The sequence below is a fragment of the Nerophis ophidion genome, linkage group LG05 (genome assembly GCF_033978795.1).
Source record: "Nerophis ophidion isolate RoL-2023_Sa linkage group LG05, RoL_Noph_v1.0, whole genome shotgun sequence".
Taxonomy (NCBI): domain Eukaryota; kingdom Metazoa; phylum Chordata; class Actinopteri; order Syngnathiformes; family Syngnathidae; genus Nerophis; species Nerophis ophidion.
In genome coordinates, this window is record NC_084615.1 from 29,673,219 (window position 1) to 29,883,218 (window position 210,000).

General features: G+C 40.1%; 5 protein-coding genes, 1 long non-coding RNA gene, 1 other non-coding gene and 1 pseudogene across 19 annotated transcripts in view; 2 read left to right on the forward strand and 6 right to left on the reverse strand.

Annotated features, from left to right (window-relative positions):
- Positions 1-31,966, reverse strand: part of acss1 (acyl-CoA synthetase short chain family member 1) — a 42,227-nt gene extending 10,261 nt beyond the window's left edge. For all 4 annotated transcript variants that reach the window (XR_009806788.1, XM_061900472.1, XM_061900469.1 and 1 more), the window contains exons 1-8: positions 31,567-31,966; positions 28,794-28,890; positions 28,521-28,720; positions 15,253-15,428; positions 15,026-15,178; positions 11,894-12,041; positions 11,603-11,740; positions 2,126-2,218 (exon numbers count right to left, since the gene is read on the reverse strand). Coding sequence is in view for 3 of the 4 variants with exons in the window: in XM_061900472.1 (XP_061756456.1) it covers positions 2,126-2,218; positions 11,603-11,740; positions 11,894-12,041; positions 15,026-15,178; positions 15,253-15,428; positions 28,521-28,720; positions 28,794-28,890; positions 31,567-31,966 (1,405 nt within the window). In the remaining variant the exon portion in view is untranslated. The remainder of the gene's footprint in view (positions 1-2,125; positions 2,219-11,602; positions 11,741-11,893; positions 12,042-15,025; positions 15,179-15,252; positions 15,429-28,520; positions 28,721-28,793; positions 28,891-31,566) is intronic.
- An 83-nt stretch (positions 31,967-32,049) lies between these two features.
- LOC133552901 (visual system homeobox 2-like) lies at positions 32,050-45,614 on the reverse strand. The gene is made up of 5 exons (XM_061900478.1): positions 45,134-45,614; positions 44,692-44,782; positions 43,787-43,910; positions 40,679-40,859; positions 32,050-32,638 (listed from the first exon to the last, which is right to left on the reverse strand). Exons 1-5 carry the CDS (start codon positions 45,558-45,560, stop codon positions 32,349-32,351), a joined length of 1,113 nt encoding a protein of 370 aa, XP_061756462.1. The 5' UTR covers positions 45,561-45,614; the 3' UTR covers positions 32,050-32,348.
- Positions 45,615-92,965: 47,351 nt separating this feature from the next.
- LOC133552903 (adenosine 5'-monophosphoramidase HINT3-like) lies at positions 92,966-98,799 on the reverse strand. Its single transcript, XM_061900485.1, has 5 exons — positions 98,604-98,799; positions 98,425-98,542; positions 94,070-94,139; positions 93,862-93,988; positions 92,966-93,781 (listed from the first exon to the last, which is right to left on the reverse strand). The coding sequence occupies exons 1-5, from the start codon at positions 98,688-98,690 to the stop codon at positions 93,734-93,736; spliced, it is 450 nt and encodes a 149-aa protein (XP_061756469.1). The 5' UTR covers positions 98,691-98,799; the 3' UTR covers positions 92,966-93,733.
- Positions 98,800-98,943: 144 nt separating this feature from the next.
- On the reverse strand, positions 98,944-104,098 carry LOC133552902 (adenosine 5'-monophosphoramidase HINT3-like). 5 transcript variants are annotated; one of them, XM_061900481.1, is made up of 5 exons: positions 103,908-104,089; positions 103,526-103,643; positions 103,284-103,353; positions 103,075-103,201; positions 98,944-100,275 (listed from the first exon to the last, which is right to left on the reverse strand). In XM_061900481.1, exons 1-5 carry the CDS (start codon positions 104,001-104,003, stop codon positions 100,177-100,179), a joined length of 510 nt encoding a protein of 169 aa, XP_061756465.1. In that variant the 5' UTR covers positions 104,004-104,089; the 3' UTR covers positions 98,944-100,176. The 5 variants fall into 5 exon arrangements, with proteins under 5 accessions (XP_061756465.1, XP_061756468.1, XP_061756467.1 ...); XM_061900484.1 differs by having other exon boundaries at positions 98,944-100,279; positions 103,908-104,087; XM_061900483.1 differs by having other exon boundaries at positions 98,944-100,372; positions 103,908-104,087.
- A 1,533-nt stretch (positions 104,099-105,631) lies between these two features.
- Positions 105,632-156,248, reverse strand: LOC133552904 (nuclear receptor coactivator 7). Of its 6 annotated transcripts, XR_009806790.1 has the most exons (19): positions 155,785-156,150; positions 154,046-154,213; positions 143,464-143,621; positions 138,079-138,149; positions 137,874-137,981; positions 137,488-137,574; positions 136,873-136,911; positions 136,530-136,655; positions 131,188-131,372; positions 130,765-130,919; positions 130,134-130,703; positions 129,392-129,563; positions 129,157-129,304; positions 120,513-120,641; positions 110,714-110,866; positions 110,297-110,369; positions 110,127-110,222; positions 109,993-110,066; positions 107,098-107,170 (listed from the first exon to the last, which is right to left on the reverse strand). XR_009806790.1 is itself a non-coding variant. In XM_061900487.1 (18 exons), the coding sequence occupies exons 2-18, from the start codon at positions 154,081-154,083 to the stop codon at positions 107,035-107,037; spliced, it is 2,445 nt and encodes an 814-aa protein (XP_061756471.1). In that variant the 5' UTR covers positions 154,084-154,213; positions 156,146-156,248; the 3' UTR covers positions 105,632-107,034. The 6 variants fall into 6 exon arrangements, 5 of the variants coding, with proteins under 5 accessions (XP_061756471.1, XP_061756472.1, XP_061756473.1 ...); XM_061900487.1 differs by lacking the exon at positions 110,297-110,369 and having other exon boundaries at positions 105,632-107,170; positions 156,146-156,248; XM_061900488.1 differs by lacking the exon at positions 110,297-110,369 and having other exon boundaries at positions 105,632-107,170; positions 136,897-136,911.
- LOC133552905 (uncharacterized) lies at positions 155,594-184,862 on the forward strand. The gene is made up of 3 exons (XR_009806791.1): positions 155,594-156,069; positions 178,051-183,430; positions 183,521-184,862. It is a non-coding gene; the product is annotated as an uncharacterized LOC133552905 (long non-coding RNA).
- trnae-cuc (transfer RNA glutamic acid (anticodon CUC)) lies at positions 156,421-156,492 on the forward strand. Its single transcript has one exon. It is a non-coding gene; the product is annotated as a tRNA-Glu (tRNA).
- A 7,315-nt stretch (positions 184,863-192,177) lies between the features above and the next one.
- LOC133552906 (uncharacterized protein K02A2.6-like) lies at positions 192,178-200,451 on the reverse strand (annotated as a pseudogene).
- Between the last annotated feature and the right edge of the window lie 9,549 nt (positions 200,452-210,000).

The window sequence follows — 210,000 nt, forward strand, 5'->3', positions numbered from 1 at the left end:
AGGACATGACGTCCACAGTTTCCATAAACAATTTGAAACGTGGACTCGCCAGACCACAAAACACTTCTACACAGCGAAGCACAGGGGCATTCTGGGTGTTGTTGATAAATGGCTTTTCGCTTTGCATAGTAGAGTTTTAACTTGCACTTACTTATTTTATTTTAATCTTTTATTTTTTTCGCCCATCCTCCCCCCCCTTGTTTACCTGTATCTCACCTTTTTTGTAAGGGGCGCCGGAAGTCGGCAGACCCGTCAGCGATCCTGTTCTGTCTCCCTGTAATGATTGATCTTGAATAGGATTGTGCTGAAAATGTTAATTTTCCTGAAGGAACTCTCCTGAAGGAATAAATAAATAATATCTATCTGTCTATCTATGTAGCGACAAACTGTAGTTACTGACAGTGGTTTTCTGAAGTGTTCCTGAGCCCATGTGATGATATCCTTTACACACTGATGTCGCTTTATAATGCAGTACCGCCAGAGGGCTCAAAGGTCACATTCATTCAATGTTGGTTTTCAGCCTTGCATGTACAGTGATTCCTCCAGATTCTCTGAACCTTTTGATGATATTACAGACTGTGAAGGGGAAATCCCTACATTCCTTGCAATAGCTGGTTGAGAAATGTTGTTCTTGAACTGTTGGGCAATTTGCTCATGCATTTGTTCACAAAGTGCTGAACTTCCCCCCATCCTTGTTTGTGAAGCTGCTTTTATACCCAATCATGGCACCCACCTGTTCCCAATTAGCCTGTTCACCAGTGAGATGTTCCAAATAAGTGTTTGATGAGCATTCCTCAACTTTCTCAGTCTTTTTTGCCACTTGTGTCAGCTTTTTTGTAACATGTTGCAGGCATCCAATTCCTAATGAGCTAATATTTGCAAAAAATAACAAAGTTTTCCAGTTTGAACATTAAATAGCTTGTCTTTGCAGTCACTTGAATATAAGTTGAAAAGGATTTGCAAATCATTGTATTCTGTTTACAGCTACAATCGGGCGGAAGGCGCAGTACACCCTGGACAAGTCGCCACCTAATCGCCTTCCGCCCGATTGTAGCTGTAAACGGAATTATTCATGCAAGTTCTGGAGCTCCAGATTTTGTTCTTTTTACTACAAAACCCAAAACCAGTGAATTTGGCACGTTGTGTAAATCATAAATAGAAACAGAATACATCCATCCATCCATCCATTTTCTACCGCTTACTCCCTTCTGGGGTCGCGGGGGGCGCTGGCGCCTATCTCAGCTACAATCGGGCGGAAGGCGATGAGGTGGCGACTTGTCCAGGGTGTACCCCGCCTTCCGCCCGATTGTAGCTGTAAACAGAATACAATGATTTGCAAATCCTTTTCAACTTATATTCAAGTGAATAGACTGCAAAGACAAGCTATTTAATGTTCAAACTGGAAAACATCGCCACCTCGCCCTTCCGCCCGATTGTAGCTGTAAACAGTCCAGGGTACACCCTGGACAAGTCGCCACCTCATCGCCTTCCGCCTGATTGTAGCTGAGATAGGCGCCAGCGCCCCCCACGACCCCAAAAGGGAGTAAGCGGTAGAAAATGGATGGATGGATGGATGTATTCTGTTTCAATTTATGATTTACACAACGTGCCAACTTCATTGGTTTTGGGTTTTGTAGTAAAAAGAACAAAATCTGGAGCTCCAGAACTTGCATGAATAATAGCTCTGCTCACACGTGTGCAAGAGGAGGAACATTGGCGTGCACGTGCACATTATGTATGTACGTGCACACACATTCCTCATCTTATGTAACACTGCTTTTGCTGGAAACTATACTTCTGGCTTCAACACTAACTGACTCGCCACACTTAAATAACCTTTTTGCTGACGACTTGCGTGAAGAGGATACTCTGCGCTTCATAGCCAAGAAAGTTTTTACTCCCTTCCAAAAAAAAAGAGTGCTAAAACTTGTGACACATATTGTACACACTGAAGTGTGTATTTGTTAAAGCATGCCGAGCTACAGTGTATTGTGTACTATTAGTTGTCTGACAAATTGTCCTTGACCATGTGTTTAATGACAATACCACTATGAGGATATTTGAATGTACGCCAACAGATATAACGTATCAATTCAACCTCATGCAACCACCTTCCCTTGCTTACCTGTTTGCCACCAGGTGTCCACCACAGGACAGCGTCCCTCTCCCACCACAGTGTGGTACCACTCCCACGCCTCAGTGTTGATGGGCTCGCCCACTGCACAAAAGAGCACAAGACTGCCATATTGTTCCAGCCCACTCTCGTGAGAGGTGAACCACCACCTGCTGAGACTAGAACTATGTGGGTGTGTTTGGGTGTGTGTGACATTACTAGGGCGAGTTAGCCACCCTGGCTCGACATTCCATGCTGTTTTAAGTATGGACTACGTGCATGTATGAATGTGTGTGTGTGTTGGAGAAAATTCCTCTAGCGACTTTCCTTTGCAGCAGGAGCAAGAAATGGTATACAAAGAATCCTAATGACCTTTTAGTGAATGAGTGTCCTGTAAATATTAATTATAATATTAATTAATATTCTATAATAATACATGTGTCGTTATAAAATAAATATAAAAAATGTTAGAATAAATAAAACAAATATTAAAAAAATATTGAAATGAATCCTCCAATCTGTATCAACAACACCCATGGGGCCTGAAAATAAAATAATGTATTTCCTCAAGTAGTTTTTATTTATTCAAATTTAGAGTTTATTATACTAATGAAAAAGAGAAATATCTATTTATAAACATATGTATTTATTACATCATTTTCTTCCATAAAAAGGATAGAAATACAGCTTTAATTCTCTTAGAACTCTTCAGAATGTTTACAGATGCCATGTACAGTGGGGCAAAAAAGTATTTAGTCAGCCACCGATTGTGCAAGTTCTCCCACTTAAAATGATGACAGAGGTCTGTAATTTTCATCATAGGTACACTTCAACTGTGAGAGACAGAATCTGAAAAAATATCCAGGAATTCACATTGTAGGAATTTTAAAGAATTTATTTGTAAATTTTGGTGGAAAATAAGTATTTGGTCAACCATTCAAAGCTGTCACTGATGGAAGGAGGTTTTGGCTCAAAATCTCACGATACATGGCCCCAATCATTCTTTCCTTAACATGGATCAATCGTCCTGTCCCCTTAGCAGAAAAACAGCCCCCAAGCATGATGTTTCCACCCCCATGCTTCACAGTAGGTATGGTGTTCTTGGGATGCAACTCAGTATTCTTCTTCCTCCAAACACGACAAGTTGAGTTTATACCAAAAAGTTATATTTTGGTTTCATCTGACCACATGACATTCTCCCAATCCTCTGCTGTATCATCCATGTATCCATTTTGGTATAAACTCAACTTGTCGTGTTTGGAGGAAGAAGAATACTGAGTTGCATCCCAAGAACACCATACCTACTGTGAAGCATGGGGGTGGAAACATCATGCTTGGGGGGCTGTTTTTCTGCTGTCGTCATTTTAAGTGGGAGAACTTGCGCAATCGGTGGCTGACTAAATACTTTTTGCCCCACTGTATGCATGTGCAGGTAGATGGTGGTACATCATCCATCTCATGGCATCTCTTGTTTTTCTGAAAAGAAAATAAGCTAAATATTTTTTTTTTATTGATGGTGTTGTTGGTGTTAGGCAGTATAGACAATATGCTGTATATGCTTACAGTAAGTGTACTGTACATACAAATGCTTAAGTATAGCTTTAAATACTATTGTATCATGGAAATGCACATTGATGATGACATATTCTAGCTGTGTGCCGCAAATTTAACAGCAACAAATGAACGAACGCATCCTCAACGCAATGTAGCATTCTTCCTAGCGGCTAATGTCCCTCTATGTTGTAACCTACTCAGTGTCCTAGTGGTTAGAGTGTCCGCCCTGAGTTCGGTGAGTCGTGAGTTCAAATCCCGGCCGAGTCATACTAAAGCACTTAGTCTTAAGAGTTGGAATTGGGGGTTAAATCACCATAAATGATTCCCGGGCGCGGCACCGCTGCTGCCCACTGCTCCCCTAACCCCTCAAGGGGTGATCAAGGGTGATGGATCAAATGCAGAGAATAATTTCTCCACATCTAGTATGTGTGTGACAATCACTGGTACTTTAACTTTAAAGCCACTTCTGAGTTGCCAAATAAACTATGTTTCTTATCAGAATCAGCTAGCACTATTTCCAGTTTCTCTATTCAACATGTTCGAAAAGGAGTAGAAAGAAGCAGAGCTTATTTAATCCTACCCCTTTTCCTTTACACAACAGTTCACTTAGTTCACTTAATTTTCTTAAAATAAACTCCATACCTAAAAACATTAAAAATAAATAATAATTGGTGAAGTAAATTATATTTCATTTGGTTAGATGAGTAAAATTATCTAGAAAATGAATGGATGGATGGAAAAATTCAGAATAATACACGTACGACAGGCTAACCGCACCACTAGTTATGCGAATATAGTAATACACGTTGGCTCCAATGACGTTAGGATGAGACAATCAGAGATTACAAAGAGAAACATAGCCAGGGCTTGTAATCTCGCTAGAAAGATGTCCAGGCATCGAGTAATTGTCTCTGGCCCCCTGCCTGGGAGAGGCAATGATGAGAGATATAGCAGATTAGTCTCTCTTAACAAATGGCTGGATAGCTTCCGTAGACAACAGGGATTTACGTTTATTGATAATTGGCCCTCTTTCTGGGGCAAACCTGGCTTGCTGAGGAGAGACGGCCTTCACCCTAACCAGGAAGGCGCTATCCTCTTGTCTCGGAACATAGATTTCGCATTGAGCCACATTTGACTAACTGCACTAGAGCAAGCCCGGTCACAGGCAATTACAGAGCCTGCTAGCCTGGGTATGGAGTCAGTTAAGTTAGAACTAGCCAGCGCCAGGCTGGATGATCCCTGTACACATAGCAATTTTCGTAGAATAATACACAACTCACATAATGGTTTTTCTGCTATGACTATGACTACGTCAGAGTTAGACATGCGTTTTACTGAGGTGGAAAATTATGATGCGTTCAGTTTATCGCAGCACCAAGTAGACAATCTGAAAATTCCCGTCATATCAATTCCTAGATATGGTCGTAATTATTTTAAGTACACTGCGCATAATAAACGCAACATTATTAATATTCTTACTACGGATAATTTTATCAACAACTCCCTAAAACAGCCCACTACCTATAATATGGGCTTTCTAAACATCAGATCTTTGTCTCCCAAAACGTTATTAGTTAATGAGGTCATTAGAGACAACAACCTTAACGTCATCGGTCTTAGCGAAACCTGGCTTAAACCAGACGACTTTTTTGCGACAAATGAGGCATCCCCTCCTAACTATACGAATGCGCATATTGCCCATCCCCTTAAAAGGGGAGGGGTGGTCGCACTAATATACAAGGAAAACTTTAACTTTAGTCCTAACTTAAATAATAAATATAAATCGTTTGAGGTGCTTTCTATGAAGTCTGCCACACCGCTGCCTCTGTGCCTGTGCCTGGCTGTTATCTACCGCCCCCCAGGGCCCTATTCAGAATTTATTAGTGAATTCTCACAGTTTGTTGCTGATCTAGTCACGCACGCCAATAATATAATTATAATGGGGGACTTTAATATCCATATGAATACCCCATTGGACCCACCGTGCGTGGCACTCCAGACTATAATTGATAGCTGTGGTCTTACACAAATAATAAATGAACCGACGCATCGCAGCGGTAATACGATAGACCTAGTGCTTGTCAGAGGTATCACCGTTTCCAAAGTTATGATACTCCCGTATACTAAAGTAATGTTCGATCATTACCTTATAAAATTCGAAGTTCAGACTCATGTTCGGCAAGCTAATAATAATAATAATTGCTACAGCAGCCGCAACATTAATGCTGCCACAACGACGACTCTTGCTGGCCTACTGCCCTCAGTAATGGCACCATTCCCAAAGTATGTGGGCTCTATTGATAACCTCACTAACAACTTTAACAACGCCCTGCGCGAAACCATTGATAGTATAGCACCGCTGAAGTTAAAAAAGGCTCCAAAAAGGCATACGCCATGGTTTACTGAAGAAACTAGAGCTCAGAAATTATTATGTAGAAAGCTGGAACGCAAATGGCGCACGACTAAACTTGAGGCGCACCATCAAGCATGGAGTGATAGTTTAATAACTTATAAACGCATGCTTACCTTAGCTAAAACTAATTATTACTCAAATCTCATCCGCATTAATAAAAACGATCCAAAATTTTAGTTTAGTACAGTAGCATCGCTAACCCAACAAGGGACTCCTTCCAGTAGCTCCACCCATTCGGCAGATGACTTTATGAAGTTCTTTAATAAGAAAATTGAACTTATTGGAAAGGAGATTAAAGACAATGCGTCCCAGCTACAACTGGGTTATGGTAACACAGATACGACTGTATATAAGGCGGATACTGCAAATATCCAAAATAGTTTCTCTCGTTTTGATGAAATAACATTAGAAGAATTGTTTCAACGTGTAAATGGAATAAAACAAACAACATGTTTACTTGACCCACTTCCTGGGAAACTTATCAAGGAGCTTTTTGTATTATTAGGTCCATCAGTGCTAAATATTATAAACTTATCACTTTCCTCGGGGACTGTTCCCCTAGCATTCAAAAAAGCAGTTATTCATCCTCTCCGTAAAAGACCTAACCTCGATCCTGACCTCATGGTAAACTACCGACCGGTGTCTCACCTTCCCTTTATTTCGAAAATCCTCGGAAAAATTGTTGCAGAGCAACTAAATGAACACTTAGCGTTTAACAATCTATGTGAAACCTTTCAATCCGGTTTCAGGGCAAATCACTCTACTGAGACAGCCCTCGCAAAATTGACTAATGATCTATTGCTAACGATGGATTCTGATGCGTCATCTATGTTGCTGCTCCTCGATCTTAGCGCTGCTTTCGATACCGTCGATCATAATATTTTATTACAGCGTATCAAAACACGAATTGGTATGTTAGACTCAGCCCTGTCTTGGTTTAACTCCTATCTTACTAACAGGGTGCAGTTCGTCTCCCATAACAGTGTGACCTCGGACTATGTTAAGGTAACGTGTGGAGTTCCCCAGGGTTCGGTCCTTGGCCCTGCACTCTTCAGTATCTACATGCTGCCGCTAGGTGACATCATACGCAAATACGGTGTTAACTTTCACTGCTATGCTGATGACACCCAACTCTTCATGCCCCTAAAGCTGACCAACACGCCGGACTGTAGTCAGTTGGAAGCTTGTCTTAATGAAATCAAACAATGGATGTCCGCTAATTTTTTGCAACTTAACGCCAAAAAAACGGAAATGCTGATTATCGGTCCTGCTAGACACCGACCTCTATTTAATAATACAACTTTAACATTGACAACCAAATAATAAAACAAGGTGACTCGGTAAAAAATCTGGGTATTATCTTCGACCCAACTCTCTCCTTTGAGTCACACATTAAAAGCGTTACTAAAACGGCCTTCTTTCATCTCCGTAATATCGCTAAAATTCGCTCCATTTTGTCCACTAAAGACGCCGAGATCATTATCCATGCGTTTGTTACGTCTCGTCTCGATTACTGTAACGTATTATTTTCAGGTCTCCCCATGTTTAGCAATAAAAGATTACAGTTGGTACAAAATGCGGCTGCTAGACTTTTGACAAGAACAAGAAAGTTTGATCACATTACGCCTGTACTGGCTCACCTGCACTGGCTTCCTGTGCACTTAAGATGTGACTTTAACGTTTTACTACTTACATATAAAATACTACACGGTCCAGCTCCATCCTATCTTGCCGATTGTATTGTACCATATGTCCCGGCAAGAAATCTGCGTTCAAAAGACTCCGGCTTATTAGTGATTCCTAGAGCCCAAAAAAAGTCTGCGGGCTATACAGCGTTTTCCATTCGGGCTCTAGTACTCTGGAATCCCCTCCCGGTAACAGTTCGAGATGCTACCTTAGTAGAAGCATTTAAGTCTCACCTTAAAACTCATCTGTATACTCTAGCCTTTAAATAGACCTCCTTTTTAGACCAGTTGATCTGCCGCTTCTTTTCTTTTTTCTCCTATGTCCCCCCCTCCCTTGTGGAGGGGGTCCGGTCCGATGACCATGGATGAAGTACTGGCTGTCCAGATTCGAGACCCAGGATGGACCGCTCGTCGGGACCCAGGATGGACCGCTTGCCTGTGTATCGGTTGGGGACATCTCTACGCTGCTGATCCGCCTCCGCTTGGGATAGTTTCCTGTGGACGGGACTCTCGCTGCTGTCTTGGATCCGCTTTGAACTGAACTCTCGCGGCTGTGTTGGAGCCACTATGGATTGAACTTTCACAGTATCATGTTAGACCCGCTCGCTGGGGGGGTTGCCCACATCCGAGGTCCTCTCCAAGGTTTCTCATAGTCAGCATTGTCACTGGCGTCCCACTGGATGTGAATTCTCGCTGCCCACTGGGTGTGAGTTTTCCTTGCCCTTTTGTGGGTTCTTCCGAGGATGTCGTAGTCGTAACGATCTGTGCAGTCCTTTGAGACATTTGTGATTTGGGGCTATATAAATAAACATTGATTGATTGATTGAATATTTATCATGGTTTATACTTTGTAAACACTTTAAGTTTGAAGAGTTTCTCAAAGGGGATCATATTAGTACATTGTTTGATTTCTTTGCTTAATCCATTCCATAATTGAAATCCACATACTGATATACTGATGGTCTTAAGTGTTGTACGTGCATAAAAATGTTTTAAATCACATTTTTCTCTAAGATTATATTTCTCCTATTGGCCAAGAATGTTTAACACTCAAGATATTTGACATGGTCAAATGTTGCTCTCTAAAGTATCTGAAGGAAAGGGAATAGCACAAAATGCTACACTACACACTGTAGGAAAATATGCTAACCGCAACCGAGAGCTCTTAAATGTAAAACAAGGTGGACTGGGCAAAAATATCAACAGCAGCATTAACAAGTATAGAATTGTATATGGCCGTTACTACAGTAATTAAAATTATTTATTTTTTTTGCAGAAAAAATGTGTTGTCGTCTTTTTTTTTTTTTTATTGTTCACAAACTATTGTTTACAAACTCAGGAAGACTTTAAGAGCAAAAAACAAATGATTTAAATCAGAGCCAATAATAAAAAATAAAAATGTAAATCCTGAATCCTGTGTTTTTGTCTGATTGTAATTGTGATCAAAGATGATCTTGAAAATGAGTACAATACTGCCCGTGTAACTACTTTTATGTTTGTAGTATCACCCAAAACTGCTGTAAAGAATGGAAACAACAGGAGAAAAAGTACCTATTACATTTGAACAGAAGTGTAGGTACAACCAGGTTACAACACCAAGTAACCCGGTACTAAAAATTATAAAGTACAAACCCCAAAACCAGTGAAGTTGGCACGTTGTGTAAATGCTAAATAAAAACAGAATACAATGATTTGCAAATCCTTTTCAACTTATATTCAATTGAATAGACTTCAAAGACAAGATACTTAACGTTCGAACTGGTAAACTTTTGTTATTTTTTGCAAATATTAGTTCGTTTGGAATTTGATGCTTGCAACATGTTTCAAAAAAGCTGGCACAAGTGGCAAAAGAGACAGAGAAAGTTGATGAATGCTCATCAAACACTTATATGGAACATCCCACAGGTGAACAGGCTAATTGGGAACAGGTGGGTGCTATGATTGCATACAAATGCAGCTTCCATGAAATGTTCAGTCACTCACAAAAAAGGATGGAGTGAGGGTCACCACTTTGTGAACAAATGCGTGAGCAAATTGTCCAAAAGTTTAAGAACAACATTTGTTAACCAGCTATTGCAAGGAATTTGGGGATTTAACCATCTACGGTCCGTAATATCATCAAAAGGTTTAGAGAATCTGGAGAAATCACTGCACGTAAGCAGCAAGGCCAAAAACCTACACTAAATGCCCATGACCTTCGATCCCTCAGGCACATCAAAAAGCGGCATCAGTGTGTAAATGATATCACCACATGGGCTCAAAAACACTTCAGAAAACCACTGTCAGTAACTACAGTTGGTCGCTACATCTGTAAGTGCAAGTTAAAACTCTACAATGCACAGAGAAAACCATTTATCAACAACACCCAGAAACACCGCTGACTTTGCTGCGCCCAAGCTCATCTAAGATGGACTGATGCAAAGTGGAAAAGTGATCTGTGGTCTGATGAGTCCCCATTTCAAATTGTTTTTGGAAACTGTGGACGTTGTGTCCTCTGGCCCAAAGAGGAAAATAACCATCCGGATTGTTCTAGGCGCAAAGTTCAAAAGCCAGCATCTGTGATGGTATAGGGGTGTATTATTGCCCAACACATGGGTAACTTACACATCTGTGAGGGCACTATTAATGCTGAAAGGTACATACAGGTTTTGGAGCAACATATGTTGCCATCCAAGCAACGTCTTTTTTTATAGACGCCCCTGCTTATTTCAGCAAGACAATGCCAAGCCACATCCTGCACATGTAACAACAGCATGGCTTCATAGTATAAGAGTGCGGGTACTAGACTGGCCTACCTGTAGTGCAGACAAATCTCTCCCATTGAAAATGTGTGGCACATTATCAAGCCTATAATACCACAAGGGAGACCTCGGACTATTGAACAACTTAAGCTGTACATCAAGCAAGAATGGGAAATAATTCCACCTGAAAAGCTTCAAAAAATGGTCTCCTCTGTTTCCAAACGTTTAAAAAGAAAGACCATGTAACACAGTGGTAAAAATGCCCCTGTGCCAACTTTTTTGCAATGTGTTGCTGCCATTAAATTCTGAGTTAATGATTGTTTGCAAAAAAAATGAAGTTTCTCAGTTCGAACATTAAATATCTTTTTTTTGCAGTGTATTCAATTGAATATAAATTGCAAAGGATTTGCAAATCATTGTATTCTTTTTTTATTTACCATTTACACAACGTGCCAACTTCACTAGTTTTGGGTTTTGTAGATTAATAATAGTTTAGAGAAAATAATCCAACTGGAAATGTTGCATTATTACAGCATACATCAGCAGCCAAATTAGGAGCCTTGAAACCTTTTTTGAAATGCTTCTATTAACATTTACATACCAAATAATGTGTGAATGTTGTGTTGGCCCTGCGATGAGGTGGCCAGTGGTCTACGGCAGTGGTCCCCAACCTTTTTGTAGATGCGCACCAGTCAACGCTTGATAATTTCTCCCTGCTTTTTTTTTTCTTTGTTATGAAAATGGGAGGTTTTTTGGGTTGGTGCACTAATTGTAAGTGTATCTTGTGTTTTTATGTTGATTTAATAATTAAAAAAAATAAATAATAATTAAAAATTAATAAAAAATTATTCTGCGGCCCGGTGGTTGGGGACCACTGGTTTTGGGTGTACCCTGCCATCCGCCTGAGTGCACTGGCCTCAGCCCCCCATGACTTGAGAGGGACAAGCGGTAGAAAATGGATAGATTAATAAAATATTGTGACATACAGATTTTACGCCATATCCCCCATCCCTAGTGTCAATTACAATGGAGGCAACTATTGGAGGAAACATAAATTAAAGCAATCTTCACTCTGCTATAAAACTGCTTTTCATACCGGATCCGAGTGTTCTGAGGCTGGAGCGGTCGTACTTGTGTACCCACTCGTCGCCGTACTTGAGAAGCAGGCGAATGGCTGTGGGGGCGCCGTAGAACTGGTTGATTTTAAGCCTCTCCACCATCTCCCAGTACCTGCCTGCCAACACAAGCCGGCATCATGAGCACAGATCAGGACGGCGTGCAGCTGTGTGCCACAGATTATTACTGAAGTGCAGACCCGGATGCTAATTTTAGCTCACGTTGTGATGGCCACGTCAGGCTTAAGCGCAGTAATCCGCAGCTGTTATACCTGGGTCGGGGTAAACTGGCGTGCTCTCAAACAGCACGGTGGTCCCGCCGTTGGCCAGGGGTCCGTACACGCTGTAACTGTGTCCTGTGATCCAACCGATGTCGGCCACACAGCCAAATACGTCGCCATCATTGTAGTCAAAGACATACTGCAGTGGAGAGAACACACAAGAACTCTTTTTAGTTAACTATTGCTAACAATACGACAACACATGTCAGCATAAACACATTTATTGTTGGTAGAAATGATTCCGGTCGTGATTGGGACCCTCTATCGATTCGTCGTAGTGAAAAAGGAGCTGAGACAGAACACAAAGCCCTCAATTTACCGGTTGCTCTACGGTCCTATGATAACAATAATGATAATAATAACTTCGATTTATATTGCGCTTTTCTAAACACTCAACGCGCTCACGGAGAAGTGGGACTCAACATTCATTGACATCTGGTGGTGGTAAGCTACATCAATAGCCACAGCTGCCCTGGGGTAGACTGACGGAAGCGTGGCTGCCAGTTTGCGCTTATAGCCCCTCTGACCACCACCTATCATTCATTCATCAGTGTGAGCAGCACCGGGGGCAAAGGGTGAAGTGTCCTGCCCAAGGACACAATGGCAGCGATTTTTTGGATGTCAATAGGTGGGAAGCAAACCTGCAACCCTCAGGTTTCTGGCCGGCCGCTCTACCCACTACGCCATGAGCTTTGCTCTCCCTTAGAGATAGGGTAAGAAACTCGGGGAAAAGTTTAGAGTAATACTTTTCCACTTTGCATCAGTCCATCTTAGATGAGCTCGGGCCCAGCGAAGCCGGCAGCATTTCTGGGTGTTGTTGATAAATGGATTTGGCTTTGCATTGTAGAGTTTTAACTTGCACTTACAGATGTAGCGACAAACTGTAGTTACTGACAGTGGTTTTCGGAAGTGTTCCTGAGCCGATGTGGTGATATCTTTTACTCACTGATGTCACTTTTTGATGCAGTACCGCCTATACTTGCCAACCCACCTGATTTTCCCAGGAGACTCCCGAATTTCAGTGCCCCTCACGATAATCTCCCGGGGAAACCATTCCCCTGAATTTCTCCCAAACAACAACATTGGGAGCGTGCCTTAAAGGCATTGTCTTTAGCGTCCTCTACAACCTGTCGTCACATCCGCTTTTCCTCCAAACAAACAGCGTGCCGGCCCATTTACATAATATACGCGGCTTTTACACACACACACACAAGTGAATGCCAGCATACTTGTTCAACAGCCATACAGGTCACACTGAGGGTGGCCGTATAAACCACTTTAACACTGTCACAAATATGCGCCACACTGTGAATTAACACCAAACAAGAATGACAAACACATTTCGGGAGAACATCCGCACTGTAACACAACATAAACACAACAGAACAAATACTTAGAACCCCTTGCAGCACTAACTCTTCCAGGATGTTACAATATAATTGTTGGAATTGGGGGTTAAATCACCATAAATGATTCCCGAGCGCGGCACCTCTGCTGCCCACTGCTCCCCTCACCTCCTAGGGGGTGATCAAGGGTGATGGGTCAAACGCAGATAAAAATTTTGCCACATCTAGTGTGTGTGGCTTCACGGTGGCAGAGGGGTTAGTGCGTCTGCCTCACAATACGAAGGTCCTGCAGTCCTGGGTTCAAATCCAGGCTCGGGATCTTTCTGTGTGGAGTTTGCATGTTCTCCCCGTGAATGCGTGGGTTCCCTCCGGGTACTCCGGCTTCCTCCCACTTCCAAAGACATGCACCTGGGGATAGGTTGATTGGCAACACTAAATTGGCCCTAGTGTGTGAATGTGAGTGTGAATGTTGTCTGTCTATCTGTCTTGGCCCTGCGATGAGGTGGCGACTCGTCCAGGGTGTACCCCGCCTTCCGCCCGATTGTAGCTGAGATAGGCGCCAGCGCCCCCCGCGACCCCATAAGGGAATAAGCGGTAGAAAATGGATGGATGGATAGTGTGTGTGTGACAATCATTGGTACATTAACTTTATACACCCCCGCTACCACCAAACCCCGCCCCCACACCCATCTACCGAATTCGGAGGTCTCAAGGATGGGAAGTATGTATTTCACCATCAAAAGTTTCAGATAATCTGTTGAAATCACTGCACGTAAGCGATGATATTACGGACCTACGATCCCCCAGGTGGTAGATCGTAGGTCCGCAATATCATCGCTTACGTGCAGTGATTTCTTCAGATTATCTTAACCTTTTGAGAAATGTTCTTAAACTGTTTGACAATTTGCTCACGCATTTGTTGACAAAGTGATGACCCTCGCCCCATCCTTGTTTATGAATGTCTGAGCATTTTATACCCAATCATGGCACCCACCTGTTCCCAATTACCTGTGGGACGTTCCATATAAGTGTTTGATGAGCATTTCTCAACTTTCTCAGTCTTTATTGCCACTTGAACCAGCTTTTTTGAAACAAGTTGCAGGCATCAAATTCCAAATGAGCTATTAGTTGCAAAAAATAACAAAGTTGACCATTTTAAAAGTTAAATATCTTGTCTGTGCAGTCTATTCAACTGAATATAGGTTAAAAAGGTTTTGCAAATCATTGTATTCTGTTTTATTTACCATTTACACAACGTGCCAACTTCCCTGGTTTTGGGTTTTGTAGTAATAAGAAGACAGTGGGGTTAAGTTGTAATTATAAATAATAACAATGGGACGGCGTGGCGCAGTGGGAGAGTGGCCGTGCGCAACCCGAGGAGCCCTGGTTCAAATCCCACCTAGTACCAACCTCGTCACGTCCGTTGTGTCCTGAGCAAGACACTTCACCCTTGCTCCTGATGGGTGCTGGTTGGCGCCTTGCATGTCAGCTCCCTCCATCAGTGTGTGAATGTGTGTGTGAATGGGTAAATGTGGAAGTAGTGTCAAAGCGCTTTGAGTACCTTGAAGGTAGAAAAGCGCTATACAAGTACAACCCATTTATCATTACATTTTGTATCGCACTTTTCTATTATTAGATACTCAAAGCGCTCACGGAGAAGTGGGAACCCATCATTCATTCACACCTGGTGGTGGTAAACTACATTTGTAACCACAGCTGCTCTGAGGTAGACTGACGAATGGATAAATAACATAAGCGCGTTCCACTGTATGATCACCTTGTGTGTAAGTGAGGTGTACAGCAGGTATCCGGCTTGAGTGTGCACGAGTCCTTTGGGCTTCCCCGTGCTGCCAGACGTGTAAAGCAGGAACAGCACGTCCTCGCTGTCCATGGCCTCCGGCTCACACACGCCGTCCTCCATCTTCATCTCCTGTGAAGACGCGCTGGGGTTACAACAAATGCAGATGGGCCGCCGTCTTCTTGATTGGCTCGGTGCCCTCTCACCTCCTCCATGGCGACATCCTTCGTCGTCATGGCGACCGGCGTGTCCGTCCTCATGGCGACAAGCACCTGCCGCACGGTCGGGCAGCTCTGCACCGCCGCGTCCACCGTCTTCTTCAGTTGGGTGGTCTTGCCGCCTCGGACACCCTCGTTGACGGTGATGACGGTGCTGGACTGGGCTGCGGGTGTGCACACCATGTCGTTGATTGCTTTTTACGCTAAATTACAGGTGTCAAACTCAAAGCCCGGGGGCCAGATCTGGCCCGCCACGTCATTGTATGTGGCCCGCGAAAAGTGTGTGTTAATAAAATACTTCTTAATTTTTTAATTAAATGCAAATAATTATTTTGATTTTGACGGGAAAAATGCTAATCTTTTAAACGTTATTATCTAATCATGCAAAATTTTTACAGTATTACATAGTGGGAGTATTATATACAGTGGGGCAAAAAAGTATTTAGTCAGCCACCGATTGTGCAAGTTCTCCCACTTAAAATGATGACAGAGGTCTGTAATTTTCATCATAGGTACACTTCAACTGTGAGAGACAGAATGGGAAAGAAAATCCAGCAATTCACATTGTAGGAATTTTAAAGAATTTATTTGTAAATAATGGTGTAAAATAAGATTGGTCAACTATTTAAATCTCGCACTGATGGAAGGAGGTTTTGGCTCAAAATCTCACGATACATGGCCCCTTTCATTCTTTCCTTAACACGGATCAATCGTCCTGTCCCCTTAGCAGAAAAACAGGCCCAAAGCATAATGGTGTTTCCACCCCCATGCTTCACAGTAGATATGGTGTTCTTGGGATGCAACTCAGTAATCTTCTTCCTCCAAACACGACGAGTTGAGTTTATACCAAAAAGTTATTTTTTGGTTTCATCTGACCACATGACATTCTCCCAATCCTCTGCTGTATCATCCATGTATCCATTTTGGTATAACCTTTGATTGATTGATGGAGTGCAGAAGCAGTAGAATACTAAAGCTGCATGGTTGTTTACGATGTACCTACGGTGTATTTTATCATGTATTCCAACATATGGGCGTCCTTGCTCATGAACTACAGTTGTATTTAAGTGATGAGCTCTGTAAAAGCTCAGTGGCCCTAATACTGGGGTGTAAAACTCTTTTTCATTGAGGGCCACACCGCAAAATGATGGCTGCCTTCAGAGGGCCAATTTTTCCAAATGAATTTGCATTATGCTTGCGTGTAATAACCTGTGATTAATCATGATTAATCGAAACGCATATGCATTTGATCAGGGGTCTCAGACACCAATTGCGGCCTGCGATACGTTATTTTGCGGCCCCCACCTTAATATGAAAGTTTAATGTTAGTGCGGACCGCAAGTTTTATATGAATGGTGCTTGACAACGTTGTGTTATTTGGGTCCAAAATGGCTCTTTCAACGTTCTGGTTTGCCTACCCCTGCATTAGTGGAAAAGCGGCAAATGAGTGAAAGCGACATAAACGTTGCCATGGAGACGAGGGTTTTCTTATGTGCCTAGCTGCAGTCTCACCGCGTTATCTGTCCGTCAGTATTGGACAAATTCAAACTGTTATTTGTTTTTTTTATTGTTTAATTTGCATTGCCTCACACAATGAACACTGCATATATTTCTATATGACACCAGATAACACTCCGGGAGCCGTCACTATTTTTGCGCTCGCTATCTATTATCCGCCGACCGCCGTGTTGCTGTCGGGAGGAAAAGCGGAACGACACATTGCGGAAATAACATTTTTCTCCGTGCGTCAGCTAAATACAAATATATTCCACAAGACCAAACATGTCTTTTTCAAAACCTGCAGTGAAGAGAAAGGTTAGTGATGTGCAAAGACAATTCCAGGAAAAGTGGGAGATGCAATATTTCTTCGTTGAGCACACCAATGTGTCTTATTTGCACAGAGAAAGTTGCGGTGTACAAGGGATAAGATTTGAAACGTCATTATACAACTCGACATACTGAGGAGTATGCAACATTTTTATTTAAGAAATCTTTTCTTGCGGCCCAGTCTCACCCGGGCTCTGCATCCAGTGGCCCCCAGGTGAATTGAGTTTGAGACCCGTGCATTTGATTATTTGATTTTTTTAATGTACAACTTGCTTTAAAATCATAAATAAAGGTGACAATCCGATATTTAACTATTTGTTTTTATCTCACAAAAATAGTTTTGCAATACAGTATATAATATATAAGTGGCACGATCAGATAATATTAAAGTTTAAAATATGCATTTGTTTCCGTCAAAACTTAAAGAACAAATGTATTTAGTAAAAAAAAATTTAAAAAAATTATATTACTAAAACTAATTTTTTCCACACTTTTATGCACCACAAAAAATAATGTGGTGGGCCAGAGGTGCCCCCCGGGCCTTGAGTTTGACACCAGTGCCCTAAAATGTTGCACAATTATCTTTCTTTCCCCCCAAGAGGATACGTGTCTGAAGTCAAGCGCTACCTTGCGAAACACAGCTGTCAAAATATGAGATACAAAGACTAGATTTTAAAGACAAACACGACAAACTAGTGAAATAAACTTGGCTGCATGGTCAGATCATTTGACTTGAAAAGACATCCTGAAATAAGCTTTGTAAATCTAGAAATTAGCAGGACTTTTAGGAGTGAAATAAGTATTTTATTCTAGAAACAAACATTATTCAAGGTGCAATTATTGAATTATCCTTGAGACGTTTAGTTAGGACTTAGCATGCATAAAAAAAAAAAAGAAAACCAAATGTGTTCTTGTCTTACATAAGCATTGTGATTGATTGGCAAAATAAATAAAACAAATTCAGATCCCATCCTGTGAACAGGCTCATGTTGCAGACTCTTTAAACAAGATTTTCTTAATACCTTAATTGAATAGATATTTTCTTAAGTTTAACATTTTCAAATTAGAATAGAAAAAATATAATTATTTAAACTGTAGATTAGTCAATGACTAAAATAAGCGAATAACTCCTAAAACTAAAGAAATTCCGAAAAATAACACTTTAAATTTTGGCAAGTGGCAAATCATTTACAGTGTAAGTGTTGATCTGCTAAGTGTGGTTTGCCTTTTCTGTGGCTTTTACATCAAAATAAAGACAACCGTTTCTTGTTTTCACCTTTTCTTTTTCAAATGGAGCACAGTTATTTTTATTGTAGGCCATTTAAAAATGTTAAACACAGTTGATATATTTATGTCCACAGTTTGACCCTGGAACAGATCATATGTTTCTAGCAAGCTCAGCAATAAATGCAAATGAATAACTTCCTGTCAGCGTTCCAAATGTGCCTTTTAGCTCACTTTGTTGCCATGATGATGAGCAGATAAGCGTCCATAAAGCTTTACTAGAGAGATGTGGGATTAAAGGGAAACTACACCCGGTCACCCTTGATAAGAAACTCTTGACCAGGATCAACCTCTGGACCCACAAGAGGGAGAGTACATGTGCCAAGCCCTCATCTTCCTTATTGCCAACACAATGTCCCACATGCAGCGCTCTCTTGGTTTTTCCCTTTTACTTTGTTGCTTATCAAACTCTATGCATGCTCAAGTAAAGTACAGTACAGAATGGGAGGTTCTGCTTTTTAGTATTTTGACATACTTTTCAGTTCACCTGAACTCTGTGGCCACAATAATGGATTATCTTATTTTAGGCTGCTATCAAGAGAAAGAAATGGTCAGCAATTTAGTGCCTGAGGTGCCATTTGTAAAACATTTTGAGCTGGAAACGATGTTTTGGCCGTTTGCTTACATGACTACATGCAGTATTTTGCATTGATATTGTTTCTATAGAGCAATGGTTTTGAACTTTGTTCACTGCAAATAGTTAGTGTTCTTTAAAGGCCTACTGAAATGAGATTTTCTTATTTAAACGGGGATAGCAGGTCTATTCTATGTGTCATACTTGATCATTTCGCGATATTGCTATATTTTTGCTGAAAGGATTTAATAGAGAACATCCACAATAAAGTTCGCAACTATTGCTTGCTAACAGAAAAGCCCTGCCTCTACTGGAAGTCGCAGACGATGACGTCACATGTTGATGGCTCCTCACATATTCACATTGTTTTTAATGGGAGCCTCCAACAAAAACAGCTATTCAGACCGAGAAAACGACAATTTCCTCATTAATTTGAGCGAGGATGAAAGATTTGTGTGGATATTGATAGCGACGGACTAGAAAAAAAACAAAAAAACAAGTTAAAAAAAAAACGCGATTGCATTGGGAGTGATTCAGACGTTTTTAGACACATTTACTAGGATAATTCTGGGAAATCCCTTATCTTTCCATTGTGTTGCTAGTGTTTTTGTGAGTTTAACAGTACCTGATAGTCGGAGGTGTGTGTCCACGGGTGTCTTGACGCCAGTGTCTCAGGGAAGTCGATGGCAGCTTTATGTGCGGCACAAGCTCAGCTTATCTCCGGTAAGAAGCGACTTTTTACCACAATTTTCTCACCGAAACCTGCTGTTTGACATTCGGTCTGGATCCATGTTCGATGTAATCCATAGTAAAGTTTCACCTCCGTGAATTTTAAACAAGGAATCACCGTGTGTTTGTGTGGCTTCCCAACTCCATCTTTCTACTTTGACTTCTCCAATATTAATTGAACAAATTGCAAAAGATTCAGCAACACAGATGTCCAAAATACTGTGTAATTATGTGGTTAAAGCAGACGACTTTTAGCTTTGTGTGTGCGCAGCGCTCATATTTCCTAACAGCCCGTGACGTCAAGCGTACACATCATCATTATGCGACGTTTTCAAGAAGAAACTCCCGGGAAATTTAAAATTGCAATTTAGTAAACTAAATAGGCCGTATTGGCATGTGTTGCAATGTTAATATTTCATCATTGATGTATAAACTATCAGACTGCGTGGTGGGTAGAAGTGGGTTTCAGTAGTCCTTTAACAAGAAAACATTTTTTTTATATTAGGGGTATTTTATTTGGACTAAGCAAAATTATCTGCCAATAGAAGAAGAAAATTCTGCTTTCCAAAACAAGTAAAATTAGCTAACCTCAATGAACCCAAAAGTACCTTTAAATAAGTATATTCTCACTAATAACAAGTGCACTTTTCTTGGTAGAAAAAATACCTTTTTGCTCAATGTTGAAAAATATTCTTAAATTAAGTAAATGCTCGTGCCATTATCTTGACATAATGATGTGCGCTCAGCACAATGATATTTTTCATGCTTGAAATAAGAAATTATTACTTTAAAAAAGTAGTTTTATACTTCTGAGCATTGATGACACAGCTTTGCATCAGTTGATATTCTAGTTTCAAGCATTTTTTACTCAGTACAGGTCATAACATCTCAACAACAAGCTGTAATATCTTACTGAGATCATTTAGGACCAAAACCCTTAAAACAAGTAAAACACTAACATAAAATCTGCTTAGTGAGAGGAATCATCTTATCAGACAGAAAATAAGCAAATATCACCCTTATTTGAGATATTTAATCTTACTTATATTTCCGTTTTTGCAGTGTTGGAGGTACCGAACCCCAGCGGTTTCATATGCACCTTCACCGAACCCTTCTTTAGTGAAAAGTTATATGTTTTTTTTTCCAAATTCAAGACAAAGTTATGTTTCTTTTACTGGTGAACAAAATTAACCGTGCATGAACATCACTTTGTTCAAAAAAATAACACAAACACAGTGCATGAACTCACAACAAATTACGCACCTTCAAATCAGATGGAAAATTAGAGGGAAAATTGTTTTGGGGGTATTCATAATACGCTGATAGGGAGAAGTTTTTATTTACACGATGAGTTGGGTGTGTCTTGACCTCAGCGGCGGAGGCTCTGCCGAACCCCTGAGGCTGACTCAGCGAACCCCTAGGGTTGGATCGAACCCAGGTTAAGAACCACTGCTTTAGAGGATCAAAATGGAAATGGTAAAAAGTGGTGATGTCAACGCAAGTCAAATTTTAAACTGGCATTTATCCACTGAAAGCTTAATGGGAAACTGCAATTTTGGGGGAATTTTGTCATTCACAATCTTTATGTAAGATGAGAAGACAAACGTTTTTCTTTTTTTATGCATTCTAATTTGTAATGTACTTCTAGACCACAGGTGTCAGACTCAAGCCCCGGGGGCCAGATCTGGCCCGCCACATCATTTTATGTGGCCCGCAAAAGCTTGGGAAAAGTGTGTGTTGATAAAATACTTCATTTCTTTACTAAAGGCAAATGATTATTTTGATTTTGACAGGAAAAAATACAAATCTTTTAAACTTTATTATCTGATCATGCATTATTACATAGTGTTAGTAAATAGTTGCTTGTCACTTTTAAGTATGATTTATCCATTATTTCGTACATGAAAAACTTAATAAGTGCATAGGCAATAATGTAATAATATGAGATGATTTTTTTTTTTTAAATCGGATACATTAGAATTTGGATTGCCCACATGCATAATTCTAATAAATGTTTTAAAAAATGTCCCTTTAAAAACAGCCATAACTGCGATGTGTCTCCTCGAAGAAAAAAACAACTTCTTAATCTATGATTTGAACTCCCTTGAATGGCCTTGGGATGGGAACTGGCTGTTCTGAAGATAATCTCCCGAGGCCTCCTCAAAGATGGACGCTTTTGACTTTCCCTTTTGTCAACAACACCTGCAACTGAACTTTATCGGCCTCAGGCATACAAAAACATTTATCATCTCTCCCAAACTTATTTGGGTATGTACGCACACACATGACCCCCATCCTTGAAATCAACGCCTTCACCACTGCTTAATTCCTCTAGGGCTGTGGATGGCTGAGAAGCGCTATACAGCGGCAGCGAGTCTCCTCAAACCCACCCCCTCCCAAGTGGTGTGATATACGTACTATGTCTAATATGTGTGCCATGCTATGTGAGTTTTTTTTCCTTGGCCTTAGTCTGGACCCCTCCTGAGGGTCTAGCCTTAGACTGATATTTTTTACTCCCCCTCCTCTCACCCAATGTTACCCTTTTCTCACCTTTTTAAGGAGCGCCGTAAAAATGGCTGATCCGTTGGCGGTCCCGTCTTGTCTCCCTGTAACGTATGTCTGCTCTTAGCAGGACTTGTACCAAAAAATCAATCTCGTTGTACTTGTCCATTGACAATAAAGGTCTATTATATTATATTCTATTCTATCTATTGTATTGTATTCTATTCTATACTATTCTATTCAATGAAAATGAGTTTGACACCCCTGTACCAGACGTCCTCAAATGCACCCAAAAAGCCCTCTAAAAACGGACCAAAACTGCATTAACGTCCTGATATCTGAATATTAACTACTGGAAGTATTAGCAACATTGTTGTTTTAAGTATTAATGTCGAGAAACTACTTTTAGTAACAGCACCTCTGTCATTGAGCGGTAACGAGCTACTGCAGCTCTTGACATACTGTCCCGGTGAGCTACTGCATCACCTCTTAGTTGGCAAAAGTTAATTGTGAATAAATCATCCCTCTCACTTAAATAGTAGAAAGTTCTAACTATAAACCAAGAAGTTGGTCAAATTCGACATTCAGTTTGTATATATCGCAAGAAGGACCCGTACAGATGCTATTTTTTAACCGAGGATTGAGGATTAAGATGAATTCATCTAACAGGGAACACAAGTCTTGTGATAGTGTTTACTCACCTGGCTCCTCTGTACACAGCCATGCATTCATTTGTTCATGTATGTGTGTCAAGCAATTATTTTATGTATGAAATACATTTTATAAAAAAAAGTTTGATTGATCATTTGGCATCCCAGTGAGAGCGGATATTGTACAGTAAGTGGTTGTTTTATTATGTTTGTAGTTTGTATTTCTTGTTAAGCATTGAGCAATACTGCTGCATGATGCTTAGTGTTCTGCCCATCACCCGGCTTCTAAAACTTCATCCTTTGTATTTTCAGGCGCAAAAATATAAGGTTCTGGATCATCATTTGTCCCCAAGTAGTCTTTATCGTCTCTCATGAATAATTACATGAGTTATAATAGTTGGATTTTGTTAAAGGAAATAGCCAACGTTGTGATGTGTCCGTGGAATTAATGTGCCGACGTACGTTGAAAATGAGCTAAATAAGTAAATATTACATGTAATTATGAATTTGCCTGTTATTACATTGTATATATATATATATATATATATATATATATATATATATATGTATTTATATATGTATTTATATATATGTATACACATATATACAGTACATACATATATAAACATATATATATACATAATTATATATACATATACATATATAAATACATACATATATACATAGACATACCTATTAATACATATATAAACATATATATATATATATATACACACACACATAAATATGTATATACTTATAGCGTGTACATTAAACGTTGGAGATTTTTTTTTACAGCGCATTAAAGACGAATAAAAACGAATCCCTGCTAACTTTTATTTACAAGTTAGAATGCATGCAAAAATAAATTGTGAATTGAAATGCAAAGGATTGTGAATGACAGACAAGGTTCCAAAAAATTGCAGTTCCCCTTCAAGCAGGCAGGTAGTGTTTCTTCGGGAACATTATTAACTGGTCCGACATCCATGTTCCTTCATGTGTTCAGGTTTCAACAAAGTTCTTTTGACAGAGTTACAACGTGCAAACGTGGACTAAAGTTCAAGCAAATCTACTTCCATCGTCTTCATCGAGTCACTTGACAGGAAAACGGTATACGACTGTGGGGTCTCACAAGTCAATCAACAACTTGGGAGTTCAAACCATAATCCTGTGAGACATCGGCAAATCTCATGAGAGTTCAGATCAGAGAACGTCTAAAGAATGAACTTTTTTTGCTTGTTCTTTTGCAAGCTCAATAATCAAAGTATGCAAGGGCCACTGAAAATAAACCATAAAGACAAAGCTTTATATTCTTATCAGTTATTAGTATCCGCATTTTAGCTTTTTCGCTGTACATGTGCTTTTTTTCCCATTTTGTTTTCGTTTTAACTTTATATCTACAATGTGCAGTGGTGGGCAAATAAAAAAAAAAACTGCAGGCTGCACTTTGGACACACTTGCCATGGAGGAAAGGGTGATAATAACCATAGAACCAGAAATGCGACAAAAAGAAAAGGTTACGGAGTTCAATATCAGGTAATACAATTAATAACCTTCTCAGTGGCCTAGTGGTTAGAGTGTCTGCCCTGAGATCGGTAGGTTGGGAGTCATACCAAAGACTACAAAAAAATGTGACCCATTGCCTCCCTGCTTGGCACTCAGCATCAAGGGTTGGAATTGGGGGTTAAATCACCATAAATGATTCCCGGGCGCGGCACCGCTGCTGCCCACTTCTCCCCTCACTTTCCAGGGGGTGATGAAAGGGATGGGTCAAATGCAGAGGTCACATTACAATACTGAAACAAGTTAACTGTTGTAATACAATAATAACTACAGAACAGGCCTGAGCAATTGTTTTGCCTCGGGGGGCCAAATTTGGAGAAAAAATATATCTGGGGGCCGGTATATCTGATTTTTAGGAACACTAACAGAAAACCTCACAATAATGTCTGATTTAATGCTAAAAACGTTATGACAGAGCGCCTTAAAAAACGGAATGGAATAAAAACAAATGTTTACTGAACGAGACATCCAGAAAGTACATGAAAATAAAGAATGTGATTTACAATATAAACTATGAACGATAAAACACTGAATATTGTCAACATATGAACGTCACAGTGACGTGCTGTCAGGGGAGGCAAGTGAGGCAGTGCCTCACCTGCCACCATGTGGCTTTACCATGAGATGTTACAAAACGAAGTCCATCCATCCATTTTCTACCGCTTATTCCCTTTTTTTTGGGGTCGCGGGGGGCGCTGGCGCCTATCTCAGCTACAATCGGGCGGAAGGCAGGGTACACCCTGGACTAGTCACCACCTCATCGCAGGGCTAACACAGATAGACAGACAACATTCACACTCACATTCACACACTAGGGCCAATTTAATGTTGCCAATCAACCTATCCCCAGGTGCATGTCTTTGGAAGTGGGAGGAAGCCGGAGTACCCGGAGGGAACCCACGCATTCACGGGGAGAACATGAAAACTCCACACAGAAAGATCCCGAGCTTGGATTTGAACCCAGGACTGCAGGAACTTCGTATTGTGAGTAATAAAATAAAGTAAGTTTTAATATTTCTCTTTTGGTTTATGCTTTCTATGTGATTTTGGTGTGGTTAGGGTACATTTTGACAATTTTCATGGTCAAAATCGCGGAAATTCCATGTTTCCTGATCAAAACAATGCAGCAGATGAGAAGTGAGGCGGACACAGGCGGTGCCTCCACGGCTACACACAGTGTGTATTGGGCTTGTGCGTGCGAGGGGGCTCATGCTTGTTGCCACGCGGAAAAGGCAAGTCTTGAGGCAGCAAGTACCTTTGCCTCAAGGTAGGGGGCGACATATTGTCAACATGCAGTTCAATGCCTCAGCAGTACTCTGACTCGCCACACTGGGAGGAGTGGGGGCGCTCAAGCTAGCAGACACAGGTCTCTCCAGCGGAAGCCAGCATTTTTTTTATTTTTTTAACTGTATTTATAACAAACATGGCATTTTTATTAGAGTAAGCCAGCGTTTGTGGGTGTTTTTTGTCAGATGCAAAAATATTGTTTAATTTCTTGGAATGAAATTGAATTAAATGAATGTTTCTGCAAATATGGAGGATTATATACTGTATCCAAGATTAGATACTTCTCTAAACTGGAGTTAAAGACAAAATGAATGCGAACATACAAAGGACGTTTTCATGGAGGATAGCTATTGCTGCTTCAGATACAAATACAGAAAGGTAATATACACTCACAATACTTGATTTATTTTATTAAAAGCAAATGGGACCAAAAAGTATTTAATAACAACTTTATCAAATAGTTTTTGGACCCATTTATCATATCATAATATCATTATGATAACGGTTTTATGAAAGCGAATAACTCCCTTTTTTTCCCCCTGTAACTCTAATGTGCAACCTAAATCAACAATGACTAGAGCTGCACATTTGAATTTAAGTAAAAAAAAAAAAGAAAATTAAAAAGTATGTATGCCTCACCTGGTGTTTAGTTCACCGCACGTCACTGGAGCGTCCCGTCCCCTCTCCATCGACATATCGGCAATCAAGCGAAACGCCACAGAAGTGCAACAAACCGCGAAATACGACGTGGTGGCACGGTTCCTGGTTTGATCCCCAGCTTCAACCAACCTAGTCACGTACGTAGTGTCCTTGAGCAAAACACTTCACCCTTGCTCCTGATGCGTCGTGGCTAACGCCTTGCATGGCAGCTCCCGCCATCATGGTGTGAATGTGTGTGTGAATGTGGAAATAGTGTCAAAGCGCAATGAGTACCTTGAAGGTAGAAAAGCCCTACACAAGTATAACCCATTTACCATAACCCATAAATATGATCGTGAAGGGTAAAAAAAAAAACAATCCACCTACAATCTGATATATAACTAAGTTTTAGAACTTTGCTGTAAAAATGTCCTTCCGCGTCTGTCCTTGACACCCACAATTCAGGCTGGCCACCCTGGAAACACTCTGTGGAAACGCTCCCCACCCACACTGCTTGGTGCCTCTTCTGAGCTGCTGAAACTTAGATTAAAAAAAGTTAAAGTTAAAGTACCAATGATTGTCACACACACACTAGGTGTGGTAAAAATTTACCTCTGCATTTGACCCATCCCCTTATTCACCCCTTGGGAGGTGAGGGGAGCAGTGTGGAGCAGCGGTGGCCGCGCCCGGGAATCCTTTCGGTGATTTAACCTATTTTTATAGTCCTTGGTATGACTCGGCCGGGGTTTGAACTCACGACCTACCGATCTCAGGGCGGACACTCTTACCCACCAGGCCACTGACCTGGTTACCATAGTAACTACTATATCATGCAAAAGCGCAGATTCCATCCATCCATCATTCCATTTTGTACCGCTTATTCCCTTTTGGGGTCGCGGGGGGCGCTGACGCCTATCCCAGCTACAATAAGGCGGAAGGCGGCGTACACCCTGGACAATTCGCCACCTCATCCCAGGGCCAACACAGATAGACGGACAACATTCACACTCACATTCACACACTAGGGCCAATTTAGTGTTGCGAATCAACCTATCCCCAGGTGCATGTCTTTGGAAGTGGGAGGAAGCCAGAGTACCCGGAGGGAACCCACGCAGTCACGGGGAGAACATGCAAACTCCACACAGAAAGATCCCGAGCCTGGAATTGAACCCAAGACTGCAGAACCTTCGTATTGTGAGGCAGAGGCACTAACCCCTCTGTCATATGTAAATATTACATTAATATTACTACATTATAAACTGGATATACTTAAATGTATATATTACACGTTATTATGAATGTTACTACATTACATATATACTTACATCATGTATATATTACATGTTATTACGAATGTTACTACATTACATATATACTTACATCATGTATACATTACACGACCGAACGAGCGAAAATGCTGATGTGATCACCTGATGCCAATAAAATAAAAAGACAACGTCCAACCTCATTTTTCCAACTAGAAATAAAATTAACTTAAATATGTTCAATATGTATTTAGGTACAATTTTTTTGCTTACAGAAATTAGTCAATTCTATTTTTATGGTTGTTTATAGGATAAAGCTATTTACTATAATGTTAAATGCAATATTTTTATTATACATTATAATTATATTAAATTATAAAGACTGTATCATTTTTGATGGTTATTTTCTTCAATTTCAGAGCATGATGTAGACAAAAGCTATGAGTCTGTCTGCATTAAGTCAAATATTTTTTTTCTTAAATTATTGCATATTATTCTAATGTGTGACACCTTGAAACAACAATATGTTGATTGACGGTCTAAAAGTAACATCTCCTCCTTCACTCGTTATTTTCAGTTTTAAGCATTTTTATGTAGAAAAAAAAACCATCTCAAATTGAGTCGCAATTAAGCCCGAATTCAAAGTGTAAAAATCTCGCCAGCTTGCTGACATTAAAGTGCTAACTTTTTTAGCTAATTTTGCAACCGTTTAAGCGGGAGTCATATAACTTGCACACAGCACATCTTAATGGCAGCTGCACTTTCCATCTAAAAGATCTAAAAAAATGATTTGGGAATGTCCGGCGGGCCAGATTGAAAAGCTTAATGGGCCCCATGTGGCCCCCGGGCCTTGGGTCTAGAATATGATATAACTTCCATTGAAATGAGCATGAACTAAAACGGTGTGGATGGAATTAGTGTGCGTCTGCCACTCACCGTCTCTGATCCGCTCCGCCAGCGCCTGGGCACTGAAGCCCGCGAACACCACATTGTGCACGGCGCCTATTCGGGCGCAGGCCAACATGGACGCCACGGCCAGCGGGCAGGGGGGCATGTAGATGGTGACCGCATCGCCCTTCGTCACGCCACGCCGCCTCAACAGGTTGCCGGCGCGGCAGGTCATCTCCAGTAACTGCCTGTGGGAACAACAAAAACAATGGGTCACGGGGCAGGAGGGGTGGGGGAGAGGGCTAAATCTGTCTGACAGACCTGTAGGTGACCTTGACCTCTGACCCTGGTTCATCACGCTCCCAAATCAGGGCGACCTTCTGCGGGCAAGTCTGCGCATGGCGGTCCAGGCAGTTGACTGCATCATGATAAACAGTAAATAGTGTACAGCACGGGTGGCAAACGTACGGCCCGCCAACAAGCTTTATCCGGCCCGCGGGATGAGTTACAAAAAAATAGGCCACCAAGTTAAAGCCTCAAGGGAGCATCACCTTTATGATGTAATAAATGCAATTTCTCCTCTCACCAGTTGTTAATGATAACTGCCACCAAAATACACAGAACTAGGCCACAGAGTTAAAGCTTCCAATACGCTCGCTGACACACGCACAATCACCTGGATGATGTATTAAATGCAATTGCTTCTCCCACCAGTTGTTAACGATAACTGCCACCGTTCAGAATGAAAACATAAAAATAGGCCACATGAAAGAAAGAGCTACCGTATTTCCTTGAATTGCCGCCGGGGCGCTAATTAATTTAAAACCTCTTCTCACTCCTGCGCTTACCAAAGGCATGCAGTAAAATTAAGCATGCGCTAATTATTTTAAAACCTCTTCTCACTCCGGCACTTACCAAAGGTATTCAGTAAAAATTTGAGTGTAATGTAAGCTTGGACCTTAAATCCTACTGAATAGCTCTTAATCTTCTTCCCTTTATGCGATTTCAAATTACCGGTATTGAAATCCTCCATTTTGAAAATGATGACAGGGGAAGTGTCACTCGTGACGTCACGACTTTGACCAGGCGGTAATACGAAGCAAGCGGTAATTATTTTGGGAAGCGAGTTTGACCCAGCAGTAATTCAACGCAGGCCCATACTATATGCCAGGGGTGTCAAACTCAAATACAGAGAGGGCCAAAATTTAAAATCTGAACAAAGCCGGGGGCCAAGGTTGAACAAATTAACCTTTTTGGTGGTAGCGTTCATTGTAGCGTCCCAGAAGAGTTAGTGCTGCAAGGGATTCTGGGTATTTGTTCTGTTGTGTTACGGTGCAGATGTTCTCCCGAAATGTGTTTGTCATTCTTGTTTGGTGTGGGTTCACAGTGTGGTGCATATTTGTAACAGTGTTAAAGTTGTTTATACGGCCACTCTCAGTGTGACCTGTATAGCTGTTGACTAAGTATGCTTTGCATTCACTTATGAGTGTGTACAATCTGCTTATATTATGAGGCTTGGCCGGCGCGCTGTTTGTATGGAGGATAAGCGGACGTGACGACAGGTTGTAGAGAACGTTAAAGGCATTGCCTTTAAGGCACGGCCCCCAATAATGTTGTCCGGGTGGAAATTGGGAGATATTCACGAGAATGGTTGCCCAGGGAGATTTTCGGGAGGGGCACTGAACTTCGGGAGTCTCCCAGGAAAACCGGGAGGGTTGGCAAGTATTTGCATTAGCGGTGAACGCGGTGTTACAGCGGCACCGCCGCTGTATAATACCGGCGAGCCAGCTCTAATGTTAATTTGATATTGCCTCCAGGGCCAAATGAAATTACATGGCGGGCCAAATTTGGCCCGCGGGCCAGAGTTTGACACCCATGCTATATGCCCTGCGGCAATTCAAGGAAATACGGTATTCTAAATGTGTCCACTGGATGTCACAATAGCAATGTTTTGTGTATTTGTAGATTATGCTACATATGTATAAAACAAACTCAGTCAAGAAAAATTATCAAATTACATTAATAACATACTCTAATTTGAGTTTGATATAATTTTGTATCTAGATAGATTGAAAATGAACACCAATGAGTTGACTGATTGACATTATCACATAATTTATTCAGAAAATATAAATATAGTATATACCTGTATACTATTAACTGCAACAGGTAATTGAAAAAACAAAAACAATATGATTTGTACAATTTCAGAATGTGCTTGTTTTATTTTAAAGAAAGAAAACAATCTGAAGTTGTCTTTACTTATAAGTTATCGTGCCATGATTTCACCAGTCTGGCCCACTTGGGAGTAGATTCGTCTCCAGGTGGCCCCCCATCTAAAATGACTTTGACACCCCTTCATTTACCATGAATTGATTAACGTGGACCCCGACTTAAACAAGTTGAAAAACTTATTCGGGTGTTACCATCTAGTGGTCAATTGTACGGATGAATGAATAAATGAATGAATGAATGAATGAATGAATGAATGAATGAATGGATGAATGAATGGTTTATGTACTGAACTGTGCAATCTACTAATAAAAGTATCATTCAATCAATCAATCAATCAATGGTGTACAGCAGGGGTTGGGAACCTTTTTGGTTGAGAGAGCCATACAAGCCAAATATTTTTAAAAGTATTTCCGTGAGAGCGATATCATTTTTTTTTTCTTTTAACACTGAATACAACTATATGCATACATTTTTTAAGAAAGACCAACATTTTTAGAGTATAATAAGTCTCTTATTCTTTTTATTAACATTGTTATTCTGAGGCTAACCAAAAATAAATAAAATACTTCTTACCATTAATGCGACTTCTTGAACAGGTGCGGTAGTAACCGGATGGATGGATGAAAATGCATGAGAATGTTTTATATTTTGAACGTTATTTTTAACACTGTGATTACCAGCGGAATTATTCATTACTTGTCATGTTAACCAATGTCAGCTAAGATTTATCTGAGAGCCAGATGCAGTCATCAAAAGAGCCACATCTGGCTCGAGAGCGATAGGTTCCCTACCCCTGGTGTACAGTAAGCGTGGTGCGTTCACTGTCACAAGAACTTTTAACATTCCCTCACAAACTTACCGGACACGTTGAGCTTCCCGCCCTCGAACCACCTCACTTTCCCCCGCTTCAGGTCGCAGTCCAGCACGGTGTGGAAGGGACTCATCCACTCCAGTCGGTGACGCGCCACGCGGGACCAGAAGCTCTCGGCGTGAGCCACGGAGAAGTTCTGTAACTCCGCGCGGTCCCGCACGCCCTCGAAGCCCGCCGCCTCTGGCATGAACGCCGCGGCGTGGCTCTTCCTCCTCCGGCCCTGCACCGCGCGCAACAACGGGCGGCTGAGTGACGACACCTGAACGCGTCCGTGGGAGAGCCACATTTTGAAAGCAGAGATAAATCCGGCTAAGAATAAGAAATGCGCGCTCAGCGTCGCCCTGCGCTTGTTTTTTTCTTTTCTTTTACGGCACTCAAGAAGTTCCATAAGAGGGAGGGGGGCTGGGCTTGTGTGGTGCGTTCAAGGGCGGTGCAATTGTCTCCTTTTTCCAACCAAAATATTTTTTTAAATATCCCATTTTAATCAGACATCGATGACATATATATATATATACATAGACACACACATACAAGTGAAGTATTATACATTTGATCAAGTATATGTACACACATTGAAAGAGGCGGGGAGGGGGGGGGGGGGGGGGGAGTCCTACTGTGCTTGATGATCACAAGTCACGTGGAGGTCAAAGGTCACGACTAGCTGTGGTTTATGTCCCTGTGGCAGATTCTTTGTTGCGGCTATAAAGCTACAACTGCAGGTTTGAGAAATAACATTAAAGATGTCAGGTCCTGCTTGCGGAGAAGTGTTCTTAGGGGTCTACGTCCGCCGCCTCGTCCTCCGTTGACCCGTCCTCCGCCTCCGCCTTGGGCCTGCTGGTGCCGAGCATCTTGGCACTGTGCTCCTGCGCCTTGGCTCTCAGCGTGGCGATACTGTTCACCCGCAGTTCATCCCTCGTGATGGGAGACGTATCGCCGTTTGTCCTCTCCTTTTCCTCGGGCCCTGCGTCCGCCGCCGCCAAGGCCGCCTTCTCCTGTGTCGGCGCCACTGTGTTTTTGTCCGGAGGACTGTGTGACGTTTCCACAGACTTTTTGTGCATACCTGAATGGAAATACAGTCCTGGTCAAAAGTTGACATACATTTTACATACCGTCGCGATCAAAAGTTTACATACACTTGCAAAGAACATAATGAAGGAACTCTCCTGACGGAATGAATAAAGTACTATCTAATGTCATGGCTGTCTTGAGTTTCCAATAATTTCTACAACTCCTATTTTTTTGTGATAGAGTGGTTAGAGCACATACTTGTTGGTCACAAAAAACGTTCATGAAGTTTGGTTCTTTTATGAATCTATTATGGGTCTCCTGAAAATGGGACCAAATCTGCTGGGTCAAAAGTATACATACAGCAATGTTAATATTTGGTTACATATCCCTTGGCAAGTTTCACTGCAATAAGGCGGTTTTTTGGCAGCCATCCACAAGCTTCTGGTTGAATTTTTTGACCACTCCTCTTGACAATGTTGGTGCAGTTCAGCTAAATTTGTTGGTTTTCTGACATGGACTTGTTTCTTCAGCATTGTCCAGATGTTTAAGTTAGGACTTTGGGAAGGCCATTCTAAAACTTTAACTCCAGCCTGATTTAGCCATTCCTTTACCACTTTTGACGTGTGTTTGGGGTCATTGTCCTGTTGGAACACCCACCTGCGCCAAAGACCCCTGATGATTTTAAGTTGTCCTGAAGAATCTGGAGGTAATCCTCCTTTTTCATTGTTCCATTTAAAGCACAGTTGCATTGGCAGCAAAACAGGCCCAGAGCTACCACCACCATGCTTGACGGTAGGGTATGGATGGTGTTCCTGGGATTAAAGGCCTCAATTGTTGTACTCCAAACATATTGCTGGCCAAACAGCTCAATTTTTGTTTCATCTAACATCACATGGACAAAGATAAGACCTTCTGGAGGAAAGTGCTATGGTCGGTTGAAACAAAAATCGAGCTGTTTAGCCGCAATACCCAGCAATAGGTTTGGAGGAAAAAATGTGAGGCCTTTAATCCCAGGAACACCAGGCCTACCGTCAAGCATGGTGGTGGTAGTATTATGCTCTGGGCCTGTTTTGCTGCCAATGGAACTGGTATTTTACAGAGAGAGAGTAAAGGATGATTACCGCCAAATTCTTCAGGAGAACCTAAAATCATCAGCCCGGAGGTTGGGTCTTGGGCGCAGTTGGGTGTTCCATCAGGAAAATGACCCCCAAACACACATCAAAAGTGGTAAAGGAATGGCTAAATCAGGCTATAATTTAGGCTTGACAATGGCCTTCCCAAAGTCCGGACTTAAACGTGTGGACAATGCTGAAGAAACAAGTCTATGTCAGAAAACCAACAAATTTCGCTGAACTGCACCAATTTTGTCAAGAAGAGTGGTCAAAAATTCAACCAGAAGCTTGCAGATGGCTACCAAAAGTGCTTTATTGCAGTGAAACTTGCCAATGGGCATGTAAGCAAATATTAACATTGCTGTATGTATACTTTTGACACAGCCGATTTGGTCACATTTTCAGTAGACCCACAAATCCAAACTTCATGAATGTTTTCTGTGATGAATAAGTATGTGCTCCAATCACTCTAGATAAAAAAATAAGACTTGTAAAGAACATAATGTCATGGCTGTTTTGAGTTTACAATAATTTTGACAAGTGTATGTAAATTTTTGACTACGACTGTAGGTTGTTTTTTGGTTGTTAGAACATCCTCACAGTAGACATCGAAATGCAAGGCTGAAGTGGAAGACTGCACAAGTGGATGAATAATGACTTCTTCTTAATCAATTAGAGAGCGCCTGATAGATTTCACCTAATCAATTGACACAAGAAACGTTGGGAGATCTGGTCTAATCTGTGGTAATGAAGTGGGATTATCACGGTATTGACGGCTGGTTTTTATCGACCGTGTCAACACTCGGTGGACTCGACCGTGTTTCCTGTGAGAATGAGCAGTCGGCCTGCATGATAACCAAAAAGGTGACGGTTCAGTACAGTTTCAGTTTATTTGGAACATGCATACAATACAATGTAATCCATCACACAATTCCAGTTGTTTCATTACAGCCCGTTTGAAAAGGAGTAGGAAGAAGCACAGCTTATTTAATCATACCCCCTTTCATACCTCAGCAATTTTATCCCATGTCTTTGTTCTCTGTAACAGAACAGTGAACAAATAAGTAACAAACAAATAATATACCATAGTAAGCAAACATGTATTAAATACTTAAATAATCTTTGTCTCGATGAAAAAAAAAAAAGTTTCAAGATGTTCATAATATTTATTGTTCTGTGTACTTTGTGAACACTTGTAGTTTGAACAGTCTCTTAAACTGAATCATATTGGTGCTTTGTTTGATTTGATTCATTCCATAATTTAATCCCAACTGCGGATATGCTAAAGGTTTTAAGTGTTATACGTGCATACAAATGTTTTAAATGAGATTTTCCTCTAAGGTTATATTACTCCTCTTTTGTTGAGAAGAAGTGATGTACATTCTGTGAAGCAGGTTATAGTTTGCTTTGTACATAATTTTAGCTGTTTGCAATTGCACCAAAATATTGAATTCCTGTAATTCTGATTTAATAAATAAAGGGTTTGTATGTTCTCTATGTCCAACATTACATATTATTCTAATTGATCTTTTTTTTTAACACATTTAGTGAATGAAGTGCACATTAGTAGTTGTTTCCTCATATTTCTGCACATTAACTCAGATATGGTAACACTAGTGAGCAGTAAAGAATATAAAGTGATTTTTGGTCGAGAACATGTTTTGCTTTATTTATTTTTGATGTGTTTCTTGCTACTTTTGTGTTTGTCAAAGATCCAAAGATAGGAGCAGTCTGTTGTTTTTAAAGACATATTGTTAAAGATCCTCTATAGCAGGAGTTCCTAACCAATCCGAGGCTCACTCAAATATTAACACTGAATTAGAAATCTTACTTTTGATTTTAATCATATTCAATAATTGTGTAAATGCTCCAAAACATTCACAAAAGTATGGTTTTCTACACCAAAATTAATTTCTTAAATTATTTGTCTTTCGATTTAAACCGTTCCAACTTCAAACTGTTCAGGCTATTCGGGAATCGCGTGCTTTCCCTTGACAAATTCCAAAAATTCCCAGATTTCCCAGAATTCCAGGTTTTCCGGGACATTTGTCCAATTCAAAATGAATTGACCATTTTTCAAACTTGCACCATTTCCACATATTTCATTCTACCTCCAAAATATTCCATACATTCTGGACATTCAGACTATAATTTTTCCAAGTTCCAAAAAATTCCAGGAACTCCCAGAATTCCTGTTTTTCAAACCCTTTTTTCTGTCGTTCACTCCTTCCACATTTTTCAACCCACATCAACCCTTTCACCATCAACAATGGTCTTAATCTGGACAAAAAACTAAGTTATTTTTTAAACTGGTTTTCCTGAAATTCCAGGAATTCTATAATACCGCTTATCAATTAAATATGTTAATATTTAATTGATAACATTTCTTAATCGTTTTGAAATATTCCAACACAAGCCAACATTCAGAACATTCATGCTATCAAAAAAAAAATTTTAATCCTGTTTTTTCCAAAATTCCCAAATTTACCATTGAAATGAATTGGACATTTTTCCAAGTTGCACAATTCCCACATTTTTCAACTTATTCAAACCCATTTTTATCCATCCATTTTCTACCGCTTATTCCCTGGCGCCTATCTCAGCTACAATCGAACCATTCCGATATTAACACAGTCCACTCATCCTGGACATTCAATCTAACACTTTCCCAAGTTCCGGGCCAAACTCTGGTTCTCCTGGAAATTCAAACTCTTCAACATTCAAACCATTCCAACATCCAAACTATTCTAACATTCATTCTACATTCTGTCTGCATTTCAGTTCAACTTCAGCATTGGAGCATTCACACGCAATTCCTTAAGGAATTGCTTCATCTACTTATTCATATCCAACCTTCTTACAACTTACAACTTGTCAAATGATATGAAACCGTCTGTTAATCACAAATATTATCAATTATTTAACACAAACATTAAGCTTCCTTAAGGTGATTATAAAAATAAGGACTATCCGAATATACTGCATAAGAAGAAACATACATTTACATACAATTATGTTGCCCTAAAATAACTAAACAAAATTAATAAAGAATGTGTTGTTTAACTAAACTGTCAATAGAATTAAACTGCTAAAGAAAATACATCTACACTTTAGTCATATTTGTATGCACTTAATGAGACACTTCTCTGTGAGCTTGTCATTACTGCCACAAGTGGTGGGAACATGTATTACAACTGAATACTGCCGCTGTCCATACGGACCACAGCTGAGAATCACATATTGTTTGGCAGGCAAAACAGTGTTTACACTGTTTGGGCCTACTTGTGGCGTTTGATCTAAACCTGCTTTAAGAGTACTTATACATATGATGATACACACCCATTTGATACACACCATCAACTGCGTCAAGCTAACATGAGCTTTATATTACCTGAAGTTACCTCTTTGTAAATTACACTGCGTGCACCAGTCGCTTTACTAAAAATATTATTAGTGCTCTTGATCAATCCAAAACATTAATAAAGTTCTTTCAATGGAAAACATTTGTGTTTTGGCTGTATTAGGTGGTTTGTGCATGTGCATAATTGTCTGGCAACTATTATTGTGAAGAATGATTATGCACATGCAGAAAAAAATGTTTTTCCCATTGTTAAAGTGAGAATAACAAGTACCGTAAACGAGAAACATAGTGGAGGTTTTTTTTTGGCCTGAAAGAAAATAATTTTGCACATATTTGACGCAAACACACATCACCCGATGCTTAAATTGCAAAACGCAATCCAGTTTATGGATCGTGGAGTTAAAAAGACTCGTACAAATCATGATCTTGTCAAAATGCCTAATGATTGTGGCACATGGATGGAGGTTGATTGTGGACAATTTACACATGTTGGGTCTCCTTGATAGCATATGTGTCAAACTCAAGGCCCGGGGGCCAGATCCGGCCCGACACGTTATTTATTGTGGCCCGCGAAAGCCTGGAAATAATGTCCATACTTAATCATTCTTACTACCGGTAAATGTTTTCAGAGTTTCCATTTTGACATAAAAACATGTATGTAATACTGAAAATTCTGTATGTTTGAAACTTTGATATTATCTGCCCATGCAACGAATATTCAATTGTAATTGGTGTGAATCTTTGGGCATCTCGCCTTTTGATTCCAATTCTTGGAGTGAGGATCTGATTCCTAATTGATACTCGTTTCAACACAATTCTCAATTCAAACTGATTTTTGCAACGTATTATTTGGTATAATAATAACACCTTAACAAAACAGTTCACAGGTTACAAAACTTCCTTTTGGTTGTTGATGACATGTAACTAAGTAAAATGTTTTAATCTAATTTGTAAAAAAAAGTTTTAAAAAATTGTTTTGAAAATGTTATTCAATTTACGAGATAAATAAAATTTGGGATTCTGATGTGATAAAAAACATTTTTTAGCACTCCTAGTTCTTATATACTACAGTATAGTTTGTAAAAAATATCAATAAATACCCTATTTTGTCAACAAAACAGTCAGATAGGTAAGTCAAACTTAATTAATAGATTACAAACCAACGTTCTGACAACTCCGTTCACTCCCAAAATGAATAAACAGCTGTTTTATTATTTTCCCTGATTCAATAAACACGTAAAAAAACAGTCTGATACTGTTACGGTAAATCAGTCGTCAGTGCAATCACAATATAGTAACATTCCAAGTAGTGCAAAGCAATAATATATCAAAATCAAAATTTTGCCGAAACGATAATGTCACACAACACAACACAACACACAAAATAAACATATAAAGCTCACTTTATTAAGTTATTCCTCATCCACGAATCCCTCGAATTCTTCTTCTTCAGTGTCCGAATTAAACAGTTGGGTGAATACGGCATCCAACATGCCGTATTCATAACATCCGTCTCGTCAAAGTTCTCATTAAACGAGTCAGTGTCGCTGCTGTTAATGTTAAATTCTCTCGCTGTTGCTCTATTCCCGTGTTCTACTGTGTGACTGATCACCTTGAGTTTAAACTCTGCGTCGTAAGCGTGTCTCTTAATAGGAGCCATTTTGGGGTCTTTACATAAACACACAGAAACGGCAAGCCTCCCGCAGTCATATATCCCAGCATGCACCACGCGCTTCTTCTACGTGGGAAAAATGAAGTCGGCAGCTGCTTACCGTAGTTGCGAGACCTGTTGTGGCTCCATATTGATCCATATATAAGGCGCACCGGATTATAAGGCGCACTGTCAGCTTTTGAGGAAATTTGAGGTTTTTAAGTGCGCCTTATAGTGCGGAAAATACGGTACTTAAATATCTGCTTGTAACCTTGACTTATGATTTAAAAGCAAGTTATCCATCAATTTGTGCGTACACAAATCAAATAACCAAATGCATATAGGCATTTGTGCAATAACCTAATGAGGCAATTATACTTTTGTATTCTTTCATTCACTGTTACAAGCGGCCCTCTGAGGGCGGCCTTGACTGCGATGTGGCCCTCGATACCTTATAACAGTGGTGCCCAACACCCGTTTCGGGGACCGGTAGTGCCCAACACCCGTTTCGGGGACCGGTACCAGTCCGTGACGCATTTGCTACCGGGCCATACGGAAACATTAATTTAATAATTAATTTATGAACTACCGCATTTTCTCCAATTTAACTTTCACCTGTCCCACTAAACACCAATAAGCTTGTTAATAGATGTGCATTACAACTCCTTTGTTATAGTATATGGGACAATGCACATTAATGGACATATAACATGTTAACTGTCAGATTGTAGCCAAAGAATAATTTTTTGGCTGTTTTTATCTGCCACACGTAGAAAGCAAGTCCGTAAAATGAATGCACATTAAACCGGTTCCTGGTGGAAAAAAGGTTGGGGAACCCTGTGTTATAGCGTGAGCATTCTGCATAAAATGATGGATAATTGATGAATGGTGTGTATGTTTACCTGACAAAAGTGTTTAGGAGCCTAAAATGAGGCTTAAAAAATGTATGACGGTTAAAGCAACAATTGCGAAACACATCTCAGTGTTCACGGTGGCCTAGTGGTTAGCATGTCAGGACATCGAGGTTCGAATCTCCATTTGGACATATTTGTGTGGAGTTTGCATGTAGAAATGTATTTAATTGAAGACTCTAAATCAGGGGTATCAAACACGCGGCCCGCGAGACGTTATTTTGCGGCCCGCACCTTAATATGTAATTTAATATTGGTGCGGCCCGCAAGTTTTATATGAATGACGCTTTACAGCGTCATACTTGCATACCCTCGATTTTTCTGGGAAACTGCCCATTTTCAGTGCCCCTCCAGGGGTAAACATTCACCCGAATTTTATGCAAACAACAATAATAAGGTGGCACCGTGGAGGTACTGCCTTTAGCGTCCTCTACAACCTGTACAAACAGCGTGCCATCCCAGTCACATGTTGTACTTGGCTTCTGCAGACGCAGTAAGCGACTACAAGACATAGTTGATCAACAGCCACACAGGTCACACTGAGGGTGGCCGTACAGACAACTTTGACACTGTTACAAATATGTGCCACACTGTGAACCCACACCAAACAAGAATGACAAACCCATTTTGGAAGAACATTCGCACCGTAACACAACATAAACACAACAGAAGAAATACCCAGAATCCGATCCAGCCCTAACTCTTCCAGGCTACTATATATACCCCTGGCCCCCAACCCCGCCCCCTAGAAACCTCTTCTTGCGGCCCAGCCTCACCCAGTTTCTGCATCCAGTGGCCCCCAGGTAAATTGAGTTTGAGTCCCCTGCTCTAAATTGTCAATAGGTAATAAAGTGAGTGTGTTATGTGCACCTGAAGTCAGCTGGGATATATAGGCCGAGAGGATAAGCGCCATAGAAAATGGATGGCTGCAGCTCTGGGGTCATTTGTGTTGTGCTCGTAATGCATCTCAGCAAAGTGCTATTGGCAACTACATTACGCCACACTTTTTATCATCCCCGTCCTTTTTCATCCACATCAACAAAGACAACCCGCTCACCTAACAACCACGGGGCGTACGACTCCGTCACGCCCTCCTTGGCGGACTTGAGGATGGACTCGGGCAGCGGGATGGAGTGTCGGACCATGGCGCCGTACAGGCCGTACTCCGCCATCACGCTGCTGCGGCCCCAGCACTTCTCCCGCTTCCGCCACTTGGCCCTGCGGTTCTGGAACCACACCTGAGGAAAGAAACTAGCGGTCATAAAAATAATACAAATAAGCCAAAAGAGTAGAGACGTCTGCTAGAAAATCAGATCAAATCAAATTTATTTATAAAGCACATTTAAAATTTACCACAGGGGTAGCCAAAGTGCTGTACAATGGGCAGGTTAAAAGATAATACGAGAACCGAGCAAACGACACAACACAAACAGAACATGATAAAAATAAATATATAAATAAAACATAAAAACAGGTTCACAGCAGGTGAATAATGGGGCGCCATTGCAGGATGGATATCACTCAGTGTTACAAGCCAAGGAATAAAAGTATGTTTTTAATAGAGATTTAAAAACAGGAAGAGAGGAGGCTTGTCTAACACTCAGAGGTAGGTTGTTCCAGAGTTTGAGACTAGCAGCGGCGGAAGCTCTGTCACCTCTAAGCTTCAGCCTTGTGTCAGGGACCGTCAGTAGCAGCTGATCGGCTGATCTTAGGGATCGGGTGGGGCAGTAAGGCTGAAGGAGGTCGGTGAGATATGTTGGAGCGAGGTTGTTTAGATATTTAAAAACAAATAGAAGGATGTGGACTAATATGAGTAACGTTGTGAGTGATTTTTATAATAATGATAACTTAGATTTATATCGCGCTTTTCTAGACACTTAAAGCGCTCACAGAGAAGTGGGACTCAACATTCATTCACACCTGGTGGTGGTAAGCTACATTAGTAGCCACAGCTGCCCTGGAGTAGACTGACTTTTTCTTTGGCTTGAGTTTGTAAAGCCATCCCTACTAAGTAAAAGTTGATAACAACCAAAGAACCGGAATTAGCGCCAAAAATACGGTACATGTGTCATGTCTCCTTAAAAGAATAGGTGAACATAAAAAAATAACAACAAGCCAGTTGAGTTATACTTTAAGTGACAAGAATCACCTTCCAAACACACGCATGCGTCATCAAATAGTCAAACGTCGAAGTTTCCTTATTTTTACAATTGAATCCGTGTTTAAAGATACCTATAGGCCTACTGAAATGAGATTTTCTTATTTAAACAGGGATAGCAGGTCCATTCTATGTGTCATACTTGATCATTTCGCGATATTGCCATATTTTTGTTGAAAGGATTTAGTAGAGAACATCCACGATAAAGTTCGTAACTTTTGGTGCTGATAAAAAAGCCTCGCCATTACCGGAAGTTGCAGACGATGACGTCACAAGGGTGAGGGCTCCTCACGTCCTCACAATGTTTATAATGGGAGCCTCCAACAGCAAAAGCTATTCGGACCGAGAAAACGACAATTTCCCCATTGATTTGAGCGAGGATGAAAGATGTGTGGATGGTGATATTGATAGCGAAGGACTAGAAAAATCGTTTTCATAAAAAAATAAAGTTTAAAAAAAAAGGCGATTGCATTGGGACAGATTCAGATGTTTTTACACAGCTTTACTAGGATAATTCCTGGAAATCCCTTATCTTTCTATTGTGTTGCTAGTGTTTTAGTGAGATTAAATAGTACCTGATAGTTGGAGGGGTGTGTCCACGGGTGTCTTGAGGCCAGTCTCTGAGGGAAGTCGACGTCAGCTGCATAGATGGCGCAAGCTCAGCTGATCTCCCCTAAGAGGCGACTTTTTACCACAATTTTCTCACTGAAACCTACCGGTTGACAAGTGGTCGGGAACCATGTTCACTTGACCGCTCTGATCCATAGTAACGCTTCACTTTCGGGAATTTTAAACAAGGAATCACTGTGTGTTTGTGTGGCTAAAGGCTAACGCTTCCCAACTCCATCTTTCTACTTTGACTTCTCCATTATTAATTGAACAAATTGCAAAAGATTCAGCAACATAGATGTCCAGAATACTGTTTAATTGAGCGATGACAAGAGATGACTTTTAGCCGCAAATGGTGCTGCGCTAATATGTCCTGACAGTCCCTGACGTCACACGCACGCGTCATCATTTCACGACGTTTTCAACAAGAAACTCCGCGGCCGTATTGACATGTGTTGCAATGTTAATATTTCATCATTGATATATAAACTATCAGAGACTGCTAGTAGTGGGTTTAGGTAGGCCTTTAACACATGTTACACTGATGGGAGATAGTTTGACCCTAGAACTGATTATTTACATGAGATCAAATGGATTCTAAATACAAAACATGAAACAACATGGGTTCCATCTCTAGCAACACGTGTGACACATGTACAGTCTTCTTCTTCCTTTTCTTCTTCTTCTTCTTCTTCTTCTTCTGCTGCTGCTACCTCCAGTGCAGAGATTGATTGATTTTTTTCTTTAAACTGAGCCAGACTTCGTAATAGCTTCAGCAAGCTTGTGAATATGGATGAGGCAAAACGAGCATCATAAAATGGCCCGAGAGGTGGAATGAGATTGTCTGGATGCTCGTGTGTGTGTGTGTGTGTGTGTGTGTGTGTGGTGCAGAAACGGGATTAAAAACGATCAAAGCGGAGAAGCGGGGAAGCTATTCAGGTAGATCTGATGATAACCTCCATCTCATAAAAAGATGGGCCTCAGATGAGCAATCATGCTTTTGACAGCAGCGTGAGCTCTCCTGTGGTGTGTGTGTGTGTGTGTGTGTGTGTGTGTGTGTGTGTGTGTGTGTGTGTGTGTGTGTGTGTGTGTGTGTGTGTGTGTGTGTGTGTGTGTGAGAGAGAGAGAGAGAGGTGACCCCAAGGGCAGGGAGGCTGATTGAAAAATAAGTTAATTTCCACAGGCCCGATGATAGAAGACAGGCGGCGAAATATCCCGGGAAATTAAAAAAAGAAGGGGTGGCAGCCAAGCACCTGCTGACCTACATGCTAATTAATTTCTGTGTAGTTATGCTTTCATTTTTGGGGTCAGAGAAGTTGGCTATCATCAACTAATTCCACCGATGAGACATTTACTACCTCTTGGTGCAAAATAAAGCGATGGATTTAAAAGGCTCACCTGTATCCTATCCTCTGGTAACTCTGTTTTCATGGAGAGCATCTCTCTGGCGTACACGTCCGGGTAGTGGGCCTCGTTGAAGGCTTTCTCCAGCTCCTCCAGCTGGTAAGAGGTGAAAATAGTCCTGTGCGTGGGCGCACAAACAGAAACACATTCAGATATCTAAAAATAATATACAGGCAAAAAAATAACTCAATAACACGCCTTCTATTATAGGAAAATTGGAGAGTATTTCCCCATCATGCACACTAAATTCAGATTTAGAAAAGGATTTAGCAAAAATACATTCCTGAACATGGTTATTAGTGCTGTCAAACAATAACAAACAAATTATTTCAATTCATCACGATTAAATAACACATTCATTTTTACTCTTTTTTTTTGCGTGAGCAAAGACATGCAAGAAAAAGGGACAATTTATTGCTTATTTTTTTAAATTAACTTTTATCCAAATGAAAACCTGTTACTCTTTTTGCTTTATTAATCATCAAAATAATGTGTTTTTAATGTGGTATTCTCACTTCAATCACTTTTTTGCACTTCTAGGCTGTTTATACAAACCTTTTTTACTCATCCTCCATCAGTTGATTGTTTTGATTTTTTTCTCTTCATCTTGAACGAATGAAATAAAAACCAAAATAAAATGGAAATTAGAAATGGTGTACACTCTTGTCACTACCGCCACAAAATGCTTGCCAACATTCAACGTTTTTGAGCCATTTCGCACTGCATTGGTTAATTGCGTCATTTAAAAAAAAAAATCCGATTAATATTGATGATGGCTTAATCCGTATTAATGCCCTATATATTTATTAATAGGAATACATTTTAAATCAAGCAAATACAGGGAAAAGGTGAAACATGCATTTATACAATAAATATTTGTTTTATTTTTAATTTTTTACCTGTGCCGTCTTTTCTTTCTTTTTTTGCTCTGGCTCAAAGAGGATTTGGAGAATGTATTATCTCCAGGGGACAAACTCATGTCATCGGACTCTATGGAAGAAGAAAAATGTCAGAAAAGGAATTGAAAATTGTGCTTTTTTTTTTTTTTTTTTAAATTAAATTCATACAACACATGCTTATAATAAAACGTACATGCAAATTTCTGGAAATTATACCAAAAAATATTTACAAATTGATTAATATTTATTAAAAATTACAAACAATATTTACAAATTCAAAGGGAAACGAAATCGCTTGCACAGTGTATCGAATTGACCTTAATATTTTTAATTCAGGCCGTGTGACAAAGATCGTATTATATTGCACAAAAAAATAAACATGCAGACTTTGAAAGGCAGACGAATAAAAGATCGTAAATTAAAGAGGATTTGGAACACTCACCCGAGCTGGCCGAGTTGTGCGCGTCCAGGTGCGAGGCGCGGTGCAGCGGCTGCAGGTGCACATTCTGCGCCTCGGACAGTACCTCCAGGAAGGCGGGCTGGCTGTAGAAGGAGTGGATGCCTTCGGGCCCCAGCAGGCCCACACCCAGAGCGCCGTGCCCGAGCGCCGACCTGGCGGCCAGGAGGTGGGCCCGGTGGGGCAAGGCCTCCAGCGGGCGCCGTGGTGCAGCGGCGGCCGGCAGCGTCGTCATCGGCGGCGGCGGCGGCTCTTTGTTGAGGCCGAGCAGCTCCTGGATGCCGAAGCCGGTGCGACGGTGCACGGTGGGGGGCATCTTCCAGGCGGGGGGCGGCTGCTGGGGTCCCCCGTGAGCGGTGGGTGTTTGTTTGTTCTCGGTGTCGGAAAGCACAGCTCCGTCCTTCTCGGTCATGATGCTGAGATTTCACTTTTAGTTTGCTGTCTGCTGCGGGCGGGATGCTCCTCTTTATCCCGCCCCCCCTCGTTTACTCTCCCCTCGGCCTCCTTTTAATCCGGCAGGCAACAGGCAGCCAATCATCACACTCCCCTATGTCCACTATGATGGACGTGCATAGAACTTCCTAACTTCTCGCATCCCGGATAACGTTTTTTAATGTTGCCATAATGATGACTGTAGGGAAATAAATCAGGGAAAAGATGAGCTCATAGACTTATTGCGCTCACCTAATGCAGTGGTTCCCAACCTTTTTTCAGTGATGTACCCCCTGTGAACATTTTTTTAATTCAAGTACCCCCTAATCAGAGCATTTTTGGTTGAAGAAAAGAGATAAATAAGTAAAATACAGCACTATGTCATCAGTTTCTGATTTATTAAATTGTATAACAGTGCAAAATATTGCTCATTTGTAGTGGTCTTTCTTGAACTATTTGGAAAAAAAAGATATAAAAAGAGCTAAAAACTTGTTGAAAAATAAACAGGTGATCCAATTATAATTAAAATATTTCTACACATAGAAGTAATCATCAACTTAAAGTGCCCTTTTTGGAATAGAGATCCATTTGGATTCATGAACTTCATTCTAGACATTTATTCACAAAAAAAATAAATCTTTAACATCAATATTTATGGAACATGTCCACAAAAAATCTAGCTGTCAACACTGAATATTGCATTGTTGCATTTCTTTTCACAGTTTAAGAACTTACATTCATATTTTATTGAAGTATTATTCAATAAATATATTTATGAAGGATTTTTGAATTGTTGCTATTTTTACAATTAAAAAAAAAAAATCTCACGTACCCCTTGGCATACCTTCAAGTACCCCCAGGGGTACGCGTACCCCCATTTGAGAACCACTGATCTAATGGATCCAAACAGCCGGAACTCATCCATCCATCCATTTTTCTACCGCTTATTCCCTTTTGGGGTCGCGGGGGTGCTGGCGCCTATCTCAGCTACAATTGAGCGGAAGGCGGTGTACACCCTGGACAAGTCGCCACCTCATAGCAGGGCCAACACAGATAGACAGACAACATTCACACTCACATTCACACACTAGGGACCAATTTAGTGTTGCCAAACAACCTATCCCCAGGTGCATGTCTTTGGAAGTGGGAGGAAGCCAGGGAGGGAACCCAAGAAAATATGAGAAAAATGTAAACTAGGAGGATGCTCTAAATCAGTGTTTTTCAACCTTTTCTGAGCCGAGGCACATTATTTTCCTTTGAAAAAATTCTGAGGCACGCCACCAGTAGAGTTTCATCCATCCATTTCAACCGCTTATTCTCTTTCGGGGTCGCGGGGGGTGCTGGCGCCTATCTCAGCTACAATCGGGCGGAAAGCGGGGTACACCCTGGACAAGTCGCCACCTCATCGCAGGGCCAGCACAGATTGACAGACAACATTCACACTCACATTCACACACTAGGGACCAATTTAGTGTTGCCAAACAACCTATCCCCAGGTGCATGTCTTTGGAAGTGGGAGGAAGCCAGGGAGGGAACCCAAGAAAATATGAGAAAAATGTAAACTAGGAGGATGCTCTAAATCAGTGTTTTTCAACCTTTTCTGAGCCGAGGCACATTATTTTCCTTTGAAAAAATTCTGAGGCACGCCACCAGTAGAGTTTCATTAAAAAACTAAACTCAGCAGCCTAAAAAGTCGTTTTCGCAATTGTTTGATATTAATTCAAACCATAACCAAGCATGCATCACTATAGCTCGTCTCAAAGTAGGTGTACTGTCACATCACGCCGTGACTTATTTTGAGTTATTTGGTGTTTTCCTGTGTGTACTGTTTTCGTTCTTGTGTCACGCTGCCATTCAGTTGTTGATTGTCATGTCATACTTTGTGGACGCCGTCTGCTGCTCCACACGCTGTAAGCCTTTGCTGTCTTCCAGCATTCTGTTTTTGTTTACTTTGCAGCCAGTTTAGTTTTAGTTTTGCATAGCCTTCCCTAAGCTTCAATGCCTTTTCTTAGCTGCACTTGCCTTTTGTTTATTTTTGGTTTAGGCATCAATACCCTTTTACCTGCAAACCATTGTCATTGTTCCCGACATCTACAAAGCAATTAGCTACCTGCTGCTACTGATATGGAAGAATATTACACGGGTACTCTGCCGAGCTCTAGGCAGCACAGACACTCAACAACTGCACATTATGGATTATAATTACTGGTTTGCAAAAAAATATTTTAAACCCGATTAGGTGAAATTACATACACTCCCACGGCACACCAGTACGCTAGTGTGCCGCGGCACAATGGTTGAGAAACACTGCTTGAAATTTAGCAGCAACACTAACCATTGTAATCCAGAACGGAATAAATAAAATACATTAAAATGAATTTCATTGCATGATGAAAATATCAGTTTACATTTGGCAACCTATACGCACAGTAAGTGTTTTAACTGTTGCATGAAGCAGATTCATTCTCGTTACGTTCATTCATCAATTCAAGGCGTGATTGATCCGAGACTCGACCTTAACGCCATGCGGTTGTGCATATTCTAATTAGGTTTAGGCAATAAAACCTTTTGTCTTTCGAAACCGTGCATCTGTTGATATGTCATTAAGCTCCCCTCTCTCCCTTTTAGCCCCCGACGCCCCCGTTTGGGGTATTTAGGACACACCGGGGGGACAATTAGACAGTGCAGTGAATTGCTATAAGAGTCTGGTGAAAATGTGTATTTTATTATTTAAAAATAATATTCGTGATTTAGATTTCTTTGAACAAGTGCAGGGAAAGCTTAACAAATTTTGTGCAATTTTTATTGTGTCGCTTTGTCTCTAATCAGCTATGTTGCTGCAATATATGGCACACTTGTGGACATCTGGGACACGTAGGTCTGAATGAAAGAATGAATTCTGCATACACACGCGGATGATTCCTAAGGGACTGACAAGGGGCCCTCAGCACATTTGGAGATGATGATGATAAGGAGATGATGGCAGGGATGACGCTTCACTTTCAGCGTCATTTCCACACAGACAACAATCTTATTTGTTTATGCACACAATTTTTTTTTTTTTTAACAAATCGATACAGTGTCAATAACTATATATGCTCATTACATAATGAAACAGTGGACATGGTCATAATATAGTCCTTCAAATTCCTGTTAAATTCCACAGGAACATTTTAGTTAGTTTCCTTATAAATCAATGTGGCATTTTTAGGATAACTTGCATTTATGTGTAGTCTTAGCTATAATTCTGCATGCTTTTCAATGCTAAAAAAAAACACTTTATGGCGATGAAATGATTCTGAGCCGAGGATGTCGTTGTGGCTTGTGCAGCCCTTTGAGACACTCGTCATTTAGGGCTATGTAAATAAACTTTGATTGATTGATATATAAATGGAAGAATAGAATAATACACACAGAGATGGGAAAAAACACATGAATCTATAATTCAACTAAATCACAAGCCAGATGATGAGGTTAAGATTTTGGTAATGTTTTGTATATGTAAAAAAATGCATACTGTACTTTGGTTAGTGAGTGCACCATCGTACATTTTATGAGATATACAAGCCATCTCTGGGGTTCAGTTAGCTCCCAAACTTCAAAAATAAATACTTATCATATTACACATTTTTTATATGTATATTAATAATAATGAAATTTTCAATAAAATAATATCTGTTTGACACAATGAATTACGATTTCAAAGGAGGTTATTCATCAATCTGTTAGTTGCGGTACCTATATGCAAATTGTGATACGTTTATATTCATTCTTTATATGCACTGTCACCAGCAGCCTTCTAAAGGCAGCCCTAATTGCGTTGTGGCTATTAATAAAAACAAGTTTGACACCCGAGATACCTCCCCAGCATAGCGAAGCATAACATTGCTAACCCCGTTAGCTTCAGCTCCCAGATTCCAGAGTCTCAGTTGCTAAACCATGAGCTGGATAGCTACAAGTAAGATAATCTAGTTCTTCCATCCATGGGTATGATGGTTTGAGTGTGAAAGACAGTGCTGAAAATAAGTATATGATGTGTATTGAATTAAAGAAAGAAATCATTTATACGAGTAGTGTGAGTTACGAGCTCCGGGACAGAATTAATTAAACTCGTACAGTACGCCAAAGCGCTGCTGTAAAAATAAAAACATCTTTGGGTACCACTGCTGGATTTTAGGACTGGGATAAAATGACATATCCAGGTGCATATCCTCAGGCAAGACCCTTTGTGATACATGCTGATATCTTATACCAACTCAGTCGTTGCCCGGGTCAAAAGGGTCAGAGTTAGGACACTCTGGCAAGAAATTGGCTATATTAAAACTATAGCAACATAAAAATTACAAAAGATTTGACCATTTTGTTGAAAGCTTCTTTTTACAATGGCAATCTGTCTTGATATAAAAGCACAAGTTGGCTACAAGGCTAACACTTTGCTTTTGTTTAAAAGGTTCCCCAATGACAATGTTGTAGAAAGAGCAAACATTTGAAAGAGGAAATGTAAATGTGTTTATGTAAGACAGTTCCATCTTTATACTCTCAAAACCATATATTTGTGGGTGCAAATATGCATCTAGTTAATAAAAAGGCAGTACTAATGTGAACCCAGTAAACGTCTGCACAACTGCAAGAAGTGAAGAAGTGCACTGAAACTGTTTCAAATCCCAAACACACGAGCAGGTCAGTGTTGAAGCACTTCGCAGCTCCTTCTGCACTGAAAAAAGTGACTTTTTGGTGCTGTAAACTCTATTAGAGTAACTGTCATAATTTATACCTAGTATTTTTAACATTCAGTAAGAACTAGAGTTTCTTAAGTAAAATTAAACATTTTATCAACGTAATACATGAATTATGGGGAAAGAGTAAGTTTTACTTATGTTTAAATGTTTAATAGTTGTACGTACATAAACCTAAAAATATTACATAAACTTTACTCTGAAAATATAGTGTTTTGAAACGCATGCACGACGACGCATGTGCACAGCACAACAGGCTCTGGCCGACTGGCTCTGCTCCGGCCTGTAGAATCACTTCACAGAGCACTGCAAGGTGGCATTATGGGTAATTCTTATCTTGCATTTATAATGAGTTGATGTTCTCCAGAAATGTGTTTGGTGTGGGTTCACAGAGTGTGGCGCATATTAGTAAGAATGTTAAAGTTGTTTGTATCACAACCGTCAGTGTAAAAGGTATGGCTGTTGACTAAGTATGCAGTGCAATCTTGTGTGATTAGGAGCGAAACACATGTGTTCATCCGGCATGCACACAACATGGTGTAAATGCGGGCGCGGTGTCTTACTGTAGAGCAGTGGTCCACAACCACCTGGCCGCGGCCGCTGGATAATTTAGTATTACTTTTTTTCTCATTACACTCAGTTTTATACTACATGTCATTAATAAGCGCATGGGTTAGAAGAGGTTTTAAAATTATTAGCGCCCCGGCGGCTTTTCAAGCAAATACGGTATATAAAATTTACTTAAAGTTTTGAGTAAAATGATGTTCCTGCTGATGAAAAACAAGTAGACTTTACCCAATTTGTTTAAATAAATATAACTTAAAACCTGGATGTAATTAAGTAACTGTTACTTAATATCTTCACAACTGTTATGTTATATGGTAAGTAGAATTTACTTGATACTGGCAAGTGAGTGTTACTTGATATTGCAGCATTAAATTTTACTTAAATCATTTGTGTGCAAATACTTACAATAACTTTTTCAAGTAAATCTTATGAGTTATTTTTTTCAGTGTGAGCGCTTTCGTTTTTCAGGGGGCCCAGAATTTGCTCCTCTAATCTAGCTATTTGCTGTTTATAAAAGCACAAGTAGGCTACAAGGCTAACACTGTGCTTTTGTTTAAAAAGTTCCCAATGACAATGTTGCAGAAATAGCAAACATTTGAAAGAGGAAATGTCAATGTGTTTCAGTTCCATCTTTATATTCTCAAAACTATATATTTGTGGGTGCAAATATCCATCCATCCTTCCATTTTCTACCGCTTATTCCCTTTTGGGGACGCGGGGGGCGCTGGCGCCTATCTCAGCTACAATCGGGTGGGAGGTGGAGTACACCCTGGACAAGTCGCCACCTCATCGTAGGACCAACACAGATAGACAGACAACATTCACACTCACATTCACACACTAGGGCCAATTTAGTGTTGCCAATCAACCTATCCCCAGGTGCATGTCTTTGGAAGTGGGAGGAAGCCGGAGCACCCGGAGGGAACCCACGCATTCACGGGGAGACCATGCAAACTCCACACAGAAAGATCCCGATCTTGGGATTGAACCCAGGACTGCAGGACCTTCGTATTGTGAGGCAGACGCACAAACCCCTCTTCCACCGTGAAGCCGGTGCAAATATGCATCTAGTTAATAAAAAGGCAGTACTGATGTAAACCCAGTAAACGTCTGCACAACTGCAAGAAGTGAAGAAGTGCACTGAAACTGTTTCAAATCCAAAACACACGAGCAGGTCAGTGTTGAAGCACTTCGTGGCTCCTTCTGATCGCTTTTGTTTTTCAGGGAGCCCAGAAATGGCTCCTCTAATCTAGCTAATTGCCGTTTCCCAGCGTCAGCCATTCAGGAGGAGTAGGCGGGTCAGCAAACAGCCGTTGATCAAAACACCCCATTAAGGTGGAGGACACAAAAGGTTCCCACAAAAGTGCCACAGGCAATTCCACGGTCGGCATTTGCGGGCGCCACGCCTTAATTAGGTCAATAACTTGCTTCCGTCCCTACAACCCGTTTCTTCGCTACCCTGTTGCATGGGCAGATGTGTTATTGGCATAACGAAGGGGATACTTTCCTGCAGAGAGGCCCCCAAAAAACAAAACTTTCCCCAAACCGGTTGTCATGGTGGCTGGGCATAATCAGAAGTGACATAATTACTCGGGCTCATTTCTTGTCTAATTAGCACACTCTCACAGTGGACAGGGACTGGCGGTTCGAGGGGAGAAGGGAATCGGACAGGCCTGGCAGTGGCAACACAAAAAGGGGGCCCCTGGTTTCTGCGTAATTAGGTGAGACAATGCCCCTGACTGTTTTGAGCGATGGCAGCGGCTCTGCGCCGGGCCCGAACTGGCGAGTGGACGCCCCTCGAGGTACACCCTAATAAGCCCCTAATTGTCTTCCCTGGATTCACATGGGCCGCCGAGTCCCGGACCCCTGCTGGGAGCCTTGTCCTTGTCGCTCTGAAAAAGAGAAATTAGAGTTGACTCGTTCGGGACCTTTAAAGTTTGGCCCCCACATCTCAGACAACTTGTTTTAACGTCCTGTGACAGTGGGACCTGACATCCTGTTGAAAGCAGGCGCAGACACAACACTGAACTTCAGCTGTTGCTGCCTCATTAGGCCTGGTTTTTATACGTCAAATTGGGAATCTTTTGGGCAAGACTTGTATATTCGGACTCATTTGTCATGTTCCCATTCAGTTTCCTTGCCCCCGATCAAGCAGATGGCTCAACAGGTTGCATTTCAACACTGCAGAATGAGCCCCAATGCTGACTAAAATGTTTGAGGCCGCGGGCTAAAAGACGCACAAAGGCTTAAATGTACCACAACACCTTCTCGCAGTCTAGAGGGCCTTTTGGCCTCAGGATGGAACGTCACTCCGATGTGCTCTCACTTCTTTAATTAGCTGTCAGTTGGTGCAAATGAATCAAGTCTTCGCCTAATTAAGCAATGCCACCAGGCAGCTCCAATATGCGGGCCATTGTGCAAGCGCCATGAGAAAAATGCAATGTAGACTTGTTTTGAATCAACTTAGTTTAATAACTTATGAACAGGCTCTTACCTAAGCTAAAACTAATTAATACTCCAATCTCTACTAAATATTTGTTCAGTACAGTAGCATCACTAACCCAACAAGGGACTCCCCCCCCCAGTAATTCCACCCACTCGGCTGATGCTTTTATGAATTTATTTCATAAAAAAAAGGATCTAATGAGAAAGGAGATTAAAAATAACACGTCCCAGCTATAACTGTGTTCTATTAACACAGATACAAATGTAAGTACGCTGGATATTTCATCCATCCAGTTTTTACCACTTATTCCCTTTGGGGGGGCGCTGGTGCCTATCCATCATTCCATTTTCTACCGCTTATTCCCTTTGGGGTCGCGGGGGGCGCTGGCGCCTATCTCAGCTGCAATCGGGCGGAAGGCAGGGTACACCCTGGACAAATCGCCACCTCATCGCAGGGCCAACACAGATAGACAGACAACATTCAAACTCACATTCACACACAAGGGCCAATTTAGTGTTATCAATCAACCTATCCCCAGGTGCATGTCTTTGGAAGTGGGAGGAAGCCGGAGTACCCGGAGGGATCCCACGCATTCACGGGGAGAACATGCAAACTCCACACAGAAAGAACCCAGGACTGCAGGACCTACGTATTGTGAGGCAGACGCACTAAACCCTCTGCCACCATGAAGCCCGCGCTGGTGCCTATCTCAGATACAATCGGGCGGAAGGCGGGGTACACCCTGGACGCTGGATATTGCCCTCCAAAATAATCTCTGTTTTTGAAAAAAAAAAAAGAACTCCTGCAACTTGTAAATGGGACAAAACAGACATGTTTACTTGACCCACTTCCTGGGAAACTTATCAGGGAGCTGTTTGTAATATTATGACCATCTGTGGTAAATATTATTAACCCAATCACTTTCATCTGGTATTGTTTCCGTAGAATTCAAAAAGGCGGTTATTCATTCTCTGCTCAAAGGACCTAACCTCGATCCTGACCTCATGGTAAACTACCGGCCGGTGTCCCACCTTCCCTTTATCTCGAAAATCATCGAAAAATTGTTCCAGAGCAGCTCGATGAACACTTAGCGTCTAACAATCTCTGTGGACCCTTTCAGTCCAGTTTCAGGGTAAATCCCTGTACGAAGACAGCCCTCGCAAAAATGACAAATGATCTATTGCTAACTATGGATGCTGATGCGTCATCCATGTTGCTGCTTCTTGATCTTAGCGCTGCTTTGGATACTGTCGATCAAAACATTTTATTAGAGCGTATCAAAACACTTAGTGGTATGTCAGACTTAGCCTTTTCTTGGTTTAACTCCTAACTTACTGACAGGATGCAGTTCGTCTCCGGGTTTGGTTTTTGGCCCTGCATTCTTCAGTATCTACATGCTGCCGCTAGGTGACATCATACGCAAATACGGTGTCACCATGAATTGATTAACGTGGACCCTGACTTAAACAAGTTGAAATTTATTCGGGTGTTACCATGTTCTGTCTCCCTGTAATGTTTGTCTGATCTTGAATGGGATTGTGCTGAAAATTGTAATTTTCCTGAAGGAACTCTCCTGACGGAATAAATAAAGTACTATCTAATCTAATCTAATCTTTAGTGGTCAATTGTATGGAATATGTACTGGAATGTGCAATCTACTAATAAAAGTTCAAATCAATCAATCAATCAATCAATCAAAGCTTTCACTGATGACACCCAACTCTACATACTACTAAAGCTGACCAACACACCTGATTGTAGACGGACCTGGAGGCGTGTCTTAATGAAATGAAACAATGGACATTCAGCAACTTTTTGCAACTTAACGCTAAAAAAACGCAAATGCTGATTATCCGTCCTGCTGGACACCGACACCTATTTATTAATACCATCTTAACATTTGACACTAAAACAGTCACACAAAGCGACTCGGTAAAGAGTCTCGGTATTATCCACAACCCAACTCTCTCATTTGAGTCACGCATTAAAGGTATTACTAAACCTACTTCCATCTCTGTAATATCAATAAAATTCTTCCCATTTTGTCCACCACTGATGCTGAGATCATTACACATGCGTTCGTTACTTCTCTATTACTGTATGTATTATTTTCTGATCTCCCCATGTCCAGCATTTAAAAATCTGCGGTCCTTTCCAAGGTTTCTCATTGTTCCCATTGGGTTGAGTTTTTTTCTTGCCCTGATGTGGGATCTGAGCCGAGGATGTCCTTGTGGCTTGTGCAACCCTTTGAGACACTTGTGATTAAGAATAAGTAAATTCTGATTTATTGATTGATTAGATACTAGTGTCAAGGTAGTGGTTCACTTGCTCGGCATATTATTTTCACGTGTTCTACTTCTTTATTATGGCTTTGGACATGTTGTACTTGGTAGCCTGGACAGAGAGGGTGTTGCTTTTAATATTTTACTATGTCAAGTAACGCACATTGACTGGATTAGATATTATTTATTTAGTAATTGGGTAAAATACCAAATATACTTGGTTAATCTTCATAAATGAATCACAAGAGCCTCCTTAAAGGTTCCTAAAACACCAATTCCATTCTTTAATGGCTCCACATAAGAAAGAAAGGCTCTCCCACCATTCAACTTTTTGAAATTGTTTATGGCCTTTTGTGCGGCATCTTTCTGTCTTGAAAATTTGTAAAAAAATATATTTATATATATTATTATTATAATTATTATTATAAACAAAAGAAAAAGTGTATAGGGTGGACAACTAGCAATGTGACGAAAACCTCTGTGCTCCTCTGCCTGCTCACTCAAGTCAAGTAAATAAAATATCATTGCTGCTTCCTGGAGTTGCCGCATTCTTTGCTTGCGAATGAGCTGAGAAGTGAACGCATTAAAGCTCGGACATTTGTCATATTGTTGTCTCATGAGAAATCAACGTACATAAAATTGAACAATCTCATTTCCTTTCAGCGTGACTTTAAGAGAGGTGAAAGATGACGAAAGGGCGACGCAGAAGTCCTCAGGAGGAGAACTTGTTTGTACCGTGGTTTGCATACGCAAACAACACAGGCAAATAAAAAGTAAACATCTTTGGGTTGGAGAATTTATAATGACATTTTTTCTTTGGAACATTTTTGCAAAGTTGATTTCAAATTGATATGCTCTATTCACAGTTAATACAGGTTGCACATTAAAAGGATATGGGAGTAATTCATAAATTATATGGGAGTAATTCACTTTAATAAAAATGTATTAAAGCTCCATTTGCTTTTATACAGTTAAAAAAAATTTGGGAGTATTTCTTATCTTCTATTAGTAGTTTGATCTCGATACATACAGTGGGGCAAAAAAGTATTTAGTCAGCCACCGATTGTGCAAGTTCTCCCACTTAAAATGATGACAGAGGTCTGTAATTTTCATCATAGGTACACTTCAACCGTGAGAGACAGAATGTGAAAAAAAATCCAGGAATTCACATTGTAGGAATTTTAAAGAATTTATTTGTAAATTATAGTGGAAAATAAGTATTTGGTCAACCATTCAAAGGTCTCACTGATGAAAAGAGGTTTTGGCTCAAAATCTCACGATACATGGCCCCATTCATTCTTTCCTCAACACGGATCAATCGTCCTGTCCCCTTAGCAGAAAAACAGCCCCAAAGCATGATGTTTCCACCCCCATGCTTCACAGTACTTATGGTGTTCTTGGGATGTAACTCAGTATTCTTCTTCCTCCAAACACGACGAGTTGAGTTTATACCAAAAAGTTATATTTTGGTTTCATCTGACCACATGGCATTCTCCCATGTGCTCTCTGGCAAACTTCAGACGGGCCTGGACATGCACTGGCTTAAGCAGCCGGACACGTCTGGCACTGCAGGATTTGGTTCCCTGTCGGCGTAGTGTGTTACTGATGGTAACCTTTGTTACTTTGGTCCCAGCTCTTTGCAGGTCATTCACCAGGTCCCCCTGTGAGAGCCATATATCTTCCTTGTTTGAAGTGACCAAATACTTATTTTCCACCATAATTTACAAATACATTTTTTAAAATTCCTACAATGTGAATTCCTGGATTTTTTCCCACATTCTGTCTCTCACAGTTGAAGTGTACCTATGATGAAAATTACAGACCTCTGTCATCATTTTAAGTGGGAGAACTTGCACAATCAGTGGCTGACTATATACTTTTTTGCCTCACTGTATAATCCTCCATATTGACAGCCACATGTAGCCATTCAGTGGCACATCAAAACACGCTTCATGCATCTGAAAAAATACACAAAAACGCTGGTTTCCTTGCTGATAAAACAAGGTAGCAAAATGCGTTTGCCAGCTGTAGATCGCACAGAGGCACCGCAGTAAAGCGCCTCTTTTCTCTATTCATAGTCTGATTATCAAGAATAATGATACAACATTTTAAAAGCTTTAAACAGGCTGTAAATTCTACAGTGTAAGTGGAAATTCATGTCTCCGCAATCGCTATTTTGGCGACATTGTGCCAAGCAGACCAGCCAGTAAGCCACGCCCCACGTCTCTTCCGCTTTCCACACACAGGCAAAAATGAGAAGCAACACAAGACCCAAGAACCTCATGTTAGGTTTAGGTCAAAATGTTGTGATTTTTACTGAAGTGAACAACTGTAATCATACAGAAAATACATTTATAACAGTTTAACGGAGTCATATCATGATTTTTTTTTCTACAGTTAGAACACTTCCTTGTGGTCTAAATCAGTGGTTTTCAAATGGGGGTACAGGTACGCGTACCCCTGGGGGTACTTGAAGGTATGCCAAGGGGGTATGTGAGATTTTTTTTATAATATTCTAAAAATAGCAACAATTCAAAAATCCTTTATAAATATATTTTTTAAATAATGCTTCAACAAAATATGAATGTAAGTTCATAAACTGTGAAAAGAAAAACAACAACAATTTCAACAGTGTTGACAGCTACATTTTTTGTGGACATGTTCCATAAATATTGATGTTAAAGATTTGTTTTTTTGCGAAGAAATGTTTAGAATAAAGTTGATGAATCCAGATGGATCTCTATTACAATCCCCAAAGAGGGCACTTTAAGTTGATGACAGTAAAATCTTTATTTATAATTGAATCACTTGTTTATTTTTTAACAAGTTTTAAGTTAATTTTATATCTTTTTTTCCGAATACTTCAACAAAGACCACTACAAATTAGCAATATTTTGCACTGTTATACAATTTAATGAATCAGAAACTGATGATATAGTGCTGTATTTTACTTCATCTCTTTTTTCAACCAAAAATGCTTTGCTCTGATTAGATCAGTGGTTCTCAACCTTTTTTCAGTGATTTACCCCCTGTGAACATTTTTTTAATTCAAGTACCCCCTAATCAGAGCAAAGCATTTGTGGTTGAAAAAAAGAGATAAATAAGTAAAATACAGCACTATGTCATCAGTTTCTGATTTATTAAATTGTATAACAGTGCAAAATATTGCTCATTTGTAGTAGTCTTTCTTGAACTATTTGGAAAAAAAGATATAAAAATAACTAAAAACTTGTTGAAAAATAAACAAGTGATTCAATTATATATAAAGATTTCTACACATAGAAAAAATCATCAACTTAAAGTGCCCTCTTTGGAACTTAATTCTAAACATTTTTTTCACAAAAAAGATATTTACGGAACATGTCCACAAAAAATCTAGCTGTCCACACTGAATATTGCATTGTTGCATTTCTTTTCACAGTTTATGAACTTACATTCATATTTTGTTGAAGTATTATTCAATAAATATATTTATAAAGGATTTTTGAATTCTTGCTATTTTTAGAATATTTAAAATAAAAATCTCATGTAGCCCTTGGCATACCTTCAAGTATCCCCAGAGGTACGCGTACCCCAATTTGAGAACCATTGGATTAGGGGGTACTTGAATTAAAAAATGTTGACAGGGGGTACATCACTGAAAAAAGGTTGAGAACCACTGGTCTAAATGACACAAAATTGTAGTTCTTTGGTCACAATTATGCATAGGTTATGTTTTAAAGACAGTTTTCTAGCCGTTTTCTGACCATGTCTTCAGTATGAGCCTTATTTACATGCCTCCACTTAGACTTCTATATCAGTGGTTCTTAACCTTTTTTCAGTGATGTACCCCCTGTGAACAGTTTTTTAATTCAAGTACCCCCTAATCAGAGCAAAGCATTTTTGGTTGAAAAAAGAGATAAAGAAGTAAAATACAGCACTATGTCCTCAGTTTCTGATTTATTAAATTCTATAACAGTGCAATATTGCTCATTTGTAGTGGTCTTTCTTGAACTATTTGGAAAAAAAGATATAAAAATAACTAAAATCTTGTTGAAAGATAAACAAGTGATTTAATTATAAATAAAAATGTCTACACATAGAAGTAATCATCAACTTAAAGTGCCCTCTTTGTGGATTGTAATAGAAATCCGTCTGGATTCAGGAACTTACACATTTCTTCACAAAAAAAGAGACCTTTAACATTAATATTTATGGAACAGGGCTTCACGGTGGGAGAGGGGTTAGTGCGTCTGCCTCACAATACGAAGTTCCTGCAGTCCTGGGTTCAAATCCAGGCTTGGGATCTTTCTGTGTGGAGTTTGCATGTTCTCCCCGTGAATGCGTGGGTTCCCTACGGGTACTCCGGCTTCCTCCCACTTCCAAAAACATGCACCTGGGGATAGGTTGATTGGCAACACTAAATTGGCCCTAGAGTGTGAATGTTGTCTGTCTATCTGTGTTGGCCCTGCGATGAGGTGGCGACTTGTCCAGGGTGTACCCCGCCTTCCGCCCGATTGTAGCTGAGATAGGCGCCAGCGCCCCCCGCGACCCCAAAAGGGATCAAGCGGTACCGGTCCACAAAAAAATCTAGCTGTCAACACTGAATATTACATTGTTGCATTTCTTTTCACAGTTTATGAACTTACATTTATATTTTGCTGAAGTATCATTCAATAAATATATTTATAAAGGACTTTTGAATTGCTGCTATTTTTATAATATTAAAAAAAAATCTCACGTACCCCTTGGCATACCCTCAAGTACCCCCAGGGGTACGCGTACCCCCGTTTGAGAACCACTGTTCTACATGTTGTAGTTTTTAGCGCTTACATATAGAGTTTATTGACAGATATAAATTAAAACTATACGCTACTTTGTATTAGAAATGGCAACAGCGGAGGATGCATGCGCATGTACGAGTCAGTCTGCCCCGCAACAAGAGGGCAGAGAAAAAGAAAGAACTAACTAACTACAATGTCAAACCACGATGGCAGACTTGTGCAAAGCTCTTAGGGTAAATCTCTACCATACATGGAGATAACTGCTGACATCACCAATTGGAAAAACGTCATAAATTGGACAAGATTGTTTTATAAATATCTCCGCCATGCCTCCACGGTTTGACTTAACATTTTCGGGGACCTACAGTACAAGCCAAAAGTGTGGACACATCTTCTCATTCAATGCGTTTTCTTTATTTTCATGACATTGTAGATTGTCACTGAAAGCATCAAAACTATGAATGAACGCATGTGGAGCTAAGTACTTAACAAAAAAGGTGAAATAACTAAAAACATGTTATCTAGTTTCTTCAAAATAGCCACCCTTTGCTGTGATTACTGTTTTGCACACTCTTTGCATTCTCTCATGACCTTCAAGAGGTAGTCACCTGAAATGGTTTTCTCTTCACAGGTGTGCCTCATCAGGGTTGATTAGTGGAATTTCTTGCTTTTATCAATGGGGTTGGCACCATCAGTTGTGTAGTGAATGAGAATGTTTTTGATTGATTGATTGAAACTTTTATTAGTAGATTGCACAGTACAGTACATATTCCCTACAATTGACCACTAAATGGTAACACCCGAATAAGTTTTTCAACTTGTTTAAGTCGGCGTCCACGTTAATCAATTCATGGTAAACTTTTGGCCAGTACTGTATGCAAGATCTCAAAATACCCACCAAAAAATACCAATAGGTAAGAAAATGTTGTTTTATTAAATATGTCCCGTTTAATGGAAAAATAATAATTATCTTGTGGTTTTATTATCATTGTTTTTTTTTATCATGACAAGTAAGGCTCTGCCTTACCTGACCTCACGTCCCTAATAGGTGTAGTTGTAAGTAATTCTCGAATCACTTGAACGAGAGCTAAAACTGCCATGAATGCGTGTGTGACTGTTTGTGTTTTGGAACAATTTTTTAGAAGAGCACTTCACCTCCTTTCCTTCTTTTACCAAACAAGCTACTGTGCAGCACCATCACAGACGGTAATTGTTATTTAATGGATTACACATTCCAGGCCCCCAGAGGGCTTGACGGCAGCCTCCATGTGTTCACACAACTATACACCCCCCCTCTCTCTCAGACACACACGTGTGCTCATTTGACGGCAGTGTTTGTGCTTAAAATTCAATTACCCGCTTATTGATAGTTCTCCCGGGTGCTAAAAGAAGTGGACACGGTGCCGATGATTTCCCAGGAGGCTTTGCTGCGCCGAGCACATCTCCAGCTGGATCTATTTCATGGCTTTACTCATCGGCGCCACACGCAGATGGAACATAAGCGGGCATCGTACACCTACACACACCAGCGCACAAGTGATGCATGAGAACACACAATACGCAATAATAAACCAGCAGGCATAGGACATTAAAACAATGTTGAGAACTTGTTGAATTAGGTCCTGACGTTGAGCAACTCAAACCTAACGTTGCAACAACATGCTTTATTTACTTATTCAATGTTGGGTTCTGACGTGGATTCGACAATTGCATTTTGATCATTTTCCAATCAATGATCAATAAGATAAAAACTTGCTTTTTGACAACATGTATTCAATGTCAGGTTGTGACATTGATTAGACCAGTGGTTCTCAACCTTTTTTCAGTGATGTATCCCCTGTGAACATTTTTTTAATTCAAGTACCCCCTAATCAGAGCAAAGCATTTTTGGTTGAAAAAAAAGAGATAAAGAAGTAAAATACAGCACTATGACATCAGTTTCTGATTTATTAAATTGTATAACTATGCAAAATATTGCTTATTTGTAGTGGTCTTTTTTCAACTATTTGGAAAAAAGGATATAAAAATAACTAAAAGCTTGTTGAAAAATATACAAGTGATCCATCCATCCATCCATCCATCATCTTCCGCTTATCCGAGGTCGGGTCGCGGGGGCAACAGCCTAAGCAGGGAAACCCAGACTTCCCTCTCCCCAGCCACTTCGTCTAGCCCTTCCCGGGGGATCCCGAGGCGTTCCCAGGCCAGCCGGGAGACATAGTCTTCCCAACGTGTCCTGGGTCTTCCCCGTGGCCTCCTACCGGTTGGACGTGCCCTAAACACCTCCCTAGGGAGGAGTTCGGGTGGCATCCTGACCAGATGCCCGAACCACCTCATCTGGCTCCTCTCGATGTGGAGGAGCAGCGGCTTTACTTTGAGTCCCTCCCGGATGGCAGAGCTTCTCACCCTATCTCTAAGGGAGAGCCCCGCCACACGGCGGAGGAAACTCATTTCGGCCGCTTGTACCCGTGATCTTATCCTTTCGGTCATGACCCAAAGCTCATGACCATAGGTGAGGATGGGAACGTAGATCGACCGGTAAATTGAGAGCTTTGCCTTCCGGCTCAGCTCCTTCTTCACCACAACGGATCGGTACAACGTCCGCATTACTGAAGACGCCGCACCGATCCGCCTGTCGATCTCACGATCCACTCTTCCCTCACTCGTGAACAAGACTCCTAGGTACTTGAACTCCTCCACTTGGGGGAGGGTCTCCTCCCCAACCCGGAGATGGCACTCCACCCTTTTCCGGGCGAGAATCATGGACTCGGACTTGGAGGTGCTGATTCTCATTCCGGTCGCTTCACACTCGGCTGCGAACCGATCCAGCGAGAGCTGAAGATCCCGGTCAGATGAAGCCATCAGGACCACATCATCTGCAAAAAGCAGAGACCTAATCCTGCGGTTACCAAACCGGAACCCCTCAACGCCTTGACTGCGCCTAGAAATTCTGTCCATAAAAGTTATGAACAGAATCGGTGACAAAGGACAGCGTTGGCGGAGTCCAACCCTCACTGGAAATGTGTTCGACTTACTGCGGACCAAGCTCTGGCACTGATCGTACAGGGAGCGGACTGCCACAATAAGACAGTCCAATACCCCATACTCTCTGAGCACTCCCCACAGGACTTCCCGAGGGACACAGTCGAATGCCTTCTCCAAGTCCACAAAGCACATGTAGACTGGTTGGGCAAACTCCCATGCACCCCCAAGAACCCTGCCGAGAGTATAGAGCTGGTCCACAGTTCCACGACCAGGATGAAAACCACACTGTTCCTCCTGAATCCGAGGTTCGACTAGCCGGCGTAGCCTCCTCTCCAGTACACCTGAATAAACCTTACCGGGAAGGCTGAGGAGTGTGATCCCACGATAGTTGGAACACACCCTCCGGTCCCCCTTCTTAAAGAGAGGAACCACCACCCCGGTCTGCCAATCCAGAGGTACCGCCCCCGATGTCCACGCGATGCTGCAAACAAGTGATTTCAATTATAAATAAATATTTCCACACAAAGAAGTAATCATCAACTTAAAGTGCCCTCTTCTGGGATTGTAATAGAGATCCATCTGGATTCATGATCTTCATTCTAAACATTTCTTCACAAAAAATAAAATCTTTAACATCAATGTTTATGGAACATGTCCACAAAAAATCTAGCAGTCAACACTGAATATTACAGTGTCGCATTTCTTTTCACAGTTTATGAACTTGCACGCATATTTTGTTGAAGTATTATTCAATAAATATATTTATAAATGGTTTTTGAATTGTTGCTATTTTTAGAATATTAAAAAAAAATCTCACGTACCCCTTGGCATACTTTCAAGTACCCCCTGGGGTACGCGTACCCCTATTTGAGAACCACTGGATTAGACCATTGAAATTTGGACATTTCCCAAATAACAAAGTGGATCCAATATTGGACACCAACGTTGTCTCAATTTATAAATACAACAATTTTGCAACATTGTTTCAACGTCAGTTTTAAAGGACATGTATGCATAATCAAAATTATATCAATGTACTAATTCTGCTGGGATAAGCCTGAGTAAAACGCGTTTACAACAATTACACTTCAGAAAATAGAGTAAAAATGTCAAATTTCTATAATAATATACGTACAGTCCAAACGTTTGGACACACCTTGTAATCAATGCGTTTTCTTTATTTTCATTACTTTTACATTGTAGTTTGTCACTGAAGGCATCACAACTATGACACCTGTGAAGTGAAAGCCCTTTAAGGTGACTACCTCTTGAAGCTCATCGAGAGAATGCCAGGAGTGTGCAAAACAGTAATCAGAGGAAAAGGTGGCTATTTTGAAGAAACTAGTATATAAAACATGTTTTCAGTTATTTCATCTTTTTTTGTTAAGTACATAACTTGACATGTGTTCGTTCATAGTTTTGATGCCTTCAGTGACAATCTACAATCTACAATCTACAATAGTCATGAAAATACGGAAAACCCATTGTATGAGAAAGTTTGTCCAAACTTTATGCCCCTACTGTGTGTAATTATTGAATAAATTGTGGCACAACTCACAGGGTTTTCCCCTCTCTGGAAAGCAAGCAGATCAGATATGACATCTATAAAGCTTGTTTTTAAAAAACAGTATTTTTGTCAAAATGAAAAACATGAAATAATAAATTAATTTTCTCACACAAAGTAAACACCTTAGATGCCTGTTACTCTCTGCAGATGATAAATGCCACTTAATTGTTTAATGCGGCAAACAACTTTTCTGAAATGATTTGGAAGAAAATCCCTTTATACTTCATTTCAGAGTCGAAGAACTACAACGGTCTAATTAAAAGCACAAACATACCTCATTCATACATGAATTTGGATTTCTTTCACCGCTAGAATCCAAATTTCATTGAATCGGTCTCCTTATAAGGTTTGCCTGTAATGAGAGTAATTGAATTAATTAAAAAGCATTAGCTTACTGCGTGGATTTTCATTACTGTAATAATCATTGTTGTTTTCCACTAATGTAGTACTGACATGGAAGATGTCCGATATAAACATGGAATACGATGGCGTGGAACACCGCAGTATATGTTTCTTTTAACTTTTATTCATAGCTGTATGTAGAAGTGGCTGGTTGTATCCGCTGCTTTAATGTCTTTAATGTCCTTTGTCTTCTTTGATGTTTTATGTTTTATGTGTACTATGGCTATGAGTTGTTGTTTTTTTCCCTTGGCCTAAGTTTGGACCCCCTCTCCAGGGCCCGGGCTTAGACCAATTTTTTTTTTTTTTTATTTATTTTATTTTAATCTTTAAGGTTTCAGAGTCAGTTTTATCCCGGTCACACTCCTTGTACGAGAAAAGCAATCACCGGTTTGTCTTCTATTCTCTGTTTCTGTGTCTACATAATGTCTCATGGTATTTGACCCTGACAGCTTGGCATTGTCTTGCAGGGGCGTCCATGATAACGTTGCTTGGAAGGCAACATATGTTGCTCCAAAACCTGTATGTACCTTTCGGCATTAATGGTGCCTTCACAGATGTGTAAGTTACCCATGCCTTGGGCACTAATACAACCCCCAACAATCTAAGATGCGGTCTTTTGAATTGTGCGCCTATAACAATCCGGATGGTTCTTTTTCTCTTTGGTACGGAGGACATGACGTCCACAGTTTCCATAAACAATTTGAAATGTGGACTTGCCAGACCACAGAACACTTCTACACAGCGAAGCCGGCGGCGTTTCTGGGTGTTGTTGATAAATGGCTTTCGCTTTGCATAGTAGAGTTTTAACTTGCACTTACTTATTTTATTTTAATCTTTTATTTTTTTTCTCACATTCCCCCCCTTGTTTACCTGTATCTCACCTTTTTTGTAAGGGCCCCTGGAAGCCAGCAGACCCATCAGTGATCTTGTTCTGTCTCCCTGTAATGTTTGTCTAATCTTGAATGGGATTGTGCTTAAAATTGTAATTTTCCTGAAGGAACTCTCCTGAAGGAATAAATGAAATACTATCTAATCTAGTCTAATCTAATCTAATAATGCGGGCTACACTTGGTCAAACCTACAAGCTGTTCAACGTTAACACAAAGTCAGTCCAACAGGTATCTTCCCTTCAGATTCGCCACGCGTCTCAAGGTCCCTGGAGACCCAGCAGGAGGCGGGAGGGGGGGGGGGGGGGGGTTCCTCCCTAAGGACCACTTGGCTTGCCTCTGGCCTCATTCCCCGCTAATTACACCGCTCATCTCCTCTCTTCCATGAGGATGCTAGCAGGCTGATGACAACCTGCTGCAGTGTGCGTCACCACCAGGCAACAGCTGGGGCCGGCGGCTGCACGCCAATACCCACTGGGTAAAAAAGAAAGGGGGTGGGGGGTGAAAGCGTTCATTCACACCAGGCAGGAAGGGCTTTTGTTGCCTGTTTGCACACACATGCGCCATGAGAAGTCAAAAATATAATACACCAAGATGCTGAATGCCCTCTGATGTGAAAGGGTCAGAATACAATTTTACACCTCCTCAAGGCTGACACTGGATCGATGGGCTCCCTCGCATGCCGTAGGCCCGCCCCCCTGTCTCCCATCCTCCGTGATTGCAACGGCTGTTCATTAGCGGCGGCCCTTGGCTTTAATGGCCCACACAATTTGTCAGTTGTAAATCTCCAAACTCCACCCACGTTTGCTCCTGTGTCTCATCAAAAAGGGGCTGTGAAGAATGAAGTCGGGGTGATGAAAAACAGAATTAGATTTATCTGTTCCTTCCTCCTCCTCCCCCTCTAAGGAAGAGCTGCTACAAACCTCGCACAGACCCACCCTTAAAGAAGTGATGAAGCCACGAGATGTGTTTGAGCAGAAGGCTAAAGACGAGTTGACTGTGGTGACTGGCGAGTGTATAAAAAAGCAACATGTGAAAAATAATGTGTGACATCTGCCTTGGGTTCACACCCAACAATGCTGGAAAATACAATCTATTAGGTAGGCCTATACATCTGCACAATCTAATCACATCATGTACAAGCAGAATACCCTTCAACATGTCTGTAGAACAATCCTTCCTACCCCTTATCTGAATCACAGCAATCAGTAATGCATTTGTTACACTCAAAGTTTGATATAGTCCGCTCCAGCGTTGTCCCAATACCAATATTTGGTACCGGTACCGGTATTTTCTAAATAAAGGGGACCACAAAAATTGCATTATTGGCTTTATTTTAACAAAAAATCTTATGGTATATTAAACATATGTTTCTTGTTGCAAGTTTGTCCTTGAATTACTGAACATACAAGACAACTTGTCTTTTAGTAGTAAGTAAGCAAATAAAAGTTCCTAATTTAGCTGCTGACATATGCAGTAACATATTGTGTCATTTCTCATTCTATTATTTTGTCAAAATTATTAAGGACAAGCGGTAGAAAATGAATTATTAATCTACTTGTTTATTTACTGTTAATATCTGCTTACGTTCTCTCTCAACATGTTCTATCTACACTTCTGTTAAAATGTAATAATCACTTATTCTTTGTTTGGATGTTTTACATTAGTTTTGGAGCATACCACAAATTAGGCTATTAAACCGATACCAAGTAGTTACAGGATCATACATTGGTCACATTCAAAGTCTTCATGTTTCCAGGGACATATTTCCTGAGTTTATAAACATAATATAATTTTTTTTTAAAACAAAAGATGTTATGCCAAAAAATACCAATGTAATCATAGTAGTATTAACTAGATACGCTACTCTACTTGGTATCAGATATTTCAAACCCCAGGATGAAAGCAAAACACACCGCTGCCTCCACAGGTGAACCCAACCCTTCACAAACGCACCCACCCAAACACCCTTGGCTGTGAATCTTTCTCACGATTCAATTCGATTCGATTCTATTCTTGGGTTAGGGGAAATGATTCGATTCAGAATTGATTCTCGATTCAAAACGACTCTCGATTTCAAATCAATACTTTTTTTTTTTAATAACATTGGGTGCCAATTTTTAGATTAACTACATTTCTATATAAAATAGATGAACGGCTCTAATACATTTCTATATTACCTAAAAGAAATTTTTTTTTGTTTAATTGTTTTCCCAATTGCTTACACACTACATTTTAAATGTTCACACAGTTATAGCCTACACACAGTAAGCAAAACCACTGCGCAGAATCGCCTATTAGGCATAAACTCTGCATCACATTTTTTGCGAAATATTATACACAATGCTTTATACACACCTTCCCAGCTTGCTAATGAAAATATCGCATGTGTTGTGGATGAGATACTATGGCCTGATCCAGCTAGACGGGCAGGTGATGATTAAAATCAGTAACTGAGGCTTTTGAGTAAGTTCTTTCATAGAGTTGCTGTTGCCTAAATCTGCCTATACTCTATGCTGTAATTTTTATTTATTTCCAGATTTTTTTTCTAACCTTTTTATTTGTTTCAGACTTTAATTTGTACATGTCATTGCTGACTACAGCAGGGTAAGGCAACGGCCTTAACAAAAAAGAGCCACCGCCTAAACTAGTGTCTTAAAAAAAAAAAAAATAATAATAATAATATTTTGTCCTGTCCAGCTTCTCAGGCAAATCATACAGTTGATGTAGATGCCCATATTGGCTGTTCAGATTTACTTTGCAAAATAAGTGTAGGATACTTATCTTGTTGCCTTATTTGTATTTGACTTTATTGAATATATTTATAATATCATTTGGTGCTAAACTAAAGTCTTAACAAGCTGCTACGCTTCGTACTGCCTCTCTGCTGCAGCACCCAGCATTTTCCCACCCACACAACCATCTTAGTATCTCAGGTAACTAGGACTGTTTTGTGTTTTGTTTTTACAAACCCCATTTCAATATGAGTTGGGAATTTGTGTTAGATGTAAATATAAACGGAATACAATGATTTGAAAATCCTTTTCAACCCATATTCAATTGAATGCACTACAAAGACAAGATATTTGATGTTCAAACTCATAAACTTTTTTTTTTTGCAAATATAATTAACTTAGAATTTCATGGCTGCAACACGTGCCAAAGTAATTGGGAAAGGGCATGTTCACCACTGTGTTACATCACCTTTTCTTTTAACAACACTCAATAAACGTTTGGGAACTGAGGAAACTAATTGTTGAAGCTTTGAAAGTGGAATTATTTCCCATTCTTATTTTATGTAGAGCTTCAGTCGTTCAACAGTCCGGGGTCTCCGCTGTCGTATTTTACGCTTCATAATGCGCCACACATTTTCGGTGGGAGACAGGTCTGGACTGCAAGCGGGCCAGGAAAGTACCCACACTCTTTTTTTACGAATCCACGCTGTTGTAACACTTGTCTTGCTGAAATAGGCAGGGGCGTCCATGATAACAGTGCTTGGATGACAACATATGTTGAAAAAAAACCTGTATGGACCTTTCAGCATTAATGGTGCCTTCACAGATGTGTAAGTTACCCATGCATTGGGCACTAATACACCCCCATTCCATCACAGATGCTGGCTTTTGAACTCTGCGCCTATAACAATACGAATGGTTATTTTCCTCTTTGTTCTGGAGGACACCACGTCCTCTGTTTCCAAATATAATTTGAAATGTGGACTCGTCAGACCACAGAACACCTTTCCACTTTGCATCAGTCTATCTTAAGTGAGCTCGGGCCCAGCCAAGCCGGCAGCGTTTCAGGATATTGTTGATAAATGGGTTTGGCTTTGCATAGCAGAGTTTTAACTTGCACTTACAGATGTAGCGACCAACTTAATATACTAACCCCTCTGCCACCGTGAAGCCCAGGGTAAAACTAAGTAAAACAATAAATGGAAATACAAATTTAAAAACACGGAGGACCACACAACTCTTGTAGTGTTAAAAGCCAAAGAATAAAAGTGGGTCATAAGACGAGACTTAAAACACTCCACTATGGGAGCAGTTGGAACATGGAAGGGCAGAGTGTTCCAGAGCTTAGGGCCAACCACAGTGAAGGCCCTGTCTCCCCTAGTTTTAAGTCTGGCCTTGGGCACCACGAGCTGGAGCTGGCTCTCGGACCTCAGAGCGCGTGCAGGAGTGTAAATTTGGATAAGGCCCAGGATATAATGAGGTGCCAGTACATGCAAAGCTTTAAAACCAAACAGCAACATTTTAAAATCAATTTCTAAAATGAACAGGGAGCTAGTGTTGAGTCTCAATAATTGGGGTTACAGTATATGCTCGCGTTTCCCGGCCCCTGTTAAAAGCCGTGCAACCCTGTTCTAGACTAACTGCAACCGGGAGAAAAGTGCCGAAGAAGAACCGAAATAGCAAAAGCCCAAAGGAAGGCCAAGCCCACCTGCATAGGCCAAGGCGCGTGCCTCGTCCATCACAAAACCCACTCAAAAGCCCAACATTACTTGATTTGTCACACAAAATATGAATAAGAGTGAAGAGAGAGGTCCACTTCCCCGGCTGTTTACTTTGTAAAAATGTAGCCCCCAGAACAAATGACTTGACAATAGTCCCAGTGTAATATATACATGTACTTATCTTTGACAAATACTAGCCTTGGGATGACTGCTTGACAGGTAGGACAGGACCTAAGGTGGCACAACATAGATGGCAGTGATGATATTGATATTACTGAAATAAACAGACATTAAAAAAGAAATGTTTTGTTTCTAAGACTAGTTTACCATAAAACAAAATCATTGTAAGGCTAGCTCAGCTTTATATCATCGAGAGTACATTGGAGGAAAGCTAGCTAAGATGAAGAGCACTTCAACGGCCTCAACATTAGGTTCATTCAAAAATTTAACAATATTTTCCATGCCCCTACTTAGCCTTAATAATTAAAACCGCTAAACTTAAGAATGTTCCTGATAAAAGACAAGGCTAGTAGTCGGTTAGCACTACTGTTATCATTAGCGTATCCCAACATTCATCCAAACAAGCAGATAGATAGATGGTTTTACATCAGCACACCTCCTCCATTGTTGACAGTCCAGCATGGTACTAAATATTTGCTTTTAAAAGTCAATATACCAAATAATTACAAACTTTAAAGCACTTGTTCCTTGTTAGCAACTGTGTGTTGTGACCCAGAATTGAATCGCGACAGGTTGGCGGGGTTGCTAAGTACTCCTATGTAAGGACAGCAGCTATTGGCTGTCCTGAAAGCCGCTAAATGACGTCATCACCTCGTTTGCATAATTTATTGCATTGGATGGTGTAGGAGAAGGGTGTGGAAGAGGAAAAAAGGTGAAAAACAATGCAAATTATACAAACCCCATTTCCATATGAGTTGGGGAATTGTGTTAGATGTAAATATTAACGGAATACAATGATTTGCAAATCCTTTTAAACGTATTTTTAAATGAATGCACTACAAAGACAAGATATTTGATGTTCAAACTCATAAACTTTTATTTTTTTTTGCAAATAATAATTAACTTAGAATTTCATGGCTGCAGCACATGCCAAAGTAGTTGGGAAAGGGCATGTTCACCACTGTGACAAATATACTACAAAACATAGATACACATGCTCATATATACATACGCACATACAAACATACAAACGGGCGGCATGGCCCAGTTGGTAGAGCGGTTATGCCAGCAACTTGAGGGTTCAGGTTTCATCCCTGCTTTCGCCATCCTTGCCATTGCCGGTGTGTCCTTGGGCAAGACACTATACCCACCTGCTCCCAGTGCCAAATGTTTAAATGTAGATAATAGGTTTCACTTTGTAAAGCGCTCTACGTGTCTCAAGAGAAAAGTGCAATAGAAATTTAATTCACTTATTCACAGACTCTCGTGGGTGTGTTGGATCCACTATGGATTGAACTTTCACAGTATCATGTTAAACCCGCTCGACATCCATTGCTTTCGTCCTCTCCAAGGTTCTCATAGTCATCATTGTCACCGACGTCCCTTATGTGGGCCTACCGAGGATGTCGTAGTGGTTTGTGTTGTGGTTTGTGCAGCCCTTTGAGACACTAGTGATTTAGGGCTATATAAGTAAACATTGATTGATTGATTGAAATGTGTAGTCATACATACATATGCATGTACAGAGGTACATGTGCATGCACATTCACTATACAAACATACATACTGTACATACACATGTACATACAGTATACATGCATACACTCACACCTCTTTAAACATTTATTAACATTCCTCCCCCCATCCTTTACAATAACTATGCAAAAGTTTAATATAGTTCACTTCGCTACGCCTCCCTCCATTATCTGCTTTCGTTTGTGTTTCAAGTATTTATTACATACTGTCTTTATATATTGCATTTAAAACAATTGTAATGTGGATCCATCCATTTTCTATTCCCTTCAGGGTCGCTGGAGCCTATCCCAGCTGCGTTAGTGCGGAAGGCGGCGTACACCAAGTCACCACCTCATCGCAGTCTACTGTTGATAATAGAGGTAATTGTTTTCCATGATCAATGTTATTTCTATTGGTATTTATATTACTCCATGTGGAGGGGTGTGTGGCCTGTGGGCCTGCAGCGTAGATGGCCCACCTGGGCCTGGTTATCTAATCACCTGTCGCTCTGTTAAAAGGCAGCAGCCGGAAGGAGAAAGGTGATGGAGCTGGAGTAAGAGCGAGAGCGAGCCTGAGACGGACACAAAAACAATTGCTGGAAAGCAAGAGACAGTCTTTATTGGAAAATAAAACTATATTGTGAACCTGAACCGGGCTGTCATGTCAGTGCTTGGTGGTCCGAAGAACCCCCTGGATGGCAATTTCCACACTCCATTTGTATAAGTCATTTCTATGTTCTTACTATCCATTTCATTAATGGGTTTTTCTTAATAATTTTTGGTATCATATTTGTAGATCTTGTATTTTCTGATGTAGTCCCCCTCTTGTCTCCGCTACTTTCCAATCTGTGCTTTTTTTTCCTTTTTTATCCCCTCCTGCTCCAGTCCAGCTCTGCCAAACACTAAATATATCCATTTAATAAAGTCAAATACAATTAGGGAAACAAGATCAATATTTTTTCCTTTGTCATGAAAAAGGGAGGTTTTTGTCGTGAAAACGGGAGTTTTTTTGGGGTTGGTGCACTAATTGTAAGCGCACCTTGTGTTTTTTTTGTTGTTTTAATAAAAAAATAAAAATGACATATATATATTTTTTTAATCAAAAAATAATAAAAATTAATAAAAAATTCTTCTGCGGCCCGGTACCAATCGATCCGCGGCCCGGTGGTTGGGGACCACTGCTGTACAGGACACATTTAAGCGGGAACTGCAATTTTTGGGGGGCAGCACGGTGGAGGAGGGGTTAGTGCATGTGCCTCACAATACAAAGGTCCTGAGTTCAATACCAGGCTCGGGATCTTTCTGTGTGGAGTTTGCATGTCATCCCCGTGACTGCGTGGGTTCCCTCCGGGTACTCTGGCTTCCTTCCACTTCCAAAGACATGCACCTGGGGATACGTTGATTGGCAACACTAAATGGGCCCTATTGTGTGAATGTGAGTGTGAATGTTGTCTGTCTATCTGTGTTGGCCCTGTGATGAGGTAGCGACTTGTCCAGGGTGTACACCACCTTCCAGCTGTATGCAGCTGAGATAGGCTCCAGCACCCCCCACGACCTCAAAACGGACAAGCGGTAGAAATGGATGCAATTTATTTGGAATTTTGCTCATCCTTCAAAATCATTATAAAAGACATGACGGATGGATTTAAAAAAAAAGCATTATAACTTGTAAATAAACGTAAATAAAAGTCTGTTTACAGCGGAGCCATTTATTACTGCAGTGAGTAATAATCAGTGATCCATCTTTGTTGCAAGTGCTTCAAGTGATCAAAATACACAAATGTTATTATAAATGTGCCCGTTACCACATTACATATATACAAACCCCGTTTCCATATGAGTTGGGAAATTGTGTTAGATGTAAATATAAACGGAATACAATGATTTGCAAATCCTTTTCAACCCATATTCAGTTGAATATGCTACAAAGACAACATATTTGATGTTCAAACTGATAAACAATTATTTTGTGCAAATAATCATTAACTTAAGAATTTGATGCCAGCAACACGTGACAAAGAAGTTAGGGAAAGGTGGCAATAAATACTGATAAAGTTGAGAAATGCTCATCAAACATTTATTTGGAACATCCCACAGGTGTGCAGGCTAATTGGGAACAGGTGGGTGCCATGATTGGGTATAAAAGCAGCTTCCATGAAATGCTAAGTAATTCACAAACAAGGATGGGGCGAGGGTCACCACTTTGTAAGCAAATTGTCGAACAGTTTTAGAACAGGGCGTCACGGTGGAAGAGGGGTTAGTGCGTCTGCCTCACAATACGAAGGTCCTGAGTAGTCCTGGGTTCAATCCCGGGCTGGGGATCTTTCTGTGTGGAGTTTGCATGTCCTACCCGTGAATGCGTGGGTTCTCTCCGGGTACTCCGACTTACTCCCACTTCCTCCCATGCACCTGGGGATAGGTTGATTGACAACACTAAATTGGCCCTAGTGTGTGAATGTGAGTGTGAATGTTGTCTGTCTATCTGTGTTGGCTCTGTGATGAGGTGGCGATTTGTCCAGGGTGTTCCCCGCCTACCGCCCGATTGTAGCTGAGATAAGCACCGGGGTCCACCCGCAACCCAAAGGGACTAAGCGATAGAAAATGGATGGATGGAGTTTTAGAACAACATTTCTCAAAGAGCTATTGCAAGGAATTTAGGGATTTTAACATCTAAGGTCGGTAAGATCATTAAAAGTTTCAGAGAATCTGGAGAAATTACTGCACGTAAGCGATGATATTATGGACCTTTGATCCCTCAGGCGGCACTGCATCAAAAACCGACATTAGTGTGTAAAGGATATCACATGGGCTCAGGAACACTTCATAAAACCTCTGTCAGTAACTACAGTTGGTTGCTATATCTGTAAATGCAAGTTAAAACTCTGCTATGCAAAGCAAAACCCAATTATCAACAACACCAAGGAATGCCGCCTGCTTCGCTGGGCCCGAGCTCATCTAAGATGGACTGATACAAAATGGAAAAGTGTTCTGTGGTCTGACGAGTCCCCATTTCAAATTATATTTGGAAACAGAGGACGTGGTGTCCTCCAGAACAAAGAGGAAAATAACCATCCGGATTGTTATAGGCGCAATGTTCAAAAGCCAGCATCTGTGATGGTATGGGGGTGTATTAGTGCCCAAGGTATGGGTAACTTACACATCTGTGAAGGCACATTAATACTGAATGGTCCAGACAGGTTTTGGAGCAACATACTGTATGTTGTCATCCAAGTAACGTTATCATGGACACCCCTGCTTATTTCAGCAAGACAATGCCAAGCCACGTGTTAACACAGCATGGTTTCATAGTAAAAGAATGCAGGTACTTTCCTGGCCCGCCTGCAGTCCAGACCTGTCTCCCATCGAAAATGTGTGGCGCATTATGAAGCGTAAAATACGACGGCGGAGACCCCGGACTGTTGAGCGACAAAAGCTCTACATAAAACAATAATGAGAAAAAAATTCCACTTTTAAAGCTTCAACAATTAGTTTCCTCAGTTCCCAAACGTTTATTGAGTGTTGTTAAAAAAGGTGATGTAACACAGTGGTGAACATGCCCTTTCCCAACTACTTTGGCACGTGTTGCAGCCGTGAAATTCTAAGTTAATTATTATTTGCAAAAAAAAAAAAGTTTATGAGTTTGAACATCAAATATGTTGTCTTTGTAGTGCATTCAACTGAATATGGGTTGAAAAGGATTTTCAAATCATTGTATTCCGTTTATATTTACATCTAACACAATTTCCCAACTCATATGGAAATGGGGTTTGTACTTACATCAAGTATATAAAACCTCAATTGAGGTGTTTAGATGTATTTAAGGGCTTCATATGCCAAATTGCATCGCTCCCTATATAGGCTGCATTGTTAGCAGACTTTTGATCGCATTTTTTTTTATATTTCGAATGCAAATTTTTTTTTTTAATCATCATGTCTCCCATGATAGTGAATAGGCAAAATAAAAAAATAAAAAGTGCAGTTCCTTTTAAAAAAAAACACTGGTCCCTTAGAGCAGTGGTTCTCAAATGGGTGTACGCGTACCCCAGGGGGTACTTGAAGGTATGCCAAGGGGTACGTGAGATTTTTTGGGGGAATATTCTAAAAATAGCAACAATTCAAAAATCCTTTATAAACCTATAAATTGAATAATACTTCAACAAAATGAATGTAAGTTCATAAACTGTGAAAAGAAATGCAACAATGCAATATTCAGTGTGGACAGCTAGATTTTTTGCGGAAATGTTCCATAACTATTGATATTAAAGATTTCTTTTTTTGTGAAGAAATGTTTAGAATTAAGTTCATGAATCCAGATGGATCTCTATTGCAATCCCCAAAGAGGGCACTTTAAGTTGATGATTACTTCTATGTGTAGAAATCTTTATTTATAATTGAATCATTGTTTATTTTTCAAGTTTTCAGTTAATTTTACATCTTTTTTTCCAAATAGTTTATTAGTAGATTGCACAGTTCAGTACATATTCCGTACAATTGACCACTAAATGGTAACACCCGAATAAGTTTTTCAACTTGTTTAAGTCGGGGTCAACGTTAATCAATTCATGGTAGTTCAAGAGGGACCACTACAAATGAGCAATATTTGGCACAGTTATAGAATTTAATAAATCAGAAACCGATGACATAGTGCTGTATTTTACTTCTTTATCTCTTTTTTTTCAACCAAAAATGCTTTGCTCTGATTAGGGGGTACTTGATTTAAAAACAATTTCACAGGGGGTATATCACCGAAAAAAGGTTGAGAACCACTGCCTTAGAGCGGTGGTCCCCAACATTTTTTGCACCACGGATCGGCTTAATGTAGGCTTTATAAATACAGATAAAGATAAAGATAAATACAGCAAAAATAAGTGCATGAAAAATACAACTCACTATAACGCTGATTCAGTGGGAGCCCAGGGCTTGTTTCTATGCAATGACATGCAGATGGAAATCAGCTTTTGGCTACAATCTCTCACATTTATATTTGATGTGTCCATTAATGTGCACTGTATCATGTCACAAAGTTATAACAAAGTTATAACAAATGGCAACTTCCTATGAGTTTTATAGTACATATAAGCAAGCTTATTGGTGTGTCTGAAGGGACAGGTGAAAGTTAAGTCAGAGAAAATGCAGTCGGTGATAAATTATTCGATTCTGCGGCCCGGTAGAAAATGTGCCACGGGAGGGTACCAGTCCTCGGATCGGTTGTTGGGTACCACTACCTTAGAGTACAAAACACAATGCGGGGATTCCTAATGAGTTTCATGTTTAAGACTAGTAAATTTACAATGCAACTGTTAGCATCCGCGTCTTTTGATCCTCAGATGAAATTGTGCGAAAATATTGTTTGACAGTTGAATGATGTCATGGTCTGACCACGGACTGAGATGCAGTGGAGAGTGAAGACATGTTGCATGGGGTCCCATTCAAGCTGACCTTTTTGCTACAATTCCAGGTCAGGAAATTTGGGTCAGAGAACAATGCACTCTTGTCAGATAGTTGGTAGCAGGGTGCCTGGACCCCTGCGACACGCTCCCCACCCAGCACTCATCCCAAGCCTTCACATTTAATCACTCATCGAGTTAAGCCTTCCCACAAGCATCTGATCTCAGACACTTAGCTACAGAGAACCAGAGCAACTGAAAACATGTTTAATATTTTTTTAATTTTCATTTTGGTTCTATTAAATATATATCACAGCTCACTAAAGTGAATGGGTAATTTGCTCTGTTGTCCCTAGAGCGACACAAGGGACAGGAGGAGGTTTTCTATTTCCACTTTCTCCTGCTCAAGTAGCTGCTCCAACTGCTCTCCTTTTAGGAGCAACTTCTTGATAGCTTTATTGAATTCATTCATGCCGTCGTCCTCTTCCTGAAATTCAGCGTGTGTCTCGTTCAGCGACGAGGATGACGACGGGTGCTCGCCGTCCTGAGGTTCCACAGCTGTTTCATTGTGTGACGCTGATGAAGTTGGCGCATCTTCCTGGGGTTCAAAACCTGTCTTGTGTGTTTCTGATAAAGAAAACTCATCATCCTCAGGGTCAACAGCTGTCTTCAGAAATGCTGATGTACAGTCATTGTCCTCAGGTTCAACATGTGTCTCATTTTGCGACGCTGACAAAGGACGCTCATCATTCTGGGGATCAGCAGTGGTGGAATCTTCCTGATATGCAGCAAAAGCTTCAACGTTTCTGTCATTCAACAAAGCTGATGAAGTTGCCTCATCTTCTTGAGATCCAGGCAACATCATATTTACTTGAGGTTCCACATTTGTCTCATCCTGCAGAACTGATATTTTTACTTCCTGAGGTGCAGATAAGGTTTCCATATCCTGGGGTTCAAATATTTTTTCTACCTGAGGTGTAGAAAAGGTTTCCATATCCCGGGGTTCGAATATTTTTTCTTCCTGAGGTGCAGAAAAGGTCTCCCTATCCTGGGGTTCAACATGTGTCTCAGTCCACAAAGTTGGTGTGAGAGTCTCATCTTCCCGGGGTTCAGAAATGGTCTCATCCTTCGTCTCATTTCGAAAAACTGATTCAGGAGTTACATCTTCGTGAGGTCCAACAGTGGTCACATCTTGCTGACATGCAGAAAAAGTATCAGCTGCCTGGGCTTCAACATTTATCTCATTCTTCAAAGCTGGTGTAAGAGTCTCATCTTCCTGAGGTACAGCCAGTATCATATCTACTTGTAGTTCAAAATTTGTCTCCTTCAAAGCTGGTGTAGGAGTCTCATCTTCCTGAGGTACAGCCAGGATCATATCTACTTGTAGTTCTACATTTGTCTCATTCTTCAAAGCTGGCGTAAGAGTCTCATATTCCTGAGGTACAGCTTGGATCATATCTACTTGTAGTTCTACATGTGTCTCATTCTTCAAAGCTGGTGTAGGAGTCTCATATTCCTGAGGTACAGCCAGGATCATATCTACTTGTAGTTCTACATGTGTCTCATTCTTCAAAGCTGGTGTAAGAGTCTCATATTCCTGAGGTACAGCCAGGGCCATATCTATTTGTAGTTCTACATTTGTCTCCTTCAAAGCTGGTGTAGGAGTCTCATCTTCCTGAGGTACAGCCAGGATCATATCTACTTGTAGTTCTACATTTGTCTCATTCTTCAAAGCTGGTGTAGGAGTCTCATCTTCCTGAGGTACAGCCAGGATCATATCTACTTGTAGTTCTACATTTGTCTCATTCTGCCAAGATGATGGAGCAGTCTCATCCTCTTGACATGCAGCAATGGTGGTCTCATCTTCCTGAGATTTAGTCAGCATTATATCCACTTGAGGTACAACATTTGTTTCGTTTTGCAGAGTTGATGTACCATCCTCCTGAGGTACTGCAAATACCTCACCCTGCTGGAATTGAACATTTGTCTCATTTTGCAAATCTGGAGATAATGTTACATCCTCCTGAGGTGCAACAAAGATGTAAACCTCCTCAGATTCAAAATGTGTCTCATTCTGCAAAGCTGATGTAGCAGTCTCAAAACCTAGACACACAGCAGGGATCTCATGTTCCTGAGGTGTAGCCAGCATTGTATCTACTTTAGGTTCCACATGTGTCTTATCCTGCAGAGCTGATGAATCAACCTCCAAAAGTGACGCGAAGATCTCGCCCTCCGTAGGTTCAACATTTGTCTCATTCTGCAGAGCTGGTGTAGAAGTCTCTTTTTCTTGAGGTTCAGACATGGTACCCTCCTGCTCGGGTATCTCTGGTTCAACATCATTCAGAAAAGCTGGTATAGCTGTCTCATGTTCCTGAGGTTCAGTAGCGGTCTGATCCTCTTGAGCCTTAATATGTGTCTCATCGTTCTGAGGTGCAACGGCTGTTTCAATCTCACAAAGTTTAGTTTTTTTCTCATTTAGCAAAGCTGGTGTAGTGGACTCAATTTCCAGAAGTTCTGTAACTATCTCATTCACCTGAGATTCTATATTGGCCTCTTTGTTCAAAATCGGCACACGTTCAACCTCTGCCTGAGTTTCAGTAGTCATGTTGTCCTCATGAGGTTCAACATTTGTCTCTTTATGCAATGCTGGTGTAGCAGTCTCATCCCACTTGGATAAAACAGCTGTCTCTTCATGTGTATCCTCTTGATGTGTTTCTTTTTGCAGAACATTTTGATAGTCTTGAGGTTCAACCATTTTGTCCTCCCCCTGAATCTCATTCTCTTGAACAAATGCAAACGTCTCCTGTCTTTGGTGTGCAGGAGTGGTATGGTGAGGTGCAGGATGTGTCTCAACAGTAGCTAGCTCATCTCTGTGCAGTGCTGTAACCATGAGTGTCTCATCCTCCTGAATAACTATATTGGTCTCAAACGTGCTATGTTCCCAAATGTGCTCCTGAAGCAAACCATTGTCATCCGTCTGAGGTGCATCAGTTTTGTGCTTGTTAGCTGATGGGTCAGGGTCCTGGTGGACGGTTTCATTCTCTCGTGACACCATGGTTGTCTCCTCAAGGATTATACTGTTGGTATCTTCCAACATTTGCAGAGTTGTCTTATCCTCTTGAATGACCACACATGTCTTAGACTGTGAAGTTCTCTCTTCCTCTAATGGAGCTTCAGTTGTGTAATCCTCTTGTGTTGCAACACTCGTTTTCTCCGCAGATGTTGCGTCCACCACAGTTGATGTTGAAGTCTCATCCCCCTCTGGTGCTATGTGTGCCAGTTTCTCCGGATGTGCAGCAGTGATCTCATTCCCCTGAGGTGCAACATTTATCTCAACTTCCTGATTTTCTGATGTTTTTCTATTCTTTAGGGATGTACTTATTTGATCGACTTGGGTTGTAGGACTTGTGACCTCATGAAGTTCTAGAGTTGTTGCATCCTGCTGACTTTCTTCTTCCTGACATACTAAAGCTCGTTCTGTCTGCTGATCTTCAGCAGCTGTCCCATCCACTGGAGAAGCTTGGGATGTCCAGTCCCCTTGAGCTGCAGCTGTTATGTCTTCCTTCAGGCTCTCATTCTCCAAAGGTGATGTAGCAGCTTGTTCTTCTGTTGACAAGTGGGTCTCATCATCAAAAGGTGCTTTATATTTTCCATCTTCGGAATCTGCTACCGGTGTATCATGTTCTTGAGGTGCAGCAGTTGTGTGGTCATTCTGAGCTGCCTCGCCACCTTCAAATTGCTCCTGAGGAGTTGAAGTAGTTTCCTCTGCCCCATTGGTGGCTTCTTGTCGATAGTCTGCGTTAGTCTCATCCTTGAACGGTGCTGGAGTTTCCTGGACTTCATGAGATCCTGAATCTGTGTCCTCATTTTGCGGTCCAGCTAACATCACGTCGTCTTGGGGCACTGCATTTGCCTCTATGATCGCAAGTGCTGCTGATGTTGCTTCTTTTAGAACTGAGGCTACTATCTCTTCCACCCCAATTGTAATTGTGTTCTCTTCTTCTTGAAGAAACACCTCAGTGTTTTCCGTACTTTCCTCCTCCTGAAGTTCATCAGTTTTATCCTCCAACTGCAGATCAGTATCAGAGCCATCCACCGTGAGGTCTCCAGGTGTTCCTCCCATCTGAGGTGTCACTTTGCTGGCTTGAGGTCGCAGCCTCATCCTTCCAAGATGAAGCCATGCTTTCATCATGAGCTTTTTCATGTTGAAGGAGACTAATCTTGCATGTTTTACATCCAATGGAGGATGTGGACATTTCACTTCATTGTGAGTTGCGTGTGGTGCATTTCCTAGAGCGGTGTGTCCTAACAACTCAGCAGTGCTCTCATCCTCATCAACTGTGGAATCTGTGTCATCCTCAAGTCCTGCAGATGCACCATCCTCATGGAATGATGGAGCAGTCTCATCTTTGGGCCATGCAGCAGTCTCATCTTTGGGCGATGCAGCAGTGGTCTCATCCTCGTGAGGGTCCTGATCTATGAAATCCCCACGGGATACAGTTGCAGTATCCTCGAGAAGAGCTCCGGTTGTATCCTCCTCTTGCTGTGATGCAAACGTATCATGCTCCTGAGGTGCAGTGATTGTCTCATCTTCATGGGAACTGACATCTGTCTTGACCTCCTGATGGACTCTTCCCTGCTCCTGCGATGCAGCTTCAACTACCTGTAGCACTTTAGATTTTGCATTTTCTTGAACCACTGCCGCTGACTCCCCCAACCATTTCTCATCATTTGCTATATCATCCTGTCTCTCTGCTATAAACGAGGCATCTTCTGCAAATCCCTCATGGGGCCCATTCTTTTGCGATGATGCAGCAGGCTCATCATCTAGTGGCGCCTCCTCTTTGATGACTATCTCTGTTAGAATCTCCTGAGGAACGTCATGGAACTCATCCTCCAGAAAAGCAATGGCTGCGTCATGCCTCAGAGGAGCATTGGTCTCATTATTTTGTGATGATGCAACAGGCTTATCATGTAGTGGCACCTCCTCTTTAATTACTATTTCTGTCATAATCTCCTGAAGAACGACAGTGACCTCCTCCTCCAGAAAAGCAATGGCTATGTCATCCTCCAGAGGAGCATGGGCTGCATCCATCTCTTGAGGTGATGCAAAAATCCCGTCCTCCTGAGGTTCAGTGAAGGTCTCATCCTCATAGAATTGGGAATCTGTCTGGACCTCTTGAAGGATTCTTTCTTGTTCCTGGGATGCGAAATCCACAACCTGTAGCCTTGCACTTGTGTTGTCCTCCAGAAAAGGTGCAGTGTTCTCATCTTCCTGAACTACTGCATGTGATTCTTCCATCCATTCTGTTTCATCATTTGTTACCTCATCCTGCTGTCTGGCTCTGATTGTGGTATATTCTCCATGTCCCTCGGGGGTCTCATTCTCCTGTGATGATGCCGCAGAATAATCAGCTATCGGTGAAACTAGATTTTTCTGAAACTCCTGAAGCACTGCAGTGGTATTGTCTTCCAGAGGAACTACGGTCATATCCTCTTGAGGTGTTTCAAATGTCTCATGGTTCTCAGGTGCAGCAATGCTCTCATGCTCGTAGGATAGACCATCTGACTTGACTTCATGAGTGTCTCTTTCCTCCTCCGCGGATGTAGCTTCCACCACCTGCAGCCTTGCAGTTGTGCTGTTCTCCAGAGAAGATGCAGTTGTCTCATTTTCTTGAACTCCTGCTGGTGACTGTTGTCCCTCAGGAGCCTCATCCTCCTGTGAGGATGCAACAGAACCATCATCTTGTGGTAAGTCTTCTAAAGGCTCTGTCTGAACTCTCTGATGCTCAGAAGGGGCTTCATCCTCCAGAGAAGTTACAGCCTGGTCATGCTGTGGTGCTGAGGTTTCGCCACCTGGTGATTTTGGAACATTCTTGACTTGCTGCTGACGCGACGAATTTCTACGTCTCACCTTGTGTTGCGCATGTTCTGCTTTTTGCTCCTCACTGTCTTCCTGCTTGGGTGTAAGGAGTTGACAGGACCTCTGATAGGGCGTTTTATGTTTCTGGATATTCCTGCGTTTCCTCTGCTTCTGTTTACTCGGCATCTTGGTGTCTGCTCACTGAGAACACAAGTGAGAAGATAGTAATGTTTAGTGGCGAGCAGCAACCACCTAGCCTCCCCCCAATGACTACCAGGTAGTCATTTGTACAAAGCTTTAAGACGTCTTTGTCATCAGAGACATCGCAGCAACTTACTCTTTGTTGTGACATCATGCAAAAGTTGACATCATGTCACGTCTAATCAGTGAACAGACGCTTTATTGCATCCTCAGTAATATAGTTGGGAGCCTTTTGTAATGCTAATTATATCTGGTAAACATACATTCAATTGTCATTCAGTTGACAATCCCCAAAACAGTTTTTGCACATATGTGTTAATTTTTTTGGTTATATTTAAGGGATATTAGGATTACTTTCCCTCTGAGTTATGCCTAAGTGCCCTTTTTTGGAGTTAAGACGTATGCTAAAGTGCAGGAGGCAAAAAGTGCTGAAGTGTCCACTTGGGAGCCAAAATGTGAACCAAAGCGCCATGTTGAGGGCCAAAACTCACTAAATTGTCCTTTTGGGAGGCAAAGGGCATGCTAAAGTGCTTTCTTAGAAGCCAAAACATGTGCTAAAGTGTCCTTTTGGAAGCCAAAATAAATGTTAACGCCCTCTTAAACCAAAAAGTGTGTGAGAGTGCCCCCAACATGTGCAACAACGCTCCTTGTTGGGGTAAAAAATTGGCTAAAATGTCCTCTTTGGAGGCAAAAACACAAGCGAAAGTCCCATCTTAGGAAACAAAAATGCATGCTAAAGGGCTATCTGTTGGCAAAATGCGCTAATTTGCCCTCTTGGGTGGAAAAACCAGACTTAACTACTGTTTGATGGACAGTCTTAATTCTAAGCTTTTCCAGGCACGTTAAACCCTGTTCAAGTTGGCCATCAGCCCATATTCCTATTCTAATTTAGTCATTGGATTTGTATTTGTTTTGCAAATGGATGCAATTATTAGCAAGTGATGGAATAATTGAAAGCAACTTGATAGTGACTAAAGTTTCACATCAGTGAGGGCGTGCCTGCGTTCAAGCGAAGACCCACCTATTGCTGCCTGATTGAACACCCGGCCTGACGCTAACCCCAACCCACAAGCATGTTGCAACAGTAGCCAACAGAGGTGGGTAGTAACGCGCTACATTTACGCCGTTACTACTTGAGTAACTTTTAGGATAAGTTGTACTTCTAAGAGTAGTTTTTATGCAACATACTTTTACTTTTACTTGAGTATATTTATAGAGAAGAAACACTACTTTTACTCCGCTCCATTTATCTACAATCAGCTCGTTACTCTACTTTTTTTTATCGATCTGTTAATGCACGCTTTGTTTGTTTTGATTTTGTCAGACACGCATTCAAAGTAGGATCTAAGCATGCCTGCGTTTCACCAAACAAATGCAGTCACTGGTGACGTTGGACCAATCAAACAAAACCCGGCGGTCACGTGACCGTCACACGTCGAATCCGACCTAAAAAAGTTTATAAACTTATTGGGGTGTTACCATTTAGTGGTCAATTGTGCGGAATATGTACTGTTCTGTGCAATCTACTAATAAAAGTTTCAATCAATCAATCAAAAGTGTAAAGGAAAAAAGACACTTTTTATTTTAACCGTACTTCCCTTCAAAAGCCTGAAGACTGATCGCACAGTTCCTGTCTTCACAATAAAAGTGCCGCTCCAGCGCAAACAAGCGAGCAAGCTACGGAGTTTGCCGCCAATGTATTTCTTGTAAAGTGTATAAAAATGAATATGGAAGCTGGACAAATAAGCTGCCAAAAACCAACGACTTTCATGTGGTATTAGACAGAAAAGAAGAACTTTTTTTCTCCTCCATATGAAAATGTGGACATTATCTGCACTACTGTTTGATTCCAATCAATGCAAGTCATCAGAATCAGGTAATACACCAACTTATATTCTTGTCTTCATGAAAGATAGGAATCTATGTGTTAAACATGCATGTATATTCATTAAAGCACCTTTAACATGTCAACAAAAACAGCAAAATAAATAACTATAAATTATATACTGTACATATATATATATATATATATATATATATATATATATATATATATATATATGATATGTGTGTGTATATATGATATGTGTGTGTATGTATATATGAGGTAGATCACCTCGACTTTGTCATTTACTAAGTAATTGATAAACATTAAAAAACTTATTGGGGTGTTACTATTTAGTGGTCAATTGTACGGAATATGTACTGTACTGTACAATCTACTAATACAAGTTTCAATCAATCAATCAATCAATCAATGCCTACTGAGCCTATGGTGCTGTTAAGTTATTGTGGCTCAATTTGCCTTAATTTTTTTATTTTAACGTATTATTATTTAATATATATTATTGTTTTAGTTGCTTAAGAGATATTCCTGGCTATGAATTTGCTCAGTGCTATTTTCATTTTTTTGTGCATTATTTGTTGCCATAATCATTAAACAAACAGGTTACTCATCAGTTACTCAGTACTTGAGTAGTTTTTTCACAACATACTTTTTACTTTTACTCAAGTAAATATTTGGATGACTACTCCTTACTTTTACTTGAGTAATAAATCTCTAAAGTAACAGTACTCTTACTTGAGTACAATTTCTGGCTACTCTACCCACCTCTGGTAGCCAATCAGAAGTAGTATAGGACGGGTCTTCGGTGTGAGAAAGAAATAAGGCAGGCTTAATAGAGCAAGCAATCTCTAAAGTCAGGGTCATGGCACCAAATGCTGGGCCCCCGTACATAAGACTATTAAAGGGCCTCCCATTCAACCCTGAACTCAACATTGCCACCCAATAAACACACTTGGTACGTTTACATACATTAAACATCTAAATATTGCATTAACTTGGTTGAAAGCAGCTTTTTTAAAAACATATTTAAAAACCTTAATTTGGTTTTGGGATTTTTTAAAAACAATTAACACATCTAGAGCATACAGTATCTACAATCATTTTGTTGTTTGGTTTCGATTTCCCCCCAAGAAACTCATTATAAAGTGGCCTAGACAATCAAATAACCTGCAATTCACTGAAAGGGGCTGTTCGTAATTCCTCATAGTTACATTTTTCAACCACACAATTTAACAACACCATTTGTAGAAGCTTATAAGTTAACTTGCATTTGTATGGAATGTGCTTTATTTTTTTCAGCCAAAGGGGACTATGTACCTTATTTATCCATCCATCCATTTATCTTCTACCGCTTATCCGAGATCGGATCGCGGGGGAAGCAGCCTAAGCAGGGAAGCCCAGACTTCCCTCTCCCCAGCCACCTTGTCCAGCTCTTCCCTGGGGATCCTGGGGTGTTCCAGGCCAGCCTGGAGACATAGTCTTCCCATCGTGTCCTGGGTCTTCCCCATGGCCTCCTAAAAGTCAGACGTGCCCGAAACACCTCCCTAGGGAGGTGTCCGGGGGACATCCTGACCAGATGCCTGAACCACCTCAACTGGCTCCTCTGAATGTGAAGGAGCAGTGGCTTTACTCTGAGGTTCTCCCGAAAGACAGAGCTTCTCACCCTATTTCTAAGGGAGAGGTCCGCTACCTGTCGAAGGAAACTCATTTCGGCTGCTTCTACCCGTGATTTTGTCCTTTTGGTCAGAACCCAATGCTCATGACCATAGGTGAGGATAGAGGCATAGATCGACCAGTAAATTGAGAGGTTTGTTTCCAGCTCACACAATGAATTGATGCAGGGTCCGCATTAGAGAAGCACGGTTTGCGGTCGCATCCGCGGATAAACCGCGGGTCGGGCGGGTGTCATGACGAAAAAATAGATTTTAAATGGATTCGGGCGGGTGGCGGTTGAACCATTCAGAAATATTTTATATACATGGTTCAGAGATCGGTCTCCTTCACCATTCAATGAACCATTTAGGACCCGTGTCACAAATTGAAGAAAACAATAGGAAACGCAAACATTCTCTAGAATGACTGCGGGCAGTCAACCAATTAGTAAGTATTAGGGCGTGCTATGAAGTCATTGGTTTTGTTGCCCTCTACCGCATGTACGTTCTGCTTGTCAGTCCAGCAACAAGTTGCGTGTGGCTTCCACACGACTGCAAGGCATACTGGGTGACACAGAGTACACTAATGGTTGTGATATAAACAATTTTAACACTCTTACTAATATGTGCCACGCTGTGAAGCCACACCAAACAAGAATGACAAACACATTTTGGGAGAACATCCTCCCAGTAACACAACATAAACGCAACACAACAAATACCCAGAATCCTTTGCATCCATGACACTTACTGACTATTTTATACACCCCGCTAGCAGCAACACCCCCCCCCCCCCTTGCGTCGGTAAGGTGGGTGGGGTTGGGGGCGCGGGGGTGTAAAATATATTCAGGAAGTATCATGGATGCAAAGGATTCTGGGTATTGTTGTGTTGCGTTTATGTTGTGTTACTGTGAGGAAGTTCTCCCGAAATGTGTTTTTCATTCTTGTTTGGTGTGGCTTCACAGCGCGGCGCATATTAGTAAGAGTGTTAAAATTGTTTATAACACAACCATCAGTGTACTCTGTATCACCCAGTATGCCTTTCAATCTTGTACGTGTGATTGCGGAAGCTGCATACAACATGTTGCTGGACTAACAATCGGTTTGTACATGTTGTTGAAGGTGTCAAAGGCAATGGTTTCACAGCATGCCCTTATTCTTGTCATCAGGATGAAAGGCATTGGATATTCGCGAGAACGTTAGCGGCTCCCATTATCTTCTTTACTCTGTAAAACGGGTTTAAATAGCTCTTTGAGTGGTAAAGGTGGCCGACATCTGATGTATTTCAACGGGTGGTTGCGGTTCTGATAAAATGTGGATGACAACTTTGGTGATGCGGTTGCGGATGATATAATTGCCTATCCGCCCATATCTTGTCCGCATCAATGCAGAGGCAGCGCCGAGCCGCCCACCACATTTTTTTATGCGGCTCGCGAAAGCCTGGAAATATGCATGAATAAAATGATTAATCTTTTCTCACTAAATATATTTATTATTTCCCCTTTTGACATTAAAAATCATTCAATTGCGTATCTTTTAAAATTCAGTATTATCAAAATATATTATCATGTATTCCGAATATATATTTTTTGTTCAAATAAATATAAATACTGGACTTAAAAATCTGCTAGACTTATGATTTCAAAACAAATTATCAATCAAATTGTTGACTGTAAAATTGACAGTAGATTTTACAGTTAAATTTGAAGTTTTTATTACCTTAAAATCAACTTGGACACTGTTTTTTCCCGTATACAGCAAGACACTAAAACATGAAAAAACCAAAAACAAAAAAAAAAACATTAAAACAAGATTTTAATGTAAAAACAAACTAACTGGCAGCATTGTTGTTTAAAATTCACTGCTAAAAAAACGGTATTGTTTTTCCATTCCATTCCATTTATTCTATTTTCTATATGCCGTAAAAAAACCCACTGCTTTTACTGTAAAATTCAGGTGACTGAGCTGCCAGTTTTTAAGGAAAAATGTAAATATTTCTTTTTACAGCTCATTTAAAAAAATTATTTTGTTGACATATTATATGAATACATGACGGTGGAGCAGACGGAAGACGGTAGATTTAAGAACTACCAAAACGACTGCGATGGCGGAAGAAGGCTGCAGCAGAAAAGGGACCAGAGTTGTTTTCGGACTCCATGCCACTGGACCCTGACTCAATTCTGTCAAGGATCGTGTGGTGTCTGCACCAGTCTCCCCACGTTAAACAAAGTCAAGCACAGGCATCCTCCATAAAGGGATACACCCCTACCAGGAGTATCGTCATACTCGTTTGAGTGACCGCCGATGATGATGATATTCATGTATCACTCATTGTTAAAAGGGCCCCTCGGAGGGCAACCATAACTGTGATGTGGCCCTCAATGAAAACTAGTTTAACATCCCTGATCTAGCTTATGTTAGTATTAGTAATTTAGAGGCCTACTGAAACCCACTACTACCGACCACGCATACTGATAGTTTATATATCAATGATGAAATATTAACATTGCAACACTTTTTAGTTTACTAAATTGCAATTTAAAATTTCCCGCGAAGTGTTCTGTTGAAAACGTCGCGGAATGCTGACGTGTACGCGGGGCGTTATGGACTGTAAGGAAGTATGAGCGCTGCGCACACACACAGCTAAAAGTCATCTGCTTTAACCGCATAATTACACAGTGTGGAGAGACACCGCCGACGGGCCGACAACGGGCGGAAAGCAGCAGCGCGGACCCACCTGGAGGCCGGGAGGCGGGGCATGCGGCGGCAAGAGGAGGCGTGACGCACGCGGAGCGACGCTGCAGCGGCAGTCTAAGACAGGTACGTATACTACACACCTGCTCACAGTCTGCCTATCTGCTGCTAAAGTACAAAAAGGGCGAGGGAGGAACGAGCGAGCAGCACGGAGGAGGAAACATCGGCCAGCAGACCAGAAGCACGACAACCCAAACCACAAGAGCGATGACGCACCCCCGCAGCGGACGCAAGCCCCGGACGCCGAAAGGCGTGCAGCGGCAGCAGACACGCCGAAGAAGCGCACTGAAAAGTGACTCGACAAAAGGCCCAAGTGACAACAGATGTGTTGAAACAATAAATCAATGCTGCTATGATGCGTCATGTGTCAGGTGTCCCCGCAACCCACACGAAGACGGCAGGAAGACCGTTACACAGAGTATTTTGGACATCTGTGTTGCTGAATCTTTTGCAATTGGTTCAATTAATAATGGAGAAGTCAAAGTAGAAAGATGGAGTTGGGAAGCGTTAGCCTTTAGCCACACAAACACATGGTGATTCCTTGTTTAAAATTCCCGGAGGTGAAACTTTCCTATGGATGAGAGCGGTCAAGTGAACATGGATCCCGACCAAATGTCAACCAGCAGTTTTCGGTGAGAAAATTGTGGTAAAAAGTCGCCACTTACCGGAGATCAGCTGAGCTTGTGCCGTCCATACAGCTGCCGTCGACTTCCATCAGACACTGGCGTCAAGACACCCGTGGACACACCCTGACGACTATCAGGTACTATTAAACTCACTAAAACACTAGCAACACAATAGAATGATAAGGGATTTCCCAGAATTATCCTAGTAAATGTGTCTAAAAACATCTGAATCACTCCCAACGCAATCACGTTTTTGTTTTTTTTAACTTGATTTTATTTTTTTCTAGTCCGTCGCTATCAATATCCTCAAACACAAATCTTTCATCCTCGCTCAAATTAATGGGGAAATTGTCGTTTTCTCGGTCAGAATAGCTCTTTGTTGGAGGTTCTCATTAAAAACAATGTGAGGATGTGAGGAGCCCTCAACATGTGACGACATCGTCTGCGACTTCCGGTAAAGACAAGGGTTTTCTGTTAGCGACCAAAAGTTGCAAACTTTATCGTCGACGTTCTCTACTAAATCCTTTCAGCAAAAATATGGGAATATGGCGAAATGATCAAGTATGACACATAGAATGGACTTGCTATCCCCGTTTAAATAAGAAAATCTTAATTCAGTAGGCCTTTAACAGAACACAATTAGTTTAAAACCCTACATTTTTACCAATTGATAGTTAAATTGATTTAGTGAAAATGTAACCGGCCCGGATAACATGATTAGTGTGTATGGCAGCCACTCACTTGGTCTCATCTACACGTACAAAAGCAGTACAAGAAAAGCAATTTGCAGTTATGTTGTTATGATAGAATATACATTCTAACAGCCAATCAGTTATTATGATAGAATATACATTCTAACAGCCAATCAAATGTAATGTACGTACGTACGTAGTTACGTCATTACGTCGAAGAGACCATAAAATGGCGTGCTATGTTTCTTCAAATACATTAAAGTTAGCGCCCTCTAGGCATGTTATGTTGCAAACAGACCCTTCAAATATCAAGAATTTGTCAAAGTTCCCCTTAGTGTCGAATAGAGATTAGCTGATTCACATAGGATTATCAAAATAGAAATAAAAACGTCATTATTTTTGATTTTATTATTAGTGCATCTTCCCCTGAAAGTCATTGTGTTTCCTAACTTTACTCAGGGGTATTTGAACGCACCACAATTATGGGCAATTAGATGCAAAAGCGCATAACTTCCTTCTCTGCTGCCACAAATAGATTTATTATATGTTTACCTTTCTTCTCTCACCTCGCCTTTTTCCAAAATGTCGGTGCTGTGTGTGAATGATTAAATGTGTGCTTTGATGACGTCTGTGGGGAGTGACTGTTTGAAGTTTTTATTGCTGCTACCAATAGGTGGAATGAACCATTTCCTATTTTTGATAGGGAGGCAGTCTCAGACATTTTTAATTTGACTCAAGCAACCTTTTTATTGAACGTCTAGGGCTGTATTTTAAATGAATATTGTTGATGTCTTTTTTGTATGAATTTCATATTCAAAACGGCAGGATTTTTTTTTTCTCACAAAAGCCCAGGGCCTCCAGGTCTGTACGTGCTTGAACCCGGGCACAATATCCCCACTTCGACGAAACTGTTTTGCACATAAACAAAAATAATACATGTTAAAAATATGAGTATTTACTCAGTGGTGAAGAAGGAGCTCGAGGTGGCAGTTTCTGAAGCTCCTGCAACCAAAGTGAAGTCAGTTTCATCAAGAGGAAATTGTCACAGAGGAAGACATTAGCGACATCTTGTGGTTGCCAGGTGTTATTGACGAGTGTTTTAAAATATTTCCCCAAATGCAGCAGCGGTAAGAAATGGATGGATAAATAGCAGTAAACATAAAAATTAAATAAAAAAAATAAAAAAGGTGTTTACGGTGATAATGTAAAAAATTAAACCCAAATAAGATAATAAAAAAAATGAGGTAAGATTTTTTAAATATACATCATATAGTGTCCGTGGAAAAAATATAACAGTGAACCCAACATAAGATACTGTATTTTGAAAATTTTAGTACTGTAGTTGTAGATTTTAATATTTACATTTAAGCTTTTTTGGAATATCTGTTGACAAATTATACAAAAAGCTAAATTACTCAATGTTTTGTAATGCCATTTTCAACTGCTTGTCCCTTTCGGGTGGCGGGGGGCACTGGAGCCTATCTCAGCTGCATTCCGGCGGAAGGCGACGTACACCCTGGACAAGTCGCAGAATAATTAAAAATGTAATTAAACTAAGCCAAATAAAATGGTAAATAAATACTACCAATGCAAAAAAATTTAATCCAATATATTAAAGTACATAATTACAACACCCATAAAAAGCTGTGTACTGTATTAAAAAGGAAATGTGTCATTGCACACACAAAGAACAATAAAATCACATTTTCAATACAAACCTGTTCAAGGTCAGACAAACATCATACTGACTGGACAGGAGCCCCTCTCCGTTATCCATCAAACCACGAAGGCGTGGGAAGTGGCGGGTGGGGTACGTGTGCGTGTATGTGTAATGTATTTTCTGGGGATATATTTTGTAGTTGTGTTTAAGCCTGACGAGTCGATCTGCTCCTCTACCTCGGTGCTCGTCACGATAACACAGCCAATCAAACCAATAAACGTCAACAGACAACAGGTGTGTGGAAGGAATTTGTAGCTTCTTCACTGCACAATCCTTTCGGGAGAATCTCAAAACATTGACCATGCCAGCTTGCTCCAGCCAGGGAAAACAACTCAGATTAGAATGTTTGTGTATGAATGAGCAAAAACAAATATAAACATTTCACTCTAGTTGTCTATTTCTGTTCATCATATTTGTCATACTTCGCAGAGCAGACAGCTTCTCTGAGATGTTATCCAGATTGCGATCTCGTCCAAAATCCCAAAAGACTGACAAAAAGCATTACCTCTAAAATGAAATATTCAGCAGTTGAATCACATTTTGGCTTTAAACCGCTTTACTGCTGTAATCACCAAACACAGTGGGAGTTTCAATGAAAAGAAACAAGAATATGAGGTAAACATCATCCCATCATTTAATTCTGCCTCGTGTCCTCAGCTGAGAAAGCGCTTTCTCTACCTGCAAAAGCACAATAAACTTGTGTCCATCATACAAAAATTGACATTTATATTACAAAACGTGTCGGCGTCATCACTCACTGTGATGAACCAGTGCGACTGGGGCCCGTATCGGAGCTGAGAGCTTACATTCATCTTGCTCGCAGGAGCCAAAGCGTGCAGATGAAGGTGAGGGACGGATGAGAAGGGAGGAATATGAAAGCCTAACCTGCAGTTTATATGTGGTAGAAATATTTCAAGATGATTAAAACGTGATCAAAATACAGTACAGCACGAGGCCTACGTTTACCTGATGTCTTCCAGATCTCTCACTTTGTTTCTCTCTAAGACAAGCCTTCCCATCTCTGCCATCTGCTCCACTACAAAGAAACAAGAAAGTATACACACAGGACATTTTATTATGTACAAGAATGGTTGGTCTTTACAAAGACTGGTCTTTTTTCATACAAAAGACGCACCGGATTATAAGGCGCGTTAAAGGGGTCATATTTGGATAATTTTCAAAATTCAAAACACTTCCTTGTGGTCTACAAAACATGTAATGGTGTTTCTTTGGTGAAATTGTTGCATAGATTGTTTTACAGACCATTTTCAAGTAGCTTTCTGAGCGTCTCTTCAGGATGCGCTGTTTTGTGGGCGGTCTTATTTACGTGGCTCACCTTCGACAGCGTCTTCTCCCTGTCATCTATGTTGTAGCGGTGTAGCGTGCAAGGATGGGAGTGGAAGAAGTGTCAAAAGATGGAGCTAACTGTTTTAATGACATTAGACTTTACTTAAATAAATAACGGAGCAGCATCATCTCATCCGTAGCTCAATAATGCAACAACAACGCCAGAAACGTGTCCCGTGAAAAAACAACAAGCGGAACTTCAACAACTAAAGTTCCTTGGGTGAATAATGTAAACCCACTACAGTTTTTAGCACGTTGATAGCTAGTCTACTGATAGATATAAGTTAGAAGTTTACGCTACTTTATATTAGAAATGGCAACAGGGAAAGATGAATGCCACATAAAAAGATAGCGAAAAAGAATAAGCTTATGACCACGGTGTCATCACAGACTACAATAGCGGATGTGTGCACATTTTCAGGACTTATGCAGATCCCAAGTACACATCAGCAGGTACCAGAAGGTAAGAACATTTGGTTTTGCATAATATTGCGAAACAAAACGCCAGATTTGGTTGCCCACATATGTGGTCCTCTCCAAGGTTTCTCATAGTCATCATGGTCGACGTCCCACTGGGGTGAGTTTTTCCTTGCCCTTATGTGGGCCCTACCGAGGATGTCGTTGTGGTTTGTGCAACCCTTTGAGGCACTTGTGATTTAGGGCTATATAAATAAACGATTGATTGATAAAAGTGGGTGACATTGTTATCACCAGGAAGGATGAGATCACCTACCGAGGTTCCATTCTAGAGGCTAATCTTTCCTGTGATAAAATGGCAACCAAGGTAATCAAAAAGGTCAACCAAAGAATGAGATTCCTCTACAGAATCTCCTCTCTGGTCAACAAAAGCACCTTGAAGATTCTAGCGGGAACTCTCCCAGAATAAGCTAGTCATGTTACTTTTGAACATCATGTTACTTTTAGACCTCCACCCCAGATCACACCTCACTCCAACCCACTTCTCCAAAGTGGGCTGGCTCAGGGTGGAGGACAGAGTACAACAACTTGCACTGAGCCTAGTCTATAAAATCCGCTACGCCTCCCTGATACCAAAGTTCATGTCAAACTACTTCCTTAACGTAAATGAACGCCATAACCACAACACCAGGGGGAGCTCCACAAACCACGTTAAACTCAGATTCCGATCTAACAAAGGTCTTAACTCATTCTCTTTCTACGCCACATCAATGTGGAATGCACTCCCAACAGGTGTAAAAGTAAGTGCATCTCTATCCTCCTTCAAAACCGCTCTAAAACAACACCTCCAGTCCACTTCAACCCTTTACTAATACCCTCCTCCATTCACATCCCATCTTCCCAGATTATAAATAACCTAATGTAAATAATCAAATGTACTTCTAATGTATTTACTTACTCTTATGCTATCTGAAGTCCCTATATTCTCTGCTGGCTGTACATATCCTACCAAGTAAGACCTACACTGTTTCAATGTCCATTTCTCTGTTGATGCAATTGTTGATGACTGAAGTACTGATATCAACTAAAGCTCCTCATCCCACCCCCCGGATTGTAAATAATTCAATGTATATACAAACGCCTTTTCCATATGAGTTGGGAAATTGTGTTAGATGTAAATATAAACGGAATACAGTGATTTTCAAATCATTTTGAACCCATATTCAGTTGAATATGCTACAAAGACAACATATTTGATGTTCAAACTGATAAACTTTTTTTTTTTGCAAATAATCATTAATTTGGAATTTGATGCCAGCGACACGTGACAGAAGTTGGGAAAGGTAGAATGAATACTGATAAAGTTGAGGAATGCTCAACAAACACTTATTTGGAACATCCCACAGGTGTGCAGGCTTATTGGGAACAGGTGGGTGCCATGATTGGGTATAAAAGCAGCTTCCATGAAATGCTAAGTAATTCACAAACAAGGATGGGGCGAGGGTCACCAATTTGTAAGCAAATTGTCCAACAGTTTTAGAACATTTCTCAACAAGCTATTTCAAGGAATTTGGGGATTTTACCATCTACGGTCCGTAAAATCATCAAAAGGTTCAGAGAATCTGGAGAAATCACTGCACGTAAGCAGTGATATTACGGACCTTTGACCCCTCAGGGGGTACTGCATCAAAACCCGACATCAGTGTGTAAAGTATATCACCACATGGGCTCAGGAACACTTCATAAAACCACTGTCAGTAACTACAGTTGGTCGCTACATCTGTAAGTGCAAGTTAAAAGTCTGCTATGCAAAGCAAAATCCATTAATCAACAACACCAAGGAACATGGCAGGCTTCGCTGGGCCCGAGCTCACCTAAGATGGACTGATGCAAAGTGGAAAAGTGTTCTGTGGTCTGACGAGTCCACATTTCAAATTATATTTGGAAACTGTGGACGTGGTGTCCTCTGGAACAAAGAGGAAAAATAACCATCCAGATCGTTATAGGCGCAATGTTCAAAAGTGAAGTGAATTATATCTGTGATGGTATGGGGGTGTATTAGTGCCCAAGACATGGGTAACTTACACATCTGTGAAGGCACCATTATTGCTGAAAGGTACATAAAGGTTTTGGAGCAACATATGTTGTCATTCAAGCAACGTTATCATGGAAGCCCCTGCTTATTTCAGCAAGACAATGCCAAACCACGTGTTATAACAGCGTGGTTTCGTAGTAGAAGCGTGCGGGTACTTTCCTGGCCCAACTGCAGTCCAAACCTGTCTCCCATCGAAAATGTGTGGCGCATTATGAAGCGTAAAATACGACAGCGGAGACCCTGGACTGTTGAATGACTAAAGCTCTACATAAAACAAGAATGAGAAAGAATTCCAGTTTCAAAGCTTAAACAATTAGTTTCCTCAGTTCCCAAATGTTTATTGAGTGTTAAAAGAAAAGGTGATGTAACACATCATGAACATGCCCTTTCCCAACTACTTTGGCACGTGTTGCAACCATAAATTCAAAGTTAATTATTATTTGCAAAAAAAAAACAAAGTTTATGAGTTTGAACATCAAATATCTTGTCTTTGTAGTGCATTCAACTGAATATGGGTTGAAAAAGATTTGCAAATCATTGTATTCGGTTTATATTTACATACAACACCATTTCCCAACTCATATGGAAATGGGATTTGTAGTTATTTTTCCCCATTTATGTTTTTGACTTTTTACTCCATCAACATGACTGCCTTGAAATGTCCCCCACAGATCAGCCTTTAAAGCATTTGACCACATGGAGGTGTTGTTGACCTTTGGCATCTGCAATAACCTGAAGCTATTTTTTGTTGTTGCAAAGAGAAAAGTTTTTTTTTACACCTTTTTGAATTTTCAGTAAACACCAAATGAATAAATTAAAAAGTATACAATAAACATTGCATAAAAACACTACTAATAACTACAGTAGTTTTAAAGTTAAAGTACCAATGATTGTCACACACAAACTATGTGTGGTGAAATTTGTCCTCTGCATTTGACCCATCCCTATGATCACCCCCTATGACCATAGTAACTAGCATATCATGCAACAGTGCAGATTCCAAGCCTTGAAATACTTTGTATAGTTCAAGACTTACGGTCATTTGGAAAAAAAAATCACTGCACATCATAATGGCAGCTACAGTTTCCATCTTAAAGATCTAAAAAAAATTATTTGGGAATGTCCGGCGGGCCAGATTGAAAAGCTTAACGGGCTACAAAGGCCCCCGGGCCTTAATTTGCCCAGATCTGTTATAAATTCCCCAAAAGCCATTTTGTCTCCGTGATTATCTTTTAATTGATTGAAACTTTTTTTAGTAGATTGCACAGTACAGTACATATTTTGTACAATTGACCAGTAAATGCTAACACCCGAATAAGTTTTTCAACTTCTTTAAGTCGGGTCCCACGTTAATCAATTCATGGTATCAATTCATCGCGTGACATTTCCAATAATGAATCACGGGCTGCTGAGTCACCAATCTACACAGGACGAGAGAGGAAAATCAACATAAACATTTGACCTGTGGGAATGTTGTCCTCCCGTAAAGCTTTACAGTTGTCGATGTGAGTCCTGGTAATAATGAGGTAATGATGGCCGGCAGCCGGCTTCACATCCCGGAAGCACAGCAGCTCCTCATTCTACACACAAACACCAATGATAAAGACAGTAGAAAAAGAACAGCATGAAACTTTTACTCACACTCAGGAGGATTTCTGTGTCGCTCTGGTTATTGGCTATCCGACAGAAGGGGCATTCGTCGTCGTTAGAGGAGGTAAGAGTCGCCATTCATGGTTTTAAAGTTGATAGAAAGGGAAGAACGGCAGCAGAGTGTGGGCGCGTCTGAAGGCAACACGACAAATCCAGCCGGCCTGCTGCTGCATTCACGGTGTGGCGTAAATTCGAAATCGTCAACAAACCACATCAACTAGTAATTCAATGTATTTGCTTAAGTCTCAATTGATATCAGAGCTGTGGTATTAAAATAATTTCCAAACGTAGTTTTACTCACTCATCAAACATAACATTTTACATGCACATGTAATCTTGACCAGAATATATTTATTAATTAGATTTACACTTCCTTTTATTGTCATTCCAATTTGAACTTTACAGTACAGATAAGAATTTTTTTTTGCATTAGCTCGTTGTAGTGCAGGATAAAAGAGCAACAAGGTGCAGATACAAATAGATTACTGCACAGATAAATATATTGCACTTTTGCATATGCATCCACGTTTATGGATGTATGTTATATTGTCTTTGTAATCCAGTGGGTTAATCCTACTCAATGGCCTAGTCGTTAGAGTGTTCGTCCGAGTCATACCAAAGACTATAACAATGGGACCCCTGTTTGGCACTCAGCATTAAGGGTTGGAATTGGGGGTTAAATCACCAAAAAAAAAAAAGATTCCCGGGCACGGCACTGCTAGTACCCACTGTTCCCCTCACCTCCCAGGGGGTGATTAAGGGTGATGGGTCAAATGCAGAGAATATTTTTGCCACATCTAGTATGTGTGTGACAATCATTGGTACTTTACTTTGACTTTAATTGAGGGGATTATTATGATGCGTTCAAGAGTCTTATGGCCTGAGGGAAGAAGCTGTTACACAACCAGAAGGTTCTGCTACGGAGGCCGCGGAACCTCTTTCTAGAGTCCAGCAGTGAAAACAGCCCTTGGTGGGGTTGGGTGGAGTCTCTACAGATTTTCTGAGCCCTGGTCAGGCAGCGGCTTTTTGCCATTTCCTGGATAGGAGGAAGAAGAGTCCTGATGATCTTCTCCGCCGTCCTCACCACTCTCCGCAGAGACTTCCAAGCTGAGGCACTGCAGGCTCCAGTCCAGACAGAGATGCAGTTGGTCAGTAGGCTCTCTATAGCGCCTGTGTAGAATGTGCTGAGAATGGGGGGAGGGAGCTGTGCTCTTTTCATCCGACGCAAAAAGTGCATGCGCTGCTGAGCTCTTTTTTTACTAGAGCACCGGTCTGTAGGGACCAGGTGATATTGTCAGTTATCTGCACCCCCAGGAACTGGGTGCTTCTCACCATCTCCACTGCTGTGCCGTTGACAAATAGTGGAGTGTGGCTGGTCTGCCTCCTGAAGTAGACGATCTCCTTGGTCTTGTCGACGTTCAGGACCAGGTTGTTGGTTCTGCACCAGTCAACCAGATGTTTCACCTCCCTGTAGTCCATGTCGTTATTGTCACGGATGAGGCCCACTACTGTCGTGTAGTACGCATACTTCACAATCTGGTTAGTGGTGGACCTGGCGCAGCAGTCATGGGTCATCAATGTGAACAGCAGCGGACTCAGGATGCAGCCGGTGCTCAGGGAGATGGCACTGGAGGTGTTGTTGCCCACTTTCACAGACTGGGGTCTGTCTGTGAGGAAGTCAAGCAGCAAGTTGCAAAGAGGGGTACTGAATCCATGGGGGGCAACTATTTCACTTTTAGGCACTTCCTTAGCTGTTTTTCCTACAACAGTGTATTAAAAACAGTTAACACATTTTACAGTCAAGGTAAAGGTGCTGATCAAATTAAAATGAGTAAATAGCAGCGATAAATACATTATAGAGAAGATGACATTGCATCCAGCATATGGTGCAGATCAGCATTAAATAGGACAACAAAAATGCTGTTACGGTTCAATTTTATGATATTGTTTGGGGGCCAAAACAACTTAATCTTTATCCCAATTTTTCAAGAGGTGGGTTAGCTTTTGGTGCAAATCTGAATACGGCTAGAGATCCAGGAGTAAGTAAAACAACAAGGAATTGTAGTTTACAGTTCAAGATGTGGCTTTGTTTGGGGTTTCTCTTTCAGTTCCTGATAAATGATACATGCATCTCAATGACAATTTTTGTATGAAGTGGTTTATTTTTAACATTTGTTGCAGATCTGGACTCACATACGAAAGGAACAGCCATTGTTTTTCTGCTTTTTTTTTTTGAGAAAAAGAGTTAACGCTCAAAGCTATATTGCCTGGGTTTGTGTATTTAAAAAAATATACAGTACCTCAATCTTGATGTGTGATGGAGTACAATTTGATTGATTGATTGAGAAGTTTATCGACACTTTAAAGAATTTAATCCATGTATTGTTTTAAAAAGGCAAACAATTGCCACAAAAAGCCAAAAGGCTTGTTTCCATTGTGGTCCATTAAATATTCATCACATTTGTTACATTCAATAATAAAATATATGTAACCTGTAATATATGTATAAAAAAATATGTAAATGTGTTTTTTTTTATATAAATTATGTATATATACACAGTATACATGTCAGGGGATTTGAAAAACAATATATAAAAAAAATGGGGTGGGGGTGGTACATGACTATGCACGTGTTGAGAAAATATACATACACAATCAATGTTTATTTATTTAGCCCTAAATCACAAGTGTCTCAAAGCCACAATGACATCCGAGGTTCAGCGCCCACATAAGGGCAAGGAAAAACTCACAACCCAGTGGGACGTCGATGAGAATAACTATGAGAAACCTTGGAGAGGACCGCAAATGTGGGTAACCACCCCCCTCTAGGGTATAAAACCTATAACCACATATAAACCTGTTTGATGCTTCGAAGAGTTGCTGGGGATCAATTTTGGTTCAGATCAGGTAGAGGTTGTACTGAGCCATGGTTTTTATGGCAGTTTTAAAATTTTGTAGGGAAGTTTGAATTTTAAGGTGTGTTGGTGGTGCATTCCACTGATTGGTGGCAAATAGTAGAATGCATTTTTTCCCATGAGAGTCTTGAATTTGGGGGGGACAGGGTGTGAGGAACTCCCTCTCGTGTAGTACCTGTGAGCATAACATACTCTGGTGAAATAGTTGGACAGGTACTTGGGGACAGTTTCTCTAAGTAATTTGAAAACCAGGCACTTTGCAATTTGGTGTACTCTTTCCTCAACTCTAAGCCATCCTAATTTGGTAAAGTGGGTTTGAGTTAGGTCAGTCCTGTATGGGAGGTTGAGCAGGAGTCTCACCAGCTTGTTTTGGGAAGTTTGCAGTTGAATTTTTAGTGGCTTGGGTATACTGGTAAGAGGTGCAGGGATACTTGCCAACCTTGAGACCTCCGATTTCGGAAGGTGGGGGATGGGGGGCGTGGTTAAGTGGGTGGAGTATATTTACATTCACCAAGTCAAGTATTTCATATATATATATATATATATATATATATATATATATATATAAGAAATACTTGACTTTCAGTGAATTCTAGCAACATATATTATATATATATATATATATATATATATATATATATATATATATATATGTAGGTGTGGGAAAAAATCACGGTATCGAGCACTATTCTCTGGATAATCCAATCAAGACATATATATATATATATATATATATATATATATATATACATATATATATAAATAAAAGAAATACATGAATTTCAGTGTTCATTTATTTACACATTTACACACACATAACACTCAACTACTCATTGTTAAGTTAAGGGTTCAATTGTCAATCCTTGTTTTTCTAACCATATGCATGTGCAGTAGATGGCAGTATTGTCCTGTTTAAGAGTGTCAAACATTACCATGAATTGATTAACGTGGACCCCGACTTAAACAAGTTGAAAAACTTATTGGGTGTTACCATTTAGTGGTCAATTGTAAGGAATATGTATTGAACTGTGCAATCTACTAATACAATTTTCAATCAATTAATCATTTCTGTTAACGGCAGACGAACTGCTTTACGGTAGACAAAAACGGACTGCTGTTGTGTGTTGTTGCCGCGCTGGGAGGACGTTAATGAAACTGCCTAACAATAAACCCACATAAGAAACCAAGAACTCGCCCTCGATCATTCTACAGTTATAACATCATTGGGCAGACATGCTGTGGGAAAGTGGACGTGAAAACAGGCTACGGTCCGCATGGAGCTGGAGGGGGCGTGGCCTCCACCTCTGCCTGAATTTCGGGAGAAAATTTGTCCCGGGAGGTTTTCAGGAGAGGCGCTGAATTTCGGGAGTCTCCCGGAAAATCCGGTAGGGTTGGCAAGTATGGGTGCAGGCGTAGTCAAAATGACAGTGTTGATCAATTTAAAAAAGGATGTTTTGCCCTTGGTTAGAGGTATGGGCTCCAGTGGAAGCCATTCTAGTAAATACAAAATGTCTACTTCTTCATAAAACTGTCCCCAGTATACTCACACTAACAAAGGACGGCGTTCCAGGTATGAATTTATACAACATGTCTGCTGATATCCTACTAGCCGGGGCCAGAACATGGAGGTGGAGGTGTCTCACTGAGATGTAAGGAGGTTGGTGGAATCCCAGCCTATGCAAAACAATTACAAATGAAACACCCAAATCTGTCAAAAACATTACAATAAAACACATTTTTGAAGGAGTGCTTCCACCTGATATCCTTCATATCCGTGACACCGCTGTCAAGGAGTACTGCTCTCGCCATTTCAGCCATGCGTTCAACTGGGAAATAAATATTAATTTTTTCCATAATGTCTTAGATATGAAGTACAACATGCTATAAATGTGTATTTAGGGTCAGCTTAAATGCAGAAACAGTACAAGACAAAGAGTGGAATACTAGCACACTACCTATTGGTAGTTTCATAAGAGGTACTGCATGGAAAACACTTACCGAGGTCGATGTGTCCATTGTTCAGCGAGAAGCAACTTTCTATGTGCTGAATGGGAACAACCAGGTAATGATGAGGAGCAACAGGACAAATGTCCCGGAAACACACCAGATCCTTGGTCTGAGGTTAAGGTAACATAGAACGGTAGTTTACGTACAGCTCCTGAACGCACCACTAAACAATCCAGCTGTACTGTACAAGCATGTAAAATAATTGTTTTATCTATGATTAATTACAATGTTTGTTTGATGTACTATAAATATATATTACATACTACAAGCACCGTAATAACACGTTAATTAGTGAAACCAAAAGTATAAAAACTTTGAATTAAATTTATTTCCTGGTCATGTTTCTGCACAACGAATCCATACAATTTCTTACCTTTTTTAAAACGTCCGCCTCGTCGTCTTGGCCCTTGGCAATTGAGCAAAAAACACACCATTCGTTTCCATTTCCTTCGGTGTCATTTAAGTCCATTTTTGGCGACCACACGGACACTTCCTGCTTTCCTGGTTACCGATGACGCAGAGTCACGAAGATCGTTGATGAGCGTGAAGACGATGACCCGCGTTGAATGAATGAATGTTTTGGTAAGTTAGTACGGACCAATAAGAACGTTGCTTTTAAAGATTCGTCATCCTGTTTCAGGTACATACTTAGTTATTCCATTTCCTACCGCTTGTTGTTAAGGGCCTACTGAAATGAGATTTTCTTATTTAAACGGGGATAGCAGGTCCATTCTATGTGTCATACTTGATCATTTCGCGATATTGCCATATTTTTGCTTAAAGGATTTAGTAGAGAACATCCACGATAAAGTTCGCAACTTTCGGTCGCTAAAAAAAAGCCTTACCTTTACCGTAAGTAGCAGACTATGTGCGCGTGACGTCACGGGTTGTCGGGCTCCTCACATTGTTTACAATCATAGCCACCAGCAGCGAGCAGCGAGAGCGATTCAAACCAAGAAAGCAACAATTTCCCCATTAATTTGAGGGAGGATGAAAGATTCGTGGATGAGGAAAGTGAGAGTGAAGGACTAGGGGAAAAAAAAGACGAGGGCAGTGGGAGCAATTCAGATATTAGACACATTTACTAGGATAATTCTGGAAAATCCCTTATCTGCCTATTGTGTTACTAGTGTTTTAGTGAGATTATATGGTTGTACCTGAAAGTCGGGAGTGGCCACGGGTGTGGTGACCGCCAGAGTCTCTGAGGGAAGCCACGTTTCTTGACGAGGCGAAGCGAAGGCAGCCGTTGGGGCCGGGCTGAGAATTTTTTTTCCCCCCTCCTCCACGATGGGAGCATACCACGTTCGGGGTGGCCGGTCGGAGGAGGCAAGAGAGTTCGCAGCTGCCTCTTTGACAGGTGCACGAGGAACAACGCAAGCTCTCCGCTCATAACTACGGTAAGAGCCGACTTATTACCACAATTTTTTTCACTGAAACCTGCCGGTTGACATGTGGTAGGGAACCATGTTCGCTTGACTGCTCTGTTCCATAGTAAAGCGTCACGTCATCTTTCGGAAATGTAAACAAGAAAACACAGGCTGTGTGTGTTGCTAAAGGCACCCGCAATACACCGCTTCCCACCTACATCTTTCTTCTTTGACGTCTCTATTATTAATTGAAAAAATTGCAAAAGATTCGGCAACACAGATGTCCAGAATACTGTGTAATTATGCGATTAAAGCAGACGACTTACGGCTGGGGGCTCGGGGCTGGAAGAAAATGTCCGCTACAATCTGTGACTTCATGCGCACGCGTCATCATACCCCGACGTTTTCAACAGGATACTCCGCGGCAAACTTAAAATTGCAATTTAGTAAACTAAAAAGGCCGTATTGGCACGTGTTGCAATGTTAATATTTCATCATTGATATATAAACTATCAGACTGTGTGGTCGGTAGTAGTGGGTTTCAGTAGGCCTTTAAATAAGTTACCAGTAACAAAAAAATCCTATTTTCTTATTTTTTTCGGAATACAGCAATGATACACGTGCTGATTATACACAAACATCCAGCCATCCATTTTTCTACCGCTTGTCCCTTTTTGGGGTCGCGGGGGGTGTAAAACACAAATTTAATGAATGTAATAGACACAGTATGGACATGTATACAACATTTATTCAGGCTTAAATGTAGTTGCCATAACACAATAATAATAAATAGATCCTTACAGAAGACAGCAGTTTGGGATTCACAAGAAAATAATACTTCAGGTGCATTCACAGTTACAACACAAGAACAAAGCTCATTTACACATGGAGCGCTAACTCATTACGACAACACTGATGTATGTAGAACAATATATCCATACACTCACTGCACGACATAATTAAATGTATTTGTGTGATCTAAATGTTTTGTCAGTGGCATTAGTAGAGTGCATTGAGTGATCCCTTTTCTTTTGTAGTGGTGTTTGGACAACATTCAGTCACATTAAGTGTTTTTCTCCAAAGAAATGCTAAATTACATAACTCCACAATACAGCGTTAGACTGGTCTTAAATCCTGTAGTGCAAAACGTGATTCTTCTGCGGTAGGGGTGTCCAAATTGCAGCCCGCTGCATTTTTTTTTTATTGGACCCTGGGTTTGTCTAAAAATAAAATTACATTCTACAGAGGGGGATGAGAGCCTCACAGAAATGAAAAATAATACACAGTTGACACGTAGACTCTTTTTCTTTGAATATATTTACCTGTTTAGCATATCTCTTCTTTAAATTGGTTAATAATAATAATGGGTTAATTCTATGAAAGTGGCACGGTCCTACGGGTAAAACCATTTGGACACCCCTGTTCTACTGGCTTTAAAACAAAACAAAAAAATCAGTGATCGAATTCTAGTGCTTGTTGGGTTACGTCAGTCCGCTGAACAAAATAACATCTCAATAAAAATAAACGATAAAAAAAATACTCATAGGAAAAAAAAAAAATCATATAAAAATGTGACAAGTTCACACAGAAAAATAATATTTGGTCGATGCAAAAAGGGTGTTTTGGGTGGAGGTAATGAAACCACTTATTGTGATGTAATTTAACATTGATTCAGTTCGAAAATCAAAGTAGCATTTAGAGGAGGTGCGGCATTTTTTTTTAAACAAATGAAATGGTGAATGGTCAGAAACCTTTCTAGACTGCTTCAGTTTCTTCCAAAATGAGTTCCTGTACATTCACACGATTGCTTTTAATTTTAAGGAAAAACAGCCCTCTTCTTTTTTTCTTCATTTCTCACAATGTTGTGGCACTAAGGCAAGTCTGCATATCAGAGGGAAACCTGGAGACTTTTAAAGGTGAAAGGCAGCTAATTAAACACAAGCGACCAGACTGGGGCTTACAATCACGTGATGCTGACCCTGCCTTCTTGAAACGACTGCTTTCCGCCACCCCCTCACAGATCATTAAGCATCCAATCAGGCAGCTTAGATTTACCTACAAGCTGTGCTGTAAAAGGATTTGTGAGAGCAGAAAGTGAAGCATGTCTGTGGTAGGCTTGAATGCTGGGGGGAGCTACTCAAAGCTCCACACCTCCAGACTGTGGATGTTGAAGTCCTGGCGGGTGGAGAGCGGCTGGTTGTTAAAAGTGGCGCATTTGGTGGTGGTGCCGCGATACAGCCCGGCATCAAGCCACAGACCCAGTTGACCACTTAAGCGCCAGGAGGTGGAATGAAAATAAGAAACAAGGAGAACAAATGTGTGTCAGCAATGTCCGTTCACATTAAGACAGTGGTGTTATAGCAATACTTTTATAGATTCATAATACTGATTATTACAACATAGTAAATAATCCAAACTATAATAGGCTTTATGTTTGATTTTATATATATATGTATATATATATATATACACAGATATATATATATATATATATATATATATATATATATATATATATATGTATATATATATATATATATGTATATATACACAGATATATATATATATATATATATATATATATACACACAGATATATATATATATATAAACACACACACACACACATACATATATATACACATATATGTGTGTCTGTGTGTATACACACACACACACACACACACACACACACACACACACACACACACACACACACACACACACACACACACACACACACACACACACACGACACATATACATATATATACATATATACATATATATATATGTATATATATGTATATGTATATGTATATATATATATGTGTGTGTGTGTCTATATCAGGGGTCACCAACCTTTTTGAAACCAAGAGCTACTTCTTGGGTACTGATTAACGCAAAGGGCTACCAGTTTGATACACACTTAAAGAAAATGCCAGATATAGCCAATTTGCTGAATTTACCTTTAATAAATAAATCATATATATATATATATATATATATATATATATATATATATATATATATATATATATATATATATATATATACATTGGTATTTCTGTCTGTCATTCCGTCATACATTTTTTTTCCTTTTACGTAAGGTTTTTTGTAGAGAATAAATGATGATAAAACACTTAATTGAACGGTTTAAAAGAAAAGAAAACGGAAAAAATTTAAATAAAAATTTGAAACATAGTTTATCTTCAATTTCGACTCTTTAAAATTCAAAATTCAACCCCCAAAAAATAATAGAAGAACTGGCTAATTCGAATCTTTTTGAAAAAATAAAAAAAATTAATTTATGGAACATCATTAGTAATTTTTCCTGATTAAGATTAATTATAGAATTTTGATAACATGTTTTAAATAGGTTAATATCCAATCTGCATTTTCTAAGAATATATAACAAATTGGACCAAGCATATTTCTAACAAAGACAAATCATTATTTCTTCTAGATTTTCCTGAACAAAACTTTTAATAGAAATTCAAAAGACTTTGAAATAAGATTTATACTTGATTCTAAAGAATTTCTAGATTTGCCGGAATAACTTTTTTGATTTTTAATCATAAGTTTGAAGAAAGATTTCACAAATATTATTCGTCGAAAAAACAGAAGCTAAAATGAAGAATTAAATTAAAATGTATTTATTATTCTTTACAATAAAAAAAATATATATTTGAACATTGATTTAAATTGTCAGGAAAGAAGAGGAAGGAATTTAAAAGGTAAAAAGATATATGTTTAAAAATCGTAAAACAATTTTTAAGGTTGTATTTTTTCTCTAAAATTAAGAAGCAAAATAAAAAAAATTATGCATTTATTTAAACAAAGTCTTTAAAATATTTTCTTGGATTTTTAAAATTCTATTTGAGTTTTGTCTCTCTTAGAATTAAAAATGTCGAGCAAAGCGAGACCAGCTTGCTAGTAAATAAATAACATTTAAAAAATAGAGGCAGCTCACTGGTAAGTGCTGCTATTTGAGCTATTTTTAGAAAAGGCCAGCGAGCTACTCATCTGGTCCTTACGGGCTACCTGGCGCCCGCGGGCACCGCGTTGGTGACCCCTGGTCTGTATATATATATATATAAATATATATTTATTCATGTATTCATTCAATACATAGGATTTTAGCAGGATCTACCCCGGTCTGCTGACATGCTAGCAGAGTAGTAGATTTAAAACAAAACAAAACACTTATAAATGTAAAGGACAATGTTTTATCAACTGACTGCAATAATGTAAATTTGTTTTAACTATTAAACGAACCAAAAATATGACTTATTTTATATTTGCAAAAACATTGGACACAGTGTGTTGTCAAGCTTATGAGATGCGATGCAAGTGTAAGCCACTGTGACGCTATTGTTCTTTTATTTTTATTTTTTTAAATGTCTAATGATAATGTCAATGAGGGATTTTTAATCACTGCTATGGTGAAATTATAACTAATATTGATACTGTTGTTGATAATATTCATTTTTGTTTTACTACTTTTGGTTTGTTCTGTGTCGTGTTTGTGTGTCCTCTCAATTGCTCTGTTTATTGCAGTTCTGAGTGTTGCTGGGTCAGGTTTGGTTTTGGAATTGGATTGGATTGGATTGTTATGGTATTGCTGTGTATTGGTTTTTTGGATTGATAAAAAAACAAACAAACAAAAAAAAAAAGAATTCCAAAAAACGATAAAAAAAAAAAGAGAATTGATTCTGTATTGCACAACATGAGAATCGCGATCCGTATTCGAATCGATTTTTTCCCACACCCCTAATATATATATATATATATATATATATATATATATATACATACATATATAAACACATAATATATATATAAACACACACACACACATATATATTTATGTTTATATACTACAGTATGTATATATGTGTGTGTGTTTATAGATATATAAATATGTGTCTATAGATAAATATATATGTTTGTGTTTATATATATAAACCATTTTTTATTACAAACCCTGTAATAAATCCTGGTACTTTCTGCAGTTGATTAAGTAGACATCCTCCAGCTACTACAAGAGGAAACACAGTGCATGGTACAGTGGCGAATATAAAGTACGTACCTTCCTCCTCCCATCTGCAGTGAATCAATATTGCCTTTGACAAAGTAAGAGTTATCGCCTGTCCAGCGGTACACCTGCAGACAAACACCATCAGGCATTGTGCACGTATACAAACCATAAACACTTGCACAAACCTTGATCTCAGGACAGAAGCTGTAGAGGAAGGTCTCGCCCGTGCCGTAGCAGTGCTCGCTCACTCTGAAGGGATGAGTGGCGAACGCCCCGAAGACCTGGAAGCAAAATTAAAATGACTACAAATTTATGTCATTTCCACAAAAACACAAATACGTAGTAAAACGCATACTTATCTCTGGTTTAGGTCTTTTGTCGTTAAAAATGCACACTTTTGCAAAAAATGCCATGATGTATCCTTCCTGCTTGTGTTAAAGACAATGTACACTTCATTGCACGTGTAAAATTCCTCTAAATTGATGATTAAATGCTCAAAGGAGCCATCATTGTATGTTTAGTACATCAAAATAAACATTTTATTAACTGAAGTGTATTGTCAACAAGTCAGCTTTTGCTGCTTTTCCAGGCTTCTGATTGGACCAAATGTGCATGACACAGGTGTATGCACTTGTATGTAAACAGAGATCGTTTTGAAACTACACTTGTGTGGATGGAGATAGTTTTAATATGCGTTTTGAAAATACCTGTGTTTGTGTGAACATGGTCTAAATCCAGTGGTCAGAGCGTGAATCCACAGACTTTTATCTACCTGGTTATCCAGGTCTTTGATGACCAGCAGCACTGGACTATCCACATCAGCAAGATTCCTATAGAGTGTCTTGAGGCTGGTGCCGTGCGTAACGGTGCTGTAGGCCAGTCTCCATGGGTAGCCTTGCACACGGGCCGGCAAGCGACAGGCCAGCTAGAACAGATTATCAGGCGGGTTAAAATAAGCAACCGTGCAGAACCGCTATCTCAAAGCAACCACTTTTTAATTTCAACTAGTTTTATGACAGAATATCTTCTCAAAGGACAATAACATAGAAAGTAAACTTAGCTCTACCTTTAAGTAGTCACAGTACATCTTACGAGCAGTGGCTGGACTTTGCTTGATGCTGGTCTAGCATGGAGATGTCAGGCACCTCTTTTTTCCTCCACTAACCTGGGTGTACACCGTGGACAAGTGTCAACACACCCTTAGCCTTCCTTGGCATGTGAGTGATTATGATTAACAACACCCTGTTGACTTCTCTGAGCCTTTTTAAATTGGGCTCATGTGATGCAGTCATTAGACTCTGTTACAAACGCGACAATGCGAAAGTCAAAGGAATTTAGCACAGACCTAAAAAAAATGAATCATTGACTTGAACAAGTCAGGAAATTAACTTGGAGCCATTTCAAAGCAGCTTAAGGTCCCAAAGGCAACCGTGCAGACAATTGTTCGTAAGTATAAAGTGCATAGCAGTTTTCTCACTGCCATGATCAAGAAAATCACGCAACCTATCACCTGCTGCTGAGAAAATTGGTCAGCATGATCAAGAGGCAACCGAGAACCGGCAAAAATCAGGTCTGCAATGAATTGGAACATGCTGGTGTCAGTGTCCACAGTCAAGCGTGTTTTGCATCGGCATGGACTGAGAGGTTACCACACAAAAAAGAAGCCCTTGCTCCAGAAGCGACGCCTAAAGACCTACTGAAACCCACTACTACCAAGCACGCAGTCTGATAATTTATATATCAATGATGAAATATTAACATTGCAATACATGCCAATACGGCCTTTTTAGTTTACTATTTTGCAATTTTAAATTTCCTGCGAGTTTCTTGTTGAAAAATCGCGGAAAGATGCGTACGCGTGATGTCACGGACTGTAAGGAAATATTTGCGCTGCACCAAACACGGCTAAAAGTCATCTCTGTTCATGGCGTAATTACACAGTATTTTGGACATCTGTGTTGCTGAATCTTTTGCAATTTGTTCATTTTATAATGGAGACTATAAAGAACAATGCTGTTGGTGGAAAGCGGTGGATTGCAGCTGTCTTTAGCACCGAGACACAGCCGGTGTTTTATTTGTTTGTTGTGAAGCTTTAACACAGAGTGGTCAAGCGAACATGTTTTCTCTACGTCAACCAGCATGTTTTTGAATGGGGAAATTGTGATATATATCTTACCGGAGAAATCATTGGATTATTCGTCGTCCTGCAGCAGCTGTTTAAAAGGCACCTGTGAGCTTGGCTCCTCGGCTTCTCTCTGAGACACTTCGTGTTCACCGCAGCCATCCGACCTCGAGGTATGTCTTTAAAATCTTTAAAATCTCACTAAAACACTATTAAAACAATAAGCAGATAAGAGATCTTTCAGAATTATCCTAGTAAATGTTTCTAATTACATCTGAAACGCTCAAACTGCTGCCGCCCGGAGCCGTTCCTTTTTTTTATTTATTCATTTTTTTTTCTAGTCCTTCACTATCAATATCCCAATTCACAAATCTTTCATCCTCACTCAAATTAATGGGGTAATTGTCGCTTTCTCGGTCCGAATTGTTCTTACTGCTGGTGGCTCTCATTAAAAACAAGCCCTGCAACTCGTGATGTCACGCGCACATACTTCCGGTAAAGGCAGGGATTTTCTATTAGCGACCAAAAGTTGCGAATTTTATCGTCGATGTTCTCTACTAAATCCTTTCAGCAAAAATATGGCAATATAGCGAAATGATCAAGTATGACACATAGAATGGACCTGCTATTCCCATTTAAAAAAGAACATCTCATTTCAGTAGGCCTTTAAGTGCCGTCTAAAGCTTGCTGCTGATCACATGGACAAAAGATAAGACCTGGAAGAAATTTCTGTGGTCAGATGAAATACCTGTTTGGAAGAGAACGGGTGAGGCCTTTAAACCCATGAACACCAATCCTACCGTCAAGAATGGTGGTGGTAGTATTATGCTCTGGGCCGGTTTTGCTGCCAATGGAAATGGTACTTTACAGAGAGTAAATGGGACAATGAAAAATGAGGATTACCTCCAAATTCTTCAAAACAACCTAAAATCATCAGCCCGAAGGTTAGGTCTAGGCCGCAGTTGGGTGTTCCAACAGGACAATGACCCCAAACACACGTCAAAAGTGGTAAAATAATGGCTAAATCAGGCTAGAATTTAGGTTTTAGAATGGCCTTCCCAAAGTCCTGACTTAAACCCCATTGAAAACATGTGGACAATGCTGAAGAAACAAGTCAATGTAAAAAAAAAAAACAAATTAAGCTGAACGGCACCAATTTTGTCAAGAGGAGTGGTCAACAATTCAACAAGAAGCTTGTGGATGGCTACCAAAAGTGCTTTTTTGCAGTGAAACTTGCCAAGGGACATGTAACCAAATATTACCATTGCTGTATGTATACTTTTGATTGACCCAGCAGATTTGGTCACATTATCAGTAGATATATAATACATTCATAAAATAACCAAACTTCATGAATGTTTTTTTTGACAAATAAGTATGTCCTCTCTGACCGTGGTAGAGGAATTTGCGGGTCCCAATGATCTTAAGAGCTACAGTTGTGATCAAAATTATTCAACCCCCACACAATTTTGGTGTTTTAGCAAGTTGGACATTTATTCCGTATTTTGTTTATAGTCATATCAAATAAAGATGTGTCAAATAGACAAATGCAACTTAAATTGTAACACTGTATTTTACAAAATACCAAAAAAGGACATTTTTCTTAATATCTCTGACAAAATTATTCAACCCCCTTGTTACATGCATCTTTAGTACTTAGTAGAACACCCTTTGGCAGTAATTACATCCTTCAAACGTGACACATAACCGGACACAAGCTTCTTGCAACCATCTACAGGTATTTTAGCCCATTCCTCTTGGGCAAAGGCCTCCAGTTCATTCATATTCATGGGCTTGCGTGCTGCAACTGCCTTCTTCAAGTCCCACCACAGGTTTTCTATAGGATTTAGGTCTGGCGACTGTGAAGGCCACTCCAAAGTCTTCCAGCCCTTCTTCTGCAACCACCCTGATGTTGATTTAGAGGTATGCTTGGAATCGTTGTCCTGTTGGAAGGTCCAACGTCTCCCAAGCCTCAGCTTCATCACTGACCTCATGACATTTGCAGCTAATATATCCTGGTAGGAAATAGAATTCATAACGCCTTGAACGTGCTGGAGATTCCCGGTACCTGAGGCAGAGAAACAGCCCCAGAGCATGATTGACCCCCCATTATGCTTAACAGTAGGCAATGTGTTCTTCTCTTTGTAAGCTTCATTTTTTCTCCTCCAAACATTACGTTGATTCATAGGCCCAAAGAGTTCCAGTTGTCGCATCACTCCGTAGAACAGTTTCCCAAAACCTTTGGGGTTTGTCCAGATGATTTTTGGCATACTGGAGTCTATTTTTCTTGTTCCTGGTAGTCAGAAGTGGGGTGCGCCTGAGAGTTCTGGCATGGAGGCCTTCATCTCGTAGTGCGCACCTTATTGTCTGGGACGAAACCTGCGTTCCCCCTTCTGCAATTTCTTGTTGTAGTTCCTCAGCTGTTACCCGGGGATTTTTCACCACTGTACGCTTCAAATACCGGACAGCAGTTGCACACAGCATCCTCTTTCTACCACGCCCAGGTAGTGTTTCCACTGTGTCTTTAGCTTTAAACTTGCGAATTATGCTCCCAACTGTGTCTCTTGGAATGTGTAATGTGTTTGCTATTTTCTTATATCCATATCCTTTCTTATGAAGAGAAATGACCTCCTCTCTTGACTTCTTTAAACACTCCCTGGACTTCACCATGTTGCAAATACACCATTGACCATCTACAAGAAGCTGAGCGTCACAGTCTTTTCAACCAGTTTAATTGTTGCTCATTATGGTTCTAATCACATCTACAGGTGTTTTCAACACCTGATTGAAAAGACCTTATTCAAATTCTGTTCTTAAGAGTTATGATCTTCAAGGGGTTGAATAATTTTGTCAATGAGATATTAAGAGAAATGACACTGTTTGGTATGTTACAAAATAAAATGTAATTCAAGTTGCATTTGTCTATTTAATGCATCTTTATTTGATATGACTATAAACAAAATACGGAATAAATGTCCAACTTGTTAAAACACCAAAATTGTGTGGGAATTGAATAATTTTGATCACAACTGTATGTTATCCAGGGGCTTCTATGACCCCTGGTAGGGTCTCCCAAGACAAACAGGTCTTAGGTGAGGGATCAGACAAAGAGCAGCTACAAGACTTCTATGGATATACAACAACAGAGACTCAGTTTTCCCTCGCCCGGACGCGGGTCACCGGGGCCCCCCTCTGGAACTAGGCCTGGAGTTGGGGCACGATGGCGCCTGGTGGCCGGGCCTGTTCCCATGGGGCCCGGCCGGGCACAGACCGAAGAGGCAACGTGGGTCACCCCTCCAATGGGCTCACCACCCATAGCAGGGGCCATAGAGGTTGGGTGCGTTGTGAGCTGGGCGGAAGCCGAAGGCCGGGCACTTGGCGGTCTGATCCACGGCTACATAAGCTAGCTCTTGGGACGTGGAACGTCACCTCACTGGGGGGAAGGAGCCTGAGCTAGTGCGCGAGGTAGAGAAGTTCCGACTGGATATAGTTGGACTCACCTCGATGCACAGCAAGGGCTCTGGAACCACTTCTCAAGAAGGAGTGGACTGGCGTTGCACGCGGTGAGAGGCGACGAGCTGGGGTAGCAATTCTTGTTTCCCCCCGGCTCAAAGCCTGTACGATGGAGTTCAACCCAGTGGACGAGAGGGTAGCCTCCCTTCGCCTTCAGGTGGGGGGGACAGGTCCTGACTGTTGTTTGTGCTTACGCACCAAACAGCAGTTCAGAGTACCCACCCTTTTTGGATACACTCGATGGAGTACTGGAAAGTGCTCCCCCGGGTGATTCCCTTGTCCTACTGGGGGACTTCAACACTCATGTTGGCAACGACAGTGAAACCTGGAGAGGTGTGATTGGGAAAAATGGCCGCCCGGATCTGAAGCAGAGTGGAGTTTTGTTATTGGACTTTTGTGCTCGTCACAGATTGTCCATAACAAACACCATGTTCAAACATAAGGGTGTCCATATGTGCACTTGGCACCAGGACACCCTAGGCCGCAGTTCCATGATCGACTTTGTAGTTGTGTCATTGGATTTGCGGCCTCATGTTTTGGACTCTCGGGTGAAGAGAGGGGCGGAGCTTTCTACCGATCACCACCTGGTGGTGAGTTGGCTGCGATGGTGGGGGAGGATGCCGGACACACCTGGCAGGCCCAAACGCATTGTGAGGGTCTGCTGGGAACGTCTGGCAGAGTCCCCTGTCAGAGATAATTTCAATTCCCACCTCCGGAAGAACTTTAAACATGTCACGAGAGAGGTGCTGGACATTGAGTCCGAGTGGACCGTGTTCCGCACCTCTATTGTCAAGGCGGCTGATTTGAGCTGTGGCCGCAAGGTAGTTGATGCCTGTCATGGTGGTAATCCTAGAACTCGTTGGTGGACACCAGCGGTGTGGGATGCAGTCAAGCTGAAGAAGGAGTCCTATCGGGTTCTTTTGGCTAATAGGACTCCGGAGGCAGTGGACAGGTATCGACAAGCCAAATTGTGTGGAGCTTCAGCGGTCGCAGAGGCAAAAACTCGGACATGGGAGGAGTTTGGGGAAGCCATGGAAAATGACTTCCGGACGGCTTTGAAGCGATTCTGGACCACCATCCGCCGCCTCAGGAAGGGGAAGCAGTGCACTGTCAACAACCGTGTATGGTGCGGATGTGTTCTGCTGACCTCGACTGCGGATGTTGTGGATCGGTGGGAGGAATACTTCGAAGACCTCCTCAATCCCACCAACACGTCTTCCTCTGAGGAAGCAGTGCCTGGAGAATCTGTGGTGGGCTCTCCTATTTCTGGGGCTGAGGTTGCTAAAAAGCTCCTCGGTGGCAAGGCCCCGGGGGTGGATGATATCCGCCCGGAGTTCCTTAAGGCTCCGGATGCTGTGGTGTGTCTTGGTTGACAAAACTCTGCAGCATCACGTGGACATCGGGGGCAGTACCTCTGGATTGGCAGATCGGGGTGGTGGTCCTTCTCTTTAAGAAGGGGACCCGGTGGGTGTGTTCCAACTATCGTGGGGATCACACTCTTCAGCCTTCCTGGTAAGGTTTATTCAGGTGTACTGGAGAGGAGGCTACGCCGGATAGTCGAACCTCGGATTCAGGAGGAACAGTGTGGTTTTTGTCCTGGTCGTGGAACTGTGGACCAGCTCTATACTCTCGGCAGGGTTCTTGAGGGTGCATGGGAGTTTGCCCAACCAGTCTACATGTGCTTTGTGGACTTGGAGAAGGCATTCGACTGTGTCCCTCGGGAAGTCCTGTGGGGAGTGCTCAGAGTATGGGGTACCGGACTGTCTGATTGTGGCGGTCCGCTCCCTGTACGATCAGTGTCAGAGCTTGGTCTGCATTGCGGGCAGTAAGTCGGACACGTTTCCAGTGAGGGTTGGACTGCGCCAAGGCTGTCCTTGGTCACCGATTCTGTTCTTTTATGGACAGAATTTCTAGGCGCAGTCAAGGCGTTGAGGGGTTCCGGTTTGGTGGCCGCGGGATTAGATCTCTGCTTTTTGCAGATGATGTGGTCCTGATAGCTTCATCTGGCCGGGATCTTCAGCTCTCACTGGATTGGTTCGCAGCAGAGTGTGAAGTGACCGGAATTAGAATCAGCACCTCCAAGTCCGTGTCAATGGTTCTCGCCCGGAAAAGGGTGGAATGCCATCTCCAGGTTGGGGAGGAGACCCTGCCCCAAGTGGAGGAGTTCAAGTACCTCGGAGTCTTGTTCACGAGCGAGGGAAGAGTGGATCGTGAGATCGACAGGTGGATCGGTGCAGCGTCTTCAGTAATGCGGACGCTGTATCGATCCGTTGTGGTTAAGAAGGAGCTGAGCCGGAAGGCAAAGCTCTCAATTTACCGGTCGATCTACGTTCCCATCCTCACCTATGGTCATGAGCTTTGGGTCATGACCGAAAGGACAAGATCACGGGTACAAGCGGCCGAAATGAGTTTCCCCCGCCGTGTGGCGGGGCTCTCCCTCAGAGATAGGGTGAGAAGCTGACCCGACCTCGGATAAACGGAAGATGGATGGATGGATGGAAAAGTATGTGATCCAATCACTCTATTAAAAAATAATAAGAGTTGTAGAAATAATTCGAAACTCAAGACAGCCATGACAATATGTTCTTTAACAAGTGAATGTAAACTTTTGACCACGACTGTATAACTCAGTTGTCTTCAGGTTTGGAGATGGTTGCGCATTTTGGCATCTATATTAACAACGAAGCAGTTCTCTTTAGGAACCGCTCTGCTTACTGCTGATCACTTCTCCCCTCACCTCCCAGGGGGTGATCAAGGGTGATGGGTCAAATGCAGAGAATAATCTTGCCACACCGAGTGTGTGTGTGTGTGTGACAATTATTGGTACTTCAACTTTAATTAGCAAGGGGAGGGGCTAAAAATGTCCCTAAAACATTGTTCATCCTACACATGCTCATCCTGTGTACACAACACAGTGAACTTGTGAAGGAAGAGTTCTATTCGGATTTAAACCGTACACTTTCAAAAGTCAACAAGTAACATAAGTTAGTTTTGCTAGGTGATTTCAATGGACGAGATGGAAGAAATACTTAAATGTGGATTGGCTACGTCGGCAAAGAGGATGAGCTTATGAATTTGAATTGCTTGCTGCTTCTTACAGAGTGCAAAGACCCTGAACTTATTATTACCAACACTCTGTTTCAACAGAAGAATACATTTAAAACATCCTGCATTTATGTTCAAATATTGGCATATGATCGACTGACTACGTGATTGTGAGCGATTGGTAATAGTTAGGATTTTTGCAATCCGCCTCCTTCCGGTCTCTAAAACTATACTGCCTGAATCACAATCTGGATTTTGACACTCTATAGGCACTATCGGCAGGATTTTCAGTGCAAGGCAGCAGCAAGTGACATGGTGAATCACAAGGCACCGTGGACCAGATTGTCCAAATGTGAATGTGCTGCTGAATTCATTTGCATCATTAGACAACTACATGATGGCATGAAGGCCACTGTACTGGCTGGAACAGGTTCTGAGAGTGATACAAGTGACATTACCACTGGAGTCAAACAAGGATGTGTAATTGCACCTGACGTACTTTGTTCTTGATCTACATATCTGTGATCCTCCATCTAGTCAAGGACAAGCTTCCTCATGGCAGCATGATCAGCATTATTTATATAATGGACAGGTAGTTGTTTCGCCTTAGCTTCGCTAAAAGCAAATACCAAGCTTTTTACAACCTCGGTAATGGAACTTTAGTATGGCGATGACTATGTAATATGCCCTCTTTCAGCTCACGACCTTTAGATCATCTTGTGTGTTTTCACCAAAGTCTATGACGTTCATTGAGCAAAGAGAGCACAGTACCAAGTCACATTCTTTGTGTGTTAAACATACTTGGCCAATCAAACTGATTCTGATTCTTTGAAACACTTAGCCTTGAACTAAATATCAAGAAAACCAAAATAATGTTCCCATCATACCCCAAGGCATCTGAATTTGAACCTCATTAGATCCATGTTTCAAAATGAACAATGCAGTGAACTTACAGTCTTTCCCATACTTTGGAAGCCACCTTTCAGAGAACGCCAGTATCAACACGGAAGTGAAGCATTGTCTCAGCAGTGGCGACTTTGCACGTCTCAGGAAACGAATATCCAAGGATAAGGGTACAGATACAAACTTGTATATAAAGCAATAATCTTCATCATCTCTACGCTGCTGTAAGGAAGCTTGACATGGATCACCTTACAGACACCACCTGATAAGTCTGGAGCAGTATAACCAACACTGTCTCCACAAGATTTCAGGCATTAGGCTCTTGGTGCAAGCCAAAGGTACGACTATTGAGACGTTATTATGCATGCCTATTCATCGGCTGCCCAAGAAACGTTTTAATTCCCAGTTTTACCTTAGTAAACTAAGTGTGAAATGTAAACTCAAGTGATGTGGCATTGATGTAGACATCTGAGAAAATACAGCTACAGATGCCATCACCCGCCATCACAAAGAATGTAAACCCCACAACGTTATCAGGAGAAGAGAGGGAAAAAAAGGAGTATGAAAGCAGAACTAGTTCATTTCTTCCATCCGAAATTACTGAATGCCCAGTAATACTCAACTTTAGTGATACCTGATGATGAAAAAGTATAGATTCACTGTCCACAGAAATTGACTTCAAAATAGCTGGCAGCAGGCCCCGAACGAGACAAGCGATAGAAAATGGATGGATTGGATGGATGGATGGATGGCAGCAGAAATGATCATGGACTGGGGAGCTTTGGTTCACTGAAGGGAAACACCAAGTCCAACATGTACTGTGATGTTCCGAAGAAAGACAAGTCTTATGTTTTGAGTCATTTTTGGTGGATAGTAAATCCATGCAGCTATACAAATTGTACACGGAGTACTAGTCATATCCAAGTTTTATTTTAACATTTGTGAGATATGGTACCTCACATTTTTCTTCACCTGGGGCAAACAGTACCTTCTCAATTTGTGCGTCCTGCAGCAGACTGCTGGCATCGCTTAGTAAGGGCAGTAGGCTGTCCACACACAGCTCTGCATCACAGCTGCCGAAACTCTGCCTCCGTTTGGCCTCGTCGATTGTGATGATCTGAAAAAACAACAGGGCATGTATAGAAAAATGTCTTGATATAATCTTAGAATTTGCATTATTGGCCGTGGTGTGTATGTTATTTTAACAAAGGCTTAAACAATGGTAAACAAACAGTATTTGTGTTATCAGTTATTAGTATCAACAATTTAGCTTTTTCTTGTTAAAGTATGGCTTTTTGTTTTATTTTTCAATTCTTGCTGTTTTTTGAAGGGGCTATTTATTTTCTCAAGATGCACATTTTGGGTCGTTATTCTTCAAAATATTTTACATGTAAAGTTGCAATATATTCATTCATATTCTATGTATTCCTCAGAAAACATGGTTTGTGACATCAGGCCATTTGCATCTTTTTCAATAATTTAAAAAAATTGCAGTTTTTGTATCACTTTTCCACGAGTTCTATACTGGCGGTATAGTATACCTCGGTTGGGAGAGTGGCCGTGCCAGCAACTTGAGGGTTCCAGGTTCGATCCCCACTTCCGCCATCCTAGACACTGCCATTGTGTCCTTGGGCAAGCCACTTTACCCACCTGCTCCCAGTGCCACCCACACTGGTTTAAATGTAACTTAGATATTGGGTTTCACTATGTAAAGCGCTTTGAGTCACTAGAGAAGAAGCACTATATAAATATAATTCACTTCACTTCACTAATGGGGTCAAAAATAATCCCAAGCATTTCCTATGACATTTTCTATGAACCTTTAATTCTTAGCAACTCTGGCTGTCCCACTTACACGCCTGATGTCATCTCTCACAGCTGTTACAACTTTGACTGTGACATCTGATGTCTCCAGTCTCACAACCCAGGAGTTCATTTTTACACAGCAACATTAAATGTAAGTATTATCTCCATTTATAAACTTTTTTTTTGACAGATTATAATGTGTGATCAAATATGTGATCAAATTAGCCTACTTTGTTGTCAGCTAACAGCATTGTATTTAGGTAGGTAAACACAGTATCCTGTTAGCTAACACATGATTGATAGTTTTCTGTGCGTTTCAAACATTGTCCTTTCTAATGTTTTTTTTAAATTTATGTACAATTACATGGCTGCTAGGAGGCCAGATAGGATCCCTGTGGACCTTGCTTGGCAAATAATCCAGGACGGATGGGATGAAGAGCCCATCGGGGGAATTGACTGAGGATCTGACATTTCAGATGTAGAGAACCCAGACTATTGTCCCCCAAATGAACAAGACCAGTCAGACACAGAAAAGTCCTCTGAAGAGGAAGTGGAAATTGTGTCCAACAGAATGGGCCGCAGGCCACATTTTTCTTAGAAGTCGGCCAGGGCACGCACCTGGGTTTGGTACTGTCTCCCAAATAGATGCATGAATGCTGTCCATGTCTGATAATATTAATAGAAGAGGCGCTCACATGCACAAACATGGAGGAATAAAGAGTAGCCACAGACAGGGGAAGAGTAGAGAATGTAACCAAACATCATAGTAGGAAGTGAGTAAACTGGAATGTACCAGTTTGTGGGTTTTTTGAGAGTCCTCTGCATAACCTTGTACAAACCCCATTTCCTTATGAATTGGGAAAGTGTTACATGTAAATATAAACGGAATACAATGATTTGCAAATCCTTTTCAACCCATATTCAGTTGAATGCACTACAAAGACAAGATACTTGATGTTCAAACTCAAACTATTTTTTTTTGCAAATAATAATTAACTTAGAATTTCTTGGCATCGACACGTGCCAAAGTAGTTGGGAAAGGGCATGTTCACCACTGTGTTACATCACCTTTGCTTTGAAAAACACTCAATACACGTTTTGGGAACTGAGGAAACTAATTGTTGAAGCTTTGAAAGTGGAATTCGTTCTCATTCTTGTTTTATGCAGAGCTTCAGGCGTTCAACAGTCCGGGGTCCACAGTTTCCAAATATAATTTGAAATTTGGACTCGTCAGACCACAGATTACTTTTCCACTTTGCATCAGTCCATCTTAGTTGAGGTCGGGCTCAGCGAAGCCAGTGGCGTTCCTTGGTGTTGTTGATGAATGGGTTTTATTTTGCATAGCAGAGTTTTAACTTGCACTTACAGATGTAGCGACCAACTGTAGTCACTAACAGCGGTTTTATGAGGGGTTCCTGAGCACATGTGGTGATATCGTTTACACACTGATGTCTGTTTTTGATGCAGTACCGCCTGAGGGTTCAAAGGTCCGTAATATCATTGCTTAAGTGTAGTGATTTCTCCAGATTCTCTGAACCTTTTGATGATTTTACGGACCGTAGATGGTAAAATCCCTAAATTCCTTGCAATAGCTCATTGAGAAATGTTGTTCTAAAACTGTTTGACAATTTGCTTACAAATTGGTGACCCCTCGCCCCATCCTTGTCTGTGAATTACTTAGCATTTAATGGAAGCTGCTTTTATACCTAATCATGGCACCCACCTGTTCCCAATTAGTCTGCACACCTGTGGGATGTTCCAAATAAGTGTTTGATGAGTATTTCTCTACTTTTTCAGTATTTATTGCCCCATTTCCGAACTTCTTTGTCACGTGTTGCTGGCATCAAATTCTAAAGTTAACTTCTTTGTCACGTGTTGCTGGCATCAAATTCTAAAGTTAATGATTATTTACAACAACAAAAAAGTTTATCAGTTTGAACATAAATTATGTTGTCTTTGTAGCATATTCAACTAAATATAGGTTGAAAATGATTTGCAAATCATTGTATTCCGTTTATATTTACATTCAACCCAATTTCCCAACTCATATGGAAACGGGGTTTGTACAAGGCCACTGTGATTTTTGTGAGTCCTACACAGAACTATGTCAATTCGAAGATTTTACAAACCCCGTTTCCATATGAGTTGGGAAATTGTGTTAGATGTAAATATGAACTGAATACAATGATTTGCAAATCATTTTCAACCTATATTCAGTTGAATATGCTACAAAGACTGATAAACATATTTTTTTTTGCAAATAATCAATAACTTTAGAATTTGATCCCAGCAACATGTGACAAAGAAGTTGGGAAAGGTGGCAATAAATACTGATAAAGTTGAGGAATGCTCATCAAACACTTATATGGAACATCCCACAGGTGTGCAGGCCAATTGGGAACAGTTGGGTGCCATGATTGGGTATAAAAGCAGCTTCCATGAAATGCTAAGTAATTCACAAACAAGGATGGGGCGAGGGTCACCACTTTGTAAGCAAGTTGTCGAACAGTTTTAGAACAACATTTCTCAAAGAGCTATTGCAAGTAATTTAGGGATTTTACCATCTACGGTCCGTAAAATCATCAAAAAGTTCAGATAATCTGGAGAACTCACTGCACGTAAGCGATATTACGGACTTTTGATCCCTCAGGCGGTACTGCATCAAAAACTGACATCAGTGTGTAAAGGATATCACCACATGGGCTCAGGAACACTTCAGAAAACCACTGTCAGTAACTACAGTTGGTCGCTACATCTGTAAGTGCAAGGTAAAACTCTACTATGCAAAGCAAAACCCATTGATCAACAATATACTGAAACGCCACCGGCTTGGCTGGGCTCGAGCTCATCTAAGATGGACTGATGCAAAGTGGAAAGGTGTTCTGTGGTCTGACGAGTTCACATTTCAAATTATATTTGAAACAGAGGACGTGGTGTCCTCCAGAAAAAGAGGAAAATAACCATTCGGATTGTTATAGGCGCAAAGTTCAAAAGCCAGCATCTGTGATGGTATGGGGGTGTATTAGTGCCCAAGGCATGGGTAACTTACATATCCGTGAAGGCACCATGAATGCTGAAAGGTCCATACAGGTTTTGGACCTTTGCTTGGATATGTTGGATATGTTGTCATCCAAGCAACGTTATCATGGACGCTCCTGCTTATTTCAGCAAGACAATTGTTACAACAGCGTGGCTTCGTAAAAAAAGAGTGCGGGTACTTTCCTTGCCCGCCTGCAGTCCAGACCTGTCTCCCATCGAAAATGTGAGCGCATTATGAAGCGTAAAGTACGACAACGGAGAAACCGGAATGTTTAACGACTGAAGCTCTACATAAAACAAGAATGGAAAAGAATTCCACTTTCAAAGCTTCAACAATTAGTTTCCTCAGTTCCCAAACGTTTATTGAGTGATGTAACACAGAGTGATGTAACACAGTGGTGAACATGTCCTTTCCCAACTACTTTGGCACGTGTTGCAGCCATGAAATTCTAAGTTAAATTTGAGTTTGAACATCAAATATCTTGTGTTTGTAGTGCATTCAATTGAATATGGGTCGAAAAGGATTTGCAAATCATTGCATTCCGTTTATATTTACATCTAACACAATTTCCCAACTCATATGGAAACGGGGTTTGTACAAGGCCACTGTGTTTTTTGGGAGTCCTCTGCATATGACAAGAGGACCAAAGCCTACGGACTGAGAACAGACCACATGGCAGATTTCGGTTACATATGGGACTTGTTACTTGTTGCTGCAGGCAAAAATGTGTCCCATAGAAGATTCCATAGGAAACGCTTGGGGTCATTTTTGACCCCACTTGTGGAAGAGTGGGGTAGTGATACAAAAAAAGCATTTTTTTTTTTAACTAAAAAAAAAATGCTATTGGCCTGATATCAGAAACATGTTTTACGAGGAATAATTGTTATATAAAAATATTACAACTCTTCATTTTAAAGATTTTGAAGAATAACAACACTGTTTATTGCAAAAACGCATTGATTTTAATTGGGGTAATTTTTGTGTAGGTATTGATAGGTTGTGCATCCATCAGTCTGATCTTGCGTGGTTCTACATTACTGCAACCTCAAATAATAGACGTGTTATTATTAAAACTAATATATTTTCTAAATCTTTTTATTATTGTGGGATCTCTGGTATTAGATTGTGTACTGGTGTCCCTATAGAGCAGGGGTCGGCAACCTGCGGCTCTGGAGCCGCATGAGGCTCTTTGACCACTCTGATGCGGTTCAGTTGCATAATTGCCAACCACTCCGATTATTCCGGGAGGTTTCCGGATTTAAGTGCCTCTGCCAGAAATCACCCAGGGCAAACAATCTCCAATTATCACTAGAACTACATTCAGCAAGACAATTGTTACAACAGCGTGGCTTCGTAAAAAAAGAGTGCGGGTACTTTCCTTGCCCGCCTGCAGTCCAGACCTGTCTCCCATCGAAAATGTGAGCGCATTATGAAGCGTAAAGTACGACAACGGAGAAACCGGAATGTTTAACGACTGAAGCTCTACATAAAACAAGAATGGAAAAGAATTCCACTTTCAAAGCTTCAACAATTAGTTTCCTCAGTTCCCAAACGTTTATTGAGTGATGTAACACAGAGTGATGTAACACAGTGGTGAACATGTCCTTTCCCAACTACTTTGGCACGTGTTGCAGCCATGAAATTCTAAGTTAAATTTGAGTTTGAACATCAAATATCTTGTGTTTGTAGTGCATTCAATTGAATATGGGTCGAAAAGGATTTGCAAATCATTGCATTCCGTTTATATTTACATCTAACACAATTTCCCAACTCATATGGAAACGGGGTTTGTACAAGGCCACTGTGTTTTTTGGGAGTCCTCTGCATATGACAAGAGGACCAAAGCCTACGGACTGAGAACAGACCACATGGCAGATTTCGGTTACATATGGGACTTGTTACTTGTTGCTGCAGGCAAAAATGTGTCCCATAGAAGATTCCATAGGAAACGCTTGGGGTCATTTTTGACCCCACTTGTGGAAGAGTGGGGTAGTGATACAAAAAAAGCATTTTTTTTTTTAACTAAAAAAAAAATGCTATTGGCCTGATATCAGAAACATGTTTTACGAGGAATAATTGTTATATAAAAATATTACAACTCTTCATTTTAAAGATTTTGAAGAATAACAACACTGTTTATTGCAAAAACGCATTGATTTTAATTGGGGTAATTTTTGTGTAGGTATTGATAGGTTGTGCATCCATCAGTCTGATCTTGCGTGGTTCTACATTACTGCAACCTCAAATAATAGACGTGTTATTATTAAAACTAATATATTTTCTAAATCTTTTTATTATTGTGGGATCTCTGGTATTAGATTGTGTACTGGTGTCCCTATAGAGCAGGGGTCGGCAACCTGCGGCTCTGGAGCCGCATGAGGCTCTTTGACCACTCTGATGCGGTTCAGTTGCATAATTGCCAACCACTCCGATTATTCCGGGAGGTTTCCGGATTTAAGTGCCTCTGCCAGAAATCACCCAGGGCAAACAATCTCCAATTATCACTAGAACTACATTATTGAGAGCGTGCAGTGATGGCAATGCCTTTACCGCATTCTAAAACATGTCGTCGCGCCCGTTTTTACACCATGTTATCTGCGTACCGGCCGATCACAAGTAGTATACAACTTCTGTCAACACACGCCGCCACCCCCCAACCGACGCACGGAGGGGGAGGGGGAATTATGTGCTAAGGGGGGTGTATAATGTAACCCGGAAGAGTTAGGGATGCATGGGATTCTGAGTATTTGTTCTGTTGTGTTTATGTTGTGTTACAGTGTGGATGTTCTCCCGTAATGTGTTTGTCATTCTTGTTTGGTGTGGGTTCACAGTGTGGCGCATGTTCCCCAGGGTTCGGTCCTTGGCCCTGCACTCTTCAGCATCTACATGCTGCCGCTAGGTGACATCATACGCAAATACGGTGTTAGCTTTCAGTTATGCTGATGACACCCAACTCTACATGCCCCTAGAGCTGACCAACACGCCGGATTGTAGTCAGCTGGAGGCGTGTCTTAATGAAATTAAACAATGGATGTCCGCTAACTTTTTGCAACTCAACGCCAAAAAAACGGAAATGCTGATTATCGGTCCTGCTAGACAACAACCTCTATTTAATAATACAACTCTAACATTTGACAACCAAATAATTAAACAAGGCGACTCGGTAAAGAATTTGGGTATTATCTTTGACCCTACTCTCTCCTTTGAGGCACACATTAAAAGCTTTACTAAAACGGCCTTCTTTCATCTCCGTAATATCGCTAAAATTCGCTCCATTCTGTCCACTAAAGACGCTGAGATCATTATCCATGCGTTTGTTACGTCTCGCCTCGATTACTGTAACGTATTATTTTCGGGTCTCCCTATGTCTAGCATTAAAAGTTTAGGTGGTACAAAATGCGGCTGCTAGACTTTTGACAAGAACAAGAAAGTTTGATCACATTACGCCTGTACTGGCTCACCTGCACTGGCTTCCTGTGCACTTAAGATGTGACTTTAAGGTTTTACTACTTACGTATAAAATACTACACGGTCTAGCTCCATCCTATCTTGCCAATTGTATTGTACCATATGTCCTGGCAAGAAATCTGCGTTCAAAGGACTCCGGCTTATTAGTGATTCCCAAAGCCCAAAAAAAGTCTGCGGGCCATAGAGTGTTTTAATTTCGGGCTCCAGTACTCTGGAATGCCCTCCCGGTAAAAGTTCGAGATGCCACCTCAGTAGAAGCATTTAAGTCTCACCTTAAAACTCATTTGTATACTCTAGCCTTTAAATAGACTCCCTTTTTAGACCAGTTGATCTGCCGTTTCTTTTCTTTTTCTCCTATGTCCCACTCTCCCTTGTGGAGGGGGTCCGGTCCGATCCGGTGGCCATGTACTGCTTGCCTGTGTATCGGCTGGGGACATCTCTGCGCTGCTGATCCGCCTCCGCTTGGGATGTTTTCCTGCTGGCTCTGCTGTGAACAGGGCTCTCGCTGCTGTGCTGGATCCGCTTTGGACTGCACTCTCGCGACTGTGTTGGATCCATTATGGATTGAACTTTCACAGTATCATGTTAGACCCGCTCGACATCCATTACTTTCCTCCTCTCCAAGGTTCTCATAGTCATCATTGTCACCGACGTCCCACTGGGTGTGAGTTTTCCTTGCCCTTATGTGGGCCTACCGAGGATGTCGTAGTGGTTTGTGTTGTGGTTTGTGCAGCCCTTTGAGACACTAGTGATTTGATTGATGATTGATTGATATTAGTAAGAGTGTTAAAGTTGTTTATACGGCCACCCTCAGTTTGACCTGTATGGCTGTTGAACAAGTATGCCTTGCAGTCGTTTACGTGTGTCTGCAAAAGCCACATACAACATGTGATTGAACTGGCAAGCTGTTTGTACATTATGTAGAGAGCGGTAAAGGCAACGCCTTCATAGCATCGCCCTCATTATTGTTGATCAGTTAAAATTTAGCAGACATTCACGAGAATAGTTGCTCTGAAATTCGGAAGTCTCCCGGAAAATTTGGTAGGGTTGGCAAGTGTGATGCTGTCAAGCGGCATTCATATAAAATTTGCGGGCCGCACTAACATTGAATTTCCATATTAAGGTGCGGGCCGCGTGTCTGAGACCTCTGGTTAATACATAGCACAAAGCAAAAAAAAAAACTCTGTATGCAATGTTATTTCATAGAGTTGTGTGGCTTCCATTGTTTTCTTTATTTTGTGAAACGGGTCAAATGGCTCTTTGAGTGGTAAAGGTTTCCGACCCCTGCTATAGAGTGTCTGTTATTGTGTGCTCTCACCTCCCAGCTGCAAGACGCTGGGTCACCAAAGAAGTTGTCGATCATGTCCAGCTCGTCCTTCTCTACCACGATGAAGCCCTGCTCTCTGGCCTCTTTGCCATAAACGTCGGGAGACCACTGGACAAAAAATGCATACAAATGGTCCACCCTGGAGAACAGACACAAATACAAGCGCAAACACACGGGCACTATGTTAGAACGCCAAGAAGCATTATTAGACTATCCATCATCTCACCTCTCCTGTGGCACAGCAAACCAGTACTCGGGCTGCTTGCCCAAGCTTCCGAATGAGTGGGCGGGGCTGGAGGTCATCCCAGTGGCGAATGACTTCCGCATTGGTTTGCCCACTTTGAAGCAGAGGAACATTGGCGGGTTCTTACTCTTCTCCTCTGACGAGAAAAGCATGTCTACACAGGATACAGAAAGGAACAGAAAAAAAAGAGGGTTTGCTACACATCTGAAAAAAAGCCTGAAGCTTTGCCACCTATCCGTTTGTCGGGTACAAATGTGTGATTGATTTGGTTAGTATATAATTTTAATTGTTTTGGTTAGTATATAATTTAAAATATTTTTTTTTAGGAAATAGGCTAACTTACCATGATGTTGCTGGTAATGTGTGTGTGTAATAACACTGTATCTGACGCAGCCATGCTAGTCTTGCTAACATTTGTGTCCTCCTGTCCTACTCCTTAATGTCTCATGTGATGTATGTCACATGAGCATAATTTGATCGAATGCAGAATAGTACTTCATGGGGCCACACAGCTACGAAAACACAGCTCATTAGCATTAAAGCTATGTTTCCAGTAAGGTAAAGCTCTTTTACACTTCGGGAGGTCCCAGTGTTCGTTGTGTAATGAAAATGGGCGTGGCCTAAGGGGATCAACCTCTATCAAGATGTATATGATATTTAGACAGTTTTTTTTTCAGCTGTTTACATGATACTATGACATTCAGAAGTTTCTAAATTTCATTACCTTCAATTGGAGCCTGCATCCTCTCCAGCAGCCATGACTTCATCTCCGCCTGGTAGCTCTTCCTCCGCCTCTCCTCCTCACTGAGTTGCGCCACCTTGGCAGGTCTCTGTGCATTCCCATGACCTTCCAGGTCTGAGGACACCTCTGCAGTCTCACATAACTTTGTGATACCCTCATGCTGTGCACACTTCGGCAGCTCTTTGGTCCCATTAGGTTCTTCTTTGGTTTCTGCTCTGCTTCTCGACGTGTTGCGCAACTTCTCCGATTTTCCCGTCTCTGAAGATGACAGGATGGACTCACCGTCTTCTACTAAGCTGTTCTGAGCCAAGCCTTCATCCTCTTCGTCCTCCTGCTTCTCTTTAGTTTGGCAAAACAGAAACGTCTCCTGGGATTCCTTCCTGCCGGGGCTCTTTGGTTCTTGGATGTCTTGTTGATCCCTGCTGTCACTTTCAAGTGTTTTTGTTGAGAATGATCCCTCTCCTTCTTCAATGCTCCCATTGACTGTAGGCTCCAACTCGGTGAAGCCTTCATCCGAGGGAGACTTATCGGCATGCTCTCCTTCTGTGCTCTCTGTCGTCAGACAATATCATCTGCATTTGCCACTAAAGTTTCAAGAAATAAAACCTCTCACCAGTTTCTGAGGGGGCCGACTCCAAGTCGTCCAAAATGATAGGCTGTTTTGCATCCAGAGCTTCGTAGCGACTAAAAGGGTTCAAGTCCTGCTCTGACGGCAGCTGCTCCCAATCACCAGGCCTGTAGACAGGACACAGATCCTGGGGTAGGTCGCTGTAGCGCGGGGTCAAGTGAGGATGAGGAATGAAAAGAACAAAAACAACAAAAAAGGAACATAAGGCTCAACATAAAAGACAAATGGCACACAACTTAAATGGATGGTGTAAAACAAGTACATAAACCAAAAGGTAGAAGGCGCTCCAGTAACAGATGGCAAGAGATGAGAACAATCATCGAAACTGGAAGTGGGAACTAAAAAGGAGCAAGTAGATTTCGGAAGGAAATTATGAAAGAGGTGTTGGCGATTGTGCAAGTCGCTTACGACGGTAGGGCATCTTTCAGCTTCATGCGTGAGACGTCGTCGTACAACGCCACAGAGACGACCTCCTCCATGGGGCAGATGAGGCCGTACTCCTCGCAGCCGTGCTCAATGACCAGTGGGTCCGATTTGTGGGGGTCGAACATGATGTTGTTGGGGGTCACGATCAGCACACCGCCTACAACTCCCTGCATAATAAGCGAGACATACCATCACGTGTATTTGTCATTTTAGCTCCCGCTATAGGTACAAAGTGTAAATGTATGTTTCATGTACCCTTAGAAGATCCTAGATACTTTTTCTCTTTTAAAACTACACAATAAATGTTCAAATAAACAACTATGTTCAGTTGTCCTCAGACTCTCGCACAGTAAAGTTGCTGGCTGCGTGGTCCACAAAAGCAAAAAAACACCAAGATGCACCAGCACCCCCCGCGATCCAAAAGGGACAAGCGGTAGAAAATGGATGGATCTCTAATTAGCTCTAGTTTAAAAACATTGGGATTAACAGCTGTGGCTGAAAGCAACCTCCTTTGAAGTGTTTAAAGATTACTGCAAAAAGCTGCATTTGAAGTATCATAAGTAGCCAGCATCCAGCAGCTTTATCTACAGTTTAGTTTATTAAGGATCCCCATTAGTCTACACCCCAGTGCCTCTGCATGAATTTTAAAATGTTCTTTGTGCTACATAGTGGTTACACTTAGCTGTAAGCTTGATTGCAAAAAACTCATCAGCAGGATAATGCTGGATGAGCAGTTTTCTGGAACGTCTTGACTACAACGTCTTGACTACAATGGTGGATTCGCACATACAGTAGCGCTTCAGGTAAATTTCTACCATATATGGAGATATTTACTCATGTCATTAATGGGAAAACTATACCCATCCATCCATTTTCAACTGCTTGTCCCTTTCAGGGCCAACACACAAATGGGAAAAATTCTTAACAGCTTCTTTGGTGGAAATACAATGCATCCGGAAAGTGTTCACAGCGCATCAATTTCCCCACATTTTCTTATGTTATAGCCTTATTAAAAAAATTATACATTCATTTTTTTCCTAATATTCTACACACAATAGCCCATAATGACAATGCTATTTTTTTTAGCAATTTTTGCAAATGTACTAAAAATTCTGTTCCAACTGATCATCCTTGAGATGTTTCTACAGCTTAATTAGAGTCCACCTGCGTTAAATTCAGTTGGTTGGACATGATTTAGAAAGGCACACACCTACACTTGAAAGTGCGTGGCAGAGCACAAACCAAGCATGAAGTTGATGGAATTGTCTGTAGACCTTCGAGACAGAATTGTCACGTGGCACAAGTCTGGGGAAGGGTACAGAAAAATATCTGCTGCCTTGTAAGTCCCAATGAGCACAGTGGCCTCCATCATCTGTAAATGGAATACATTTAAATTGGAACCACCAACAATCATCTTACAGCTGGCTGGCTGTCTCAACTGAGCAATAGGGGAAGAAGGGTACTAGTCAGGGAGGTGACCAAGAAGCCGATGGTCACTCTGTCAGAACTACAGCATTCCTCTGTGGAGAGAGGAGAACCTTCCAGAAGAACAACCATCTCTGCAACAAACCACCAATCAAGCCTGTATGGTATAGTGGCCAGACAGAAGCTTTTGCTTCGTAAAAGTTTGTGAAAATGAACCTGAAAGACTCTCAGACCATGAGAAACAAAATTATCTGTTCTGATGAGACAAAATTTGAATTGTTTGGCATGAATACCAGGCATCATGTTTGGAGGAAGCCAGGCACCACTCATCACCAGGCCAATACCATCCCTACAGTGAAGCATGGCAGTGGCAATATCATGCTGTGGGGATGTTTTTCAGCAAAAGGAACTGGGAGAGTAGTCAGGATAGAGGAAAAGAGTAATGCAGCAATGTACAGAGACATCCTGGAAGAAAATGTAAATGTCCTTGAGTGGCCGAGCGAGACCCCAGATTTGAATCTCTGCAGAGATTTCAAAATGGCAGCGGACACATCCAACTTTGATTGATTGATTGATTGATACTTTTATTAGTAGATTGCACAGTACAGTACATATTCCGTACAATTGACCACTAAATGGTAACACCCGAATAAGTTTTTCAACTTGTTTAAGTCGGGGTCCACGTTAATCAATTCATGGAGCTTAAGAGCTGATGCAAAGAGGAATGGGCAAAGAGGAATGGGCGAAACTGCCTAAAGATAGGTGCAAGCTTGTGGCATCATATTTAAACAGACTTGACGCTATAATTGCTGCCCAAGGTGCATCAATAAAGTACTGAGCAAAGGCTGTGGATATTTATGTAAAAACCCTGTTTCCATATGAGTCGGGAAATTGTGTTAAATGTAAATATAAACGGAATACAATGATTTGCAAATCCTTTTCAACCCATATTCAATTGAATGCACTACAAAGAGAAGATATTTGATGTTCAAACTCATAAACTTTTTTTTTTTTTGCAAATAATTAACTTAGAATTTCATGGCTGCAACACGTGCCAAAGTAGTTGGGAAAGGGCATGTTCACCACTGTGTTACATCACATTTTCTTTTAACAACACTAAATAAACGTTTGGGAACTGAGGAAACTAATTGTTTAAGCTTTGAAAGTGAAATTCTTTACCATTCTTGCTTGTCGTATTTTACACTTCATAATGTGCCACACATTTTTGATGGGAGACATTTCTGGACTGCAGGCGGGCCAGGAAAGTACCCGCACTCTTTTACTACAAAGCCACGCTGTTGTAACACGGGGCTTGGTATTGTTTTGCTTAAATAAGCAGGGGCGTCCATGATAACGTTGCTTGGATGACAACATATGTTGAAAAAAACCCTGTATGGACCATTCAGCATTAATGGTTCCTTCACAGATGTGTAAGTTACCCATGCCATGGGCACTAATACACCCCCATACCATCACAGATGCTGGCTTTTGAACTTTGCACCTATAACAATCCGGATGGTTATTTTCCTCTTTGTTCTGGAGGACACCACGTCCACAGTTTCCAAATATATTTTGAAATGTGGACTCGTCAGACCACAGAACACTTTTCCACTTTGCATCAGTCCATCTTAGATGAGCTCGGGCCCAGCGAAGCCGGCGGCATTCCTTTGTGTAGTTGATTAATGGCTTTCGCTTTGCATAGTAGAGTTTTAACTTGCACTTACAGATGTAGCGACCAACTTTAGTTACTGACAGTGGTTTTATGAAGTGTTCCTGAGCCCATGTGGTGAATCCTTTACACACTGATGTCGCATTTTGATGCAGTACCGCCTGAGGGATCAAAGATCCATAATATCATCTCCAGATTCTCTGAACCTTTTGATGATTTTACAGACCGTAGATGGTAAAATCCCTAAATTCCTTGCAATAGCTCTTTGAGAAATGTTGTTCTAAAACTGTTCGACGATTTGCTTACAAATTGGTGACCCTCGCCCCATCCTTGTTTGTGAATTACTTAGCATTTTATGAAAGCTGCTTTTATACCAAATCATGGCACCCACCTGTTCCCAATTAGCCTGCACACCTGTGGGAAGTTCTAAATAAGTGTTTGATGAGCATTCCTCAACTTTATCAGTATTTATTGCCACCTTTCCCAACTTCTTTGTCACGTGTTGCTGGCATCAAATTCTAAAGTTAATGATTATTTGCAAATAAAAAAAATGTTTATCAGTTTTAACATCAAATATGTTGTCTTTGTAGCATATTCAACTGAATATGGATTTTAAATGATTTAAAAATCATTGTATTCTGTTTATAATGACATCTAACACAATTTCCCAACTCATATGGAAACGGGGTTTGTACATGTGATTTTTTTTAGCTTTTTATTTTTATAATTTTTTTTTAATGAAAAGCTTCCAAAAAACATTTTTCACATTGTCATTATAGGGTATTGTGTGTACAATATTGAGGAGAAAAACTAATTTAATCCATTTTGGAATAAGGCTGTAAACTAACAAAATGTGAAAAAAGTGAAACTATTTCCAGATGCACAGTATCAAAGAAGGCAAGATTGTTTTATAAATATCTCCACCATGTCTCTATGGTTTGTTTTCAAATTTTCTCAATTTATGCAAATCCCAAATACAAAAAAAACATGTAAAAGAGGAAAAACAAAAGTTGATTTTGCCTAATAGGTCCCCTTTAAGTAAAAACATAAAGGTATTACATATGGTAAGTTTTCACATCTCAGAAATCCCCAAAACACTGTGTACTCTTTGTGCCTTAGGTTGATAACGTTACTGTAAGTCGAATTTGTCAGACTCTTTTTTTTCAATTCCATGTCTACACAAAAAAGGACACATTTGATCATTCATGATAATAAAAAAATATTTGAAAGTGAAATTTTTGATGATATATTTATCTCCCATTGATCTATTTTCTATTCTCCTTATGCTTCTCTGAATCATTTGCCAATGTGTCACCAATTCCCTCACCGATTCTTGTGGGCGCTCATGACGCCAATCTGCAGCGCAAACGTTTTTGTACAAACAAGACGGATTGACGAAAAGGATATTTCATCAAAGGGAGGAAAGACTACCACTAGCAGAAACATTAGCACACACAGCATGTGATAACATTGAATGAGTGACATGTTTCCATCCCCCCTAAGACAAAAGTGAATTTCCACCAGTGGCACTGGCAAACATGTAGCACCCTAACTCTGCTGTTAATACTGCAAGTAACTATAATTGCCTATGAAATCCAAGTAACTATAATCGCCTATGATGTTAGCGCCTCATTGTAAAACCAGTTATTATTAACTGAAAACATGAAATTAATACTTTTCATATATTAAATGACGAGATCCTTCCTGTCTGTGTTCTCCATAGCTGGATAATATGTAATTAGAAAGATTGTGTATCCTTCCTTAAAAAAGAAATACTGTATCCTTATTTGTCTGAAAACTAATTGTTAATGTTCATAGTTGATGGCTGCAAAATTGCACAATTCTATTGAGCTTGACTTGTTTGTATTTGTCAATCAATTTTGTAGTTTTACCAGTTTTGGTGGTCAGCTCATATATAGTATATTTCTATTAAAAATGTTCAACATGTTTTTGAACATTCTTGTGTAATTAATCAGTAGATTTTTAATGGCGCAAATTATTTCCATTCAAAGCATGCAGCAAAACTTGCATGATGGTGCCTTGCTACGGAAATAATAATGTTTAAATTAAAAGTCTATAATAATGTTTATGTAAAAAATAATAATAGTTTCCTCCATCCACTGAGTTTCTTTCCAAATAATTCATGTAAGCAACTAAATATTTCTGCTTCAAACAAAGACGGTAAGCTCCAACACTTGCCACTTGTTAATCAACACATTCGATTACTCACCATTCCATCAGTGAAATACTTGCAGCTCATCTTAATGAATTTAACCGTTGCTGGGCTCTCGTCCTCTGAATTAGGGGAGAGCTGTCGTCGGATTGACCTTTCCGAACAGCAGTTTGGACCTCCATCCTTTAGAAGGTCAAAGTGAGACGATGCAGTTGGTTGGACAGAGTACTCATATACTTCAATCGACAGTACCATATTCTACTGAGACCAAGTGACATCGGCATTGAACGTCTGTTTTTGGTCAATTTTTTCAGAGTAACACATTTTGGCAAAATGGCCTTGTCAGCCATGTCCACAAATGTCTACTGTTTATAGGAGGATATACACAATCTTAAAGTACCAGTAGAGTGGAAAAACAAGTTGCCTTTGTGGAAGTAATCTGTGGAACAAAAAACAAAAAACAAATGATCACAGTGTTGGCGCTATACATTTACATTTTCAAAATGGGGTCCCAGGGACCCAATCAGGTCATAAAAATGGGGTCCCACAGTACATTTTTGGAGTCCCCCTTTATGTAACGGTTTTGAAAACTAATGATAAATGTATGCATTATCTTGTTATATCTCACATTCTATATTGTTTTGGAAAAAGGTTGTCATAAACGTTACTTAATTCATTAAAAAAATACTACAAAAGAAAACCTTTTTAATGCATATGTAAATGTATTCAGTTATAAACATTCATTCACTTTCTTCATGGATCTAAACTTTACAGCGACCGCCCCAAAAATCAAACTTCTGTGGCTGACGAGGACCACTGACACATCTCATCTCTGCATATTTTACCAGAATACCCTTCTGAGTGTTACATATATCAAAATCAAGTACCTACTGTTTACTTGTTGAAATACCATTTTTAGAGCAAACATTTCCCCAAACGATCAATTTGCTGCTGCCAAAAATTTATTTGAAGGGTATTTCAACAAGTAAACAGTACTGTATGCAATATGATTTACCTGTGTTGTTTCCAAAGAAGAACCATTCGTGTGGGATGGGTTGGTGGACATTGTGTCGGCCTGGCTCACATCGGGGACAAACAGCTTCTATAATAGTGATGGTGGTGAGTTAGATATGATAATGAGAAAACTTAAGTGTCATAAAGTGAAATAAAGTCAAGTGGCATGGCTCAGAGGTAGAGTGGCTGTGGCTGTCTATAAACTTGAGGGTTCCTGGTACGAATCCAGCTTTCGCCATCCAATTCACTGCCGTTGTTCTTAGGCAAGACACTTCTGTAGCTTACCACCACCATAGTGTAAATGTGGAGAGATGGGTTCTCAGTTCTCACTGTAAAGTGCTTGGAGTGCCTAGAAAATCGCTATATCCGTTATTATAAAGTTCTCACCTGACTAGGGTAGACGCTGTGAGAGAAGAGCTTGTTCAACTGCACCAGCTTGTTTGGGGTGATATTGAATTTGAGGGCGATGCTGTTGAGGGTGTCATTTGGTCCCACCTGAAACAAGTCCAGTGTCAAAACTGATAATTCATGCACAACTTACCGAATGAGAATTTGGAAAGATGGAGGAAAAAAGGTAGTTCACAGTGCTCACAATGAACTCAACTGTCCCTGGCGGCCTTCTCTTCTCCCTCTTTGCTGGGTTGTTACTTTTACAGCCATCAGCTGCGAGGAACACAACATAGAAGAAAAGAGAATCACAGTAGTTCAATGAATGATTTGATCTGTTCTTCTATTTTATTAACAAAGTTCAACAACAAATCTGAAGAAAACATGTTCTCATACTTATTTTATGAATGGAAAGACTATCAGTCTTCCTTAACACAGTGGAGAATCATTCATCTTTAAATTATTTATTTGTCACCTAGAATTGTTTGAATACACTATGCTTTTTCCCCTTTAAGTTACTTAAAAAAAGGTTTTATAGCATTAACTCCACACAGTGGGAACAGCTTGTCCTCATCATTTACCCAAATCTGCATTTTGCTTTAATGTTGCAAGACAAGCTAGCGATTATAGGGTGTAGTCTCATGTTAGTCATCCCAAAAAAGTGACGTAAACATTGGGAGTCAATCCGTGTATGTACATGTGTGTACGTGCGTGACCTATCTTCCAACACCACCGCAAAAAGTGATTTACTATCAAAGTGGTTGAAAAAACAATAATTATTTAACATAATAAAATCAAAAATATAATACAAATTAATTAAGCATGTGTCCAAACCATGTAAAAAATGCCCAAATTTGAAAGAAATATTTCCTATATTTAAGTACAATAGAGCAATATAATTGTATATTCTAAGAGGGTGATCAAGAACAAAAAATGTATATGTTATTTATTTCCACCAGAGTGCAGCTGGGATAGGCTCCAGCTCTCCCTGCCCACCTGAGAAGAACAAACGGTAGTAAAGGATGGCTGGATGCATATTTAGGTTAATGCAATTTTAGGATTTGAATGATTAATTTTCATTCATTTTTTTGTTCATCTTCTTCATTGATGTGCATCTTTCATCAATAAAAAAATTATACCTCAATTATACAATTATACATTTACACACCAATGCCTGAGAAGGAGCAGGATGAAGAAAATTTTTTATATTTCCTGCCCCCTTCGACATAATACGTAGTCTTACTTAATGGTTATCATACAAACCAACAAATACATCCAAATATAATGAAAGCAAACAAAAACACACAAAAAAAAACCACAAGTGCAAAACTTCATGAAGTATGATGAATTAGTATTATTCACTTCGTCTATCATTTATATGTATTTCACTTTTTTGCAAGAAAAGCTAATTAGTTTTGTGTTCATATTTTTGGTTTTTAAAATAGGATGAATCGGATATATAGTGGTACCTCAACTTAAAAGCTTTTTGGCTCTGTGACGGAGCTCTTAACTCAAAATAATCGCATCTCAAATCAACGCCTTTAATTAAAATTAACAGCACAACATGTAGCATGCCTTTTAAAAAGAAAAACAAACTTTTAGAAGGTAGTATTGGTATAAGAACAATACAATGAACTACAAACAAATACAGTAGTTTTATGAAGTATTATAGTTATAATGTACAGTATTTACCTCGACAGGTGGACTTTTACAGTATTTCCTTCAAACTGCTTTTCCGTCAAACACATCATCAGCAGTTTTTCCCAGATTTTCATGGATAAATGTCTGCTGTTTGATATTATTTCAACATTCTTAGCCAAAGGTGGCGACACTCTACCATTTTATAAATTTTTTACAACTTAATGAATAGCATTCACTTCTTCTCAGCCAGGGAGGCCCTTTGTCACCAATTATGTTCATAAATTTTATGAACAGAATATATAGGCGCAGTCAGAGCGTTGAGGGGATCCGGTTTTGTGGCTGTAGAATTAGGTGTCTGCTTTTTGCAAATGATGTGGTCCCGATGGCGTCATTGGCTAGGATCTTCAGCTCTCACTGGATCTGATTGCAGCAGATTGTGAAGCGACTGGGATAAGAATCAGCACCTCCAAGTCCGAGTCCATGGTTCTTGCCCGGAAAAGGGTGGAGTGCCATCTCCGGGTTGGGGGCGGTGAGATTTTGCTCCAAGTAGAGGAGTTCAAGTACCTCGGAGTCTTGTTTACGAGTGAGAGAAGAGTGGGTTGTGAGACTGACGCGGACCCTGCATCTATCAGTCATGGTGAAGAAGGAGCTGAGCCGGAAGGCAAAGCTCTCAAGTTACCTACGTTCCCATCCTCACCAATGGTCATGAGCTTTGGGTTATGACCGAAAGGACAAGATAACGGGTACAAGCGGCCAAAATTAGTTTCCTCCATTGGGTTGCGGAGCTCTCACTGAGAGATAGTGTGAGAAGCTCTGTCATTCCGGAGGGGCTCAGAGTAAAGCTGCTGCTCCTCCACATCCAGAGGAGCAGGTGAGTTGGTTTGGGCATCTGGTCTGTAAGCCCCCTAAACGCCTCCCTGGGGAGGTGTTTCGGGCATGTCTGACAGGTAGGAGGCCACAGGGGAGACCCAGGACCCGTTGGGGAGACAATGTTTCCTGGCTGGCCTGTGAATGCCTTTGGATCCTCAGGAAGTTGCTGGAGAAAGGGAATTCTGGGCTTCCCTGCTTAGACTGCAGCCCCCGCGACTAGACCTCGGTTAAGCGGAAGAAGATGGATGGATGTATATTATTATAACACAGGGGAGCTTCTTGTGGTAGCAGACACGTGACACAAAGGAAGGTCATTCCCCCGATGTCATTGTGCCGCACCTACTGGCTGCTGCTGTCCGCCCGACTGACAAAGCTGGTGTTGACTCCCAGGAACACATTGTCACAGCAATAGGTGGCAAAATGATTGCCTAGATAAATTAATAGACATCCTCACAAATATCAATATGAACATGAAGCATAAAGTTTAGTTTTGAAAAAGTTAATTCTGTGTCCTTGCCTCAATCTTTTTCAATTGTGGAACTCAAATGTTGGCAAAGTCCGAATGACCGCCTTTGTGTGTTGCCAAAATATTCACAACATGCAGAAATGTTCGTACGTGAAGCATGAAGTTGGTGTGAGGCACCACACATTCCCACTTCAAGTTCACTCTTAATACATTTCATCTTTGCTGTGAAAAGGGGAATACCGTATTTCCTTGAATTGCCGCCGGGGCACGAATTAATTTAAAACCTCTTCTCACTCCTGCGCTTACCAAAGGCATGCGGTAAAAGTAAGCATGCGCTAATGATTTTAAACCCTCTTTTCACTCAGGCACTTACCAAAGGCATGCAGTAAAAATTTGAGTACGATGTAAGCTTGGACCTTAAATCCTACTGAATAGCTCTTAATCTTCTTCCCTGTATGCGATTTCAAATTACCGGTATTGAAATCAGCCTCCTCCATTTTGAAAATGATGACAGGGGAAGTGTCACTCGCTACGTCATGAGTTTGACCAGGCGGTAATACTAAGCATGCGCTAATTATTTTGCGAAGAGAGTTTGACCCTGCAGTAATTCAAGGCAGGCGCATACTATATGCCCTGCGGCAATTCAAGGAAATACGGTATGTTTTTTTTTTTGCATACTCAAGTTTTAATGCATGAGGCAGCAGATGTTTTGGTTGGATTCTACGTGGTTACTGTGACATTTGCTACGCCAACTAATAGACGGGATGCTTGTCACTCAAAGAGACAGCTCTTAACGTAAAATACTTTTAAGTTGTGGCACATTTAAGCTGAGGTACCACTGTACAGTATTATCATTACAAAATGGTTTCAGTTTTTAAACCGTTTGAAATGAACTACTAACGAAAACCTAGGTACCATTATGTATAAAACATTAAGTAGCATAACAATTCATCCATAAAACAGCTACATTTTGCATGCGTATTTGTCTTGTGATCCAGTATCCTTACTATGTAATGTGTGTTATCATCATACACACTGTTTGACCCTTGACAAAGTCCACAGTCTGCATTTGCTTCTTGCCAACCGAGACCGAGAAGCTATTAGCAGAGCCTCCCTCTGTGCAGCCTCCTCCATGGTAACGGAGCGGTATGACTAAGCATTAGAAGACAACCAGACTCCAGCTGCACTCTGCATCCAAGACAACTGCTACTGTAATGAACACTGGAGTCTTGTACTGGATGCACACTGGTTATAAATGGTGAAGCTTTAGCTTTTACAATGGAGGTGCGGCGGAGTGGTCAGATGTCAGATGTATGTATGTAGACATGGACTTTAATCACCAGTTCTGCAGTTTTCTTATCAACAAACAAAAGTAACAATGGATGGAAAGTTGTCAATAGTACAAAATACAGCAGAAGATGTATGTGTTGCTTATCACTCCTCAGAAAATCAAGTGAAAGACTAAGTTACAATTCCATTAAAGGCCTACTGAAACCCACTACTACCGACCACTCAGTCTGATAGTTTATATATCAATGATTAAATATATTAACATTGCAACACATGCCAATACGGCCGGTTTAGTTTACTAAATTGCAATTTTAAATTTCCCGCGAGGTATCCTGTTGAAAACGTCCCGGAATGATGACGCGTGCGCATGACGTCACGGACTGTCAGGAAATATTAGCACAGCAAAATTTTGCGGCTAAAAGTCGTCTCTCTTCATTGCGCAATTAAACAGTATTCTGGACATCTGTGTTGCTGAATCTTTTGCAATTTGTTCAATTAATAATGGAGAAGTCAAAGTAGAAAGATGGAGTTGGGAAGCTTTAGCCTTTAGCCACACAAACACACGGTGATTCCTTGTTTAAAATTCCCAGAGGTGAAGCTTTACTATGGATCAGAGCGGTCAAGCGAACATGGATCCCGACCACTTGTCAACCGGCAGGTTTCGGTGAGAAAATTGTGTTAAAAAGTCGCTTCTTACCGGAGATCTGTTGAGTTTGCGCCGTCCTTGTATCTGCAGTGACTTCCATCAGACACTGGCTTCAAGACACCCGTGGACACACCCCTCCGACTATCAGGTGCTATTTAATCTCACTAAAACACTAGCAACACAATAGAAAGATAAGGGATTTCCCAGAACTATCCTAGTAAATGTGTCTAAAAACACCTGAATCCGTCTCAATGCAATCGCCTTTTTTATTTTATTTTATTTTTTTCTAGTCCTTCGCTATCAATATCATCATCCACGAATCTTTCAGCCTTGCTCAAATTAATGAGGAAATTGTCATTTTCTCGGTCCGAATAGCTCTTGCTGCTGGTGGCTCCCATTAAAAACAATGTGAGGACATGAGAAGCCCTCACCCTTGTGACGTCATCGTCTGCGACTTCCGGTACAGCAAAGGCTTTTTTATCAGCACCAAAAGTTGCGAACTTTATCGTCGATGTTCTCTACTAAGTCATTTCAGCAAAAATATGGCATTATTGCGAAATGATCAAGTATGACACATAGAATGGACCTGCTATCCCCGTTTAAATAAAGAAAATCTCATTTCAGTGGGCCTTCAAATCTATAGGGAAGCAATATAAGCGTGTTAACGTGGACTTTACCTGACCCAGCAGGTGTCTTTGTTATTATACTATGCAGGCCTGCCTTCTTGTTGGGTTCACCCTCATTTGGCACGTCCGGACAGGAGATGACCGCCGTGCTGTTATCGTTCACGACCTTCTCAGATTGGCTCTGTTTGAGCTGTCTCCGCCTCTTCAGCCTGATGGGACAAAGCACGAAGGGAGTGTTCTTATAGCTTGCTAAAGTCACTTAGTCAGCAAAAAAAAAGACTTTTTACGGCATAATTTACAAACTCCCAAAACAGTGAAGTTGGCACGTTGAGTAAATCGTAAATAAAAACTAAAAACAATGATTTACAAATACTTTTCAACCTTTATTCAATTGAATAGACTGCAGAGACTTAACATTCGAACTGGAAAACTTAAATTTTTTTGCGAATATTAGCTCATTTGGAATTTGATGCTTTCTACATGTTTCAAAAAAGCTGTAACAAGTGGCAAAGAAGACTGAGAAAGTTGAGGAATGCTCAAACACTTATTTAGAACATCCCACAGGTGTACAGGCTAATTGAGGACAGTTGGGTGCCACGATTGGGTATAAAAGCAGCTTCCATGAAATGCTCAGTCATTCACAAACAAGGATGGAGCGAGGGTCACCACTTTGTGAACAAAGGCGTGAGCAAATCGTCGAACAGTTTAAGAACAACATTTCTCAACAAAATATTACAAGAAATTTAGGGATTTCACCATCTACGGTCCGTACTATCATCAAGAGGTTCAGAGAATCTGGATGAATCCCGGCACGTAAGCAATGATATTACGGACCTTCGATCCCTCAGGCGGTATTGCATCAAAAAGCAGCATCAGTGTGTAAAGGATATCACCACATGGGCTCAATAACACATCAGAAAACCACTGCAAGTAACTACAGTTCGTCGCTACATCTGTAAGTGCAAGTTACCTATTACTGGTTTGATACACAATTGTTGTATATGGGTCTCAATTTATCATTTCTAAAGTTGGACTAAAATATTGCTAACGTCATGCAATTGACAAAAAAAGCAACAAATAAAAAAGAAACCACCTAAAAATTATGTAATGTGAATATGTTGAGTACTTTTGGCGTAATCTAGCTCGCTAACCACCAATTGACTTGTTCGGTAGATATTTTTCTGCGTTTTCCTTGTGACGGGTCCCGAATTATGGAACTTGAAACATGGCTTAAATATTTCTTAATTTACTGAAATGGCCAAAAAGATTTCTAAAATCACTGAAATTGCTGGAAAAAAAAATAAAAATAAAACATGTATCGCCTCAAAAATGTTCGAGAAAAGATGTTAAGTTATTTAGCTCGCTAGAGACTGATTACTGGTGTAATACACAAATATTGTATATGGGTCTCAATTTATCATTTCCAAAGTTGGACTAAAACATGGCTAACGTCTTGCAATTGACAAAAATGCAAAAAAAGACCAACAAAAAAATCATGTAATGTGTATATGTTGAGTAATTTTAGTGTAACTTGGTTCGCTAGGCAAAAACATTTCTAAAATCATGTAAATTGCAGAAAAACTGAAAATAAAACAAGCATCGCCTCAAAAAATGTTTGAGGAAAAAAGTTGAGTTTTAGTTATTTAGCTAGCTAGTGACCTATACTGGTTTAACACACAATTATTGTATATGGGTCTCAATTTATCATTTCTAAAGTTGGACTAAAGCATGGCTAACATCACGCGATTGACAAAGAAGGCAAAAAAAACAAACGCTAAAAATTATGTGATGTGAATATGTTGTGTATTTTTAGCGTAATCTGGCTCGCTAACCACACACAGACTTTTTTGGTAGGCATTTTTCTGCGTTTTCCTTCCTGAAACATAGTGAAAACATTTCTGAAGTCACTGAAATGGCAAAAAAGCATGCTACGCCTCAAAAGAATGTTAATGATAAAGACTGAGTATGGTTTATTTCACTACCTAACGTCTGATTCGGTATTCAACTAATGGGTGTGCCTCTCCTACCCAAAAGGTGACCAAAACGAGCGAGAATTTGTATAGTCAAAGATGCAGGGTTTTTCTCCATGAAGTACTCTCTTAAAATATTTAATTTGTGTCAGTGTTAGGTTGCTATGGTAGCCCTTGTTTAATGTAATCACTGACAGGCAACCAGACCCAGTGACGTAACGCCATCGGTTGGGGTTCATAAAGGGGGGAGGTTAGCGCAGAAGCAGCTAATGGACTTTCGCAGCTTATTGCGGCACTCAAATATAATGGAACTTAAGAGTGAGTATGAAACTATCAGGCCAGGAAGGATACGACTTTCATTGATTTCTCAAATACTTCCACTGACCAGAGCTGGCGAAGCTTCTTTCAGGCGAAAAGAAAACAACAAGAGAAGCATTCTTAATGGAGTGAAAGAGCAAGATGGGGTCGATAAGGACTGCAGACACCACTAAGGCCGCACCTACTGCCCGGGGCTGCCACTTTCACTGATGCACTGCACACTGGACATGCAAACTCTGGAATCTGCATTCCCAACAACACCATCTGTTTCACTCAGGGCTATTTCCCAAAATCTCTTCTACACTGTTCGCCTCTCAACCAGCCTTCACTCCTGAGAAAAATGCAGGGAAGAGTACATCAATAATGCAACAAGAATCCAGAAGTATGACGCATCATTTTTGGTCCGCAGTCACCAGAACAGAAAAACAAAGAAGGGCTTAAACAGTTTCTCTCACACTGGCCGTGTTCTGTCGTGTATAAAACGCGAGTGTCCACTTTTTAGGGTACTACTTGAGCAGTAACAGAGGCGGTCGTCTGTGTGAAAAGGTATCCTGTAATTGTGAGACTGTGTGTGGTAAAAAATGTGTTGACTGGGTTCTGTCTAAAATAAAAAGGCACAAAGAGGGGTCACTGTTCTGTATTAATGGGCTTCGAAATCAGCGAGGAAGTGGGGATGTTGTACGGAGCCCCCAAGCACAGGACCACTTTTGTAAAGTTTGTAGATTTATGTTCTCTAATTGGAGAAATAGTTTACTGGTAGATCTCCAGCGCAGTAATCTTTGGATTCATTTTTTCAACCATCTGAAGATGGGCACCGCATTGTAATTCTCTGTTGGAAGATTACTTTTAATTGGAAAAACACCTTTAGCAGCATAACTGGTTGGTACTATGGATTCACTTAAGCCTTCTGGATTTTGGACCAGACTTTAAAGGGGTTGAACTGGTTTTAAGAGTGCTCTACCGTCTGTCTTCCCTCAGAGCATATATTTGCTTATGGTACTAATTCTTTCTGCTGGAATGCCTTTGTACCTTTGCAGAGCCAGATTGTGTAGCTTGCTCGCAGCACAATGTTCAATGCGCTGTCCATGATCGACTTTAATTTCTCGTTTGGTATGCCTTAGGAAGCTAAGCATTTTATGAAGGTGGTGTTGTAGTTGCCTCTGCTTTGAACTTCTATTCAAAAGTAGAACACAGCCCATCCTCTGTTTTCAAAGTCGGCTACCAGGTCTTGTTATTTACACTTCTTGCAGGTCTATGCGTCCGATAGGTTTTCCTCTGATGGGACTCTCATCTCAATTAAGATAACGTTTTGATGAGGATAACAAACCGCTTGGCAGTCTCTACTACCTCAGTCTCAATCCTCATTCATCAAGAATATCCAATTACTTGCTTTGGTCAGAATAGCTTTGACTTCATGTACAAAACCCAAAACTAGTGAAGTTGGCAGGTTGTGTAAATTGTAAATAAAAACAGAATACAATGATTTGCAAATCCTTTTCAACTTATATTCAACTGAATAAATAACCAATTTTTGAAGCTTTTCAGGTGGAATTATTTCCCATTAATGCTTGATGTACAGCTTAAGTTGTTCAACAGTCTCCGTTGTAGTATTTTTTCAATGGTAGACAGGTCTGAACTACCGGCAGGCCGGTCTAGTACCCGCACTCTTTTACTATGAAGCCACGCTGTTCTAACACGTGGCTTGGAATTGTCTTGCTGAATGAAATAAGCAGGGGCATCCATGAAAAAGACGTTGCTTGGATGGCAACATATGTTGCTCCAAAACCTGTATGTACCTTTCAGCATTAAATGGTGCCTTCACAGATGTGTAAGTAACCCATGCCTTGGGCACTAATACACCCTCATACCATCACAGGTGCTGGCTTTTAAACTTTGTCCCTATAACAGTCTAGATGGTTATTTTTCTCTTTGGTCCGGAGGACACAACGTGCAAAGTTTCCAAAAACTATATGAAATGTCGACATGTCAGACCACAGAACACTTTTCCACTTTGCATTAGTCCATATTCGATGCACAGCGAAGCCAGCAAAGTTTCTGGGTGTTGTTGATAAATGGCTTTTGCTTTGCACAGTAGAGTTTTAACTTGCACTTACAGATGTAGCGACCAGCTGTAGTTACTGACAGTGGTTTTCCGCAGTGTTCCTCAGCCCATTCTGTTTTAATTTACCATTTACACAACGTGCCAACTTCACCGGTTTTGGATGTCATTCGTAAAACGATATCATAAATGTTAATATAAAATAGATATAGCCGTGAAAGTACAATAAAACACTTGAATGAAATTAAGAATGTCTAAGACTATCTACGACCCCTATCCAAAATGCTATTCTTTTCATTCCACCTGGATAGTGGCAAACTTAGCATGGAACACTTTACTCAATACGGACATTGTAACATCATCAAAGCTCACATTTAAGCATTCACACACAGCAGCAGCATTTTAGATCAAGGTAAACATACAAAACAGAAAGACGTATTTTGTGGAATGCAAAAAATCCCTTATGTTTTCTTGTCTCTCATTAAGATTGTGAACAATAGACAACTTATTAAAACAAGTTCAGTTCCCTTTAACACCCATATATAATCATAATAACAATTATGTATCATTAAGAATTGTATTACCCACTGATGATAATCCAATATCCAATGTCAAATATTAAATCATCTCTACTTTATACTCTGTAATCATATTTAGGTAAAAAATAACAGGTTGTATGAATATTTAAATCATATTCTGGTCACTTTATATTGAATGTATTGGCACCTAAAAATTTAAAAATTAAAATTACAATTATACTTTTTTTTTTTACAAATCCAAATTATTTAAAATATATTCTTAATATGTTAATCAGTCATTAAAAAGTCAAAAACCCAAATAAGGTTTTCACATGTTTTAAAAAGCTGGTTTAAACCAAATCCAAGCAATAATTTGTTTACGCAGTGTGAAAGGCGCTGCAACGTTTGAGATTAAGTGAAGTGAATTATATTTATATAGCACTTTTTCTCTAGTGACTCAAAGCGCTTTACATACTGAAACCCAATATCTAAGTTACATTTAAACCAGTGTGGGTGGCACTGGGAGCAGGTGGGTAAAGTGTCTTGCCCAAGGACACAACAGCAGTGACTAGGATGGCGGAAGCGGGAATCGAACCTAGAACCCTCAAATTGCTGCCACGACCACTCTACCAACCGAGCTATACCGACCGCCCCTAGTAGGAGCGGTATACCTCATCCCACCCTAGATTAGGGTGGGATGAGTCGGTCTTCAGGAGTCTTGTGTATGGGGACCAGAATTTGGTGCTACTGTCTGTATAACCAACAAGGAATGAGCAGATTAAATTGTACACCTTGGAAGTTCTGGACCTGAGACGTATCGGAGCCGTAACAGAAGTGGCCGCTGGTATGAAAGAGTATTCACATGTGCAGAAAGTGTAATACAGTAAAAAGACTTTGGGATACAGATGCTTTGTGAAAGGGCAAAGAGTCGCTGTGTTCTGTATGAAAGGCACAGGTGTAGGACAAATGTTGTGTTTACTTTCACGGCAATTTTCTAGGCTCTCTGTGTAAAAGACAGTAGGATAAAACATTACGAATGCACAAACAACCCATGATGGACCTAAATGAATTGAAAAGTCAAAATACAGTGGTTCAATCCTCTAATCCAAAATTCAGTAATGTTTTTCAACTGTCATTATTCTTTCAATTAGCACCTGCCTGTCACCGTGAGTAGACGTCACAAAGTGAGTGGCTCACCTCGTCCACTTTTATGTGACAATTTCACATGAGTAAGCGTGGCTTTGACCAGACCCTTTTCCCGGGTTCAGGTTTCAGGATGCAGCCAACATCCAGACTGTGAATCAACATCACCATCACTGTCGTCTTTGAGCATGGATCAGACAGTGATGACGGGTGGTTGTTATTGTGATGATGCACCTGGCTGAGGGGTGCAAAATGGTGGTGGAACGCAATATTGAATTTTATAGTAACATACACACGATGCGTAAGCGCAATTTGTGTCAATAGGAAGTCTGATGATTCACACTATACAAAAATACTATACATTTGCATTTTGACTAAAATTATCGGGAAAAACATGGCTCAAAAGTACTTCTAAACCAGTGCTTTCTCAATGTTTTTCTGTCACAGCCATTCTGCAAGAAAACATTTTGCACACTCCCCCCACAACTATAAATAGTAACATTGTCTATACATTTTGTATAAAAACACCTCTGCATAACAATGTATCTTACTAACATTAAAGAAAACTGAGAAAAAGAAAGAAATGTACATCAACTTACAACGAAGATTTTTTTGGGTGAAAATATTTAAAGGGCATCAATTCGCCAGTGGAAATAAAAATGTTGTATCATTCTTTAAAACTATAAACCGACTTGAACCATTTAATACTGAAGAATAATAAATAAATAAAAACACCGACTAACCCACTAACCCCAACCCTTTAAGTGGGAGAAATTGCGCAATCGGCGACTGACTCAAAACATTTTCTTACCGGTATTTTTTATTTTACATAAACTTGGCAATTGTAAAAAAAATATTAACAATTGTAAAATGAATGAGTTCTGTTAAACCTGGGGTCAGCAACCGCATGCAGCTTTTTAGCTCTGCCCTAGTGCCTCCCTAGAGTTTTTTTTAAAGATGTGTGAAAATGGAAAAAGATGAAAAAAATAAATACATTTTGTTTTAGTATGGTATCTGTCAGAGCACAAACATAACACAAACCTTCTTAATCGTTAGAAATCCCACTGTTTGTATTAAACATACTTCACTGATGGGAGTATTTGCAAGCAACGTTTTGGCCTACTAATTTCAGTGATCCTTGAACTCATCGTAGTTAGTTTCCATGCACAACTTTCTCCGATGCTGCCACAGAAAGTGTGTTATCAGCCACTACTCCTTTGTCTCATTTTGTCCACCAAACTTTTTATCAGAATCAGAATCAGAAATACTTTATTAATCCCCGAAGGGAAATTACACTTTTTTTTTTTGCTGTGCGTGAATGCACAAAGGTGAGCGTTGTTGATTGTATTGATTTGCTGGAGTGTTTATCGGGCATATTTGGTCAATCCATGATTGCAAGCTAATCGATGCTAACATGCTATTTAGGCTACATTAATTTACATATTGCATCATTATGCCTTATTTGTAGGTATATTTGAGCTAATTTAATTTCCTTTACTTATGTCCTTTGTGTATTTCATTTATATTTGCATGTCTCATGACACATTATCTGTATGTAATATTGGCTACATTTCCCAGTTGTTTGTGTGCCATGTTGTTCCAGACTACAGCAAACGTTACCCAGCTCGCAAAGATTGTAATAAATCCATTAGAAGAAGACAGCTGCCCTTTCCTTAAACCTGGACACACACATCTATACCTTTGGCCATTCTGAGCCAGTATTTTCCAGAAGTTATCTCATCCTGTGAGAAGACTCCATTTTACTAATGATTGCCAATGTTGCAAAAATGTGTAGAATAAAAATGTAATTACAACGTTTCTGTAAACGAAGATTTGGCTAATATATCTAATATAGACACTTACATCATGTGTTGCCTTCATTAAAACACTTTTATAAGGCTTTTATTTTTGCAGCTCCAGACAGATTTTTATTTTTGGTCCAATATGGCTCTTTCAACATTTTGGGTTGCTGACCCCTGTGTTAAACCAATAACGGTACATTGTTTCTTTTGTTTTGTTTTTTTAGCTCAGAAATATGCAACTGTGAGCAAGTTGCATACAAAAGCATAATTTTCATCTTAGAACCATGGAATTGTCATTTAGAAGCGATATATATTTTTGATTTAATATAAAATGGCTATCTTCTTTTTACACCTGTATGACAGGAATGTTGAAGTGGGATTTTCAATTTAAAACCCAATAAATGTCTTGTTTCATCATAGGGTGGGTGCAGGGGAGGTACATTATATTTACATTGTATTGGTTAACTTCTTTATACACTTGTTCGGTGGTTACAGATGCTAATGTTACCATATACAAAACCCCAAACCACTGAAGTTGGCACGTTGTCCATTCATCCATCCATTTTCTACCGCTTATTTCCTTTGGGGTCGCTGGTGCCTATCTCAGCTACAATCGGGCGGAAGGCGGCGTACACCCTGGACAAGTCAATAACTCATCGCAGGGCCAACACAGATAGACAGACAACATTCACACTCACATTCACACACTAGGGCCAATTTAGTGTTGCCAATCAACCTATCCCCAGGTGCATGTCTTTGGAAGTGGGAGGAAGTCGGAGTACCCGGAGGGAAACCCACGCAGTCACGGGGAGAACATGCAAACTCCACACAGAAAGATCCCGAGCCCGGGATTGAACCCTGACTACTCAGGACCTATGTATTGTGAGGCAGACACACTAACCCCTCTTCCACCTGTGAAGCCCAATGGCACGTTGTGTAAATCCTAAATAAGAACAACATACAATGATTTGCAAAACATTTGCAACTTATATTCAATTAAATAGACTGCAAAGACAAGATAATTAATGTCCAAACTGAGAAACATTTTTTGCAAATAATTATTAACTTAAAATTTAATGGCAGCAACACATTGCAAAATGTTGACAAAGGGGCATTTTTACCACTGTGTTACATGGCCTTTTCTTTTAACAACACTCAGTAAACATTTGGGAAATGAGGAGACCAATTTTTTAAGCTTTTCAGGTGGAATAATTTCCCATTCTTGCTTGATGTACACCTTAAGTTGTTCAACAGTCTGGGATCTCCAACAACACTCAGTAAACGTTAGGGAAATGAGACCAAATTTTTAAGCTTTTCAGGTGGAATAATTTCCACTCTTGCTTGAAGTACAGCTTAAGTTGTTCAACAGTCTGGGATCTCCAAAGTCATATTTTACGTTCATATTGCGCCGCACATTTTCAACGGCAGACAGGTCTGGACTACAGGCAGGCCTGTCTAGTACCCGCACTATTTTACAATAAAGCCACGCTGTTGTAACACGTGGGTTGGCATTATCTTGCTGAAATAAGCAGGGGCGCCCATGATAACGTTGCTTGGATGGCAACATATGTTCCTCCAAAACCTGTATGTACCTTTCAGCATTAATGGTGCCTTCACAAATGTGTAAGTTACCCATGCCTTGGACACTAATACACCCCCATACCATCACAGATGCTGGTGTTTAAACTTTGCACCTAGAACAATCCAGATAGTTCTGGAGGACACAACGTCCAGTTTCCAAAAATGGATTGAAATGTGGACTCGTCAGACCTCAGAACACTTTTCCACTTTGCATCAGTCCATCTTAGATGAGCTCCGGCCCAGCTAAGCCGGCAGCATTTCTTGGTGTTGTTGATAAATGGCGTTCGCTTTTGCATAGTAGAGTTTTCGCTTTGGCATAGTGGAGTTTTAACTTGCACTTACAGATGTAGTGACAAACTGTAGTTACTGAAAGTGTTTTTCTGATGTGTTCCTGAGCCCATGTGGTGATATTGTTTACACACTGATGTCGCTTTTTGATGCAGTACCGCATGAGGGATCCAAGGTCATGGGCATTCAATGTCACGTGCAGTGATTTCTCCAGATTTTCTGAACCTTTCGATGTTATTACAGACCTTACATGGTGAAATCCCTAAATTCCTTGCAATAGCTCGATGAGAAATGTTTTTCTAAAACTGTTCGACAATTTGCTCACGCATTTGTTCACAAAGTGGTGGCCCTCGCCCCGTCCTTGTTTATGAATGACTGAGCATTTCATGGAAGCTGCTTTTATTACCCAATCATGGCACCCACCTGTTCCCAATGAGCCTGTTCCAAATAAGTGTTTGATAAGTATTCCTCAACTTTCTGCGTTTTTTTTGCCACTTGTGCTAGCTTTTTTGAAACATGTTGCAGGCATCAAATTCCAAATATTTGCAAATATTAACAGTTTTCCAGTTCGAACGTTAATTATCTTGTCTTTGCAGTCTATTCAATTAAATATAGGTTGAAAAGGATTTGCAAATCTATGTTTTCTGTTTTTATTTACAATTTATACAACGTGCCAACATCAGTGGTTTGGGGTTGTATGTTACCTTGGTACTGTATGTACAGTTATTAAAGACTCTGGAACAGATTAACTGCATGTCAATTCTTTCCTACGGGAGAAATGTACTCTTGTTGATTTAAAAAGGTGCTACCGTATTCCTATGGTACCTGCAAAGATGTTGAAAGCGCACACAATTGCAGCTCACAGATCATATTTAACAATGCAGTTGAAGATGTTAGCAAAGGGCCTGAGGTGGGACATTTGTGATGTTTTACATGCAAATAAACAGGGCTTACCTGGCAAAATATCCCGGTTTTCGGTCCCTCTTTTCCATCTGTCCGGGGTGCTAAATGTGCATACAATGGAGGACACCCATACAATCCTTCACGTCCACTTGGTTCTAGCCTGCAGCTTTGGAGAAGATCCCACGTCTCACAGTGTCGTTGTGCCACTTTTTCCTCGTCCTGAAATGAAACCACATTCACATTGACCGCAACACACAATACGCCTGGTCATGCCCAGTGGAACAATAAGACCGTTTAAGAGGCAACAAAATGCCATTCTGCAGGAAGACATCCGCAAATGAGTTATACTCCATGCTGATTATTTGCATTCATGTAACTATTTCTAATCAAAACCACGTATAAATGATTGCATATGAACCAAACGTTAATCATCTAGCTCAGGGGTCACCAACGCAGCGCCCGCGGGCACCAGGTAGCCCGTAAGGACCAGATGAGTAGCCCGCTGGCCTGTTCTAAAAATAGCTCAAATAGCAGCACTTACCAGTGAACTGCCTCTATTTTTAAAATTGTATTTATTTACTAGGAAGCTGGTCTCGCTTTGCTCGACATTTTTAATTCTGAGAGACAAAACTCAAATATAATTTGAAAATCCAAGAAAATATTTTAAAGACTTGCTCTTCACTTGTTTAAAAAAATTCATTTATTTTTTTACTTTGCTTCTTATAACTTTCAGAAAGACAATTTTAGAGAAAAAATACAACCTTCAAAATGATTTTAGGATTTTTAAACACATATACCTTTTTACCTTTTAAATTCCTTTCTCTTCTTTCCTGACAATTGAAATCAATGTTCCAGTAAATTTATTGGTTTTATTGTAAAGAATAATAAATACATTTTAATTTATTTCTTCATTTTAGCTTCTGTTTTTTCAACGAAGAATATTTGTGAAATATTTCTTCAAACTTATTATGATTAAAATTAAATAAAAAAAATATTCTGGCAAATCTAGAAAATCTGTAGAATCAAATTTAAATCTTATTCCAAAGTCTTTTGAATTTATTTTAGAATTTTTGTTCTGGAAAATCTATAAGAAATAATGATTTGTTTTTGTTAGAAATATAGCTCGGTCCAATTTGTTATATATTCTAACAAAGTGCAGATTGGATTTTAACCTATTTAAAACATGTCATCAAAATTCTAAAATTAATCTTAATCAGGAAAAATTACTAATGATGTTCCATACATTCTTTTTTTATTTTTTTCAAAAAAGATTCGAATTAGCTAGTTTTTCTCTTCATTTTTTTTTTCGGTTGAATTTTGAATTTTAAAGAGTCGGAATTGAAGATAAACTATGTTTCAAAATTTAACTTTCATTTTTTGTGTTTTTCCTCCTCTTTTAACCCGTTCAATTAAGTGTTTTTTCATCATTTATTCTCTACAAAAAACCTTCCGTAAAAGGAACAAAAATGTACGACGGAATGACAGACAGAAATACCCATTTTTTATATGTATAGATGTATTTATTAAAAGTAAATTGAGCAAATTGGCTATTTCCGGCAATTTATTTAAGTGTGTATCAAACTGGTAGCCCTTCGCATTAATCAGTACCCAAAAAGTAGCTCTTGGTTTCATAAAGGTTGGCTACCCCTGATCTAGCTGAATCATCACATGGATTGCGAAGTATTTTGTTCATGCACGTCGCAACAAGCCTCCCTTCACAACATGTTACATAATAAAAACGATTAACGGTTAATTACAGAGTAAGTGGAAGCGAAGTGAGGCGACGTTACCCCGTATTTAGCTCCCAGTCCTTGCTCCGCATCGGCGTTAAGACATTGTTGAAATCATCACTGGATTGGGCAGAGATTATCAGTTAGATCGAGAAGAGGGAGTAAAAAGGTCCATAGTCTCCCCGCCGATGCTCGCCAATGCATGCTAGCGCGCGCTAGCTAGCCACTTTGTTTACAAGACAATGGAAGCCTAGCGGACACAGAAGGGAAGACGCCGCGTCCTCCGCCCTCCTCGTCTTTCTTTAAAGCAGCGACCTTTGTTCCGCGGTGTTTAAATCGTAACAGGTAAGATACAAAACACACACAAAAGGCGACGTCGAGAGGGGTACATGTGAATATTAGCTTGAACCGCCGAACATACCTCGCGTGCATCCTGCATTCGAGCTCACGTCAAAATACAAGAGAGCATCTTTGCTGCCCTCTCGCGGCAAATAAGGGGTATAACACACACACACACACACACACACATGCACTCGTTGGTGCACTAACGTCGTCGTTGCTGTATTTATCTCATTCGTCTGTTTGTTTATATGATAGGATGACGTACCTTTAAACAGACTGCAATATCAACAATCTTTTCAGTGTTAACTGATTTTATAAGGGTTATAAACATCAGCATGTTTGACAATGGGTATGTCCCTGGTGGTCTAGTGGTTAGGATTCGGCGCTCTCACCGCCGCGGCCCGGGTTCGATTCCCGGTCAGGGAACACCTTTTGATAAAGTAAACTGCAAAGACACCTGTACACGAGATATTATGTTGCGTGATTTCTTCAAAGGGTCGTCTTTGTACATTGTAGTGGAAAACTGTATGCGTACGTACAGAAATCTTACAATTTGTTTCTGTCCAGTCGCCAATAACAGATGTATTTTGTAGTTTATTTACAGCACGGGTCCACAAACTTTTCGACCCGGGGGCCGCATTGTGTTGAAGTGAAACATATTTATGTAGCGCTTTTTTCTCTAGAGACTCAAAGCGCTTTACATAGTGAAACCCAATATCTAAGTTACATTTAAACCAGTGTGGGTGGCACTGGGAGCAGGTGGGTAAAGTGTCTTGCCCAAGGACACAATATCATTTGTATGCTCTAGCCTTTAAATAGACTCCCTTTTTAGACCAGTTGATCTGCCGTTTCTTTTCTTTTTCTCCTATGTCCCACTCTCCCTTGTGGAGGGGATCCGGTCCGATCCGGTGGCAATGGATGACGTACTGGCTGTCCAGAGTCGGGACCCAGGATGGACCGTTCGTCCAGAGTCGGGACCCAGGATGGACCGCTTGCCTGTGTATCGGCTTGGGGACATCCCTGCGCTGCTGATCCGCCTCCGCTTGGGATGGTTTCCTGCTGGCTCCGCTGTGAACGGGACTCTCGCGGCTGTGTTGGATCCATTATGGATTGAACTTTCACAGTATCATGTTAGACCCGCTCGACATCCATTGCTTTCGTCCTCTCCAAGGTTCTCACAGTCATCATTGTCACAGACGTCCCACTGGGTGTGAGTTTTCCTTGCCCTTATGTGGGCCTACCGAGGATGTCGTAGTGGTTTGTGCAGCCTTTGAGACACTAGTGATTTAGGGCTATATAAGTAAACATTGATTGATCGATTGATAATAAAACAGTTAATAAAATCATTTTAGTGTTTTCTTTTTCTTTTTTATCTATACATATTAATGCGCAGTATTTACTACATACTACTATTTTTTGTTGTTTTTTCATTACGTTTTACACTTTTACTTCTGTTACTGTATTTGAAATCCTGCACTGCAACAACGTATTTTCTCCATTGTGGGAAATATAAAAGTCTACTATGTCCTCTAGCAGGGGTGTCAAACTTGTTTTCATTGAAGGTCATGTTGCAGTAATGGCTGCCCTCAGAGGGCCACTTTAAAAAAAAAAAGAAAAAATATGCATGCGGGCAATAACCGGTGATCAATCAAAATTCTAATTGTTGTGATTTTAAAAAAACAAATATCATTTGACAGCATTTATATAAATGTGTACCAGTAATCACCTCATATACACTATTGCTTATGCACTCCATTATTAGATAGTTATCTTTACTAACATATTTTTGTAATATAATATATAATAATGTAATATTTGGCATGATTAGATAATAATGTTTCAATGTAAAAGCATTTTTTTTCTGTCAACATCTAAACAATTATTTGAATTTCGTAAAAAAAATGAAGTATTTTACTAACACACATTTTTCCCAGGCTTCCGCGGGCCACGTACAATGATGTGGTGGGCCAGATCTGGCCCCCGGGCCTTGATTTTGACACCAGTGTCTTATAGCAGTGGTCCCCAACCACCGGGCCGCGGATTGATTGGTACCGGGCCTCAGAATAGTTTTGTATTATTTTTTATTATTTTTGTAATTAAAAAAAATAAAATAAATCAACATTAAAAAACACAAGATACACTTAAAATTAGTGCACCAGTCCCCAAAACCTCAATTTTTCATGAAAAAAAAAAATAAATAAATAAATAAACCCCCCCTGCCGGGCCGCGGGACAAATTATTGAGCGTTGACCGGTCCGAAGCTATGAAAAGGTTGGGGACCACTGTCCTATAGTATCAACATTTTAGCCTTTCCTCTTTACCTTCTGCATTTTTGTCTATTTTGCCAATGTTTGCTAAAAAAAATGTTTTTACAACATACCGCCACTCGCACTTCTTTTCACATTTGTGTCACAGTGAATAATATTTTAAGAAGCAGATTTTTTTCCCCTCAAAATCAAGTTTTATCAAAAGGTGAGTAGTCGTATTTTAGGCTAGTTTCAATATTGTCTTGCTGGTGTGAATTTTCAGCATTTAAGCTTTAATTTCAATAAAACATTAGGCAGAGGGGTTAGTGCGTCTGCCTCACAATACGAAGGTCCTGCAGTCCTGGGTTCAAATCCAGGCTCGGGATCTTTCTGTGTGGAGTTTGCATGTTCTCCCCGTGAATGCGTGGGTTCCCTCCGGGTACTCCGGCTTCCTCCCACTTCCAAAGACATGCACCTGGGGATAGGTTGATTGGCAACACTAAATTGGCCCTAGTGTGTGAATGTTGTCTGTCTATCTGTGTTGGCCCTGCGATGAGGTGGCGACTTGTCCAGGGTGTACCCCGCCTTCCGCCCGATTGTAGCTGAGATAGGCGCCAGCGCCCCCCGCGACCCCAAAAGGGAATAAGCAGTAGAAAATGGATGGATGGATGGCATTAGGAGTTGAAAGATAAATATATGCACTCAATAGGGCTATTACACATAAGTAACGCTAGGGGGCAGCCTTGTATGGCAAATAGTACAATGTACTGTTCATGCAGATTTTGATCACATTGTACAGTCCATTAAACATCCTATATCAAATCAATAAAATCTGTTTTACTTTAACACCCATATTAGCTACATTATATCTTTACTGTTCTATCCATAAGTTTAATTTCAATTCATCTTGGAAAAAAAATATACTGTATTTCCTTGAATTGCCGCCGGGGCGCTAATTAATTTAAAACCTCTTCTCACTCCTGTGCTTACCAGAAGCATGCGGTAAAAGTAAGCATGCGCTAATTATTTTAAAAACTCTTCTCACTCCGGCACTTACCAAAAGCATGCATTAAAATTTTGAGTGTGATATAAGCTTGGACCTTAAATCCTACTGAATAACTCTTCATCTTCTTCCCTTTATGCAATTTCAAATTACCGGTATTGAAATCAGCCTCCTCCATTTTGAAATTGATGACAGGGGAAGTCTCACTCGTGACGTCACGAGTTTGACCAGGCGGTAATACTAAGCATGCGCTAATTATTTTGCAAAGAGAGTTTGACCCAGCAGTAATTCAAGGCAGGCGCAAACTATACTTCAAGGAAATTCGGTATAATTTTTCTCACCAACAATGGAGTTTTTAGGTCTATTTGACCTGGCTTACCCTTTGAGGGTAAGCCAGGTCAAATCCTACCTTGTGTTTGGACAATACAGCCAGTTACTGGTTCACTGTGTGTTTTGGCATTTATTTTGACATAAGGATTTTTTCATTGGGTGGACGTGTAGGCCCAGGGGCCTCATCTCTGTCATGATCCCTAAAATGATCATGTGACTAATGTACACGAAAGCTGCTACCAAAGTCTTGAGCAGTCACCACTAATCACAACAAGACGTGACTCAGGCGAGGCCTAGAGCCGATCTTTAATGATTCCGCCAAGATGTCACACACACACACACACACGCACACACACACACACACACACACACACACACACACACACACACACACACACACACACACACACACACACACACATACACACACACACGTCCAGTTTAGACTACAGCGGCTGATAACGTCAAGTACGCGGCAGCAGCAGGAAGCCCCAAAACCTAAACACCCAAAACAGTTAAGTCACACAAACGATGATCGATGACAAATATGAGAAGGTCATAAATTCTCTCTAATGAAGCCAACCTGTGAAGAGAAGTTGTTGATTTATAGCCAAATGTAAGAGGTTCTCAGATTTTACATAAATTCAAACACAAAAAGGGGAAAATTATTTATAAATACCATACTAGAATAAAATCTTATGGTTGCCATTTTTAAAGATTATTCTTGGTTTGATGTCCACAAAAGTTACAACATTTGGAAACTAAAGCAAATTTTGGAGTAAAATATTCTTTAAAAGTCAACAAATGTCAACAACCGCTGGTGTCCATAAAGAACAGGAACTGCTAGTCTTCTCGACAGGAAGTTGACACTTGTATTGTAAAAAAATTAGACAATGACAGAAGGAATGCACGAGCAAATACAGAAATTGTAGCGGCCGTCTTTTTTTTTTATGTGGAAAAAGCTTTTGATATGTTTTGGAGTGAAAGTGTACTAATTAAAATTTGGAGGCTTGGAATTGACCTCGGGGGTCAAACCCAAGGCCCGGGGGCCCGTGACATCATTTTATCTGGCCCCCAAACACCTGGAAATGATAAGTGTCAATAAAGTACTTAATATTTCATCACTACTGTAAATGTAATGGATTTTTTTCATTTTGACAGAAAAAATATATGTACTGCTTGAAATTGCATGTATTTTAAACTTTAATATTATCCATTATTGCAACACATTTTTACAGTATATTGTATTTTCCAAACCATTTTTGTCTAAATAAAAATAAATACTTAAATATTTGCTTGACTTATGATTTTACGGCAAACTACCCATCAAATTAGTAAAAATGACAATACACGTTACGATGTTCCATCCATCCATCCATCCATTCCTATTGCTTATTCCCTTTTGGGGTCACCGGGGGCGCTGGCGCCTATCTCAGCTACAATCGGGTGGAAGGTGGCGTACACCCTGGACAAGTCGCCACTTCATTGCAGGGCCAACACAGATAGACGGACAGCATTCACACTCACATTCACACACTAGGGCCAATTTAGTGTTGCCAATCAACCTATCCCCAGGTGCATGTCTTTGGAAGTGGGAGGAAGCCGGAGTACCCGGAGGGAACCCACGCATTCACGGGGAGAACATGCAAACTCCACACAGAAAGATCGTGAGCCTGGGATTGAACCCAGGACTGAAGGACCTTCGTATTGTGAGGCAGACACACTAACCCCTCTGCCTTGTTACGGTGTTCTTTACAGAAAAATTACTGTAAATTGAAAAAAACCTAAAAAATTTTTGCGTTAAAATTCTGTTGATTGAGCTGCCATATTTTAACGGTAAAATCTTGTTTTAAATGGTGCAATACTGATAATGCAAAAAACGATACATTTGTTTTTAAGGTTGAAAAACTGGCAGCTAAGTTGCCAGAGGAAAAAAGGAACTTGTACTGTTTTTCCATTAACAATATAATGTTGTAAAAACTAATGTAAATTTAATAGTCAAATTCTGGCAACTAAGCCAGCTTTTTCCGTAAAAACAAACAATGGTACTTTTCTTATATTTACCATAAAAGGTTGTTCAGAAATGAAAAAAACACTATTTTAGAGTAACATTTTGTAAATGTTAAGTTTTTACTGTAAAATCGACAGTCTACTTAAAACAATTTATATAATGTATAATGAAATCCAAAGGCCAATTCATACATTATTCACTGTTACAAACGGCCCTCTGATGGCAGCCATAACTGCCATGTGGCCCTCAATGAAAACCAGTTTGACATCCCTGCAATAGACGGACAGATATGGGTGAATTAAGAACTTCCTCATTAAGAAGGAAAGTAAGAATTAATTAAAGTTTCTCAGAATGCTTGACTGTTGAAAACGGGGTTCCTCTAGGACGGAGGAGTCAAAGTCGTTTTAACAGAGGGCCACATCGTATATATATATACATATATATATATATATATATATATATATATATATATATATATATATATATATATATATATATATATATATATATATATATATATATATATATATATATATATATATACTGTACGTGTATATGTACATGTATATTAGGGGTGTGGGAAAAAATCGATTCGAATATGAATTGCGATTCTCACATTGTCTCAGCTTTACTTACGTTTAAGACACGCTTCACTTTCGTTATCGTCCAACCCTGTGGGGATGCTTTTAATTGGACGCGATTAAAAGTGGGCACGACGCGACTTAAAGTGTGTGCGACTCCAAAAGTCAGTGGGCAACATTCAACTTTTTTATTTTTTTTACTCGTTAAGTCCTAAAGAGCCCAAACAACCGAGATACATCAATTAAAAATGCATGCCATACAAGAGTTTGGGACTTAAGAGGCTACAAACATACTAAGTAAAAAAACAGATCATGAGGTTACAAAGCATTTTTTTTAGTTCTTCATAGAAACCAAGATCATTACAATAAAATACCTTTATTGCTGTTAATAGTATTATTATAATTTACTGACTGCGTATAGATACATGAATATGTATTCTGAAACAATGTATATTGGGAAACATCATTTCATAGGGCCCGTGGAAGCCTGTCAATAGCATATGTCAATAAAGTACAAATACTACTATATTACTACTAGTACTAAATATATTTCTTCTTTCCATTTGACAGAAAAAAATACATGTAATTGCATATCTCTTAAGCATTATCTAAAAATGCAAAAAAATATATTATCACACGTTCAAAAAAATTTGTATTTTTATTTCGTTTTCTAGATATTTAAATATCTGCTAAACTTGTGATTTTAAAGTAAGTTATCGATCAAATTGTACACTCTAAAAATGACAATGTATTTTACGGTAAAATGAGCTGCCAGTTTTTTTATGGTAGTTTTTAAAGCACATTACTGTAAATGGAAAAACACAACCCATGTTTTTTGCAGTATAATTCTGGCAAGTCAACTGCCAGGAAAAGTGCCGTTTTTCCGTTTACAGTAATACATCATAAAACCAACAGCTGTGGATTTTACGGTAAAAAAAAGCTCAGTTGCCAGAATTTTACTGTTAAAAATAACATTGCCATTTACAATAATGTTACTGTAAAGAACACACATTTTATTAAAAAAATCCCGCACTCACAATATAACCATATATATTTCTCATTTCTGGTCAGTTTCAAAGTCACAAATTCCTAAATAATATTTTTTTCAGTGAGACATAAAAACGTGTTTTTTAGGCAATAGATCTTTACTTTTAGCATCACAAATTTGTTTTAATACAAACAAATTCCCAAATAAGGCTTCACGGTGGAAGAGGGTTAGTGCGTCTGCCTAACAATACGAAGGTCCTGCAATCCTTGGTTCAAACCCAGGCTCAAGATCTTTCTGTGTGGAGTTTGCATGTTCTCCCCGTGAATGCGTGGGTTCCCTCCGGGTACTCCGGCTTCCTCCCACTTCCAAAGACATGCACCTGGGGATAGGTTGATTGGCAACACTAAATTGGCCCTAGTGTGTGAATGTGAATGTGAATGTTGTCTGTCTATCTGTGTTGGCCCTGCGATGAGGTGGCGACTTGTCCAGGGTGTACCCCGCCTTCCGCCCGATTGTAGCTGAGATAGGCGCCAGCGCCCCCCGCGACCCCAAAAGGGAATAAGCAGTAGAAAATGGATGGATGGAAATTCCCAATACTAATAAGTATAGCTCATAATATGTTTTTAATTGCTAATTTCAAGATCACTTTTAAGGTTTTCAAGTTGAAATATAATCTCTTATTCAAGAAATCAATTTTGACTGGTTCCATTGGCAGATTTGCTCATTACAAGAAAAAACAAACACACTTGTATTATTTGTTTTACTCTTTTTAAAAGGGGCATTGTTTCCAGTGTGGAAACTTAGCTGCCAGTTTTTTGTTTATTTTGGATACATCAATCTGCCTGTTTTCGCAGATTGATGTGTGACGTCATTACAAGATACTACAATTGTTTATGGAAATGATAAAGCCACAGCATTTGAGTTTGAATATAAAATAATCCAACCATTTTCTACCACTTGTCCCTCTCAGGGTCACAGGGGTGCTGGAGCCAATCCCCATGCTAATCATATATATATGAAAATCCTTTTTTTTCTCAAATCTCGACAGTGCGCCTTATAACCCGGTGCGCTTAATATACGGAATAATTCTGGTTTTGCTTACCGACCTCGAAGCTATTTTATTTGGTACATGGTGTAATGATAAGTGTGACCCGTAGATGGCAGTCACACATAAGAGATACATGTAAACAGCAATATGATAGCTGTCACATGTAAGAGACGTGTAGACATGGATTGTACAGTACTTCAACGTAGGAGTATAATTTTGGTGCTTGTATAAGGTAAGACATATTATCTGGCGTTTTGTTTCACAACACCTTTTGGCTCTTATTTCTAAAATTGTGTACACTACTGAATTGGTGTCTTATGGCCCCTATGTGGACACGTGTACTGTCATCTGGTGTTGTGAGAAGAGTATAACATACAATGCAATTTAGAAAAAAAAAAAGTGTAAAAATAAGAATTAGCCTGTCACTAATAATGAAGCACATGTTTTTTTTTTACTTATGGACTAAATACATCATATAAAAAGATGATTCTTTGTTTTTTATTCTAATTAGGGTCCAATAAGCCCATATAGAAAAGAGAAATAAAAAAGAATGTAAACAAACAGCTTGGGCCTTAAGAGGTTAGCGTCTTATAGTTCCTTAAACAGTTGTACTCATAACTTTATATTCCCCGGGGCGAATTTAAGATTTCTTGGCTGTGTCGCCAGAAGAAAGCCATTTCAGTGCAAATGTCACAAAGTATCCCGCTTATATTATGCCAAACAACACAGAGATAAACCTCAAATCTTCTAGAACAAAGTCATTTGGAGTGAAGAGACCAAAATTAAACCTTTTGGCCACTTGACCTTGCAGCCCATTTTTCTTGAAGTGCCTCCTTATTGTGCATCTTGAAACAGCCACACCACAATTTGTATTTCAGCTGAAGTTATTTTTGGATTTTTCTTTGCATCTCGAACAATTTTCCTGGCAGTTGTGGCTGAAATCTTTGCTGGTCTACCTGAATCCCTCATTTTCCACTTAATCAGCATTTGAACACTGCTGATTGGCATTCTCAATTCCTTGGATATCTTTTATTACCCCTTTCGTGTTTTATGCAGTTCAATTACCTTTTCTCGCAGATCCTTTGACAATTTTTTTGCCTCCCCTCTGACTCAGAATCCAGAAACATCTGTGCAGCACTGGATGAAAGATGCAATGGTCTGTCAGAAGCCCAGAAACTCACTGACCTTTTATACACACATTAATTACAAACAAACAGATCACAGGTGAGAATTGGAACCTTGATTAGCCATTCAAACCTGTTTGTGTCAACTTTTGTGCATGTTATCAGATCAAAGTCACTGGGGTGTGCAAACTTTTGATCAGGGCCATTTGGGTACTTTCTTTGGTCTTTTTGATTTAAAAACAGTAAACACAGTTGTTTGCCAATAAATAGCATCACACAACCATTAAGCATGAGTGGAAGAAATGTTTTTGTGTTATCATTCATATTCTCTGAAGAATAGCCAAGAAATCATAAATTCTCCCAGGGCATGTAAACTTATGAGCACGACTGTATATGAAAAAATATGGAAAATAGACCATTAATCGGCAGTGCGCCTTATAATCCGGTGCGCCCTGTGGTCAGGAAAAAACGGTACGTTTTTCTGCTCGTTATTGCAGTTTCCATGGTGATTTTGTAGGACTTAAGTGTGATTTCAAACACCACGCTGTGGTTGCATCAACAATAAAGGCCACAAGATATTCCTGGCTCGTGAAAACTACTTCGGCTTGCTGTTTATCGATGTTAGCGTACCAAAAGTAAACAACAACACTTACAGAACCTTATTGGAACATAGGGACGGTAACTAAACATGTGTCTCTGTCCAGGCTGCTCAGTACAATATAGCAAAAGTCAATTACAATAAATTTTCCCTCCAATTTTTCATATGTGTGAACAAACGGCAAAACTCCTTGAGCATTCAGTGGCGCACATGTGAGCGACGGCAGATGTGCACACTGTTATGTGCTTATCTTTTTATTCGATTTTGTGCGCGGCCTAGATTGGTCGTGAGCAGTGTGCAATTGCGCTGGCGCGTACCTTCGAGCAGTGTTTTTCAACCACTGTGCCGTGAGATACATTCTGGTGTGCCGTGGGAGATTATGTCATTTCACCTAATTGGGTTGCACACCAGTAATTATAATTCGCAATTCATGTGCTGTTGTTTAGTGTCTGTACAGCGCAGGTAGCTAACTGCTTTGTAGATGTCGGGAACAGGTCGTGTGAGACGACGATGGTTTGTTGTGATAAAAAAAAACGCAGACGACGGCGGGAGGCAGCGTGCAGGTAAAAAGGTATCTAATGCTTAAACCAAAAATAAACAAAAGGCGAGTGCCGCTAAGAAAAGGCATTGACGCTTAGGCATGGCTGTGCATAGCCAAATTAAAACTGAACTGGCTACAAAGTAAACAAAAAAAACAGAATGCTGGACAACAGCAAATACTTACTGTGTGTGGAGCAGCAGACGGCGTCCATAAAGTACATCCGTACATGACATGACAATCAACAATGTACCCACAAAGAAAGATAGATAAAGAAGTGTCCGGACAATTTAGATAGTCTCAATTGCAAAAACAAAGCAGGGCGGGGAAATACCGCTCAAGGAAGACATGAAACCATTACAGGAAAATAACAACAAAACAGGAAAAAAAACACCAAAATAGGAGCGTAAAACAAGGACTAAGACAGCAAAAAAGTGCAAATAAGTCAGGGTGTGAGGTGACATGTGGTGACAGTACACTTACTTTGAGACAAGAGCTACAGTGATGCATGCTTGCTCATATTCAACAATTGCCAGAACAATTTTTTTTTTTAAATATCGGCTGCTGAGTTTCGATTTTTAAAGATTTCTGCTGGTGGTGTGCCTTGGGATTTTTTCAATGAAAACAATCTGCCTTAGCTCAAAAAAGGTTGAAAAACACTGCCTTAGAGGCAACATTGATTACAATACACTAAATACAAATGTTACAGCTTGAAGGCATTCAATGTAACAGGACCACTAGAACGGCGTATGCAAAATAGATTTGTATATGCGTCTCTGTACAGGCTGCTCAGTACAGCATGGCTGAGTTAATAAAAATAGGAGGAAATACAGTGGGGCAAAAAAGTATTTAGTCAGCCACCGATTGTGCAAGTTCTCCCATTTAAAATGATGACAGAGGTCTGTAATTTTCATCGTAGGTACACTTCAACTGTGAGAGACAGAATGTGAAAAAAAAATCCAGGAATTCACATTGTAGGAATTTTAAAGAATTTATTTGTAAAAAAATAATTGGTTTCATCTGACCGCATGACATTCTCCCAATCCTCTGCTGTATAATCCATGTATCCATTTTGGTGTAAACTCAACTCGTCGTGTTTGGAGGAAGAAGAATACTGAGTTGCATCCCAAGAACACCATACCTACTGTGAAGCAGGGGGGTGGAAACATCATGCTTTGGGGCTGTTTTTCTGCTAAGGGGACAGGACGATTGATCCGTGTTAAGGAAAGAATGAATGGGGCCATTTATTGTGAGATTTTGAGCAAAAACCTCCTTCCATCAGTGAGAGCTTTGAATGGTTGACCAAATACTTATTTTCCACCATAATTTACAAAACTTTTTTTTTTTTATTCCTACAATGTGAATTCCTGGATTTTTTTTTTTTACATTCTGTCTCTCACAGTTGAAGTGTACCTATGATGAAAATTAAAGACCTCTGTGGGAGAACTTGCACAATCGGTGGCTGACTAAATACTTTTTTGCCCCACTGTAGTTCAAGAAAGACCACTACAAATGAGCAATATTTTGCACTGTTATACAATTTAATAAATCAGAAACTGATGACATAGTGCTGTATTTTACTTCTTTATCTCTTTTTTTCAACCAAAAATGCTTTGCTCTGATTAGGGGTTACTTGAATTAAAAAAATGTTCACATGGGGTACATCACTGAAGAACCACTGCTTTATAGCATATGCAAATCAGCCTCAAGGAAGGTCGTTCAATACATGGAAGTCTGTACAGGTTGCTGAATAAAATATGGCAGAGAGACCTGCATCAAAAGTAAAATGTATTATTAAATTACTTTTACACATGTAAAATGGTGCTTAAAATATGCACAGGTTTTATAAAGGGACACGGTTGAACATATTGAATGTGAATTCCATCATTTGTAATGGGAACATGTGCTATTGAATATGCAAGGAGACAAACAGTGTAGTACATTCCATTGCCACTACTTTTTTAATTCATGTTCAGAGGTGGCCAGAAGGGCTGCAGCTGTTGCGTGATGGCGAGTTAAGCCCCTCCCCTGGTGGTCGATGACTGAAAGACCACCATCTCACACCAGCCAGAACAGAACACACACAGAAGAATAAAAGTGACGGTTTAAAAAAAAAACAAAAGAAAAAACTACTACCCTCTCTACTGTACATCATCAAGGCCACTACAGCCGCTGTCAATCTGCCGAGCCCGTGGATGCACTGCAGCACGTGACCTTTAACCCAGGAACTCAGCATCTAGGCAAAAGGTTATCACCGTTGGGGTTGCAACTCTTAAAGCCTCGGTGGAGTGTGGGTGCATGAATCAATGGAGGAGAAAAACACTGTTTTTCCATCACATGACTGGTAGAGAGCAAACAGTGTATGTTGTTTACCCTTCTTATCAGTGCTGTTGTAAGCTAAATTCAATAAAAAGCTGGATTTTTTTTTTTTTGCGAGGCTAACATTTATTGACCCGGTGATTGTCAGATTGTGGAACAAGCACCGTTGGCGGTACACGAGCGCCATGTTGTGGTACGTTTTTATGAAGTAGAAATAAAGTTTTAGTTTCTGTTTTAGAGCGAGGTATCAAAAATGGTTTAAGTTTTTTTTTAAAATATACCTGATACATCGTCACCATTACCAGTTTCTCTTTACAAAATGTCCGAAAAGGAGTAGGAAGAAGCGGAACTGATTTAATCGGGGACGGCGTGGCGCAGTTAGGAGAGTGGCTGTGCCAGAAACCTAAGGGTTCCTGGTTCAATCCTCACTTTCTACCATCCTAGTCACATCCGTTGTGTCCTTGAGCAAGACACTTCACCCTTGCTTTTTTTTTTATTTAATCCATTCTATAATTTAATTCCACATACTGATATGCGAAAGGTTTTAAGTGCTGTACGTGCATGCAAATGTTTTACGTGCATGCAAATGTTTTAACTTACATTTTTCTCCGAAGTTACCGTATTTTTCGGACTATAAGTCGCGTTTTTTTTTGTAGTTTGGCCAGGGGTGAGTCTTGGCCAAACTATTAAAAAAAAAAAAAGAATAAATAAATAAATATATATGTATATATATATATATATATATATATATATATATATATATATATATATATATATATATATATATATATATATATATATACATATATAGTTATTTTTATTTTTTATTTTTTGGTTTGGGCGGGTCTCACCCCCCGCTGGACTGTGGAGAAGACTGTGACTTATAGTCCGAAAAATACGGTATATTCTTCCTCTTTTGTTCTATGTTCTTGGGTAGCAGATTACAGTTTGCTTTATGCACAATTTAAGCTGTTTGCAAATTCACTAGATAATTGAATTACAGTATTTTTGAATTAAAAAAAATAAAGAGGTTGATTGTTCTCCATAACCAATATTATGTATTATTTTATCTGACCTATTCTGTAACATGGTTGGTGAATGAAGTGTACTTTGTGGTTATTTCCCCATATTTCTGCACAATAACTCATAAATGGTAACACTTGCGAGCAGTAAGAATATGTAGTTTTTTTTATCCAATACATATTTTACGTTATTTGTTCTTGACGAATTCTTGCTACCTTATATTGTATATTTTTATACATGATTTTCAGTCCATTTTAACGTCTATCATTGCACCAAAAAATGCAATTTATTTTACCCTTTCGATGTTTACTCTGTTTATTTGTATTTGACTTTCTCTTCTACTGTTACCGAATAGTTTTTTTTTTCAAACTAAGATTCAAAGATAGTCTGTTTTTGTCAAGCCGTCTCTTTAATTTATAAATTTTTTCTTTTATTATTATTTTTTTAACTTCCGTGTGTTCTTTTCTGAACAAAACGCACGTGTCATCTGCAAATAATACTAACTTTAAGTCCTTTGTAACTTTACAAATGCTATTTAGAAAGAGATTAAACAATTTTGGTCCCAGTATTGGTCCCTGGGGTACGGTACAGGATATATTATATTATTTATGTTGAATAAATGTGTATATTTGCACATGTATGCTAAATATAAAAAATATTACATATAAAACTATTTTCCAATGAGGGGTCATTGTGAATTTTAATGTCATGAAACATAGATGTCGCCACGCTAATATAGATGTGCTGAAATGTTATTTATAGGCGACACTGCGTACTACAAACGTAATATCAACATTTGAATTTTTTTCTCCTTAACTTTTGTCTTTTTACTTTTTTATCTCCATTTTTGCTTTTTGGTTTAATCTTATTTTTAGGAATATACCACAAAACCCTGTGACTCTAAAAGTATAACATTTATATTTCCCCCCCCACTTAGTATTAGGGTTGAATTCTTATAAAATCTTGACTTTATTTTTCCATCCATCCATTTTCACGGTTGCGGGGGTTCGTGGAGCCTATCTCAGCTGCATTCGGGTGGAAGGCGGGGTACACCCATTTTTGTAAAATTTTAACTTTTTTCATATAAGAAAATAAAACAATTTTAATAGTACAGTATTATTTATTTTGCCAAATTTTTCCTGGAAAACGGTGACACATTGTTATAGGGCTTTATTCTTTTTCCACAATATATATATATATATATATATATATATACATATATATATATATATATATATATATATATATATATATATATGTAAATATATATATTAAGGCTGGGCAACGATTAAACATTTTAATCGAATTTAATCGCACTATGTCTCCGATTAATCGCGATTAACTGCATTGTATGAGCAAAGCCGAATAATGAATTCAAAAGTAGTGTGTAGTGCACCTTTATTGGAATATTCTCTCACATGAATAAAAGCGCCAAAACATTTGTTGTGCAAACACAATTTAAATCAGTCCTTGTTAAACAGTAGCAGTTAAATAGCATATTTTATGAAAAACAACTCAAAAAATGTATATACAAACATTTAAGCTTATTGCCACTGCCAGGGTATTTAAGTTATCCTGTTTGTTATGGAAAATAAATATAATCTACATACAAATCTCTGAGCCACAATCATAACATCTGAACAGGCAATTTCTGAGGTAACAGCAGAAACATTTTTTTTAATCAGGGTCTTTTGTTTAAAAAACCTATATCATAGGTAGTGGGCTGTTTTAGGGAATTTTAGATCAAATTATCCGTAGTAGCAATATTAATAATGTTGTGTTTATTCTGCGTAGTGCACTTAAAATAATTATGACCATATCTAGGAATTGATATGATGGGAATTTTCCGATTGTTTGCTTGGTGCTTTGATAAACTGAACGCATTTACATGGTACTATTTGTGATGTTATGAGCCAGGGAAAAAAAGAACTACCCTACCCAGCATGCAACAGGAGTGACAAGCATGCGCGGTAGCCCGGTATAGGTTGTGTCGCCATGACGGTACTTGTATGTTGTTATATGCACGCTCTGAAAGCAAACGTTAAGAACTCAGCCAACACTCCTCGTCTGCATTATTCATAAATAGACGGACAACACATATACTCCGCTGCTTCACAGGCCGCTGGATGTAGCCGGCAAAGTATTCCCATGCTAGCTAGCCGGTCTAGCAAGCACGCGTCATTCAGTCCAAAACGGCCCGATCTATCCACATCCAGAATTGTCTGGCGGTCGTAAGTGATCCCGGAGTGACCACGCTGTAAGCCAGCCATGAAATTTGCAGAATTGTCCGGTATTTTGCCAAATGTTCCATCTTTACCAAGAGTCCCTCGACGCCGAAGTATATCCGGGAGATGCCATCTTGTTAAGAAAAGGCGTTAACAAAATAAAAGCATGTAAACAACATACGCAAATGTGCGAGAAAATAATTGTCGGCGTTAATGGATTGATGAATTAATGCGTAATGAACGCATTAATTTGGCCACCCCTGATATATATATATATATATATATATATACATATATATATATACACATATATATATATATGTATATATGTATACATATATATATATATATATACATATATATATATATATATATATATATATATGTATACAACCCCTCTGCCACGTGAAGCCCTATATATATATATATATATATATATATATATATACATATATATATATATATATATATATATATATATATATATATATATATATATATATATATATATATATATATATATATATATATATATATATAAAACCTGGGTTCGATGAGTCGGCCTCAGGGGTTCGGTGGAGGTCAAAACACGCCCAAATAACTCATCGTATAAACACAAATTTCTCCGTAACGACGTATTACAGATACGGCAACAGCTGACGGATTTGAAGGTGTGTAATTTGTTGTAAGTTTATGCACTGTGTGGGTTTTGTTGTTTGAACAAGGTGATGTTCATGCACGGTTCATTTTGTACACCAGTAAAAAAAACATGGTAACAATTTAGTGTGGGGAACATATTCACCATTAATTAGTTGCTTAGTAACATGCAAATTAGGCACATATTGGCTCTTAACTAGTCATTACTAAGTACTTATTAATGCTTTATTCGGCATGGCTTTGTTATAACCCTAACCCTCTAACTCTGACCCTAACCCTAACCAAATAACTCTAAATTAAGTCTTTGTTACTTAGAATATGTTCCCCATATTAAAGTGTTACCAAAAACATATAACTTGGTCTTGAATTCGATAAAAAAACAACATTTTATTTTTCACTAAAGAAGGGTTCGGTGCAGGGGCGTCGCCAGACATATTTTACTGGGGCACGTGCCCCACTGTTGATCTGCAGTGCCCCAGTAAAAATTTCACCAATAAAAAAAAAATGCTTCAGAGTTTTAAGTCTACATAACATAGACAACAGCGCACATACTACTTAGTATGGTAATTGATTGCTACTGTATTCACTCCACTAACAATGAGCACATGGCTAATTAATATGGTAATTTATTCACGTGTGGATCGAGACTTGGTTGAGAGGGAGAGAGAGAGAGAGAGAGAGAGAGAGAGAGAGAGAGAGAGAGAGAGAGAGAGGGGCTGCGAATCCCTGCGTGAGGTAGGTAACGTTAGCCAACAACAATGTAATTACATTATTTTGATTTTAATTTGACTCAAAATGTAACTCCTAGATGGATATCAGAAAGTTATTCGCCCGCAGCAGGAATGAGAGATGTAAGTGAAGTCCTAGCTAGCTAGGCAACATCATTGTTTAAGTTGATGCTAAGTTAGCTAACGTTCTTCCTTGTATCAAGACAAACATATTCATTTGCTGTACGAGCTGTCGGGGGAATTTCCAATGAACATGAAACATAATGTTGGTTATTGTCTGCTGGTTCTGCATCAATGACGATTTGGAGTAAGCATGTGTGAGTTGAGTGCTTCTCAAATTATTTATCTTCAGGAAGAAAAACATTTTTCCATATCATCAAGTCGTGAGCCACATTTTTAAATCATTCAAGTTTATTTCACAGAAAAATAGCACAGTAGACTTGTCTTGTTAATCGGTGTGACTTTGACTAAAATAATCTTGTTTTGTCACCAGAAAAATGGCTACAGCTAAAGCATCTGGTTTTGTTTCCAGAAAAAATAGTAACATTTCTGTGTTTGTTTTCAGAAAGATGGCTAAAAATATCGGGTTTTGTTGCCCCATTTAGATTTTTTTTTAAATATATTTCCATGTCTGTCCTGAGTCCTCCTCCAACTTGTTAGTCGGTTTGCCTTTTGCTAAAATACTCACTAATAGTCACTAGAAAAATGGCTAAAAATATCTGGTTTTGTTGCCACAATTTGATTTTTTTCTCCCCAAACTTTTTTTTTTCATGCACACATCTGACTGCGACTCACTGAAAATGACACACAATCCACTTTTATGTCACGAACCACCAGTTGGGAACCACTGGTCAACTGTATAACAGTTACTGTAATATTTCCATGTCTGTCCAGAGTGATTGACCACTTTGCAAAAATGAAAACGAGACGTTACATTTTACTTCTCAGAAAATGATTCCCTGAACAGACACACAACAGTTGTTCATTTATTCTACTACTGTGGCTTTATTGTTTTGTGTATATTTTATAGTTTTGTGTATCTGAAATAGGATTAGCCACATTGCCATAAATGGAAATTAAATAATATAAAAGAACCCAGAGATGTAGGAGTGCTTCATTTTTTGTTTTACTTTTGTAGACGTTAAATTTGCAGATGATTACTGCAATATATATTTCAAAAAGATTCATTGCTCTTCCTTTTTGCATTTACCAGTAGCAGTTTAGAAGTCTGGAGTAAAAAAGTGCACAAGTAGGTCAAATGCATTAGTTAATTTCAGGTGGTTAATCAAAGATCCGTACAACATAATCTGATATGATTTCATAGTTTAAAGCACTATTTATGTATTTTTTATGATAAGTGCTAAAAATGTTTTTGCTTGCGCGCTTTGCACGCTCACATGAAATTTTTGTGCCCCAGTACAGTATTAGGTCTAGTGACGCCCCTGGTTCGGTGAATGCGCGTATGAAACTGGTGGGGTTCGGTACCTCCAACCATGTTAATAACCACTAATATATATATATATATATATATATATATATATATATATATATATATATATATGCATATAAAATGTATAAAAAAAACCACAGCATTCTTTACTATCCTTAAATTTTGTTGTCAAATTATTCTGGAAAAAAAAAAAACCCTGACCTTGAGGGCGGAATTTAAAAAAAATGGTATTATAATCCATGTCAAATTGTAACGTTATTCTTTTTAAAGTACGCCATTTTATCGACAAGAAATCAAAAAAAGTTCTCGTCTTTTAATAATTTTTTTTGAGACTATAAAAATAATGTGATACTTAGGACATATGCATATTAAATGAATATACATACACAAATAGTAAAGTCTGATTTGCTGAAATTCGAATATATATTTTAATTATGAGATCTTGTTAAATGATTACTTTATTGCCGTTATTCTATGTATTATTTTTGTCAAGTTCTATAATATACATAATATATTCTAAGTACCGTATTTTTCGGACTATAAGTCGCAGTTTTTTTCATAGTTTGGCCAGGGGTGCGACATATACTCCGGAGTATGTGTGAAATTATCAACACGTTACCGTAAAATATCAAATAATATTATTTATCTCATTTGCGGAAGAGACGAAGAAAATGTCAGCAATCGTCACATACACGTCAACCAATAAGAATTTGGCGGGGGAGGGTCATGGCAGAAGTGCATTTTGGGTCATGGAATGCGAACTTCTATATGCTATTTGCTACTGCCGTAGCTACTACAATTGATTATTTCATCGTTGGACATAACTTATAAAAACTGAGAAGGGCTGAACAAAAACTGGACAGAAAAGGAAATCATGTACTGCAGATTACAAGCTGGACGTAGTGAAATATGCACCATACCTTTGGAGTTTGCAGAGTTGTTTAGAAGCGACACAGAGGAAGAAGATTTCATGGGATTTATCGATTAGGAGTGACAGATTGTTTGGTAAACGTATAGCATGTTCTATATGTTATAGTTATTTGAATGACTCTTACCATAATATGTTACGTTAACATACGAGGCACCTTCTCAGTTGGTTATTTATATAACGTACACTTATTCAGCCTGTTGTTCACTATTCTTTATTTATTTTAAAGTGCCTTTCAAATGTCTATTCTTGGTGTTGGGTTTTATCAAATAAATTTCCCCCCAAAATGCGACTTATACTCTATTGCGACGTATACATGTTTTTTTCCTTCTTTATTATGCATTTTCGGTCGGTGCGATTTATACTCCGGAGCGATTTATAATCCGAAAAATGCGGGAGTATCATGTAGAACTTGTTATTGAAAAAAATATATTAATAAAAACATAAATAAATAAATAAATAATAAATAAATCCATGCCAAATCTCTATAAAGTTGTACATTTTTTACAACATATAATTAAGAAGTTTGTCTTTTATTTGAATTATTTTTGAACATACAAAAATAAAAGGATATTCAAGACATAGACATATGAAAAAATACAACTAGTAATTTACAGAAATTCAAATACTATTTTTATTTGCTGGAGCGTCTCACAAGCAACACCTGCGAAGCGAAAGCGAAGCTAAACCAGCAAGGACGGCGGGATATGCAATGTGTTTCTGAGGTACCACCGACCTAACCGAAATGATAAATCACCTCTTTTCTAATCTCCTCTGCCATAAAAAATAGGGTTGCCATGTACAGTAATAACCCTCTTTTCAGTCAAAAACAAGGTTTAAGTGCCAATCTGACACCCCCCTGGCTAAACAACAGCTATAAATTCCTGTATGATTTATGACAGCATGGAAGATAAGTCAGCTTTTCATGCACCGTTGGGCTACTAATAGTCCTCTGAGTGGCCGAGTTAAAGGTAACTTGAGCGTGCTATTACCGTCTGGAGATGTGTGTTCTTGTTGATCTTGTGTGTTAGTGTGTGTGTGTGTGTGTGTGTGTGTGCGTGTGTGTGTGTGTGTGTGTGTGTTCCCACTCCCACACTCTTGCTTTAGAGCAAGCCAGCGCCACATCAGTCCATCATCACAGATATGGCTTGTGGTTAGATAGCAAGTCTGGCGGCACACAAGACATTTTGTCCACTCTGTCATGTTTACTTATAATGATAAGCTTTGATGGATTCGCCGCCATGCTATAGACGCCGCCACACGCACACTCAGCCCTTCGCCGGCTAACTCACATACGTACGTAGCGGACAACAACGTGTGTGAAAATGTCCTCAAAGTAAAGCGTACTCATCCACCCGGCAAGTGACACTGTGTTAAAAGTGAAGTTGTGCGCTCTTCTAAGTTTGGACAGAAGGCCAATAATGTGTCAAATTAAGGGAGTAGCAAGAAGGAGTGTTATTTCAAAAGTCTAATTACCAGAAAACAGTGGTCTCGTTACCAGAATAAAGTTGCAATTTAATGACAAGGGGCACTTTGACACATTTTGTATATTAAACATGCTATATCCAATCTAGGGCAATACATGCTAAGCTATTTAAAGCAGCATTAAATAAATTTTTAACCTTCATAAAATAGTTTAATGACTTTTAAAGGCCTACTGAAACCCACTACTACCCAACACGCAGTCTGATGGTTTATATATCAATGATGAAATATTAACATTGCAACACATGCCAATACGGCCTTTTTAGTTTACTAAATTGCAATTTTAAATTTCCCGCGAAGTGTCCTGTTGAAAACGTCGCGGAATGATGACGCGTACGCGTGACGTCACGGACTGTTAGGAAATATTAGCGCTGCGCACACACACAGCTAAAAGTCGTCTGCTTTAACCACATAATTACACAGTATTTTGGACATCTGTGTTGCTGAATCTTTTGCAATTTGTTCAATTAATAATGGAGAAGTCAAAGTAGAAAGGTGGAGTTGGGAAGCTTTAGACTTCAGCAACACAAACACACGGTGATTCCTTGTTTAAAATTCCTGGAGGTGAAACTTTACTATGGATCAGAGCGGTCAAGCGAACATGGATCACGACCAAATGTCAACCAGCAGTTTTCGGTGAGAAAATTGTGGTAAAAAGTCGCCACTTACCGGAGATCAGGTGAGCTTGTGCCCTTCTTACAGGTGCCGTCGACTTCCATCAGACACTTGCCTCAAGACACCCGTGGACACACGCTTCCGACTATCAGGTACTATTAAACTCACTAAAACACCAGCAACACAATAGAAAGATAAGGGATTTCCCAGAATTATCCTTGTAAATGTGTCTAAAAACATCTGAATCCGTCCCAATGCAATCGTGTTGTTTTTTTTTTCTTGTTTTTTGTTTTGTTTTTTGTTTTCTAGTCCGTCGCTATCAATATCCTCAAACACAAATCTTTCATCTTCGCTCAAATTAATGGGGAAATTGTTGTTTTCTCGGTCCAAATAGCTCTTTTTGTTGGAGGCTCCCATTAAAAACAATGTGAGGATCTTAGGAGCCATCAACAGGTGACGTCATTGTCTGCGACTTCCGGTAAAGGCAGTGCTTTTCTGTTAGCGACCGAAAGTTGCGAACTTTATCGTGGATGTTCTCTACTAAATCCTTTCAGCAAAAATATGGCAATATCGCGAAATGATCAAGTATGACACATAGAATGGACCTGCTAGCCCTGTTTGAATAAGAAAATCTCATTTCAGTACGCCTTTAAGGTGATACAACTACAACTACTATCCAGTGAAGTTGGCACATTGTGTAAATCGTAAATAAAAACAGAATACAATGATTTACAAATCCTTTTCAACTTATGTTCAATGAATAGACTGCAAAGAAAAGATACTTAATGTCTGAACTGAGAAACTTATTCTTTCCCTCCAAATAATCCTTAACTTACAAATTAATGGTAGCAACACATTGCAAAAAAGTTGGCAAAGGGGCATTTTTACCACTGTGTTACATGGCCTTTGCTTTTAACAACACTCAGTAAACGTTTGGGAACTGAGGAGACCAATTTTCTAAGCTTTTCAGGTGGAATTCTTTCCCATTCGTCAGACCACAGAACACTTATCCACTTTGCATCAGTTCATCTTAGCATTTCTGGGTGTTGTTGATAAATAGCTTTCGCTTTGCATAGTAGAGTTTTAACTTGCACTTACAGACGTAGCGACAAACTTTAGTTAGTGACAGTGGTTTTCTGAAGTGTTCCTGAGCCCATGTGGTGATATCCTTTACGCACTGATGTCGCTTTTTGATGTAGTAACGCCTGAGCGTTCAAAGGTCACGGGCATTCAATGTTGGTTTTCTCCAGATTCTCTGAACCTTTTGATGATATTACGGACCTTAGACGGTGAAATTCCTAAATTGTTTGCAAAAACTCGTTGAAAAATGTTGTACTTAAACTGTTTGGACAATTTGGTCACACATTTGGTGACCCTCGCCCTGTCATTGTTTGTGAATGACTGACCATTTCATGGAAGCTGCTTTTATACCCAATGATGGCACCCACCTGTTCCCAATTAGCCTGTTCACCTGTGGGATGTTCCAAATAAGTGTTTGATGAGCATTCCTCAACTTTGTCAGTCTTTTTTGCCACCCGTGCCAGCTTTTTTTAAACATGTTGCAGGCATCAAATTCCAAATGAGCTAATATTTGCAAAAAATAACAAAGTTTTCCAGTTCGAACTTTAAATATCTTGTCTTTGCAGTATATTCAATTGAATAAAGGTTGAAAATGTTTCGGAAATCATTGTATTCTCTTTTTATTTACGATTTACGCAACGTGCAGACTTCACTAGTTTTGGGTTTTATAGTTGAATGACATCTCTGTCATGGCCTGAGGGGGTCTGTATCGCTTTTAAGCAACTTTAAGGAAGTCACTGCCACACCAAAAAACACAATTGTGCAGACGGCTTATGTTACACGTCACTTCCCCCTTTCCCCATTCGTCGCAAAAAGGTAAGTCGATGCTAACGCCTACGTGCAATTACTGCTATCATGGCCGAAGCTGCGAAACACCCCCAAAAAAATAAAGCAAAAGTTTTGTCTGAGGTGACAAAAAACAAAAGAAAAAGGGAGGCTACCTGGATAAAAAGATAAACAAGGATCAACATTGGCCCGCTGTTGTGAGCTCAAAGACGGGAGGGGTTTCGACTGTTGCTGCCTGGGCTCTGGTCCTGCTCTACTTACTAGTAAAGTACCTTTTCAAGCGCAAATCAAAACGATAATGATAATCTTTGGAGGAAGAAGAATACTGAGTTGCATCCTAAGAACACCATACCTACTGTGAAGCATGGGGGGTGGAAACATCATGCTTTGGGGCTGTTTTTCTGCTAAGGGGACAGGACGATTGATCCGTGTTTAGGAAAGAATGAATTGGGCCATGTATCGTGAGATTTTGAGCCAAAACCTCCTTTCATCAGTGAGAGCTTTGAACTTGCACAACGGTGGCTGACTGAATACTTTTTTGCCCCACTGTTTTTGCATATAACGAGATAAAGGACTCAAATTTAAGGTGCGGTAGTGGGAACAAATATGGGATAAAAATAAATTACACAACAAGTAATCAAGATAAAACTAAGAATTGACTATCCAATAAAAATAATAAGCAACCCTGTACAATAAAATAAAATCAATACAATTAATTGGGTGGTAACAGTTTCATTTTTAAATCAGGCAGAATAGAAAAAAATATGGAATCACTCAATTCTGAGGAAGTAATAATACAAACAAACAAAATAACACTACAACATACCACTATGTGAGGACGGTGTGATGAAGTTGGTAGAGTGGCCGTGCCAGCAATCTGAGGGTTACTGGTTCAATCCCCACTATACCATCCTATTCACGTCCATTGTGTCCTTGGGCAAGACACTTCACCCTTGCTCCTGATGGGTCCTGGTTAGCGCCTTGCATGTTAGCTCCCGCCATTATTGTGTGAATGTGTGTGTGAATGGGTGAAAGTGGAAATACTTTCAAAGCGCTTTGAGTACCTTAAAAAAAAGGTAGGAAAGCGCTATACAAGTACAACCATTTTACCATTTTTATTTTACTAGTACTTTCTTGCACCACCCCTGGCTTTTATAACATCTTGCAGTCTTTGGCTACATTTACACTGCAGGGTAGGATGAGGATGAGCAATTCGGATTATTTAGTCAAATCCCATTATTTTATCAAATTGTTCATATTACAAAATGTCTAATGTGAGCATAATTTGACACATGACGTCATGCAGTGTTTACAGAAGTAAACATGGCTCCACTTCTAGTCGGTCTCAGTCCTGGCACACTTGTGGCAATTTTCAAAGGTTTTGTACAGTCAATATTTTCTGAACCGAATTAGAAGAAGGAAGAGAGGAAGTATTTTGGCTCATGCAGTTCGTGGGACATTTGCTTTGATGTCTGCTACAAAGAGCGTGTGGGCGAGCAGTCGGAGACATGAGTTCCTTAAACATTTTTTTCGCCGGTTTTATTCGTGCTATTTATTTTGAAATCCTCTATTTTGGTAAAGAATTATGACTTTATCGCTTTTTGGTGACGGACTAGTTGAAGGAACTCGACCGATTGTTCAGACTGCTGTCGTGTCAAATACATATCTGATTTATATTCAAACAAAAAAAGAGGTCAACTTTTCAATTTGATTGAGATCCAGACTATTTGCAGGCCACAACATTGACCTTATGTATCTTTCTTAAAGGAAATCGTTTAAAGTTTTATCTCTATGGCAAGATGCATTATCACCGATGTGTCAAAGCCAAGGCCTGAGGGCCAAATCCGGCCCACAAATGAATTATCTATAGCCCCGGCATGACATTTGATTAGTATTAGAAACGGCCCGCAGGCCACAGCCGCCTGCTGCTGTTTTGCACGCACCAATACTCAATCAATGTTGGCGCTAGAAATTTTCAAAATGACCCCATCAAGTCATAAAAATGGGGTCCCCACAGAACATTTTTGGGGTTCCACTTTTTTGTAACAGTTTTGGGAAAAAAAAGATAAATTTATGCATTATCCTGTTATATCTCACATTTTATATTGTGTTTTTGAAAAAAGGTTGTCATAAACGTTACTTAATTCATTAAAAAAAACTAATACAAAAGAAAATAAATTTTTATGCATATGTAGATGTATTCAGTTATAAACATTCATACGCTTTCTTCTTTCCATCATGGATCTAAACTTAACAGCTGCCGGTATTTTTAAAATATTTTTATTGTGTTATTTTTAGAATGTGTTTGTTCTATTTTTTTGGCCAAAGTAAGACAAAGAAAATAGTCTAAAGTTGTCTTTATTTTTCAGTTTTAATGCGATGATTTTAATAGTCCGGCAAGATTTTGAGTTGGGTCTGAGCTAAAATGAGTTAGACACCCCTGCATTATCATCACCAAACGTCTTTTAGATCAGGGGTGTCAAACTCATTTTAAATGAGGGGCCACATGGAGGAAAATCTAATCCTATGTGGGCCGGACTGGTAAAATTACGGCACGATAACATAAAAATAAAGACAACTTCAGATTGTTTTCTTTGTTTAAAAATAGAACAAGCACATTCAGAAAATGTACAAATCATAATGTTGTTATTGTTGTTTTATTACACTTACTGTACATGCGGTTAATAGTATTCTACCTTTATTTCTCATTATTTAAACTTTCTGAATAAATGATGTGATAATGTTCACCAGTTAACTCACTGGTGTTAATTTTAAATCCATCAAGATAAAAAATAATACAAAAATCAAATTACAGGATGTTATTTATTAGGGCTGCGAATCTTTGGGTGTCCCACGATTCGATTCAATATCGATTCTTGGGGTCGCGATTCCCTTATAAATCGATTTTTTCGATTCAACGCGATTCTCAATTCCAAATCGATATTTTTCCAATTCAAAACGATTCTGTATTCATTCAATACATAGGATTTCAGCAGGATCTACCCCAGACTGCTGACATGCTAGCAGAGTAGTAGATAATAAAAAAAAATGTTTTTATAAATTGTAAAGGACAATGTTTTATCAACTGATTGCAATAATGAAAATTAGTTTTAACTATTAAACAAACCAAAAATATGACTTATTTTATCTTTGTGAAAATATTGGACACAGTGTGTTGTCAAGCTTATGAGATGCGATGCAAGTGTAAGCCACTGTGACACTTTTGTTCTTTTTCTTTTTTTTTATAAATGTCTAATGATAACGTCGATGAGGGATTTTTAATCACTGCTATGCTGAAATTAAAGCTAATATTGAAACTGTTTTTGATAATATTCATGTTTGTTTCACTACTTTTGGTTTGTTCTGTGTCGTGTTTGTGTCTCTGTTGTGGGACATGCGCATTCTGCGTCTCTCTCCGCTGCGAGTCCAACCAGAGGACCCGCCGACAGCGCACTCCAGACACGCCCCCGCATTCATCAAGCGGACCGCGCCCACTCTCCGCCGCAGCCGGCTGCAGGACACACCTGTGACTGACGATGAGCAGCATAAAAGACCAGTGGACACAGGGATCCGTGCGGGAACTTAGTTTCAAATGCGTACCGTAAGCAATCACCCTGCGTTATGCAAACCTGCTCTCCCTGTGCCCTGTACCTCTACGTGTTCTCAGTGTTTTTTTCCCGTGTCCCCACAGAATTCTCCGTCGCCCGCAAGGTGAGCTGTGCGTCTCACTCTTTTCCCTGGATCTCCCTCTGGATTCTGACTGCCTCCTTTGTACCTCGACTCCTCGCTCGTTTGACCTGAACCCTCTGCCTGCCCCACGGACTTCCGCGTTCTCTTTTGTCAACACTTGGGTAAAACACACTTCAGTTAATTTACACACTTAGACTAACACCATACACTCTATAGTTTTTGCCACGCTCCATTTACTTAGTATGTTTTCTGTTGATTGATTATTACATATATACATTTGTTAAAATATATATATATATATATATACATATATATATATATATATATATATATATATAATAAATATTTGGACATACTGCCACCTGGTGTCCGTTTGCCGTCAGGTCCTCCCTTAGTAAACCATAACAGTCTCCTCTCAATTGCTCTGTTTATTGCAGTTCTGAGTGTTGCTGGGTCAGGTTTGGTTTTGGAATTGGATTGCATTGTTATGGTATTGCTGTGTATTTTGTTGGATTGATTAAAATAAATAAATAAATAAATCGAGAACTGATTCTGAATCGCACAACATGAGAATCGCGATTCAAATCCAAATCGATTTTTTTCCCACACCTCTATAATTTATGTAGTTTGCTCATTTTCCTCGACTGTTGCACTAACATCATATGTCTTTTTTGTTGTTTTTTTTAAATATATAGCATCATCTACAAAGATACAAAGAATTGCTATTGCGACATCTAGTGGACACAATTAGAACAGCAGTTTCTTTTATTCAAAAATTTCGGCTCATTTTTATACTTAGAAAACTCAATCAATCAATCAATCAATGTTTATTTATATAGCCCTAAATCACAAGTGTCTCAAAGGGCTGCGCAAGCCACAACGACACCCTTGGTTCAGATCCCACATGAGGGCAAGGAAAAACTCACAACCCAGTGGGATGTTAATGTGAATGACTATGAGAAACCTTGGAGAGGACCGCAAATGTGGGTGACCCCTTCCCTCTAGGCGAGACCTTAAGGAATGGACTGTGAGTGGGTCTAGCATAATATTGGGAAAGTCCAGTCCATGGTGGATCTAACATAATAGTGAGAGTCCAAACCCAGATAAAACCTGTTCCCGGGCCTGATCTGGCCCGCGGGCCTTACGTTTGATGCTCCAGCTTTAAAGATTGATGGAATAAGAAAGCATTTATTGACAATATAAAGCCAGCCATCACCCCAGTGCCTTTGCCTGACATGCAACCCCATATCTGTGGAAAGATTCCCTTTCCACCAAAAGTTCAGGAACATGAAATTGCTGGAACCTTTAGTTCCTGAATTTATGTAGAGGTGTATGGTTTGTGTTTCCACCACATTTCACAGTTCAAATTAGTTCATACAAATCTTGCATCATGACGTATGGAGGAGTGGTTTAGTATATTTCTACAAACCCCGTTTCCATATGAGTTGGGAAATTGTGTTAGATGTAAATATAAACGGAATACAATGATTTGAAAATCTTTTTCAACCCGTATTCAGTTGAATGCACTACAAAGACAAGATATTTGATGTCCAAACTCCTAAACTTTATTTTTTTTTGCAAATAATAATTAACTTAAAATTTCATGGCTGCAACACGTGCCAAAGTAGTTGGGAAAGTACATGTTCACCACTTTGATACATCACCTTTTCTTTTAACAACACTCAATAAACGTTTGGGAAATGAGGAAAGTAATTTTTGAAGCTTTGAAAGTGGAATTCTTTCCCATTCTTGTTTTATGTAGAGCTTCAGTCGTTCAACACTCCGCTGTCGTGTTTTACGCTTCATAATGCGCCACACATTTTCGATGGGAGATAGGTCTGGACTGCAGGCGGGACAGGAAAGTACACACACTCTTTTTTTTTTTACAAAGCCACGCGTCCATGATAACGTTGCTTGGATGACAACATATGTTGCTCCAAAACCTGAATGGACCTTTCAGCATTAATGGTGTCTTCACAGATGTGTAAGTTACCCATGCCCTGTGCACTAATACACCCCCATACCATCACAGATGCTGGCTTTTGAACTTTGCGCCTATAACAATCCGAATGGTTATTTCCTTCTTTGTCAGACCACAGAACACCTTTCCACTTTGCATCAGTCCATCTTAGGTGAGCTCTGGCCCAGCCAAGCCGGCGGCGTTTCAAGATAATGTTGATAAATGGGTTTGGCTTTGCATAGTAGAGTTTTAACTTGCACTTACAGATGTAGCGACCAACTGTAGTTACAGATAGTGGTTTTATGAATTGTTCCTGAGCCCATGTGGTGATATCCTTTACACACTGATGTTGATTTTTGGTGCAGTACCGCCTGAGGGCTCAAAAGTCCGTAATATCCTCGCTTGCGTGCAGTGATTTCTCCAGATTCTCTGGACTTTTTGATGATTTTACGGACCGTAGATGGTAAAATCCCTAAATTCCTTGCAATAGCTTGTTGAGAAATGTTGTTCTAAAACTGTTCGACAATTTAAAGTGGTAACCCTCACCCCATCCTTGTTTGTGAATTACTCAGCATTTCATGGAAGCTGCTTTTATACCCAATCATGGCACCCACCTGTTCCCAATTAGCCTGCACACCGGTGGGATGTTCCATATAAGTGTTTGATGAGCATTCCTCAACTTTATCAGTATATATTGCCACCTTTCCCAACTTCTTTGTCACGTGTTGCTGGCATCAAATTCTAAGGTTAATGATGATTTGCAAAAAAAAAAAAAAATGTTTATCAGTTTGAACATCAAATATGTTGTCTTTGTAGCATATTCAACTGAATATGGGTTGAAAATGATTTGCAAATCATTGTATTCCGTTCATATTTACATCTAACACAATTTCCCAATTCATATGGAAACAGGGTTTGTACATTAATGCCATGTAAATACAAACCAAATACAAAGCAATAATATACAAAACAATATGATCTAAAAAATAAAGTATACCGAATTGTTTATAAAAAGAGAGGTTTTTGTCCCCTCAGTGAATGATAAATTCATGAGGGTGTTATGTTCTGTGGCCGGATCATGTTTTGTTGAGTTATGTTCTGTTATCTTAGGACTCCTTTGGTTCCTGTTTTGTGCACCTCTGGGTTTGTTTTGGTTTCAATGGGGATTAATCGGGTTCACCTGCCTCTGGTTAGTGGTCGGCACGCTCACCTGCAGTCGACCACTAACCAGAGAGCTATTTATTCACCTTTCTTGCCACGCTTCATTGTTTGCTTCAGCAACTGTTACGTTTGAATATTCCTGTTTCTTGCGATCGGCACGCATCCTTTTTTGCTTGTTTTCTGTTTTGCTATGATTTATGATAAATAAATCATCTCCTACCTCACGCTGTCGTCCGGGGTTGTCCGTCTGCATCTGGCAGAGGCTCAGCCACAACTAACAATACATAAATAATAAATTCCCGCGTTTATCTCACGCCCACAACACCAACACATCAGATTTAGCGTTAGCTAGTTAGCATTAGCACTCTGTTCACTTGGCTTGAGACTAATAACTACACACATGGAGTGTCACTGACTACTTTTACAACATGTAATAAAGTAAATAATTAATATTTGGAGTCATTTACCTTCGTTCCACTCATGTACTGCCTCCTTTATTCAACAAAGTCTGGAGAGTCCAAAGCAGATGAGTCAGCTTTGAGTCTGGCTGCATACTTTATATTGCTGTGTAAATATGTTCAAAAGAGTCCGCCCACCTCTCGTAGCCTCTCGTATTGAAATGAAGTTTTCAAAAATAATAAACAACATTAAACTGCATATACTGTATTTCCTTGAATTGCCGCAGGGCATATAGTATGCGCCTGCCTTGAATTACTACTGTGTCAAACTCGCTTCCCAAAATAATTAGCGCATGCTTAGTATTACCGCCTGGTCAAACTCGTGACGTCACGAGTGACACTTCCCCTGTCATCATTTTCAAAATGGAGGAGGCTGATTTCAATACCGGTAATTTGAAATCGCATAACGGGAAGAAGATTAAGAGCTATTCAGTAGGATTTAAGGTCCAAGCTTACATCACACTCAAATTTTTACTGCATACCTTTGGTACGTGCCGGAGTGAGAAGAGGTTTTAAAATAATTAGCGCATGTTTACTTTTACCGCATGCCTTTGGTAAGCGCAGGAGTGAGAAGTGGTTTTAAATTCAAGGAAATACGGTAGTTTAAATACTAAGGCTGAGTATTACCATGAATTGATTAACATGGACCCCGACTTAAACAAGTTGAAAGACTTATTCGGGTGTTACCATTTAGTGGTCAATTGTACAAAATATGTACTGAACTGTGCAATCTACTAATGCAAGCTTCAATCAATCAAAGTAAAAATACTGCAATATAGTTCCACTGGCCAGCGTTCTTCAGCACACGCCACACAAAAGTTTCTTTCGTTCTTCTTTCTCTCCGTCGTCAGGTTTTTGTAACAGGAATAAACAAGAAATAAGAAATAAATGAGACTTGTAGCATAGTGTACTGCCGGCTGTCGTTTCCGAAATAGAAGTTTTAGGACCGCGGCCAACTGTGTTCAACAAGTCAGCGGTCGACAATCACCCAATACGGTTCTAGGAACCTTCCAAAAGTCCCACCTGGTTGGCATGGACTGAAAAAAAAAATCCTGAAGAACTAAGGCCATGGTCACACGAACATGGAGTTTCAAAAACGCATAATCGGGTTTTAAACGATCTCCATCCACACAAGGGTAGTTTCAAAACTGTCTCTGTTTACAAACAAAACATACACCTGCTGTCATGTGAAGTGAATTATATTTATATAGCGCTTTTTCTCTAGTGACTCAAAGCCCTTTTATATAGTGAAACCCAATATCTAAGTTACATTTAAACCAGTGTTGGTGGCACTGGGAGCAGGTGGGTTAAGTGTCTTGCCCACGGACACAACAGCAGTGACTAGGATGGCGTAAGCGGGGATCGAATCCGGAACCCTCAAGTTGCTGGCACGGCCACTCTACCAACCGAGCTATACTGCCCTCGTGTATACCTTCATGCACATTATGTCCAATCATAAGCCTGAAAAAAGCAGCAACAGCTGACTTGGTGTCATTACACGTCTGTAAGGTTGTACGGTATACCGGTTCTAGTATAGTACCGCCATACTAATGAATCACATTCGGTACTATACCGCCTCAAAAAAGTACCAATCCAAGCCCCCCCCTTTTTTTGAATGAGCGTCGTCGTTACGTCATGACATTTGCTGGTTTTTACGAGCAGAGGAGCATGTTCGGCAGCGCACAATAACCGAGTACTTACAAGCAGACACAGTGTGTAGACAGAAAAGGGAGAATGGACGCATTTTGGCTTGAAAAACTAACGATAAAGGTGAAGTTATATCACTAAAATCCCCTCAGAAAGAGGTGCTTTAAGACATGGCTAGCTAGCTAGCGGCTAACGTTCAGCCGCAGTCGGCAGTGTTTTAGCTACTTCTAAATCACTAATCCTCGCCTCCATGGCGACAAATAAAGTACGTTTCTTACAAGTATCATCCCTGCAGGACGAGGAAACATGATCAATACACACCGTAGCTCACCCGCGTCACTATGTAAACAAACGCCATTGGTGGATCTACACCTAACATCCACTGTAAGGACACCGAGTACAGGAGCGTATCTAGTCGATACTACTATAATTACATCGATATTTTTTCAAGTATCACAACATCTTTTATTGTCTTTTAAAAATGTATATTATGTTTATAAAGTCAGGAAATATGTCCCTGGACACATGAGAACTTTGAATATGACCAATGTATGATCCTGTAACTACTTGGTATCGGATCGATACCCAAATTTGTGGTATCATCCAAAACTAATGTAAAGCATCCAAAGAACAGAGGAATGAGTGATTATTACGTTTTAACAGAAGTGTAGATAGAACATGTTAAAAGAAAAACTAAGCAGATAACAGTTAATGAACAAGTAGATTAATAATTGTCTACCCCTTGTCCCTCATAATGTTGACAAAATAATAGAATGATAAATGACACAATATTTTACTGCATACGTAATCAGCTAAATTAGGAACCTTTGTTTGCTTACTTACTAATAAAAGACAAGTTGTTTCGTATGTTCACTATTTTATTTAAGGGCAAACTTGCAATAAGAAACATATGTTTAAAGTACCCTAAAATTTTTTGTTTAAATAACGCCAATAATGCCATTTTTTGTGGTCCCCTTTGTTTAGAAAAGTATCGAAATACATTTAATACTGGTAGCGGTACCAACATGTTGGTATCGGGGACAACCCCACACCTCTGTTATGTTTATTTATATATACGAGACGTACAATGACATGAACAACCAGCCTGCACCTACAAACTTCTTTTTAGTAATGTTTAAAGCACGCATGCACGCCTGTGCTGCTGAAACCCAACACCCATATAATTAACACATGTTTAATCAGCAACATGGTGATGTATTTATTACATGTGCAATAAAGTGTAAATTATTTCTAATAAAAAAAAAGCAAAGGAAACCCTTTTGCATGTTTAAGTGCCTACAGCGCAAAATTCTCCTGGAATTATAAAGCATTTAATCATGGATGTAGTGATATAGTACATGTGTTATGAAGCGTACATTGTCTTTTATATCAGTACACACTACAAGGAGGACGCTACATCATGTTTTTTTAGTTGCTTGGTCACACCACAGGTATCAAACTCAAGGCCCGGGGGCCAAATCTGGCGTGCCACATTATTTTATGTGGCCCGGAAATAATATATCATTTGATAAAATGCTTCATCTTTTCTTACTAAATATATTTGTTTTTTCCCTTTTCGGCATTAAAAATCATGGACTGCATGTAATTGCATATCTTTTAAAAATTCAATATTATCAGAATCAAAATGATATATTATCATGTATTCCAAAAATATTTTTTGTTAAAATAAAGATAAATAATGTACTTAAATATCTGCTTGACTTATGATTTCAAAACAAATGAACAATCAAATTGTAGACTGTAAAATGGACAATAGATTTTACCGACTAAGTTTTTTACCGTAAAATCAACATTGGTACTGTTTTATACGACACTATAACATAAAAAAAACAACAAAAAAAAACATTAAAACAACAAACATTTAGTGGTCAGTTGTACATAGTATGTACGGAACTGTGCAATCTACTAATAAAAGTATCAATCAATCAATCAAAAAGATTTTACGGAAAAAAACTAACAAACTGGTAGATCTGTTACCTGAATTTTACCGCTAATGTCACACCTATGGATCATGTTTTGTTTTGTCATGTTATGTTTTTGATTTTGGACAATCAGTCACGTTTTGCACTTCCTGGTTTTGTTTGTTTCCATGCCAACCTCATTAGTTTTCACCTGTCACGTCCCTGTTCTCAGACTCACCTGTTTTCACTTATCATCACAGCTATTTAAGTCACTCTTTTTCTTGTCTTCGTCCTGGGATTTTCACACTCGCATGCTGTTCAAACCTTCACGTGCTCGCCCACAGTTTCATGCCGAGTAGGTTCATGTATTCATGCCACAGTGCTATTTTTGTTTTGTATGTTCATAGTTCATTCATCCAATCGAGCAAGTGTTTTTGTTTCCTGTTTATATTTTGTAGCCAAGTTTTATACTTCCTTGTGAGCGCCCTTAGTTTGATTATTTTTAATTACAGTGTTTGTTTATTTAATAAATCATGTACCTGAATTCATGCCTGACTCGTCCCACATCATCCTTGCATCGAGGAAGCACAAACATCCACAGCCCAAGCCTGACAGCTAAAAACAGTGGGATTGTTTCGCCATTTCATTCCATTTATTGAAGATGTTTAAATTATGTAAAAAACAACAAAACTGCTTTTACTGTAAAATTCTGGTGACTGAGCTGCCAGTTTTTAAAGTTTTTTGTTTTTTTTGCAGCTTATGTGAAAAAAAAAGTGTTAATGTATTATACATACATGTATATTCATATTTTACTCATTGTTAAAAGCGGGCCTCTGAGGGCAACCATAACTAGGTGGCCCGCAATAAAAACAAGTTTGACACCCCTGTTTTATTGTGCTCTGAATATGTAAAAGTGCCGTTTTAGTTAAAATATTGCATACAAGCCAATTTCTGAGTGTCTCTAAAACGAAGCGTTTTTAAAAGCGTGTCTTTTTAGATGCAAATAAACCCTTCCATGTGCCAGCCATGTTGTTGTTTTAGCCATGCACTTCTGACCGACAACTATCATAACTAAGAACAATATGCTACTTTTTTATTACAAATGGCAACAGTGGAGAATTTTAGCATCCAAACATGCAGTATATGTACGAGCTAAAGCTGTAAATATACACGCTATGTGAAACAACTTTGTACATGCGTGCAATAATATTATCCCAGCTACTGTACTTGCAGTTTGGTTAATATATTAATATATAATAATACTAAATGCTAACATTTGATTACATTTGTCAATCTACTGTTGTTGAACCACCGTTGCCATAATTTGCAGAAACTGTCTCCACGATTAAATGTAGAAACCCCAAAACCAGTGAAGTTGGCACATTGTGTAAATGGTAAATAAAAACAGAATACAATGATTTGCAAATCCTTTTCGACCTCTATTCAATTGAATAGACTGCAAAGGCAAGATGCTTAACGTTCGAACTGGAAAACTTTATTTTTTGCAAATATTAGCTCATTTGGAATTTGATGCCTGCAACATGTTTTAAAAAAGCTGGCACAAGTGGCAAAAAAGACAGAGAAAGTTGAGGAATGCTCATCAAACACTTATTTGGAACATCCCACAGGTGAACAGGCTAATTGGGAACAGGTGGCTGCCATGATTGGGTAAAAAAAACAGACTCCATGAAATGCTCAGTCGTTCACAAACAAGGATGGGGCGAGGGCCACCACTTTGTGAACAAATGCGTGAGCAAATTGTTTAAGAACATTTCTCAACCAGCTATGGCAAGAAATTTCGGGATTTCACCATCTATGGTGTGTAATATCATCAAAAGTTTAAGATAATCTGGAGAAATCACTGCACGTAAGCAGCAAGGCCAAAAACCAACATAGAATACCCATGACCTTGGATCCCTCAGGTGGTACCGCATCAAAAGGTGACATCGACGTGTAAAGGATATCACCACATGGGCTCAGGAACACTTCAGAAAACCACTGTCAGTAACTACGGTTTGTCGCTAATAAAAATGCCCTTGTGCCAACTTTTCTGCAATGTGTTGCTGCCATTAAATTCTATGTTAATGATTATTTGCAAAAATAAATTACGTTTCTCAGTTCGAACATTAAATATCTTGTCTTTGCAGTCAATTCAATTGAATATAAGTTTAGAAAGATGTGCCAATCATTGTATTCTCTTTTTATTTACGAGTTACACAACGTGCCAACTTCACTGGTTTTGGGTTGTGTAGTATTGGGTACATTTTCAAATATGTAAAAAAGTCCAATGCTCATTTGTTTTTATTTTTTATTCTCCAGTGTTTTCATTTTGTTTTAATGGCTGTTAAGGCTATAGCACTCTACTTTAGTGGTTCTCAAATGGGGGTATGCGTACCCCTGGGGGTGCTTGAAGGTATGCCAAGTGGTATGTGCGATTTTTTTTTAGTATTCTAAAAATAGCAACAATTCAAAAGTCCTTCATAAATATATTTATTGAATAATACTTCAACAAAATATGAATGTAAGTTCATGCGCTGTGAAAAGAAATGGAACAAGGCAATATTCAGTGATGACAGCTAGATTTTGTGGACATGTTCCATAAATATTGATGTTAAAGATTTATTTTTTTGTGAACAAATCTTTAGAATTAAGTTTATGAATCCAGATGGATCTCTTTTACAATCCTCAAAGAGGGCACTTTTAGTTGATGATTACTTCTATGTGTAGAAATTTGTATTTATATTTGGAATCACTTGTTTATTTTTCAATAAGTTTTTAGTCATTTTTATTAATTTTTTTCCAAATAGTTAAAGAAAGACCACTACAAATGAGCAATATTTTTGAACTGTTATACAATTGAATAAATCAGAAACTGATGACATAGTGCTGTATTTTACTTCTTTATCTCTTTTTTTCAACCAAAAATGCTTTGCTCTGATTAAGGGGTACTTGAATTAAAAAAATATCCACAGGGGGTACAGCACTGAAAAAAGGTTGAGAACCACTGCTCTATTGGATCAGGCTTGCTCGTTTTTTTGCATATTTGAAATAAAAATATATCAGTCAATCAATCAATCAAATCCTTCTGTATATTGCCCTGGGACCTAGGAGGCTTCCATGTCTGGCAGCAATGCTCGCTGGACCCCACTTCTGATACTCTGAGTAATGACATTGTCACGAAACACAAACATTTAGCAGGCACTTTTTGTAGTATCTTGACACTTTGGAATGAATGGGCGCCGACACCAGGCTGAAGAGTAGTGGGTAGTTTACTTCTGTGCTCCGGAAGAAGTGCAACACATAAAAGGTTCCCACTGGAAGTATTGCCCCAAACAGGAGGGTTCCGCCTTGACTACCTTGTTTCCGTTCCACTTTTGTTCTGAGATCTGGATGCACAAAATCTAGCGTTGACCTCAACCGCCTACCTTGCAGTAATTCTGCTGGTGATCTCCCTGTTGTCGACTACAGTGTGATGCGGTAGCTAAACAACACCCGTGCCACCCTGGTGTGGATGGTGCCCTCCCTGGCTTTCTTCATCATTGATTTGAATGTCTGAACTGCCCGCTCTGCACAGCCATTTGAAGACGAGTGATATGGTGCTGAAGTGACATGTTCAATGCCATTGTTGCTGAGGAACTGCTGGAACTCTGTACTAACAAAACATGCACCATTATCCGATACAATCACTTTTGGTAATCCTTGATTACTGAAACTTTTCCGGAGACATTCAATTGTGCTGTTTGCTGTTGCCGAGTCCACTGGGTATGCATCCATCCATTTTGAATATGCATCCATCACAATCAAGAACATGTGTCCCATGAATGGCCCTGCGTAGTCTATGTGCAGCCGCTGCCATGGTCTGCTAGGCCACTCCCACGGGTGAAGTGACGCTGCGGTGGGCACATTTCGATGCTCCTGGCATGTATCACACCTTTTTGCTGTTGCTTCAATGTCAGCATCCATTTTGGGCCACCAAAAGTAGCTACGGGCTAGTGCTTTCATTCGGGTGATTCCCGGGTGTCCATGATGCAACTGGCTTAGTAATGCCTTCCTGCCTGGCGGCGGCACTACCACCCGTGACCCCCACAAGATGCAACCATCTTGCACACTCAACTCCGTTTGCCTCACTGCATATGGTTGGAACACTGCATCTGTGTTTTGTTCTGGCCAACCTTGCTGTGTGAATTGATACACTCGTGACAGGACTGGGTCTCTGCGTGTCCTCTGGCTCACCTCTTTTGTTGACACAAGTGTTGCTTCCTCCATCATCAACACTCGTCCCTCATCTTTGTGAGTGGTCTCCTGTGGCATGGGAAGACGGCTCAGCGCGTCTGCGTTGATGTGATGTTTGCCTGGATTGTACACAATTACATATTCATACGCTCGCAATGTCACTGCCCAACGTTGGATGCGGGGGGATGCCATTTGCGGCACAGCTTTCATCTCATTGAACAGAGACAATAGTGGTTTGTGATCGGTACAAATTACAAACTTTCTTCCGTAGAGATATTTATGGAACCTCTGGATGCCAAACATGACTGCCAAGCCTTCTTTGTCTAGTTGCGAGTAGTTTCTCTCTGCATCTGTGAGTGTTCTTGACATGAACCCTATGGGTCGCTCTTGCCCGTCTGCCATTCGATGCGATAACACCGCCCCCACCCCATAAGGCGATGCATCGCAAGACAACACCAAATCTTTTTGGCTGTCATAGTGCACTAGCACTCTAGAAGACTGCATGAGTTCCTTGGACTTCTCAAACGCTCGCTCTTGCTCCTCTTCCCACTGCCACTTGATGTCTTTACGCAGCAGTTTGTGCAATGGTGCCAACAACGTCGAGAGGTTCAGTAAGAATCGATTGTAATAATTTAGGAGTCTTAAATATGCTCTCAGCTCTGTGATGGCCTGTACCTTGTTCGGTAGCGGGTGAAGCCCCGAGGCGTTCACAATGTGACCCAGAAACTCGGCCTCACTCTCTAGGAAAGCACACTTCTTACGTTTCAATCGAAGTCCCGCCTCTCGTAGCCTCCGCAGGACTTCACTCAGCGTCTCCAAGTGCTCGCGGTCACTCTTCCCGGTTAGCAAGATGTCATCTAAGAAGACTGCCACGTTAGGGATGCCCGCCATCACCCCTTCCATCAGCCGCTGGAAGATCGCAGGACTGGAGGATACCCCGAATGGCAAACGATTGACCTAGAAGAGACCTTTGTGAGTGTTGAGAGTTACATATGGTTTTGATGATTCGTCTAGTGATACTTGTTGATAAGCATGGCTCAAGTCTAGTTTCGTGAATTTTTCACCTCCTGCGAGCTTCTCAAATAGGTCTTCCATCCTTGGCAATGGGTACTGTTGGAAGCTAAATTCACTGTGAGCTTGTAGTCACCACAAATGCGCACTGAATTGTCTGGTTTTAGCACAGGCACAATTGGTGCCGCCCACTCTGCAAACTTGACTGGTTCTATTACCCCTTGCTCTGTGAGCCTCTCTAGCTCCGCTTCAACTTTCTTTCTCATGGCAAATGGTACCGGTCTGGGCTTGTAGAACTTCGGCGCCACGTCATTGTTGATGTATATCTCGGCTGGCGGACCTGTCCAGGTTCCGAGCCCCTCCTTAAAGACGTCTTCATTTTGTTGAAGCACCTCTTCCAGAGTGAGCCATGCTCGGCCCAGCAGGTTTGGTCCTGCTCCTGCTACCACAACTACCGGTAGGTGTTTGACTTTGTCTTTGTGTGTCATCGTTACGCTGGCTTTCCCCAGGGTTGCCACTTTTCCACCCGTATACGTTTTCAATGCAATTTCACATTTTTGCAATTTCTTTGCTTTTCCAGTCGTCCACAACTTCCTATATTCTTTCCTTGTCAGGATAGTAACACTGCAACCAGTGTCCACTTCAAACTCCACACAATGTCCATTTAAATCTAACTGTGTGGTTATGGGATCAAATTTTTCCAATTTTGAGTCTTTGAAATTGTTCATTGAAAACTCTTCCTCCTCACTGGATTGTGCCCCTTGGGACTCTTCCACGTAATGTGTTTGCTGTTTTTTTACTTTCTTGGTCATTGACTTGTCCATTTTTCCTCCCCCCTTAACTTGCCGCCGCTGGTCACTAGGGGGCGCTGTCTTGCACATTCTCCTCAGGTGTCCTTTCTTACCACACCCATGGCATGTCTCATTTACAAAGCGGCAGTCTGGTGCCATGTGCTCAGCCCCACACCTGTAGCACGTCACCTGCCCACTCGTGTTCTTCCATTTAGGTTTTATGTCGATGTCATAAACCGCTTGTGCCGCTGTGTTTACATTTACTGCAGCCGCTGCTGCTCTGCCCTGCAGGTCACGCACATCTCTGTTCGCTGCTTCCATGGACTGTACCAACTCCAAAGCTTTCTCGAACGTTAGCTCTGACTCCGCTAACAACCGACGTTGCATGCGATCATCCTTGATGCCACACACTAATCTGTCTCTCAGCATTTCTTTTAGCTTGTCCCCATAATTACAATGCCTTGCCAGGTCCCTCAACACAGCTACAAACTCCAACACTGTCTCGTTTTCATTTCTTGTCCTTGAATTAAACTTGAATCTCTGGACAATTTCACTGGGTTTTGGGTTGTAATGGGACTGAAGCAATTCTGTCAACTCCTCAAATGTTTTCTCTGACGGCTTCTCCGGGCTCATCAAGTTTCTCATTAAACTGTACCTTTTCCCGCCAACGGAGCTAAGTAAAATCGCCCGCTTTTTTCCCACGTCGGCGATTCCATTAGCCTCAAAATACTGTCCCAGCACCTCACAATACTCTTCCCAACTCAGATCTTGGCTGTCAAACGCCGTTAGTGTTCCTACCAGACCCGCGGCCATCCCGTCACCGCTACTGGTGGTCCGGTTCCACGCGTTAGCTCCGCCGTTAGCACTCCGATGCTATCTCCGCATAACCGAGTCGCTCCGGTTACTCGCTGGCCAACATCTTCTGCAATCCGCGTCTTAGAACTCTCCGCCGTCCTCCCCTCGAACAGCTTTCCAAAAGTTCACCGATTTTCTCGTCGCCAAATGTAGTATCTTGACACTTTGGAATGAATGGGCGCCGACACCAGGCTGAAGAGTAGTGGGTAGTTTACTTCTGTGCTCCGGAAGAAGTGCAACACACAAAAGGTTCCCACTGGAAGTATTGCCCCAAACAGGAGGGTACCGCCTACCGGACCCTCTATAATACAAATACTACACTTTTTACTTCCTTAGATGAGGTTGGATGTTTGTGCAGTGAGCTGTGCTGGTTCATACCAACAATAACAGAGCATTTACGGTCATCGAGTCGCACTGTGAACATATTTTTTCTTTGGACTACAACTGTAAGCTGGCACTGAGGTTTCCTGGAAAGCCGTTACCATGTCCGCTGATGTCTCAGGTAGGTAAAGTCAGGGCAAATCTCTTTACAAATACCCCCTCAACCCCTCCATTAGATTAGATAGATTAGATAGTACTTTATTTATTCCGTCAGGAGAGTTCCTTCAGGAAAATTAAAATTTTCAGCACAATCCCATTCAAGATCAGACAAACATTACAGGGAGACAGAACAGGATCGCTGACGGGTCTGCCGGCTTCCAGCGCCCCTTACAAAAAAGATGACATACAGGTAAATAAGGGGGGAGGGGGGGGGGGGGGGGGAAATTAGAAGATTAAAAGAAAAGAAAAAAAATCGGTCTTAGCCTAGGCCCTGGAGTGGGGGTGCAGACTGAGGCCAAGGGAAAAAAACAACAACTCATAGCCATAGTACACATCCCTCTTACATGTGTGTAAGAGGGAAACATCAAACATCAAAGAACACAGAGGACATTAAAGGCATTAAAGCAGCAGATACAACCAGACACTTCTACATACATCTATGAATAAAAATTTAAATAAACATATACACTGTGGTGGCCTCTGTGGTGTTACACGCCATCGTCTGCTGGGGAGGAGGGAGCATGGCCAGACACAGAAGCAGACCCAACAAAGCAACCAAGACAGCTGACTCCACTCTCGGCCAATGTCCAGTCCGCATGGATGAGCGAGGATGGTTTAAATTTAAATTCAAAATTTTCGACCTCTATATGGAGGTCATATACTCAAAAACAGGAGCCAACGGGCATGAGAAGTTGTGTTTTGAATAAAATGACCCTATTTATACAGAAAAAGGATTACTGGTACATTTTCTGCAAGCGTTTCATTACAAGTTTGTGGCTCCTCCTCAGGTGGTTTAGTCTACAAGAAATGAAACTGCACTCTGTGATCTGTTGCTCGGCCTGCACAGTGTTTCCTTTTTCTTCCACTGACTGCGTTTACTTAAGCCGGGCATTTGGCCAGACCACCACAACAGTTGTGGTCCAATTAAAAGAATAATGAGGTCTGCTATTACTGCGTCAGTATACAGTAGATGTGTGTGTGTGTGTGTGTGTGTGTGTGTTCTTGTATTTCTACCCTTCTTGAGACATCAACAAGGAAAGGTACCTTCCATATATGAGGACTGATGAACGAGTTAGGACCGAAACCATGGTCCCAATACGGAAAACCATTGCATCTAATAGAGAATGTCTCATTTCCACCCCTGGTGGTGAAATCTATCAAAATAAGGGTGGTCCCAAAAAGGAGGGATTTTTCAAATTGACTGTGTGTGGGTTTTAAAAGTGTTCCCCCTCTGGTCAACATATGAAATAACAAGTGTGTGTAAAAATTTGTAGTGCTCCATCTCTGGCCAACAGACATAATAACAAGTGTGTGTAAGAAATTTGGCCGAATTTAAGGAAAAAAAAAAAAGGGAAAAAAATTATATACATATGTAACCGGTGGTCTATTCCTTTGCGTTGTGTGTTTTTTATGGAAGACGACCAACACCATGAGTTTCTCCACTGCACTTTACTGATAATACAGAATACAATTGTCATCAAAAACTTTGTGCCATCGTCGAGCCCCTACACAAATATAATAATGAACAAGAAATGAATTAAAGTTCTTAACAAGACAAAATATTTTCTGTCGTCGCATGGACGCCTACCTTTCCCGTTATCGTAGACAAAAAGGGAAGTTGGAGGGCGTGTCTAACGCATATAAAAAGACAGGTGTCACAGTAATTATTGCAGTAGGAGGGACAACGAGACAATGGTTCCACATTGACAAAACATCAAACAATATTCAGGTATTTACATGTAACTTACATCCATTTTCTACCGCTTATTCCCTTTTGGGGTCGCGGGGGGCGCTGGCGCCTATCTCAGCTACAATCGGGCGGAAGGCAGGGTACACCCTGGACAAGTCGCCACCTCATCGCAGGGCCAACACAGATAGACAGACAACATTCACACTCACATTCACACACTAGGGCCAATTTAGTGTTGCCAATCAACCTATCCCCATGTAACTTACATATTTTGTGTAATTATAACAATAATAAAACATTAGAAAATACATTATTTACAAGACGTAATTGACCCTGTTACACATACAATATACATATATATACAATATATATATATATATATATATATATATATATATATATATATATCCATCCATCCATCCATCCATTTTCTACCGCTTATTCCCTTTTGGGGTCGCGGGGGGCGCTGGCGCCTATCTCAGCTACAATCGGGCGGAAGGCGGGGTACACCCTGGACAAGTCGCCACCTCATCGCAGGGCCAACACAGATAGACAGACAACATTCACACTCACATTCACACACTAGGGCCAATTTAGTGTTGCCAATCAACCTATCCCCATGTAACTTACATATTTTGTGTAATTATAACAATAATAAAACATTAGAAAATACATTATTTACAAGACGTAATTGACCCTGTTACACATACAATATACATATATATACAATATATATATATATATATATATATATATATATATATATATATATATATATATTGTAATAATCCCAGGAATGCAGGCTCATACAACTTCTCCGTTTGTCTTGTCTTTATTGCACAAGATGTAAAATAACCACACAACAGCTCTCATGCGTCCCTCCAACGATTTAAAAAAAAATACAAATAAAAAATAAAAATCTCCTGACGATTGAGGGAACCCCTCATGAAACAGTTCTGTAGAGATGAAGTAGTCTTGTGATTTTTCCGACACATACATATTGTGCTCTACCACGGTATCGAGCACTATTCTCTGGATAATCCAATTAAGACATATATATATATATATATATATATATATATATATATATATATATATATATATATATATATATATATATATATATACATATACATATATATATATATATATATATATATACATATATATATATATATATATATATATATATATATATATATATATATATATATATATATATATATATATACATATATATATATATATATATATATATATATATATATATATATATGGATATATGTGTGTAGAAACAAGTAAAAAAAAAAAATAATTTGTGAACTAATAGCAGTCTTTTTCTCACATGTCGACGCGTTTCTAATAAAATTGGGAACAATTTCTCATATTCTTTCTGCTTCTGTAATATTGCAATATTTTCTCATAAAATTATTACATTTTTCATGTAAAATTATCACTTTTTAATGCAGAATGGTGACGTGTCTTATAAAATTCTGACTCGTATGACAATATTGCCAATGTTTTTGTTGTTCTTACAAAATTATGACTTTTGTCATAACTTTGCCAAGTAAAATTCCGATTATTTTTACAATATAGCCAAAATTTTAAAGTTTACTCATAAAATTGTGACTTTTGTTGAGTAAAATTACAACTCTTTTCATAAAATTGCCAACATTTTAAGTTGCGATTGTTATTGTGTACAATTCCAACTTTTGTCATAATATTGCACAAATATTCATTTTTTTCTTGTAAAATTTTGACTTGCTTTGAGTAAAATTCTGACTTTACTACAAAATTTCTTGTTAAATTGTGAGCTTTTTCTTGTGAAATTCCAACTCATTTTTCACAAGCTTTTTTATATTTGCATAGTTTGTATACATTATTAATGTTGTTAGTACAAATCTTTATATATATCTGGAAGGGGTGGTCCTAAAGACGTGTGTATGTGTGTGTGTGTGTGTGTGTGTGTGTGTGTGTGTGTGTGTGTGTGTGTTATCAAATGTGGACCAGAGAGAAAATAAAATGGACTTTAAATTTAGCACAATGAAATGTAAAGCCTTTACAATCATGATACTCATGAAGATTTCAAAGATCTCAAACCTGCACTTCGGAGCTTTACACCCTGTCCTCGCTCATTATTTTGTACTTCTTCACGCCCAAGGACGCTGACTGCGCTTTTAGGGAGTGAGCGTGGCCAACAACGCGCTCCTTGTTTCTTTTTTTGCGCCCCATTCTTATGCTACATCTCAGAACCTCCTCTCCCTTCTGTCAAGGCCACCTTTTTGTTCCTCCCACTTGCTCGACCCAGAAGAGGTCAGAGCGAGAAAGAGCAATAGTCAACACACACACACACACACACACACACACACACACACACACACACACACACACACACACACACACACACACCATGCAGCAGTACAAATCTTCTCCGTCTTATCGGGGACAAGCCACTGATAAGTGTGTCTCCACTCCCCATCCGAGAGATCCATCTCGGAAAACATCTGAGACGCGGCGAGGGGAAAAAGTGGAAATAAATGCGCGACAGATTGATGGCTGCATTGACTCCCAGGCCCCATCCTGTCCTGTACTGTAAATGTGCCAAATCGGCGGAATTAAAAGTCTGCTTGTGAGCGTGAAGCCATGTTGAGATGATAATTAACAGGGTTTAGATGACAAGGGCTGTGGGAGTGGGCGGGGGTGTGTTTGCACTCTTTGGGAGTGCTGCACCTGCAACTAATGATGTGAAACTTCATCTGGCACGGACCTCTCAAGATCAAACTGGCACCTGATGAACATGAAAACACACTTACGGCGCAAGATGTTGACTTCATCGCTATCTGCTGTGCTCTGCGGGGACAAATTAGCCGGCAAGTGCCTCAAAAAGTGGCCCCGGGTTTTAGAACTGCCCTAAATGATGTGTAGGAGCAGACTTTCACTTAATATGTACTTTTCTCAGCGTCCGTTCAGAATCTATACACACTTATGGACTTTTTTTCATACTGCATTAGGACCGCTTTTGAGTTTTTTGGGCGTAAGAATACAAGATTATTCTGGTACTATTCCCACATCTTCTGTTTTTATGGAATTGTTACAGTTGCGGATGGTGGTTTGCTGTGTGACTCTGGAATGCAGGGACGGCAGGCAATGTGCAGGTTAACATATACCGTATTTTTCGGACTATAAGGCGCACTTAAAATCCTTTCATTTTCTCAAAACTCGACAGTGTGGCTTATAACCCGGTGCGCCTGATGTACGGAATAATTATGGTTGTGCCTACCAACCTCGGAACTATTTTATTTGGTACATGGTGAAATTATAAATGTGACCAGTAGATGGCAGTCACACATCAGATATATGTATAGACTGAATATGATGGCAGTCACACTTAAGAGATACAGACTCTATGGACAGGACTCACAATATTATACTAGATCCACTCGACGTCCATTACACCGGTCGCTCTAGGGGTGTGGGGGGCTCCCCACATCTGTGGTCCTCCCCAAGGTTTCTCATTGTCCCATTGGGTTGAGTTTTGCCTTGCCCTGTTGTGGGATCTGAACCGAGGATGTCGTTGTGGCTTGTGCAGCCCTTTGAGACACTTGTGATTTAGGGCTATATAAATAAACATTGATTGATTGATTGATTGACGTATAGACTGCAATATGATGGCAGTCACACATAAGAGATATGTATAGACTGCAATATGATGGCAGTCACACACAAGAGATATGTGTAGACTTCAATATGACTCAAGAAAACAACACCAAAATGTTAAATGTACCATTGAAAATATAGAACATTACACATGGCGCTCAAAAATCTATCAAAATGGTTTGGTACGACTTTGGTAAGCTATGAACCCGCACCGCTTGATGGATTGTACTGTGCTTCAACATGCAATTATTATTATGGTGTGTGTGTAAGGTATCTGGCCTTTTGTTTCACAATATTATGCAAAAGCAACTTTTCTTCCCTTCTGATACCTGCTGATCTGTATTTGGGATCTGCATAAGTCCTGAACATTTGCCTGAATCCGCCGTTGTAGTCGATAAGCTTCTTCTTTTTCTCTATCTTCTTCTCTATCTCCGCTGTCGCCATTTTTAATACAAAGTAGTGTAAAGTTTTTACTTATATCGGTCACTAACTCGCCATGAAGGCCCTAAAACATACCGGTCTAGTGAGTTTACATTATTCACCCAAGGAACGTTAGTCATTAGAGTGTTCCGGTTGGACAGTTTTTCATGGGACACATTTCCGGCGTTGTTATTGCACTAGTGAGCCACGGATGAGAAGATGCTGCTCCGTTATTGATTTCAGTAAAGTCTGAATGTCATTAAAACAGTTTGCTCCACTTTTGACACTTTTTCCACTCCCGTTCTTGCACATTTCAACGCTACAACAAAGATGACGGAGAAAAGACGAAGTCGAAGGTGAGCCACGTAAATAAGACCGCCCACAAAATGGCGCATCTTGAAGCGACTGTCAGAAAGCGGCTTGAAAATGATCTGTAAAACATAATCCATGCAACATTTTGACCAAAGAACCACCATTACATGTTATGTAGACCACAAGAAAGTGTTTTCAATTTAGAAAAAAAAACAACCTCTGTGGAGGTCCCTCAGACCACCAAAACCGCCATGAGAACAGGGTTATAACACTGTGATTAGATAAGAAGGCCCACCTGGACCATCTACGCACCTGTCGCTATCTTTGAGGCCAGTCCTGGCACAACCCAATCCAGGGCAGGCCCACAACCCCTTCAATGCGCCCTACAATCCAGGCCACATTTTTAGGAAAATAGACCTGACTAGACCCGCTCATCGGCAGTGCGCCTTATAATCCGGTGCGACCTATGGTCCGAAAAAAAAGGTATTTCAAACACGGGAAAAGCAGGTAGGACAAGGCATGAGCCATGGGTGATTCAAAACTTTTTGATAATACAAAAACAGGTGCAGAGGCTAAACTTACTGGAATGGAGCAAAGCACAAAACAATCACAAACAATAAACCAGCACCAAATAAAAGCAGCCGCTGGCAGGTCAAGTAAGGCTACCGCACAGAGGAGGAAAAGTAACTACAAAAATCTGAACGCTGGACAGAGAACTAAGGAAAACAATACAGATTACCGTCATGCAGGTGGTGACAGTAGTCTCCCATAAAGGAATGGATCCCAGACGTTCTATAAGCTATGAAGAACTCGAGGGACAGCACCAGCTCCCAGGCTATGAGTCCCCACAGTAGAAGGAGGCTGCAGCTGGAGGAGAGGGCCGGCCTTTGGGCGAATGCCTCTGCCGCAAACAAAGGGGAACGAGTGTCTGATTTTCACAGTAAATCAATTTAGAAAATTTTTTTTTGTAAAATGCCCAAAAAATAAAGAATTGGGTGTATTAAGTTACATTTTACAGTAAACTTATTTTGAAGCCTTTCCTGCTACGTCACTAATAAGACGATGAAATGTAATACTTTACAAAGACTTCCTCTTTTAACAAGGCCTTATAAATCAAGAACTGGACAGTGGAGTGGTTGTGTCAAAAAAAAGGAATTGTTTAAAACCAAAGGACTTTGTGTTTACATTGTTAAGTAAACTGGAAGCAAACTGAATTTAGAACACTTTTCTGAAAGGTCGTATTCATATCTTATGAATTATCTTTTTTGGGGTGATTGTTAGAGCAGTGACTCCAAACCTTTACTGAGTAAGGAAAATCTCACGGCACAGCACCAAATGAAAATATTGCAAAAATTTGATTATGTCTGCCATCGAGAGGAAAAGCATTTAAATACTCATTTGTATACTCTAGCCTTTAATTAGACCCCCTTTTAGACTAGTTGATCTGCCGTTTCTTATCTACTCAGTGGCCTAGTGGTTAGAGTGTCCGCCCTGAGATCAGTAGGTTGGGAGTTCAAACCCGTCCGAGTCATACCAAAGACTATAAAAAAATGGGACCCATTGCCTCCCTGCTTGGCACTCAACATCAAGGGTTGGAATTGGGGGTTAAATCACCATAAATGATTCCCGTGCGCGCCACCGCTGCTGCCCACTGCTCCCCTCACTTCCTAGGGGGTGATCAAGGGGATGGGTCAATTGCAGAGGACACATTTCACCACACCTAGTGTGTGTGTGACAATCATTGGTACTTTAACTTTAACTTTAACTCTGCCCCCCTCTCCTTCGTGGAGGTGGGGGACGGGCGGCTCAGGTCCAGTGGCCATGGATGAAGTGCTTGCTGTCCAGAGTCGGGACCCGGGGTGGACCGCTTGCCTGTGCATCGGTTGGGACATCTCTGCGTCTCCGCTCGGGATGGTCTCCTGCTGGCCCCACTATGGACTGGACTCTCACTATTATGTTAGAGCCACTATGGACTGGACTTTCACAAAATTATGTCAGACCCACACGACGTCCATTGCATTCGGACTCTCCTAGAGGCGGGCGGGGGGTTACCTACATTTGCGGTCCTCCCCAAGTTTCTCATTGTCATTCTCATCAACGTCCCACTGGGTTGGGAGTTTTTCCTTGCCCTTATGTGGCCGCTGATCCGCGGATGTCGTTGTGGCTTGTGCAGCCATTTGAGACACTTGTGATTTAGGGCTATATAATAACATTGATTGATTGATAAAATGTTCTGCCTGTTGCCAGCATAGATTTTTAATCTATACTACAATCATACAATTACACATATATACTCACATACACGCAATTATACATACATACGCGCACTCATAGGTACCTACACTCTCACATACATACACAAATACTGTACATACATATACACTCATGGTACATACATCCACACGCACATTCACCGTACAAATATACATATATAAAAATTGTACATTAAATTCACTGTATAAACATACATATACACATACTGTACATATGCAAGCACATGTACATACATACACTCATGCATATAATCACGTCTCATCATATATTAACGTTGTTGCCCTAGGGGAAACTGGGTAACACATGGCACACTGACAAAGCTTAACCTATTATTTCTAAAACAATCTACAAGGTTAATATAGTCTGCTACTCTTTCTTCCCCTCCATTTAACTGCTTTCTTTTGTATTTCAAGTTATCATTACATATATGTATTGTTGCATTTGAACAATTGTATTGTTGATAACAGAGGTAATTATTGTTATTACTGTATTTTTCGGATTATAAATCGCAGTTTTTATCATAGTTTGGCCGGGGGTGCAACATATACTCTGGAGCGACTTATGTGTGAAATTATAAACACATTACCGTAAAATATCAAATAATATTATTTATCTCAATCGCGGAAGAGACAAAGAAAATGTCAGCAATCGCCACACACACGTCAGCAATCGTCACACAAACTTCAACCAATGAGAATTCGGCGGGGGAGGGTCATGGCAGAAGTGCATTGTGGGTCACGGGATGCCAATTTCTATATGCTATGTGTTACAATGTATGGGTTTCACCCGGTGGGATTTGAGGGGTGCACCAGGAAGTTCACATTCTTCTGAAGTTACCCGGTAAAATGACTGAACGGCAACTCTGTGTGTGCGTCTTCATTTAATAAGATATCTAACATTAAAACATGGTGGCAGCGGTAAATCCGAACACAACAACGCTTACGAATGTCAGATGAAGAAGTTGAGGTGAAGGAGGAAGCCGAAGACAGCATTTTACAACGAAAAAGAACGATGGATGCATTCGGTTTGAAACCTCCCGCCACATTGGACTGGAATTCTACTTGCCTGGCGAAAACATGGAAGACGTGGAAAGATGAATTTTCACTGTATGTGGACATAACGTTAGCAGATTCTGACGACAAGACAAAGGTAAAAGTGTTCAAATACTTGATTGGAGAAACAGGCAGAAAATTGGGGAAAACATTGTGGACTACACTTAAACCAGAGGAGCAACTAGTGGAAACACTAGACAAATTACTAACTCTGTTCGACAAACACTGCAATCCTAAACCAAACGAAACTGTTGAGAGATACAGATTTTTCTCCAGAAACCAGAATGTTAGCGAAACGATTGACAAGTACGTCACTGACCTACGAGTGCTCGCAGACACATGCAATTTCGGGACTGCAAAATAATCCTTGATTAGGGATAGAATTGTATGCGGGATCCATGATTCGCATGTGAGAGAGCGTTTGCTGCGCGAGACAGATCTAACGTTGGAAAAAAGCATCCAAATATGCAGAGCAGCAGATCTCTCGAAAGAAAATGTGAAAACAATCGAGGGGCAAGTAGGTGAAGAGGTGCATGCAGTTAAAAGAGTGTCTGAAGCAAAGGGGGCAAGACCGAAAGAAATAAAGAACTGGAAAAAACCATGAGTGGAAAAAAGAGAGCTGCCCAGCTTATGGGAAAGTCTGCAGCAAATGTAACAAATACAATCACTTTGCGTCCAAATGCAAAACTTCAGATTCACAGATCAAACGAATACACAGTGTAGCAGAGACAGAGGATGAGTATCAGGAAATATTAAGCCTTCACTCAGACGGGCAGGAAAAAACACAGGAGAGACAACTGTTCGCGACAATGTTGCTGGGGGAGAGGCCAGTGAAATTTCAGCTAGACTGTGGAGCAAGCTGCAATATTATCCCAATACACCTACTGAACCCAGACACAAAACTGGAGCAGACGCAGCAAGTCCTTGTCATGTACAACAAAAGCACTCTGAAGCCTTTGGGCAAATGCAGGATAAAAATAAGGAATCCGAGAAACAGGAAATTGTATAGGCTTGAATTCATGGTGATTGATGGCCAGTCATCTGTGCCATTACTTGGCAATAAAGCAGTACAGGGCATGGATCTAGTGAGAATTCAAAGAGAAAATATCATGGCCATTGATGAGATTGTCCAACACACAGGCAGTGAGGAAAATACTCCGGAGAAAGAACAGATCAGAGAACGATATCCACAGGTGTTTGAAGGAGATGGCTGCCTGTCAGGGACATATGATCTGGAAGTGGATCACAGCGTAGCTCCAGTAAAGTTACCTAAGCGAAGAGTTCCGGTGGCACTGATGAATCCACTTAGAGAGCAACTGAGCAGTCTGGTGGAAAGAGGAATCATCACACCAGTCGAAAAGAGCACAGATTGGATCAGTAGCATGGTCGTGGTTAAGAAACCATCTGGAAAATTGAGAATCTGCATTGATCCTAAACCCCTAAACAAAGCCTTAAAGAGACAACATTTCCCACTGCCAACAATCGATGATGTCCTACCAGACCTAGCAAATGCAAGAATATTCACAGTGTGTGATGTAAAGAATGGATTCTGGCATGTGAAGTTGACAGAGCAGTCCAGCTACATGACAACATTTGCCACCCCTTTCGGAAGGTACAGATGGAGGAGAATGCCGATGGGGATCAGCCCGGCTCCTGAGGTGTTTCAGCACAGGCTTACGCAGGCGCTTGATGGGTTACCAGGGGTGCGCATTATAGCTGACGATATCTTGATCATCGGTGAAGGAGAAAATCAGGAAATGGCAGTGAGAGATCATGACGAAAAACTGAAAAAACTCCTTGAGAGATGCGAAACATGCAACATTAAACTGAATTTTGACAAACTGAGGCTGAAGCAGAAGGAGGTGCCGTACATAGGTCACAGACTAACATCGGAGGGCTTGAAAATTGACCCTGAAAAGGTACGCGCAGTACAGGAAATGCCTAGACCCGCCGACATCAAGGGCCTTCAGAGATTGCTTGGAATGGTTAACTACCTTGCAAAATTTTGCCCACACCTGTCAGATAGCTGTGAGGTCCTGAGGCAACTGACTCACAAGGATGTGATATGGGAGTGGACTGACATACAGGAAACTGCCTTTGTGAAAATTAAAGAAATGATAGCCTCAGCACCAGTACTGAAGTACTACAACCCAACGGAGGACCTCACTCTCCAATGTGATTCATCAGAAACCGGACTGGGTGCAGCGCTCTTGCAGGTAGGCCAGCCGATAGCATATGCCAGCAGGGCACTCACCTCCACTGAGAGAGGATATGCACAAATAGAAAAAGAGTGCTTGGCTATATTATTTGGGATGGAAAAGTTTCACCAATACACGTATGGTAGAAAGGTGGTTGTGCACTCTGACCATAAACCTCTGGAAACAATCACAAAGAAACCACTGCTTAGCGCCCCAAAGCGTTTACAAAGAATGCTGTTGAGACTTCAAAAGTATGACATAGAAGTAGTGTTTGTTCCAGGCAGATTTATGCTGGTAGCT

What these genes read in the sequence shown, in the direction of transcription:
- LOC133552901 (XM_061900478.1), bottom strand. Translation starts at nt 45,560, where the DNA reads ATGACCGAGAAGGACGGAGCTGTGCTTTCCGACACCGAGAACAAACAA. An exon ending in GCACAACTCGGCCAGCTCGG is followed by an intron (nt 44,783 to 45,133) that starts GTGAGTGTTCCA and finishes CTTCTTCCATAG; the next exon opens with AGTCCGATGACATGAGTTTG. An exon ending in AGAAAGAAAAGACGGCACAG is followed by an intron (nt 43,911 to 44,691) that starts GTAAAAAATTAA and finishes GCCCACGCACAG; the next exon opens with GACTATTTTCACCTCTTACC.
- LOC133552902 (XM_061900479.1), bottom strand. Translation starts at nt 104,003, where the DNA reads ATGGACTTAAATGACACCGAAGGAAATGGAAACGAATGGTGTGTTTTT. An exon ending in CAATGGACACATCGACCTCG is followed by an intron (nt 103,354 to 103,525) that starts GTAAGTGTTTTC and finishes TTTATTTCCCAG; the next exon opens with TTGAACGCATGGCTGAAATG. An exon ending in ACGGATATGAAGGATATCAG is followed by an intron (nt 103,202 to 103,283) that starts GTGGAAGCACTC and finishes TGTTTTGCATAG; the next exon opens with GCTGGGATTCCACCAACCTC.
- LOC133552904 (XM_061900487.1), bottom strand. Translation starts at nt 154,083, where the DNA reads ATGGAAAAGAGGGACCGAAAACCGGGATATTTTGCCAG. An exon ending in AAAGACACCTGCTGGGTCAG is followed by an intron (nt 138,150 to 143,463) that starts GTAAAGTCCACG and finishes TGTTCCTCGCAG; the next exon opens with CTGATGGCTGTAAAAGTAAC. An exon ending in GCTTCTGTCCTGAGATCAAG is followed by an intron (nt 110,067 to 110,126) that starts GTTTGTGCAAGT and finishes GTTTGTCTGCAG; the next exon opens with GTGTACCGCTGGACAGGCGA.
- LOC133552903 (XM_061900485.1), bottom strand. Translation starts at nt 98,690, where the DNA reads ATGGCGACTCTTACCTCCTCTAACGACGACGAATGCCCCTTCTGTCGG. An exon ending in AGAGATCTGGAAGACATCAG is followed by an intron (nt 93,989 to 94,069) that starts GTAAACGTAGGC and finishes TATAAACTGCAG; the next exon opens with GTTAGGCTTTCATATTCCTC. An exon ending in AGTCGCACTGGTTCATCACA is followed by an intron (nt 93,782 to 93,861) that starts GTGAGTGATGAC and finishes GTGCTTTTGCAG; the next exon opens with GTAGAGAAAGCGCTTTCTCA.